We start from the raw sequence: 233,220 nt of genomic DNA on the forward strand, positions 1-233,220 counted from the left end.
ATCGGCGATGATCAATTTCCACCGCCGCACGAGGGGCCTTCTCCGCGCAAGACGTCGCTATTCCCCTTTTTGCGGGGTCCTGCGATGCAACGAATTCGGGCAGCACCTTCACGTGCGTTGGTGTCGTCGCCTCCCATCTCCCCGCGGCGCGTTGCCTCCTTCGGCCGCCACTCGCGGTTGCACCCAACAGAAGCGCGTTCGCCACTTGTTGCACGAGGTTCACGGTTCGAATCCCAGCGGCCGCCCTGATTAATACTTCGGTGTGTGTGTGGATTAACCAGAAACGTACTGCGTGGACGTTAAAGAGCCAGTGACGTCATTGCGGAAGAGTATTCCTTTGCGTGCCGGTGTCATGGTCCAAATTTGAAAGAAATCAGGAAAAAAACCCTGCAAATAAAACAAATCGGGATAACGCAAAGCAGTTATTGCGTGCAACTGCGAATGCTCAGCCGGACCCTCCTGAGTAAGAGTCAAGTGAGGCTGTTATGGCTAAAGCAAGCGTGAGTCTATACAATACTTATAGCTGGGGGGGGGGGGGGACCATAAACATTTAAACTTATGAATATCGATCACCCAAAACATTTGGCCCTGAGGTTGATTAGGTTTTTTTTATAGGGGCAGGGTCAGCATGAACTTCTACATCACCGTAAGTGTCCTTCAACATTCATGATGTACGATCTCCATCTTCAATGATCCAAGTAACTTTTCCACCTTGGGAGTGTGACGTTACAGCCTATAGTAGGACATTCCCACTTCCGGGTATACTACATATCACTAAATGTATAATAAACACGTGAACACAAATGAAATGTTCTTTGGTGGCAAGGAAATTGAAATGCAGTACTGTAAATAAATAGATGATTGCATCCATCTGTGTGGAGCTTGCAGCGTTAGCGCCCCCCCCCCCCCCCCCCCGTGTGTGTGGTGGGTTTTCTCCCAGGATGTTTCGTCTCCTTTCACACGAAGCTAACGCAGAACCCTCGTGGGAAAAAAGAGCATTTGGGCTGGCTGAGGCTTTCCTAGGTAAAGGGCGTTGTCATAAATTGGAGGTGAGAGTGACGCAGTGGCTAAGCGCATTGCGTCATGAAGCGTACCGACTACGGCTAACGCCGTGTAGCGTCTGCACCCAGTCCCTCGAGGAGTCTCAGCACGGTCCCACACTGACCAGCGTGGTGAAGTATGGTCAAACAACCCCAGATCGATCCAGCAGTGGACTGATAAAGGATGTCAAGTATTATCATAATCATGTTAGCCTGAGCTTTGTGCTTTTTTTTAACGTGTGACTTTAAATATTTGTTTTTGCGTAACTCAGAGTACGGTGGGCACTTAATCCTCAGCCCATCGACTCGTACCATGAGGCTCGGGCTATCGAATGTCGTTCGGAGCCACGCGCTCGCTCACTCTGTTCAATTATACACTTTTGCTTGCGAAGCAAGGCGAGAGAGACGGGGTAGTGGTGAGGGGGAGAGAGAGGGGGGGAAAGGTTTGCGGTGAGAGGCAGAAAACTAGAGGAACTAATTCATTAAGTGTCCTTATTCAATTCCACCATAAATCTCTGGAGCCGGGCAGCTTAAATCACTGTGACTTGCGCGCCTGTGTGTGTGTAATGTGTTAGCGGGCTTGGGTCAGGGTTAAGGGATAAAGGGTTAGGTTAGCTGAATGTAAATAAATAAATAAGGTTGTGTTCATTGCTGTTCTATGAATGGAATATTTTCTTCGGACCATGAATGTAGTTTGTGTTATCAGCAGCCACGGTCTGTCCATTGCCGAATTATTTAATAATATATGGCACACTTTAATATATTTGGGATGGAGCGGTGGTGCAGTGGTTTGCTCACTGCACTCCGAACTCCGTGACATAAGTTCGATTCCCATCCACGGCTAACACCAGTGGACAGTCACACCTGCTCAGATCCTAGGCTCCTGTCCCCCGCCTCCCCCTTCACCAACACGCACTGACCAGCGTGGTGAAGTATGGTCAAATGACCTCCATGAGCGACACGGCGCAGGGAGCCATTCATCCAGCAGTGGATCGTCTATGCGCCGCCAGTAGTTTAATCACTGACAATTATTGGAAACGCTCAAATCTGCTGGGCGGCGATATTGTCAGGAGATGGCAGTACAGCAAGTGGGTTCTTTAATAATTATATGCGAAGCATTTGAGTGTTATCCCCTCGTCGTATGCTTGCTGATTTTTCTCCGGGAACTCCGGTTTCCACACACAGCAGGCCACTCCTTCATGGAATCTGGCCACACATCCCAATGTGTCAATATTTTCCTGGGTAAATGGCACTCAGTTTCAACCCGGGCTGCACAAAACACATTCCTGCGGAGGGAGCTGGTAGGAACGTTGGGTTACTCGGTCAATGGCCAGGGTCAACGGCGGCGTGCTGTATTCCGCAAATATGCCTGACTGTGAGGGCGGGCACAAGCCGGCGTGAGTAGGTTAAGCGTTGAGTTTTATAAGAGCACCACGGGGTGACCAGCCCTCCCCCACCCAGCCCCACCCTCCCCACCAAGCCCCTCCCTGCACGACGGACGGACGGACACAATAATCCCCTGTGGGCTGGTGTAACCAGGAGGTTCCTACAAGTATAAGCCAAAAACAACCCGGGCTGCCCCGAGAACCCAGTGCAACTCAGGCTGCCCTTGAAAGTACCGACCGCTGCTCGGGGCAATGCAAGCCCATGCAGGGCGTGTGGGGACACGTGGCTCTATATGTTGTACGCCGTTTGTTCCATTGCGTAGCGTGTGTGGATGTGTGGATGTGTTTTCGCGCAGTGGTCAGCGCGCTGCGCCACCAACCCGGCCACCCGAGTTCGATTCTCCGCTCACGGCCACCAACAGCAGTGACGGTCATCTGAACCTGTCCTGGGCCTCCCCTAAGTCGACTCAGCCTAATTTGAGTACCTGGTGCAGTGTCAACATTAGCACTGGGGAAGACAAAGGCGGTCGGGCGTAGTGCTGGCCACTCGCTCCCTCGTGTGCTGTTCCGGCTTGGTACTTGGGCTGGGAGCTCATGGTGGTGGTGGTGGTAGAGAGTGCATCTGACAATAGACCCTACAACCGATGTAGCCAGTAGTCAAGACAGGCAGTATCGTGTCTGAGACAGCACAGACGACACTAGACTACAAGCGAGACGTCGCAGTACAACGTCTGAACCAGTACGGAGTCAAACAGTAAAGACGAGACAAACGCTACAAACAATGCTTTTTGAGCAAGACAATTGAGACGGTGCAGACAACTCGAAACGTCGTACGCGGATTGTAAAAGTTGTGGCTTAGCTCTCCAACACACCAGTGTGCTTACCAGTAACGAATTGTCACGTTTTGTTTACGTGACACACATTACTAATTGGCTGTGTCGGGTGGTGGCGGGTTTAACGACATGTTTATATTTACACGATCTAACCCAAAAACCTGTATTATGAATGCATTGTGAACAGAACAATTGAGGTGGTACGAACAATGCATTGTGGACGGGACAATTGAGGTGGTAGGAACAATGCATTGTGAAGAGGACAATTGAGATGGAACGAACAATGCATTGTGAACGGGACAATTGAGGCGGAACGAACAATGCATTGTGAACAAGGCAATTGAGACGGTGCGAACAATGCATTGGGAACAAGACAATTGAGACGCTACGAACAATGCATTGTGAACAAGGCAATTGAGACGGTGCGAACAATGCATTGTGAACAAGACAATTGAGACGGTGCGAACAATGCATTGTGAACAAGACAATTGAGACGGTCGAACAATGGGTAAGGAGTACATAGATAGACACAATGGGTAAAAAAGCGATCACCCAAAGCCGGGGACGATTAATCAGATTGACCAACAGGGGGAGCCCGTGGACTACTGATTGATTTGTCCATCGGAAAGACTGCTTTCTTGAATGTCTGTCCTTACGAATGTGTGTATGTTGAACCGTCAACGTAGACAACCGTGCTCAACCAATAGCCACTAAATTCGCCACGCCGGATCACCACCACCAACCACCGGAGTCTATGCGCTTTCACCGGAGTAGCAAAACCACAGCAGACCCTCCAGAAGCACTCTCGTGGCCAGCAGAATTTAAGAATTAACGCCACTTACAGCTCACCAACACCACACAGCTCACTAACACAGATACTAAACTCACCACACAGCTCACCAAGCTCAGTACTAAACTCACTCACAGCTCACCAGCACCACACAGCTCACCAACAAAGATACTAAACTCACTCACAGCTCACCAACACCACACAGCTCACCAACACAAGTACTAAACTCACTCACAGCTCACCAACACCACTCAGCTCACCAACACAGATACTAAACTCACCACACAGCTCACCAACACAGATACTAAACTCACCACACAGCTCACCAACACAGATACTAAACTCACTCACAGCTCACTAGCACCACACAGCTCACCAACACAGATACAAAACTCACCACACAGCTCACCAACACAGATACTAAACTCACTCACAGCTCACTAGCACCACACAGCTCACCAACACAGATACAAAACTCACCACGCAGCTCACCAACACAGATACTAAACTCACCACGCAGCTCACCAACACAGATACTAAACTCACCACAGCTCACCAACACAGGTACTAAACTCACCACAGCTCACCAACACAGATACTAAACTCACCACACAGCTCACCAACACGCAGCTCACCAACACAAGTGCCCACATCTCTACAGTTCTTGGGCGATATTGTCCAGGAAATATAAAAACAACGGTTATAACAAACATTGTTATCAGTGTGCAGTGGAATTCCGTAAGAAATAGCACGGCTCGCTCAATGGACTGGCTTGTCGGCATGTGTAGGATTTGCGTGACTGTGACTTATCTGTGAAACAGTTTCATGGCTATATTAGTTTCGGCCTCTCACCCCCGCCCCCCGTGCACTTGTGCAAGTTTGTGGTTTTAGGATCAGGGATCGAGGAGACAGGGTGGTCGGGTGAGTGGTTTGTGAAGTGGATGAGTGGTTGGGTGACCGCCTGGGTGGGTAGTTTTAGGAGGGTTTATGGTTAGGTGGGTGGCTCGTGAATGTGTGAGTGGTTGGGTGAGCGGTTGGGTGAGTGGTTGGGTGAGCGGTTGGTGAAGTGGGTAAGTGGTTGGGTGAGTGGTTGAGTGGGTGGTCTTAGGATTGTTTGTGTTCATGGTTAGGTGGGTGGTTTATGAATGTGTGAGTGGTTGGGTAAGCAGTTGATTAGATTATGTGAGTGGTTTGTGAAGTGGATGGGTGGATGATTGTGTGAGTGGTTGATGGAGTGTTTGGGTGGGTGGTGGGGTGAAGTGAGTCATTTGATGGAATTTCTGAGTGTCTGGGAAACTCATACAATCGGCTCGTATGTAATGGTGCCATTGGCTCTTCTATTGAAATCATACAATATTGCGGAAGCGGATTTTTGACGAAGCCATATGCGTATACAGATATCCACATGACACTTGTAGCCTTTGCACAGAGGTGTTGCATGGCGTCAGCAACCGTAGAGTCCCAAGTAGCTCAAGAGTCCCCGGATTTATATATATTTAAAAAGTATGGGCAAACAAAACATCAGCATGACTTAAAATCCAAATAAACTTCGCTAGATTTACATAACAATCGAATGCTCTTTGTTTTTTTCGGTAAAGGCACGTAGGTAAAAAATAAAATAAATGAAAACTCAATTAAATCACGACGTTTCGGGCGCAACACAAGCATCCTTCTTCAGGTGGGGACAGCGTAGCGAAAGTACAATCGCTTCCCTACCTTATCTGCAGCTCTACTAAGTCATTTAACTACGGCTGTCTCGTATCCACATCTACGGCTGTCTCGCTCAACCTCTTGTCGACTGCTCGCTCATCTCGCTAAACGCCCGTCTCATCCCATACCCCTCTCATTCCATCTCCATCTCTTCCGTCATCTCACCGGGAGTTTATAACCTGCAACTGCATCCGATGTTTCACCCAGAAGAATCGATTATGTAATGGAATCCCTAGAATTCTGGCTGGAAAATGAACTGTGAATCGTAATATTGGTCGGCAAAGCCCTGCGCGTTTAAAAGGAATCCCTCGAAAGTCATCTTATGGCCGAGGAGGGAGGGAAGGGCTGGCGGGGGGGGGGCTCTTAAGAGGGGGGTGGGGGTTGTGGAGGTGGGGGGTGGTGGTGGTGTGGTGGGGGTGTGGTGTGGTGTGGTGGTGGTGGGGTGGTGGGGGTATGGTGTAGTGGTGGTGTGGTGGGGGTGTGGTGTGGTGATGTGATGTGGTGGGGTGGTGGGGGTGTGGTGTAGTGGTGGTGTGGTGGTGTGGTGTGGTGGTGGTGGGGGTGTGGGGGTGTGGTGGGAGTGATGGTGGGAGTGCGGTGTGGGGGTGTGGTGTGGTGGTGTAGTGGTGTGGTGGTGTGGTGTGGTGGTGTGGTGGTGGTGGGGGTGTGGGGGTGTGGTGGGAGTGATGGTGGGAGTGATGGTGGGAGTGTGGTGTGGGGGTGTGGTGTGGTGGTGGTGTGGTGGTGTGATGGTGGTGGGGGTGTGGTGGGAGTGATGGTGGGAGTGATGGTGGGAGTGTGGTGTGGGGGTGGTGATGGTGGTGTGGTGGGGGTGTGGTGGGGGTGATGGTGGGGGTGTGGTGTGGTGGGGGTGGTATGGTGGAGGTGATATGGTGTGAGTGATGGTGGTGGTGTGGTGGAGGTAGTGTGGTGGTGGGAGTGTGGTGGTGGTGTGGGAGTGGGGGTGATGGGGTGATGATGGGGGTGATGGTGGTGGTGTGGTGGGGGTTAGGGTGGTGGTGGGAGTGGTGGCGGTGGTGTGGGAGTGGTGGGGGGGTGGTGTGGGAGTGGTGGGGAGGTGGTGTGGGAGGGGGGTGGTGGGAGTGGTGGCGGTGGTGTGGGAGTGGTGGGGGGATGGTGTGGGAGGAGGGTGGTGGGAGTGGTGGTGGTGTGGGAGTGATGGTGGTGGTGTGGGAGTGGTGGTGGTGTGAGAGTGGTGGTGGTGGTGTGGGAGTGGTGGTGGTGGTGTGGGAATGGTGGTGGTGGAGGTGGTAGTGGTGGGAGGGGTGTGATTGTGGTGGTGTGGGAGTGGTGGTGGTGTGGGAGTGGTGGTGGTGTGGGAGTGGTGGTGGTGTGGGAGTGGTGGTGGTGTGGGAGTGGTGGTGGTGTGGGAGTGGTGGTGGTGTGGGAGTGGTGGTGGTGTGGGAGTGGTGGTGGTGTGGGAGTGGTGGTGGTGTGGGAGTGATGGTGGTGGTGGGGTGTGGTGGTGGTGGGGGGGGGGAGGAGAATGACGCTGACGCACGAAGCCGCGCGCCTCATTCCAGCGCAGCGGAGTTTGAGAAACCGGCTCGGCCAGAGGCAGGCAGCCCCCCCACTCCTCGCAACTTGTCGCTGCTGCGTGCAAGCCTCACTCAGAAGCAGCAGAAGCAGCAGCAGTCTTCAGCATACACACAGCAACAGCAGCAGTCTTCAACATACACACAGGGCAAGGGAACACAGCAGCAGTCTTCAGCATACACACAACAACAGCAGCAGTCTTCAGCATACACAGCAGAAGCAGCAGCAGCAGCAGTCTTCAACATACAGTACACACAGCAGCAGCAGCAGCAGTCTTCAACATACACACAGGGCAAGGGAACACAACAGCAGTCTTCAACATACACACAGGGCAAGGGAACACAGCAGCAGTCTTCAGCATACACACAACAACAGCAGCAGTCTTCAGCATACACAGCAGAAGCAGCAGCAGCAGCAGTCTTCAACATACAGTACACACAGCAGCAGCAGCAGTCTTCAACATACACACAGGGCAAGGGAACACAACAGCAGTCTTCAACATACACACAGGGCAAGGGAACACAGCAGCAGTCTTCAACATACACACAGCAGCAGCAGTCTTCAACATACACACAGGGCAAGGGAACACAGCAGCAGTCTTTAACATACACACAGCAGCAGCAGCAGTCTTCAACATACACACAGGGCAAGTGAACACAGCAGCAGTCTTCAACATACACACAGGGCAAGGGAACACAACAACCACAGCAGTCTTCAACATACACACAGCAACAGCAGCAGCAATAATTAGAAGATTGACGCGTGGATGTCGACGCCAGAGGTATGTGTGTTGTTGTTGTGTGGTGTTGTTGGGTGCGTTGTTGTTGTGTGTGTGGTGGTGGTGTTGTTGTTGTGTGCGAGTGTTGGTTGATGGTCAAAGGGGTTCTCTTTCACTCTCCTCGCTCTCCTCCACTCGCTGCTGTTGAGTTGTGTGGCGATGATGATGATGGCATGTGTCGTCGTGTTGCCACTGGGGGAGACAAAGGCGGCCGGGCGTGGTGCTGGCCACCCACCCCCCTCCCCTCGTGTGCCGTGCCCGACATTCAGAGGCGCGACACTTCGCTCGCTGCACTTGGCCCAACAATCTGTTGAGGCTAGACGGGTGATCTTTGTTGTATGTGTGGTGTGTGTGCTGTGTATGTTGTGTGTATGTATGGTGTGTGTATGTTGTGTGTATGTATGGTGTGTGTATGGTGTGTGTATGTATGGTGTGTATGCTGTGTATGTTGTGTATGTGTGGTGTGTGTATGGTGTGTGAGTGTGTTGTGTGTGTTGTGTATGGTGTGTGAGTGTTGTGTATGTGTTGTGTGTGGTGTGTGTTGTGAGGGTTGAGTGTGGGGTGTGTTGTGTGTTATGTATGGTGTGTGTGTATTATGTATGGTGGGTGTATGGTGTGTGAGTGTGTTGTTTGTGTTATGTGTGTGTGTTGTGGATGTGTTGTGAGTGAGTGTAGTGATGAGCGCAATACTTCTCTCCACATGTGCTTGTGTAGCTGTGTGTTGTGTGTATGGTGTGTGTTGTGTGTGTATGTGTGTGTTGTGAGTGTATGTGAGTGTATGGTGAGTGTATGTGAGTGTATGGTGTGTGTATGTTGTGAGTGTGTATGTGTTGTGAGTGTGTATGTGTTGTGAGTGTATGTGAGTGTATGGTGTGTGTATGTTGTGAGTGTGTATGTGTTGTGAGTGTATGTGAGTGTATGGTGTGTGTATGTTGTGAGTGTGTATGTGTGTGTGTTGTGAGTGCATGTGAGTGTATGGTGTGTGTATGTTGTGAGTGTGGCTGTATATATGTGTATGTATGTGATTGTGTGTTGTGAGTGTATGTGTGTGTATGTGCCCTGTGTGTGTTGGGGAATGTGACGGCATGTGTCTGGCTGTGTTGTGTGTTTATATAAGTGTTATATAGTGTGCTACTGTACAGTATCGAGAACATGTTCTATTGCTTGTGTGCCAATATAGTGGACAGCATTTATAATGATTTAGAATGTGTTGTGTGTACTGCATACTGTACGTATTGTGTGAGTGTATTCAGTGCAGTATTTATAATGTACTTTTCAATGTGTTGTGTGTTTTTTTGTGCTGTACCGTGTGTTAATCTGGACATGTTGTAGACACCTACAGTACACACCACGTGTTACAACTACAGTACACACCACGTGTTACACCTACAGTACACACCACTAGCTACACCTGCAGTACACACGTGTTACACTACAGTACACACCACGTGTTACACTACAGTACACACCACGTGTTATACCTACAGTACACATCACTAGCTACACCTACAGTACACACCACGTGTTACACCTACAGTACACACCACGTGTTACACCTACAGTACACACCACGTGTTACACTACAGTACACACCACGTGTTACCCTAGAGTACACACCACTAGCTACACCTAGTAAGGGTTGTATCCGACTGATTTATCTGTGCATTGTGTGTGTGTATACATCGTTTGTATATACTGAATGTGTGTGTTCCTCCAGTAGGTTGACTCAGCCATAAATGAGAGTGAGTGTGTGGTGGGATCTGATCACACCCCAGCCCCCCCTGGTGTGCCCTGTTAATCTGTGTAGGACTCTGTAAATTACTTTTTTTTATTTTACACTGATCCTAAATGGGTTTGCCTTGAATAGTTGACTTATAAATTCCACTTTGAGGTTCTATATACACTCGTCGCCAGCACACGTCGCTACAGTGAGTGGTCATGTAAACGAGTATTCTGTGCTATGCAGTAGACTTTCCCTGTCTTTTGGACTTGTCCGTCTTGTTTCAGACAACCGACGACGACATCATCATCACCATCTTCACTTGTCATTGACACCTGTTCGTAAGATCATCATTATACTATCATCACGTTTGAACAGCGGGCACCATCATCAGTAAGTAGGCTTCTTCCCATCGTCATCATTATTGACAATCGGTGACATCCGCTAGCAATTCGTTATCATCCATCACCACAATTCACCACCTTGCAGTGGCACACAAAGTAAGAAAGCCATCATCATCATCGTCATCATCCAGGTGATCGTCGTCGTCGTCATCGCGGAGATTGCCGTGAGTGATGGCGGAGGGTGGAGAATGTTCGCAACACGGTGACGTGTCTGGAGGGGACTGCAGCACTTGTGAGTCCGAGAGTCCTGGGGTCAGCGAGAGCCCTCGTCCCCTACTCCCCTCGGAGGAAGACCGTGTCCTCGACGAGGAGTCCAACACCTTCTTCTGGTGAGCACAGTCCCTGAAACTCTCCCCGCAGTACTCGCAGTGGGAGCCTCGTTGTACGCTTCCCTGCCCTCCTCATTGGCTGAGAACATCCCGATATGCAGAGGATCGCAGAGCTCGGTTGGCAATTGATGGCGCGCCGGCTCGCCGCCCGGTTGCATTTCCCCGCATTGTCTGTGGTTCTGCTTGTAATGTGAGCCCTGAAAGTTTGTGTCATTCGAATTAGTTTCGGCTTGTGAATTATGCTGAGAGCACAATTTGTCTTGAGTTCGCGCGCAAAATTAAAACGACGTAAAACATTTAGGAGGGGAAAAGAGGGCACCTGTATAAAAATGTGAATATGATTGTGTTGGCTGGCAGAGTGGTTCGTGTACACAGTTGAGTGACGAAACTAAAATTGCGTTTGACTTTCATCCCTCTGGGGCAGTTAAAACTAGTCCCGTACCAATTTGTGGGAAGTCAACAATGGTCTTTTAATACCAACTGGCCATGGAATTTTACCGCTGACTCAAGGCCACCCAAGGAAATATACGTTTTTAACCAGAGAATGAGATCTGCCATTGAGGCACACAAAACATAATCCTTTGCAAGGACGATCTGGGTGTCTGTGGCCATCTTTCGCAGTGCTCTCATCTGTTAATGATCCACCATCCCCTACATCCGTGTCGCTGTATTGGAGGTGGAGTGGGTGGTGTGGTGAATGCCAGGGTTAGACCTAAATGCAGGTGGTGGGTGCTAATGAAACTCTTCAGATCAGACTTGTGCAGTATCGTGTCGACTGTGCAGCAGCAGCTGCAAGGATTTGGCAGGAGGAAAGAAGTGATGCTGAGATATGGTGGTACCATTAACGATCTCTGGTAGTCGATACAAACCATATACACTTAGTAAAACTCTATTCTGTGTCCCCCACATATAAATACATTAATACAACATAAAGCCATCAGTACATTGTCTTTCCAGACCAATATTATTTTAATTTTAGTTTATTTTATTTTTTATTTAACTTACAATTTTTTGTTTTCGATTTACATGACTTTACCAAAAGAACCAAGAATACAATATTATCCAGCAGCATTTGTTTAAGCAATCGGACTCTGGCACTGGTTTCGATATTCAGGGTCTCATCAGCAGAATCAGGCTTGTTAAGAAAATAGTGGCTTTTGTGGCCTGACACCTTGCCTCTGCTTTTTTGACAAAGGACACCTAAAAAGGCCTTCAGCAAACATGTATCTTGGTTGTGTGCAGGAAGTGGCGGTTGACTGCTGCGTGTGGCTGTTTTTTATTTTGTTGCAAAGTGGAGACACAAAAGGACTTCTCTGCATCTCACCGGTTTTCCGTGCTGGGCAATTACAGTTTTGGGGCCGTCCATAAATGACGTCACGCACCTAGGGGGGTGAGGGGGGGTTTGTGACGATGTGTGACGAGGGGGGGGGGTTTGAAAAATGCGACTTCACATCAAAATGCGTAACTTTAAATAAATATAGACAACACGTTCTACTTGATTAAATAGACTTTTTAATAAATGTTTTCTCCTACAACATCAGAGTGCAGCGCCACATTAAATACGCACTACAATGACAATAGTTTAAAGCGATTTGAAGCATGTTTATATTTTTTTTTGGGGGGGGGCGGGCTGAGCTTTGTAACGTCATATTTGAGGGGGGTCTGACTTTTTGTGACGCCGTGCAACGAGGGTGGGGGGTCAATTAATCGTCCAAAATCGCGTGATGTCATTTATGGACGGCACCTTTGACCATATGTCGGGTACAGTGCAAAAATAGTTGAAGAAACATGACATTTGTGCATGAAAATGTTTCACTTGACACGGTTATGTATTTCCTTGCTGTACCACAGTTATTACGCATTATTCCGTAATAATGGTGCAATTTGCGCGTTCAGATTTGAAACCTGAGATTGATTTCCAGACGCGACTAACAATTGGGCAGGGCTACGGTCATGGTTATATTTTCGTGGGGGTTGCACCTTTGGGGTTTTCATTTTAAATATCTATGTTTTGTTGGTACAATTTTATTTGGGGTTCAGGATTCTTTCATATTAGTTTATTGTTTGTGACTAGATTCGTTTGGGGGGAGGGCTTGGGGAAGGGTTAAGGTTTGAGAAAGGGTTTTGAAAACCTAATTGCATTCTAATGGGGTCACATTCCATTTTCTTTTTACGTAGGAATGCCAGTGATGCAGTTTAATGTGTGTAGCATCGTAGAACAAGCACAGCACACTGCTTTGTGGTAAGCTATGAGCAAACGGTACATTACAACACCGCCTACAACCGGATCGCGCTGAATGAACCTGATCTGATCGGGGCTCGGAAGCCAAACCCGGGGTCGAGTCCGGTTAGCGCTTAGACGCTACCACCAGCTTGGAAAATACTCTGTGATGTAGGTGAGTGCTGCGGCACAGCAATGGATTCTTGAATCCACCTTTACGGAGCTGTGAGTGTTGCCCCCCCCCCCTCCCACCCATCTTGTATGCGTGGTGGGTTTCGTCTGGGTACGAACCACTCGCGAATGGGATTGGTCGCGCGTTCCGCAGCAGCAGCAGCACCCTCCTGAAAACGAGGCGCGAGACTCGGTGACTTTGTGACTTTTATGAGTGAATGAATAAATAAATGACTTTATTACAAGTGTACGGCACTGTTATGTACAGTGCAGTGGTGTCCTGTGTAAGTCAGGCGCTCAGCAGTATATTATGTCATGAATTGTGCAATCCGGTGGTGGTATACGGTGCAAACTATATTGAGGTGCTGCAGTAGCAAGATGTTAACTACCTCGTCTGGTATACAGGAAGTCGTGGGATCAATCCCGACCCTGATGCTTGCTGTATATTTGGAGTTTGCGTGTCTCTCTCCCCGTGGTCGCGTGGATTTTTCTCCAGGTCCTCCGGTTTTTCTCTCCACATTTAGAAACGTGCCTTTTCGAATATTTGGCTGATAACACATTTCCACATGGTGAGCCACTACGTTGGGTTATCATTTGTGCCCAGGTCGCTTCTGAAAAAGACCTATATAGCTCAGTAGGCCTTACCTGGTAAAATAAAAAATATATAGTTTTCATGTCCTGTTTCGTAGAAGATAAACGATTAACCGCTTGGAAATTTTATGAATTGTCGCCATTCAGATTCACGATGTTTTCCACACGTGGAATTTTGTTTTATCCACAAGACAGGTCTTTTTTTTGTTAGTTTGCATGAATATAAATGTGTCGTTAAACCCGCCACCACCTGACACAGCCAATTAGTAAGGTTTGTCACGTACAGCACACCGGTGTGCTGGAGAGCAACTCCACAACATTTAACGTCTGAATTAGTTCTCCAACACACCGGTGTGCTGTACTCGTAACGAACCTCCATTATAGATGATATTGGTCGCTAAAGCCTACGTCTTGAACAGAATTTTATTTCATGTACGATTTTTAACGCATTGTGGTGGACGTCAGTGTCTCCAGTGGCTTCACGGGTTGGCGTGAAAACCGATGCATGCAGCATACAGTACCACGATTTTAAAAAACACCGACGCTTACACGCACGGATCGCTGGTTACATCACAAGGGTAAGAGTAGATATGAAGCAGTGAAGCGATGCATGGTGTTCCAGGCCTGAAGCCACTATGGAGTTGGTGGATGACGTGTTGCGAATAATGCTCCACTGTGCAATGTCCTTGATTTGATTATTGTGATCCTTTTGAGAAGAACATTTGTCGAGCGACTGCCCCCGCATTTGTTTTTCTTTGTCTATACTAAAGAAAAAGAAACGGGGGGTGCTTAAGTTTGCTCGTTTGTTTCCTCCGTTTCTCAATCCGCTTAACCTGGCCAGGGTCCCGACGGCAGCATGTTGAGTAGGGCGGTGCAGGCCCTCCCTTTCCCTGGCAACGGGCTCTAGCTCTTCCTGGGGAATTCCCAGGCATTCCCAGGCCAGCCGAGCGGCAAAATCCCACCAGCATGTCATGTCCTGGGCTGGTCCCGGCGTCTTCTCCCAGTGCTAAAGTCAAAAAAATAAATGGACAACGGCCAGTTTTACCGCTTAAGAATAAAATAATAAGAGCCTAGCTACCGTCGTCATATCTACAGTTGCCCTCCGTTTACCACCAACGGACGGATGATGAATGGCATGAAATCCCCACTCTCTCGCTCTGCCTTCGCCTGAATGCGCAGCACCCTTACACGCACTGTCTGGTAATCGCTCCATCTCTGTTACATTGCAACTCGCAGATGGCAGTGAGGTGGTGGTCGCCAAGCTGTGTTCTCTCTCTTCGCTTACACGTTCTTTGTGGAGTTTAAAATTCACGCCGTACGATTGTACAAGATGAGAGCTCTCCGTTTCTCGTGGGTTGTCGCTTGCTTTCAGTGCATCTATATATCCGAAGACACCCACACACACGCTTACCAGCATTGTTTGCGGTTCTTGTCTTAAAAAGTTTAGCCGTTTGAAGGCTGGTGGGAACACAGGTATACAGTGCATTAAAATGTTACTGCCCCTCATCAACCCACTACTGGATGAAGGCCCTCCCATACCTTTCAGTCATAGGCACTGTTGGACCGTTCTTAAAAAAAAAATTTTTATTTTACCAGGCATGGCCCACTGAGATATATAGCTCTTTTTCAGAAGCGACCTGGCCACAAATCATAGCTAAACGAAGTGGCTTATCACGTGGAAATGTATAGCAGCCAAATGCTCTAAACGCATGTTTATAAATGTGGAGGGAAAACCAGAGGACCCGGAGAAAAATCCACGCGACCACGGAGAGAGAGACACGCAAACTTCAAATATACAGACTTCAGGGTCGGGATCGAACCCACTACCTCCTTCATACCAGGCGAGGTAGTTAACATCTCACCATCACGGCGCTCTCAAAATTAATCTTTAGTCGGGGGTGCCCAGGACCGGCTCAGACCTCACTCGCCGCCGCTGCTGCTGCTGCTGTTGCTGTGAGTTTAACTGCGGGTCATCGTTTTCACAGCGCACTGCACGAACACCCATTTTACTGACCATGGTGGCATAATGAAGGTTTTGATGATAATGTTGGTAATGATGCTGATGCAGTTTTTTTTCTCTGTTCGTGACTGCTATTAAGTGTATAACAATGAGATCCACCCCACCCCCACCTCCCCTTTGGCAGTTCCATTAATTATCGTAATCCAAGGTCACGATTTAATTCAAGTGTACTCTTTGCTTTATTGTTGTTAATGTAGCGATCATTAGCGTCTTGCAGGAATTGCGTGATCCCATTTCATTCAACGTACACGGATTTCAAAAAGATTCTCACAAACGCAATTTTGCGCGTTCATCATAAGCTTAAGAATTAATCTACATTAATCGAGGCATCATTGCACCCCTAATTGCTGATGACGACGACTAGCACCACAGCTGTCTGATGTGTGTTGTGCCGCACGGGAGACACTGTACAGCACAACCGCGAAAAACCTGTGCATGTTTGTGTGTTGAACTTCTTTCGCACAGCACGCAGCCAACAGTGCAAATCGCAGGTGCGGTATAGTTATATGTTGGCATTCAAATGATCTGAATGGGTTTTACAGCTCACAGTTGCTCAAATTTTACTGCGCCCCGCGCACCGATCCGTATTCCCGCCCTGCCAGTTACATAAAGTGTTACGTATGTTCAAGTTACGTAGCTACGTGTGTGTGTGTATGTGCGATCGCTCGGATGGTAATGATGTTTTGAAACGCGTCACCAGCATAGGTGAACAACGCCTTGGGAATAGGAGTGGCGGCAGCAGCAGCAGCAGCAGCGGCAGCAGCAGGGCGCGTTTAGCAGCCGAGCGTCATCGATGAATTCAACACCCGGGGACAAAATTGTCATCAGACCCACACCTTCGCTCGTGAGAAGCACTCTCGGCATCATTTTGACAGCAGCCGGCCAGCCAGCAAAACTTGTTCTTCACGTATTGCTTTGATGGCATGCCTGGAGCAAATCTTTCAGGTCTTCTTGGTTACGGTTCAAACTTAGTTGGGAGAACGAGGCACCAGTTTAGTGGTTCCTCCTCAGTCTTCCCACGAGTCTCGAGAGATTACGTGGCCGAGAAGATGCGCCAATTCTTGCATCGGTTTGCCGAATGGCGATTTGTATTGTTGGCGCTCCCGAAGCTCATATCGTAAATATTTTACATTACGGCCGCCCCCTTTTTCATTTAAACAATAAAAGGCATGCGTACATGCGCGCACATTAAATTCATATGTCGCACGTATAAAGTATGATAATTTAACAGCCCTTCGTGTCAATCCACATCTCTGACAACACATCGGCATTCCGTACAAGAGCGCAGTCTTTTTTTTTAAAATTATTTTTATACATGTACGAACCAAGCGCATTTTGGAAACTTGACATCCACACTGCACAATCAGTGCTTTGACACTAGTCTCGTCCCAGTAGAGTTTTTCTTTACTGGCGCAGGGCAGTCTATATTTAGCTCCTGCCAGCGGGGTGACTAACAATGTCTCTGTATGCTTTGCTCCGCCAAGCTATTGCTCGTTATGCTGCCCAGCCCGTAGACCAATGTTGGATGAAGGCCTCCCCCATGCTTTGAATGACAGAGGCTGTTTGGCCATGCTTCACCACGCCGGTCAGTGTCCATTCAGCTGTCACTCAACCACCGATGTTAGCTGTGACCGGGAATCGAAGTCTGGTCATCAGGTTCATGACTGCACCAATGCTTCTCCTGCCCGCATGAAAACTTGTACACAGGTCTGTCTACCCGCGTATTGGCTGTTCGGCAACGTAGGAGGGCTCATACATTGCGGCGACTAGCTACGGTATTTAACGTTGTGTCATGCCCGGTGTTTATGTGGCTCATTGCCATCATTGTGTACTGTATGCGATTCTCCGTTCTTCTCTTTGTGGAGCTTCTTAGGCTGACCAAGAATATGTAATGGAATATAAAAAGCGCCAAAGAGGCACGGAGAGATGCACGCTCAGAATTCAGAATCTTGCATCAGGATATTTATTGAGACTGGAAGAGGAACCCGATGACGTATGAAGCACTTTTTTCGCAGATGTCCGGCAGGGACGGGTCAGAAAGTTACTCCAGCAATAACACAAACAACGAATTACACCGAGGGACAGCGAGAGGAGCACTTGGATCGGGGGAGCAATATGCAAAATTAGAGACAATACGTCAAGGAGAGTTAATTGGGTTTGGGCCGGACACATTATGGCCAGAGGGGGAGATGGTCGATGGGACGAAACCGGTTAAGGAATGGCAGTCAGAGGAGGGAACGCGCCGGAGATGGAGTAACGAAATCAGCCCGTGCGCCGGAGTGAGGTGGAGGATTGTGGGAAATGGGCGATAGCATGGGGGAGGCTTTCATTTAGCAGTGGATAGACCATGACTGAGAGGGAGCATCGCAGGTGATTTGGTCATTGGCGTTGTATTATATCTAATTGCAACACATGGGTGCATTTAATTACGCTTCGAGCCTGTGATGACACTGTCGCCAGCTGCGTTTGAAATGTTTCACAGTTTTGAAAGAGCCGTGTTGCACAGTCACTGCGAGTTATAATTATTGTGTCCTGTCAGACATCTCATGGCGATTTTGAGCTTACAGATTAAGCAGATACACTGGGTGGGAATCATTAATCACTAAACCCAAACATTTTCGTGATTAATGATTCCAAATGTTTGGCATTTCAAATGTTTAAGAGATTCAAAAAACAAAACTCTTAAGTACGTGAGCGGTGGTCTGTGTTAGGTCAGTGTCAATGCCACGTACTTAGGTTATGCACAGCCGAAAGATTTACTTCCGAATATTTACGGTTACTTGCGATGAGCTCGCACTTCGCTCTTGGTGAAAAGAATTGTCATCGGGAATGCGCTGTGAGGAGGAGCGGCGTAAAACCAGAGATTAAGGAGCTATCTGTAATTATAATATAGATTTTAAAAAATAGTTATAAATTCCAGCCGTTAAGTTAATCCACTGCTGCGTGAACGCCTGTAGGTCACGATGGTAGTTTGTTTGACCATATCTCTCCGTGCTGATCTGCGCTGGTTGAATATGAAGTGGAGGGGGGACTAGGATCTGGGTTTGAGAGGGGGGCATCGTCATCATTGGGTGAAGTTGAAAGGAAAAAAACGTTGCTGGGCAGCGTCATTTTAAATCACCCTTCATGCCAGAGGCACGGTGTCGGGGTAGCTCGCGGCAAGTTGAAATTCCCTGCCATCACTTTACTCATTTGCAAACGCAATTTTGGCACGCGGTCACTTTCGAGTCCTCGTTATGAGCTCTGATCCCACGCCAGAGTTGCACCGTATAGCCTCTAACAGACTATTTGGGCAGGCGCTTTTACCAAGCACCGATTAGGGCCGGCACAACACACCAAGGGATAGTTGCCCAGCACCACGCCCGGCCGCCTTTGTCTCCCCAGTACTGATGTGTTTTTGTTACACATCGCACTAGGTACTGTACACATTTGAGGCCGAGTCGACCCAGGGGAGGCCAGGACCGGGTCAAGTATTCGTCACAGATTATTTATTGGTCGTGAGCAGGAATCTAACTCGGGGCCTCCGGGCTCGTAGCGCGGTGCGGTGAACTACCAGCAGACCCAGCACGCCCCAACTTCTCTTTGTCACCGAGACTATGAATCTTAATCAGAGTCACCATTTTTCACATCTCGGACCGCGTTCGCTGTGCGCGCCGCTGGCGTGCCCAAACCAGCCCCTGCGGGGCGGGGGGGGGCTCCCTTTAATGAGTCGTTGCCCGGCGCTCGCGGTACAGTCAATCCGGTCGTTGTCGGAGGCTCGCTTGTCATCATGGGTGTGCGTTGACTGGAATAGAGCTTACAAGGCATGTTGTTGTTGTTGTTCTGTGCCCCCTGTTTAATTGTGACGCCACGGTGGGGGTGGGAGGGGACAGGGAGGGAGGGGTGGTGGGGTCGACGGGGGTTGACATGGTGAGGCAAATTTCGATTTAAAGCTTCTTTCGTGACTGCAGGGATTCATCTTCTTGGTTCTTTCGGTAAAGTCACGTAGAAGGGAAATAATAAAATAATAAAAATAAAACATAATAAAATAATTCTCTCGACGTTTCGGCCACAACGCAAGCAGCCGTCGTCGTGAGAATTATTTTATTATGTTTTATTTTTATTATTTTATTACTTCCCTTCTACGTGACTTTACCGAAAGAACCAAGAAGATGGTGAGGCAAATAACAGACCTCGGTTCCATCCTCGCCACAAAAATACATCCTTGTGGACATGGGGGGAGGGTGGTGTGCGGGAACATTGACTTAATTTTAAAAGTTGCACAATAGAGAAATTCACGCGCATGTATGGGTTATGTAACGCTTCCCACGATGTATTTGTCTTCAGAAGTGTTTATTGGAATTTGCAAAGATGACATGAGATGTTGCGTATTTCCCATGGGTTGCTGCCAGCGCACAAAGGGTTTGCGTGTTTGCTCCGGTTGGCATCTCAAAGTTATGGGCACCTTGATTACCCAGGAGAATCCTCACATCTTGACTCTTTTCTCAAGAGGGTCCTGCATTGGGATGTTTGGCCAGTTCCTTGGATGAGTGCTTTGGCTCAATGTGGAAAGCAACCGCAGATGCATGCAGAAAACCCATCGCGCACGGGAGGGTGGGAGGGTTAGTACCGGGACACCGTGGGCAATGTGGGAGATGCGACGATGTGAGTGAACGGACGGTGTGACGTGGCGATGTGGGGGTGCAGGCGTGCGCACACGATCACCGTCCTCTTCGTCCTCATCTGCGTCCTCGTGCACGTCACCCTCGTCGAGGAGACGCCCACGGACTCGGCGTACAACCAGAAGAGGTGCGCGCACGGCAACCGCACTGCACCACCACGCTGCACCACCACGCTGCACCACCGCACCGCACTGCACTACCGCACCGCACCATCGCACCCCACTACCACGCTGCACCACCACGCTGCACCACCGCACTGCACCACCGCATCGCACCACCACGCTGCACCACCACGCTGCACCACCACGCTGCACCACCACGCTGCACCACCACGCTGCACCACCACGCTGCACCACCGCACACTTCACTCTACTTTCACACAACATGGTTAACTACACACAGCCACACACCACCACACACGCCATGGACAACACACACAGTACACAACTATCCATTGACAACATCATCCCATACCCAACCACATGCCGTGCCCAACTACAAGCTGGGCCCAACCGTGTACCATAAACAACAACAAACCATAGATAAACACACACAGCCACGATATCCACACAGCATACATAGCCAATCGCACACCAGGACGTGACGTAAATGATTTCGGTGCCGTCGAGCAAAACTTAACCTCTCTGCCAATGCTCAAACGACTCCACGTGTATGCGACCAACACACTCTGATTGATTGGTTCATGGAGTATGAACCGGCTGAGCTCACTGCATACCACGGCACGGCCGAGCCAAACCCCTTGCCCGGTTTTTAACGAGGGGGGGTGAGTTGTCGGCAAGACCTCTAGGTAGCGGGTTTTGAGCGCCCGTATAACGTTTACAATTAACGGCGAGCGTTTTGTAACTCCGCGGGGTTATTTATTGACGCCGCACGGAGGCCTCCAAAATCGGCACAAGGAAAATGAGTAGTGGGCAAGTGTCAATGAAAGCGTGCGCGCACGTACAGGCCCTTGCGCTGAGCTCTCGATCCCTTCCCCCATCGTGACGCCTTACACACGTGGGAGGCTGCAATAGTCTCTCAAATTATCCACGGGTGGGCATTTAGCATGGGTTTCTGAAAGGAGCTTTCAGCGTGGGATAAATTGCAGGGAATTGGGAAAAATAATCTCATGAATTAGGCAAATGTTCTCGTGCCAGCGTGAATGCTATGGCTGCACGCACGAGCCCGTGCCTGTCGTCGTGTGTTGATGCGGAAGGGGGAGCGGTGGCGGAGTGGTTAGTGCGCCTCGCTACAAACCCGCCGGCAGAAGTTCTAATCACGCTCTTGGCCAATAACAGTGGCACACATCTGAACCGATTCTGGGTCTCCCCTAAGTTGACTCGGCCGTAAACGAGTACATGGTTTGATTCTAGATTTGAAGCTTTCGTGACTGCAAGGATTCATACTCTTAGGTTTTTCGGTAAAGTCACGTAGGTGAAAAATATAAAATAATAGGAATAATAATAGAAATAAAATAATTATTTTATTTCTGTTATTATTTCTATTATTTTTATTATTGATTTTTTACCTACGTGAGTACATGGTTTGGTCTTTGTGCGTCGGCACTCTGGAGATGAAGGCGGGCGGGCAAGGTGTTGGACACCCACCCTCTCGTGCACCGTGCCGGCCTTCATAGGTGCACGCTAGCGTTACTTGCCCCAACAGTCCGTTAAGGCTGTGGGGAATCTTTGTGTCTTTTGATACAAGTGTGCCTCTCGCGTAGTCAAGCGATGGCGAGCAAATTGTTACTGGGTGTCCAGTTAGAAGCTGGATAATTTGTTTCACTTGTGAAATGATGATATTATTTGACATTTCGCATACACAGTGTCCTAGCCGCATGAGCAGGTTTCAATTCTTGTCCCGCTGGGCCTGTCTGCGAGTGGAGTTGTGACACAGGATGAACTTGGCTTTCTGAGTTTGATTCCCGGCGATGGCTAACCACCAGTCGCAAATGCTATCTGGAATGGTCCTCCGTCCCACTTCACCAAGCTGCACTCACCGGTGCGGTGAATTATGGTCAGACGACTTTCCCGACCCGCACGGAGGCCGTCAGCCAGCAGTGGTTTGACAAAAGGGGCCACACACGTACACCGTGAGCTTTAAAATCGACATAAATCTACGTGGACCGATGCCTCGTTACACCCCTAGGGATCTGTACAAACACGCAAAGAGAAAATCCATAGAGTTCGTACACATGCCACAAATCCGTGTTATTAACTTTAATTATTCATGATCATAAGATGCCTATAAATGGTCATGTATTATGCATAATAACGATGGTGTGAGTGCTCACATGAATAGCGGTGGTAGCAGTAATAATAATGATGGTAATGATGATGACTGTGAATGAATCCCGCAGAGGCTTTATCGCCAGCCTCCTGGTGTTTCTCTGCTTCGGTGTGACGCAGGCGAAGGATGGGCCCTTCACGCGGCCACACCCGGGTGAGCCCTGACACACGCGCGCGCGCGCACGCACGCACACACGCGAACACACTTACACAAGCGCACACATATATGTAAGTATATTGGCAAAGTGTTGTGACTAGATCACGAATATGATTTGGATAAATAGATGAGTTTGGAAGATTGAGTGTGACTTGGCACGAGCACAAGCCATAGAAACCACCGTAATCCACACACACAGACTCGTTTGTATTTGTTTTCCTGCTTGTCCATTTAAATAAAAGGCCACTTTCAGCTCTTGTTGAGCTGGTGCAGAATTAATCTGCGTGTGTTTGTGCGTGCGGCTTTGAGTTACATCTGTGAGTGGGGAGCGGCAGTTTAGCAGTGAGTGTGCTGCACCACGAATCCGGCAACCTGAGTTTGATTCCCGCTCACGGCCAACACCAGTGACGATTATCTAAACCGATCCTGGGCCTCCGATAGGTCGACTCAGCCTCAAATGAGTACCTGGCGCGGTTAACATCACGAGTGGGGAGACAAAGGCGGCGGGGCGTGGTTCTGGCCGCCCACCCCCCCCTCGTGTGCCGTTCCGGCCATCGTAGGTGCTCGCTAACAGAACTTTCCCCGAAAGTCTGTTATGGCACGGTTGGCTACGCACTGTGCGAAAGAAGTTCAACGTACATACATTGTGCATTGATGAACGCTGCCTGTAACGTGACGCCCACTCTGCTTGGACCCGTGCAGCGTACTGGCGCTTTTGGCTCTGCGCGAGCGTGCTCTACGAGCTGGGGCTCATCTTCATCCTCTTCCAGGTGATGCCGACACACGCAAAGCAAAAACACCACGATCCCCCGAGTATAGCCTCAACAGACTTTTGGGGGAAGTGCTGTTAGCGAGCACCTATGAGGGATGGAACAGCACACGAAGGGATGGATGGCCAGCACCACATCCGGCCACCTTTTTCTCCCCAGTGGCGATGTTTACACACCGCACCAGGTACTCATTTGAGGCTGAGTCGACCTAGGGGAGGCCCAGGACCGATTCAGATAATCGTCACTGATGTTGGCCCTGAGTGGAAATCGATCTTGGTTCGTCAGGTTCGTAGTGAGGCGCACTAACCACTGCACTGCCGCTATACAAAGACAACAACAACAACAACCGCCATTCGCCACGAAGTGGCGGTGTCGTCACCACGGCGCTTGTGGCAGGCTATGTGCACTTTAGGCCACGTGAAGTGTCAAACACGCACTGGCAGGAGGTCAATGGACAGACCCAGGTGCCATGGGTTGACTGACTGAGATGACAAAGACACACACATACACATGAGTACGCAAACACATTTGTACAGAGACACACAGATGCATACGCTTGGGTACATGCATACAAAGACAAATCTACGCTGGTACATACGCACGAACTTAGAAATATACACATGGACACATAGGTGTACACAAAGACACAGCCGCCATTTGCCACTAAGTGGCCCTGACGCCACCACACCCACTCGTGCCCAGGCTAGATGCACTTTGAGGCTATCTTGTGAAGTGTGGAAGGCTCGCTGACAGGGAACACGGGACAGACGCGGGTGTTACGGCTTGAATTACTGGCAACTGATTGGTAACTCTACAATACTGGGTAATACCGGGCACTTTCCCATCAAAGCAGTAAATGCCAACCCGACTTAGCTTCTGAGATCTGACAAAAATCCGGCGAACTTTCGGGGGGTGTTACATTTTCCCGTGGTTTTTGCTCGTATGAGCTGAGCAGTGAAATGTATATTCTTGGTTCTTTCGGTAAAGTCACGTAGAAGGGAAATAATAAAATAATAAAAAATTTACATAATAAGATAAAATTCTCACGACGTTTCGGCTACAATACAAGCAGCCGTCCTCAGGTGAAGAACAGGGCTGTCGGAAAGACAGCGTCTTATGTTTTATTTCTATTATTTTATCATTTCCCTTCTACGTGACTTTACCGAAAGAACCAAGAATATGAATCCATGCAGTCACGAAAGCTTTGGTCAGGGCCCTCGCCTAGCAGTGGATTCACCAAAGGGGCCGTTCACGCGCGTCGCATTTGTCCATGCCTATTCAAAATCGGTGTTAACGATGACGGATCTCATCCGGTTGTTTTGCAATTGTTGCAACCCCTCCACGTAAGTGTGCGAGCGCGCGTGTGCGTGTGAATGGATTTCTCCTATGCTCAACAGACGGCGGACGACGGCCGTCAATTCATGAAGTTCATTGACCCCAGCCTGGGCGTCCCTCTGCCCGAGAGGGACTACGGAGGGAACTGCCTCATATACGACCACGGCCGCCCCGGAAACCCCTTCCACAACGTCTGGGTACTTCCCCTCCCACCGCCCCGCCCCCCCCCCCCCCCCCAATGCTGCCCCCCCCCCCCATACATCCTCTCAGCAATAACCCCCAATGCAATGATTCATGATTCCCCATAAATGCCTCCCCCCTCCAGATGCCCCCCCCCCCCAACAATGCATCAGCATTCACTGTCAATGCTCCCCCCATCAAGGCTTTTAGGATTCTTAGAATTTAGTGGTAATACAACTAATCTAAACTATTTATATTTTATCAGGTAAGGCCCACTGAGCTGTTATAGCTGTTTTTCAGAAGCGACCTGGCCGCAAATGATAGCTCAAGGAAGTGGCTTATCGCGTGGACATTTATTGCAGCCAAATACTCTTAAACGCATGTTTCTAAATGTGAAGGGAAAAACCGGAGAACCTGGGGAAAATCCACGTGACCATGGGAAGAACATGCATACTCCAAATATTCAGCAGGCGTCAAGTTCGGGATCGAACCCACGACCTCCTGCATACCAGGCGAGGTAGTTTACATCTCCAGTTTCTCAATGGGTCTCCACGGGAATCCGTGCCCCTCTTTGTGCTGTGGATTTTTGTGTTGAGCCTGTGGGGTGTCAGTGCGTTGTCAATGCCCCCCATGGTTTCCGAGAGCCAGTTTTGGCAGCGGCACAGCCAGCCAAGGGGAGACCACCCAGTTATTGATGCCCCGCGTCATTTGCCCCCACGTTATATGCTCGCAAAAAAAAACCTCGACACCACCACCACCACATACTCCGGACCGTCTCCACCCCTCTCCATGTCCTCACAAGTCAACTGTCATTTAGTAAAAACCGCATGTGTGTGTGTGTTTGCTGCTCTTTTTCAGGATAAATTTGACTGCTTCGTTCTGGCTCATTGTCTTGGCTGGTTTGCCAAGGTAAAACAGGTTTTTAAAAATATTATCTTGAAACACGATCCATGTTTATTTGTTTGCATTGTTTTTGCCACACGAGTAATGAAAGAATCTGCTTGGTTAGCCGAGGTGGGTGGAGGGGAGTACGGAGAGGAAATGGTTGTGTGTTTAACGTTTCCAAACCAAAGTAAAAAGTGTTTATGTATTCGCTCTGTCCATCTGTCTGTAACACAAAGGTCACGATTACTCTGCTTATTCTACGAACCCAGTAACCCGAGTTCAATTCCCACCCACAGCCACCAATACAAGTGACAATTATCTGAACCGGTCCTGAGCCTCCCCTAGGTCGACTTAGTCTCAAAATGGGTACCTGTTGCAGTGTGTAGACATCGCCACTGGAGAGACAAAGGGGGCCGGGCGTGGTGTTGGCCACTGAACCCGTCGTGTGCCCTGCCGGCCTTCATAGGTGCTGCTCGCTAACAGCAGTTGCCCCAACAGACTATTAAGGCTACACGGGGGGATGTTTGTTGCTAAAGTAGCCCCACTACTGCATGTTCACATTGGACCTGCTAACATGCTAACCTACCTAGGATAACTGGTAAAATTGACCCAATATCATTAAAATTGTACTTTGGCGACAAAAAGGCGCGCGATTAAATCTCAGTTTGAAACTCGACAACGCCATTCCGCGTGACATGCCTGATATCATGTGTCACATGGCGTCATCCCGTTACGCGGCTTGAAACATTTCTCTATCACCGCTCGGCTATCCCTATCATCGACAGTTCACTACTATCATGTACAAACGCATATGCGGGAAAGCGTTACGGAATTCTGTACGTGCGCGTGACTTTCTTTCCTTCCCTGTGTGTGTGCGTTTTCTTTTTTCCGTGGTGCCGTGCAGACGCTGGTCATCCGGGACTGGTGGATGTGCACCATCATGAGCGTGATGTTCGAATTCCTGGAGTACTCCCTGGAGCACCAGCTGCCCAACTTCAGCGAGTGTTGGTGGGACCACGTACGTCCCACACACACACCAAGATGAAGATCCCCCCCCTAAACACACTGTTGGGGCAAGTGCTGTTAGCGAGCACCTATGAAAGCCGACATGGCACACGCACACGCGCGTGCTTGGGTTGGCAGGCTCTCTCACCCGCTTGGTTGAAGAAACTTTGATGAATTGATACTGCGTGCCTATGACTGGGCCTTTGACAAAATCACACTAAATGTGCTCGTTCTTATTAGGTGTTGAGAGCTCACTGAGCCTGCTCAGTGCTAGAATGGATGACTACCACGCACAATCATTTTAACTTGTAACGCATCGCACAGTATTCGGTGACTCGTGCGGACAGAGGAAACAACTCGGAGGCGCGAGGAACCAGACAAGCTAGAGGGCAGCCACGTGGTGAGCCGGTGCCGACAATTGTGTACGCGTGTCCCTCCAGTGGATCATGGACGTGCTGGTGTGCAACGGGCTGGGCATTTACTGCGGCATGAAGACCCTGGAGTGGCTGTCCATTAAGCCCTACTGCTGGCAGAACCTCTGGAGCATTCCTACCTACAGGTGGCATCCTCCACACACCCGGATTCTTTGCCGTGGCTACGCATCTCAGAGTGCCCAGCGTGCGGCCCCCCCTTGTCGATGAAAATTCCCTCCCCCACCATGGGTGTGGCACCACGAAGTCATCTCAGCGTGGGCCGCGTCAGTTTTATTCCAGTTGTGCCGCCGGGGGCCTTGTTTTGAGACCCAAGTGGGCGTTCGCTCGCTAATCACTCACCTGCCACTCGCTTGACACCCACCGAGTGTTCTCCGAAAACTCGCCGGACGCTAGGCAAACACCCGTCAGACTCTCACCAGAAACTCAAGGCACTCGCCATTCACTAGACACTCACCAGACACTCGCCACTCAGTTGACACTCGCCATTCACACTCGCCACTCACACTCACGTGACACTCAACACATGTTAAGCAGACACTCGTTGCTCAGTGAGACACCCCGTGCTCGTGTTGAGTTGGGGAAAGGTGCAGGAAGGCAGAGGGGGGTGCGTTGAGACGGACGCGGCCTTTGATGTCTGGTCACGTGACATGGGGTTTTATATGCATTCGAGACCGGGGCAGCGTCAGTGCTGCCAACCCGATATTCCACTCAAACGATCATGGGCTTCGACACTCCGCTCTGATCACCCATGTGAACCGTAGGTCATGGCTGTCATATGGCTGCCTATCTAACCCGTGCAAAGCCGACGATAAGGAGACGCGTTGTGGACACAACAAAAAAAAAACTTTGAAAACTTCTCACCCAGTGTGGGTTTTGTAATCCACGTGCTCCTCTTCATGTCTCTCGGTGTAATCTCAACTATGCATCTCTCCACACTTCCTGCAAACTTGTAACATTTTGTTCCATATTACTGTTAAGAAAATCAACTGGGTTTAGGCAGGACCCGCTGCTAGAAGGTGCTCGAGACTAACTACAGAGTGGCAGCCAAGGGAGGGAACGCTTCTGAGGGACATCTTCCACAGAGATGGAGCGACAGATGAAAATTGGCTCATTGCAGGTGGTAGGTGGATTGGCGGCCCAAGTTCGATTCCCGCTCACGGCCAACACCAGTGACGATTATCTCAATTCGTCCTGGACCTCCCCTAGGTCGACTAAGACTAAAATTAGTACCTGTTGTGGTGTGTAAACGTCGCCACAGGGGGAGACAAAGGCGGCCAGGCGTGGTGCTGGCCACCCACCCCCTCGTGTGCCGTGCCTGCCTTTATAGGTACTCCCTAACAACACTTGCCCCAACAGTCTGTTCAGGCTATACGGGGGATCTTTGTCTTTGTCATATCGCATAGCTGTCAGAGATGGCAATGGCTTTGGGGGAGGCCTTCATCCAGCAGTGGATTGCGCATGGCCGATGATGATTATGATAATGACTCAACGTGGGTGGCATCGCCTTCCGCGGGGATTCATCAGCAGGGCGCGGCCTGTTCAGCAAACGCTGCAGGGGTCGCCGAATGTTATTTGGCAACAGCGGTCTCGAAGACGATGCCTTCTCGTGGTAGCCAGCAGCTGCAGGAATGCAGTCTTTCTTGTTACCATAAACAAAAGCCTTGTGAGGTGAGCGAGGGGAGTACGGCAAGGACGGGCGGGAAATATTCGCTCCATTCGAGCTGGCCCAGTCCGTGGCACTCCGTACGCGAGCTGTCGCCATGACCTCTCGGCGATGACCTCTCGGCAGCGTGGAAGGTGTCCTCTGCTAGCGGCCGCGGGTGAATGGCTTCGTGTGGGAGGATGGCGGTGCCAGCGCCGTGAGGGTGCAGGGGGGACGCGCAGAACTGGGGCTTATCCCTTCTTGGCAAGATCGCTTCATTTAACTCTTTCATTCACGTGCTTTATTTTTAGCCAGGAATAAGACGCTTGAGTTTTGTCTCTCTCGTGAACGCGTTCATTCTTGTACTTTATTTAAAACGAGGTGCGAGTCAATGGAGGGTCACTGTCGGTCTTTTCCGATCACTCATTGGTTCTTTGATTTTTATTCATAGTCGATGGAGACCTCGGTAAAAACAAAAATCGAAATGGTAATTATAAATGTTGGTGAATAAACATGTTTCATCTCTAAATGAACGTGCTACAATAACAATATCAGTTGAAAACCTAGAAAAAGAATGAAATAAGATTCAATACAAATAAAGAAAATGATTTGGAAAGCGCAAATGCAGTAATTCAGCATCACCAACTAAGACGAATGACCCCTCTGTATTATACTTTAACAGTGCCATCCACGGTAGCTTTCACCAAGTTGTCGGACTGTTTCCCCCGTGTGGTTTTCGGGTCGCACCGTGTGTTGTGCCGCGGCACGATGTCCGACGTTTCGCTTCCACGTGCTAGGAGAGGGAGCTTCTCGAAGAACCCGAAACCACTTTGGATAGCCATACAGCGCGATCGCAGACGTCAACTCGGTATCGTTATCATGGGACCTTTTTGCCAGTATCAAGGTATGAAAAATAAGATTAGCTTTTACCCTTTCTGGCTCTTATATGTGTGGCATTGTCTCTGTGCTGTTCACCTTTTAGCGTTCTCCGGTCTGACACTGGTGAGACTAGGCCATAAAGAAGGCTGTCTCTGGTGTGGGCCAATCAGTTTCAAAGACAATGCATATATTGTTTATCAGAGCATGTACGTGTGGTTAACGCAGACTTGATTCCTTGCAAAATATATCTATTTGGTGAACATCCTAACACCGGTTTTATCGCCAGAAAGGGTGAAACATATTCTTATATTTCAGTAGCGTGAGTTTCCCGATTTGGACTTTGTCATGTAGGTTGTTTAAAGGTGCGCTTGTTCATTGTCTACACTGAAGATTCATCGGTCTTATTTGCATAGGTTTTTTTATATTACCAAGGACATGCCCGAGAGAATGTCCAACACGGAAGTGGAGCGATGACGTCGTCTCACGTGCAGCAGCTAGCGCAGTGTCGTTTACTTGCCCAGGAAAAGCCTCACGGAATCTCAAGACTCTTTGATTTCAGGATGGTGGTCCTGCTAAGTCTCACAGTCGGGGACGACGATTGCTGGGTTTTCCCAATCAAGTAATTAGCCAACTTCATACGCCTGACGCCCCCCCTCCCCGTCCACATAGCCGGCTCTTTTTCGGTGAACATCCACGGGATTTTGAAGGTCCGCTGTGAAACAGACGACGCACGGTGTTTTATTTTGGTTCGTACGCTCGGCGGCATTAACCAGAGGAAGGCCGTGGGGCTCGAACGGCGAACCTCTGCCACGCGTGTGGCCATCGCGCTTCCGCCCGACCACTGCGCCCCGGTGGACCGTGACAAACAAACGGCAGCGGCTGGGGGATATCGCGGCTGACGACGACGAAGACGACGACGACGACGGCTGTGAATCTCGCGGATACGTTACGCATATGGATGACGCGTGCTCGTGCTTGTGGTGCGCGCTGCGCAGGGGTAAAATCAAGCGCGTGGCGTTCCAGTTCACGCCGCACAGCTGGGTGCGGTTCGCGTGGAAGCCGGCGTCCAGCCTGCACCGCTGGCTCGCCGTCATCGTCATCATCTCCGTGGTAACGCCATCCGCCAATTTCCCTTGTTCTCTCCGTCGTGTAGTTGTTCGCACGCTGGATTCGTAATCCAGATGTTGTCGGTTCGATCCGATTTGACCCGGGGCGGCAGTTGAAAGATGGGCAAGTTTCTTAAATCTCCTCTGCCGTATAGCCTCCTCGGGGTCAGTGGTGTTAGCGAGCACATATGGAGGCCGATACGCCGCACACGGTGATAGTGTTACCAGCACTATGCCTGACAGGCTTTTTATTCCCAGTGCTGATGTTTACACACTGCACCAGGTGCTCATTTACAGCCGTAGTGTCCTAGGAAAGGCCCAGAACCGGTTCAAATATCTCCACTGATGTTAGCTGTGACCGGGGAATCTGATGTTAGTCGTGGCTGGGAACTCGGGGAGAGGGATTCTTAACGCAGTGCACCAACCACTCGCCATTCATCCCCAACCCGCACCTCCGATTAGCACGGTTGGCTACGCACGGTGCGAAAGAAGTTCAGCATGCACACATACAACGCAGAAGCCATAAGCACATCGTGATTATCAATCCATGGCTGGATGATGGCCTCGACCTCGGGGAGACCCAGGACCGATTCACATATGCGCGATAGATGTTGGCCTCGAGCAGGAATCGATCTCGGGTTGCCCGGTTTGTAGGCCGCACCACCGCTCCCCAGAGGTCGCAAACGGGTTTTGATTCCTTACCCGTACCCGTACCCGGCCGCACCAGGGTCGCAAACGGGTACCCGTACCCGGCCGGGTACGGGTAGCCGGGTATCGGGTAGGGTACGGGTATCGGGTACCCGGTTGCGACCTCTGCCGCTCCCCCGAGTGAAGTAACGCGCGCGTGCGCACGTCATGTCCGTCCTGCCTGCGCTCCGCAGTTCCTGCTGGCCGAGCTCAACACGTTTTACCTGAAGTTCGTGCTGTGGATGGCTCCGGAGCACTTCCTCATCACGGTGCGCCTCGTCTTCTTCATCCACTGCGGCGCCGTCTCCATGCGCGAGGTCTACGACTTCCTGGACGACCCGTGAGTGGCCCTCCTCGCGCGAGCGCGCGCCGTCTTGGCCTTCGCGCCGAATCGCCCGGCGGCTCTGGGATGTTCCCACTCGCTGGATGCTGCCCCCAAGGACGATGCTCTGGCACGGTTTCACGAGTGAGACGGCGCACGTTGAGTTGATGCTAAATCTGGTCGTGAGAATTTGCTCCATCGACCTGCTGAGCCGAAACAAAAGCAACAATAAGAATAGTAACCGGCGGGTTAAACACTTTGACGCGTCACATTTTGCTTGGCCGTGTCGGGTTGTGGGTAGGGTCTACGCGACATAAATTTGACCACGTGATTATATGGCCTGACGCACAAAATGAATTATTGATCATTATTTTGTCTGCGAAAACCCAATACGTGCTCAGGGTTGCCACCGTTTTGGTGCACACCACCGATGCGTATCATGCATGGGCAGAGGAAGAATATCACATGATACCCCGAAGAGTCGAATGCTAAACTATGGGGTTTGTATATTTACTACAGCCTCACATTTTAACTGCGAAGCTACTTTGGACTTCTGTACAAAACACGAACCTGCACTGACGAGTGTGGTACAGTAAGGTCACACAGCTCTCGGGCTTTTCCGCGACTGACTGAGCCTTGGGAGACGTTCATTCCAGCAGAGGACCGCCAAGGCAGTGTTCACACTTGCAATGAGTAGACCGCCACCTGGTGGACATTATATTCATCTCATCGATGCTCTGCAATCATTTTTTGGTTTTTCAAATCTATTTGTTGAGTGGGTTGCTTAACCCTTTCTCGTTCTGAGACGTCTGCAAGTTGCGGGGTGGGTGACTCGTTCACCGCCGAATCTCGGAACGCGAAAGCGGTTCGACGTTAATTTTATTTTAAGAGGCGTAGCGCCGTGGTTTTTAAAGACATTGTACTCACTACAGAGAGCTGTAGCGACACGACCGCACTCTACGATAGCTGGCGCCAAACTGTGCCGCACGGCCTCCCACATGGCATCGTGGGAGCCTCGGTACCAATAAAGTTATTTTATTTGAGTTTTTCTTCCAATTCCGTTCCGAATGACGTGCACGTCCGTCATCTGAACGGAGTCGTCATTCGCATGGGAATGGGCTAAATAGTTGAACCGACCGAATGCCCGACTAACACCTCGATCGCCGGCAGGAAGCTGAGCCGTAAGCTGGGGCAGCAGGCGTGGATCACGGCGGCGGTGACGATGACGGAGTTCCTCATCGTCATCAAGTACGACCCCGAGACGGTGTCGCGCCCGTTCCCCTTCCACGTGGCGCAGTGCTGGCTGCTGGGCGTGACCGGCGTCCTCGCGTGGACCGTGTGGAGGTTCTTCATCCGGTGAGCTCGCACCGTTATAACCCCTCCAGCCGAGCCCATCCTGCTACTACAACTGCCTGGCCCCTGCCCTACCAGCTACGATTACCCCAACCCCTATTACTGCCTCGATCACTACCACTCCTGCTACCTCCCCTGCCCCCCAGCTACGACCAGCCCTACCCCAACCCCGATCGCTATCCCAAACCCTATCACTACCCCAATCCGTATTACTACCGCTATCACTACCCCTACTGCTACTCCCTGCACCCCAGCTATGACCAGGCATACCCCAACCCTGATCACATCCCCTCCTTAAGAGTCTTCCTTTCCTGGGCTTCCGACTTTCACCATAACTACACTACCGCTTTTAATAACCCCCACTCTTTATATCAACCACTTTGATCATATTTACCATTTTTAGAATTGTTATAAAGCACCTTGGATTAAGGCGCTATAAAAATCTTGATGATATGAGGACATTAGATGACATTGCAAGGGATATTGAATTGATAATAGAAATTGGACGTAAAACTTATGCTGAAGGCTTTGTGTGTCTTTAAATGTGTGACCTCTTGCTTCCATCCATCTTTGTCAACTTTGATCTATCAACTGTTGGATGAAGGTCTCTCCAAGCCAACGCGGTCTCGGGTTGCAACGATCTGTCTAGTTCCTGCGCGCGAGCTGATTTCATCGCTCCATCTCCACGGTGGACGTCCTCTCGAGAGTCTTCCTTTCCTGGGCTTTCACTCCGTCGCTTGTCGAACACTGACCATCGTCCCTTCTCGCGACGTAGCCTGCCCAAGCGCGCGCTTACTTTGACTAACAGTTCATATGATGTCACTCACTCTCTCTCGGCCTGTGTATTGCTGACCGAGCGTGTTCGTGTGGTGGTGCTGTTCGTGCTTTTGTGTGTGCAGCGAGATCAGCTTAAAGTGGCGGGCGCGACGAGAGGGGCACGGCGACTCAACGCAACGGGACAGGAGTCGGTCGCACTCGGACATGGACACAAACTCGAAACACGCCCGTCCACGGCTTCGGAAGTTCGGGCTAACCGAGGGCCAATCCAACGGGCACATGTGAACAAGAGTGGCTGATTGCGCGCGTGTGTGCTTTTTACGCGATCCGGTCGCTCTACTTGTTAGCAAGAAACGATTAAACGCGGCCACATCCGAAACGCGTTGCCTCTCTTTTAACGGCACCGCAATTTGAAAAAATTCGCTTTTGACTGAAGCGGGTAAAGGGAAAGATACATCCCCGCAATTTCTTGCACACGCCACCTCCGCTAGAGGGTGTTTTGGTCTACTCTTCCACGCTGACCCAATCATCTTGGAAGGAGATGGGCGTGCGTGCACATCCCGCCCAGCACACGCGACCTACCGCTACCCGCGTGGCCTGCGTCTCTTGCCTGTATGCGGCGTGGGGTCTTGCGTGCACGTGCGTCTCTCTCGCTGCGTGTCTGCGTGTACGATCGTACGCACGTCCATCCGTCTGCGTCATCTCGCTCGAGGGTGTTTGGGTCTCCTATACCATGCTGCCCCCAAGCGTCTTGGAAGAGTTGGGAGTAACCACACTTTAGCCCACCGCACGCGGCCTGCCGTTAAGACTGTTTTGACCCGAGTGCCTTTTGGGATTTTTTGCGATGCATAAGGAGTTGGCGTGACATGCAGAAGGGAACAAAAATTAAATATCACGCTGGAGGCAATTGTTTTTGCGTACAATGTCGAGCAATGATCTGTAGGGAATCACTCGTTGGTGCGTTCCTTCTTAAACTGGTCACCTGCTTCGTATTTAATGCACCTCGTTTCGTATGTTTATGTGATTAGCAATAGCGTTCTAAGACAATTGCGCGTGAAATGGTGTTACACGCGTCCTAGGCGTGCAAAGCTTCACGACGCTCCACCCCCTCTCGGCGAACCGATAAATTGTCGGTGGCTTGGGGGTCGCCATGCAACTGGATGCGTTGCTTGACTGTACTGGCTGATGGATGAGCTTTTGTTGAATGGGGAAATTGTGGATGGTGTCTGGGAGGGGGGGGGTGTGATTTCAACTGAGTTTGTACATATTTAATATGCAGTATATATATACACAACAGGGTTTTCTCAAACTCATCACAGTCCACCACTTGTCTGCCTTACCATGTTCACGAGTCTGGGTGGTTGGCGCAGCGGTAGCAACAAATAACTGGGTTCGATTTCCCAGGTGCCTTTCTGCGTGGAGTTTTTATTTTATCCCCCTCTTATGCATGAGTTTCCTCTTTCCTTCCATAAAGTGAAACTTACAAACTTACAATGTAACTGATATTGCCTAAACATCCCAGTGCGGAAAATTACTCAATTGGGATCACACAAAGCAACAACATCAGCCCCCCCCCCCCCCCCCCGCTGCAAGAAACTTGAGAGACATGCTGCACGCTGCTCATTCTTGCAAGACAGTGTCCCCATGCGACAGCCGAGTGATAATTTAAATCCAGATGGACATCTTGATTATGTGTGCGTGCGTGTTGTCTCACGCGAGAAGGTGGCGCAAGCTATCCGGCAAAGGCAATGGCACAATTCGAGGCAGGGGCACAATTCGAGGCAGGTTCTGCTTGCACGTTTGATTTCGCCAATAATGCTCCCGATAAAGAGTTTGTATACAATGCAGTTACAATTTTATTGTTGTTACAGGAACGCATCGTTTAGACGGAGTGCTCTTGCCAATAACGTCTGACACCCCAGTAAACGTTATTTTTACAATCCTGAATCTGCTGCTGACACACAGAAAGTCGAAACTGGTTCAGAGTTTCCGTGCTGAAATGCATGCTACTGGATAATGAGTGGGCTGGGAAGACTATGGGTTCACAGGGCAATGTATTTAATTTATGCGGAGACACAGAAAGGAGGTCTGCCTCTATATGTTTTTGTTTTTTTACAAATTATCCAGTGTTATGGCACGTGCTTCACAATCATCGGTTGTGCACAGCATGTGACCACTTAGTTTGTATTTGAACAGAGGCGATCGGTTGAACTTGGAAAGATCAACGTTAATTTTATGCCACCAGGTAAGAACTTAAGAGACCAAGATGAAGTCCGTATTGTTTGCAAAGGGCGACCTGGGGCATTCGTCTGCCCGTGGGGGACGATGATTATATATAATCCCGATCGAGTCCTTTTGCGGATCGATTTTCGAAATTTGGACCCTGACGGTGGCACACACGGACCGGCCCACTCTCGCGAATCACGTCATCACGGGGCTCTTCAACCTCCGCTGTGAAGCGGACGGCGCGTGGTGTCGCCATGGTTATTGCCCACACCGGCGTTGATAACCAGGGCAGCCGCTGGATTCGAACCGCGAGCCTCTGCAGCAAACGGTGCACGCGCTGGTGTGCGTGCGTGTGCATTGCGGTGCGTCGCTAGCGACTGGCGTTTGAGAACTCCTGCACTTTAAAATGTGTATTTGCTATGCAAAAATTTACTCTGCTCGCTATCGGCAGCATCTTAACATGAACGCTGTCAAGTATGAACTTTGCCCACAGCAGTTTAAGGTTTTTCTCAAAAATAGCTTTTTCGCGGTTGATTGATGCTTGCTAAATTCAGTGTATCTCAACACGAAGTAATATGTATGCACACGTACATGTGTTTCACTGTGTTGACGTGTTGATGAATTGCCGACGTTTCGTGCCGCTGCTGCTGCTGCAGCTGCTGCTACAGCTGCTGCTGCAGCTGCTGCTACTGCAGCAGCTGCTGCTGCTGCTGCAGCTGCTGCTGCGTCGGTTTTCGCGTTGGTGCTACCGAGCTATCCGATGTATGTTCGCGTTGAACGCGATTTCCGGCGTTTCACTCGTCACGCGAGGATCGTCTTCGGCAACTGAATTGTCAAAGCCCTAAAATACATCGTAGAGCCACCGAGGAGCAGTTAGTGCTCGCGATCTGAATTTGTGGACCGTGTCCTTTTTAACATGCGCTGTCTACCACAAGACTTGTGGGTAAGGACGTTAGTTTTGTGATTTTTTTTTAAATGTAGTTTTCACTTTAAAATATGGGAGACCCGCTGACAATGTCCTCGTGAATTTGAGAGGTATTTTGAAACAAAGCGTTGTGGTTTTCTAATACCGTGTAGTGGGAGTATTAATATTTGCAGCCGAGATTCTTGCCACGGGTTTAAAAAACAAAATCACGGTGTAGCTCCTATGACTCCGTAGGTTTTCGGAGGCTGTCATAAACGGCTCTCCTGACGTGTTTTTGAGGTTGTACCACAGTTTGTTCGGTACAATGTCCGACGGTTCGCTACACATGCAGGGAAAGTTTTCTTTTAGGAACGAGAAAAAACGCGCAGCATGTGGGGTAAACAGTCGGACATCGCGACGGGACAACGCACGGACACAACCTACAAACGCAGCGGAGAATCATCCCAGTGTAGATGTCACATAGAGGCTTCCTTAAGGAATATGCCTCTTGATAAACCTCAAACACCGTGTAGCGTGGGGATTTGTAAAATCGATCATCTGGTGTGACCTTCACGAAGGACTGAGCAATAAAATAATGAATATTGTCATATTTGGAATTTACAGCTCTTTATCAGTCCACTTCTGGATGGATGGCGCTCCCACACTGTCGGTTGTGGTTGTCGTTTGGTAATTCTTCGCCACTCTGGTCAGCATGGATTGGTGATGACCTAACCCAATTTTCGTTACTTGAATTTACTCCGGTGTAAAATATACCCCCGATAGGGCTGGCTGACGGTCACACATCTAAAAACTTCAAGTCTATCTCTTCCAACCTTCAGTGTCTCCGTTATATTGTTTGTAAATTTGCTGCCTGTGTCGTTGTTATCTTGTTATATTTCACCAATTTTGTTTGGGACAGATGCTAAGGAGGGCTATTGCCAGTGGAGGTATTCATTGCTAAATATTGCAGGTGTCCCCTGATTGCTGCTGGGAAGAGATTGGTGAGTAGAGGAATTAATTTCAGCCAGAGATCTCTGGGGCTGAGCTCCAGAAAATATATATTTTAAAATAAGCCCTGGGGCAAATGGATTTATATTTATATAAGATTGCGTGGTCAGAAGAGCTGCACATTCCGGTGGGTTTGAATTTTTGTACCGTAGGGTGAGAATTGTCATGCGCGTGCTCATTAAGAAAAAATGATTGGCTGAAGTTAATCGTGGAGGAAATAAGAGTGTATATTTGCTGTTACGGACAAAACTGACCCATTGGTGAAATTTACGAATGATGCTTTAGGCGGCTATGCATTAAACTTTGCAGAGTAACGAAAACTATTTTCCACTGTGATTTTTTGTTGACATTGTTCAGTGTACTGTTCGTGGTTTTATTGAAAGTTAAGTGCAGCAACCATGAGCAAAGCGAAGCTGCAGTGCATTGAGAATGGTATTAAACACAACAATTGGGGCACATAACATTTCAGCGATTTTGCCACCAGGTTGAAAACATTTAACGTGAATATTTGAGATTAATATCGACTGAAGCTTATTTAGGATCGTTACATTGTACGAAAAGGGTTTTCATCCAAAAAATAAGGGTAATATTTGTAACCGATTTTCGACCAAAAACGACATGGGTTAGTTTGTCGCTTTTTTCAGGTTGCAATCGACATATAAATTTCTCACCGTGCACCAAGGAGCCATTGCCTCCACTGCACCCCGACTTTGGCTGAGCCTCGTGTCTACAGCACCCTAATTGTTTCAACTCTAATAGTTTTTCTTACATAAATCCAAGCATTATTCACAAAAATGGGATGACTAAATGTCCAATTTTTCTTTGAGTAAAAAACCCCCGTGGATTTTTCATTAAAAAACTGATTTCTTTTTAACAAAAAAAACGGATGTATTATTTTTAACATCAATAACTTGTCCATAAAATATGAAACAAAAATAATGTGTTTCTCTCCATATTTACAATCCATATTCCAAGACGTGAAAATAATGGATGTTTTCAATAACGTGAAGGATTATTCGACCAATTTTAAACAAAACGAATATGTGGGTTAACATCCTAGCGGTTATTTTAGGTTACTTTTAATGCAATTGGATAATTTCCGAAAGAAACTGACAAAATCTACTCACGCACAGCCACACGCAGAGGAGTGAGCTCTTTATTTTTCAACTTGCATGGTGTGCATAAAACATCAACAAAAACAACACCGCACAGTTTTGTGTCGTTCAATAAAGTACAGCACAACTACGTTCATTACAGTTATTACAAAAAAAAAACCCAGAATAAAATAAAACCGTAAGGAACACGGAAAAAGAGAAGACAAGTTTGTTAAAGTCGACAGACTACAGCAGAGTGTGGAATGGTGACGGCGTAATGTGGTAAATTATAAGAACATTTTTTTTGGGCTGTTGCGCTTTGCATTTCTGAATTGCTTGCGACATCGGAACAAGTAAAGTGCTGATAAGTGTTGGATTGTTTTTTTATAGCGACCAAAACCAAGGGAAAAACAAAGTTAAATAATAACAACAACAAACTACAGTGATTTTGCTCGCACCTCGGATAACATGAAACAAATTCCACCACGTTAGCCAGGGCGGGAGGAGAAATCAGCCCGTACGATTACAAAACTAGCATTTGCGTATAAGTGTTTGCATACTACACTACCAAAAAAAAAATGTTTGTAAATCTATTTAAGTCTGCATTGAACGTCACAATAAAAATCGAAGTTCATTTTTATTGGCAATGTAACTGTGTAACGGATAACATTCCCACAAGCAGGGCAACGTGCTCTTTGCACGCGACATCGCGCGCTCGTTTTCCTTGTGGCGTGAGCCGCGGTGAGCAAATTGCGCGGCAAATTCCCGTCCTGGTCAGGGCCGTTCGATGCTCCAGACAGATCTCCCCGTGTCCACGGGGTGGGAGAATCGTCCTGGAATTCAAACTGAGCCAACGCGCCGCTCACTCGGTAAGATATTTTCCGATGGCTCGTCTCGCCCGCACGGTGGTCTGCAGAGAACAGCGTGGCAAGCTGGTTCCCAACATACCCCCAGACGTGTTCTATTTTTTAAAGGCAAACAAAACCCTTCATCGTTCGCAAGAACAGCCCCGAGGACTGCCCTCCTGAAAAAGGATCTTGAGACTCGAAATGTGTTTTTTTTAAACATTCTCCAGATTATAAAATCAAAATGTTGCCCTGTATTTTAAAGTAAAAGTTGATAGTGTGTGTGTGTGTGTGAGACCAGATTTGTAAAACTTTATTGACAACGGGCACAGGATTTGGGTGCGTCACACTTTCGGGAGCGTCAATGCCTCATTGATCCCACGAAACCTTGAATTTCCTAGTTCGAACCCAGCTTACGTAGTAAATGATGGGATGAAGACTCATGGAGGAATTCCGGGGCAGTTGTGTCGGTCAGTAAATGCCACCTCTTTGCATAGTGACACTTCGTGGGAGTGAAAGGCATTCTTTTACCACACCAGACGCCTGCCCGCTCGCCTATCCGCCCACCCACCCACCCCTTCGGCCGCCCGCCCGCTAACAAACTTTGTAACGAGACCAAATTTCTCTGGGCACTCACCTCGCCCGAGAGCACCTGAAGACACCTTCCCTCAACCCCGAACAGAGACGCGGTCCACCTCAATACCAACTGGTGGGAAAGTCAACACTGGTTCTCACCTTACAGAGCGCTGACATAGAAACCTGGAATTTCCAACGCTCACTCAGGACTCGCACGTCTTCGATTTTTTTTTTACGCGGATCAGCGGGGTTCAAGCCACCGCGCTACGGCACCACGTCGGGGGCAAATACAGACACGTTACTTAAAGGGCTTCGATTGCCGCGCACCGATCAACACGACCACCCTAAGCGAAACGCAGCGATCAATAATTATCCGTTACTGTAAATGAACAAAAGTCTTTCGAAGCGACAAAAAATAAAACTTAAAAGTTCAACAACAACAAAAAAAATCGCACCGCATTGCTACGTAGCTGTTCCCTGGATAATATGCCTAACACGAAAACCCTTCGTCTCAAGTGACTCCCGTAAATGCGTAACGCAGAATAAGAAGAAGAAAAATCAAACACACTGACGGCGTCCAACCGGTTCAAGTCCATCCAAAGGCGTGATGAACGGGAAACAAAACGTGAGTAATAAAATAGAATCATTTTTTTCGTGACTGGAATCGTTTCAATCCACGTGCGCACGAGAGGAGCGCCACGGTGAGCCTCGCTCGGCGCTCGATTCGAATGCCCTGGGAGGACTCCCCACCCCCCCACCCAGCGCAAGAGGCTGTTTTACCACGGCTACACTTTGCACCATGCGTTTAGTTTGAACGCAATTTAAGCTTGATCGTTTTTGTAGATATAAAAAAGAAATTCAGAGCAGCAAACGAGTTGGACGCTCGACAGTGAAAGCCATAAAAATGGCAAGCTCCAAAAACTCCACGATTGACGGAGCAAATGGATTCTCGCCAACATTTTTTTGTTTTGCAGTTACAAGTTTAAAAACGAAGGAGAAAAAAACACACAGAAGGAAGGGGGGAAAAAAATCAAGTTTCGTTAATATTCAACTTTAGCAGCGAAAAAATGGATTTGCACCACCCAATGAAGAGCGGAGGAGCCGGTACAGATGCACATGCCACCAACAGAGACCCCAACCGCTAACACGACGCCAATGACTTTCACTCCGTGTCACGAAGCCATAACTCCACAGCATCACGGCCCATCCAAATGAGCGGCGTGAATTACTGTAAAGCATTTTTTTGAGCAAATTGGGAATTTAGTTTGTTGTACGTCCAGATCTTTTTTTTACATATATGTGTGTATATAAAATTGCAATCCGGAGGATTTGAGCTGATAGGCGTAGGATTTCTTTTTAATCCTCAAAGTGCCACTTTGTTGGTGCCTCCGGTCACAGACGTGGCCCAGAACTGAGATTGGAAAAGGGAGCAGTGGAGGGTTTTCTGAAAGTATCTCAACTGTGCGGTAATCAACTCTCAAGCTCGATTGTAAATATGATTAGGAAAGATCTGAACAACAACAACAACAAAACTTGCAAGGAACTCTTATTTTTATACTTTTATACTTGGCTCCCCGATGCGTTTTATCTTGGGTTGTACCACGCGATAGGAGAACAGAGCTTCCCCTCTTAAACCACACCCAACATTCAATTGCTGAAGAAGATCCCAGCAAGTGGGGCGAAAACGTCGGACATTGTGCCGAACGACGCGCGGTGCCATCCGGAAAGACGTCAGAGAAGCTGCACGGCGCGACAGCGGAAAACCTACGCAGTCGTGTATAGACGTATTTATTATTTGTTTAGAAGAAAAAAAAATCCCGTTGCACTCACAGGACGGAAGATGATTTGAGAAAACTAAGTCCACACTCGAGATCATCATTCCGTAGGCGTGCAGTCCTCTCCACTTTGCGAGTCCTTACGCACGGCCAGGTAATGCATATTTTCCACGCACAGTTCTAAAATTAACGCTAAGTTTCATGAATATCCCAGATATAATGTCACCCAGGGGTAATTAACATGTGTAGAAAGGTAGGTTAGGTGGTGGTAAAAGTGCGGCCCTGCAATTGCTTGCTAACACCATTGCTGGTGGGTCTCCACTCGAGAGAGATTTAGAGAGCCCCACTAAGAGGGCATTTTGCCTACTCATGCATCATGGCCAGACGTGTTGGAAGAGTCGGGGAGTACCCACACTTTACTCCACCCACATGTGAGTTACCGATCGACTCACTGTGATGTACCCATTTAAAAATAAACTGCCATATGTTCGAACCAAACCGGTGACCTCTGGATTGCAAGTCCAGTGTGTTGACCCTTAGACCACGGCACCAGTGTTCTCCAAAATTAATTTAGTCATTCTGCACAATTGTCAAAAACCAATACAACCCTTTATGCGCCTTAAACATTGAGGAAATTAAGGATTGAACTTGCGTGTTGTTTTTTTTTTAAACGAATGAGACATCTTTGGCAAACATTTTTAAAAAGACGCGAAGTTTTTATGTTCCTGGTGAAAACACGCCCGTTAGGATTTGCGTAATTTCCCATCGTCCCGTCGAGACGTGCCCGCAGCCACGGCGCGTCGCGCGTCGCTCCCTCCTCGTCGCACTTTCACCTTTGACCCCCTCGCACGCTCCGCTCGCACAACCCGACGTGGTCCTTAACGGCTCTCCCAAAATTAGCATTGGTAAAACAATAATAATAATGATGATGAATGAACACTTTAGCAACAACAGCAAAATAAGTTGAAAAATAAGTGGTGATGATGATAATACACCTCTGCGCACCAAGTGACCGATTTCCCCACGCTAGACGTAGTGGTTCTTCTTTTGTCTGTAGAGCTGGCAGAACATCGACATGGAGAAGGCCATGCCCAGGATCTGGTTTGGAAGACAAAAAAATCGCGGTTACAACGGAATGCACATCGCATCAAGTGAGTTCTTCGTCGACAAGCAACACCCACGTCCTGTTCGCTGGGCGCCCGCTGGCTACGCACGCGCCCCTAATCCAGCAGCACTACGGAGGCACTGAGGGTTGGTGGATCACATCGATGTTGCCTTGCCAGGAGTATTCGGCGCAGCAAAGTGTGGACTAAAGTCATCTGTCCCTTCTGTACGAGGGTTAAGGTGTTGCCTGAAAAGAACTGAATATTTGGAGGACTCCAGAGCTCGGGCAATTGCTGGTTAGCGGTGGCACACCGCCCTGGCTGCCTTGCTGCTTATCTGCGGCTTCTCAGCGATTGTGAGAAGTAATTTGCATGAATGATGACGACGTTCCAGAAAAATAAACAAAACCTTATCTTTCACTAACCTTAGAGCCTCTGTGTCAATCCACTCGTGGATGGAGGCCTTCCCACGTCATGTCGATATTGGCGGTTGTTTGAGCGGACTTCTCCACCACTGATCAGTTCACCAACTGGTGTTTACCGGACCTCGAATTAGTCACTCCCAATTGCGAATCGACCAGTTGTCCCAATTCGTCATCGCGGTTCCAGAATCGATGGCATTCTCTCAAATTTTCACCATCTCGTTTGTAATGTTTAAAAATGTGTTTATGGTCTCGTGTGTTTTTTTTTTTCGCTCCGTTAGCCTACAAGTAAATGAGAATCAGAATAAATATAATATATATTTTATATAAATCATATTATATATGATAGAAATACGGGAGGAATCAATAGCATATCAGGCAGAGCAGCAGCACTGTATGATAACAAAGACAAAGATCCCCCGTATAGACTTAATTTACTTTTGGGGCAAGTGCTGTTCAGGAGCACCTATGAAGGCCGGAACGGCACATGAACGGGGTGGGTGGCCAGCACCACGCCCGGCCGCCTTTGTCTCCCCAATGGCGATGTTTATACATCGCACCAGGTACTCAGTTGAGGCTGAGTCGACCTAGGGGAGGCTCAGGACCGGTTCAGATAATCGTCACCGGTGTTGGCCGTGAGCGGGAATCGAACTCGGGTCTCCGTATTCGTAGCGCTGCCCCACTGCTTCCCCACTGTATTATAACACACACACACCCAGACGTACACACAGACACACACACACCCAGACGCACACAACAACAACAACAACCGCCATTCGCCACTAAGTGGCGGTGACGTCACCACGACGCTTGTGCCAGGCCATGTGCAACACACACAGACACACACACACGTGGTAACTAGCAGAGGTGTGGACTCGAGTCATGTGACTTGGACTCGAGTCAGACTCGAGTCATGAATTTGATGACTTGCGACTCGACTTGGACTTGCATAACAATGACTTTGTCCCACCTATGAGATGTGGACTCGAGTCATGTGACTTGGACTCGAGTCAGACTCGAGTCATGAATTTGATGACTTGCGACTCGACTTGGACTTGCATAACAATGACTTTGTCCCACCTATGAGATGTGGACTCGAGTCATGTGACTTGGACTTGAGTCAGACTCGAGTCATGAATTTGATGACTTGCGACTCGACTTGGACTTGCATAACAATGACTTTGTCCCACCTCTGGTAACTAGTGTAGCTAGCCTGGTGGTCACCACGTGGCTAGCTACACCAGTCACGTGGTAACTAGTGTAGTTAGCCTGGTGGTCACCACGTGGCTAACTACACCAGTCACGTGGTAACTAGTGTAGTTAGCCTGGTGGTCACCACGTGGCTAACTACACCAGTCACGTGGTAACTAGTGTAGTTAGCCTGGTGGTCACCACCTGGCTAACTACACCAGTCACGTGGTAACTAGTGTAGTTAGCCTGGTGGTCACCACCTGGCTAACTACACCAGTCACGTGGTAACTAGTGTAGTAACTCGTGTAGTAACTAGTGTAGTTAGCCTGGTGGTCACCACCACAGGTTGTTAATCTGTTAAGGGGTAAGTGACCCCGTGTGTTGGAACTGAATAAATGTGTTGCCTCCAAGTCTACGTCTGCGACTCAGTTGAACCCATTACACCTGCACGAGTGATCACCTGTATGAGTGAGATGCACAGGATGAAGACTCCCAGCACCATCAGGTTCTCCTCAATCCACGCCTCCACCTTGTCGTAGCAGCCCTAGAGGAGGGGACAGGCGGGACACGGGACGGCAATTTTGATCGTCACAACGCGACGGTTCCTTTTGCGAAAGCAGAGAAATTGCTGACAACAACTTTTGAACGCGTCCATTATGAACGGGGTCATTGCAAATCTCAGCCGAGCCAGACGATGGCGCACTCTGCACGCGCTATTCGCGGGTTTGTAGAACACACGCGGCTCTGTGTCTTTGCACGGAACGTCATCAATCATTCCCAGCAGCACCTGCGCGAAACGTCAGCCGGAGCTGTTCGGGGCTGAGCTCCTGAAAATATCCTCCCCCCCCTCCTCCTCCGCAAGAAAATATACCAAGCCCTTCCCATCAACACCATCCCCAACATAATTACCACCACCGTCATCAGCAAGTGCAGCAGCCGCATCTTTAGCAATAACGAGTATAAGGTGGCATTATGCCTTTGGTCAAATTACCCAGAATGCGTCAGATCTCGCAAGCTAAGCAGAGGTTTCAGCCTGTAGAGGACTTAGATGGAGCGGCCGCTGTGCATGATGTGTGCTACTGGCTGTGGTGCAGAGCGCTGGGCAGCTAGAATGCAGCGAGTTGGCACAGTAGGGGGGGCACAGGTGGTGCATCTGCCAGTCATCTCAGTCAGTCAATCCATGGCACCTGGGTCTGACCCGTGAGCTCCTGTCGGCGAGCCTTTGACACTTCAATTGGCCTCAAAGTGCACCTGGCCTGGCACAGGCGTCGTGGCGAGTGATTGCCGCCACGGAACTAAGTCACGTGAACGAGCGTAAGAAGAGTGAGATCATTAGATACGGGTCAACATTTTACACGGGAAAGACAAATGAAAGTAATAATGTTGTACTGTATTTGCTTTGAGACAAAATGAAAAAAGTTAAAGACAATGGATTCATGTCTATGGGAAGAAAATGAAATGCCTATGGGGAAATGGTTAAAGCTCAAGGACCTCATGCCTCAGGGCTTGGCTATAACTCTCCATAAAATATATTTGTCAATTTATATTGAATAGAAGGAGGTAGGGTAAATACAATTCGAAAGATGCAGCCCTGCAAGTGCTTCCTCTGGCCACTGCTGATAAGCACGGTTGGCTACATATGGTGCGAAAGAAGTTCAACGTACACGCGTACAACATCCGGCAGGTAGCAAGCTCAGGACAGGTACCCTCCCAAAGGTGTGTTGGCCTACTCGCCCACGCTGGCCAGACGTCTTGGCAGACGTGGCGGCACTCACACTTCACCTCACCTCACTGCTACCTGCCGATCGACAAACTGCGGCGAGTTCATTTATGCTGCTGGGTGGCAAAGGCGTGGGAGGTCGAACCGACGACCTCTGCATGAGGGTTGGCGGATCGCGCAAATGTTGCAAGTCCAGAGCGCTGACCGCAACACCGCGGTGGCAGCGTCCTCTCATTTGATGTGCAATGTTTTTCATCGCCTGCCTTGTTGTATTACCCCCAAATAATCGAGGGTTGACCATATCATAATCCACCGTGCTATTACGTACAGTATTGCTATTTTAACATCGGGATTTCGCAGCCAAAGTTGCGGACAATTCGTGGAAGGTTTACGGGTGAGGGCCACGTAAACAATCTCGCTAAAATCTGCGTGTCCATGAGACCCTCCCGCCCCCCCACCTCTTCACGCGGCCGAACAATAAAAAAAATTCGCCACGCGTGCAAAGCGTTTAACAAGCGCCAATTATTATTGTTGTTGTGAGCTCGCTGGGTAAGCTCCGTGAAGAAATGTTCGGCACACACGCGACCATTTGCTCGAAGCTGCACCAACCATCTTCAGGACAAGATGCAGGAGGTCAGAATAAAGTTAACTATTTAACTTTTTATTTTATTTTAACAAGTAAGGCCCGCTGAGCTATGTAGCTCTTTTTCAGAAGCCACCTGGCTATCACAGATGATAGCCCAATGAAGTGGCCTATTCTGTGGAAATTTATGGCATCCAAATATTAAACGCGTGTTTATAAATGTGGAGGGAAAAATCGGAAGTCTCGGAAAAAAAATCAACGTGACCGCGTGGAGAACATACAAATTCCTAATATACAGCAGGCGTCGGGGTCGGGATCGAACCCACGACCTCCTGCATACCAGGCGAGGTAGTTAACATCTCGCCACCGCGGCACCCACAGCTCCGCTCACCGAGGGCCACCAGGTGTTGGGTTTGTCGCGCCCGCAGTCCACGCTGTACTCCATGCAGCACGAGTCCGGTACGCGCTTGTCACCAAACGCCAAGAACCAGTCGGTGTGGTTCACGACCCCACAGCAGTGGAACTGCAGCCACGATTCGGCAATTCACACACACAGAGGTGGGGTCCATTAGTCGTCAATTCACACACACAGAGGTGGGGTCAAATGTCCTCAGATCGCTCAGAGCAGTGTGCTCAAGACACTACGTGCAATAGCGAGATCAACACGTGAAGCACATGACAACGGGGTCAGCACACGCCAAGCACACGTCAAGGACACGCGATGCACACGTCAAGCGGATATGGAGCGTGCGAGCGCGCCGCGTGAGGTGAGAGCGCGTCGCGCGCCACGCACGTCGGTCTGCACGATGTTCCACGCGTTGGTGAGGCCCACGTTGCCCTCGCTGCCGTACAGGCGGAGGCCCTCCTTCAGGTCGTCCTTGGCGTGGCCGTCGATCTGCGAGCACGCGGTGGGAGGTGGGACGCAGGGAACGTCACGCCGCGGCAATCACGACGGCGGCGACAACGGCGGCATCATCACACCGATACTCCGATCGCTGCAAAGCGTTTGCAAGTCACTTTGGCTCGATTCAGGAACAAGCGTGAGCTCTTATCTGTTCCGCAAAACTATTGATACGAGCAGATATTTTTATTTTTACGAAGCTGCAATGAGCTATATGTGGCTCTTTTTCAGAGGCGAACTGGCCACAAACGATAGCTCGACGAAGTTGCTCATCGAGTGGAAATCTACAGCAACCAAATACTCTGAACGCAAGTTTCTAATCGTAGAGGGAAAAAACGGAGGGCACGGAGAAAAATCCATGCAACCACTGGGTGAGACATACGAACTCTAAATATACAGCAGGCGTCAGGGTTGGGATCGAACCCACAACCCCCTGTATACCAGGCGAGGTAGTTAACATCTCCTAGTCACCGTGGTGCTGTTCTTTGCTGGCCGCTGGACGTTTTGGGTCTCTCTGGGCACTGTTATCAGCAGCTGTGTTGAGATTTTAAAAAATCCAATCCCCGATCAATTTCCAAAACCTGCATTCAGATTATTTTGCTGCTATAAATGTCCACGCGATAATCCACTTTGTTGAGCTATCGTTTGTGGCCAGGTCGTTTCTGACAAAGGAGCTAACAGCTCAGTAGCCTTACCTGGTAAGATAAACATAGTTTATTTTTTTGTATATTTTTACGATTTCTTTACTTTTCCAATACTTTTCACTCCTATCATATTTTTGTTGTACTGGTTGTTGTTGTTGTAACTCTCTGACCTGCCCCTACTGGACGATCTGTGAAAATGAGCTTCATATCTCATCGGATTCCTCCAGTCTCAATACAAATTCTGATCTTCAAGATCCTCCATGGACTTTCCGCTGCCTACCTCTTCCGCACCCATCTCACGCAACTCCCCTCCAAGCAGTCTCCTATCCCCTCCAATCTCACTCGACCCCCACCTCCCCCCATGCACTCTCCTACCTCTCTCCCCTCTCATCACGCTCTACTTCACTGCATGCACTCTCCTACCTCACCCCTCTCGTTTCACTTCTCGCACAAAATCCCCGACCTCGTCGCTCTCATTTTGTATAATACGGAACACAAGATATCCTTCTCCAAAACGACGCGGGTGATTGTGTTGTGTTATGTATTACATAACGCTGCGTCGCACTCGGACCCATATCTTGAATAGAGTGTCCTTGCCTATAACATCTGGCAGTTCACTAGCACTGCTTCCAGAAAACCTGACTCTGCTGAATGTCGAAGACCGGACCAGAGATTTGCTTGTATGAAAATCAACGCTGCTGAATGTATACACTCCAAAAACGCTTTGTGGTTGACAGGAAATGTAAAAAAAAAAGACTTAAATATTTTATGCAGAGGTACAGATATATGGAGGACATATATTGCCTGCTTATTTATCTCTCTCGCTCCTCTATCAGCCTGAGCCAATGTCTTCCGGCAGCATTTGTTTACAAAGCAAGACAACGCTGCGTCTCTTATCTCTCGATGTATTTCTTCCGCGTCTTCCACCACCACCCCCCAAAAGTCTCTCCTAGCCGGACACTCGCTGGAGACTCGTGAGAGAAACAAAACCGCTCCTCACGCCCAACCGATTTCACCGACGATGATAACAGCGGGTGGCGCAACGTGAGTTTCACATCGCGAGACTGGAATAAACATTCCGTGCGGAAGACACGGGGGGGGGGGGAGGGGGTGGGGGGGAGCGGATACATCTATTGAATATGTCACGGTTACAGAGGCACTTAGTTAACTAGCGTAATTCACGAGTTTAATCACCCCGCGCACTGCTCAACGCTTTACGAGGTTAATTATCGCCATGCGTCTGCTGCTGCCAAGTCCGGCAAAACTCAAGTCCCGACTTGGATGCGGTGAACATTCCCCGTGCCGGCAATAGCAAGGGGGGGGGGGTACACCAATGCATCGCCTCAAATCAAATGTTTCACAACAACGCGAGGCGATGTCGATATGTGCCGGAGACACACGTGCGCGCGACCTCATCACAAGGCGCTGCGCAGAAACTGCGCGGAGCATATTAACTCGTGGCAGAGAGTGCAGCCCGCAGCCACGGCTGGCGGAGCAGAAGAAGAGTCCTTGGAGCCTCGACTTGCACAGGGGCTGTCGGGGATACGCATTGACGGCCTTTGCGCTGACGAGGATGTCACGAACACCCAACGTACTTTATCCGTATTTCTGTTGTTGTTGTTGTTGTGCTTGTTATGCAGACACACATGCGCACGCAGAAGCGAATGATAAGACGAAACAAAAACTTGACCTGGGCAGATCGAGCGCAAAGGCAGAACAAACATCGTGGGCTGCACAAGGAGTCCAGAATGCCGGCGGCTCCGAACACAACAATCCATCTCCCAGCGGCCTTCGGGCTCTACCCCCCCCACCTTACCCCCAACCACCCCCCACCACCACGACGGCCATGCCTCAGTTTATTTAAAACTAAGACGAGATTCCGTCCGCCTCCTTTGTGCGGCGATGATTAACGGGCAGCCTTGGTTCGACTTAACCCCGCGTTATCCACGAGCCTAATCCATCCTGCAGGCGAGCGGCTCGGCTCGACAGGTGCTGCTGCTGCTGCTGCTGTTGCCTCTGTCCCCATCGGACACCTACAGACGGCAGCTGCCTGGAGCAATGGCGGGGGAGGGGGGGGGACAGGGCGGATGGGGTCGTGGCCGGGATTTAATACGGGCAAACTCCCGACCGGCTTTTGACATTCGGCGTCCCATCCGCAGCGTCAGGCTTCCTCGCATCGACATCGCTGGTCAAGTGCCCGATGTTTAGACGTGGGTTCGGTGGGAGGCTGAGCAGGTCAGAATTAGAAAGTTGCGAGTTCAACTCCTGGTTGAGGGGAATCACTTGGCCCATCATCCGTCTGGGGTCGTTAAAATTCTCCCTACTCTGTGGGGAAGTCAACAGCGGCTGTCCCGATGGATACACCCGCGTCCCCACGCCCCCTCCCCGCCATAGAAATGTGGAATTTCCACCACTTGGCTCAAGGCTGCGTAAACTGGAGATGAGCACATGCCTCAATGCTCGAGCGAGCAGGAAATCACCCCCTGGGTCCAGAGAAGTCAGGGCGAGGCGAGGAGAGACGGGGAGGGTAGCGTCGTGAGCCTGGGAGGCGGTGTAGCGGTGCAGGCCAGCGGCCGCGAAAGCGATTTCCTCCTAAAGTTGTTCCTGTGATTACTTTGCGAGCCAAGTGGCCGAGACAGGGCCGAGCATGGCAGGGGGGGGGGGAGTTGGCTAACGGCAGGGGAAGGTGTCGGAGGAAGAGTAATGGGCGGCGGTGGCTGGAGAGCGAGGCCAGAAGGGGCTTGGCGAGGGCAAAGCGAGCGCTGGGTGGAGAATTCAATCAGGTAAAGAGGGCCTTGGTTTGCCGGTAATGAGGAAGGAGCAGAAAATCCTCTTACCGGGTGAGCGGCGGCGGGGGGGGGGGAGCAACCTCAACTTAAACAGCCGCCGCCCCTCACCTCCGCGACGCGACTGGAGATTAAACGCGGCCGCGGGGAGGCCACTCAGCGGCCCCCGGACGTTGCCGCTTTAGGCCGTCCCCGCCGTGCCGGCCAGGCCGTCGGTTTCCGAATGATAACTTAAAGGGCCGCTGCAATTGTAATGATGCTGCGAGCCAGCTATCACAGCGGGGGCGGAACGACCACGCCGGTCGTAGCAGGTTGCGTCCAGATGTGCGTTTTTCTAATCTGGGGTCCACCCTCGTCCTCCCAACCCCACCCCACCCACGCCGCTGTCTTCATCCGGAACATATCTTTCGCGTTTTTACCGATCGCAGGTTTTTTTTTGTAACGAGCGGAACGTTTTGTGTGTGTGTGGGGGGGGGGGTGATGGATCGCAGTGGTGACGTGGATTGTGCCGGGGGTGCGCTTGGAATCGGGAGGTGGTGAAAAGTCGCTGTGTGTCGCGAAACGTCGGGGATGAAAGGAGATCGGGGCCAAGTCGGTCGGTACGCACGTATGTATTACGAGTGAGCTTCTTTCGCAACCGTACGTAGCCAACCGTGCTAATGGGAGGTGTGGTCGCCCCACCGATGTGAATGTCGCACCGGTGCACTTGCCGCGTACAGGCGCCAATGAGCTCGGACCGAGTGGCGTTCTCGCAGGACGCGCCGGCCGTGTAGAGATGCGTCTACTCGTCGGTTAAAAAGACGTTAAACTATTTTAATTTTACCAGGTAAGGCACCACTGAGCTGTATAGCTCTTTTTTAAGAAACGACCTGACCACAAATGATAGCTCAACGAAGTGGCTTATCATCACGTGGAAATTCCTAGCAGCCAAATGCTCAAAACGAATGTTTCTATATGTAGAGGGAAAAACCATAGGACACAGAGAAAAATCTGTGCAACCACGGGGAGAGAGACACACAAACTCCAAATATACAAACGTCAAGGTCGGGATCAAACCCACGACCTCCTGGATACCAGGCGAGGTAGTTAACATCTCCTAGCCACTGTGGATTCATATTGAATCTCTCTCTCGATGCAAGGCATGACGCCGTGCGTGGTTATCGAAGATGAATGCGCGAATTCCACGCAAATGAGATGCTAGCGCTGCAGTAAGGCAAACTGAGCAAGGCTCTATGAACGAGACAAAAATTGTAACTCAGATAATAAAAAACTACAGATAAGTAACACACATGTCTAGTTGTGAAATGACCCAAAAGTGACATCTCAATTTCACCCGACATCCTTCATGAGTCTTAGACACTGATATAATAATACTGCACTTGAATAATAATAATAATTCTATCCATCAAGCACCTTTCATCAAGGACCTTAGAGTGCCGTACAAGACACAGCAGCAGACACTCGGCATGACGGTAGCTCGCGAGACAAAAACACAAAAATAATATTGCAAAATACTCAAGTACATAAACTCTAGATATCACCGTATATTAAAATGCATATGCAAACACTGGGCATATGTATTTGAGAAGCAGTCATTGATGACCAAAAAATTATGAAGGTCTTGAGCCTAGACGTGAACAAAGACAGGGAGTCAATGGCACGGACGACTGGGGAAACGAATCCCAGACTGTGGGGGCAGCAGAGGAGAATGAGCGACCACTCGCTGAGCCGATGTTTACTGGGGGCTTTGTGAGAAAGGCCTGGTTTAACGGAGCGGAGAGTGCGTGGAGGGGAGTAGAGTGAGTGGAGATGAGAGGGGAGAGGTAGGAGGGTGCGTGGATGGGAGTGGAGTGAGATGAGAGGGGAAAGGTAGGAGAGTGCGTGTAAGGGAGTGGAGTGAGATGGGAGGGTAGAGGTAGGAGAGTGCGTGGAGGGGAATGGAGTGAAATGGGAGGGGAGAGGTAGGAGAGTGCGTGGAGGGGAATAGAATGAGATGAGAGGGGAGAGGTAGAAGAGTGCGTGGAGGGGAGAAGAGTGAGATGAGAGGGATAGGCAGGGGTGGGTCTATGGAGGATCTTGAAGGCGGTGAGCACGATCTTAACATGGAGCCGGAATTTGATTGGGAGCCGGCGAAATGAATCGGCGTATTGGAGGTGACGAGGCCTCCACTACGATACAATGTGCAGGGGCAATGCAACACTTGGTGAGCTCCTTCCACCTCAGGTGGGTCCTTGGGAGGACCTGAAATCCTTGACTTAGCGCCGTTAACCCCCTGAGTGTAACGAGTCGCGAGCATCGCCTCACCTGGTCTCTGTACATGAAGAACAGGATGACGCAAATCATCTCCAGGACGAAGATGATGAGCAGGCAGACGAAGAACTGCAAGAGAGCACAGGGTCGGTCACATTTCTTCAGATGGGACCTCGACATTCATTAATGGATTTTAACCCGTAGTAGGTGTTCGCGACCGATATTATATATGAGGTTTTTTGGGTTAGATCGCGTAAATATAAATGTGTCGTTAAACCCACCACCACCCGACCCGGCCAACTAGTAAGGTTTGTCACGTAATATTGAAATGTTTTAATTAGCATGTTTTGTTTACGTGACAAACCTTACTAATTGGCTGTGTCGGGTGGTGGTGGGTTTAACGACACATTTATATATTTATGCGATTTAACTCCGTTATGGATTCATTGATGGAGTTGGCCAAACATCTCAAAATGGGATCACAGAACTTGGGCAATTGTTAACGCTGGTTGTCTGTGGTTTCTCGCACCTCACTCTCACTCTCTCTCTCTCTCTCTCACCTCACTCACTCACCCGAAAAGAGCGAACTTAAACTCTTTAGTGCAAAAAACCGATTGAACGCTGCGAACTCGGCACAGAAGGACACCAAGCGTCGCACGGTGGGGCACCGTGCCGCGAGCGTCGCCGCTGGAGCTTACGCTGAGCAGCAGGCACTTGTGTTCCTTGATGGCCCCCAGGCAGCCGATGAAGCCGACGACCATCATGATGGTGCCCGTCGAGATGAGGATGTTGGCAGCAGAGAGCGAGGGGAAGGACGGCGAGAGTGTCGCAAAGTTCCCCTGCGTGACGGACAGCCAGATCCCTATGCCCAGGATCCCGCAGCCTCCCAGCTGCACGTGCAACGACAAGGGGGGGGGGGGGGGGGGACACAACAGAGGAGGATCCACGTTACGGCCTTCGTCATCCCGGCAAAGGAACGTCGCCTCGTGCGCACACATTGGCAAGGGCCCACGCGAGCACGGTTTTTTGAAGCAGGCGGACTAAAGATGATGAAGCCCTTCGCCCCACTTTGCAAACGCCGGTCTCTGTGTACACCGGCGGTGAGAAGTGTGACGATACACACGCGCGCAGGTGAGCACAAAAATAAAGATAAAGACCTCCGTATAGCCTTTGCCAGACTGTTGGGACAAGTGCTGTTCGCGAATAGCACCTATGAAGGCTGGCATGGCACACGAGGGGGTGGGTGGTCAGCACCACGCCCGGCCGCCTTTGTCTCCCGAGTGGCGATGTTTACACATCTCACCGGGTACTCATTTGAGGCTAAGTCGACCTAAGCGAGGCTCAGGACCGGTTCATATAACCGTCACTGGTGTTGGTCGTGAGCAGGAATCGAACTCAGGTCGCCGGTTTCATAATGCAGCATAGCGCTAACCGCTACACTAACGCTCGCTCACACACGTTAACACACACACACTCAGGTGCGTGCGTGCGCACTCAATCACGTACTCCTCGCTCACGCGCCGAGATGAAGACCATCCGGATGGCCTTTCACAGACTGTAGCGCCGTGCCTGGCCGTCTTTGTCTCCCCAGTGCCCACGTGCACACATCCGCACCAGGTACTACGCTCCCCCTCGGTTACCAACTGATAGAATGGGGGGGGGGGGAAGGCCCTCCCTCACCCAGCAGTGGAGAGACCAAAGGGCCGTAGGAGTTCAGGCACATTACAGAACTCCAGGGCAGGTTTTGGGCGGTGGTGAAATGGTCCTCGTTGAGAGTGGGAGGAGGGATTGATTGATTGCCTCATGAGCTGGAGATGATTCTTCACCGAGCGGTGTCTTCACAAGACTGGGAAATTCAAATTAAAGTTGACGTCTAAAAAGTTTTTTACGCTTTGTCAAATCTCCAAGAGTGTTCAAGGCGTCGCGTTTGCAAAGTTCAATTTGCAGTCGAAAGTCAGTCATGATGATCATCATCATCACCTCCCACCACCACCACCAAGTCCTGATTTAAACCATGTGAGAGAGACCATTAACATCCAGAGTTAGACCTGGGTCGTCAATCAATACAATACACACACGTAAACACATTCGCAACCAATTCACAACAGATGACTATACTCAACAATGAACGCGGTTAACGGAACACACTTGTTATTACGCTTAAAAATGATGCGATTTTCCAGCGAAGCTACATTTCAGCCGTGGCATTTTATATATGGATTGTTAATCAAACTGAAATATATGCCAAAAGAGCCGGAATAAGCAAAGTTAAGTAAAAATGTAGAACATCAACTCACTCCACCTAAGAATCCGGTTCAATCATAGGTTGGCTGAAACCCACATTCACAACCGAGCATCTCAAAGGTGCATTCTAAGCGTCAGAAGGTGGAAGCCAGTTCAAAGTTCGCGGTCTTACACAAATGCCGCCGGTTAACTGAAGTCTGTAAGGCCAATGCACCGATAGATTAGAAGCACGTTTTTAGTCTCATGTGGGGATACAGAACAGAGGTCTCTTTCAGATATTGCAATTTAAATTAAAAAAAGATTTCGCATTCTGTTGTTTTCCCCACCACCCCTACGAGTTTAATCATTATTATGATTTCGACAACATTTTTAATCTATGCACATTTTAAAGCCGCACGGTCCCATCAGCAGTCATAGCAGGCAACACAACAGCTGCTAAAAGACGTCGAGATTAATGTGCTGCTTGTCATTTCAGCAGATACCCCAAACGCCGTGTTTCCCACTGAGCAGGCAAACCACTGAATATGTTCGCGGAAGCTGTTAGAATGGAGGAGACATGTGACGAGTAGCCATAGCCATGGCGAGAAGGAGACAGGTACAGGTACAGGTCGGTGGGGGATGTAGACCCGGGACCGGTTCAGAAAATAGTTGCCACTGGGGTTAGCCGTGGTTTTGATTCCAGCTGGTGTTGCTATGTCGCAATTGCACCTCCTTCCCCTTTGTTATTTATTGCACCATGAATGCATTAATTCGTGAAAATGAGTGAAGAATATCTTAACACGCAGCTTGGTATTCAGTGGGATAGTTTTTATTGGGGGTATAACGTTTGTCGGTGGAGCAGTGGCGTATTGTCCATACTCTTTGGGTTTTTCGGTAAAGTCACGTAGGTAAAAAATAAAATATTAATTAAATCACGACGTTTCGGTGGCAACACAAGCTTCCGAAACGTCGTGATTGAATTTATTTTTATTTTATTTTTTCACCTACGTGACTTTACCGAACAAACCATAGAGTATGGACCCTTGCAGTCACGAAAACTTAAAATCTAGAATTAGTGGCATATTGGTTAAAGTGGATTTCGCGATGAACCCGGTGACCTGACTTTGACTCTTGGACGCACGCGGCTAACATCAGTGTCGAGTGATATCCCAACTGGTCCAGACCCCCCGCCCTTTCACCAACTCACACCAACCGGTGCGGTGAAGTACGGCCAAAAACCCCACCACGGCAAACACTGCGGCGGGGAAGCCATCATCTGGGGAAGCGGATTCAACTTTCAAGTTGATTTTGTTGAACCAGACGGTGGTGAACTCAAGGAGCCAGGTCGAGTCTCATTTATAACAGTGACGTGGGTCACACCGAAATGACAAGAGCATTCAACATAACAAAAACTCGAATACAACAATGAAGCCAAATCGACAAACGGCTGCGAAACAAAAGCCACCTTGCTCGAATAAACAGAAATGTATCTCGAGCAGCAACAAAAAAGCCAAAAAATTCAAACAAGAGTTCAAAAGAGGGCCCCTGCCTTTGCCACGTTTGGGCCAATTCCTTTTTAACGAGCAGTTTTGCATAACCGCCCCGGCGCCAGAGGTGTAGCCCAGACGGACGACACGGGAGTCGGGCAGCGGCGCGGCTATAAAAAGCCGGGCTTTTAAGAGCAGCGGAGCTGTATCCAGTGTCCCTCCGCGTTCACGACACGCCAGGTGCCCGCCGGTCATCGTCAAAAGCGTGCGGCGGCAGTGGTCTCGCTTGCGATCGTAATCCCCGCCAGCAACTTCCGATTAACCACGACGAGCCACGACGAGCCACGTCGGGCCGGGCGATTGGCAAAGAAATGTAATCGACGCCCGCCGAGGTCCCGTGTATACTTTGTTGTTGCTGCTGCCACGGCGCGCATGGCCCGCGGTTTCCGAACACGCGCGTCATTATCTCACGCGCGCGCGAGAGAGAGAATTATTTTTAAGCTCCCCTCTCGCGACTACCGGCGGAGTCACCCGGCGGAGTCACCCGGCGGAGTCACCCGTGGCAGCGAATGTGTCGCCGTGGCCGCCACCGCGCTGGATTGTGCCAATCCTTGGCAGCCACCGAACGTGTCGTCTTCGTGCGTGATTGTGCGCGTGGGCGCGTGTGCATGCAAAGGGAACCGCCTCGCAGTGGTGAACCCGGCGACCCGAGTTTGATTCCCTCGCGTGGCCAACACCGGTGATGATTATCCGAACCGGTCCTGGGTCTCCCCTAGCTCGACTCAGCCTCAAATGAGTAATGTACCTTGCGTGGTGTGTAAACATCATTATTCGGGAGACAAAGGTGGTCTGGCGTGCATCTGGCCACCCACCCCCTTGTGTACCGTACCGGCCTTCATAGGTGCTCGCTAACAGCGCTTGCCCCAACAGTCTGTTTGCGCACTGTGCAAGTCGCATTTATAGTTTTTGTGCAATTTGTAAAAAAAAAATTGTTTGTTGCTGGGGCAGCTGATCGTATGTTGGTGCACTGTTGCATAGGAAAAATAAAATATAAAAAAAAATCAGAAATAACTTCCCAATGGAAATGGAGAGAGACATAAAAATCAATCGGAAAAAACTTCAGAGTACAAGTGTGTCGCTATGCCCATCGAGCTTTCAGCTCGGACGATCTTCAACTACCATCCCTGAAATGGAAATTCCACATTCCTGCGGTGGCGGCAGGTCTGTCTTTAAGACAACTGCCGTTGAAACACTGTCGCCATTGACAACCGCTGAAAACTTCTTCTGCTGCCGCTGATGCTGCTGCTGCGTAATGTTTGTTGGGTTTTTATTCGGCGGCGATTGTGAGTTTATGAACTCCACGGTGTAGATGTACGGGAGGGGGAGAGTTAAGCTCTGTTTATGAGCATATTGTACAAGCGCAGAGCCACACAAACAAATAAAATCCCACCTGTACGCTTTTTTGCACATTTTAATATAAAACAACGTGGGAAGCAGCGACTTCATTTGCGCGTACCGCGCTCTCGATCCAGCATTCGCCAAGTTGAATTGCTGGCAAAGGCTGACGTCAGCGGCGAGCGATATCTGAAGCGGTCGTGGTCAAGCCGCCCTGTTTCACCGACCCACACTGACCGAGCACGATGAAGTACGGTCAAACAAACCCCCTCCACCCCCAAACCTTCCTTCACCACAATTTACAAAGGTCTGTTAATTCTTCAATTCATTGCTCACAGACAATATTAACCGCAGCCACGGGAAGCTGGCTTAGGCTCTCATCTTGCTGACAAAGATTCCCCCGTGTAGCCTTAACAGACTTTTGGGGACAGTGCTGGTTGAGTGAGCAGCACCTATGAAGGCCGGCACGGCAAACGAGGGGGTGGGTGGCCAGTACCACACCGGACCAGCTACTCGTTTTATGCCGAGTCGACCTAGGGGATGCCCAGGACCGGTTCAGATAATCGTCACCGGTGTTTGTGGCCGTGAGCGGGAATCGAACTCGGGGGTCGCCGGGTTCGCAGCGTGCTAACCGCTACACCACGTGCGTGTTGTCCCGAGACAACACACGCGCGCGCACGCACAAGCACTCACACACACACAAAGGACCACACATAAATCCTTTAAGAGGCTGTTGGGGAAAGTGCTATTAGCGATGGCCTATTAAGGCCAACACGGCGCACGAGGGCGTGGTGTGGTCAGCTCAGCACCTGGCCGTCTTTGTCTCCCCGGCGCTGACGTTTTTAAGCACACGCACACTCGCACGTGCACGCGCGCACTCACGCGCGCGGCGGGTCGAGCGAGCGAGTGCGCCGTGACAATTATTTCAGAGCACGGCGGCGAGCCTCGCGCCGGGGAAAGAGATCGGCCGCTATTTTTGGGAGCGATCATTTCCGCGGAGGCTCAGCGCCACCCACGAGGAGCGCGAGCGAGCGAGCTCTTTGTGAGCAGAGCCCCCCCCCCCCCCCAAAGAAGGTGCTCACTGACAGCATCTAACCCCGAGGGACAACCGTACCCCCCCCCCCCTTGGTGGATAATGATGCGAGGGTTCCTTTTGTGGAGGAGTGTGCGTGTGCGGTCCTTCGTGGGAGCCGGCGAGAGGGCAGGGGGTCAGGGGGGCCGGCGAGGGGGCAGATGGGCAGGGGGCCGGCGAGGGGGAAGATGGGCAGGGGGCCGGCGAGGGGGCAGATGGGCAGGGGGGGCAGGGGAGCCGGCGAGGGGGCAGAGGGGCAGGGGAGCAGGGGGCCGGCGAGAGGGCAGAGGGGCAGGGGGGCCGCGACTCGAGAATGAGCGCGAGACCGCGGGGGCCCGAGCGGGCGTCTCGTTGTGGGTACGAAGCCTCGGAGGTTTTTCCCCGAGTCAAGGGGCATTGACTCCTATTATCATTATCGCTGCTGCTGCTGCTGGTGGTGTTGTCGTTGTGTTAAAGGTGGCCACTTGTTTGTATTATTAAACGTGGGGCTTTTAAAGCTCCGCTCGTGCCTCCTCTGTGAAGATTCGCATTGAGCGAGTGGAGCACCGTCACGTGGAGGCGCTCGCTTTTGAACGTCTCATTCATTAAATACAAAATCAAGGCTGGTGCATCCCAGGTTCGAGTCAGGGAGGAGTGCTTGTGTTCGAACAGACATGCCGGTTTATTGCTAATGTTGTCATTGTTATTTACTGCCTGTGAAACCTCGCCTGACCTCAATTTAAATGAGTGTCTCTTTTCTTTTTAAAACCTGGCCTAATGAGGGTGTGGAAAACAATGCCTGCAACATGCACACGCGCGCACACACAGGCTGCACGCACACACACACAGACGCCCACACGCACACACACACACAGATGAACTCTCTCACACACACACAGATGAACTCTCTCACACACACACAGAGATTAACTCTCACACACAGAGATGAACTCTCATACACACAGAAACTTACATACGCAAATGCATGCACACTCACAGACACACAATACATTACAAACACACTCTCACAGAGGCATACAAAACACAAGTCTCAAATAAAAGGCAAATATTCCCCAGTATAGCCTTAACAGACTGTTGGGGCAAGTGCTGTTAGCGAGCACCTATGAAGGCCGGCAGGACACACGAGGGGGTGGATGGCCAGCACCACACCCGATCGCCTTTGTCTCCCCAGTGGCGATGTTTACACTTCGCACTGGGATAAAGACACACACACAGAGATGCAGACGCGCGGACACACACACAGACTCAGACGTAGGCGCAAACTCAAAGTCACACTCACAAACGAGTGACCTTGGCTGCCCCTATTCTTGTGACTCTGACATCGCCCGTGTCTCAACTCCCCCCCCCCTCCCGGCATTCCTCCTCCCCAACCGCTCTCCCTTCCATCTCCCTTTGCTCTCCCCCTTTTCTCTCCGTCGTGGGCTCCACTCCACGAGACGCACAGCAGCACGGGGGGGGGGGGGGGGGGCATGCGGTGAGGGCCTCCCTCCCTGCCCATCATGACGCAGTCCCGCGTCAAAAGTGTCGACAATCAATGCGGAGCGGTCGCGTGGGAACTCGAGCCAAGGGGGCACGCGGCGCGGCAGAGCTTAACACAAGGTGGGGGGCGGCGGGGGGGGGGGGGGAGTTAGCGAGCACCCATTAAGGCCAGGACGGAGCACCCGGCGAGGAGACGGAGTGATGAAATCGTCGGATCGGATCGTTGTGGCAGGCGCCGGGCGGATCGTTGCTCCGCAGGATTGTGAGAGGCGGCGAGGGCTTGCGGAGAGCTCCATCCGGCAGTGGGCGATGGAGATTGTGAACAAAGACACGGAGGCACCGTGGGGGAGTGAGAGGCATGACCAGGAACATGCCGTGCACGCAAATCTGCACCCTGGCCGTCTTTGTCTCCCTGGTGCTGATGCTGACCGCATGGTACCAGGTGGGTAACATTGGGCTGAGTGGACCTAAAGGCGGACCAGTGCAGTTGCCAGTCATCAGTGTCGATTTCGATGACAAGGGCATACAGTTTGTAGTTTTTAGTCTGAGTCGGTCGAGGAGAGGGCTAGGCAAAGTGCCAAACTGTAATTTAATTTGCTCTTAAGACTTTGGTTCAAATGTGAAATGCAATAATAAAAATAAGGTAATCATTGTCAGCCCTTGCTCAATTCACTGCTGGGTCACGGACTGCGCACATTGCGTCGGTCATGAGAGTTGTTTGACCATACTTCACCACGCCGGTCAGCGCAGGTTGGTGAAAAGTGAAAACGCAGGACCGTTTCAGATATCACTCATTATTTATTTAGCCGTGGCCGAGAATCAATTTCAGTTCGGATGTAAAGTGTAGCGCGCTAACCACTGCGCCGCCACTCCACCCAGAGTGCAAATCCACCGCTGAATAAAGGCCTCCAAGAGCCGTCATTGCCATTTTCTCACGACCCTGCGATGTAATCGTCCACCCAACCGGCACCCGCCACACAAAGCTGATTTCACCACTCCATCTCCCCGCTGGTTGGCGTTCCCTCGGAACGAATAGCAATTGGAATTGCGACCTCGGTATTTGTAATGTTGTTTTGAATCACCCGAGGAGGACACAAATTTACACCGCGCATGGAGAGGAAAACAAATTCTAAATAAATCAGCGTGAGTTGGCGATGATGGCTTTACTCGCGTTTAATTTGCCCGCCGTGTTTGCAGCGTCGTGCAACATAGACCTGTGATAATGCGACGAACTGTGCTGCGTGCTTCCCCTGTACATATAAATAATTACTCGTGATGGTGTTTATTACCCTAATATGGCGAAGGCACCGCTTGGGAACACGCGACACTGAAATAAACAATTCAGACAAAGATCCCCCATGTGACCTTGCCAGACTTTTGAGGGCAAGGGCTGTTCGCGAGCACCTCTGAAGGCCAGAACGGCGCATGAGGGGGTGAGTGGCCAGCAGCACGCCCGGCCGCCTTTGTCTCCCAAGTGACGATGTTTACACACCGTGCCAGGCATTGATTATAAGGCTGAGTTGACCTAGGGGAGGCCCTGGACATGTTCAGATAATCCTCACCAGTGTTGGCCATGAACGGATATCGAACTTGGGCCGCCGGGTTAGAGCGTGCAGCGCGCTAACCGCCGCACTACAAACGCACACTGATACCTCCCCTACCCCCCCCACACACCATGAAGCAATGAAATCCGTGGTCCTCAACATTTTTGGCATGGCGGGTCCCCGTTCAACACGCCACTTGTGCCTGTCCTCCCTGTCTCGAGGTTGCGAAGGCCACAACACAAAAAGAGATCACGTTTTGTTGACGCCGCTAGTTTGCGCCGGGCGTTAGTAAGGCAATCGTTGCGTGTCCGTGTGTGTGTTTTTTTTATTTCGTTAGGAAGGCACTTGTCTCGCGCTGTGAACCTGCGCGTTTAGCAGTCGCAATGTGCCAACGACGTTCCCCGCACCCGTTTGAAATGTCTCCTGCACGGTATCCACGCCGCAGCCTGTGAACTCCCGCCCTCCCTATAAGGTTGTTGTGCCCTCTTGGGGGGTGGTGGTGGGCGTTCAATTAACCACCGAATTAAATATAGAAGACGCCGTGCATTTTAAAAAAAGTGCCATTTCATTAAAGGTGCTTTGTAATTTCCCGCGTTATTAAGTCATACATTTAAGCGTTGATTAAGTACAAGCAACAAAAACACAAAAATGCGTTGTTCGTATAGAAGCAAATGTGGTTTTAATGATGTCTTCCTGGGCTGTTTGGCTCAATGTGTCGCGAAAATTGCGCACCGATAAAAATACCGCATAGTTCGCACTCGGCAATTAAAGCCAATTTACTCAATTTGGTTAATTAATGTAAAAAAAACTCTAACCCCAGAAGCAGAAATATTTCAACGTGCATCTCAATTGAGAGGCAGGTTTTTTTTTAAGGTGAGACGTTGCAAAAAGACAACCTCCCCGTTTGCAGACTGACGTCTCGACACAAGAACGGCCAAATCTTATCGCGCGCCACGCCAAAGATGCGCAAGATACAAACACCGGCTCGCTTGCACCGCCAACAACAATAAAAACAAAGACACCAACGCATCTAAAACCCAAAAAAAACCAGGAGTCATCCGGCTTTAACGCACGAATCTGGCTACGTAGCTCAACGTACGCACGCACGGCCAACGTCCACAACGTGACCCACCATCGTGTAGACGCGGGTTCAAGAACGCCAATGCCATCGCGTACACGGACCACACTTTAGACGATCCACTTGCTAGATGAAGGGTCTCACCTAGGGGTCAGCAAACCAAAATAAAAAGAAGAGCCATTTTTTTTCGAGAATTCGGTAGTAAAAAAAAAAGCCCTCAATATTTCAAGAGCATCCGAATGCATCGCGAATGACGTCACTAAATGAGTCCTTAATGAGCCACACGCGGCTCCGGAGCCAGCAGATTGCCGACCCCCTGGCCTGACTCATCGCCCCCCCCCCCCCCCCCCCCGTTTGTCCACACTTCACCGGACTGGTGACGGCAGAGACAATGGACTTGCGGTCCGTAGCGTGCCACCTCCTCCTCCACCTCGTCGCAAGCAGCCCCCAGCGCCTGTCTAGTGGGGCTCGGCCGTCTAAACACAATCCGGGCTGCTATCGACCTCGCTGAGCCTCTACCTGACAGCGTCAGACGCTGGCTGGATGGCTGGGGTATTCTGAGTGATTTGGCCAAGAGACAAACGGCCAAATGCTCGCGTCAACGTCTGGTTCGCAGAGGTGTAACATTATAATTGTGCGTTCAAGACTGCCGCTGCCTTCCCAAGTGCAGTCCGAACAGTAATCCCACAGGCCCCCCCCCTCTCTACCCAGACGCCCCCCCCCCCCCGTTAAATGCTGCCGGTGTTAACAACTGGCGGCCCCGAGTAAATGAAGCGACGTGGCCCCGCGTGCCCCCATCGTGTTTAATGATCCCCGCTCTAACAACCAGCGCCCTTAACAGAAACGATGAAGAGCTGCCCCCCCCCCCCACCGTGCCGTCCCTCCCCGTTCCCCCCTTCCCCCTCCCCCACGGCCCCCCATCCCAACTTTCTCCGCTGCGAGTCTCCCTCCACTCCTCCATCTCCACCCTCTCACTCCTCTTCCTACTCCTCTCCTCCTCGTCCCCCTCACCCCTCACGTCCTCCATCGCCACCAACTCCCCTCCTTCTTGGCAGACCTCTCATCCTTTCTTTAAACATTATCGTTGTAGTTTTCTGCTCCGCACTACATCCAATGATTGGACGTACATCTCTCTCGAAGTGTTCGGTCCGTGTCGACACATCATCTTTGAAATCTAGATCGAAAACGAATTTCTTTAGAACTAATTTTTTTGTATTCTTGGTTCTTTCGGTAAAATCACGTAGAAGGGAAATAATAAAATAATATATATATATAAAACAATACAAATTCTCACGACGTTTCGACTGCAACACAAGCAATCATCATCAGGTGTGAAATCCACGGAAATGATGATTGCTTTTGTTGCAGTCGAAACGTCGTGAGAATTTTTATTGTTTTATATTTATATTATTTTATTATTTCCCTTCTACGTGACTTTACCGAAAGAACCAAGAATATGAATCCCTGCAGTCACGAAAGCTTTAAATCGATTTTTTTTGGTGTTTAATGTGTGGTGTCCGTCTCCCGCACCTCCGATTAGCGCGGTTGGCTACGTACGGTGCGAAAGAAGTTCAACATGCATACATCCTTGTGTGTGGGAAGGAACCAGAGTGCCTGGGGGAAGAAACCCACCAGGCTATTACAATTTAAACTCTGCACAGATAGATTCAAGATTATGTTGCTGTTCTGCCCTCTACTGGGCCACCTCGCAGCCCAAGACCATAACACTTGGACCTCACAGGCAGTCACCGATCCAAGTACTAACCAGGTTGAAACCTGCTGAGCTTCCGAGGCTTGACTGGTGCGAAAGAAGTTCAACATATATATTTATAGTTGTATTATTATCATCATCATCATCATATACTTGTTACGACCAAGCGCGTTCAGTCAGCGCACGCGAGAAAGAACGGGGATCATTAAAGGTGGCTGAGTATTTCGTGGCGCGTGAATGCTGCCCCGTCGGGGGGGGCAGCCATGTACACACGCACGGCACATCCGTCACTGTCGCGCACAAACACGGACCAGGAGCTTCCTCTGCAGCAGACCTTGCGTTATCACCTGTGAGTTATGGACAGGTTAAATGATGCACCGTTTTGTTTGCGAGAACAAATTGCTGTCTCTGCATCATGATCATCATCATCGTCATCAGCCCCAGCAGCGGCGGAAAGCGTAGCAGTATCAACATCGTCAACATCGCTACCAGCAGCAGAAACAGCAGCAGCAGCGTCATCATTCTTAGAATGATGTGGCAGCATCTTCATGCCACATTGATGGTGATCGTCCGAAAGTGATCAGCCCTTTTTTTTGTCAATCCACTGAGGATCGGTTCAGTGAAGGGGGATCGAAGCTAGTTCGGATATCACTCAAAACCGATGATAACTGCGGCTGGGAATCACACTCAGGTCAATTGGTTCATAGTGGAGTGCGTAAACCACTGTGCTACCAATACGCCGACGATCGATTTAATTAATCGGTAAATACATAAACATAGGACATGGGAGATGACAAAGACAAACAAGATGATAATGACGAAGGTGATTTTGACAGTATCTTGCACTAACTTTTTCAGAACCGGAATTCTATCACAAGAAGCGTTTCACTGCCTACACCGCCCTTGATCCGCATATTCCCCATCGCCGATGTTACGCGATGAACCTCTCTCTCCGTGCGTGAAGCAGAGTGTTAAAAGAGTCAGGAGGAAGACGACGACAACGACGACGATGATGATGGTGGTGGCGGCCGCGAAGGTAGCGTTCACTTCGCGATATAAAAATAGGACATCATGCAAGCGACGTATGCACGCACACGCACGCGCACTTGCCCGCGCGGGCGCACGCACGTTCGCTCAAGCACTCATTCCGAGTGGCCCGGCCCCACAATGCAATTTTCGATTACCATCGTAACACAGGACAATTCAAGCTCGGGGCCACGAGGTCAAGATCCCGCGCCGCTCTATGTGTGTCATTTTTTAATGAAATCTCCACACCCAGGGGTGCCTTCCCCCTGCTGCACTGCAGCTCGTGCCACGGATGGGGCGGTGGGCTGGCTGGCTGGCTCGTTGGGTTGGTAGAGCCAGCGCCGTAGCAAGGGCAGCGCAGGGCGCATTGGGTGGAGGAGGGCAGGTGACCGATACGGGCATTGGAGTGGTACCCAGGGATCGGCAAAGCAAGGGGAAGACCTACAGAGCGAGATGTTGGTGGTGATGATGAGATTGTAAGCGTGGTCTCATTGACTCCATAACATGGGGAAAATCCGAAAGCCAGTTGTTGGTGATGATGAGGCACGGTTTGATTCTCAAACATTTGTTTTAATTACAAAGACTGGCAGCACCTCCTCTTGTGGCTAAATCCAGGACTTTATTTCAACTGGATCTGTCAGGATTATGGATCTTCAAAATGTGTCCACGTCCCAGCACACCACTTCCAGTATGCGTCTGGCTGTGGGCTGCGGCTTGCTAGTCACGTGTCCACCAGCGACCCGGATTATATCCAGTGAGATGTGAATCCCAGGGTACGGGATTACCCGGTACCTATTACACACAACGTATACACGGATCGATAACCATAAATTGCTGCGCATACACTTCGACGCATCTATCGTGGACCTTGAGAAAATCAATAATAATTGGCGAATCGATGCATCGTCACACCTGCCGATCGCCTGCACGAGCGTCCGACGCGCGCAGCGTCCGTGAGCGCAACTGCGACATCTTTCATGAGGTCAATCCCGGGGTAGGGGGGCGGGTGGGGGGTCAACCCCAGGTCAGGATGTCAAAGGTTAAACGTGCTAGAGCAGAGCGTAAGCGAGAGCGAGCGAGTGAGAGTGGGTGGACGGGCGAGCGGCAAAGAGAATAACTGGGAACACCGCGGGTCTACTGATCAGCTGTCGCTGCGAGTGGCCATGCCGACACAAGGTGCGCCGTTTCACACGGAACGCGCCCCGGTGCAGAGCCGGTGAGCTCGTGACGGCGTCGGCAGCTCAAGTAAAGGTTGCAAGTGGCATGTCCCGCGTCGGAGTTTCAAAATCAAGCTCGAGGCGCATTTATTCGAGGGTATTTTTGTAACAATTTTTGGGCTCACAGTGTAAAGATGTCTCTCTTGACATCCGTCATGTGTCCTTTGAATACTGACGTGTTTGCTAATTCATCTCAACCGGTTCTACCTCCCCCCCCCCGTTGATTCCTCCTGTATAAATAAATATTCTGATTCTGATTCATTTCCTTCACCAACCCCGCATTGCCCTGCGTCGTGAAGCTCATTCTAACAACCCCCGTAACCGACACAGCATGGGGAGGCGTTCACCCAACTGTGCGTTGATAAACGGCTGGAAATTGTTTATTTCAATTATTTACTTCTTATACGATGACCAACATCATCGAGGCATGGTGCTGCTGCTGATAGCGATGATGTGCTGGCAGCAGTATGTGGGATGTTTATGATGATGGTGATGATTGTGATGATGGTGCTCTCTGTGGTGGTGGCGGTGGTGTGTCCAGATGATGGTGATGGCGTTGGTCGTGATAGTGAAGGTTTGTGGTGACAGCGACGATGATGATAGTGTCAAGAGTCGTGGTGGTTAAAATGATAATGACGATGAGAGTCAAATAAGTCGGTGACATTTCCGGAAATCCATATCGATGGTGACACGAGACAATGCACGTATTTAGGAAGCTGCTGCTGATGGCGCTTGTATAATGCACAAATGGTGGGCGCTTTAAACCCGTTTTTTTATGCCCTGTGATAGAGGCGTGTTAAGGTGATGATTGTGACGTGTCAGTGGCAGTGGTGTACATGTCGGTCGTGTCGGGCTGGGATGAAAGCAACTGAGCCAAAGTTGACGGTGGCGATGAAATCCTCCTCCCACGCCACGGCCTTCGTCGTGGCGACAAGAACACGCGCGAAACTCGTGTCATCCTGCCCGTGTCACCGGGCCATGTCCCCCGTCTGCCTTGATTAAGCGATTTCCAAAGAGTCCGGCCGCCCTGGGCACATTGCAGACGCGGCAGCGTCGCCAGTGCCCTAGCACCGGCCACCTCCCACAAAAGCAGGAGCAGCACCACCGATAACACCGCCACCACCACCGCCACCACCACACTACCACCGCGCTCGAACACAACCTCCCGAATACCACCACCGTCCTCTTCACACCACCACCTTCTAATACCATTACCACCACCCTCTAATACCGCCACTGAACCCATACTACCTCCCGTGGTAACAGCATCTCTCTATTAATACCGCCACCGCCACCACCACCACCCAATAATACCACCGACTTCTTCTTCTAACGCCACCACCACCTACACCACCACCACTTCTCTATATGTATGCATGTTGAACGTCTGTCTCACTTTACGTAGTCAACCACGCTAATCTAACGTCACAACCTCTCCTATTATCACCATCGCCACGGCAAAACCCCTTCCCGCCGCTACTCCCATAAATGGCGCAGATCGCTCCGGTAATTAAAGTGAATTAGCAGTGATTTCATTTTATTTGCCACTTAAATGGAATCGTTTAGGACTGTGATGGGCAGGCTCTGACCTCCAGTATCTTTGAGTCAAAAGAGGGATGACCGGCTTGAATCTCCCTTTCATCTAAAAAGTGCTTTAACATATTAGATTCACATCGTTTTTAAATCTCTCCAGTGGCTTGTTTTTTTCTATAAATATAAGCACGCGGCAAAAACCCAAAACCACAGCGTGAGGGCCACACGGAACAATCGTGACAACACAAATGGGTTTCATTCATTTCTTAACATTTCTCACACTTCTCAGCACTTACATTTTACCGCTCATACGCTCATCATATCGTAATAGTCGTCAATGGAATTTACATAAATCAAAGACATTATGGAAAAATGTTCGTGTGCCAAAAGAGGTCTTACTTGGGTCATTGAGCAACACAAACATACATTTGTGTACTTTCATTTTTAAACAGTTTAACGCGATAATAAAAGTAAGTAAATGGTGTGAGTAATCCAATCATACGCTAATTAAATGCTGTAAAGACACGGGAGTGATATTAACATAGAGAAATCAATAAGTGGACAGTGGCACAAATGGATGGGTGCATTAAACACGAGAACATCAAATAAACACGCCGCTGCGTTTGTTTATGATGCGAGTCAAGCGCTGTGATGCCACAAACGTCGACGCTGCGAATCTTCAATGCAAAGATAAAGATCCCCGTATAACCTCAAACAGGCTGCTGGGGCAAGTGCTGTTAGCGAGCGACTATGAACGCCGCAACGGTAAACGAGCGGGGGGGGGGGGGGGGGCAGCAACACGCCCGGCCGCCTTTGTCTCCCCAGTGGCGATGTTTATACGCCGCGCCGGGTACTCATTTCAGGCTGAGTCGACCTAGGTTCAGATACAGTATTCGTCATTGGTGTCGGCCGTGAGCGGGAATCGAACTCGAGTCGCCCGGTTAGATGCGCTTCGAACCGCGACGCCACCACTCTCCACCACAACAAAGACACAGATCTCTGCCCCCACCACCACCACCACCACGTTTCGCCTCCCCACGACAGTCCACCCCCCACCTACACACGCGGACACCCCCAACGATGACTCATCCCGACCGTCGTGCCTCACGCCGGCACGACGCCAGGAGGCAGAGACAATGCCATCATCGTCGACTGCTCATTGCTGCCTCTGTTGTGGACTACCCCGCGGAGAGGAGGCATCGCTCGGCGTCGTTGTGCACACGATGGGGGTGGGGTGGGTGGGTGAGGTGGGTCGGTGTTGTGGGTGGGGTGAGGTGGGTGGAGTGGGGTGGGTGGGGTGAGGTGGGTGTTGTGGGTGGGGTGAGGTGGGTGGGTGTTGTGGGTGGGGTGAGGTGGGGTGGGTGAGGTGGGTGGGGTGGGTGGGGTAGGGTGGGTGTTATGGGTGGGGTGGGGTAGGGTGAGGTGGGTGGGTGTTGTGGGTGGGGTGAGGTGGAGTGGGTGGGGTCGGTCGGGTGAGGTGGGTGGGTAGGGAGAGGTGGGTGGGTGAGTGGGGTGGGGTGAGGTGGGTGGGTGTTGTGGATGGGGTGAGGTGGGGTGGGTGGGTGAGGGGGTGAGGTGGGTGGGGGGGGTGAGGTGTGGGGGGGTGAGGTGGGTGGGGGGGGTGAGGTGGGTGGGTGGGGGGGGGTGAGGTGGGTGGGTAGGGTGAGGTGGGTGGGGTGGGTGGGGTGAGGTGGATGTTGTGGGGTGGGTGGGGTGGGTGGGGGGGTGAGGTGAGTGGGGGGGGTGAGGTGGGTGGGTGGGTGAGGTGGGGGGGTGTTGTGGGTGGGGGGGTGAGGTGAGTGGGGGGGTGAGGTGGGTGGGTGGGTGAGGTGGGGGGGTGTTGTGGGTGGGGTAGGGTGAGGTGGGTGGGTGGGGTGGGTGGGGTGAGGTGGGTGTTGTGGGGTGGGTGGGCTGAGGTGGGTGTTGTGGGGTGGGTGGGGTGGGTGGGGGGGTTGAGGTGAGTGGGGGGGTGAGGTGGGTGGGGTGGGTGGGTGAGATGGGGGGTGTTGTGGGTGGGGGGGTGCCACGGTCCATTAACTTCCCGGGATGGCTCCGGACGGAGCTTCATTTCAGCCGCAGCTTTTTGTGGGAGCTGACCTCCAGAAAATATTTCTCCCCCCCACCACCCCCCCTACCCACCCCCCACGGTCTAGGGAAAGTGGAAGCGGAGAGGAGGGGAGGGAGGGGTGGGGACGGGAAGGGGAGGCCGTGAGAAATTAAGCCGCGCGCTTGATGATGGGATGCTGGCCATGCCTGGAGCGTGGCGGTGATTCTGAAGGAAATTGATTTGCGTTAAAGAGCCGCACGTCTCTCCCTGGGAGGGGGTGGCTGAGAACCTCCGCCGCCCGCTTATTAAAATTAGATGCCTCCCACGGGAACGCGGGCGACCTTTTAGACCCCCACGGTTAAAATAGGAGGGCGTGCTGGGGGGGGGGGAGAGGGGTGGGCACGAGGTCGGTCGGTCGGGCGGGCGACGCGGCACCTTTTTGAAAGGCGCCCCCCATAATCCCCGTGGGAGCGGAGTGCGATGAATTTAGTGGCCCCCTCACCTGACTTGCTTCTTCCCCGAATCCGCTCGTTACAGACAGCTGATCCGCCCCGGATTTAGGTTTCTCACCTCCCCGGCTCCACGTCCCTCCCCTCCCCCTCCGACCCCCGCCCCCCTCCCAAACTCCGCGTCCCTTCTCACCCCCCTCCCCCCCCCGCAGGGAATTTTTCGTCTGAAAAGTGCAACGCTCCAAGCCCACGCTCCCATTAGGCACTCCTCACTTCTCCACTCACTTCTGAGGTTCACGCTGTCCCCAACCGCTTCAGCAATCGGGCACTGCCCTTGAGGTCTTTTTTTCTTCTTAAATAATATGTATAAATACATAAACGTAGGTAGCCCGTCAATTCCGCAGCACTTAACGAAAGCTCGGTGCCTGAATTAAATTAGCTTGCCCTCTCTTCCTACATTCCACACACATTGTTTTAAGAGAACTACTGAAACAGTCAATCAATCTCGTACACGTGGTGTGTGTGTGTGTGTCTCTGTGGGTGGGGAGCGGTGGTGCAGCGGTTAGCGCGCTGCGCCAAGAACCCGGCGACCCGAGTTCGATTCCTACTCACGGCTAACACCAGCGGTGATTATCTAAACCCGGTTCTGGGCCTCTCCTAGGTCGACTCAGCCTCAAATGAGTACCTAGTGCGGTGTGTAAATTTCGCCACTAGGGAGACAAAGGCGGCCGGGTGTGGTGCTGCCCACCCGCCTCTTCATGTGACGTGCCGCCCTTCATAGGTGCTCGCTTACAGCACCTGCCCCAACAGTCTGTTAAAGGCTATATGGGGGATCTTTGTCTTGTTGTCATTGTGGGTGGGGAGCGGTAGTTTAGTGGCTACTGCACTCCGACCTGACGACCCACGGCTAACATGAGTGGCATATACTGCATCTGAACCGGTCATGCGCCCCCCCCCCCAAGGTCGACTCAGCCTTAATTGAGTACCTGGTGCAATGTGTCAACATCAGTAGTGGGAATACAGAGTCGGTCGAGCATGGTGCTGGCCTCCTCGACCCTGGTGCGCTGTGCCGGCCTTCATCGGGACTCAAAGCACTTGCCCCAACAGCCTGGAGCAGTTATACGGGATCTTTGTCACCAATGTCTGCGATATATCATATTTATTCTGATGGATTATTTTGGAAACCCATTCAAGTTATTGCCATGAAGCTACAATACCGTCTTTAAAACAATCAAATGATTGCAACAGATAAGAGCGAAAGTCGTGCGCTACATCTAGCAGTCAATCAATGGCATGCATTGTGTCTGCATGTATGCAGGCACATTTGTGGACAATGCGACACACAAAGAACATGATCGTTTCTTGAAATCTTATGATGTCATTGCCATTAAGCGACAAACACATTCCTTAAAAAAAATACTGACAAAGCTACGAGTGAAAATGGTTCTATGTGTCCATCATTTCGGCTTCCGTGGCCTATATTATTCAAGTGCACGGCACATTTATAATTGCGCCATCTAACAAAAAAAACTTCATCATGAATATGGCTATCAGTCAATCGATGGCACGCATTGTGCCTGTGCGTGCGTATATACGCACGTACTTTGCGGACAATGTGATATACAATATATATGATCATGGATTCCTTTTTTTTTTCTCTTCCCTCTCCAAAAAATCCATTCAAGTCAGTTCCATTAAGGTCACAAATAACTCCTTTTAAAAGGGCACACTGTTCCAGGGGATATTAGGGCCCGCAATGTTATTTCTCGTTGGTAAATTAGGCTGCAAAGACCCGGCCACATAATGGCCTGCTCGCTCAAAGAGGACCCCTGGGTTGCGTTATCTCTAATGAGGTCCGCAGCAAGCAGCCGACGGAGAGGACGGACGCCTTGTGATCACCGCGTGAGGATCTCGCGAGGCCCGAGCCGGAGCAGGGATGCGAGGCACTCAGGCGGCGGGTTGGGAAGTCGGGATGTGACGGAGTTGGAATCCACGAACCGAGAAAAATATAAAAAAAATAAGGCACGAGCGAATTGCTGCTCGAATGAGCATTGAGGCGGCGCTCCTTCTCCTGTTAACAACCTTGAGCCAGTGGTGGAAATTCCACATTTCTACGGCCGAGGAAGAGTCTGTCCACAGGACTAACCACGGTTGATCTTCGCCACAAAGTGGTTCTCATTTTATTGACACCGGACGGATGATGTTGGATGAGTCAAAACCCCCAACCAGACGTTGAACTCGCGTCCTGCCGATTGCGAGCCGCTCCTCGCTCTACCGCTGAGCGGCCAGAGGACGGAAACCACACATTCACTGCCTCGTTGGTGGCGGCATGGTGGTTAGCACACCGCACCGTGAACCCGGCGGCCTGAGTTCAATTCCCGGCTTATGCTCACATCATTGGCGAGTGACAGACCGACTTTCATACCTAACCCGCACTCCCATGACCAGCACCAGTGTGGAGAGGGCCTTCACCCAGCAGAGGATTGACACAGGGCCTGTAAAGCATGATTTAGCTGTATGAATTCACCGCCCACTCTCCTGCTACCCCTCGTGACTTGGCATTTAGGCTCAGGGTTACGAGTGCAAAAAGACGGCGGTGAACACAGCAGACTCTAGTGGCTGGAGAGGTCACGTGACCAGATTACATACAACAATGTGTGAATTGCAGGGCTGCACCTGTCCCATTACCGTTTAGATGGATGAACGATAGGTAGAGCGAGTGTAGAGACTAACTTTCTCTAATTTCTGATTCGCATGGTTGGCCAGGTACGGTGCAAACAAAGTTCAACGTACATACATACAGGGCTGACCTCCGGAAAATTGTTTCCATATCACCCCCCCCCCAACGACCCCAACAGTAGGGGTTGGGTTGGGGGGGGGCAAGATCCAGAGGGTTAGTAGGGAACCCCCAAAAAATATTACACGAGAGATTCAGCGATGGGTGAAACAATTTTCCTCCCCACCTCTAATCATGGTTCGATAAAAGATAAAGGTACAGCCCTGCAATAATTGCTTGCTCACGCCACCGCTGTGGTCAAGGGTGGAGAGAGAGAAGGGCCCCTTTGGTGGGTACATTGGCCTACTCTTCCACGCTGGCCAACATGTGTTTTGGAATAGGTGTGAGCATCCCCACCACACACAGGATCTGTCGATCGACTAATTGCGACGAACCCAAATTTCACTGCTGGGCAGACACGATGGTGGGTGGGTTGAAGAAGCGTGGCACCATGGTCTCAACTTGCCTCGCCGGAAGATGCTTTCAAATGTCACCCACGGCCGCCTCCACCTCGCCGTATCGTTCATCGCGCAAGCGTGACTTAATTCCCAGCCTCTGAATCTGCACCTATTCCATCGCAGTCCTTGAAACATTATTATTATTTGCGCAGTAAGAGCGCATCTGTATTCTCTTTGTAGTGGGTAAAACAAATATCCACACACACGCAAAACTAAAATCACAACTTCACTTTCAGAACCGACCTTTAAGAAAAAGCACAAGAAAAAGTTGAACATTACCCGTCCTCTTGCCTTATCACAGCCTCCTACATATTTAATGCATCACCTGCGTGGCAATACGATTTCTTATTGCATTATCTGCAACTCGCATTCATATGCCTTCTCTCTCTCTCTCGCTCTTCTCTTTGTCTGCCCCCGCTCTATCAGCCCGCGTTGGAGGATGCCGTTCCTGCGCCGTTCAAATCTAAATGAAATCTCCACGGGCTGCGATTATTAACTCCTTCCACCACGCAGTGCCTATTTATTTACTCATTCTCTCTCCGCCCCCCCACCCCCTGCCCACCGAACGCGAATAGCTGAAACGCTTGTGCACCATTCTGTTGTTATTGTTGTTGTAATTTTCCACCAATTTTATTCCCCAATTGTGTGCCGTGGGTGGCGTCGCGTCACGAGAAGAGGCCTCTCCATGTGGCTCTCTGGCGGAGCGGGGCGCATCCCCGTCGCGTTCAAAAGAGAGGGGCCCGCGAGAACGGGACACTACAGAAGTAGCTCTGACGCGAGAGAAATGTTATTAGGAAGCCACTGGAGCTATGCGCTTTTAAATCGAGATTGTTAACGAATTTCTTTCGAACTGCTTTTTTGTGTTTAGTTTGTTGTCTTTCCTCCACCACCTCCGATTAGCACTGTTGGCGAAGTACGGTTCGAAAGAAGTTCAACGCACGTACACGCATACTGACATGCCTTCAAGTTATATTTTACTTCGCACTCTCTCCGCATGTAAGAGGAGCGAGTAATGTTCGTTCATGACGGTCAAATGGATATGTCATTCTCAGAGATGGAATTTCGCCAAATTATGCGGACAGACTGGGATCATCAACCCCATAGCCCTTGAGGAACCCGGTTTAGTCACGGACGGCCTGGAATCTGGATTCGAACCCAAGTAACTCAGCTCCAGAACCCTGACCTATTCCGCAACTTCGTTGTGACCGAGGTTATTCTGGGACCGAGTGAGTGGTTATGTGGGAGGATGTGCGTGTGCGTGATGCATCCTGCACAAAGCCCCCCCCCCCGAGGCTCTTCAAGCTTCGGTGCAAACGATTGCGTTGGCAGCGAATTACAGACACAGAAGTGGCTCAAGGTCTGCTCGTGCGGACAGCGACACATGGCACCGACCGACCGACCGACCGATCACAAGGCCGCAGCTGGCGCAGAGGGTAAAAAAATGAAATCCAATAGAAGAAGAAAAAAAACGTACGTTTAGAGCAAACTGATAAAAAAGGGGACAGTGTAATATAAATGTTAAATATGAATTGTTATCGTCAAGCACCTGTGTAGTCTTACGGTTGTTACAGTCTCCTGCTCGAGACGGGAGATGAGATTTGGGGGGACGGGGGAGAGGCATTGGGAGGAGAGTGGTAGACTTGGCGAGTGCGTGGGTGAAGGGAGGCATGGGAACCACAGGCTGCCTGGTAGAATAGGAGGCGCCCTCTTTTTCACCATTGATGAGACACCTTTAGTATACACCTGTGTGTGTGTGTGTGGGAATATAGTGGGGAGCGGTGGGCGCAGTGGTTAGTGCACTGCCCCACGAACCGAACCCGGCGACCCGAGTTCAATTCCCGCTCACTACAAATAACAGTGGCGAATATGTGAACCAGTCCTGGGCCTCCCCTAGGTCGACTCAGCCTTCAAAGTAGTGCCTAGTGCAATGTGTGAACATCAGCAATGGGGAGACAAAGGGGGGCTGGCGTGGTGCTGGCCACCCACCCCCTCGTGTGCCGTGCCGGCCTTCACAGGTGCTCGCTAACAGCACTTGCCCCAAAAAGTCTGCTAAGGCTATGCGGGGGACCTTTATCTTTGTGTGTGTGTGTGTGTGCGCGCGCACGTGTAGCGGGCGTTCTTTTCATGATATCTACGTCCTTGCTGGGTTTCAGGGAAAGAAGCCGATTTGTTTTGTCGTCCGCTCTTTGTTCTCCGTCATGCCCGGAATAAACACGGAGGGGAGCTGAATGAGCCCCGGTCGTAAAGCCGCCTGTTGTTTTGATGCAAAGTCTCCCAAGCGGTTTTCACATTTTGTTTCTTTGTTTGCTTGCTTTGTTTGGCTACCGTATGAATAATTATAACCGCAAGAGACGCCCGCCGCTCCGTGGCCGCGACAGTGACAATGGCCGTTCGCTCGTTTGGTTCATCCGTACGGATTCATGCATTTCCATCGCGTTAGATCGCACGCACACGCGCACGCGCGCGTGCACGCTCGCACGCACGCGCGCACATTTTGTTGACGGTCGACTGAACTCAATTAACAGCCAGAGGGCGGTTGAGACGGCAATGGCGATAACTTGAATATTTATATATTTCAAAATTAACAAATCGCTCATTATTATTTATTATTCAGAAGTTGTCTGCGGTGGCTCGTAGATCAGAGGTACTGTGCAGCCAGAACTGAGAGCCTGGGTGTGAATCCGGGTTTCAGCCGCCTGTGATTAAACCGGGTTCTCAAGTGTACCGAGTTAATGGTCTCAGCCCGGCCACTAATGACTTAACAACAACAACAACAAAAACCTCATCACATTAAAGTTGGTTTCGCGCTTATTTTGGGCCAAATTCCAACTCGTTGAATAAAAAATGATGGTTTGACTGCTGCGTAATGAACGCCGCCATTAAAAAGTGGGGGCAATTGAAGTGATTTCGAAAAAAATTGGTGACATCCTGACCTTCCACAGCTGTTCTCTGGCACAGCTAGCTAAAAAAAAGAACTGCTTCAATCAGCCCTCCTTACAACCGTCTCGGTCATGGGCGAGGGGTTGTTTGACCATACTTCACCACGCCGGTCAGTGCGGGCTGTTTAATAGGGGGGCTCTGAACCGTGCAGCTTTAGCTCGCCACTGACAGTAGCCGCGGCTGGAAATTAAACCGAAGTAGCTGGGCATTTTCTTGGTTCTTTCGGTAAAGTCACCTAGAAGGGAAATACATTTTCTTTTTAAAACATAATAATTATTATGCTTATTTTTTTTATTTTATTATTTCCCTTCTACGTGACTTTACCGAAAGAACCAAGAAGATGAATACCTGCAGTCACGAAAGCTTTAAATCGAAATTTAGCTGGGCATTGTTTGCGATTCGCTAACCAAAGCTCAAAGCAAAATTCCAAATAAAAATGTCACGACATGACTTAGAAAGAGCACTGTTGAAATAGAATGGGGGGGGGGAGAAAGCCAGAAGGAAATAAATATTAAAATCACCGCATTGTAAAGGAGGTTATCAAAGTGTTAATGTCCCTACCCATAACCCGTGCTTCTCAACCCCGCAGAGCTGGAATCCACGCTTACCTTCCTGCCGTGCGAAACCAGTTTCAAAGGACGCTGCTCCCTCTGCCATTCTCAGGAACTAATATCGTGCCATAGGACTGAGCCAGCACTACTGACAATCCTAGGTTCGAGGCCAGGTTTGAGTAACTGCAAGTAATTAAACGGGAGTGCAGTCCCGTGAATTGATGGTTTGCCCATGTCTAGTTTTTTTCGCAAATGAAACCGTTGTAATTGATACCGAAATAAATGGGAAACATTCGGAAAAGAGATGGCGAAAATGAGGAAATAAAAAAAATGTCGTTCTGGTACGGAATTATCAGCCCTACCTACACCATGAGAACTCACCTAATCGGCGAGAGGAAGCGGGGGCAGTTGATCGGTAGAACCTCACCAACGACTGCACTATAGTCGTATTACACGACAGTTGGACATTTCATTAAAGAACGTTCATCATCTCTCTTGGAATTAAATGCTGTTTGATTGGCATGCAGGAAACGACGCACTCAGGGCGTACCGAATGTTGTTCCTCTCGAGTGGATAACGAGGGTCATTGAAGGGACACCTCCCTCCAGAGTTCGAAAGGAGTTCCGTGATATGATCGTTCTGGAGCCATCTCTGATGATTCTAGGTTGTGCACTTCCCACTGTGAGAATTCCAAAAGAAAAACACGTGTTCATCTCCTGACATGCGTACCACAGATGGCACACTCAGAATGTGATTGGGAAATACAACCCATGGGGTGGTGGTGACGGTGGTGACGGTGGTGTTGCGGATATTTGCGTGTTACACTTAATACAATTTCACCACGGGAGCTGTCCAATCAGCACCACCGTAGGGAATTCTTTTTATCGACATTTACGCACTCGCTTCATCACCGAGATTCCACGAAAAACAGTTTCGCCGGCGCGGGTCTTGTGAATGTTTTAAGTATGTACTATGTGAAAGAGCACAAAATAAATTAATTTCCACCACAGGGAATAAACTGTGGGGGGCACAAAAGGTCAGCTGTATGGGGGGGGGGGGAAGTGGTGGAGGGGTGGGGGAGGGGGTACGACTCCCCCTAAACTAACACTCGTTTGGGTTGCATTTCAAGGCAATTAAGCCGTGCTGCTCTTTTTCCACGTAAACCATTAACGATCCATTACCAGCTTGATATAACCGCGCCCGGAGGGAGGTAGGGAACATGGTTTGAATGCGGGCAGGCAGAAGATAAAGTTTTAGTCAAATTAATGGGAACATTTCCCAAAACTTTCCGTGGAGACGAGTATGTTGGTGCCAACGCCTGCAGCCCACGGAGTCAAATGGAAAAGGAGCTCTTTGGGGGATCTACTGATTTGGCCCAAGTAACCCCAGGCTAATGCGGTCAAATTCAGGCACCCATAAGATGATTGGAGATTCCACAGTAGCTACAGGGAGGCATGGAGACGCTCCGCCTTTGACCTGATCCCGCCCCTGGTTTGAGCAACCGGCTCGAAAGCCCAAAATCTCCGACCGCCAGCAACAAACAGCACTGTCGAATAATAGAGTTTTTTTTGGATTAGATCGCGTAAATATATAAATGTGTCGCTAAAACCCGCCACCACCCGACACAGCCAACTAGTAAGTAGTTGTCACGTAAACAGAACATGCCAATTCGTCACTCGTACAGCACATCGGTGTGTTGGAGAGCCAAGCCACAGCATTTACTCAGAGCTAACCCAAAAAACCTCTATTATGGATGATATTGGTCGCGAAAGCCTACGTGTTAAACACTGTCGACGCTGGAAGAGATAAGGGTGTAACGTGAATTAATTGAGGTGATAAAGCATGGGGGGGGGGGGGCGGGTGACACGATGGGATTGCGAATTCCCCAGGGGAGTAGTGCGAGGGAGCAAGCAGAAAGAGAAGTGATGGCGACCTGCAGTGTGCGGTCTGGCCACGGTGCGGATGACGTAGTCTGGGAGACCGGCTTCACTTTCCGGGAGTCGTCATCGGAACTGTGTGCCGTTTGCTCTCTATCGTATGATATGGTATGTTGAGCTTCCTTCCTAGCCAACCATAGCTAGCCAACCGTGCACATCGGTGTGGGTGCCACAGTTATAAAGATACGGATTTCTTTGGAGCAGTTAAATACCCAAGAATTTTAAGGCACCTTTACATCACCATCTCATCTCAGTAATTTCCAATACTCAGCTGTAATTGTGTTTTCTTAGCCCAGTGCAGCCCATCGTGTCGCAGTTAAGGATCCAGAGTGACACAGAAATAAACATGCCTTACGCCTTGTATTGACCACGCGGCATTAAAGTTTAATTTCAGGCTAAGTTGACCTAGTGGAGCGCCGGGAAGGTGCTAAACCGTCATGTGATCATGATTCACGACACCAGGGCACCACGGCCAACTGGGCCACTGCTCACACGGCGGTTTGCAAAGCATGCGCGGGGAAAAAACCCGTCACCGGTGTGAAATATCGCACCAATTGTTTCGTACTTGACGGTGGAAATTCTACGGGGCGGTTCCCTGTCCCGCAAGTGGTGGCACGTGGCATCAAGACACCAGGGAAATATTTCGGTTTCCCATCGCAATTCGTCACCGCGAAAAGCAGATTGCGCCGGTCGCCTTCATTGACTTTTCTCCCGCCGCCCAATCTCGCGACTCTTTTAAACATTTATGTACAATTTGTTTTTTTCTCTCCCTCGTTAGCATCGACATTTTGATTCCCTTTGCACTTCTTGGGAACTCGCGTGCAAAAACTTCGTGTCTTTTGCAACAGAGCTCGTTAGGGATTGGTTTTTTTTGCTTTGCAGAGAGCGTTAGTCCAAAGTCAACTGCGAGCTGACAATGATTTAAATGTTTGTGCAGCCACGAACAAGTCAAACTGACGTGTGGCCACTGCCTTCACCGAGCAGTGGACGGAGAATGGCTGATGGTGGCATGATGGCACTCACGACCGTAACTGAGACGCGTGATGGTGCAAACACCAAGCAGTCTTCTTTATGGATCTGTAGACAAAGACTGCCATTGAGGGATAATCGCACGCAATTAATTGGATCGCGACGGGTGGGCTGGGGAGAGGGGTGGGTGAGCGGGAAAAGCAATCGTGAATACACCTCCAGACCCGAGTGATCTGGTCGCACAGCGCAACCAGATCGCTCTCGAAAACTGTACATCAGCCTGCAAACTGCTTTGACCATATCTGAGCGAGTGGTTGTGGAACGAGGAAATAAAGTGGCGTGTAAGTCAGGATCATCACGACCAAACCGGCGCTGGGAAACGTGTCATGCGGTGATGAAATTCGCAGTGACAAATCGCCGAGCAGATAGCCACTTGCAAGTATGGTAGACTCGGTCCCCATCGCCCTGTGAGCCAATGGTTGCACCAATTGCTCGCAACTGGTTGCACCAATTGCTCGCAACTGGTTGCATCAATTGCTCACAACTGGTTGCATCAATTGCTCGCAACTGGTTGCACCAATTGCTCGCAACTGGTTGCACCAATTGGTTGCAACTGGTTGCAGAGCCGTCCGCATATGGGCGACTAAGTTGCCCCAGCCATCACTCAGGTGAAGGATCCGGCTTTACAACCGCAACTTTTCAGTCTCACATGAAGCAGGTGACCCGTAGCTGCGCGTGATCTACCGAGAGTCATCTGATGGGGGCAAAGCCAAGGCAGGGGAATAAAGAAGGCACATTCATATTTAAATTATTTAGATATGCTGTTCACAGGCACCGGTGTGTGTGTGTGCGTGCCCCAGCTTTCATCGCACATCAAAAAAAATCCCACATTGCATATTCTGTGCATGAAGCCGGAGTTGAATTTATTTTCGTGCGTGCACGTGTCTGTGTGTGTGTGCAAGACCAATGGTATTAATAAATAAGCGTGGTTATTAAATATGGGAATGCACGCGCAGCCTTGTTTGCGCTCCACAATGAAGCAATATTCGTTCATAATGTGAACATTCGCACAAATTAAGTGTGTGTGGCTATCTGCCGACCTTACCACCCACCTACCTAGCTGCACGTCTTACCTACCTGCCTGCCAATGGATCTGCATACCTAACCCACACACCCAAAACCCACCTGCCCTCCTGCCTACCTACCCAGGTACATCATATTGCACATACCTACCAAAACAACTACTTTACCCATCCAACCAAACTTACGCAACCAAGCCTGCTTAACCCACCTTCCTACTTAACTACCCACACAACTTGAAAACCTACCTACCAATATACCTATCTAATCACCCCTTTTCTTACCCACACACTCACCTACCAACCCACTCACTCACCTATCCACCTACCTACCGGCTGGCTCACCTACCCACCCACCCACCCAACCAGCTGTCCACAAGTTCGACAGTTAGTCGCGGGGACTTGTCGTGAGCATGGACCGTGAGCGGAGATGCGGAGGAAAGATGTTGGTCGTGATTCTGGAGCGGGGAAAGCGGGAGGGGGGGGGGGGGGTTCTCGTGGGTTGGGCGCGTGGAGGGCCGGACATTGAACATTAAACATTCAGGTTCCCATTGATCGGTAGGTGAGCAGGAGTGGTTGAGCGGGAAGAGCGGGCGAGCGGGTGAGCATGAGGCGGGCACGGACGGCAGGCAAGGTCTTGCCACATTGCGTTGGGGTCAGCTCGAGTGCCTGGCTGGGAAACAGTGGTGCAGCTTTCGCTGTGGGTCCGGCAGTGTGAATGGGTACAACACCGGGGCTCGATTGGCAGGTTGTCCCGTGTGGTGGGGGAGAGTGCGGGTACGCCCGCCTCTTCCCAACACGTCTGGACAATGTGAAAGAGTCGACTAAATGCCCTCTAGGGTTCACTTTAGTGCAGTGTTCTTCATTGCAAGGCCCAGGGGCCACTGGCGCTCCCTGGTGGCGTTTAGTGCAGCCCCCGACAAAACACAAATAGTGAAAAACAGCGCCCGTCATGCTGTCAAATCCAGTGGTTTCAAATGTTTGGCTGACCCTCTCTGAAAATCAGTTTGACCATACTTTACCCTTCCTATCAGTGCGGGGGTTGATGCGCCGCGGCTTTGAATCAAAGGTAACGTTCACATTTTCACACACGCACACAGCGACACGTAACGGGCAGACTCGCCCGCGATCACGTTGCGTTCTGGATGACGCACGCTCACACGCTCGCTCACACGCACGCGCGAAAATAACCACCGCTGCTATTATTCCCAAAAAGTAAAGGGCGCCGCGCGGAAGCACCGCTCCGGAACAAGAAGACAAAGTGCAACATGTGCCCCCATCGCGTTATCCCTGTCCAGCTGGGGAGGGCGGGGGCAGCTCGCTTGCCCGGGTGACCGAGGGAGTGGGGGGCGCGTAGGGGGGAATGCCCCCGGGGAGGATGAACGCGCCCATTTAATATTCCTCGCACACAACGAGGCGTGGGCCCGGCCTCCCCCGCCACCCAGTTCGCAATTTTACACAAATTTGCCGGGTCGGAGGCGTGGCCCCTCGACTGCTCCCCCAGCGCCCGCGTGGGGGAGGGGGGGGGTCGATTCCGCAGCGAGGGAGCCAGACGACCCAGGGAGGGGGGGGGGGCCTCTCGAGCCGTTAAATCGGAGGGGGTTCATTAGTCGCGCGTCGTTACGGGAGGAGATTTCGTGGACGATTTCACGGCCCAACCCTCCACTTGGTGGGTGGTGGCGCAGCGGTTTGCGCGTTTTGCCGAGAGCCAGATTGTTGCCGCCCCACGTTGCTGGGAGATTTTATTCGTTTCCTGAAGAAGCTCCCGGCGTGCGCAGCGGAACGTCGGACATCATGCCGAACAATACGCGGTTCGTCCCGAAAGCACCTTGGACAGCGGAGTCTCGCGTTCGTTTTATGGGAAGGGAGAGGCGGTGCCGTGGTTAGCACTTTTGCGCTCAGAACCGGCAACCCGAGTTTGATTTTCCGATATGGTTTACATCAGCTGTGAATGCCATCTGAACCGGTCCGAGCCACGCACCCCCCCAACTTCTACCAACCACTCACTGAGCGGCGTGGTGAAGTATGGTCAAACAGCTGACATGGCTGCCACGGCCTGGGGAGGCCGTCGTCATCCAGCGGTGGATTGGTAAGGGACAGCGAAGTCGTGTTTGCACGAGTGAGACTTGGCCTCAGTAACGTGGGAGGCCATTCTATGGCTGCACGTTTCCAGTACAGTGCACAGCACGGTATTAACGTTGTTCCGTCCATCGGACTATCGGCTCTCCGGACCACTTTCATTCGGCAACAGTCGTTCGAGCAAGCACGCGCTGGGACACGTTTCAACCGCCTGGGCCTCATCAGCAGTCAAGCGTGCTGAGCCACTCCTGCCAGATGCTCTTGGCAAGAACACGCCGGGCAAACGATGGGGCCCCGTTCAGAGCAACAACAACAAAAAACCCACCCACGATATCGCATACAATATACACAACAGAATATTGTATATATTGTATACAATATTGCATACACTATACACAACAGAATATTGTATGCAATATGTTGTGTTGTAGACAATGTTGTATACAACAACATGTTGTATACAACATTGTATTGTGTTTATTTCGTATTGAATACAATGTTGTATGAATGTTGTACACAATATTGTATACGATATAACACAACATTGCATGCAACTCAATTCCGCGCTGCTGCTGCTGCTGCGAACCATTGTGTGTTAACACGCGCGCAGCAAAAGTCTGTTCTGTGTCTCCACACGTAAGTTCAACTGCACTGTCGTCTACTGCCTCTCCACACCAATGTTGTGTCCAGCGGCGTCGGTCCCAGCGAGCTAAACAAAGGAGGGTCCCCGTCCCCGACCTGCCCGCACACCCTCGCCAAGCGCACGGTCTCTCCGCGCGTCCCTCGCAGCGAGCGCGCTGCGGGAGTCGCGGCGCTCCCCGTGTTGCGCTTCGGTGCCGAGATGTCAACCACCTCGCCTGGAATGCACGGGAGGTCGCTCTAAGGTACTTGATGAAAGGTGCGTGATGAATAGAATTATTATTATTATTCAAGTGCAGTATTGCTATATCAGTGTCTAAGACTCATGAAGGATGTCGGGTGAAATTGAGATATCACTTCTGGGTCATTTCACATCGAGACATGTGTTTTACTTATCTGTAGTTTTTTACCATCTCAGTTGAATTTTTCGTCTCGTTCATAGAGCTTTGCTCAGTTTGCCTACCTGCAGCGCTAGCATCTCATTTGCGTGGAATTCGCCCATTCATCTTCGATAATCACGCACCGCATCATGCCTTGTATCGAGAGAGATATAATCATTATTAATCCACGCTGGCGAGACGTTAACTACCTCGCCTGGTATCCAGGAGATCGTGGGTTCGATCCCGACCCTGACGCCTGCTGTATATTTGGAGTTTGCGTGTCTCTCTCTTCCCGTGGTGGCGAATATTTTTTTTCCGGTTTTCCCCTCCACATTCAGAAATTTGCGTTTGGAGCATTTGGCTGCTATAAATTCCCACATACGCCACTTCGGTGAGAAGCTATCATTTGTGGCCCGGTCGCTTCTGAGCTTTACAGCTCAGCGGGCCTTACCTGATAAAATACAAATTGTGTTTATTTCGCAACGTATGTAGCCAACCGTGCTAATCGGAGGTGCTCTCCCCGGCTGAGCGAGAGACGCAAGCAGCAGCATTAGCAGCGTCGATATGATGCGATCTGCGTGTCCAAGTGTTGCAGGATCGCCGGCCGCTCGCTCACTCGCTCGCTCCCTTGCTCGCTCTCTCGCATTCTCCGACACATTAAACACGATGGACTCATGTCTCTCCGATCCGCGCGGCTGGGCACGGAGGGGGGGGTGGTGGTGGAGAGGGTGGAGAGAGACGAGGAGAGATATCGGAGGGCGGGAGCGGTGGGGAAGAGACGCGGAGACACCGCGACTCCCCTCTCTGGTTGTCCCCCAGTTATCTCCGCCCCCCCCCACCCCTAATTCCAAAGTTGCGATGATCAGCGGCAACACAGAAGTCTTCCAGAATTTTTTTTTACGATAAATGGCGGTGCGTTTTTTAGCATGGCGCTGGAACATGACATTACAACTGGCAGGCATTTAACGCCGATCCGCAAACCGGTGGCAGTTAATATGCACAGAATTAAAGTTTCATCTCTCGGCACACCGTGTATGTCACTTTTCATGATCGGGCTTTCCAAGAGCACTTCAACCTGCCCACGATTGCTGCTTCATTTCATCGTTTTGATCCCCGGGCCAATTTCAGTAAGCACGCACGCGGTCGGGACACTGACGAAGAGAATGGAACAAAAGTGCGCAAAGAAGCCGTGACCTATCCGGCAGTGGATAAAGCATGGCTGATGATGATGAGGCATGCACTGTATTGATTTGGAATGCTCTATCCAGCAGCGGATGAATCATGGCTATTGATGATGATGATAATGTTGAGGCATGTATTGATTTCCCACCTCCTGCCCTTACACACACACACCTGTGGTTTAATGAAGTTTCACAAGTCAGGGTTTGAGAATCAATTAATTTCAAACACTCTGCTGAACATAGCTCCCTGAGTGGGTACAAGGGTTAACTGAGGCCATTACCGTACAGCGTACAGCAAGTCCTCGTTTACCGCGGTGGATGCGTTCCGTAAAAAAAGTGCCGGGTGAAGTGAAAAATGCGTTAAAGGTTGGCGAGATACAATGTACTGCTACCAGTCCGCACGCGCAGTGAGATGGCAGGACACATAACTGAGGGTAAGCCGCCGCGTTACGTATCGTTCCGTTCAGCCGCGCAGCTCAAGAAAGTAGTTCGTCGTCGTCCGCCTCAGAAACCGCGTTCTAACGGACGCGCGTTCCGCCCATTACAACGGGCACGACTGGAAAATAACAGCTGCTCCGCACACACGTGTGTCGATGGGTGATGTGTCATGAGCATAAGGGTCGATTTTAATCGATGTGTGGTCACACTGCCTCCTAACCAGTCAGACGTGCTTGTGTGGGAAGCTTTCTTTTTTCGGTTGATCCTCGGTAGGCTGATGGATTTGTGCAATAAATTAAAAATATATATGCATATCGCCCGAACGCTTCAGGGCTGAGTTGCAGATTTGGGTCAATTTTGCGTTCGGATGAAGAGTTGTGAGATTATTTTCCCATCGAACAGCTTGCGATCCATTACGCGCGTCGGATTGAATCATCGTGGGCGGAAGGCGACCACTCAAAAAGGGATTGGGTTGGCTTTCGCGATGCATAGCAGTAACGGACAAGCAAACAAAGACACTCGGCACGATTTAAATCGTTGGAAATTTCATTGGGAACAAAAGAAAACGTTGCACCTTTGTGCAGCGAAACCAACATCTTCTTCCTCGTTTGATCCGGTCCTTCGCTCTCGTCATTTGCCTCGCCAGCCGGCGAGCGAGCGAGCGAGCGCAGCAAATGTCAAAGTGATCGCGCACATTTACGGCAATTTACACGCGGGAATATGAAAGTTTCACGCGAATGAACGTCACTCGCACGTGAAACCCGTGGGGGTGTCCCCGCGCACGCACGACGACACGGCGGTAATCGGTGACACGTTGCAGCCAACAGCGATCTCTATGTGTGCGTGAAGGTCTCCTTCCGCCTGTCCTCCTGTCACTGGAGTTCAGTTCCCAGACCTCCAGCCAACATTGCACTTATATAACAATGTAACTTGCTACCAGTTTTTTTTTCCCCGCATATTACAGAGTGCTTCAAAAACATGTTAACACTTACATGGGACTATCGTTTATAATGGAAAAAGCTCGGATAATAATATACTGTAACATGATAACAAATGCAATGTTAATAGCTTGAAAAAGTCAAAGGGTCTCTGCTTAAATATCGATTTAAAGCTTTTGTGACTGCAGGGATTCATCTTCTTTGTTTTTTCGGTAAAGTCACGTAGAAGGGAAATAATAAAATAATAAAAATAAAACAATAAAATAATTCTCGCTTGCGTTGTGGTCGAAACGTCGTGAGAATTATTTTATTATGTTTTATTTTTATTATTTTATTATTTCCCTTCTACGTGACTTTACCGAAAGAACCAAGAAGATGAGTCTCTGCTTGTTCGCCATCATTGTCAGCACACGCCTGGAATCTTCTCCAGGTGGTCTCCAGAGCCCGGAGCCACACTTCTCGTGGTATTGTTGCAAATTCTCCGAAGTGTTAACATTTTTTTGAAGCACCCTGTATTATTTGGGTCTCATTCTACGTGTTCTCTTGGCAGCATGTCCCGAGACAAACCTGTGCATTTGGAACTATCACAGAGCTGTACATGAATCTATGTTAAAGAAGGGCCCTGGGAAGGTGATATCCGAGAACTACGATCTGAGAATCCTCCAAGTGACCTAACGTATCCACATTTTCTCTCTCACGAGCTCCGACCACAGGCTAGCCGGCCACCTTCTCATCACGTAATACCAATGTTGACTAAACCAAGCACACATTGGCAAGGTGTGGCCTTTGTCTCACCAGTGGTGATGTTTATACATCGCACCAGGTACTCATTCAAGGCTGAGTAGACCTAGGGGAGGCCCCAGGACCTGTTCAAGTTCCCACCACTCGTATTGGTCGTGACCAGCCGATTTTGTAGTGCGGTGCGCTACGAAAAAATTCACCTTGATATCCAATGCGCAATGCACACGCAATACAAAGGCAAAGATCCCCCGTATAGCCTTAGCAGACTGTAGGGGCAAGTGCTGTTAGCGAGCACCTATAAAGGCCGGCACGGCACACGAGGGGGTGGGTGACCAACACCACGCCCGGCCGCCTTTTTCTCCCTAGTGGCAATGTTTACACATCGCACCAGGTACTCATTTGAGGCTGCGTCGACCTAGGGGAGGCCCAGGACCGGTTCAGATAATCGTCACTGATGTTGGCCGTGAGCGGGAATCGAACCCGGGTCACCAGGTTCGTAGCGCAGCGCGCTAACCGCTACACTACCGCTCCCCTAACATTCAATCCACACACAGTGGCACATTCAATCCACACACAGTGGCACATTCAATCCACACACAGTGGCACATTCAATCCACACACAGTGGCACATTCAATCCACACACAGTGGCACATTCAATCCACACACAGTGGCACATTCAATCCACACGTGTGTGTGGTCACGCACGTGCCCCACGGGCAATTCGCGTGCGGCCACCGCCCTGCGTGTACTGTTAGTGTGGGACACGCGCGTGCACCACAGATTGCTTCTGGTGCCCTCCCCGCTAATGTGATTTCCATCGCGAGTGATTAGGACGGCCTTCAGGCAGCGCTCCGTGTAATTATATTTGCACAGCGCTTTCTGACGTGCGGGAGATCGCATTGCCCTGCGGGCGGGTTGCCGCGTGGATTGTGGCGTGGTGGGAGGGGGTGATTCTCCACGCTCTTTGCCATGAGTCTCTTGCACCCACCCCCTCCCTCTCATCTCTCTCCAAAGACAAAGATCTCCCGTGTAATCTTAATAGACTGTAGGGACAAGTGCAATGCACTGCTGGATGAAGGCATCCCAACAAAGCCATTGCCATCTCTGACAGTAACGTGATATGACAAAGACACAGATTGTTCCTAATGCTTGAACGGACTGTTGGGGCAGGTGATGTTTGCGAGCACCTATGAAGGCCGGCATGGCACACGAGGGGAGGTGGGTGGCCAGCACCACGCCCGGCCGCCTTTGTCTCCCCAATGGCGATGTTTACGCACCGCGCCAGGCACTCATTTGGGGCTGGGTCGACCTAGTGGAGGCCCATGAACGGTTCAGATAATCGCTATCACCGGTGTTGGCCGTGATCGGGTATCGAACTCGGGTCCTCGGTTCCTCGGGTTCGTAGCGCAGCGCGGTAATTGCTCCCCACCACCGCTCTTCTCTCACCCATGCCCACTCCCTTTTATTCACGCACGCCCCGAGATTAATTGCCCATTTGGAACCCTAAAGTTCGTGGAACGTCGACCCCCCAGCTTTCTACAACGATCTCTCTCACACACTGCGCATGCTTCCTTGAATGCCTGTGATCTCCTACGCCCTGGCAATCCGCACGGAACGGAGTTCAAGTGCAGGCTGAACAACTTCCTCCCCCTCCTCCTCTGTCCATGATCGGCGTTCTGCATTTCCGCCCGTGAGATCCGCAGGCGTCCGCTCCACCCTTATCCTGCTGTCTCTAATTTCCCCATCAAAATAAAATCAATACCCCCCAACCTACCCCGGCTGACCCCCCCCCCAAGCCCTCTTCATCGTGATCTAACAATAAGGTTACGGATTTGCATTTATTATGCACTTAAATGGCACGGCGCATGTCAAAGCGCCTCAAGTGAAAACACATTTATAGAGGTCTATGCACATCACGTTTTCACTCGCTCGCTCGCTCGCACGCAGGCAATGGTCTCCCACACTACGGGTGCTGAACTACATAGTATATTCATAATTGCATACTCACACGCGCACACACAAAAGAGAAAGGACCCCCGTATAGCCTGCAATAGACTGTCGGGGGCAAGTGCCGGTAGTGAGCACCGATCAACGTGGGGGAAGGCGCCACGAGTGCTGATGAGTCAAGAAGTGACAAAGACAAATGTCCCTCGTCCAGCCTGGACGGACTGTCGGGGGCAAGTGCTGTTAGCGATCACCGACGAAGGCCGACACGGCACACGAGGGGGTGGATGGGCGGCACCACGCCGCTCCAGGTGCTCACTGAGGGCCGAGTTGACCTGCGGGGAGGCTCAGAACCGGTTCGGATATTCACCAACGATGTCGTCCGCGGCTGCGAATCGAACTCGGGCTCCCGCCGAAGCACTCCATGCGTCACTGCTCCCGCATTACGCAGAGTCGCTCACACACACAAGCAAACACAACACTCACACACAACAAACAAACACATCGCTCACACACAACAAGCATAACACATCGCTCACACACAACAAGCATAACACAACGCTCACACACAACAAACAAACACAACGCTCACACACAACAAGCATAACACAACGCTCACACACAACAAACAAACACATCGCTCACACACAACAAGCATAACACAACGCTCACACACAACAAACAAACACATCGCTCACACACAACAAGCATAACACAACGCTCACACACAACAAGCATAACACAACGCTCACACACAACAAGCATAACACATCGCTCACACACAACAAGCATAACACATCGCTCACACACAACAAACAAACACAACGCTCACACACAACAAGCATAACACATCGCTCACACACAACAAACAAACACAACGCTCACACACAACAAGCATAACACATCGCTCACACACAACAAACAAACACAACGCTCACACACAACAAACAAACACAACGCTCACACACAACAAACAAACACAACGCTCACACACAACAAACAAACACAACGCTCACACACAACAAACAAACACAACGCTCACACACAACAAACAAACACATCACGCACTCACACGCTGGCGCGCACGCGGCTCACTCGCACAGCGCGCGCCAGGCGGATTGATACGCCAGTCGCATTTAAGACGCTTTATAAATGCAAATTGTTCCATGCTCCATTGTGCGCGCGACACTCAGTCACGAGCGCACGCGCGCGCGCGCGCACACACCTACACAACCTGAAGGGCACCCAGCCTGGCGCCGACCCAAATCCGTTATGACTCTCTCCCTCTCGTGCGTGCGAGAGCGAGTGAGCGAGCAAGCGAGTGATCTCACCGCATCAACATCAGCGACACCTGGGGCGGCAACAACGAAACATTGTCCGGTCTAGGGGTTTGTGGTTCCCGACAGCACCCCGGAGCGTCGGTGGGTGGGCACGGGAGGAGACGTTTGGCCGCTTCTATTCGTGGGTGTGTGACCTCATTTGGGAGGAAACTGGAGAATCCGAATGAAACCCATCACGCGTATGCGGAAGGATAGCCAGCCCTGACAGCTCTGTGCGAATGAATCCACTTGCTGTACTGCCATCTCCCGGGGGGGGTGGAGTGGTGGGGGCTGGGGTGAGCTGAGCCCTCCCTCGGAATCGAACCCAGGCCGTCCTTTGCTGAGAGGCACTGTGCCGCCCTTGCGGGCACTGTAAATACAAATCCTCATCCGAACCTTCAACATATCCACTCGGTATGGACAAATACAATAAAGCCTTTGGCGTTCTTGAAAGCTGCCGCGAGACATTCTCGCGAGCGGCATCTCCCGCGACGTTGAGACGGTGAAACCTCACACCAGCGGAGACCCGCAGAGCGCGACATCGACCCGTAACCACCTCCACCCCCTAGCACCACCACCACCCCCACCACCACCCCATACCACCACCACCACCCCATACCACCACCCCCACCACCACCCCCTACCACCTCCATCCCCTACCACCACCACCCCCTACCACCACCACCACCCCATACCACCACCCCCACCACCACCCCCTACCACCTCCATCCCCTACCACCACCACCCCCTACCACCACCACCTCCACCCCCTACCACCACCACCCCCACCACCACCCCCCCCATACCACCACCACCACTCCCACCACCACCACCCCCACCACCACCCCCTACCACCACCACCCCATACCACCCCCTACCACCACCACCCCCACCACCCCATACCACCACCACCCCCTAGCACGACCTCCACCACCACCCCCACCACCACCACCACCCCCTACCACCTCCATCCCCTACCACCACCACCCCCTACCACCACCACCACCTCCACACACTACCACCACCACCCCCACCACCACCCCCATACCACCACCACCACTCCCACCACCACCACCTCCACCACCACCACCCCATACCACCCCCTACCACCACCACCACCCCCACCACCCCATACCACCACCACCCCATACCACCACCTCCACCCCCTACCACCACCCCCTACCACGACCTCGACCCACCACCCCCCACCACCATCACCTCCACCCCCTACCCCCACCACCTCCACCCCCTACCACCACCACCTCCACCCCCAGGAGGGGACGCCCCGGGCGCCCCCCACCCCCCGCAGCTTTCGCCCCGAGCGCGGCGCCACCCGGCGGGCACAAGGGCGGCGAGGGCGCGGGTCGCCTTCACGTTCGCGGGCGACGGGAGCAGATATTGGGACGGGAGGGGGGGGTCACTCGGCGGGGACAGAAGCTGGAGCCCTCCCCCCCGCCCCCCCCGCCTCCCCCCCACCGCGATTTTAGGAGCACAATGGCGCGCCATGGAGGGCCGCGTCCACCCCTCAATTAGCGCCACGGGGCACACCTGGCGCATGGGCATTAGCGAGGCCGCGGGAAGCAAGGGGGGAATAACGCCCTCGAGACAGCCGCCTCCTGCACCGCCTCCTGCCTTCGACCTTCATCGGTGGCTGTGGCATGGGGCCCCGGTGCAACGAAGTGAACGGTGCCGCCACCCTGTCCACCCCCCCCCCCACCTCTCGTCTTCGTAGTCTGGTGACACCGATGCCCCCCTCCGGGGTCGTGGGGGCCCTGATGCAGTGAGAGTGGGGGGCGACGATCGTGAGAGTGGGGGGGGGTGACGATCGGGAGAGTGGGGGGCGACGATCGTGAGAGTGGGGGGGGTGACGATCGTGAGAGTGGGGGGGGGTGACGATCGTGAGAGTGGGGGGCGACGATCGTGAGAGTGGGGGGGGTGACGATCGTGAGAGTGGGGGGGGGTGACGATCGTGAGAGTGGGGGGTGACGATCGTGAGAGTGGGGGGTGACGATCGTGAGAGTGGGGGGTGACGATCGTGAGTGGGGGGTGACGATCGTGAGAGCGGGGGGTGACGATCGTGAGAGCGGGGGGTGACGATCGTGAGAGCGGGGGGTGACGATCGTGAGAGCGGGGGGTGACGATCGTGAGAGCGGGGGGGTGACGATCGTGAGAGCGGGGGGTGACGATCGTGAGAGCGGGGGGTGACGATCGTGAGAGCGGGGGGTGACGATCGTGAGAGCGGGGGGGTGACGATCGTGAGAGCGGGGGGGTGACGATCGTGAGAGCGGGGGGTGACGATCGTGAGAGCGGGGGGGTGACGATCGTGAGAGCGGGGGGGTGACGATCGTGAGAGCGGGGGGTGACGATCGTGAGAGCGGGGGGTGACGATCGTGAGAGCGGGGGGGTGACGATCGTGAGAGCGGGGGGTGACGATCGTGAGAGCGGGGGGTGACGATCGTGAGAGCGGGGGGTGACGATCGTGAGAGCGGGGGGTGACGATCGTGAGAGCGGGGGGGTGACGATCGTGAGAGCGGGGGGTGACGATCGTGAGAGCGGGGGGCGACGATCGTGAGAGCGGGGGGCGACGATCGTTCACGTGCGGCCTCTTGAAGGACCGTGCTTCGTGACGTCATTTGTTCAGGACCCCCCCCCCCACCCACCGTGCATTGCGGCTTGAAATATTGAGGGTGAGTATTTTTAACCGAATTTGACAAAAACGTCTCTAATTGTTATTTTTGTTGCCGACACCCTGGTCTAAGGGGGTCATCGCAGCCAAAGCCGTCGACGTCACAGCATCCCACCCACCATCACTCCCTACCAGCTGCTAGATTCATTGATCTCATCAACAGATACGTTGGTTGGTACGATGAACAACGAAATGGTGATGGTGATCACCAGATTCGTGATGTCGTAAATACTTTTGAACAACGCTTCATGCACCACTACAACGTACACCTAGAGCCTGCTTTCATCAATCAACTGCTGGATGAAGTGCCTCCCATGCCGAGCGGGCTGTGAGAGTTATTTGACCATACTTCACCACGCCGGTCGGTCAGTGCGAGTTGGCAATGTTGAGTGGGTGGCGAGGGGGGAGTGCAGAACGATGGAATTTGCTGCCTCTGCGCTCTGCATGACGTACCCCACGTGACATCTCAAGTTCAAATGTTAATCCTTGCGCTGCCGAATTGTAAAATTTCTACTTCAGGTTTTGTGTTTTAGTCTCAGAATTTGATATTAATAATAATCATATATTAACCTGTGTAATGGAAGCGTTTCGTGTTTTATTTGAACGTGAATTGAATTTCCTTTATAGCTCACAAGTGAGGTCTGGCTGGATTAGGAGACTAAGTCTCAAAAGGCCCTCACCTGCTTTCACATAAAGCATTGTATTGACTGATTTCTCAATGCTTTAATGGAGGTTAATGTACACAACATTGACCCCCGTTCGCTGGAGTCACATCTCCTCGGTTGTTTTGACTACAAATAATTTTGCTTCTTTTATTTAGATAGCCATAAGCGTACAGTACACGTAAGCTTGAGAGGTCACGCACGTACGTATGTCGAACTTCTTTCGCACCGTACGTAGCCAACCGTGCTTGTCGGGGAATGCGGGAAAAGACAAACTAACTAAACACAAAAAGCAGAGTTCTGAAGAAATGAGTTTTCTGCCATCACGGCCGAGGCCGCAGTTCCCGCTGCTAGATCCACGCAGCCGTCAGCCACCGCTGTCCTCCAGCTTTGAGCCTTCCTCTTGTCACACGGCGAGCGACGCGTCCCCTCGGCGACTCATCGCTCGCGCTCTCATTGCCGCCACCACTTGGCCTCCAGGTCTTCCCTCCCCCCAACCCCAGGGGGGGGGGGGGGGTCACCTTCCTCCGCGTGCAACGGAGGCTAAAGCAAGAACCTCGTTACCGCTCGCCGTATTCTCGCAACAACGTTATCGGTGTATATGTAGAACAGGGCTTCCGGACACCCCGGGTATTGTAGAATCACACGGAGACCAGATTCTGTCTCAGGGCTGCTCGCCGTTAATTCACTCTTCCTTCTCCACTCCACTCGCACTCCTTCTCTCTCTCCACACTTCCACCCGTGGCGGACGCTCGCTACACCCCGTCCCTTTCTCCTTCCGCACTCCCTCTCTCCCGGTCCCCCTTTGTATCCCCCTTTCCCGGGGGTCCTCCCTGTGCGACCCTCTTCCCACGCTCGCCACCCGTTGGGCACTCGCCTCACCCCCCTCTACATCCACGAGACAAATGAGTTTGGCGTTGGCCTTTGCGTCGGCAGCGGAGCACAAGCGCAGTTCGCTCAAAACAAAAACGCCTCCCACAATTTCCCCTCTTCACAGCACGTGCTTTTCAAGGCACTGTTATTATACAGGGTGTTTCAAAATGATTGACCCGATTTGAAATCGCTAAATCTCTGCAACCTTCGAACCGTCCATAATGAAACTCTTACCACTTGAAAGGGCGGGGCATAGAGTTTCAAATGATTACTGCTCGATGCCTCTCTTAGTGCACAAACAGCCCCTAGCCTCAGTCATTCGCAAGACGGTGACCCCGCAAGACGAGGCGTTTTGCGTTCTGCAGTTCAGCAAGACTGAATCCGTAATTGCGGTGCAGCGTGCGTTTCAACGCGTTTTGGCATTGATCCGCCAATGTCAAAGAGCGTTCGTCGTTGGTACCGACAATTTGAGGAAACAGGCTGTTGATGTGCGGGGAAGGGCACAGGGCGACCACGCACCACAGAGGAAAACGTGAGAAGAGAGGCGTTTGGGACGAATTCAACTATCGTCTCGATGTTGTCCGTACAGCAGGTGGAGGGCACATAGAGCATTTATAAAATGTTTAGTAAAACTTGATAACTCATTAAACCGTTTGTAACTTTTTGTATAATTGTAACATGTTGACATCGTGAAATATACTGCTTTGAAATTGGGTCCCTCTCTTTCAAACACCTGTACGTGTGTGTTGATGTTGTTGTTGTTGTTTTGATTTAAAGTTTTCGTGACTGCAGGGATTCATATTCTTGGTTCTTTCGGTAAAGTCAAATAATAAAATAATACAAATATAAAACAAAACAAAAATCTCACGACGTTTCGACTGCAACACAAGCAGTTATTTATTATTTTATTATTTCCCTTCAACGTGACTTTACAGAAAGAACCAATAATATGTTGTTGTTGTTTATATATTTGTCTGGCAATGATTTTCCGCCCTGCACGCACCCTCCGCAAAAATCAAGGCCACGATTCAGTTCGTATCAAATAAATAAATTCCCGTTGCGTTGAATGGTAACGCCTCTGGTGGCTGCAGTGGGTGACATCGACCAATTGGAGCAAATATGAATCGAAAAGCCATACATGTCCACTGATGCAATTCAACACACGTACAGTGATCTGTGAGAATCAATATATGCATAAGGAGGCAATGCATCTCCTTGCCATATCTATCGTGAAGCACACAGAAGCGTTGGGTAATTGTTGTACGAATCCCATCGGCCACACGGCCTTCTGGGAGTGAATCTTTCCAGCAGTGTTGGTTCAACACAAGAACAACTCTGGACCGGTTTAAACACTGCGTCTCATCAGCAAAGTCAGGCTCTCTGAAGCCAAAGCTGATGAACTACCGGGTGTTCATATGCACGTGTATCAAACAAACTATTGTTTTACAAGTGGAGAGACAAACATGGGGGGAGGTGTACTGCGTGCTTATTTATTTCGCGTCTTACATTCTCCGCAGTGACGCCGTAAGAATCAAAATGAATCGATCAAGCGGAGAGAATCGTTCGACCCCGAACACATACGTCCGTGAAATGTATAGCGATCATCGCAATGCATCTTATTCGGGACGAGGAAAGGTGGCGGCCAGAGCAGCAGAACGCTGTGACTCACTATACCGGCGGGAGCATCATAGATCCTCGCTAAATACGAGCACAGCATTTCTATTATCGATACGAGGGGATAATACAGCAGCAGCAGCAGCCGTCGTGGTAGTATTATTATCATCATCATCATCAATAATTGCAGTGGCCTGTCATGGCAGCAGCGGGCAAACGTGGATGACGGAGAATGGGCTTTCAAGTCGGCGGGACGTCCGTCTGGGTCTCGTCTTACGAAGGGCAGGTTGCGGGGAAATCTCTGCGGACGCTATCGTGTTGGGTGTTATTTTTCGTTGCAATCCGACCGACAGCTCTCCCTCGTCCCGCACACCCTCCCCGCCGCCCCCTAGCTCCCCTTGCCCCACCACCACCACCACCTCCACCCTCCCTCCTAAACCACCAACAACCGTCCAAGCCTCGTACGCACCACAGTCAGTCCCATCCGTACGGATCCGCGGCGCTCTGTAATGTCACTCGCAATGCCATAAAGAGACAGCGGCAATAAAGAACACGGCACTCCGCTCTCGTGCAGTCACTCCGCGCGCTATTAGATAATGTGCTTACACATCGGGATAGCTTTTAATCTTTGCCTGTCTCGAGCCTTTAGTCCCGAATTACTCGGGCCCACTTCTTGACGGGGAAATATTTCATTTAAATCGCAGGATGATGAAAAAAATTACTAAGTGGGATTTTTTTTTTGCTACGGTGATGGCCAAAGTCACCCGGGCTGGGTGGGTTTTTTTCAGCGTTGTAAATTTTTTCGACGCTGTCAATTATCTAATGTTGTCAATTATATGCAAATCTTGTCACTGTCTTTAGTCCTCTGCCCAATGGCAAACCTGACATGTGAGATCTAATTACGGGTGTGACGACGCATTGATTTGCCATTTAAAATTGATCCTTGCGGGTTTTTTTTAATCTTTCCGCCAATGTTATCGAGATTGTGCTGTTGACGTTAGGTCAGGAGACCAAGTACAGCGGTGCAACCGACCCTTCGTGTTAGAGAACGGCATGCAGAAGCAGATATCGCAGAGCTACTGCCGAGATACCTTCAGGCGACCTCTGGTCCATACGGCAGAGGGCAGCACTTTCCCACCCACTTTGACTGTCGCATGACGGATTTGCGAATTTCCGCAGCTGGAATTTTTGACAAATTAAGTACAGAACCAACTTTAATGTTTTTTTTGTTTGCTGCAATAATTGCCACCATCAACTCACGACGTTTTGGAAACAAGGTTAAACCATGGGCCGCTGCCTGGCTTTGGGACGCGGGACCTCAGCAGTGTCAGCTGAACGCTCTGACCTCTAAGCCACGCGGTCACCTCCGAGCAGCTGGCTTCGCTGAGAGAGTGAAGGATTCTGGGAAACTCAAAAGTCAGTAGTTGGCTCCTGAAAGAAAGAGGATTCTAGGAACACATTACTCTCGGGAATTCGTCGCGGCAATGATTCAAAGCGGCACGGAGCGTCGGGGAATGCAACAGACCCGGTGCGGAATGCCATCCACCCTCTTGCCCCCCCCATCCCCCTAAATCCACCACACTTCTCCTGGCCCCAATGGCACGCAGCAACTCGCCAGACACTGCAATGCAAAGGTCACGACTCCCATTGTGTCTGGACCCCTGAACGCTGACGAGCGGGGGACAGGTGGCCCCGACACCACCCCCGCCGCTCCAGGGTGACCCCCAACCTCCCCGCCGATCCGTCACGCTCGGAGCTGCGCTGGGGCGGGTGTGGGGGGGTCACGGTGGATCACGCTTCAAGAGGCTTTCAGGGGCCGCTTGGGGGGGGGCTGTTTTAAAACGAGCCCCCACCAACCTCCCCCGCCTTCCCCACCCCCTGCCGTCACCACCCACCCTGGACCCCGACACCTTCAAATGCCCCCTCGACGCAAATTCTCGACAGGGCCAGACAGGTGTGACGTTCCAGCGATGCTTAATTGAGTTTAATGTGCGCGGCGCTGACCCTGTTGGCAGGCACGAGCCGCTATAACGGTGGCCGCCGTTATGAATGAACGCAATTAGTTTGGTTTTCATTCGGTTAATTGTCAAAGGTGAAGGCGCCTAGAAATTGCTTGCCTAGGCCACACTGCTGGCAGAAGGGAATTCTCCTATCGTGAGCTCTAGATAATCCTCGAGAGGGAACTCTTGGCTTACTCTTCCACACCGTCAGGAAGTCTTGGAAGAGGTGGCGGTACCCACGGTATGTCCCACCACAATTGTCGTTGTGGAGAATGCTAATAACAAAACAAATAATGTCTCTCCAACCATGACGCCGCTTCATTATAGTGTTTTTGTGTGCTGAGTATTGAAGGGTTATGCATTGAACGTGGACCCATTGCTTACAGACGGTCCGTGCCTATAAACATCAAGCGGTTCACCAGCAATGGTTCCAGCAAGCCTGACCCTGCTGATGAGACACTGATTGTCAAAATCGGCTCATTAGTATGCGTGTATTGAACCAATGCTGCTGATAGGATCCACTCCCAGAGAGCCATGACACCTTGGTCTGTCCCGCGATCTCCTGCCTGCAGCAAGCCTACGACACTCCACGTGGCATCAAAGTGCACCTAGCCTGGCACAAGCTCCGGGGATGATGTCACCGTCAATGAGTGGCGTATTGGCAGCTGCTCCTGCTACTGCTGCTGTTGTTGTGTGGATATGCCTTTGCTGTATGTGGTGCCTCGTCATTACCGTGCCGCTCATAAGGAACCTACTAAATTACACGGGGAAATCGAAGGCAAATTAGCACCTGCTGCAAAGCCACTGATGCACAGGCAGCTTCGGCTCAGCAGAAAGATTGCCTATCATTACTGACAGATGCGTGCTGGCACATTCGGAGGCGTGGCCAGTCTCTAATTAATGGGTCAGCGCTCCGTGTCAATTTGCCAGAATTGACTAATTGCCCACAAATCCGGTCACACAGACAGCCCTGACATGGCGCTATAAAAAGAAAAGAAAATAGAATTTTGAAAAAAACATGTTGGCATAAAATCTGGTTTTAGAAAATTGTATTGCGAGTGTTGTGGGAACAGTGTCACAGCTGTTGGGCTTGTGCTCCTGTGATCTGGGTGACCAGGCCTGGGCTTGCCCCCCCCACCCCACCGTTGCTTCATGGTGAAGTATGGTCAAAAGACCCCCACGCATGACCAATGTAGTCATGGAGGAGCCTTAATTAATTGTTGAAATTATTTTGCAGCATGCATAGCCAAACGTGCTAATCGAAGGTGTGGGGAAGGAAAACAAACTAAAACATTAAAAAGAAACTGTTCTAAAGGAATGAAGCCTTAATCCAGCAAGGTATTGTCTACTGGACATCTGTGAAAAAGATCGTCACATCTCATCGGATTTTTTCAGGATAAATATAGATTCTGATCAAAGATAAAAGAGTCTGGATTGACAGATTTGCTCTAAATTAAGTCTGTATTCTCAAGAATGCTGGCAGAGAGCAGGGATAACACCATTGCAAACCACTCACAGACTCACTGACTCAGCATCTACCTGTGAATTGTGTTAACATCTCTTGCCAAAGACGCCGAGTTTCTGGGATCGAATCCAGGTCTTAGCCACCTGACATTAAAGTAAGAAATAAATGTGCTTACGTTTAGAGCTTTTGATGCAAAAAAATATAAATTATATTTCGAAGATTGTAGTTTACCCCGCCAATATTATAATCCATGTATCATCATCATCAACAGCCATGGTCAATCCACTGTTGGATGAAGGCCTTCACAAGCTAACATCACTTCTCACAATACTGCGAGTGTAATAATCCACTCAGCACCTACGCACACAAACTGATTCATCGCTCCATCTCCTTGGTTGGGTTAGCTCTCCGACGCATTGCTATATTATCGTCATCATCATTTAATAATGAATAATGCATTCATGTACACCCTGTGTATGCAATATGCTCGAACGAACAAAGACAAAGATCCCCTATATAGCCTTAACAGACTGTTGGGGCAAGTGCTGTTAGTGAGCACCGATGAAGGCCGGTACAGCAATGAGGGGGTAGGTGACCAGCACCCCGCCCGGCCGCCTTTGTATCCCTAGTGGCAATATTTAAACACCGCACCAGGTACTCATTTGAAGCCGAGTCGACCTAGGGGAGGCCCAGGGCCGGTTCAGATAATCGTCGCTGGTGTTGGCCGTGAACGGGAATCGAGCCCAGCTCATCTGGTTCACAGCGCAGCGCTCTAACCGCTACACCGCCACTCCCCACACTCGCTGCAGACCACAAAGCACCAATGTCGTGTCCTTGTCTGTATTGAGAGAGAGAGATCAGTTGGCTCGGCACACACCAACACTGTGGTGTCTCTTCCTGAGCCCGTCGCGCCAACAGCCACGCGAGCGAGGAGTGGATCTCCCCGCCTCTCGTTGTGATAAATCTTCGAGGTGGCCAGGTGGCTCGGGTGGGGGAGCGGGGGGTTAATACCAGGGACGTGCGGTCAGGGGAGGCAGGTGAGGCCCTGCCTCCCCTGCCTCCCCTGCCTTCCCTGACCGCACGTCCCCGGTTAATACCACGTCATAGCCTGAGCCGGCACAGCCGAGATCCGGCGTTCAAATCTGGGCAGCCGCCCGCGATTAATCCGGGCGCTGAAGCAAGTTTATGGTCTCAGTTGATGGTTTCAACCATCGCGTTCATTTTCCTCGACCTCCCCCCCTCCCCTCACTTAATTCAACTTATGCCAGTTCAAACAATAAGAAATGTTGCTTTGACTGACAAACGACGGAGAGTCATTGCACGCGATATATATAAAAAATTAAACGCTGCGGGTGAAGATAGCGAGAGCCATCGAGAGTGGGGGTGGGGGTTCAGAAGTGGTTTTGTGATGTCGTCTTTCAGGGCTGCGATTGGAGGCGGGGTTGGTAACACTGCCGGATGCGACCGTTCGAAATGGGGATTCTTCCTACCCGCTCGCCAATTTCAAAGGTCATCAAACTGTTTCACCCTCGCTAAACTTTATTTTCTCTTGGCTGCTCCGCCAGACTTAGAAATCCTAACCCCGTGGGTGATGAACACGGAATGATTTTCGCGACAATCACACAGAGGACCCCATTTTACCTGCGCTTTAACGGCACCGCTTTGTTTCAAGACAAAAAAAAAACGCACGAAATTAATTAACGGGCGGCGCTAATGTGATCATGCTCCTGAGTGTTATTATCTCGCACGATGCGTCGTGCGGGAGCCAGCGAATAGTCAAATAAAACCCAACGTAAGTGCACGCTGAGCTGTGGAGGGCCTTCGCTAGCTCAATGCTTGAGCCCCCACTGTTGGCTGAACAACTTAAACCATAACAACCAACACATCGATTACCCGTGAGCAAAATGGCCCTGAATGACGTGCCCCGTCTCTTCGATCTCGGCAGCTGAGCGTCAGCGTTGACGATTTGCGTGCGAAAGACGGAGAGGTTAAGGCGCAGCCCTGCAACGTCCTGCTCGTGCCACCGCTGGCGGAAGGACCCGCCAGTGAGAGAGAGGCCTCTAGAGGGGCCCCTCTCGGGGCCTTCTGTTCCACGCTGGTCACACGTCTTGGAAGATGTCAGAGCCCACGTGCGAGCTACCGATGCACTCACTCTCGTGAAGATGTTTAAGGCGTACTGATGGGTGAACAAACATGGGGGGAGGATGGGGGGGATTTAAGAGAAGTTGCACCATTGTTGTAACCGCCGCGCTGAGAGAGGTGGAATGAAACCGGCAGATTGCAGCTGACTGTTGTTACGCTGCTCGTGGCAACATCGCCAATTTGCGCGTAACTCACAAAACGCAGAAACGGTCGACCGTCGGGGAAATGCGCGATTCGACGGGCGCGTAAAGAATCGACGCATCGTTACACGCCACATGCGCCGAGACGCAGGGGCGGGAGGAACGTCGCTCGCTCACCCGCGCGGCTGCCTTGTTTTAAAACAAATGAAAGCGTCCTAACCCCAATAGGAAGGTCACATCACGGGGCGCTCCAGGGGTTCGTCCATTCGCCCGTTCGTGTCCCAGATACCTCCCCCAAAGAAATAAGCGCCATTACCAGGGGAACAGCGCTGCCGAGGCCAAAAACATCCCCCAATCTTTTGTGCCAAAAAAAGCATTCGAGACGCTTGCGTAAGCCCCAAATTTATCACGCCAGCCACCGCGATATCTCGGGGAGGATTATTCCCGCCCGCCGAGAGGCCGTTTGCCAAAGGGGGCTGACAGCGGAAGGGACCCGCGTGCGAGTCCCCGGCGCACTGTCGCTGGCGAGCGAGAGAGCGCGAGAGCCAGCGAGATGGGAGAGGCGAGAACGGAAAGCTGCTGTCAATCCCGCAGCGAGCGCTTGCTTAATAACCCGATCAACAGTCACGGTTTGCTGCCACGGTGGAACACACACGGTGTGACGGGCACGGTGGAACGCGCACGCGATCCAGAGTTCGCCAGTGCGGTTCGATCTCCCAGCACGGCAGTCGAAACGCGAGTCTCTTAACTTCACCCCCTATTTTTGTTTGTACTGTTTTTTTATTTTATCAGGTAAGGCCCACTGGGCTATACAGCTCTTCTTCAGAAGCGACCTGGCCGCAAATGATCGCTCAACGAAGTGGCTTATCGCGTGGAAACGTAGAGCAGCAGCCAAACACTCGAAACGCAAATTGATTCGAAATGTGGAGGGCAAAAAAAGCGGAGAACCCGAAGAAAAATCCCGGCGGCCACGGGGAAAACACGCAAACTCCTGTAGACCAGGCAAGGTAGTTAACATCTCGCCGCCATGGTGCTCCAGCGCCTGTGTCGTGTGCGGTGGGATAAAGTGTGGGCACTGTCACTTCTTTCACAATGTTTTGTTGTCCTTTCCCCGCACCTCCAATTAGCACGGTTGGCTACGTGCGTTGCGAAGGAAGTTCAACGTACACACAGACAAAATACGTCGAGTCAACGTGGAAAAGCAGCCGAAAAATACCCTCTAGATGGGCCCTAAAGATCTCCCTTTAGCGGAAACCACGTCTTGTTCTACGCGCAGTGGCGTGAGAAGGTGCCTGCGGCGCCGCGACGTCACCTTTTTCCTTTGCCAACAGCAGCCCTGGTCAACGAGCGCCATCCATCAGCGGAGGCCACTTGCGCTTGGCACCCAGCGACCACGCTTTTCCTGACCGGCCGGGCACGCACTTCCTCCCCATCATCGCTCATTTGTACGTACGTACCTTGAAGTTCATCGACGCCGTACGAAGCCATCCGTGCTAATCGGAGGTGCGGGGGAGGGGGGAGGGACACAACAAACTAAACACAACAACTGAGTGGTTCTTTCAGGGAGCCCTAGAATTAAGTGCAAACATAGACCATGCGACGGCTGAGCAGGGGACAGTCATGCGGGCAATCCCGTTAGGGCCCTCCCAGGCCCGCAGTGGGGGGGGGGGGGGGGGTGTTTGAGTCGAGGGGGGCAATATTCATTTCTCAACGTTAGATTTCATTCAACTGCTCGGGGGGAAAAAATCCAATTCCGTCCGGCGTGACATTGCGAGGAGAGGCGTTGCAACGGCATTGTCGCGGGGACCACCCCGTAGCTGATTCCAATCGTTCCTCCAGCCGCTTTTAGCCATCAGAAAGCACCACTTTTTGCTGCTCGCCTCCCTCACAAGGAGGATATTTGCACGCCGTCACGTTAATCCCTCGCTGAATTTGTTAGTTCATTATTTATTTAAATAGAAACCAGCTGCTTTGCTTTAGGAGACGGGAGACGTTCGGTAAAAAATAATAAACGGGCTGAGTTTGCCGCGACAGCGATCTATGCAATAGATAACCGTATACGACAAGCCTTTTGTCAACCCGTTGCTGGATTAGGCTGTCCCCATACCGTGGCGATAATTGCCCTGAGAATCGAGGCATTTATTAAAACATGATTTGGCCAGGCTGACGTTGGCAGTGGTGCACAAACACAACGAGGGGGTTGGTCGAGCAGCGGTCCGAGCTACGGCGATTTTTAATTCGTGCGTCTACGTCAGGGGTCGGCAACCTACGGCTCCGGAGCCGCATGCGGCTCTTTACGGGCTGCTTCTTGACGATATGTACGTATGTACAGTATGTACTCAGATGCATTGCGGCTCTTGAAATACTGAATTTTGTACCGAATTGTAAAGAAATGGCTCTTCTTGTTATTTTGGTTGCCGACCCCTGGTCTACGTGATCGAGCAGAGGCGATCTTCCAAATCAGTACGGTGATTCTTTGTCGCACGATTCGTGGATCTAAATAGCCCATTGGTGGAAATGTTTGGCTGTTAGCCCGCCCACTGTCAACCATTGGATGCCCTGTATACAGTATTAACATAATGTAACCATCGTCTCAAGCGTCGCCGATGATACATATTTTATCTTTGAAGGCCACGGTGTTATTGACGAATGTGTTGCGCTTTTTGTTATTGTTGTTGAGAATTGAGAAATGTCAGATGGACTGTCGTGCGATGACCATTATAATCTCGGAGGTCATTCGGAGGGATCTCAGAGGTAGCTCTTTGACATCCATTCTCGTACTCAAGTCGGTTGCACTGCCCCGTGAGACTAACGAATGCACACTTCATCTGCTGACGTGATACCGAGATAACATTGGGAGGAAGCATTTGTATTATTTTGAAAAAGAAAATCTCATATGCTGGAAGTCAGTTGGCCAAAACATCAAAAATTTGTCTCCCACTGTCAGTGAAGTTATATGAAACTCAACTTGTTTTTTTTTATTTCACCAGGTAAGGCTCACTGAGCAAGTTAGCTCTTGTTGAGAAGTAACCTTGCTGTCACAAACGATAGCCCAATGAAGTGGCTCATCGTGTGGAAATGTAGAGCAACCAAATACTCTGAAAGCACGTTTCTAAATGTGGAGGGAAATACATACAAGCTCCAAATATACAGCAGCAGGCGTCAGGGTCAGGATCGAACCCACGACCTCCTGTATACCAGGCGATGGAGTTAACATCTCCTAGCCACCGCGGTGCCATTCAATTAAACGGGGACCTCTACGAATCTGCAGTGACTCGACGAAGCTGCTTTCTTATGAAAACAATGAGAAGCCCACAGGATCCACGTCTAAAATGGGATGCGTGTGCATCTCATCGGGCCCCCATGCAGGAAGATGCTAAAAGTGATTCTCACGCATCGTTGTTTGACTCCGAGTGGGATTTTTCCAGGGCAGATGTTCTTTCGAATTAGTTTGCGGGTTCCTAGCAGCCAGGGGTATACTGGATGTGGTGTGCCGGGTGGCAGAAATACATTCCGGCTCGCCGAGCCGCGACGGCCTCGGCCGAAAATGAAATCCACAATTAATTATTGTTCATCATCGTCGAGGAATTGAAGCCCGATTCAAGATTGCTTTGTCTCTTAATTTGTGCCGGTCGCGGGGACCACGGTCGCCCGATTGCTTCGGACTCATTTCCCCTTTTGTTTGTCGAGCTCTCCATGGCGACGCGGTGAGCGCGGTGCGCTCGTTATTTCGGGTTGGGAAGTTACGCAAAGGCCACACCGCGTGTCAGCTGCATTGCCACAGAGGAGGCCTACGCGGGCCATTTAGGCCAGCAATCATGAATCCCGTTAATTGCACGAACCCGCCTATTCGCCGTCTATTCGTACAGAGCTTCGGCAATCCGCCGCTGGATCAAGGCCTACCCCGTGCCATGCAGTGCTCGCCGTGGAAGCTGTTCGTGTTAGGCGAGGTACGGCCCGATTTAGACGTAGTTCTCACCAATCGCGTGAACTGTCAGGGGGAATAGAACCCGGGTTGTCAGATTCATAGTGCTGTGCACTTCCCACTGTGCCAGCACTCGACCCACGGAATAGAGTAATATATGAATTTAGCTACGCTTAACTTAATACAGTAATGAGACTGCACGTCTAAAATGTATGGCATTCATTTCCACTATTTTTAGAAGAATCCATCCTCAAAACATGTTTATTTATATATTAAAAAAGAGAGTTTAAACCTGATATGGAAAGCTACAGTTCGATGATTCTAACTCAATAAATCAATTTTTCTCCATTAAATGTCTGGCATAAAGTCGTGTTTTGTAAGCATGAAGACATCGCAACGTTAAGAAGCAGTATCATGTTATCCGAACATTGTCATCCAGGGGGCTCAGTGATAGAGCGAGCAGCCCGGATAGGGGTTGACTGGGCCCATCATGCCTCCATGGCCAATAAATGAAGTACCACATTCTGGGGAAGTCAGGACTGCGAGCAGGAAATAAGCACTGCCTCAATGCTCATTTGAGCAGGATACATCTTAACCATATCTCCAATTATTATAATTCCCTTGAATTGCCTGGCCTTTGTCAATTGACTACGGAATTAAGGATCCTCAGGCTGTTAGTCATCCTCAAGCTGTCAGTCAATCGGGGGAGGGACAACTAATCATAGGAAGCAGTTCGAAAGAAATGAGGTTTCAATCAAGATGATTTAAAAGGGCATCGTTCCAGCGGCTTCCTAACATCGGAAGGAATAGCGTTCCAGACGGCCGCAGAAAAGCACTCAAGACGAATACAAAGCATACTAATGCGCAGGGCTCTGCAAAGTTAGTCTGTTAGCAAGCGCCTATTAAGGCTGACAGTGGGATGCAACCAAATGTGAATGTACAGTCACACCACCTGCCCCAGCCACCTTTGTCTCTATCAGTCTAAGAAGGCTACACGGGGGAATCTTTGTCTTTGTTCCATAAAAATGTATGTACATATATATTCAAACAAATGTGTGTGAATTTTGCCAAGACACAGAAGCATATCATGGCAGCGTTCCACACCGTCCCTTGTGCATAAGGACGTTAGGGTTTCGGCTCAAACTAATGGCAACTGCAGCACGTTCGTGGAGCGGTGCCCAGAAACGAATAAAAAAAAAGAAACCGGGAATTCACGCTTCAGTAATTTTCTCGAGACTCAAAAGGCAAAAAGACATCAACTTAAAACGCTCTCCATTCATTCGTTCTGAATTTTGCCAACGTTGGGTAGCGGGGAAACGGTGAGTGGATGGATGGGCACGCAGTTGAGTGGGAACAAAAAAATGCACCGCTGCCCACCCCTCGTGCTTAGATAAATGATTTAAAGGCCATGGTTTTTATTAAGGCTTTTTTTTTACACCATGGTAAATATGAGTGCCTCTAGTGGCTGCAAGGGGCGATGTGAACCAGTGACATGCAAGGCGCGGGCACGTACAGCAGCCCTTTGTCAATCCGCTGCTGGATGATGGCCTCCCGAAACTGTTTGGGCCGTGGAGGCTTGTTTTGCCATTACTATCGCCACGCTGCTGGTGCAGATTTGGTCGCGGTAGGGAGCATAGAAGCACAGAACAACAATGGATTTCTCTGTACTGCTCTTTGCTGTCCATGACATAGCAATCGAGCCTGTAGTAACCTGTTTGTGCATGGTGGTCACCTCATCCAAGCACTATGCAGGCTCCACCTTGCTTAGCATATGAGATCGGGTGCATTCTGGGTGATTTGATCACAGGCGCGTAAAACACAAACGAAACAAAAAACCTTTCGCACCTCCAATTGGCGCGGTGGGCTACGTACGGTGCGAAAGAACTTCAACATAAGATAATTGATCATTGGTTTTTTACCCTTCTATCTGGCAACAAAACTGACACCTTTTTTTTACAAGGAGTCATGTTTGCATAGACCACAATACCTGCAGTCATAATGCAAACAAAAAACATAACTCTGATAATGGCGTCATCTGGTCCAACCCATGTGAGACTAGGCTCTAAGGAAAGCTGTCTCGGGTGTGGACCAATTAACTTCAAGGACAGTGCATACATTATCAGAGTTATGTTGTTTGTATGCATTATGACTGCAGGTATTGTGGTCTATGGAAACATGACTCCTCGTAAAAAAAGGTGTCAGTTTTGTTGCCCGATAGTAGGGTAAAAAAAAATGATCATATTTTTTACTGGCAAATGAGGTTCCAATGGTGTAACTTCAACATACATACAATTGTAGAGCGCGCAATTCTAAGTGTGTATAGTGGAGCTTAAAGATCGATATTAAATTAAGAATAAACGCATTGATGCGCCCCCACTAAGCAAAATTTCTGTGCTTAGTGGGGGCACAACGCGCACGCTTCTCTCGTTGTGCAGCCACCCGAGTTAGATTCCCAGCCTCGGTCAACATCGGCAACACGTGGCATCTGAACCCATCCTGGGCCTTCCCTAGGTTGAATCAACCTTAAGTTATTACCTGGTGCGATGTGTAATCAAACATGAGCCCCTGGACACACCGCCCCCTCATGCACCGTGTCGGCCTTAATGGGTGCTCGCTAACGAACTGAAATTGTCCCAAGAGACCGTATGGCTATACGGGAGGGGAGGGGGGTATAAATAGCCTCCGCATTTTCAGAGAAGCTCCACCGATGAGCCACATCCTTCCGATGTAAATGTGTTTTCGTTAAAAGCTGAAAATTAATTTCTTCTTCTTCGTACAACAACAAAGGGCCGCTTGGTGAAATTCCGCTCATGATTCAAATGTCGTGGTCGTCATTTCACGAACACGTCCGAGCATTTTTTTTTTATCAGACCGGGAAACCAAAACGAGAGTGGCTTATCTGCATTCTAGACACAATACAAACGCACATTTTCTAATTCTTTGGGAACACCATTACGGCTCGGTATTGCAGACCGATAAAATCACGGCAATTTTAACGGAGGAGGGAGGGAGGGAGGAACGGTGGGAGGGAAAATAAAAAGAAAGAAGGTTGACGACCTCAATTGTTGGGACGTGCTATCACCCACGCGTCGTCGTGAATGGGGAAGTAGGGAAGTAAGGTGGAGTTAATGAGACGTTAAAACCGTCGAGCGAATGTAAAACTCCGGCGAGAATTCTTGATTTCAAGGTTCGACGCGAAACAACCGGCTTCGTTCATGAGCCACCACTCGCCGATCTATTCCAGTCAATCGCTCACCGGCCAACAGTCGCCTCCCGATCACTCTCCTGTCACTTCTCCCATGGTCGGCGTTACCGTCAAGGAATGGCAGGCGTGGCAGACAACGCACCCGAGACTAGGACCACTGCAGAGGAGTCGCGATGAAAGCATCTCTCGCGTGCAGGGGTGAGATGGAGAGATCGTGGAATCGTGGGACCATAAGGGATAGGCGACAGTGTCGGGAAGCCTTCATCCAGCAGCGGCTAGATCATGACCGATAATTATGATGATGAAAAGTACGGTAGTGAGCACTGCTAACTTCTGTAACGAATCATTAAAGAAACCTCCGTTGAATTATATAGATTTTTGGATATTATAGTAACACTAAATCTAACCCCACCAATATCGTTATTGACAGTCTCATAGTTCATCACCATCGTGAGCCATGGCCTATCCACTGCTGGATAAATGGCTCCCCACGTGGTCACCATCCTTCACGGTCATGCGATGCTCTGTGCGCGCCGACTGCCCGCGTCGCTCCATCTCCGCAGTGGCCGTCTTCGTAGGCTGCCGCGTTCCCCTCCCTCCCCATTTGGCTGCCATTCCATCATCGGCCTCGTCCTTCACACGCATTAGCATGCAGCCGCGTGGCCGCTCGCCTTCCCGGCGATTTGATGAATTGTCACGATTCGGGGTGGGAGGAGGCGGGAGGTCACCGTTCGATACACCGCCTCGTTTGTTCTGCCTCACCTCCGCGCTGCCACCATTCCAGCCAAACGTGACGCTCGCACGCCATGTGCGTGAAGCGAAACATGAATCGATTCTTGACGCGAGCGGCTCTGACGGGTGAACGCATCGCAGAGTGTCGGAAAAGCCCCAAGCCACTCGATGCCTTTTCCACACGCCCAATGTGAATATCACCTCAACAGAGCTCGGATGAACGTGTCATCATTTTCTTACGACCTAGAGAACGGATTTGAACCCGGCAGCTTTGGCGTGAGAGGCGAGCGCGCTGACCACTCAACTGGATCAGTGGGTCCGGTTAAATCGGGGGAGGGTGACGAGCAGGGGACGGGGGAGGGGGCCTGGAGCCACTAACCCGGTGAAATAATTAAACGGTCGAGCAAAGGGCACCCGCAAGCCAATTTGTCCCCTTGTCAATCTCAATGAGCGGAGTCACGACGAGGCAATTCCCGATCGCTCACCTACGGCGGGAAAACAACTCCGAGTGGGAGGTGCGAAGGGACGCACGCACGCACACAAAGACAAAGATCCCCCGTATAGCCTTGAACAGACTGTTGGGGCAAGTGCTGATAGGAAGCACAACGGGATATGCACACACACACTGACAAAGCAAGGAGACACACATACTCAACAGGACACGTGTATACACATTCACACACACATGCATGGGGGAGTAGGTGGTAGGTTTGTACATATCTGGGAAAGAAGGCTTGGTGGGGAGGTGGATTTTAATAGGAGGGGATGTAGGAACATGAATTGGTAGATTGCAAGGTAGATGAGTGGAAGGAAGGTAGGTAGGCAGGTAGGCAGGTGCGGAAGTTGGTGGATAGGTGGGTGGGTGTCTAGGTGGATAAGTGAGTCTGTAGGTAGAGAGATGAGTAGGTGGGTTGGTAAGCAGGTAATTGGGCAAGTAGGTGGGTAGGCATGTGGATAGGTGAGTAGGTAGGTGGGGAAGTGGGTTGGTGACTGCACAGTTGGGCCGCGAGGTCGTGATGTGGGTCGGGTGTATGGGGAATAGCACTTGGTGACATTCCATTCAAACCACGCCCCAAAGCCAATATCCCCAAAAGCCGTCCAACATAATCGCTCTGAACCGCCTTTGTGAGGCGAGCCAATTAAACCGGCTGATGCAGCTCTTGCCGAAAAAAGCCATTCCAATTAGGTAGGGCGGCAGGTATATGCCGCTCGATACACCGATACGAATGGATGGATAAACATGCAAGGGCCCCCCCCCGTAAATTAACGCTCCTCATTCGGCAGCTAATAAGTGTGCGCGGCTGTGTGGCTCGGCCGATTAACGCCGACCGAGGATAAATTGCTCACTGAATAATTTGCGGGTCTCGGCTAGGCAGGGCTTGGTCAGAATTCGAATCTTTATTTAGACTGGAGGATGAATCCCGATGAGCTAGGAAGCTCTTCTTCACAGATGTCCCGGTGTCACGTGACTCGTAGCCACGCCCACTTGTGGCCAGGTCGTTTCTGACAACAACAAAAACAAGCTCAATGCACAGTGGGCTTTACTTTGTAAGATTTGTAAAAAAAAAAAATTTTGTTTGGATTTTTTTTAAGTTATCTGTTTACCTTTCCTATACTTTGAACTCCTATCGTGTTTTTGTATTGTGTTGTTGTAACGGTCTGACCCCGTGACCCCACTAGAAAGCTGCGAAAAAGAGCTTTATAGCTCATCAGATTCCTCCAGCATAAATAAAGATTCTGATTCGGTATACTGGACGTGGTGCGCCAGGAACGGATATATTTTATGGGTTGTCGACCCGGACAGATCCAGCTAAAAATAAGGCCTGATGCAAACCATCGCGAGTTGGAAGTTTTCCCGGCTGAAATTCCAGCCCAGACGATCCCTCACTCACACGCTGTCCACCCAAATAGGAGGCTGCTGCCGTGTAACGGACTTCAAATTCAGAGGTCGCCGGTTCGATTCAACGTCCCGGTGTGGCTGGTAAAATGACGGCCATGTGTCTCAAATCCTCTTCTCCATGGCCTCTGCCCACCCCAGCAGTCGTCGTTTGGCAGGTGACACGTGGTGGGGTGAAGTGTGGGTGATCCCACCTCTTCCAAGACGTCTGACTTTGTGTGGAAGATGAGGCTAAGTAGCAGTGGCACGGGCGAGCAATTGCAGGGCTGCGCCATTGCCTAAATTGCATCTCAATTAGACAAAGATTTGGGAAGCAAAGCAAGACCTGGAGGCACTGGTGGCACGGTGAAAAGATGTTCACTACATCGCCTGGAATGGAGGAGGTCTGCTGTATATTTAGAGTTTGCGTGTATCTCTCCCCGTGGTCGCGTGGATTTTATTTGGGGTCCTTCGTTTTTTCTCTCCACACTTAGAAGCAACGTCACGCGTTTAGAGTATTTGGCCGCTAAAAATTTCCACGTGATAAGCCAAATCACTGAGCTCTCATTTGTGATAGCCAGGTCTCCTTCTGAAAAAGAGCTAAATATAGCTCAATGGGCCTTGCCTGGTAAAATAAAATAAAAATATATAAAGTTTTAGTTTGGTGCAGAAAGGCGAGCGTTTGCTGGGCTACTTGAACCAGACACACGTGGAACCCATCGATTGGCGTCGGTCAAAAAAGTGCCGTGACCGGGAAGCCGTGAATGATTTGTTGTTGTTGTTGTTGCTGTTGCTGTTGGTGATCGCAGAGAGATTGAGTACAGAGCCATGAATCCATAACCGATCCACGACCAGAGCTTTATTAACAAAGTCCAAAAATGCCCGCGGGATCAAGCCACTGGCCCGGCGTTTGTTTCGGACGGAAGCGACGTTGGGGATGTTGCCATCTGCTTGACGCAGGAGTGGCAACTGCGGCCCTTTTGGTCCTGCGTGACCGTCTGCTCTGATGTTTGACCCCAAAATAACAATAATAAAAGACTCGCACCCCTCAGTATCCACTGCTGGATGCAGGCCTCTGTGTATAGTTCAGGTCAAGCCGGCTGATTAAGCGTACTTCGCTGTGCTGGTCAATGTGGGTTGGTGGAGTGGGGGAATCCCAGGACCCGTTCAGGTGGCCAGGAATCAAACCCACGCGTACAGGTTCCTAGCGCAGTGTACAAACCACTGCACCACCGTTCCGCCTACCAATATTAATACTCATGTCCTCTAATAACCCACGCACTTCTCTCGACTAGGCTCGCCTGGCAGATGTTGCTCATGTTTCTGTCTGACAAGAATACGCATTTTGCTTTTATACAGTATAGCACTCTTCAGCACTTAAATTCAGCCGGAACAATCCGGAAACGCCGTGTTGGGAATTATGTTGGCACGCCACATCCATCTCGCCTTACTTTGTCCTCGTGATACTGCGGCGGTGTGTGCAGTGGTGTGTTCAACGTCGTGTGTGTGTGTGCGGTGGTATGTGTGCGGTGGTGTGTGCGGTGCTGTGTTAGACATGGTATGCGTGCGTGCGGCGGTGTGTGCGATGGCACGATCGAGGTGTGCGCGGTGCGCGGTGGTGTGAGTGCTGTGGTGTAAATTGAGGACTACCCATCCCCTCGTGTGCCATGCCGGCCTTCAAAAGTGCTGCTCGTCAACACCACTTGCCCCAAAAGTCTGATAAGGCTATCTGGGGGAACCTGTGTCTTTGTGCGGTGGTTTGCGTAACACATATGTGAATAGTGCTGAGGATTACCAGCCGTCCTTATTGACACTACATTGCAATGCTGTATTGGGTACAATAATATAGTATTACTATGGATAGGCGGACCTTGTACTCAAGTGATGGTTTATAATGTGCATAATCCATACTCCGAACCGGCCTTTCAGCGTCGCTGGACAGCATCGAGTGAGAAAAGAATCCCTGGTAACTCCTGACACTGAACATCCCAGGGTGCTTTACAATAAAACTAAAACTCGGAAGTGCCACCGCTCAATCAATCTCAAAACGAAACGACTTTCAACAACGATAACATTATATTGTGGCAGCTTTGGGGCAGGGTTCCAGAGCCGGGGAGGAAGACAACTCCCGTAAAGTATCTTGCAGAGCAGGCATTCGAGATTTGCAATCATTTGCCACCGTATGTCCCCATGTCAATCTTATACTTCGCAATTTTAAACTGCTCACAGCTCAATGACGAATTAGCTGCCAATGTGTGTGTATGCAAGTCCATATGTGTGTGTGTGTAGGTCCATGTGTGTGTGAGTCTATGAATGTGTGTGTGTGAGTCGATGTGTGTGCGTGGGTCCATGTGTGTGTGTAAGTCCCTGTGTGTGTGTCTTAGTCGATATGTGTGTCTTTGTAAGTCCATATGTGTGTGTGTAGGTCAATGTGTGTGTGAGTCTTTGTATGTATGTGTGAATCGATATGTGTGTGTAAGTCTATGTGTGTGTGTGTGAGTCGATGTGTGTGTAGAGATATAACGAGTACCAACGTGTCCTCGCATGGCTAAATGGAGAGTGATTTCATTTCTCTTTCTGCCAGAGCAAGTGTGGAAAGTGCTGCCCCCTGCTTTTTGGCACCGGGCTCACTCGAAGGGAACTCAGGATTAGTTCCGCGACATCCACTTGCACAGGCCACTCGAACGTGCTGCTCTCCAAGAGATCCACCACCGATGGCAGAGTTGGGATAAAATCGCTGAAATTGTTTAAGAACTACAAATTGAACAAAAAATAAATCGACGTTAAAACGTACGCAGTGGGATCGAAGTCAACCGTGGCGAAGATCATGGCGGTGATTATGAGCACCAGTCACACGCAACAACGCGCATTGTATCTTGCAACATTTCGATCGATGACCCAGTGGTGACTTCCTGCCTTTCATGAAATTCGATCCATGCCGCTGTGACTGGGGGCGGAGCGAGCAGCCGTCGCTAAACGGCGTTCAGAGTGACGGCGCCCGCTCGCCACAGCGTGGCAGCAGATTGTGACTTCGCACTCAATCATGGAGGGCGGGGTGGTGGGGGTGGTGGGGGAGGTGGGGGGCTGTCCGTGTCTGGGTGATGAGAGGCGATTACGATGGGGGGGGGAGATTTGATGGAGGTGGCCGACGCTTTTGCCGAAAGCACAAATAATTAAACTTGATTTGAAGCTTTCGTGACTGCAGGAATTACTCTTTGGTTCTTTCGGTAAAGTCACCTCGAAATTTGTTTCAATAAATAATAGAATACGACGTTTCGATTGCAACACAAGCAACCGTCATCAGGTGTGAATGAATGCAAGCTCGAAGAGAGACACATACACACATAGAGAGAGACAACACAGACATGGAGAGAGATGCATACACAGAGAGAGAGAGAGACACACAGAGAGAGAGAGAGAGACAAACACAGAGAGAGAGAGACACACACATGGGGGCGGGGGGGAGACACATAGAGAGACACACACGCAAAGAGAGACACACACAGAGACACACAGAGAAACAACGCCTTTGTGACGAGGCATTTATCTCGAGAGAAGGGGGGTTGGGGCAGAGAAATTAGCATGTCAATGAGAGCGGCAGGGGGAGAGAAATTGAAAGTTTTGACAACCCTGGTAAATAATTAGCGAGCAATTATTCTTTTTTCGCGAGTGGCAGGGTCAAGATATCACGTCACGCTAGGCATGTAATGTAAGAGAAATGTAATAATTCCGGCCCGTTTGTTTTTTTACGCCACACGAGGTGATGTTTTTTTTTTTCTCGCTTTTGCGATTCATGAATCCGGACCGCCTCCAGCGCACGCGACCTGCTGTGATGTACGGATCAGAGACGTGGGCAATGTCGCAGAAAATGGACTGAGAAATGGAATAGAAACACGGAGAGTTACTCGCACGGAAATTACACCGAGCGGCAAGACAGGGAGAGAGGATCAGAGAACGCACGCAGGGATAGACGTCGTCGTTACGATCGTTCAAGTGATGCCAGCGGAAGTTCCGCAGGACACGTCGCGAGAAGCATCGAGCGACATCTGACGGAGAGAATGCGATCGAATGTATAGCACGTCCACCGCGGAGATGGAGTGACCAAAGCAACCCGTGAGTCGGTGGCTAGCCCGATTGCTAACAGTGCTGGACTGTGAGCAGGGCCGTCCATATGGGGGGCCCCGGGCAAATCACACCGTGTGGGCCCTCCCCGCCCCCCCCCCCCCCCGACGCCTTCAAACCAAACCAGGAGTATTACATCTGACGCCGTGATGTCGAAGTGCCGGGCACCCCCAATGCGCAGGGCCCGGGGCGTTCGCCCAGATTTGCCGTTACCCGAGGGGATGGGCTCCGACTGCGAGAGATGGCGACGGCTTTGGAGATTTATAGTTGCGATGCAATTCATATCCACATTAAAGACAGCTCGGGGAGGCCTTCATCCAGCAGTGGACCGATCATAGCTGCTGTTGCTGCCGCTGATGATGAGGGAAAGCCCTGATGTGACTCACACAGCCCTAGGGAGAGAAGCCAGCTGTGCTTATATCCAGAGTAGTGTGCTTGCAAGAGCAGCTGGCCCTTTGCCTCCCCCCCCCCCAGCAGTGTAACGTAAGCATGTGTTGCCTTGATCACAACCGTGCTTATATTAGGTGTGCTATTATCCAGCTTCTACTGCACACAGTTTTCTGGAATAAAGTGTCCACAAATATTGGCACGATAAATTGTCGTCCTTATATATAACCGGCGGGAGGCCCATTATTACAACACTGAAAATTCACGCCAGTCGCCATTGGCCGATAAGTGGCAGTGATGCCACCACGGCGTTTGTGCCAGGCTAGGTGCACTCTGAAGCCACGTGAATTGTCGAAGGCTCGCTGACAGGTCACGGGACAGACCCAGGTGCCGAGGGTCGACTGTGCCAATTGGCTGCATTTTAACCAAATTCACTCACACGCGCAAACACACATTGTACACAACACATCTCCACAATACAGAAACACAAAGTAGTCAATTTGAAGCAGGTGCTATCAGCGATCACCTATTAAGACCAGCATGGCATAATTGGGGGGGGGCACCACGTCCAGCTAATTGTTCTCCCCAATGCCGATATTGAGACACCCACACCAGGTATAGTACAGGACCCGTTGAAAGCTAAGTCAACCTAAGGGAGGCCCACGACCAGTTCAGATATTTACCGTACTCGCCACCGATGTTATCCCAAGGATCGGGAATAAACCCCCTGTACGGAGAGCATTGTGCTAACCGCTGCACCACCGCTCCCCCGCACGCATCAACAAAGACAAACAAACACGTGCACACAAATAAAAAATTACGAAAGAACAAATTTCAATAAAACTTGTATTATTTTTTTTTGTCGTTAATTAAGCGTCTGCGTCGCATGCTGCAAGATTCCAAAACATTGCTTCTCTCTGGGGCGAGCAGAACATATCCCCCCCCCCCCCCCCAGACTGCTCATAGAACGAAAACTTCAAATCCATAAAAACTGTTTTGACAATTATCTTTTTTTCACTTTACAAGGTAAGGGAGGGCCCGCTGAGTTATGTCGCTGTTTTTTTAGAAGCGACCTGGCCACAAATAACCGCTCAACGAAGTGGCTTATCATCATCATCACGTGGAAATGTATAGCAGCAGCCAAATAACTTTAAACGCGCGATGTTGATTCGAAATGTGGAGGGGGGGAAACTGGAGGACCTTGGAGAAAAATCCACGCGCCCACGGAGAGAGACACAGACTCTAAATATAGAACAGGCGTCGTCAGGGTCGTGATTGAACCCACCACGACCTCCTGCATACCAGGCAAGGTAGTTAACATCTCCTAGCCACCATGACGTCCCCCCCCATATCTACCCGCCCATCTACCCCCCTCCCCCACCGATTAGCACGGTTGACTACGTACGGTGCGAAAGAAGTTCAACACACAAACACGCCACCCAACCCCCCCTCTCTAAACTCCCCATGGCTCCTCCACTCTGCACCCCGCGACATTTCTGAGCAGATGAGATGCGAACAATTTATCTCCGGTCAGACACGAGGACCGGGGGACTGGATAATTACGGCGAGGACGCTCCCCGGCTATTGATGCCGCCTTAATTAGAAACAGAAATAGCGCCACGGCGCTGGTGTTGCTGTGTGCCCGACCAAACTCACGGCACACAGAGCCCACAGCAGCCCCTCAGTCCGCCTTAACATCCGTAGCTTCAAACAAACAAAGAAACAAAAACCCTACACGCTCATTATTTTCGTATCACAGTTTTGTATGTGTCGTGCTGTATGTACATAGTGGGGGGCGGTGGTGCAGCGGTTAGCGCGCTGCGCTACGAACCTGGCGACCCGAGTTCGATTCCCGCTCACGGCCAACACCGGTGACGATTATCTGAACCGGTCCTGGGCCTCACCTAGTTCGACTCAGCCTCAAATAAGTACCTGGTGCGGTGCATTAAAACATCGCCGCTGGCGAGACAAAGGCTGTCGGGCGTGGTGATGGCCAACCACCCCCTTCAGCGTGCAGTTCCGGCTTTCATAGGTGCTCGCTAACAGCACTTGCCCCAACAGCATGTTAAGGCTATGCGGGGGGATCTTTGTCTTTGTACATATGTTTCACCAGTAGGCTAATTACGCGTATGCGTGGAGGGCGGGGTGGGCTGATTTCCCGCACCTCCGATCAGCCCGCTTGGCTACGCACGGTGCGAGAGACGTTCGACATTGCGTGCGAGTCTTGGCGCTGTTGGAGCTGGCAACTTGAGTTTCGATTCCCACGGCAGTGGTCCATGGCCAACATCAGTGGCAAGCGATATCTTGACCGGCCCAGAGACCCCCCCACTCCCCACCTTGAGCAACAACTCACTGACCAACGTGGTGAAACGACAGCGACGAAGCGTATGCAGTGGGGAGGCTTTCATCCCATCCAGCAGTGGATTTGCAAAGAGCTGTAAATTGTATAACTATTGTTCTTTGCGTACGGGCTTTATACGGCATTGTTGGGGGCCTTAAGCACACACTCGTAACCCGTCGCGGGCTTCTCCCGCGCAGATGGTGGGGATCATATGGTAGTTGTAAGGGTTCAAATATGAGACTTGAAGCAAGATAGGATGAATTCATGCAGTTAATCACTCAGTCACGATCAGCTATTATGCATCAGATGCACCCTTACGGGACAGCGCATATCTAACTCAACATCGTCTCACTGAGCACTGGCATGGGAATGTGGATTTTCCATCACCGACTGAGGATCGATAATTACCTACCTGCTCGCCGTATAATCAATGAGGTCGCTCTTGAATTAAAAAATTAATGAGAGAGTTGTAATTGAATAACCATTCCCCGCGTAGCTGAGTTTTTTTTTGCGGTCACCCTGAAAGAGAAAAGGTCACGAATATCTCAATGTGGTCTTACCTGGTTCGTACGAAGGGCTTTTGACTGTTGGTGGAGCCACTCGCAGAGGAGCAACTGCAGCCAAGTGGCAAACCGCCAGAACCGCACAGAAGTCCAGGCTGCTGACAGCCCCCCCACTCCCCCCCCCCCCGAGGGGAAACGAGTCATTCTAGTCTGTGTGTCTGCATTTCTTATTTCTCTGGCCCTTAAATCGCTCCCACGCTACCTTTCCAGTGAAAGCCAAGATTTTTTTTATATATGACTCATCATTATAAGCCACGGGTCAATCCGTTGCTGGATGAAGGGCCTCGCCAATCGTCGTGGGGGAGGCCCCAAACCACGTGCGACCCGCCAATCAACTAACTGTGGTGCACGTAGATTTACTGCAGGATGCAGAGAGGCGCGGGGCGATTTAAGAAACTCGTGGGATATTTGGATTACGTGATAAGTGGATTAAGTGATAACCGAATAACAAAAATGTTGTTGCATGATTCACTTTCAGTGGTGGTTAAGGATGTCGGTGCACCCAAAGTTTCGCCTTCTCGGGAGGTACCCAGCAAAACCTTGGTCCCATGGACGACGAGGTCACCGTTCTAACATCGCCAAATATCAGCAACTGGTACAACCGACCTTTGCACCAGTGTAGCGTCGTTGGCAGACCGTGGTGGCGACAATTAACACTCGACGGTTCGCACTGGCGCAAATTAATATTTGCAGGGACGTGCTCACGGAAATCATTATACGCTCTCGTGCAAACCTCGGAGATAATCAACTTCCCCGTATGGTACGAATGCCAGGAGATATTGAGGTGCGTGCGCCAATGCTTGCCTGCTTGTGCCGGCCCATTGTGACCCGTGGAGCTGGCGGTTCTGTAGCCATTCAATCACACGAGGATGTTACGAAGAACGTCCGGGTTCGTGACGAGCGTCTCCACGGCGAGGATTGCCAAGTTGAGGTTGTGACGGAGGTGGTGGTGGCGGCGGTGGTGGTGACGGAAGTGATGGTGGTGGCGGTGATGGAGATGGTGGTGGCGCGGAGGTGGTGGTAGCGGTGGTGGTGGTGGCGGAGGTGTTGGTGGTGATGGAGGTGGTGACTGAGGTGGTGGTGATGGAGGTGATGATGGTGGTGGAGGTGGTGGTGGTGACAGAGGTGGTGAAGGAGATGGCGGTGGATGAGCAGTATTTTAATATGGGGCACAAGGAAGCACCGGTGAGTGAGACACCAGGCATGCTGAAAAGTGCAGTGCGTTGCAGAGCAAGTGCAAAAGTTGTCCTTTTAAAAATATGAAACTTTTGCAAGAAGTGCCCCGAGTGGTCTAAGATCCTGGGTTCTGCTGCCTGTGATGTTAACTTCATTCCCAAGTTACAGCGAGTGAACAGACTCAGCCTGGTACCCAATGACAATCTGCCTTACAGCTGTGCTGAGATTTACGCACTAATACATTTGCAGTCTACCAAAGTGACTTAAGGTGCAGTTTTGGGACGTCATCTACCGAGGCCATTCTCCGACACACGGTGATGCACTGCTCGCTGCAAAACCCGGTGCTTTCTCTCGAGACGTGACGCCGACAGCACAACTGGAAAGTAATTTGGGGGAAAAGAGCAAGGCGTGTCTTTTTTTGTTTGAAGAAAAGGAACGATGAGGATGGTTCAAAGGTGAACTCCACCTTGGCCTGCGGTGTTATTGCACGTGTCCGTCCGCATCTGCACGCGTTCCCTAAGCTGCCTCTGGAAGTTCACGCCGTCCGCTTGAGTGACATCCAATTGGACGCTGGCTTTTCTGGGCCAGGTTATACGGCAGTATCACCAGCGGAATAGGTACGGCCGGGATCCTAACGCCTTTGTGCTAACCACAACAATCACCGCTGTCTGATCATTCATATGCCACGCTGTCTACAACGATGGAGTTCTCCGGTTATTCCCTCCACATATAGAAACATGCATTTAGAGTAATTTGGCTGCTGCTATACATTTCCACATGATAAGCCATTTCGTTGAGCTATCATTTGTGGCCAGGTCACATCTGAAAACGAACTATATAGCTCAATGGGCCTTACCGGGTTGAATAAAAATATATAAAAAATATATATATATTTGATGTTATTGTGGAGAACTTTAACATTTCTCAAGAGTAAATAAATTTATTGCAAACATGCACACATATATAGTGTAATAATAACAATACAGATAACGTAAAGCCCTTCGTTAAAGAACTCCTGGACAAAGGTTTACCCTTGCTACGTTGGTCATGGGGGTTGTTTAACCATACTTCACCATGCCGGTCAGTGCGGGCGAGTGGGGCTTACCTGGTAAAATAAAAAATAGTTAGTAGAAATACGCTTTCAGAGCGCGCGCACCCTACACCACTCCCCGTTTCGTTCAAGTCGCGCGCCCGGTACACCCCCTGTTTGCCCGTCAGCTCGCAGTTTTCTCTCGACGAATGACGCCATGAAAGCGTTGGCCTCCTTCTCCCTTCCCGCTGCTGCTGCTGCGGCGGGGGGCGAGAGGGAAGCCGTGACTTTGAGACTCTTAACTCTTCAGAGATTAAGCGCTCGCGTGAACTATTAATAGGCTTTAAACGGCAGCGGATTTTAGCATCCCCCGCAAATAGCGACGGGGGGTGGGGGGGGAGCGCTTATCTTGTCTGGGAAAGAAGCGCGGTGGATGGGCAAATCCACCGCCCCCCCCCCCCCCTTTGAAAGTCGTGCCGCACGCGCCGCGCGTGCTGATGGTCGATCCGGCAAGCGCCCGCGGCTCCGTCACCGACGCGGCGTCGATGATAAATAAATAATAATAATGGTGATCAAGAGTAACAACGCGTCTAATCCGCGGCTGATGCCACGGGACCGGAGAGCCATCCTTCAGCGGGCGGCGCCCCGCAAACGTGACCCCGACGCCGAACCCGGCGAGCTAATTACTCGCGAGTAAGCTTAATTAATGCTCGATGAATGAAAGCGGGCGATAAGGCGCCGTCAGGAAAACGTCGCGCTGACATTTACTTCGAGGATAATTTAAACAACTGCCGGGAATTTGCGACCATTACCGCCGCTACATTTTTCTCCTTCTTCTTAATCTCTTCTCTTCTCTTCCGGCAGTCGTCGTACGGCGGCCGACGTCGAGGCTGGGCCAGGCTGCTTCTAGCCACACTCGCCCCTCTCTCCGATCACGCTCACCGCTTCCCCGCAGCTCAGCACTTTATGACTTGGATTGTGGCATCGCAAGTCCACGAGGGATGGAGACTTCATGGGGAGACCTTCATCCAAAGGGCTGATGATTATTATTATTATTATTCAGCAAATCTTACAGATGCGGGAAGTCTCCAGCTTCGGCAGGACATGTTGCTAGAAGAGATAATGGCTGAAGGTCAAAAATAAATGAGATGCAGTCTCTATCTTGTGTTCTCGGATCCACGTGTCCATTTCAGTGTATGCGTGAGACTCAGCCTCACGATTAGCACGGTTGGCTACGTCCGATGCGAAAAAAGTTCAAAGTACATACATACAAATGAGTACACGGTGCAGTGCGTAGTGAACATCGCCACTAAGGGGGACAATGGCGGCCGGGCATGCTGCTGGCCACCCACCCCCTCGTGTGCTGGGGTGGCCTTCACAGCTGCTCGCTGACGACACTTGCCCCAACGGTCTGTTAAGGCTACACGGGGAATCTTTGTATTTTTTGTGTGAATGTGTCTCCGCGCACGTATGAATCTAACTCATCTCGCGGACAGCCGGCAGGATCCACGGCACATTACGTCCCCATACAATTCCCACGGTGACATCAATCCTATAAAAATATCGGAGTTGCCCGGGCAACATTAAATGACTCCGGGACTTAACGGCGCACGATCGCACTGAGCCACGTGACACGCTATTAATACGTCTGCTGCAGCCGGGACATCGGCAAGAGGAGGCCAAGGGTCCCAAAGTCACGAAACGCACCGGCAAACGCCGGAGAACACGGACGGGGCTCACGGTGACACCCAGCCGATTCCATCGCTCACCGTAAGACGCAGGTTCCGTGTTGCTGAAGCAAGGATGACGAGCCGTTCCTATCCTGAAGGCTGAACCGGACTTTTAAAATAAGCTTCGGTGGGCAACCACACGTTAAAACACACACACACACCTACACGTCTGCCACTTCTGCCACTATCAAAGGCGCTTGCAGTGACAGGTAGTGGCCGGGCGGTGCTAAGACGAGAAGCGCAGAGTCGATGCCGGGTCATACGTATTCCCCTCTCGAGCCCGATTAGTGAGGCTCAGGTGCTTGCGGTGAGGGTCAAACAGCATCGCGGCTTGCGGGCACTTAGCCAACGTGGAAAGCGGCAGGCCTCCGCGACGGTCAACCGGGCCGTATGCGATCGGACTCATTGCACGCAAAAGTGCTCGCTTGCCACAAACTGACGAACGACACCTCGCCGGCCTTACGGCTCGCCATCGAACAAGAGACGGTCACCGCGTCGAACCCATCTCCCACGCTCCGCCGACGCAACGCTCAATCCAATCCGTACGCCGGCGCGCCGCGTCCACTTTCGCCGCTCCATCTCCGCGGTACGCGTCCTACCGGTGCACATCCGCTCCGTCGATATCCAACGGAGCGACGATTGTGTCTCCCCCCCCCCCACCCCCCCGCTAACCCCGCGGGCGCTCCGCCTCAGCTGTCAGTGTCCGCTCGGCGAGCTCGTTAATTGCGAAGCGCGCAAACAATTAGGGCCTCGTTAGCAAGCGGCTGGCGGTGGGGGGGGGGACAAGGGGTGGGGGGGGAGTGGTGGCTTCATTGGCGCGGATCAGCGTCTCCGGTTCACGCGTGGCCTAGCACGTTGGGGTTTACCGCCTGTCCGGCTTCAACCCGGAGAGTCCGGCAAATTCGGCTTCTGTGTTCGGGTGGCAGCGGGGGATTGATTTGTAACCAAGATCTGTGCTTGTACACCACTGCCAAGGTAGCAGCAGCAGCATCGCCGAATAATTTATATCGCTGGGTGGTGCGGTGGCACGGTGGTTGGCCTGCTGCTCCATGAACCCGGCGACCTGGGTTCGATTCCCGACCGCGGCTAACGTCGATGTGCGATTGACAACCGAACCACCCCTCGATCCCATTTCACCAACCTGCGCGCGGGGGTCCAGCGCTCAAACAAACAATTTCCCCCGCGATCGAGAGCACGGGGGGGCGGGGGGGGGGGTTGAGGCCTTCATCCAGAAGTGGACTGACGAAGGTCCGAAACGGTTTCCACATCACGAGCGCGCGCGGGCGATCCGCGACCTGCCCCGGCGAGTGACGTTCGCGCGGCGTGATTCGAACCCGGGCGGCCCGTTGGCGAGTCTCTCTGAAGCCAAGCGCGCGTATTCAGTGAGCCGGTCCTCCCAGATGTATGACAAGCTTTTATCCAAAAAATATATATTCGTCATCGATTTGGGAGCCATCAATAATTGAGTGGCGGCACGGGCAGGAATTGACAAGGAGTTTAGGGGGGGCCGCGGGAGGCTAATGAAATGCTGATGGCCGCGTGGAATGAGTCGGTGGCATTAAATTGACTCATGGCTCCCAGTGAGCTGCCACGACCTTCCCCCCCCCACCCCCGTTCCCATCTCCCTCCTCTCCCACACGAGCCTCTCCCTAATACCCCACCGTGCCCCCCCCCCACCACCGCCCCTCGCCGCACATCCCTTGCCAGGCCCAGCTGTTTAACCTGCTCAGCTCCTGAGATTCACTTGAATCAGTTCCACAGGCAGACCTGGGAGTCACGTGCAGTCGTATACTGTGCAGCTCGCAACCATTGAAATGAACAGCGGTCACCACGCGGTTTGTGAATGTAAACTCGGCTAACAATGCTGCTCTAATTGTAATTGACGGAAAGGTCTCGAATATCAACATGTGTAATCATGCAGACGCATATATACATACAGCCAGGTGTGTGTGTATATATCACAATGCGATTGTGATTGTGATCTCAACTAACAATGTCGCTAAAATTGTAATTGACCAAAGGAATTTGATTCACACATGTGTAATCATACATACAGCCAGGTGTGTGTGTGTATATACACAAAGGGTGCTTATAAAATGTTAACACTTATATGGGACTATCGTTTTTAATGAGCAAAGAACGGATAATACACTGTAACATGATAACAAATGTAATGTTAATAGCTTCAAAAAAGAGTCTCCCACTTGCTAGCCATCATTGTCGACACGTTGCCCGGAATCTCCAATTGACCTCCAGAGCCCGGAGGCACATTTATAGTGCTAATTCTCAAAAGTTTGAACATGTTTTTTATAAGCACCCTGCATATACATACACACACATCGCTGTGTGTGTGATTTATATGTCGGGGGCCGTCTATAGGGAGGTGCGGGGCCTGGGGCACACCCCTACCGAGTGGGCCCCCGACGCCTTCAAACTCAACCGGAAGTATTACATCTGATGTCCAAGCGCGCCCCCCCCCCCCCCCAAAGTGCAGGGCCCGTGGCAGTCACCCCGATTCGCCGTACCCTAGGGAGCACTCTGTATATATACAGAGACAAAGACCCCCCCTCCCCCGTATAGCCTTAACAGACTGTTGGGGCAAGTGCTGTTAGCGAGTAGCAGCTATTAAGGCCAGAGCGGTACACGAGAGGGTCAGTGGCCAACACCACGCCCGGCCGCCTTTGTCTCCTGAGTGGCGATGTTTGCACACCGCATCAGGTACTCATTTGAGGCTGAGTCGATCTAGTGGAGGCACAGGACCGGTTCAGATAATCGTCACCGGTGTCGGCCGTGAGTGGGAATCGAACTCGGGCCTCCGGGTTCGTAGCTATCGCAGTGAGCGCTAACCATTGCACGACCGCTCCCCACGCACACATCCAGTGTCTCACCCACTTCCCATGATCATCCGCCGTGGCACTGTCACCCGAACGCTCGGGAAGTCTAAGCTTCGCTCGGCCGCTTAGCAGTCTAAAAAATAAGGCGTGCGAGGATCGTTCGAAAAGATCGTCTCCAATTTGAGTTTCAAGATCCAGATCGACGTCGCCGTTGCCAAAGCCGTTGATCGCCACCGGAGTGGATCGCACGGCCGCCGCGCAGTTGGACAAGGCAAACAACCTCCGAGAATCGTCCCCTGACGGTGTCCCGGCATCTGGCCCTCCGAGTCCTTCCCCGCCGATCAACTGGACACGCGCAGACCACACGCCGCCCGCGACCGTCGCTCGGGCGGACGCGGCCGCGTCGACCAGGGCCGCTGGTGGAGACGTCGCACGGAGACCCCCGGCCGCTGACTGGCACGCGGCAAAAGAGCACACGGCGGAGCAACCCGCAAAACTTGTGAAGCGGCATGAAGTTTGAAAGTCATTTCTTTGCCCCCCGCTGGGACATGCCGTGGCGTGTTCCCCAACGACGGCAGCAATCGGTGAGAACGTCATTTGTTCGTTTTGCTATCGCAAATTTATGTTTCGGGGAGTTGGGCAGCGGCGCAAGTGGGACAGCGCGTTGAACCCGGCGACGTTCGCCGGCAAGAGACGAGTTGACCGCTGAACCAGCCCCTGGGTCTTTCTCCCTATCACCAGCACGGTGAAGTTTGGTCAAACAACCCTCACAACTATCACGGTGAGGCAAGACCTTCATCCAGCGGTGGATTCTTGCACACATAAAAAAAAACTTTAAAATGTAATGCAAATTATAATTCTAGATTTGAAGCTTTCGTGACTTAAGTTTTTTCGGTAAAGTCACGTAGGTAAAATAATAATAAAAATAATAAAAATAATAGAAATAAAATCATAAATCACGACGTTTCGGAGGCAACACAAGTCTCCGTCATCAGGTGGGGCCGTCACAGCTAAATTTACTGTATCAAGTGAGTAAAAAATCCAAGAGACAAGATCTTGTCTCTTGGATTTTGTTAAGGGGGAGGGGGGGGGAGGGGCTTATCTGAATGTGGTAGCCAGGGAATGGAACTAAGAGAAAATTTTTCATCAGCTCCTTATCCCGTAACTTGTCAAACGTATATTCCAGAACTGCCTGTGTGTGTGCGTGTGTTTTCTCCCAGAAGCCCAAAACTTTTATAAATACATTTTTAATGCCTAATTTGTGGTTCAGCTACTGTGACTCTCTCAGCTGGAGGAAATCAAATTAAATTACGACAATTTGGCTCTCGACTCATGCACGCTGCGGCAATTGGACACCGTTGCCGTCTCACATGAGCAAGCGCATATTCTACTGCTCAGGAGCGGCGCCAGGCACGAGCAAACTAAGCTAGAGCAGAAGACCCCTTCATCCGCTCGAATGGGCTCTGGATATATAAAATATATAGAAAAGGGACGCATCAAATATCAGCTCGACTTCAGACCCTTACGCAGCATGACGAGCTAGTCATCGTCATCTCTTCCTTGCCTGAATATCTCTACTCTCGTTTAACTGCATCTTCATTTCATCAACATTGTTTTCCCCTTATCGCATGGCATCTGGTATCTCTTGCAAATGAAACAGATCGTATGTATAAGAACATTTTTTAAATTATATTTTCCGGAGAGTGATTCGGTGGCACGGGACGCAGACGAGAGGGGAAAGAGGCCAAAACGGGTGGGCCAACAATTGCCCGAGCTCTGTCATCCTGCACTCAGATGCTTCGTCCAACTCCATCGGCGAGGGTTTATTGACGTGGGAGGAAACCAAAGCACGCGGAGAAAACCAGCGCGTGCGAGGGGATGGAAACATATCTCTTCTGGCACCTCACTGAGATTTTATTAATTGAAAGTGAGTGGAAGGAGGTTGGTGGGGGGGGTGCCGGAGCAAATAACAAAGTCTGCTTATTGGTCCCACTGAGCTAGATCCACCTCTACTCACACCAGACGGACATCTTATAATTTCGCAAATATGCTCTCAGGCGGTACGGATAGCGGCAAGAGGAAACGTTAAATTAAATCAAAGCTCATCCACCGCATTCAAACACGCACGCTCGCGATAAACCCGACACCAAGCCGCTTTTCATGCCATTACCAAATTATCCTCCCGACCCCAACGAAAGCCTCGGCGGTCACGTGCCCCGTCGTCGCTTCTCCCGCCGTGATGCCGATTATCCGAGCGGAGGGCTTCAACCGCCGGGGGCCACCGCCCGCTGCATCGCCACACCGCTCTGGACCACCCCAGCACCCCCCCCCCCCCCGCTCCTGCTCCGCTTCATTACTATTTTACTCAGAAAAAATATTTTTTAAAATCTTTTTTTATTTTACCAGGTAAAGCCAACTGTGCTATGTCGCTTTTTTTCGGAAGCGACCTGGCTATCACAAGTGGGTACTGTTAAATTTCGATTTAAAGCTTTCGTGACTGCAGGGATTCATCTTCTTGGTTCTTTCGGTAAAGTCACGTAGAAACATAATAAAATGTTATTTTATTATGTTTTTATTATTATTATTTTATTATTTCCATTCTACGTGACTTTACCGAAAGAACCAAGAAGTAGGTACTGGCTTGATCGAGCAGGTGTATTGACATTTGACATCATACCTGATACTAAACGTATTCTTCATATTGGATCATCTTTACGGGAGTAATATCCCCCCCCTCCCCTGTTACGGATTGCTAGAGCTAATGAATAAACGGGGTCAACATTTGTGAGAAAGCGTTAACAGTTTTACCATTTCACTTACCAGGACCAGCCCACTGAGCTATTAGCTCATTTTCAGAAGCGACCTGGCCACAAATGATAGCTCAACCAAGTGGCCTATCATCATGTGGAAGTTGATACCGGCCAAATACTCTGAACGCGTGATGTTGATTCTAAATGTGGAGGGATAAACCAGAGGACCTGGATAAAAATCCACGCGACCACGGGGAGAGAGACACGCAAACTCTAAACAAACAACAGGCGTCAGGGTCGAGATGGAACCCACGACCACCTGCATACCAGGCGAGGTAGTTAACATCTCCGCCACGGAATTGATAGCCTCGGCTCGCGACGCTTCAGAGCGAGAGGGAGAGGGAGGGAGGGAGAGAGAGGGAGGGAGGGAGGAAGAAGCCGAACCCAAACTTTTAAGGCACCAACTTAAAGGAGCCTCAATTATTGAAATGACCACTTAAGTGGCGACTGAATTACCGCCCGCTCGCAAATCGTGCGAGGGGGTAAAATAATTAGCATTGTGGGTTTTCCACCCCCACCCACCCCCTTCACCCCCCTACTCCCACTCCCTTGAAGTTTTCAATAAAAAAGTCCTCGCAGAAAATGTGCAAATGAGACTGGTGAGAAGGTGGTGATTTAGAGTGGTAATCAGCTCAGCTGCTAAAATCACCGCGAACTCCAATATTTCCACACTTTTAATGACAAATCCACACCATCTGAGTTGTATAATTTCCTTGTGTTATTACAATGCGCGGGGAAGGAGGGCTTCACCCAGCAGTGGGTGGAAATTGACCAATGATGATGGTGACAATATTATGCAAACATTTAAGAGGAACGCGTGGATTAGAGAACACTCGCACGTGAGAGACATCATTGCGTCGCTAGAAGGGACGATGGCCACTGGTGGAGACTAACCACAGAGTGACTACCTAAGGAGGGAAACTTCCTGAGATTTGTACGTCCACCGTGGAGATGGAGCGATGAAATGAGCTCGTGTGCAGGAGCTCGATGGATTGTGAAATCGTGCGACCATGGGACAGCGACAGCTTTGGGAGGCCTTCATCCAGCAGTGGATAGATCACGGCTGATGAGGATGATGATTATTACAATACTACGTGGCAAGGTACATTACATTCATGCCGACTGTACCAGGCTAGCAGCGTTCCGACCGGCAAAGACCACGAACTACTTCCTCTCCCCACCCATCCCATCGCCCGATCACCTACCCCACGTGCCCCACCTGCCCCACCTGCCCGCCCATCTGGCCTAAACTGCACCACGCACCGCACCACGCACCGCAGCGGGCAGCGTGCGTTCGTTTGCAGGCAATCTGGCAGAGGGCTCGTAATCCTCTACGCCGCATCCCAGGCCGATCCCGCGGTAATCCCCGGTGACCGCGGGGCCGTGGCCACATCAGATCACACCGCTCCGCCCCCTCTACTGACCGTGGGCATGGGTAAGCTCCGAATGGCACTGGGTTTGGGTCAGTTTTAATACCATTAAGGAAAATAGCGGCAACAAATATTCGTGTGCGAGGGGTTTGATTCGTATCATTTTGTTTCGGTTCATCGATGACCGAGTGGTTGAATGTCACCGAGCGTGACGACGTCCAAGGAATAAAGAGCGACTGGCTGCGACGAGATGCAATTAACGGGTCTGAATGAAGACGCAGGCTGGAATCACTTAGTTATGCTATCAGGGACTGCAGTGCACCGAGACAAGCCAATCCGTGGCATTCGGTTATATATGTGTAGTGACATAGAATCGGTCACGTAGCAGCATAGCGCTGGCTGCTGGCAGGGTAGGGGATCTGCAGCTTGCAGCAGCCCTGACTGACAGCAGGTCACGTGATAGACCAGAGAGGGCTCTAGGGGAAAGGTTACGAAAGGGGCACATTGAGAACCCGCGAGAAGGTTCCAGAAGGGGGGCGTGGCCAGGGGCGGAGCCAGGCCACGCCCCCCAGTATAAGAGGGGCCCCAGGAGGGGACCTCGGGGATGTCGTTTGGAGTCGGATCCCCGTCGTTGCTGTTGAAGATCGTCGCCATCATCGCTGTCGTCTCGTCGCCTTCATTGCTGTCGTCTTAACTTGATGTTGCCCTGCTGTCTCGGTTCAGCGCCGTCAGTGTGAGACGGCTAGTGTTGTGAATAGATTAGCAACTTACGTAGCGTTGTGTCTAAACGAGAGGGAGAAGAGTGTGTACCAGCGTAGGGTGTGTGTTGTGCAAAGGGTGCTCGACTTAATTAAAAAGAACTGCCTCCAACAATGTACGTCTCCAAGTCAGTCACTACATATGTATGTAAAAAAAAATATTGAACTAAGTTCACTGATGGGTTGAGGAGATTTCATACACCCCTGAAGTAAATTTATCATGCAGGTCCTAATTAAATTATAAATATTTGTTCTGGCCGTGAGTGGCATTTTAAAAAGACAAACATCCAGGAGGTATCATTAATTAAGCAATCTTTTTCTCTTAAACCGGTGCAGTGGTGTGCAGCTCGCAATCAGAAATCTCCGAATGCAAATCCTTGCCAGGGTTCAACTCAGCATTTCAAACTTCTAGGGTCTATAAATTGAGGACAATTTTGTCAGGCAGACAACAGTGTACAGACGACAGTGGTCATCCTACGGAAAGACTCGAAGGCTCCCGGAATGGAAATGTGGAATTTCCACCACTGGCTCAGGGCTGTAAATAGGAGATGAGCCGTGCCACATATGCTTGGTTGAATAGAAACAATTCCTGGACTTTTTTTTAGATTGCAAAAAACACAACACAATTACGTAAATAACATTACACAACTAGATATCGGTACACCGCAGGATTGCGAGCGATGGTGGTGGATCGACAATTAGCTGACGACCAGCAAGACTCACGGAAACATAATTTATTTGGGCAAAAGAGCAAATTGCGCATTGAGTGAGAGTCCTTGATTTAAATTGCATCCATTGCAGCATCGCGTTTGCGAATGAGACCGAGGTAACCATAGCCACATGGAGACAGTGTCTTCTACACAGATAATTCCCGACGGAGATCAATCGGTGGCTGCTCGGAATTAAATTGTCTCCGACCGCCATCAGCCACTTACCAATTTAGCCGACCAAACATGTACACATTATTCAATCATCCCATTACACGCGTATATTACGTGTACTTTTTTTTTTAATATCCCCTCATTAATCCACCGCTGGATGAAGGCCTCACCCCACGCGATGTGAGTCACGGTGAGAGTGGGTGGCAGCCCAGGGGCCGCTTCTAATATCACTCGCCACTGATGTTTGCTGCGGGCAGGAAGCTAACTCGCGTCGCCGGGTTCACAGAAGAGTGCGCTAACCACAGCGCCACCGCCCCACTCCATTACGTGCATAGTACCTGTGTTCCTCCATTTGTTCATCAATATTATAAGTCATGTTTTATCTACTGCTGGATGAAACCTCCCAACGCCATTGCTATCCCTCATGGCACATGTGATTTCCATTTTTCTTAGACGTCTATCCATTTGTCTTCAAGTCACATGTCTATTCTTTACATTGGTATTCACAAGTTTCGCATCCAAAACGTGCGTGCTTTGATGCATCAGAGAGGGTCCTTGCTTGCATGGCTTTAAAACTAAGTGGATGCAACAGACAACTTGAGAGACATGCAGACACACAGGCAGACGGATCAACAGATATACAAGCAGACAAACAGAGAGACCAACTCACACATGAATCACAGACAAATAGCCATCGACAAAATCATGGTTAGGCAGGCATACAGATTACAGACATACAAAACAGACGAGCAGGCAGATACAGAGCCACACGAAGACAGACAAACAGATAAACATGCAGAGAGACACACATACGTATGTACACACGTACATACACACCCACACATAAAAACAGGTGGACAATGATAGACAACCAAGCATATGGTAGTACAGACACACACACACAGATCACACAGACAGGAAATTTAAATCACACAGACAGACAGACACAAAACCAGAAAATAGGACAAACATTGATGCTACTTCAATCACCATCGATGCTTGTAACCTCTGCCATATAAACACCGGCGCCTCTGATATGTGCAACAGATCCACCATTTGCCGGTGAAGGCTCTTTGTCGTCGATACGGTCCGTGGGGAATAAAAAGGGGCGAGTCAAGTCGACCCAAGGGAAGAAATATCAAAAACCATAAAAAGAGAATTAAAAAGGCACTTTCACCCACGCGCCCGCACGGAGGCTGCGGGTCTCGTTCAAAGCGAAGCGTCTCAACGCAAACACCGCCGGCATGCTGGCCTGCTGATCGCGCGCCGGTACACACGCGGAGGAGCGTCCGCGCATCGCACGGACCGCCGATCGGGTGTCACGAACGCGACCTCCCGGTGGCGAGAGGTCATCTCCCTCGCCTGGTGTGCAGAAGGTCGTGGGTCCGATCCCAATCCTGACGACGCCTGCTGCGTATTTGGAGTTGGCGTGTCTATCTCCCCGTGGTCGCGTGGATTTTTCTCCGGGACCTCCGTTTTTTTACCTCCACATTTAGAATCGTGCGTTTAGAGTGTATGGCTGCTGATATACATTTCCACGTGATAAGCCACTTCGTTGAGCTATCATTTGTGGCCAGGTCACTTTTGAAAAAAACCTACACAGCTCAGTGGGCTTTTCCTGGTAAATAAAACATTTTACAAAATAGCAAAAAAAATTATGCTTTGCAACTTAAGTTGACACCGTTTATTATTTAGCTCGAGCAATGCGTAACGGGGGAGGGGGGTTATTCCTCTCGTAAAGATGATAGAATATGAATGATGCTTTTATTATTAGGAATGATGTGAATAGACCTGCTCGATCAAACCTGTACCCGTTATACCTACGCAAGAGACACTCATTATGTACTGAGCGAAGGATTCACTAAAAACTTGCAAACGAAAACAATAGCAAAAGAAACTCCATGCAGATATGCAAAAGCGTTGTGCCCTGACAGCTTCCCTTCTGCTTCAAAAAACCCGGCAACCCGAATTCCATTGCCACTCACGGCTAAGATCAGTCGTGAATATCTGAACTGGTCCACGAGTGAGCGCATGTGGCTGTGTGTAAGATCGGCAGTGGGGAGACAAAGGCGGTCGGTCGTGGTGCTGGCCTGCCCACCCTCCGAGTGCACCGTGATGGCCTTCATTAGGTGCTCGCTAACGACACTTGCCCTCACGGTCTGTGAAGGCTACAGTGGGGACTTCTATCTTTCTACGTGTGTGTGTGAACATGTACGACTGTGTCAACGTTTACGTGAGGTTGACTGTGTCAACCTCACGTAAAACCTCACGTAAAGTTCAGCTCAATTTCGTAAGAATATAAATAAACCGGGGCCACGTGTACGGAAGATAAATGGAGCCTCATTCAGCCACTCCTGTCATTCATCCAATCGCTCACTCACGCAACAATCTGTTGAAACTTAGGAAATTATGCAATCGACGGAAGGCACCTTTTCAGTAGCTTTTTAAAGGACCCCTCTTTACGAACCCCTCATTAAAGGGAAGCATCTCGTTAAGGAAAGCTCAGCTGATACACACCGCCAACCTCATTAAGGAGTCGTCGTCCCCCCCTTGTTGGACACAACTGCGTCGCGTCGCCGGTGTCCCTGGGCTCAAGAAGAGAGAGAGAGAGAGAGAAATGTGAGCCGAGAAAAATGAGACAGGGACAAGAGTGGAGCAAGATGCAAAGGTGAGCGAGAGAGGGAGAGAATGAGCGAGATGGGGGGGTTACATAAAGCTATTTAAGTTATTTAAAAACATTTTTTTTCTTTTTTTACGAAATGATGAACGAAGCAAAGTGCCAACTACACCGAGCATCTTCTTGTTTCCACTGATCGTAAAAAAAGAGAGAGAGATGCGAGAGAGGGAGAGATGACAGAGCTACGAGGGAGAGAAGTGAGAGGGAGAGGTTCGCTCTGCCAAGCATGCTCCATCTTTGTCAGAGACGAGCGAGGTTTGCACTTTATAAATAAATCAACAAAAGTGAGAGGAGTTCCCAGTGGCACGCCTCAAAATCCGGCTGTTATAAAAATACAGCACTGACTGTTTCCTCGTAATATGAATCTCTCTCATCTTTCTGCATTGACAATCGGTCGCGCCCGAGACGTGGAGGAGCCACTGTAGTGACGCTGGCGGCGGCGGTGGTGGCGGTGATGGTGGTGGAGGTGGTGACGCTGACGGTGATGGTGGTGGCGGCGGCGGTGGTGGTGGTGATGACGCTGGCAGTGGTGGTGGCGGTGGTGGTGGTGACGCTGACGGTGATGGTGGTGGAGGTGGTGACGCTGACGGTGATGGTGGTGGCGGCGGCGGTGGTGGTGGTGATGACGCTGGCAGTGGTGGTGGAGGTGGTGACGCTGACGGTGATGGTGGTGGAGGTGGTGACGCTGACGGTGATGGTGGTGGAGGTGGTGACGCTGACGGTGATGGTGGCGGTGGCGGTGGTGACGCTGGCAGTGGGGGCGGCGGTGGCGGTGGCGTGGATTAAGTGCTCTCTTTGCCGGAGGACGCTGTGATTAATTGGCAGGCGGCGGAGCGGAGGAGCGGAGGAGGAGCGGCGCCATCGCTCCGGGCTGCCGAGGGACCCTGCGTCTGGTGCGGCGCATGGTCCCAAAAACCCAGATCTGCAAAGGATGAGCCACCACCCCCAAAAATCGAAATGTCCTGAAATCCCACATCCACCCCCCCCCCCCCCAAAAAATGGCAGATCAAGAAAATTCAATGGGATAAAATTCTCAGATCCTCACAATTTTATTCCTGAACAACCATGTTCCCAAAAAAACAGAGGTCAAAAACCTATGACCCCGAAATCTATATGTCTTGAAACCACACATTCCTAAAACCCATGTCCAAATAAATCCATACACTCTGAAAACCCAATAAATCCATAGCTTCAAGAATAGCATGACCTCACAAACCCTAAGAAACCCCCAACCTACAAAACCAAAGATCACCAAACTGAAAATCCAAAATAACTTCCATCACAAAAACACATAACCAAAAAATTATGCTGAAGCCCCAAGTTCCAAAATTCCAGAAACCCACATCCACAAATCCCATGTCCTACAAACCCATGTGCTTCAATGCAAAGTTTACAAATCCATATCCTAAAAATAACCCCACATTCCAAAATCCAATTTCCCAAAAACTCACATCCTTAAAACCTAATAACACTGCAAAGCGCTTTAAAACACGCGACCCCAAAATCTTGGGTCGCTAAAAATTAATTTTAAAAAACCCGCGGCCTCCGCGGCGCTTGCGTCACGTGACGTCGGCGTGCGCCATCGCGTCTATCGCCATCGCAGCACGACCGTCATCAACGTTTTCCCGCTGTAAAAAACACGTTTTGATGTCAAAGACACCAGAAGGAACGTACACACGGATGGAACGCATCCAAGAGGCCGTCCTGTCGTGCGTACGGAGCGATGAATCCCGCTCGTGTGTAGGTGCTACGTGGATTATTATAATTATTACAATTGCTATTGTTACATCGCGGGATTGTGAGGGATGGCGAGGGCCCGGGGAAAGTCATCGTCCAACAGTGGATCCTTCGCAAACATCAAGGAGAGCGAGAGAGGGGGAGTGAAAACAAAAACTCCCCCAAAAAAGCGAGACGTGAGCTTAGTGGATATGCGCTTAACGGTTGGAACTTGAGCCAAGCGCCCATCCCCATTGCGTGTTCGCTTAACCTAAACCGCACATGTTGCCGCATCGGTCACACCTCCTCACATCAGTCACACCACATCACTTCAGCCATCCCATCGCATCAGTCACCAAACATCGCATCAATCACCCCACGTCCCATCAGTCACCCCACGTCCCATCAGTCTCAACACGCCGCAAGTTACGGGCAGACTTTGACGGCACTTTCTCTTTCCCCGCATCTTCACCCAATCCCGTGACTGGCATCGAGCCAAGGGGAGCAGCGCTTCGCTTACAGCGGATGCCACGGACACATTGAGTGACGTCAAACTCATTCTCTCCGACGCCCTTCGAGGAAGACCCACCACTACTTTACCACGACCGTCGAGCATCGCCCTGTCCAGGGGAGCGAGCGAGGATGCCTCTCCCGAATAAGACCGTGGAGAAATGAGGTGAGGCCAAATTAACATAAACATCCACTTTGGTGTTTTTTTTATTTCTCCGTGCAGTCGTCGTAAGCCAGGATGAGACCATCACCTCGCCGCACACAGAAGCCCAGTAGAAATTCCAAGGCTTGTCGCCCCCACCCCTCCACTCCCCCCCAACTTTAAATGGTTGAGACGAGATGTGATGTAAGGTGCTTTGAGTTGGTGAGCTCCATATAAACGCAAAGGTGACGAAGACGATTTAAGTTGCCCATGGTCAGCTGCTCAGGTGTTTTTTTTTTCCCCCACCGTTTAATTCCTTCCTTGTACGGCTTGTCTGCACCCGTCCACAGTCCTCGCATCTCATTCCTCCCGACGGTCTCCCCCCACTACTCCATCTGCATTTGCACCGCTGGCAACTCCACAGGTCACTGCATTCAACCTCTTCAGCTTTCAAGTCCCTCCCTCAACGACCTCTCTCTCTCTCTCACCGTGCCTTCCAACCCCCATTAATTAGTTGATCTCCCCCCCCCCCTTTGCTCGGCCACTCTCATCCCCTGCCGAACTCCACACGTAATGACGCGCTCCGGGACGTTTGCTACGCCACGGGCGCATTACCGGTGTAAGCCGTCGATGTTATTGTTCTCTGTCTCTTCTCAACACCGTCTTTAGTCTAAGCCTCCCCGGCCTTCTTAAAGAAAAAAAAAAGGCCAATCAAAAACATGAAGTGGGAGTCTGGGAATTAAACCCGGGATCTCGACGGCGCCGGCTCACCGCTCCGGCATGGGCATTAGCTTCATCTCTCTGCACCATGCGGGGTAAAAGCCTTTCGCTGGAAAACTTTTTTTAATTAATGCTGAATTGCGAGGGATTGGGGGGGGGGCGGAGCGGAGCGGAGTGATTGAGCTGCGGGGGAGCCGCGCGTTAAGATCAATCACGTCGCGCGCGCGCGCTCGCAGATTCTCCCCGAATCAGCAGTCGTGTCACCGGCGCGAGGGCAGCCGCCGCCACCGCTGGATAATAAATCTCGCGACAAGGCGCGCTGAAGCTTCCCCGTGCACTTTCCCGTACGCTCCGTAATCGGCCGTTAATTAAAGCGTTGTAATCCGTTACGAGAATTAACTAACGCCCGCGTTGAGTCGCTGTCGCCACAAACCAGGGCGCGCGTTCGTTCCGTGGGCGTGGGTCACCGATGTCGCGTGTGCATTTGCGTGTGTGTGTGCGTGTGGGCGCGTGCGCGTGTGTGTGTGCATGTGTGTGTGGGCGTGTGGGCGCGTGCGCGTGTGTGTGTGCATGTGTGCGTGTGTGTGTGTATGCGTGTGTATGTGTGCGTGTGTGTGTGTGCGTGTGTGTGTGTATGCATTTGTGTGTGTGCGTGTGTGTGTGTGTATGCATGTGTGTGTGTGCGTGTGTATGTGTGTATGCATGTGTGCGTGTGTGTGTGTGTATGCGTGTGTGTGTGTGTGCGTATGTGTGTGTGCGTGTGTGTGTGCGTGGGCGCGTGCGCGTGTATTCTGGCGTATACTTAAAACGTGGGGGTTGGTGGGTTGCGTAGAGGTTGGACTCGTTGTGCGTGCGAGGCGGTGACAAGAAGTTTTTAGCGTATGCAATAACGGAGGCAGTACAGCAAGTAGGTTACTGACCTATCTGCTTGGGCACGGAGCGACGCATTCATTCATCAATTAGAATGATTATGCTCACGACACGTGCATAGATCGTGCGTGTGAGACTATATTGTTTACAACATCGGGAAATAAGAACAAAAATTATAATTCACAATGCTAGATGAAGTCCTCCCCCATGCAGTGTCGGACATGGGTGATATTTGGCCATACTTCATCACGCTGGTCACTGCGGGTTTGCTCAAGCGGGGACCCAGGACTGATTCAGAGTTCCATCGCTACATCAGTGAGCGATGGTGGGGAATCAGACTCAGGTGGCTGAGTTTGTCGTGCAGTGTGCGGTCCACCACTCCACTCCCATGTGTAAATGATATATTTTTCGAATTCTTGTTGTAATTTGCTAACCCGCCCTTACTGGACATCTGTGATAACGAGCTTCATAGCTCATCGGATTCCTCCTCCGGTCTAAATACAGATTCTGATATTCTAATGCCACAACTTAATCCCAAACAAGCATTCGAAAACCCTTTAAAATCACACGCACAAAAAATTCAGAAAAAAAACACAAACGAAACTCTAAAACAAACTCGACGAAAAAAACCAAGATCCCATTCCTCAACCGAATACATCGACACCAAAAAAAAAAGGCGCGCGGGTGAGGCATGTGGGAGTCGAGGCAGAGTGGGCATGGGGGAAATGAGTTTCAGGTTCGAGGCAAACTGCAGGGCATGGAGGCCGTGACGGTGAACACGTGTGCCCGGCTCGGTCCCCCATCGTTCACCGTTCAACGACGAGAGAACACCGCTGAGGCCAAAACTCTTTCGTAAGCCGCGCACCGCATCCGCCAAACTTGCCCGTTGTTGACAAGAGGCAACCTGGGAGCGCAGAGGCAACGTCTGGGAGTGAGGCCGCTTCACTAAAATCAACAACGACAACTGAAACAGGCTTTAACGCGACAGAACCCGCAGACATCGCGGGAAAAATTTCGACAGAAATTAACCAATTTTTTTTTGAAAATAAATAAAAAAGCATGCCAACCATAGGGGCCAGCAAGGAGGATCGCGATGCAGAAGCGAACGTGTTCAAATTTTGTTGTTTGCATTATGACTGCAGGTATTGTGGTCTATGCAAACATGACTCCTTGTAAAAAAGGTGTCAGTTTTGTTGCCAAAATTGACAAACTAGACATTTCGATTTAAAGCTTTCGTGACTGCAGGGATTCATCTTCTTTATTATAAAATAATGTTTCATTTTTTTTATTTTATTATTTCCATTCTACGTGACTTTACCGAAAGAACCAAGAAGATGAATCTAGACATTCAGTTTATCACTTGGGAGCAGTTTAGCAGGGAACGACATTAACTGTGGGCAGGAAGACAATGTACTCTGCAAGCGACGACGTGGGACAAACGAGCGTTTCCCCTGAACATCGCCGACTTTCCGCACTAGATGACAGCATTGCGTGGCGCCTCCTGTGGCTGTGAGGACCTGGATTGTTGCGAGGGTTTAATGTCAGGGTGTCAAGGCATCGGTGTAAAAACGGCAGGTCAAGACACCCGCTGTGATTAAGGACCCCACTGTGTGTGGAGCTTCGTGGCTATTACGTCAGCCCGTTAAAAAAAGAAAGAAATTCACGAAAAGTATTGGGTCGCTGTCTGTCGATTCTCACCCAAAGTGATGTCTGGGGTGGCTTCCATGTCACCTGGGTGCTGCGTCTGCCCCATCGGTCTCACGATCAACCTAGTGGAGGGCCGTGACGATCGGCAGGCGGAGAAACTCTCGCAGCAATCACTTGCGTCGGAGAAATGAGCCGTGGGGGCTGCAGATTCCACACAGTGTCAGCACAGACGATACCCCAATTGTCATATCGCACGTGCCTATGAATGTTAATATCGTGCGCAGCTGAGAATTATAACAAGTTTTTGTTGTTTAATGCTATCGAGCTGCAAGGGCATTGCAAAGCGTTCGCCCGTCACGCAAACGTTTGAATTTTAAGCGGCGAGGCTTTGTCGCTTTCGCGAGTGATAGTTTCCGAGCGCGTGTCGTCCGTAATGGAGTTGTTTAGTCTGCTGAGTTATGGAGGCTGCGCCAAATTGCGCTCGGCTTCCGTGCGCGCGCGGCGTTTAGCGCGCTCTCGGCACCGCGTTAACCCGTTCCCGTTCCCCGACACGCGGGGGTTTGGGGGGTGGGGGTCGCAGTCGCGCGACTCCCGCACGAGCAGCGAGCGCTTGCCTTGTGGCCCGCGGTGCGTGATGCAGGCACAGACACGCGCATCCGCACGTCGACAAAAGACAAAGATCCAACCGCCTGACCTGGAGCGGACGGTTATGGCGGTTGCGGTTAGCGAGCGCCTATTGTGGAGGCGTGCACGACACACAGGGGAGTGGTGTGTGGCCGGTACCAATGATAATGTACACCAGGAGACAAAGAGAGGAGAGTGAAAGACTCCCCGGCGACAACCCAACTTCTCAACGCGCGCGGGAGTCAGGCGGGGAAAACCCCGCCACGTGTGCCCATGCTCACGACGGCCGTGCGCGCACACGAGCGCGCCAGCCTGCGTGCCCACGTGACAGCCTGCGTGCCCACGTGCCAACCTGCGTGCCACCTCGTGGCCCCTCGAGCCACTGGCGGCCAATCGAAGGTCACGTGAGCACGGGCGCCGCCGTGCCGCGCCGCCCATCGCCGGCACGACAGCCCATCGCTTCACCTCCCCGAGCGGAGTAAGCGTTGACGCACGCACGTGTCGGTGTGTGTGTGTGTGCACGTGTGTCTGCGTGTGTGGGGAGCGGTGGCACAGCACTTTGACCACGGCGACCCGGGTTCGATTCCCACTCACGGACAACGCCAGTGACGATTTATCGGAACCGGTCCTGGACCTCCTCTAGGTTGACTCAGCCCCAATTGGGTACCTAGTGCGATGTGTAAAAAAACGTTGCCACTAGGGAAACAAAGGCGGTCGGGCGTGGTGTTGGCCACCCACCCCCTCGTGTGCCATTCCAGCCTTCATAAGTGTTCGCTAACAGCTCTTGCCTCAACAGTCTGTTAAGGCTATACAGGGGATTTTCGTCTTTGTGTCTGCGTGTGGGGAGTGGTAGCCTAGTGGTTAATCCACCGTTCCACAAACCAGCCATCCCGAGTTTGATTCCCGTTCATTACCAACAAAAGTGGCGGATTTTGGAACTGGTCCTGGGCTTCCACCTAGGTCGACTCAGCCTGAAATTAGATCCTGATGCGGTGTGTAAACATCAACACTGGGGAGACAAAGGCGGCGCCCGGGTGCAGTTACAGACCACACCACCCCATCGTGTGCCGCGCCGGCCTTCAGAGTGGCTCTCGCTTAGAGCACTTGCCCCAGAAGCCTACAAATGCTACCGGGGGATCTTTGTCTGTTGTGTGTGTGCACGCGTGTGCCGGGCAAGTAACAAACTCCCCGGAGTTTGTAACTTGCAGGTGATCGTCCGAGGCGGTTCCAGGTGAATTATTTACGTGCCGGAGGTTCCTCCGGCAAGGGGAACTCACCTCTGGCAGTGGTCCCAGCCCAGCCGCGGCCAAATGAAACTCAACCTCCGCATCGCGATAGTTGACCGTGCCCACGCGAACTTAATAACGCGTGAAGACAATCCACCCCGAATATTTTACGCGCCGCACCAAGTCGCGACGCTTTGTCGCGCGCCGGACGACGCAAGCGGGGGGGGGGGGGGGGGGGCCTCCACGGTGAGTCTGGAGGCTCGGCGAGGCTTTCCCGCAGATAAACAGCGAACGTTATCATTGCCATTGCGGCCACTGTCAACCACCTGCCGTAGTGAAGTCTTTTTTGCGCGCCAAACAGAACTGCAGCGTCGCGCTGGCAACTTTGGAGACCAACGAGCGACGGTTCCGCGCGATCGCCCGTGCGCGTGTGTACGTGCGTGTGTGCGTGTGCACGCGTGTACGTGTCACGGCGCCGGCCGCCGTCACTCACCCAGAAGATGAGGTTGAAGATGAACATCATGTACTTGAGGCAGACGTGGCATCCTCGAGCCATGTTGCAGCGTTTCAGCTCTAGCAGAAAGACAAACGAGAGATCCAGGTAAAACACCACCACCTTGCTGCCGTTGGGGGCCGTGTATCGGTCCCCCCCGGCACTCGCCCCTCGTCCTCCTCCAACGCCTCCAACGCCTCCACCGACACCGCCGCCACCGCCCGACTTCTCATTTTTCTCGGGCGGTTTCTTCGCTCCTACGCCGAATCCCGGGCCCGTAGCCGAAGCGCAGAATCGAGCGCCGGGCGGCGAGAACGGGCAGCCGGGCCCGGCGGAGGGGGCCGCACCGGGGCCGCCGGGGGCCCCGGGGCCCCCCGGACCTCCCGGGCCTCCTGGGCCCCCAGTGGCCCCGGCGTATCCGTAGCCGGTAAATGAGTCCCCGAAACTGCGAGGCCGCCACGAGGGCGAGCCGCGGCTGTCGTCGGAGTCCACGCTGCTCGATTTGTTCATCGTTCTGGATTCCTCGGAGCGGGTGGCGGGCTTCTCCCTTCGCCGCCGTCACTACCCCACAGTGGCAGCAGGAGCAAGCAAGCGGTGCCAAGGAGCAGCAGCAAGAAGCAGGAGCAGCAGCGTCGGGCCAGATAGTCTCAAAGGTCTCTTGCTAAACTTCCAGCAGACGCCGGCGAGGAAGCGATCACCACTGCAGCACCGAAGGGAAGAAGATCGGCCCGAACTCACGAGAGAGATCTACGCTCATAATGTCATCTGCGCGTTTAGAGTCGAGCGACCGTCGCTCTCAGTATTTTCCGCACACGGTCAACCTGTGGATCGCGACGCCGCACGGCGGTTCGCCTAGAGCGGCCCCTCTCGCCGTCACCGGGCACGAGTGACCCCGGCCGTCGACCGCCGGGCTCGCCGGGCGTTCCCCGGTGAACTCCGCGAGCCCCATCGTTGTCCACGTGCGTGACGAACAAAAGCAAAAGCCGCGACAACCACAAAAACGGTGGCGACAAAAATGCAATCCGATTCGTTTTTTCTTGAATGGACGTCCGAGCTTTGGGGGGGGGGGGTGGGGTATTTATTTGCAGTTCGGTGCGAGAGCTGTCACCGTCACCACCACCGTCATCATCGTTATCTCTCTGAGCCACTGACCAGCGCAGTCATCAAATGTCACATCCCGACGAAGGTGGCTCTCTCCCGAGAGTTGACCTCTCAGCAGAGGGGCAGTCGGCGGCCACGCCGCAGCTTTAGTTTCTCGCTTGTTGCTGTCGCGCGCGCCCCGGGGTCGCTTCTCTTTCACCGAACGCGACCGTCCGGCGACGTCGTCGGGCGCAGCTGCATCTCTCTGATCGTTCGCTCCGCTCCCGTCCGGTGCTCCCAGCGTCTCTAGCACCACCCACTCTGTCTGCCTCCACCTACCCCCCCCCCTCTCTCTCCTGCCTCTCTCCCACTCTCTCGCTCTCCCTCCCTCCCTCCCTCTCCCTCTCTCCCTCTCAATTCCCCTCTCTCATCTCTCCTCCTCCCCGCTTGTATCTCGCAAGCTGCGCGGAATGGAACGCTCCCGGTAATGCCGTCAGATTTGGCGCAGGGAAAGATTTACATCCCCGAGTGAGGGGGCGGATGAGGCGGCGGCTGTGGGGGGGGGCGTCTGGGGGGGGGGGTAGCGGTGGGTGGGCAGGAGGTGAGATAGGCAGAGGAGTTGTGGAGGGAATCGTGGACGGGGGGGGGGGGCTGTTTAAAGCCAACGAGGGCAGGAGGGAGGCAGACAGTTGCCAAGCGACCGATTAGTTCTGTTTTGCTTCCTGCTGATGCAGTTCCCTCCGTCCAGCCCACACCTCCACAGCAACCTGCATGCCCCCCCTCCCCCCCCGTGGTGTCTCTGCGAGCCAGGGGCGTGGATCTGCGACCCGTTATTTGGAGCCAGGTCAGCTTGCCCATTGGGGATGTCGCGTCACTTTGGGGAGACACTGCGGTTGAGGCGCAGGCCGGAGACATTGCAGGCCGCCCAATACGCTGGCGATGCTCCACTGCCGCTTTGCCGCAGCTGGACTCTCGCGATACTAAAGGCCGCCGGGTCGATTCGATCCGTCTCCCGGTGGGGAATTCGAAACAGCGCGGCAGCTTGAGCTCGGTCGTACACCGCGCGCGTCGTTTGGCACGTCGTCCGACGTTTCACTCCGCGTGCTGGGAGCTTCTTCAGCTAAAAGAAATCCGTGCAGAACGACGCGTGGCACCACCCGAAATGAACGCGTAGATCCTACGCTGCGATGGTGATAGTGTTGCGACAAGCGTGGTTGGCTACGTACGGTGCAAAAAAAGTTTACCGTGCACACAAATGCGTCCCCATAGCCGCTGTCCGCCCGCAAGTTCGGACGAACACGGCCACCCCGCAGATAGTCAATCAGCAGCTTTGCGCGTCGTGGGGTAAAGTGTGGGCACTTCGACCTCTTCCGAGATGTCTGGCCAATGTGGAAAAGTAGGCCGAGCAAGTAAACACTTGGCCTTCCGCCAGCAGCGGCGTGAGTGGGCCATTGCGGGGCTGCGCCCTTACCTTCGGCAGGTGGCACGGGGTGGGGTAAGGTGTGAGTACTGCAGCGCCAATCAGGCGATGCAGACTAAACAATTTAAGCCACGCACGCAATACAGATTGCTCTGCTCGTCACGCATACAACAACATCGTCGTTACACAAGCTAGATTAAGTTAAAATGTAATCTATGCTTAACACGGTGCTTTCGTGACCAATATCATCCATAACACAGGTTGTTTTGGGTTAGTACGACGTCTCGCCAGTAATTACAACTAGCTTCATCAGATTGTAAATGTTGTGGCTGGGCTCTCCAACACACCTGTGTGCTGGACTAGTGACTAATTGGCACGTTCTGTTTACGTGACCAACCTTACTCATTGGCTGTGCCGGGTGGTGGCGGGTTTAACGACACATTTATATCCTGATTTGAAGCTTTCGTGACTGCAGGAATCCATACACTCTGGTTCTTTCGGCAAAGTCACGTAGATTGAAAAAAAAAAGGACACATTTATATATTTACGCGATAACCTGTATTGTGGATGTAATATACGCATCTGTGCAAGCGTGTTAAATGATCGAGATCCGCTCACAGATAAAGGCCTCCCTCCGCAGTCAGTTTGGAGTTGGCAAAGGTGTCGAACGTTGGCATCGATGTACGGCACAGCGCCTCCGTTCCTCTCTGCCCACCACGACATGGCAGGCCCCGCAGCGGCCTATAACGACCGGGCGTGCGTGGCGGTGGTCGCCCATCCAAGTACCGTCCAGGATCAACCCCGACTTAGCTTGCGAGATCTCACGAGATCGGGCACACTTTGGGGGAATGGGCTAATTGTGCCGTTTTGTATTGTGATAATTAAACAAAGAAAAGGCTTTACCCTTTGTGGCAATAATACGGGAGGTGTTAATACGCTCAAACACCAAATAGACACTTATGACAAGGCATTAAGTCTGCAACAACCACACATACTTGTGGTAAAAACATGCAAACAAACATGTTTTGGTAATGTATGCGTCGTCCGCGAAACTGATTGCCCTACACCAGGGACAGCCTCTTGTATGGCTTTATCTCACCGGATCATAGAACAAAGACCACCAAAAAGTGATCACTCCAAGGACAATGCAAACATTAAAGCTTTCATAGCTCGGGTTCAGCGGTTTTATCGGTGTGACCCCGTTTTTGCTAGAATCAATAATACAGGCGTTAAGATGTTCAAACACCAAACAGACACCTTTTACAAGGTGTCAGATCCCATATACATGTTCACATTATATTTATCGACGTTCCAGTCTTTACATATCTATAAGTATGTAAAGAGAGAGAGATAGGCAGAGGGCACGTCAACCTTCCCATCTGCTGGTGCCAGGCACCGCGACCGGTCTCCCTTCCCCGCTGCATCCTCTGCGAGGTGTGGGACGCATCACCGCGGCCTGGCAAGATCGGCGCGGAGGGCCGCTGGAGGCGGCGGTGTTAGATTCGACACCTCTGCCGCAGCCGGCACAGCACGTGGGATGGGCGCAGACCCGGTGCCTGAGCGGGCTGCCGCTGCCACTGCCGCTGCTGCCGCTGCTGCCGCTGCCGCTGCTACTGCAGCAGCCACAGACACAGACCCAGCAACGCTGAGAGCAGGGCTCCCACCTGCCCCTCTTTGCCCAGGTTTCGCCCTCTTTTGTGAGGAGGCAGCAGCTGGCCTGGGAAATCCGTCAGCCTTCCCAGGACTATTGAAGTCTCGGTTGTTTGGCCAGTTGCGTAACACGGGGGTGATGATGCGCCACCGGAGCGAGAATGCATTTTTTGCACGCAGTTCTCACCCGCTTTGGTTTTTGTGAAGTAATCGCCTTCCCGTGATACGTCCCGGTTCTTCGTACCTCAGAGGTGGCAACGCGACATGAGAGCCTGGGTTTGATTCCGGGGTTTTTCAGCGGCCCCGACCCGCGCTTAAACTGGGTTCTCCAGCGTAGTGAGTCACCAATGATGGCACCAAAACGACTGCTCTGACAATCCATCATATTGAAATTGCCTCGTAACTTATTTTGCCTAAATTCCACTTCTGTCAATGTTTAGTTTGATTGACGGCAGGGCAAGTGCAAAAGTTCGCGACCTCACGATTAAACCGGCTTCCAAAGTGCAGCGAGTTGATGCTCTAAGCCCGGGACCATGATAACGACACGCAGGGCTTCGTTTCAGCGGGGCTCTGTCTGGGTCAGCAAACCTAAAGTATATGTTTACAACCAGCAATCCATATCCAGCATACCTCTCCATGCGACTGTGGTAACCGGTCACGCGCCTGCTCCAGAGTGGCTCACAAACCCACTTGCTGTACTGCCATCTGCTGACCACCTCGAAGGCCGATGGCTATGAAAGTTTCACAAATTTGCGTGATCCGCCAAATTTGTTCTATTAAACACCAAGACGTATATGTTTAGACGCCCTTCATTTTACCTGCCCCCCCCCCCCCCCCCCCATATAAACACACTACAGCATGTTTTTTTTCTGCTCATTAGTGGACTACCTTCTGTCCCAATTATAATAAAATTGTGCTATCGGCATCACGTCACACGATGAGGGCATTTCTTATCGAAACTGTGCAGTTCGTCTCCCTGCGTCAGAGAATGCCTTCGCAACATGACGTCACAGGACTACTTCTGAGGCCTCTCGAATAGGCCTTTTCATCATTTTAATGACCTACGAAGATTGTTTAACCACATAGCCAAATTGATGTGCAAAAAAGTTTACACGGCTCTTTCTGTACAATCATCGGCGCTGCGACCTTAAGAGAACCCGGTTTGATCACGGGCTTCGGCTGAAACCCGGATTCGAACCCATCCAGGATCTCAACAGTGGTGGCTCAGCACTAATATTGACCCCACGTGCCACCCTGCCAACGAGTTGCCGCCGCTCCGCCGCGATTTCCTGCCGGCATCTGGGTGACGCGGGTTGACGTCGCGGTTCAATCAACGAGACATCGGCTCGGTGCGATCAGCATCTGTCAGGCGACACGGGGACTGCACAAAAAACATAAATGTCGGATGCATCTATTTGCCGCCCGCCTGACGCATCTGCCAAATAAATACTTTCACAAATTCGGAGGTAGATTAGGAAAAGTGTGCGCTCAATATTTACATGCACACAAATTTTGCTTTGCATTCATGTGATTAAATGGCATCGTGCTAATAATAGTAGAATATTCACACCGCTGCGTAGCTTTTCGCCGTTGTGCCGCACGGACCCTCGGATGCGTTTTCGAGTTGCGCCGCGTGAGCTTTGGCACGATGTCTGACGTTTTCGCTCCGCTAGTCTCACCGAAATCGAGCGGCTCGCTTTCACCAAGTCGCTCAATTCAGCTCCTGAAGAAAGCTCCCAACAGGCGGAGACGAAACGTCGGACATCAGGCCGAACAATATTCACTTCTTCACCTCAATAGAAGCTAGCAAACCACGAGGCGGAGTCCCTCTCCGCTCACTCGCCGTTTGACGCAGCAGCACGTAGCCTGGTTGCACACGGGCCCTGGTCCCAGGGACTGAACTGTGGAACCCTCCCTGCCCGACCGCCTCCCTCCAGCCCGTGGGCCCCGGGTGCAGTTGCACCGCCTGTACACTCGCTGCCTACGCTACCGGTCTGGCACTCTCCCGCGAAAGGGTGGCCCGCTCACAATTCACCACGAAACACCGCGGCGCTGTTTGCGCGCGAAATTACTCCTTAAATTTTCACTCGAGCTCGTCGCGCAGCGTTGGCACAGCGTGAACATTTTTTCGTCCCCGCGGCGAATGGTGGGCTCACTCGCGAGTGAAGTGGCCGAGGAATAAATCTGAACGTCCGTGCGGAATGAAGGCGAAGCGCAATTGACGATCATTCTCTTGCCACAAAAACCCCCAGCGCGGCAGCTCGCTCTCTCCGCCCGTGTGGATTGACGACTTAACTCGCCAACAACGGCGGCCGTATCAGCGAGCGCAGTAAAATAGATCGGAGCAGCAGGAGCAAAGACATTCGGTCAATCGCATCGCTCGTGTTCCAGCTCGGAGAGAGCCGCGGCCTCGGTGGAGTGGCGGCGTGCCGGTCAGCGCGCTGCGTGACGCACAACCCACGACCCGAGTTCGATTCCCAGAGACGGCTGTTTCATCGTGCTCGATTCGAGAAACGCGTTCGGTCTCATCCGGTATTCGCGATCATTCGTGGCACATTTCGCTGGCCGGTTCGCGCTGCGGCACGTGCCACTGGAGCCTGTGATCGGCAAACTTTGATTAGTTATTTTCAAAGCAAAATAATGAAAATGTCCCCACAATACAATATCTGCACTTTCTGACATCGTATTGAACGGCTGTAAACCAGACGCCGCCGAGGGACAGAGTCCCAATTGTGGTGATGGTGCTGTCCACTCTTTGAATTATTTATATCGCTTGCCTGGCACGTCTAATTGAGTCCAGCGAAAAGCACGGCTTTTCACATTCAATATTCATATTGCTTAGTCCATTGTTTCGTCTGTTAATGAAAAATCGGTTACCGTGTTGGCAGTCATTTCAAAGCGCCGACTAAATGTAACTGCATTATCATCATCTTCTTCGTGTTCCTTGCAAACAGCAATCGCATGAATCTACTACAAGTCCTTTGTCAGTCCACTGCTGGATGAAACCCTCCACCAAACCGGGTCGATCAATCAAATTAGTGCCAGCTAAATTAGTGCCAGTTGATGAAGGAAGGGGGTTGACAAAGGATGCGTTCAGATATCGCTCACCATTGATCTACGTTGAACTTCTTTCACACTGTACGTAGCCTACCCTGCTAATCCCATTAGCCATGGCTGGAAATATTTTGAACTATTTTATTTGTCACTATTTTTATTTCACCATGTAAGGACCACTGAGCTATATATAATTATTATTTTCAGAATAGGCCAGGCCAGAAATGATAGCGCAACGAAGTGGCTCATCACGTGGAAATTTATAGCAGCCGAATACCGTAAATGAATGTTTCTAAATGTGGAGGGAAAACCCGGAGGACCCGTAGAAGAATCCACGCGACCACGGGGAGAGACACCGCAGACTCCAAATATACAGCAGGCATCAGGGTTGGGATCAAACCCGTGACCTCCTGCATACCAGGCGAGGTAGTTAACATCTCGCCACGGTGGAAGAACTCAGGTCACCTGGATCTGAACACGGTGTGCTGACCACCTCGCTGGTACTACCCCCGTTGCAAACAATAACGCTCTTCCAAACGACGCCGGCGGTAGAGTGTATGAATTATCGGCGCGTTCTTTTGTGTTGCCGTGAACAGCGTTTGTGCGCGCGTTCGTTTGGGTTATTGCACGTTTTTTTTGTACGCGGGTCGTCACCCACGTGATCACGACGATCGTCGAGAAACTGGCGATGCGCACGATTGCACGCTCACATAGCCAGAGAGCAATGTTGCGTTTTAGTCATCAATGGTAGTTTAAGAAACATTGAGTACTGTACTCTTTACAGTACCTGTGAATAAAAAGGTAATGCTTCCACCGAAAACACATCATCGGGATTAATGTGGTGATGGATTTTCTAAATTAAAATAATAAAAGTAGTTTATATACGTGTTGCAGGAATAAAAATAGAATTTATTTAGCTTTTCATTACAAGTGATGCATTAGATGTTTTTTCTAAGAATTGATTTTTCTCAGTCTGCATTTCTCATTTTAAGCTCAAGCCCCAACAAACTTCGTCCGCGTCTTTGTCGTCGTCATCATCATCATCAATGTTCCAACGGCCATCACTGTCATCACAACGAACATGTCAAGAAGAGAAGGAAATTTAAATGAAGGCCACATCAAGCAACTGAGAATTTACTGATTAACAATGATGATGATAATGACGATGCAAAGGACGATTTAATTACTGGATATCTGTGAAAAAGAGGGTTTCTTCCAGTTTAAATACATATTCAGATTCTAAATAATTTTTTTTTTATGAAAATCAATCCTATGGCAAGGGCACTGATGACGATTGATATTTGTGATGCTGCTAATTATGATTATGATTTCTACGTTGGAGATGATGATGCTGATTGCAATTATAAAAAATAATTATAATATCAATTATGACTGATGATGACGATGAGAATATGTATGATGAGTACAAAAATAATGCATGTAAAAATTGAAAATGGTTTTGAAGATGATGCTCATGCTGCTGCATCTCATGATGATGATATTGCCATAAAAGTGATGGTGATGATAATGATTATAATAGCATGACTCTTAAAAGTAATGATTACAATTATGATGGTGATGATCACGTTAAAAGCGAAGGTGATGACGACGCAGGTGATGATAATTACGATGTTATAAGTGATGATGATGATGTGGTGGTGGTATGATGCTCAATAGATCTGCTGCACACGTGCCGAAGATGTCACCGAATACAATTACGACGACGACGCTAAATGAAGATGACGAATAATTATTCGTCATCTTCATTATAATGAATGATGGCAATGACAGATGGGCGTGACTTCTCTCCCCCACCTCCACACCACCCCCCCCCCATCCCACGGACCCCTCCGGCGTGCGAAACACATCAAGGGCACATCAGTCGGGCAGGATGAGTGGCCCTGCTCCTGATGAGAGACAAACAAGCCCTGGGGGAGCTTCCCTGCCGAGACAGCGACGCTCCGGCATCATCCACAGATCCACAGGGCCCGAGGGGGATCTTCTCCCTCCCATCACGGAAGGGGTGGGAAGGGGGTTAAGGGACTGGAGCAGCGAGCGAGGGAATGGGGGGGGGGGGAGCAAGACGACCAAAGCGGATGTCTACGGATGAACCCGCACGGGTAAAGCTGGGTTTAAAAAAGAACATTTTGGGTCATGTGCACGCGTGTCTCGCTCAAAAACCTTCCGCTCCTTCAATGAACGACAGCGCACCGAGACCGAGGTCACGGCTATTGGGGCGTTCGATGTGATCTTCAAAATTGCCGCACGCACACACCCCAGGCCTCCACTGGAAGCACACAGCTGTGCTGCTCGCAGATAAGGGGGATGACCAGCCGTGCCGGATTTTCTCGATTTTTTTTCGCCGTCCGTGTGTATTCTTCGGCTGATAATACGCTCCGGAAAGTAAGAGGCGCACTTAAAACTTCAGCCCGCTGTCAATAAAGTTATACACAAATCTGGTCTCGCGTGCACACCCACCGGATTTATAAGACCGCATAACCTAACCTTTGTTTTAAAATACAGGGGAGAGCAAAGCGTGTGTGTGTGTGTGTCTTATAGTGGGGGCGGTAGTGTAGTGCTCAGCGAGTAGCGTCTATGAACCCGGCGACCCGAATTCGATTCCCGCTCACGGCCAACACCAGTGACGATTATTTGAACCGATCCTGTGCATCTACCTAGATCGACTCAGCCTCAAATGAGTACCTTGTGCGATGTGTCGTAAACATCGTCACTAGGGAGACAAAGGCGGCCGGGCGTGGTGCTTTCCACCCACCCCCTTGTGTACCTCTCCGGCCTTCATAGCTGCTGCTCGCTAACAGCACTTGCCCCAAGAGTCTGTTAAGGCTATACGGGGGGGAGGGGTCTTTGTCTTTTTTTGTATATACTACGGAAAATACGGTAAAACTATCTGGGAAATGTTAAGGCTTTCGAAACCATTGCAAGTCCGGGTTATTGTCAGTTGCGCAATAATGCGTGCCGTTCTCCCAGCGTTGTGAGAGGGTCGTCAAACGAGGCAGCTCCATAGAGTTCCCCCCACAGCAGCAGTCGGCAACCAAGAGAACAAGAAGAGCCTTTTTTTTGTTATAAAGTTCGGTAAACAAAAACCACTTCAATATTTCAAGAGCCCCTGAACGGAACCGCGTGCAGCTCCGGTGCCGCGGGTTTACGACCGCTGCCCTAGAGGGCACCTCGCCCTCCTTTGAAGTGCCGGCCAGACGCCTGGGAAGAGCTGGGAACACCCACATTTAACCCCACCAGACGCGACCTGCCGATCGAATAACTGCCACCCACTCACTTATGCTGCTGGGCACACAGAGGACGGGGGGATATGAGACACTCGACCGATTGCTCCGAAGGTTTTCGCGGTTGTGCCGGAAGGATCGTCGGTGCCATTTTGGACTGTGCCGCAAGTTGCTCGGCGGGGGCTTAATTTCCTGCAGAAGCTGACACCACGCGGGGTCGAAACGTCGGACATCGTGCCCAACGCTGTACGCATATTCTTTGCCGGAAAGGTGGAATGGAACCGGCGACTTCTGGGTTGCAAGTCCAGCAGTATGCTGGCCGTTACACCACTGTGGCATCATCCTATTGCTGTTGTTTCTATCGCTGATAAATTAGACCCTCAAAATAAAAGTGGCAACCTCCGCCAACACCCCCTCCCCACCTCCCACTGAAAAAGGCAATAACGGTACAACATTCCGTAAACTGACTGGCTGCACGCAGCCATAAAACACAAAGCTCGTTAAAGTCTACACCTTAATGTCGACTCTGGGGGGTTTCAAGTGCAACAATTCAATGCTCACGATGCGCGGAAAAAAAACCGAAAAAATAAAATAAAATTATGGAGAGATCGCCGCCTCTTACCGGGGCCAAATCTGTCAGCCGGCTTTAGTTCCGCGAGGCGAGCGGTGGATAATCATGCCCCGCGGCAAACCTGCTCCTGGATCCATGGGTAAGGAGATTTTTTTTGTTGTTGTAAAAATATCAAGTGATGGTTGGTAAAGGTGCAGCCCTGCAGTTGCTTGCTCTTCCCACTGCTTGAAGAAAGGGGCCTCTACTAGGAGGGTCTAAGAGATCTCCTCTCGAGGTGTTTTTTTGGCCTACTTCTCCACGCTGGCCAGACGTCTTGGAATCGGTGGGCGCACCGACATTTTACCCCACTGGGAAGGAAGATGTTAAAGTCATAAATACACGACGACATCACCTTTGTGAATTCCACGTTTGAAATTCCTGAAAGTTGAGATGCGCCGCAACATTGCCACGTAATGTGTACATGTGCGCCCTTTTGTCAATCCACCACTGAATGAAGGTCTCACCACGATTGTGCGGATCATGGAAATTATTCGACCATACTTCACCATGGTGGTCAGTAAATACTTGTATGGTCTCTATAACCAGGAGTGGGCCCACATATAAGGTAAACTTCCTTTGTCGGGGTGTACGGGTTGGTGAAGGCGGGGAGCATTAGACGTGGGAGCATATAAGTACAGCACAACAGATGTTTCTACACTGTCCTCTGCTGCCCATAACGTAGCCCTGCAGCAGCCTATAACACCAGCTGTGAATGGTGGTCGTTCATCCAATACGTACACAGGCTCAACTCTGCTTAACTTCCGAAATCTCACAAGATCTGGTGAATTCCTTGTGATTTAGGGTCAAAGGCCAATATTCTTTAACCTGCTTTAAATAACAAAAAAATGCATGAATGAGCTAACCCAACGGCCAATGTGAATAGGCTCTCGTCCAGATATAAATAGAGTATGTGAATGAATGAAAGCACCGGATGGAGAGAGAGAGAACTTGAGTGGAGGATGGAAAAAAGGACGGCCTACATATTAACCTGGCCACCTAAGTTCGATTCCCAGTCATGGCTAACATCAGTGGTCGAGTGAGATTTCAACCAGAACTGGACACCACCCTTCACCAGATCACACTTGACCAGAATGATGAAGTATGGCTCAAACAACCTCGATAACAAACGCAGCGTGGGGGAAAGGGGGGAGCTCCATCCAGCATTGGATTTCCAAGCTGTACATCATTATTATCATTAGTATATACCAATGGCTATGTGGGTGTAAAATTACAATCGATTCACAGATTAACAGCGATTCTCTGAACTCACAATACATGTACCAAATCACATGCACAGTATCAGAATCCAGTGAATTAACTTGTATATGTTGTATGCAAATTGTTTCACGTGACCCACCCAGTCACTAGAGGCCGCTATATATATACCATATTTACTACGTTTTATATATTCCGGAATTGAATGGCATCCCTGAATTGCCAATTTGTTGCATTGTAACGGCGAATTGTTACACGACTGCATTCATGATTTCATCATCATCATCATCACTGTCGTCATTAACAGTAGCCACGATCTATCAACTGCTGGATGAAGGCCTAACCCAAACCCATTTCCAAAATTGCGTACAAGCAGCATTACGCGGATGCTCGCATTACACAGATGCGCACACACACACAGAGACAACATGCACTGCATCACGCACATTCCAATATAGTTAACGCACGTACCGTGCGTCGGCCACATTGCGCATAATATAATCCATCACATTCACGCATGCCGACGCATAAATACACGAGCAGATGGTAGTGGCACGCCTGCACGTGTTTTGGTGTGAGGATGGGACCCCCCCCCCCCCAGTCCCCCCTTCTCTTCACTTGCAACACTTTCCCAAAAGCGCCGTCTTAACATGCGGCACATTTCTACTTCACCCCTCCCCCCCGTGCCCCCCCCCCCTTGTACGGTACGATTGCCAACAGGCTGCTTAATGGGAATTGGCCCTACGTCCCAACGCAAGACCCTTTCTCTGACGACTGTCTTGAGACTCGGTGAGGATTTCCCGTGGAAATATCTTTCTTTCCACTGCAGCGCTATCCTCGTAACATGTGTATACGGGGGTTGATTGGCATGACGGATGTTTTCCATCTTTCATGATCTTCAGCGCCTCTCGTGAGTTGTGCCATCCCAACTGCCGCGTTGTTCCATCTGTCCGACATTGTCCAGTCCAACTGTCGGACATTGTCCCACCGACTGGCCTGCCAACTGTCCCATCAACCGCTCCGCAAACTGTCTTAAATTCAGCCGGGCGGCGCCTTCGCACGTGGCCTCTACGACCGTGGAGGCAGCAAGGGGTTGGCGGGTTACACAAACGTCGTAAAACTCCCTTGCCGTGGGCGTCCAGCAGGTGCCATACCCCTGCTTTGCCGGGTGAACGCGGCGTGGCAAATATGGTCCGCAACTGCTCCATGTGTACGGGATATAATGTTTCCCCCTCGCACGTGTGGGTGCTCTCCGGGTGTTCCGGTTCCATCCCACATGCAAACGCTCATTAATCGGCCGACAGCACGTCGCATATACAGGGGATTGCAGAGCTTGGGGCGAAATCTGGCATCACCGAGTTATTTTCTCTCTTCCAGATTGAGCAAATACTCTGCGGCATGGTACAAGTTTAAATTTTCGTCACGTGTTACTTTTTTATTTCGTTGACAGAGGGTGTGTCAATTATCGTGATTATTATGATAACAAATATCTTTGAGCACGGTCGTCAGTGACCGGGCTGAAACGATCAACAAACTACACCGAGGAACTTAGTTTAATCACAACTCCGTCCACGTTAATCTGTATGAGTCATTGGCGACTGGGCTGAGATTATCACCTCGCTACACTCGAGAATCCGGTTTAATTGATATTTACCAGAGAAAATCCACGGAATATTGTTTCAGACATATAGAATATAGGGCTCTATCTAAAAATCTGGAAATGTTGGAGTCCCTCTCCCCTTGGGGAAGTTTCTAAATCAGCCTCCGATTTAAGCCAAGTCTCTCAGTCGCGGTGCCCCGACACCGCGCGATCCCCCCGAGCCATCCGGCCCCTTCCCGCACGTGGCAGGTCGCAACAAAGACGTCTCACAGTGAACGTCCCCAGCCGGCGACACGTGCTTGCGCGTCGGTGGCCAGCGGGGCGGAGGGGACGATGGCTACCGTGCCGGGTTAGCGTTTGACAATAAATTTCCTGGATCTGGACATGGCCCCAAAAATCCATTACAGCCGGGGGATGAAGTGAGATCCTTTTTTTTACGCGGGTACGGAAAATCTATATCGCGCCGTCAGCCTAAATCCAGGCTACGGCCCCGCACTGAAAAATTAAGCACCTCTTCCGCTCGGGCTGACGGTCAGAGTAAGGTCCGTCGCCCTCCGTCGATGCCCCCCACTCCCCCCGCGTCTCAACCATCACCAGTTGCCAGTGTCAGCGTCGGGTTTCCCTGGGAGCGGCGGGGCGGGGGGAAGAAGCCGGCAAAAGCCGCGGCGATCATGGGGTGACCGGGTCGGTCGCGACGCGGATCAGAGCAAAGAGGCGAGGAGACAGCGTGATGAGTCAGGCGGAGGAAAAAAGGTTGGAGCGCGTTAAACCGCTCGCCCGTGCAAGCGGTCAAACGAGCCTCGCACAGAGGTCACCGATCGGCAAATAAACAACGCCTCTGTGACCCCCATGCTGTGAAATCCTATATACAGCGTGGGCGTGTGTTCATAGTGTGCTCACACACACACACGCACGTACGTACACCAGCTGAGACAAGGGCCCCCGCCCTCCGTTTAGCCTCACAGAGTGTAGAAGAAGGGAGCAACCCGCTGACGAGGTCCCACTTAGGCAGTCGCGGTGCAGTCGCCACCATGCCTGGCCGCATTTGTCTCCCCATTGCTGACGTTTGTGCACACTGCACCAGGTGCCCGTGTAAGGCTGAGTCGAACTAGATGAGTCGATCGGCAGTTCGTGAGGGGTGGGGTAAAGTGTAGGTCGTGCCACCTCTACAAAGATGTACAGCCAGCGTGGAAGAGTAGACCAAATACCGTGTAGAGCAGCACTCTAGAGCTTCCTCTAGTGGAGGGCCTTCAGCAAGCAGTGACGTGCGTAAGAGATTGCGGGCCTGCATCTTTACCATCCCAGAAGAGGCCCAGGACTTGTTGAGATACCACTCGAAATCTAACTCACGGCCAGGGATTGAACTCAGGTTGGTGGGATCATGTCGGAGTGACCTGACCACTGTCCCACAGATTCTCTCGCACACACAGACACACATACCGTAGGAACCCACGAACGCGCGTACATATGTAGATTTTTTTTTTTATCCTGAAGACGTAACAAGAAAAATAAGCGCAAATCTCAATGCGAAATTAACGGTGGGAAATGAATGTCTGAATTTATACGAGGATGAAAAACAAAGTGTTAAATGGATTTATTTTAATATCTCTCTCTCTGTGACAACACAAACTATAATATCCTTTGGGGATATGAATATGATAAATTCAGAGCAAAAAAAAAAATCTAGGTGTTTTTAATAGATGTTTGAAAATGCAATTTATGCAGGAAAAATTAATGACCAGAAGGCATGTCTACACTTGGAATGTATTTTTCTCCTTCAATCTAGTCATAGCAGCTGTTTAAATTATGCTCTCCGCCTAATGAATTATTAACCGAGTGTACAAAAGTGTGCAAAAAGCCGGAATACATATGTTGAACATAGTTTTAGACTTTCTCCAATTAATTTTCTCCGAGCCAGTAAGTAGGTTGTGTGTCAAGGGACCGATAATTTAAATTACATTTTAAAAAGTCAATTACAGTCTTACAAATACACAATCTTAATGAGGTTGTTGTTATTATTAGTATGCAATGTAATCAAGGGGGTGTACTGTCTTGGTGTTGTCTGGGCCTGTTGTTGTTGTTGTGTTTCTGCCTTGCCCAAGCTTGCGTTTGGTGTGGACATCGGCAAGATGTTTATGTACCTAGACAATTTGTACTTCTATCCTGTATTTATATCTACGGAGTTATACATTTGAAGTGACTTGCTTGTCTGTTCTCTATCTTACCATTCTCATATCGTGTGTTTGTGTTTGTTTGTTGATGGTTACTCGCTGACCCCGGCGCTCCAACTGGACATCTGTGAAAAAGAGCTTCATAGCTCATCGGATTCCTCCAGTCTGACCAAATATTCTGACTCTGACCTGTTATTAATATCTCAAAAAATGCAATGTAATCGGTGTGGCCAATTATTCCTATGCAGGACTCTCTTGAAAATAAAGTCTTTGGAATGTGTGGCTTTTCCTGGAAAAATAAGAAACTATTATCAATATGACTTAATATTGAATTGTACATTCATGGTAATGTACCAAACGTAGCATTAATAAGGGATGAAACGGTGGTCTAGTGGTTAGCACACTGCACTACAAACCCAGCGAGCTTTAGTTCGGTGCGTGCCCATGACTCATGCCGAGTGACACCAGAACCAATCCCTCCCCTTCACCAACCCACACTGAACCAACCGTGGCGAAGTATGGTCAAACATGACCACAAACATGACCCATGTATGGTCAAACATGACCACAAACATGACCCACATGACCCATGTTTGACCAGCAGTGGGAATACGAAGAGCTGTAAATGATCAATTACAATGTGTGAACGTAATTTCTAAATATTGGCTGCTAACCGGTAAAACAATAGCTGTTGAAACCCCCAGAAGTTCCATGCAACTCTCTTGCGGACAGTTGCATGGAACTTCTCGACTACAACAATTCCCCTTCCATCTCAATCATTGTCCATCTAGAGAGATGTTCACTTTAGGTGTACGAAAAGCCCACAAGGCCCACTCCCATAAATTAGTGACATCACCCTCCGTGTTCCAACATGCTCTCGAGTAGTCAGGGTTAATTTAGTGGGCATTTTGGTCTCTTTAGTCTTAGTTTAGCTCACGTCAACCTGCGGAATATGAATCAAGTCTGAGCCTTTGGATTAGCACGACTCGGGAAGATGTGATCAAATAAAATCAGACTAAATGAAAACCGTGTCTAGTTAAATCAGGACTACTTCATAAAATCGAGTTTATTATTCCACAGATTTTTTTAGTCATTGAATTTTTTTACAATTATTATTAAATTAGTTCTCTGTTCATTGTGAATTTATTCAGAATTTAATGACTAAATTAAATCCACAGACGAGATTTCAAACTTCCTTTGGGTTGTCAAACCGTTTGAAGAAGACTTTGCTGACTATAATAAACGCAGACTAAGTGAACACTGCTCCTGACCTCCGGATCCCCGGAGCAATCTACCCGTGGTTATGTGAAGGAAAAAAATAAAACCCAATTGCAGGACTCAACATCGTGGAGATTTCAAAATATGCGGCTGTGCAGTGAAGTTTGACATTTGCGCTTTTAAAGTCAATGAGTTGGCGTGTATATATTTGACTTTGTAAGATCAATGTTTACTGAATGGGGAATGAATGGGGAATTAAATAAAACACTTCAAATACAAATGCAAACATTTGAAATTATACATTTTATTAAAATTTGTATTATTCGAGGTCCCTACGAAGGTAGGGCAATGGCTGGAAATATTAGGCGATTACGTGTTTTGCTTATGTAATAAAGAGTGTTTAATTTGGTGAGTTTGTGTGTCAATTATTATCGGAGCCCTTGCTCCTACAGTGTGTGAAGTTTGTATTTGACACCCTACGCTTTGCTTGACGCAAACTGCTAGAGCCAGTGCGACACAAAATAACGGAATACTGTAATCGTTAACGTCGTTGTGGAGAAGTTAAAGAACACAATATAGATAAGAAGACAACACAACGCTTCTGCCTTCATATATCTCTCTCCACGTGGTAACCAACACAAGTATTTGTTTCAACAACTCAGCCCCACGGCCATCTCAAAGTGCATAAGTTCAGCGGCAATTGATTCAGTACAAGCAAACTCCGAGCCGGTTTCGACACACAGTGTCTCATCAGCAGTCAGGCACGCTGAAAGCAATGCTGGTGAACTGCCCGATGATGATCACTCTGTAACACGATTTTTGTTCCTGGGTAGTAAATGTTATTTTATAATTGCTTATGCCTCAAAAGTATAGCAAATGGCGATTATACCCCACAAACTTGACGTGAAGGAATGACACAAATGCACACCACGTTTTCTCATAGAAAATAGGTACATTTCAAAATATCACTGTCCTGTTTTGTTTGCATTTTGACTGCTTGTGTTGTGGTTATTGCAAACATGATGTCTTATATAAAGGTGTCAGTTTTTGTACCTGTTGAAAGGGTTCAAACCTATTACTATCACTGTCCTGGTCACAAAAGCAAAGTTTGTGGGGAATAACAGCCATTTTCTGTACTTTTGATGCATATGCAATTAGGAAATAACACTTACTACCCAGGAACAAAAAACATGTTTTTGTGACACAGTGTTATAGGCAAAGCCCCTTGTTTGAAGGTACAGGCCCCGAGGCTCTGCTGCAAAAAGACATAACACGTGACGTGACATAATCATGAGCGTCGTTGTGGAGAATATAAAACAAACACAACGGATACGAAGGTGACCGGTGTGTCTCACGTGGGTGAAAAGTGATTGATACTTCACGACCAGAAAGAGGTTTGCGTTGAAACGCACAGTGCGGTAATGTTTATGCGAGATGAGTGTGTGTCACGAGTGGTCGGCACCTTGTTTACACGGTGGCCTCGTTTTATATTTTTAAAATGAGCTGAGCTGACTTTCAAAGACACCCAACAACTCTGCGCGCGCACACTCACTCGCAACACTCTTCACGTGTGCACGGGATGTCAGGCGGGTAGGAATGGAGATGGGCAGTGGGTTGAGAGGCATGGAGAGGAAGGGGGGCAGTGGAAGATGGGAGAAGCAGGCGAGGAGGTACGGGAGGGGGGCATTGGGGGGGGGGGGGCTATGGGGTATTCTGGCTGGGAATGGATTGAGAGAGGGCTGTGGGCAAGTGTGGACTGGGGGAAGATAAAGGACCCACCCCCCAACCTCGTGTCGGCTCTACTTCACACGTGTACACACACACACAGCCTTAACAGACTGTTGGGGCAAGTGCTGTTGGGGAGCACCCTATGAAGGCCGGAACGGCTGGCGTGTCGCACAATGAGGTCATGGGGGCCAGCACCACGGCCGGCCGCCTTCGTCTCCCCAGTGGCGATGTTTACACATCGCAACAATTAGGGCTGAGTCGACCTAGGGGAGGCCCATGACCGGTCACCGGTATTGGCCGTGAGCGGGAATCGAACTGGGGTTCGTAGCGCGAGCCGCTAAACTACCGCTCCCCACTTACGAATACACACACAGACAAAGATCCCCCGGATAGCCTTAACAGACTGTTGGGGCAAGTGCTGTTAGCGAGCAGCACCACGCCCGGCCGCCTTTGTCTCTCGAGTGGCGATGTTTATGACACACCGCACCAAGTACTAATTTTAGGCTGAGTCGACCTAGGGCCATACACACGAACACTCTTAAATATGCACACACCATGCACACACATTCACGCAAACACGCTTATATGTGCACACACATTCACATGCGCAGACACACACCATGAACACGTGTACGTACAGCTACCAGTATGTGCATGTATGTGCACCTAGCCTGGCACAAAGCGCTGTGGTGACGTCACCGCTACTTAGTGGCGAATTTCACGGTCAACACCGGCGGCGATTATCGGAACCGGTAATGGGCCTCCCCTAGGTCGACTCAGCCTCAAATGTGTACAATGCTGCACCTGGTGCGATGTGTAAGCATCGCCACTTGGGGAGACAAAGGCGGCCGTGGGTGCGTGCTGTTCGCCTCCTCCCCACCTGGTGTGCCACCGTGCCGGCCTTCACAGCTGTCGCTTGCCCGCTAACAGCACTTGCCCCAACAGCCTTGTAAGGCTATACGAGGTGGGGGGGGGGGGAATCGATCTTTACCTTTATTCCTAGTGCGCATTTCGCGCGCGTGCGCCGCGCGCTGCTCCCTGGAGCCTGGCGGCTTCGAACTCCACGCCATCGCTTCAAATCGAAACCCATTCCCTTCGCAACGAGCTCAGCGAGAAACGGCGACCCCTACCCCACCCCGTGCCCTCGGGGTTCAACTCTCGATCATCCGCTGGGCGACTGACCCCACCCCCGGGAGAGGGGATTGCTGATGAACCCCCCCCCCCCCCCGCAATTGCTTTGGGAACCAACACTGCCCGTTATCTTTGCGCGCTGCCCCTGCTGCTGCTGCGTTTCATGTCATCATCTGGCGGCCCATCGCTCGCCGAGCAACGGGCGACTGACCAGCCCCATTACTGGGCGTGTGTGAACACAAAGCAATCATAAAAAAAGAGCTTCATAGCTCATCGGATTCCTCCAGGCTAAAGAAAGACTCTGAATCTGAACTTGGCGCCCGCGTCGCCGCAGCAGCGCGTCGGGAGGCAGAGGAGCTGCTAGCTCGGAGGTCGGCAAACCTTCGTGAACGTTCTTCTTGGTTCGTTCGGTAGACAGAGTCTGTCTACTCGACAGACCTGCTCTCCACCTGAGGACGGCTGCTTGCGTTGAGGCCGAAACGTCGTGAGAATTATTTTATTATGTTTTATTTTTATTATTTTATTACTTCCATTCTACGTGACTTTACCGAAAGAACCAAGAAGATGAATCCCTGCAGTCACGAAAGCTTTAAATCGAAACTTCGTGAGCGTTATTCGCAACGCACTGCGCCTCTTCAAATACTGCGGGTCTTTAGGGGGGGGGGGGGGGTTTAGGGGGGGGGGGTATTGGGGGGGGGGGGGTTCTTACCGAATTCGATAGAGAAGATGTCTCTTCTTGTTGTTCTGGTTGCCTGATCCCTGTTAGCTCATTAAAGCAATTCTACGCATTCAACAATGCGCGGTCCACGAGCGCGTGGATAGCGAGACCACTCAGGAGCAGCATTGCGATATCTCCTTCCGCAGGTCACGCTCGATGAACTCACCGCTGCTCTGCCAGAGATCCGCAACGAGACAGCACAGCGACAGCAAAGTTGTGCTTAGATGCCGTAACGCGTTTGTTTTTCCCTCTTCAACAGAGGTTGCAAATTGATATCGGCGAGCCCCAGCATCCGCACCAATTAGACGCGTGTCTGAATCGTGATCGCGTTTTATTTGTTCTGACCGTGTTTCATTCCGATCTCCCGAACCAAACAAGACGTATCCGTCTCGATTTGCTGTCACCTGGTTGAAATGAATGTTGTTGTCGTTACTTAATCTTCCAAGCTACAGCCACTGTGACTTGAAAGAACTCGAGGGCCAGATTGTCTCGTGGCGCGCGGTTCGCAAAACAGGCGCGGTGTCGTTTTGGCATCACGGAGAAACGAAACAAATAACCAACAAAAAATAATAATAATCATCATCACGTCGCAGATAATTAGCGAACGTTACAGGTCCCAGGGGGGATACGGGCAAAGTGGCGAGACGAGAATGAATAAGCATTGCACGTGCACAATGCCGTTTTGTATTTTTTGTTTTTACTCCAAGTCATTTAAAGTACAAAGCGCTCTATTGGCAGATGCTACAAAGCGCGGAGGCACAGACAAGGCAGGCAGAGTGAAAGACGGAAATATGTACAAATTTAAACTCGCTCGTGAAATTACTGCTTCTTGCTGAAAGATAAAAGTTTTATTCAGACAATTCCAAACAGCGCAGTATTTGGTGATAAGGAAGGCTTCAGCCGCACTGCGGGGGGTCTGCACTGCACAGTATTCATCTTTGGGCAATTTCACTTGCCGCAAAAACTATATTTTCACATTAATATGTGAAAATACATTACTGACAGAATGTGAATACAATATAGCGCTAAACTCAGCTCAAGCCTTGTGTAAACCTAGACAATTCTATGCGTTCACCCGAACTCTGAAGCACTCCCTCCAGGCTCAGCAAATGGTAAAGAATGAATATCCAGCGTACAACATCTGCAGACATCGTACAATAGTTAGGGATACAGAAATCATCAATCCAACGAACCACCAAGGCAGAAAACAACTCAATAAGAGGTCACTTGAAGGGCTCTCGAAAGTAGTTCTGTGATGTCTAGTTTCACGAGCCGTCCTCCAACGGGGCACGAGAGCTAAGAACAGACAGGCACCTTCCCCCCGCGACACGAATCCGTGAGCACATTTGGAATAGAACTGGGAGAAAAACGGTTGAAAATATAAAACATCTGCATCCGGACTCTTGAGCGATGAACGGTGAGAGCGCACACAGCACGTTGTCACGGAACAATGCGTGATCAAATCAAACCGCCCGTCCGTATGCTATTCACGCCATCATTATAGCACAAGGCGGTCATAAAGGCGCTGTGTTTTACAGACGATTACAGCCTGCCATCGTTCCACGGCACGGGGACAATTTATTACTCATTGCCTTTACCCAACTGGATCATTTGCCAATAATTTGCGAAGACAGCAACCGTGGTGCCGGCACACAACGTGGCCCCCTCTTTCGTCAGACACCCGTGACGTCACAATATCTTGAGCCTCCATTGCGCAAGCAGGCGGACGCATACCTCGAGGTTGTCACACCCGTGGTAATAACCAGGAGGGCCGGCAGGCTCGAACCGCGAACCACTCATTTCTTTAAAAATAGCTTTTCGTGTTGGGTTTGTTGTCCTTCCCCCGCACCTCGGACGTAGCACGGTTAGCTACGCACGGTGCGAAAGAAGTTCAACGTACGCACGTGCACTCCGACGAGCTGGCAAACGCATGACTGCTCGGCCACGATGGCAGAAACCACTCCCGGGTCGGGTAGGTGACCCCGTCCGTGAGCCGAGAATGACGAGTTCAGGCCCGCTCGCGACCATTGACGAGTTAAGGGGGTTAGCTCGCAATGGTCGCTAGCGGGCCTGAACTCTACATGCTCACGTGCGGGTCAATGTGCATTCAATGAGCACTTAAGTGGCCGCGCGGACAGCCATTAATCATACGGACAATGTGACCCCGTGCAACGGGGGAGGGAGAGGAGGAGGGTGAGGAGGGGGGAGGGCGCTCCCTCCTGGGAAAGCCACGGGGTTTGTTTGTTTGTTTGTGTTTCCTCGGTCACCTCGATGAAAACCCGGGCCGTAGCAAACCCGCAGAGTCCTGGCGTCGGAGGGGGCCGGGGGGGGGGCCGGGAAAGTCGCGGGTGCGATGGAGCAAAGTGCGGCGTGAGTGATGGGTGGTGCGGAGTTTTTCATTAAAAAACGCAAAAAAGTGCGAGAAGAGGAAAAAAAACCCGGCGATACTCGCGGGCACGGCCATGCGTGTAATTTAACGGCGCGGTAGGATTAATGCCACTCTCGTCATCGCTTGGCCATAAATCTCTCACTTCCCCCACAGGTATGTCATTTTATTCCCAACATTCACCCACAACCACCGCCACCGCCAACCGCCCGCCCGCCGCCCCCTCTCACCTCGATAATAAAAACTGCTCCGCCGCCACATGCCACCCTCTTTCAGCAGCGTAGCCATAGACAAGCAGGGTCGTTTCCACAATCTCCCCCCCCCGCCACCCTGTGATCATCCTTGCGATGCTTATTCCATGCGCCCCGCGATAACCGTATTTCTGCATTAGCGCCGGGACACTTTTACGTTGAGGCTGGGCGTTCGTGCAGTTGAAGAAGGCGAGAACATCTGGAAGCAGCTGCTCTGACCTTGAGCTCGTCACGGAACGCCCGCCATGCCCGTGAGTGCCCGCGGCTGCTGTCTTGCCCCCGACGACAATTCGAGTCAAGAGCGATTTCCTGCTCAAATGAGCGTCGGGGCTTTGGTGGTGCTCATCTCCAGGTCACACCTCTGCAGAGCATAGAGCTTCGTGGTGGAAATTCAACAATCCAGTGGCGGGGGTGAGGATTTGCGTAAAAGACAAGCGCTGTCGGCTTCCCCGCGAAGGATCGATGGGCTGAGTTGACTTTCAGCATTCTCAATGGCCGGATTAATGGCAATGGCAATTAAATTTTTTTTTTATTTTTTAAATTTTTTTATTTTACCAGGTAAGGCGCACTGAGCTATACAGATCTTTTTCAGAAGCGACCTGGCCACAAGTAATAGCTCAATGAAGTGGCTTATCACGTGGAAATCTATAGCAGCTAAATACTCCAAATGCATGTTGATTCTAAACGTGGAGGGGTAAACTGGAGGAACAGGACAAAAATCCATGCGACCACGGGGAAAGAGACATGAAAAACGCCAAATATACAGCAGGCATCAGGGTCGGGATTGAACCCACGACTTCCTACCATGGCAGGCGAGGGAGATAACATCTTGTCACCGTGGTGCCCCAATGCCAATCGAATCCTCACTGGAGACTCCTGGATTAGGATGCTTGGCCAGCTCCACTGGCGAGTGTTTGGCTTTGTGTGTAGAAGGAAACTGGACAACCCAGGGAAAACCGACACTTATGAACAGGAGTGAGGGAGCGGTGGCGCAGTGGTTAGCGTACTGCGCTAACAAACTGCCGGCACCTTCCTGGTCAAGGCTAACATCGTCAGCGGTGTCTGAATCGGGCCGAGGTGCCCCTGCCCTTTCAACAAACCTGCACTGGCCAGCATGGTGAAGAATGGTCAAACAACCTCCGCGACCAACACACAGTGGCGACGGAGACCTTCATCCGAGGGTAAATTGGCAAGGGGCAGCACATTATTAACTTCGTTTCTTGCTCTTGGAAAGGGAATACTCAGCACTGCCATGTCGTGGTCACCTCACAGCCCCACGACTACTCGAGCGCTTGGCAAGTTCGGGCGATGGTCACCCATCCAAGCCAAGGACCAACCAGGCTCGACCCTGTAGAGCTGCCCAGCTCTGCCGAGATCGGGAGCGTTTATGGCGATTCGAGTCATAAGTTGGATTGGATTAGCCCATCAGGTGATTAGGCTGCCAAGCATCTGTGCAATTAATCCGGTGCTGGACATGGGCCACCAACAAGCTCGGCCCGGCGTAAATCATTTGGCTGCTGTTTGGCTGCCAAATTTGGCCAGGCTTGTGATATCTCTACTCCAGGAGCGGCTCAAGTGGCGAAGGTCCAGTTTTACCGATTGGCACGGTCAAAGCCCAGTCTATGAATGTGCCCGCTGCTTGATCCATCAGCTGTTCTTGTGCCAGTCGACAGCATTTACAATTCGTTCTAGATTTGAAGCTTTCGTGACTGCAAGGATTCATATTCTTAGGTTTTTTGGTGACTTTACCAAAAAAACCTAAGAATTAGCATTTACAATGCGCCCAGAGCAACGGGATTGACTCGTGTACAGGAGCTTGGGTGGATTGTAGCATCGCGGGACCATGAGGGATAGTGACTAAACTAAACACATTTTTTTTTATTTTACCAGGTAAGGCCCACTGAGCTATCCAACTTTTTTTTTTTAAAGCGACCTGGTCACAGATGATAGCTCAACGAAGTGGCTCATCATGTGGAAATTTATAGCAGCCAAATAATCTAAACGCACGTTGATTCCAAGGGAATCACTGGACGACCTGAAGAAAAATCCACGCAACCACGCGGAGAACATGCAATCTCCAAATATACAGGTGTCAGGGTCAGAATTTAACCTACGACCTCCTGCATACCAGGCGAGGGAATTCACATCTTGCTACCGCGGCAACAGCATGGGCGGGCTTCATCCAGCAGTGGATTAATCATGGCTGATGAAGATTATAATGATGATGACAGGGTCTGGGCAAATATGTTCCCAAAAATATAAATGTTTTTCTAAAACAGGAGAATTGTGTTTAAGAATGAAAAGTATTTTTCCCGGTTATACAATGATTATGCAAATATGCATCGTAACAAAATTAAATTCATAACTTTTGCAGAACGTGGCGAAACACCACGTTAGGCCAGAGAACGACTTTGGGAGGATGTCACAGAATAACTTGTGAGGTCTCTTCAATTGCCTCTTATCCACACCAGGGGGTGCTGCACCTTCTCACGTGCTGTGGTGTCGAAGAAGTGTTCATGATATTACAATCATTCTCGGACCGGGAGTTCAGCCAAATTACATGAATCGAAAATTTAATTTAGGCTTTTTTTCACAAACGTTGGTGACTAGGCCATTACATTCCCACCCTCCCTGCTACAAAACGACGTTCGACCTATGCCAGTAACACACATTTTTTGTTCATATTATAATTCACAAGAGCTGGAATTCATCCAATTTAAGTGAACACCTAAATTTAAATTAATGCATTTTTTGTTTCGTGCAGTCGTTGGTGACAGGGCTGAGGCCATCAAACTCGCGACACTTGACAGCTCTGTGAGTGTCAGTAATCGCGAATGTTCCGTCCATCATCGGCTAACTCAAAGCGTCGAACCATCGCTTGGCTGTGAACGACAAACCAGATCCTGGAAAATCTACCGGTGATTACCAAAACGGCAAAATTTCACACAGCGAAGCAAACGCCCCTCAGCGAAACTACTTTGCAGATTACTGCGCGTTTTTTCTTTTGCGGTCGTCCTGCGTAGCGCTCCGATGTGTTTTTTTTTTCACTCCACGTGCCAGGAGCTTCTTCGGGAGCTGAGTTGATCATGCCGAACAACACGCGGTACGACCCAAAAATACAACGGGGAGCCGCGCACGACAATCGAGAGAAAAAACTCAACGCCGTAATGGCCACGTTGCTTAAATCCCCACACGTGTCTTGAATTGTGTCCACTGAGCAGCGCAGGATAAATGAGTTCACCACAGTTAGTCGATCCACATTTGTCTGCACGTGCCCCGAGCTTCTTCGGCAATGCGCGGTGCGACCCGAAGACACATCCGACGGCTGTGCTCTGCATCGTGAGTACACGTCCTTGAAATTCTCGACTCAAGAAGCGGCTCGATTTGGCGTCCCTCCGCTGCCGCAATGGCAATGCGCTGGCAGCGCCACGTGGCGAGAGGACGAGTACTGTATTAATGAAGCCTCTTGCACCCCATCGGCTCCGCGCCTGCCTGCCTGCCTGCTGGCCGGCGGGTGAGCGAGCGTTCGAGCGGGAGGGCTGGCGCGGAAGCACACGAGCATTTACTGAGCGGCTTGCATAAGCACGTGAACAGCTCGGGGAGCAACCCTGAAGCGTGACCATGCTTGAAGGAAGTGGTGTGGGGGGGGGGTCATACAAAATTCATGGGGGGTATGACACAGTCAGGATCAAACAAACTTTAAACGAATGTTAAACGCAAAACGGAATGAGTAACGGCGCGATCGTCTCACGTCTCTCGCGCATTCGGCTCTGGCTCTCGCCCCCTGCGCACACGAGTGAAGGCCGTGCGGCGACCACCTCTGGATTTTGCACGTCGCTGGGCGATCCAAGGACGAGTCCGTCTCCGCGACAAACCGGACGGCACGGGCGACTAACGCGCACACCGAAGCCACGCGGAGAAAAGGGTTGAAATCGCGTTGCAAAGCGGGCGCAAGTTTAGCGATCGTGCGGTGCCACGGAATCGCGAGGAAACGCCTCTCCAGCGCCCTGCTGGTGCTGCAGCAGCGAGGACGCCACCACTGACATTATCTTGCGGCATCAGCGCCGGCGAGGCATGAATGTGTTGGGGTGACAGCGGCGGTAAATTAGACGGACATTTTTTATTTAATAGTAATAAGTCTAAAAAAGAAAAATCAACCGTAATTTGCAATGTTCTTTCCGAATGAGACGCAAGGTAAATTAATGACTTCCCATAATGAAAAATTAGCGTGCGGGGCCAAACGCGCGGAGCGAGCGAGCGAGCGATAGGACGCTCACCGAAGAGATGAGCCACGGTTTATCCACGTAGACACGTACGTACGTACATGTGAACAGCTTATGCGAACAGAAGGACCTTGGGACAAATTCACGAGCTTCTAGTTGTTCTTAAGAATCGAAGATAAAAGGTTGCGTTGGTCTGTGACCGATCCGGACAGAATCGTCTCGTCAAATGATGTCGATAGCAGAATCGGGATAACATTTGGCGTGAAAATATTCGAATATAGCAATTAAAAAAAACATCTTCAAAATCCACCCAGATATATGCCAGGGCCCTGCACACTGGTGTGTGAGTTCACACACACACACCAAGAAGACAGTTACCCCCCTGTATTCTAATATACTGTTGGGGCGAGCATCTTTAGCGAACATCTATTAAGGCCTTGATTTGAAGCTTTCGTGACTGCTGGAATCCATACTCGGCGGCCTAGAACTAATTCAGACAGCGCTCGCCACTGATGTCTGTAGCACAGCGCGCTAACCACCGCACCACCACTCCCTGACCCCCGTATACACGCGCACGCAAACAGACAAACCCCGCGCACCACGCCGGCTCTCGCTTTTTTTGCAATCGCGGCGCTCTGTGAACACGCAGAACGTCAATTCTCACCGCGGCAGAACGCAGCCTTCGTTGGGGGGGTGGAGGCGCGCGCTTTAATTAGGATTGCTTTGGGTTGGCAGATTTTAACCGCAAAACAAGGCAGCCCTTTCATCACACTTCCAGCCACCGCCGCCACCACCACCGCCGCAGCCGCCGCCGTGAGCCACGGCAGAGGAGCGCGCCGCGGGCGCTCGCGCTGCGATTACGGCACCGCAACTCGGGTCCCCCCCCACCCCCCCCCCCAATCTCGCGTCAAATTCGCCGCGTTTGTTTCGTTCGGCGAAAAAATCCACGGCGCGTTAATCTCCCGATGCCGCCGCGCAGAGACCGGGGTTAAGGTCGGGTCGCCTCCTCCGCCAATTAATAAATGAAGCCACGCGCGAGCCGGGGGCGGCGCTCGCCGTTCGTCGTGGATCCGCGCCGTGCGGTTTCGAACAAAGACGTGAACGTTCGAAGAAAAGGGCGAAGAGAGGTTGGTGGGGGTGGGGAAGAAACCGCTCGACAACGCAACACAATTAGCCAAAGCAACGTTTATAATTTGCAGAGGGTTCAATATTCGATATGTCTCTCAAGACGCGGGTGCGGAAACAGAGAGGCGGTCGGTCACAGGCAGAATAAACAAATAGGAAGGTCCTGAGCAAGGGGGCTTCATTTCTCACTCAAACGCTGCCAAGATGCTGGATTGGGGCAGAACACATCGGTGAAAGGCACTACCCCTAAGCCCTACCACGAGATTACGATGTATGTTTAATAATCCTATGATATCCTACGCTATGTTTCCACAATACCATGAGGACAACAATACCGGTGTTGTGAGAAATACATGTGTCGCGTCAAAATTATTTTTAGGAAACGGCTTTCCTGGACTGTTGCGGTTGAAGGTAAGTATCGTAAGGTTTGTCACGTAGACAAAACATCGTTACTAGATCAGCACACCCGTGTTGCAGAGTAAACCCACAACATTCACGATTGTGCCGGGTGGGTGGCGGGTTTAACGACACATTTATATTTACGCGATCTAACTAAAAAAGAAAACCTCTATTTCGGATGATATTGGTCGTGGTAATCTGTCCTGTTTGTCGGCTGACGATCACGGGAACGACCTCGTCGCCAACACGCCTCTTGAGAACTGCTGTTTGTGTTAAGTTTGTTGTCCTTTTCGATTTGCATGGTTGGCTGCGTACGGTGCGAAAGATATGCGGTACGCACAACGCACGAATCAACGTCCGCTACACACAACGCACGAATCAACGCACGCGACATACAACACACGAATCAACGTCCGCTACACACAACGCACGAATCAACGCACGCTACATATAGCACACGAATCAACGTACGCGACATACAACGCACGAATCAACGCACGCTACGCACAACGCATGAATCAACGAACGCGACATACAACGCACGAATCAACGTCCGCTACACACAACGCACGAATCAACGCACGCGACATACAACACACGAATCAACGTCCGCTACACACAACGCACGAATCAACGCACGCTACATATAGCACACGAATCAACGTACGCGACATACAACGCACGAATCAACGCACGCTACGCACAACGCATGAATCAACGTACGCGACATACAACGCACGGATCAACGTACGCGACATACAACGCACGGATCAGGCCCTGGCTCTCACACTCTCGCCAAGACAACAACGCTCGTGGGTAAACATGGACCCCCCCCCCCCACCACCATGGCGGAACGGCATTGCGCCCCCCACCCCAGCTCCCGTTTTGTTTAATCTCATCTTCGCGGAGCGATAACGCACAATCTCCCCGCTGCGCACAGGTCATTAACTCACGGGGGGGGGGGGGGGGGGCTTCGCGCCCACGAGGTGCGATCTCAATCTCATCAGGGGGGTGCACCGAAGCTCACCCCCCCCCCCCCCCCACTTAGCGAGGGTGAATCACGCTGGACGCTCGGAGGCACGGAGTCGCACGCGGCCTCTTAAACGTGTAATTACAGGACGCTCCTCTGGGCTGTGACACCGTTTAATCAGCCCGGTGTGATTACTTGCAGCGGTACTCTCTGGGTTTTCTCTCTCTCATTCCTCGCTAACAACAACAACAATAATAATAAGAATGTAATAAATGCTCCGCGTTAACCGAAAACATTTTTTTTATTTCCGTGCTCCGCGGGAATTGTGCGCTGATTTCTGCGGCGGCGGCGAACGCAGCGACCTCCCTTCGCGCTCCGTCGCCGGAGACGAGCGATCCGTGCCATCGTCGCTCTGTCACCCAAAGCGGGCCAACATTTAATCCTTTAATTTAATTTAGTCGCCCGCTGAAAACCTCCGCCAATCGTTCTGCGGCGGGCGGGCGGGGGGGGGGGGCGGCCGTTCGTTCATTCATTCTTCATCCCCCGTTCATTTAAAGCCCACAGAGAGGGAGGGAGGGAGAGAGAGGGGAGAGAGAGGAGCGAGAGAGCCAATTCCGTACTCAAGTGAAGCGCGGAGAGGCACACGCTTTGAATTACGCTGAGAGACATAAAGGGGGACGTGTGGATTCGAGAACGTGCGTATGCAAGTGGGAAAGAGAGAGAGAGAGATGTCGTATTGACTGTTAAGAAATGCGAGTGTGCTTTGGGCAGGACATGAACAACAACAAAAACAGGGCATAAAAACAAGCGATGAGGTAAACAAACGCACGTATCGCACGCGACAATTACCGATGCAAGCATTGTGTTATTTAACCGGTGGGCCGAAATGAGACCGAGATAGAAATGCAATTAAAATACAACTGCACTAAAAACATTCCAAGCAGAATGTTCAGTGGCGGGTCTGAGAGGGAACAGACTTTAAACTGCAGAGTGGACGCCAAGCTATTTGCAGAGAATCTGGCATCTTATTGGGATACGTGAGGCTCGTCTTCGACTGCCAAGGGTTTAAATCTGGAATAGGCGCACCACTTAAAAACAACGGCAGAAGACAGCATAGAAAAGATGCAACTGAGATGAATTCATATGGAATTCATTTGGACAGGGGAAAAGATTGTGGCCCCGTGAAATATCAAGGTAAATGTGCAGCCCTACAATTGCTCGCTCAAGCCACTGCTGGCAGAAGGGCCTCCGCTAGAGGGAGCTCTAGACAGCTCTTCTAGCGGGTCGCTCAGCCTACTCTCCACGCTGGGCATGTCTTGGAAGAGGGGGGAGTACTGTGGTTGTACCCATTTATACTGCCGGCTGAACGGAGGCAGTGCCGGGAAATCAAGAAACACGCACCCGCCGCGCCAGCTGAGGTGCAAACGAGCAGGCGACCTCATGAATATTGGAAGATGCCCCATGAACAAGTAGCACCGATGAAATCATCGGTTACGCATGACATGGGCGCGGTGAGCGAGCAGTCCTCTTCCTCCACCGGGACAGATCCAGTCCACGGTTTCCGTTTCACTCCATCTCTCTCTCGACACCACCACCCACCCACCCAAGCACCGCGTGATTAGCTTAACGATCGTGAACAGATGAGCTGGGGGCAAGACCGCCACGGGACACATCGAGTGTGCAGGCGCTGCAACTGCCCATATGGGCCCGTGGGCCACATGTTGCCGGGCTCGATAGGGAAACAAACTGCGGTGGGAAATTTGACAGGGGGTGCCCGTTTCGCTCCTCGCATCAGAGGCCAGTTACCAGCTTGGCGAGGCTGTGGGCGAGGACGGAGGAAAGTCCTACCCGCAGCAGCGTGGCCGTGTCGGCGTTGCGAAAACCCTGGCCGGCCTGCGTGCGAGACCAGCGGCAGATGCAGGGCCAGGCTCTGCAGATGCTGAGAATACCGCGGCAATCTCTCACCCAGCCGCTGGCCGTTGTGTGCCAGTGATATGAAGGCACAGGGTATGACTGACAATGACAAAACGTTTATTCTATCAAAGTGTCCATGAATACAAAGAGTACGGTGCATGCATAAATAGACGTGGGGAGTGGTCGCTTAGTGATTGTGCGACCTCGGTTCGATTCCCAGCCACGATTGACAACAGTGGCGGTGGAGTGATATCTGAGCCGTTCCTGAGCTCCCTAACTTCACTAACAAACACCAACAACATGGATTGCTTTGCGAAGATATCAGCCCTAATTGCAAAACCACCAGTTCAGAAGAAGCGCATCACGGTTATTTTGCATGAAGCGGAGAGCTTTTGTACGCGCAGTGCACATATTTGTGTGTTGTGTAAACAATTTGTTTTTGGGCCCGCACAAAATTTTCGTTCGTCATTAATTTCGTCACTCACAGAATGATTTTAATCAGCGTGCGTGGCTAGGTGTGATCAAACAAACCACCATGACTGCCACGCTGTGGGGGAGGCCTTCACCCAGCAGAGCACGGCTGATGATGGTGATGATGATGTAAGCGATCTGCAAACCCGTAAATTCGTCTGGGCTGCAGTGATCTACAGCTTCCTTAAACGTGACAGCATCGTCAGCAGACGGTATTATGAGTCACTGGCTGATTGATTAGCGTACACAATAAACACTGATTAAATAAACATGCAGGGAACAGAATATATTCTGCTCCGAAGAGAGTGAAAAACATTCCTAACGCATCGACTCGGTCACCTTCAGAAAACGTAACAATCAAAATCAAATCGGCTATTTACCCAGCGAAGAGGCTGAGGGGCTCGGAGCACCGAGCCGGCAACACGAAGAACCCGGGTTTTAATCCGGCTTTCAGCCGCCCGAGATTAACCCGGGTTCTCAAGCGAGTGGATGGTCTCAGCCCATTCACCAATGACTGGTGAATGGGCGCCACGGTGGTTAGGAGATGTTCACTACCTCGCCTGGTATACAGGAGGTCGTGTGTCCGATCCAGACCCTGGCGCCTGCTGCGTATTTGGAGTTTGCGTGTTTCGCTCTCCCCGTGGTCGCGTGGATTTTTCTCAGGGTCCTCCGCTTTTTCCCTCCGCATTTATAATCAACGTGCGTTTCGAGAACTTTGGCTGCTATACACGTCCACGCGATAAGCCACTTCACTGACCTATTATTTGTGCCAGGTCGCTTCTAAAAAAAAAGCTGTATGGCTCAGTGGGCCTCACCTGGTAAAATAAAATAAAATGTTTTAGTTTGTATCTGTGGGTGGCGAGGAGTCGCGGTAAGCGTGGTCCCACTAGTGTGGTTTTAAAAAGGTCACGTCACGTGCAGGGATCTCAGAAGGTGTGGGTCAGAGGGGCTAATGCTCGCGACTGGTCTGGCTGGTCAGGGTTCGGGTTGAGGTCAGTGAAAAGGCTGGTACACGTGGCTGCTTTGGCCAGATGAATTTGGTTTAGCTGTAAAATTATGCCCATTGGGAGGGCACGATAAGTTGGTTAGGGTTAGGGGCAAGTGGCTGGGCTGCTACTGGTGGCCGGTACTAACAGTTGGCACCATCGTCTGGTACTGGCGTCTGACACGAGCAGCTGGTACACGCGGCTGTCACTTTCGTCGTGTGGCGCCAGTGGTTGGCGCGGTGAGGGTAGGGGGTGGGGGTAGAACTCGCGTTTGATTTCATTCGTGTGCTCGGCCCACGAACCCACTTGCCCCGCTATCCCCCCCCCCCCCCCCCATTGCAATGGTGCTGTATATCGCAATGGTGCTGTATATCGCAATGGTGTTGTATATCGCCCGCAGGGTTCTTGGCAGTGGGTCGCCCCTCGCTTCTCGCGGCTCCCCTATGCGCGCAGCTACGTGGCTCCATCTCGAAGCTGGCGACAGGCGCGGTGGTGTCAGCGTTGCCTTCGGCGCCCCAGCGCTCAGACTGGAGGGCAGCCACGCAGCAGCCCGGGGTGCATGCTCGTGGGGTCCCCGGCCAAAAATACAGGCCCCCCCTCCTCCCTCTCTACCCCCCCCCCCACCCCCTTGACGAGTGACCACCCCCTATATGAGTAGAATGCCCCCTCCACCACCACCACCACTCGCACTCCCCCTCCTCGTGACAATCAGCTGAGCCGGCGCGACTGACTTAATCGACAGGGGGTGAGTGTGTGTGTGTGTGTCCCGCCGCACTCGGCAGCGATGAGAGTCTTCGTCACCTTTACCGCAGACCAAGCCCCGGCCGTGCTTGTGAGCAGGGCCCGCCGTGCTCGGGGTGGTGGGCCCTGCACCGCCCAATGTCCCTTTGCGGCCCCCGCATCGCCCGACCCAAGTTCACTCTCCCCGAGCGACGTATCACGGCGACGGTGACCCCTGCCCCGTACAAATGGCTCGACTGCCTCCCCCATCCGAGCGTGCGTGAGTGCTGCGTTGAACCTCTTTCGCAGCGTGCGCAGCCAACCGTGCTAATCGGAGGTGCGGGGGAAAGACGGCAAACTAAACATACAAAAAAGCAGTTTTAAATCAGTGAGTTTTCAATCTAGATTTAAAAGTGCGTGGCTCCAGCGGCTTCAGGAGGAGCCGGGCGACAGGGCTTGTTTCTCAGTCAGCTCCACAGAAGACCGTTGCAGTGTCTACGGTAATCAAGTTCAAAACACAATACCACACCCAGAGCTTGGTGCGAAGCCACTAACATAACCACACGCGCACTAACGTGACGCGTCAACTACTCGTGCAACTCAACACGCGGCCATCCGACGGCGACTGTTTTCTCTCGGTCAGCAAGGTGCAGCCTCGGCCTCCCGTTCGCAGCGCTCTACTGAGCCACGGCCAGCAATGGTTATTTAGGACAATCGCGTAATGGTAAACGCACAGCACTGCCAAATTCTTGCTCGCAATGCTGCTGGCAGCAGGGCCTAACTGAGAGGGAGCTTCAGAGAGGCCTTCGTGCAGTGCTCTTCACTCGTTTTCAGAGGGGGACCACTCTCACCGACGCGACATCATCAGTGTGAGGGCCGCCGCACATTTAAAACCATTGTGGGGTCTGACAGCACGATGATAAGCGGTGTTTTCACCATTTGTCTCTTATCAATTGCCGCACTAAAGGCCACCAGGGGGCCCTTAGTGGCGCCGAGGGCTTTGCAATGAAGAACACCGCTCTAGACTATCATCACCACCACCATCACCATCATCACCATCATCATGTTTGGGCTGACTCGCGTAAGATGTGTTAGGGCCCACACTTTAGCCTACCACACGTTACCTGCCTATCGAATGACCTGTGGACCAAGCCATTAGCACCGTACAGCTGCTGCTGGTGGGACAGAGCTGGGGTGAGTTACGCCGCAACAGGCTCCAGTGTTCGGTGAAGCGAAATGCCATTTTTTTTATTATTGTTATTGTTTTAAAAGCCTGCAAACCGCTCGGCCAAAATTGAACGAGAGCGCTCTCGCCAACAAGAGCGAGCCGCACTTTGCGTCCACCCCCATGTGTCGACCCACGTGTGCGGATTTTCACCGTGTGCTGCGGGGCTCCCCTCGCTTACGTAACGTCGCAAACCATGACCCGACGCAGCGGCTCGCCATGCCACAATAAATCCCGTGTGCCACGCGGTGCAATGGAGAGGTCACCGATTCAATGTGTTTTCCCAGCGCAGCATTTGAAATAATGGGGCAGGTTTCTGAAATCCCCGACCCCCTTCTACCGCCTTCCGTTCGCCCAGCAGCATAAATGGAGTGCACGACAGTCCGTCCGGCAGGTTGCGTGTGGTACGGTGAAGTATGGGTACTACCACCTCTTCTAAGACGCCTGGCCGACGTGGAAGAGTAGGCCAAAAGTTCCCTCTAGAGGGGCCTTACCGGGGTTTCACTTTTAGTTGAGTAGTAGTGGCGTGAACAAGACATAGCCGAGCACTGCACCGTGATTACCTCTTCGCTCGCCCCACCTCCCTTCCTGCTCCCCCTTTAGCCGACGATACCGCTCGGAGGGGCTTCAGCCATACGGCGGTGAGCGGCGAGCCGCAGGGAAGGGGCATGCTAAGAGCGGGGATTTGCCCGTCCCCTGTCACTGTCATGAACGGTTCAAAATTTGCGCTAATTATATCTAAAAAATGTTTTTCTAAATTCTGCGAATTTGCAGAGTGGAGTCGGCACTGCCACCCACCACTCCCCGTTGCCAACGCGCGTGCCCTCTACCCAGCGCGAGAGCCCCCGTGCCTTGACGCGTCTGCGGGCGCGGATGTTACATGCAGATTATACACTTTCTTTTCCACGCGAGCATCGAGAGATAAAAGACTTTCACGGTTATCTCCAGTCGTGCACACAATGCCAGGAAGCCGATATGGTACGCGTTAGGAACGCGTCGCCGCACTTACGCAGAATTTGACCTCTAAAATCCATCATTTTAAGCGCAACGTGAAATAATCTTCGCGTAAGTGGCGTCCGCGCAGGACGCGTGGAGTTAAAACTGCCCGCGGTTGTTTCGACGATCCATTAAAAATCCCACACACAAGCGGGCAACGAGGAACCGCATTACCTCGATCACAATTTGAACGCCGTGCGTGTCGGGTGGCGCTCGCACGGGAAAAAGAAAAGCGTGGAGTTAAAACTCCGGGGGGGGGGGGGCGTTGAACGCTTCCGGAGGAGATACCCGAGCAAAAAAGCAAAGGGCGCCGAATGCATTTACATTTCACCGTCCCTGCGGAAAACCGCGTGTAGCTACACGGGCGGCAACGAGGTGCAGAGTAAAGCGGCAGCCCCGCAGGAGAGGCCCCGCTGCCTCTTTATTTTTAACCGCAGTTGATGAGTGGAGAGTGCAGGTTCAAAGGCTTCCGATGCAGCGCGGCCACCGACGAAGAGCGCACCGGTGACAGCCGAGCGGATAAGAATGAAATCGTTCCTCTTGGATTGAGTAACTTTCGGTGGGGGAGGGGGGGGAGAGACAGTGGCCGTGGAGGTTCAAAGTCAAGCGGAGAGAGAAGGAAGCGAAACGTTACAACGCTGCTATATTGGGGACGTAACGACGCGTCGCGTCACGAGATTAAAATAGATTCTTAACTCTCGCGGTAGACCCCATCGGATCACGCGCATGCGAATCTTATTATTTTCGATTCGTGCGTGGGCTCCTGCAGCCACGGGAGGCGCCAGCTACGATGCACCGCGATGTTTAACAAAATAATTGACTGTTGAATTGCGACCTTTGAATCGTGGCGATTCACCTCAGCGATTGCAAACATCAGATGCCGATGAGGGATCGAGTTGGAACACAGTGCAGATGAGAAGGAATGGTCAATCTTACAGAACACAAGTCCTGGGCACTTAGCATGCCCTTGCAAAGTATGTATGTGGAACTTCTTTCATGCCACAAGTAGCCAACCGTGTTAATCGGACGTGCAAAGATATTTATCCTCACCTGCAAACTGGGAAAACAAATGTACCTGGCTTTTACGTTTTTGTCAAACGAATGAGTGGATATAAGCTGCACATCAAACATGCCTCGTCTCGCCCAGGATGCTCGTGCGCGCGACTGTCCCTGCACAGCGCCCTGAGATGCGGTCGCACCTGAGACACCGCCACGTAGATCCACGTCGGACGGTGTCGCGGTTTCCCCTGCTGCTTAGAGGAAACCCGGAGAATATAGAAATGGTCAGGGGGGGGGGGGGTCTACAACCAAAATAACAATAAGAGCCATTTTTTTCGAATTCGGCAAAAAAAAAATCTACATTCCAAAAGCCACAATGGGACCTCCTTTGCCAGTACCAAAATATGAGAATAGGTTTTCCCCTTTTTTCTGGTAACAAAACAGGTGTTAAGATGTTAAAACACCAAACTGAAACCTTTTTACAAGGAATCATGTCTGCATTAACCACAATGCTTGTGGTCAGAATGCAAACACAAAACATACTCTAATAATATATGCATTGTCCTTGAAACTGATTGGTCCACACCAGAGACAGCTTTCTTTTGAGCCTAGTCTCAAAACGGTGTTAGACCAGAGGACGCCAAAAGGCGTACAGCCTTTAAACACCTGTTTTGTTGCCAGAAAAAAGGGGAAAACCTATTCTCATTCCAAGAGCCGCGATGCACTGTGTCGAATACGAGCCGGTGGGACCTTAATAAATGCCGTCACGAAGCGGTCCTTAAAGGGTCGCACGCAGCTCAGGAGCCGCCCGCACTTTCCTGACCCCTGCCCATGCTCGAGGCAATAAACGAGAGGTAAGGGAGCGACTGAACGGCGGGGAGTAAGGCAAGCCCGCAGTCACCTGACTGGGCAGCACCTTGGCCCTGATAGTAACCACCCCCCCCGCCCCCAACGCCCGCCCCCACCACCCGCTCTTCCACGAAGCCACGCACAAGCGTCACCCAAACAGGCACGGATTGCGCACATTGGCCAACTCCGCTGCCCGCGCGGTTTGCCAACCTCTCCGATTTGAACTACCAGGAACTGTTGCCCATCAGCGCCCCTTTAAAGGCCTGCCGCATTACACCTGGACTATTCCAGCCTTGGCTGGCGGCCCTGTATCTAACGCGGCCTCGGCGTTTCGAGGCATCGCTGGACTCCCAGGGGGCTCTCGCCACTCCCAACGGCTCCTCATCTCTAGCACGTGCTGACCGGGGCTGCCACCCGTCCTGGTTTTCCCAAGTCCACGTTTTTGTCACCCGTGAAAGTAATTCACCACCCGATGCATTCGCGTGTCAGAGTGCCTCCGTTTACTCGGCGACCGCTTTATACTCGAAGCAAAGTCAGAAGCACCGCTTCATGCTGACACGAGTCGAGTTTGCATTACCGTGCCCCTGCGGGTTGCTTTCCATTCGTGTTGCTCCCGTCGTTCGTGTGCAACGCAAAATGCACCACGATGCCCCGGCAAAGTGTGTAGAAAAACCGGAACTACTCCTGAGGTCACTTCAATGTCCATAGGGCATGCCACCTTCTCGCATGCCCTCCTGATATAGGGACCGTCCATCACATGGCCATCAAAGGTAACATTTTTCAGTCCTCAGAGCTCGAGTTGTTCCAAATTAATCGACAGTCCAAATGTTATATGGCTGCGTTGTTTTCTGCAGTCTGATGGGCTAGGAACCCGGTTTAATCACAGGCGACTGAATACTGGATGTGAACTCAGGGTCTCAACAATCTTCATGACGTCTCGTGATTCAATGCAAGAATTGATTCCTTATCATCTCGTTCGTTTCTATTCTTGTCCGTACATATTTTATTCCACGCGTAGTCACATAAATAGGATATATAAAAAACACCAATTTTTACATGCTCTATTACAGCAATTATGTTGAGCCTCTTGTTGAACAATGGATTTCAATCGACGAATCGATGCATCGTTGCGCCCTGAGCAATAACAGTCAACTAAACTACATTCAGTTGGACACGGCTATTATGAAACCCTGCAAGCCACCCGATCACCCCCCATACCTCTAGGAGTCAGTGGCGGGGGGGCTTCGAGGGATCTGCTCCGGTTGGGTGCCACCCAGGTCTCACGGTGTGCTCCGCGCCGTGCCAGCGTTGCGTTGTCGCGACATGAAAGTTGATCACCTGCCCATGCCAATCCGCAGGCGACTTATCTGCTGAATCGGAGTCGCGGGCCTTGCGGGATTCACCTTGCACCATTACCTCGTTACTGATCTAGCGCGTGTCTAATTGCACGCACGCACGAGTGGGTTTGAAGAGTTTGCATTAGAAAGGACGGGGGGGGGGTGCTCACGCGCAAAGTAATCCGCACAAACGCGTTGTGAACTGTTTTGCTTTTAGCAGTGCGGCTATTTTTTTATTTATTTCCCTCCCATTCGTTCATTTAGCGATGAAGCGATACCGTGAATAACAAATGTGACATTGATGTCAACTTGTAGCGTGCAACCGCGCAGTATGCACAAACTTTCGAAGGCGGACGACGGCTCGGAGGAGACAGGAGGAATTACAGACGGAGCGGGAAGGCAGCCACGCGGTGAGCCGGCGCTACCAACGATCGCCCCCCAACCTCTGCAGTCCAATATAGTGAGTGCTTACATGCTGGAGGAAACCAGAGCTCCGGAGAAAAGCCACGCGTGCAATGGGGGCAACACTATCCCATGCAGCTGGAACAGATGGGAGTCCACATTTTGTCGCACCACCGTCTGCTGGTAAGCCAGGTTATGGCACCTTGACGTGGCCCGCCAATCCTCAGCGCCTCCGCAGTGCCGGAGTGCAGGCCACGCGCGTAGTCACCGCCGCCCGGCTAACTTCGAGACAGTTTGTGGGCCACTCGGTGGGACAGCGTGGGTCAGTGAGACGGGACAATGAGACAGTTGCGATGGCACGATTCGCGAGAGGCCTCGACATGCAGACAATGTATTTCAAGCACGAAACAAGAGAGTGCTTGTGATTGAGAGAACCAACCGGCGACCGTCGCGCTCACGTTGTACACCAACGCCAGCGTCCCAAGACTTCGCAAAAACTTCTGTGCGCGCATATTCGGCGCCGACCTTGAGCTTTTTGATTTTCAACGAATCGCAAATAAAATCGGCAGGCGGCGGCGTCTCGGCCACGAGCTCCGCGGAGACCGTGGCAGGACCCGCACGGTGCCGCACCGGCCCACGCGGCTCCACAACGCGGGCTCGAATTTCCACGAATATAGCATCTGCTTATCCTGGTGCTGGCAGGCACGATGGATTCCGACCGCTAATTAATTTCGCCAGATGCCATAGCAACAACGTTGCATTTTTATGACCCCGAGGCGGAGAGCCCCTTGTGGAGTGCGGGGACTTGGCAAAGTTGGACGCGACTTTGGATTTTTAATTGCCGCGTTTTAATTGCTGAAAATCTCGCGCGTGGAATGCGGAGTTGCCACCTGTCCTGGTTTCTCCCTGGATTCCCCTCTTGTTCAGGCGGCTGCTGTCCTGAGAAGTCTGTCAGTTTTCACCGGGACGTTAAACGTCGCGATTTTGTTGTTGTTATCATTTGTGTAATAATAACAATTTACTTGTGGCGCTCGTCCCCATTGCTTAACCAGGAGATTAAATAGAGGCCCAAGGAGACATATTGCCTCTTTAAACAGGGTGACCTGGGTTATATGAAGCCATTTAGAATATAACATGATATATCGATACGATACTGAATAATAATAATGCAACGCAATAGCTTCGAAATAGATTTTCTTCCCCTCACGATGTGTCCCGGTCTTCTTTTTTAGTTTATACCTCACCGGTAGCCAACCTAGTTCAGCCTGGCTGAGAACCGCGACACCTCCAGTCAGAGATTGCGAACAAAAAGTGTGTTAAACTGTCTGCGCCGACGTACCAGATGTGAATCGAATCTTTGAACCGTACAGAGCGAGCCGCCTGCATGGCGATTGGACCAGGACGTGGCTTCTCAAACCGAGGCCTCGAACACCTCTCCAAGTTTAACGACTCAATCATTTAGCCATTTCCCCATTCCGATGACGTACGTGTACGCCCTCAGCTTTTCTCCCGTTTCCGTTCCGATGACGTGCACGCGGGGGGAGGGTGTGTGGCACAGTTGGGCACCAGCTAGCGCAGCGTGCGGTCGTGTCGCCACGGTTCTCTGCGTTGAGTCCGGAGTCTTTAAAAACAGCGGCGCGCTACGACTCTCGAAATTCAGCGGTGAACGGGATGCTACCCCGCAACATGCTGACGTCTCGGAACGGGAAAAGGGTTAACCTCCTTTAAATGCAGACTCACGGGCTACGGGCGGCAAACGCCTGGCGAATGCAAAATAACGTCCCAAGTGACGTCGAGCTCGCTGCATCGATAACGAAGCGTGTGCCAATCCACTGCCGGATGAGGACCACCCCACCCACTGTGCGGGTAGTGGGAGCAGTTTAACCATACTTCACCAATCTGGTCGGTGTATTTTGGTGAAGGCGGATAGAAGCATAGCCACGGGCGGACAGAAGTACAGCACAACGGTGGATGTGGCTGCAGTGCCCTCTGCTGCCCACCACGTGGCCCCGTGGCCTTCAACACCTGTTATGCACGTCGACCGCCTCAACCCTGTCAGGATGCCGAGATCCGACGAGACTTGGACGAGTTGCGGCTTTCGTGACCGCAGATTTGGAGCGGCTTACAACGACCGAATTTGAATTAGAAGACCGGGAAACACGGGGAAGGCGCAGCGCGGACCGCCGCGGTGAGTCGCGGCGGCTGGAGGGTTGGGGAACGCCGGCACTGGGAGGGAACAGGTGGGGGCTTGAACCCACTTAGCGAAACCGAGGAATTCCGCCCAGACGTTGCTGCCCATCTCATCGGCTCACACACGCGCGCATGCATGCACGCACGTGGACACGCGGACACGCGCGGCGCGGGGGGGGGGGACTGCGGCGACGCTCACATTCCACCCATTCAACTTTCACCCCTAAAATTCCCAGCGGTCCGCAAAAATGAAAAAACAAAGCGCACAACAACAACGACACGACTTAACCGCGCCGGGCAAAAGCCTCGCGGAGCTTAGCGTGGTCATCACAGCAGGCCAAGCTCGACGTTGATTATCGTGCGACCGTTGTGAGAGGTAGCGAGGGCATGAGAGAGTCTCCTTCGCAAAGATTGATCCCGAGTTTCATTTACCTGGGTCACCTGGGGAACCGACCGTTGCCAAGGGGGGTGGGGGCGGGTGGGAGCGAGAGGGGGGTGGGGGCGGGTGGGAGCGAGAGGGGGGTGGGGGCGGGTGGGAGCGAGAGGGGGGTGGGGGCGGGTGGGAGCGAGAGGGGGGTGGGGGCGGGTGGGAGCGAGAGGGGGGTGGGGGCGGGTGGGAGCGAGAGGGGGGTGGGGGCGGGTGGGAGCGAGAGGGGGGGTGGGGGCGGGTGGGAGCGAGAGGGGAGGAGCACGCGGGCAGTGAACCGCCACGCGCGCACGAGCAGCCTCCCGTAAACTCCTGACACGACTAAATTAATATAAAGGCGTTTAATCCGCGCGCAATTTAGAGTTTAATTCACAATTATTTCCGCAGATAATAAGGAGGGAGAGTTTTCGCCCGTACGCTGCATTTCAATGAGGAAGTTGGCTCTCAGAACTCGTGAGGTGGTTTCATTTCGATTCAAACTCACCGTTAATCAGACCGACGCTACGTCAGTTCATTTGCACGCCTCCCATTCACGATCCCAAGACGAGGCGAAATGTGAACGTGTAAAGAAATACAAAAAGCCGCCGGACGCGTGATAAAGTCTCTGACGCGAGGCCTATAAACATTTCTTATAGGCCTCGTATTGAGAAGGGTGTTAACGTAGACTCAGCACAGACAGGGGCATGTCAAGGTTGAATAATTGTTCATGTTTGAGTTCATTTAAAAGTGCTGCCTTATTCCAACACTGCGCAATATTTTAAATGCGTTGAACGAAAGGGCTCGCTCGCGAAGTTGCTGTTTTGGGAAACTAAATTGTAAGGTGTTTATGATGGTAATAATTTGTTTACAATATTTTTTTTGGTTCTTTACAACTTAAATACATCTTCTTGGTTCTTTCGGTAAAGTCACGTAGAAGGGAAGTAATAAAATAATATAAATTAAACATAATAAAATTATTCTCACGACGTTTCGGCCACAACGCAATCAGCCGTCCTCAGGTGAAAACCAGACTCTGTCGCCTCGACGGACCTGGTTTTCACCTGAGGACGGCTGCTTGCGTTGTGGCCGAAACGTCGTGAGAATAATTTTATTATGTTTTATTTTTATGATTTTATTACTTCCCTTCTACGTGACTTTACTGAAAGAACCAAGAAGATGAATCCCTACAGTCACGAAAGCTTTAAATCAAAATTTAACTTAAATACAATTACGCATTATATATCGGTATAAAATCCGGGATTAAGAAAGAGTATTATTTTACAAACGTGTCCGTCAGATATTTGACCGCCCCTTACAGAAATACGTTCACCATCTCAACTTAACCCTCTCATACAAATTTATTCCAAGCAAAACCGAAATGATATTCCTGTTTCATGTGATTTTAGGATTAAAAAAATAACCCCTACCCCCACCCCTCCCCAAAATGTGTTTAAAATATTTCATTTTACAACAGTTAATATCTCGGCAGTCCACCTTACAGAATTATATACCAGCTCCATTTTACATCCATGTTTAATTTTAAATATTTATCCACAATTTTCATAAGCAGATGGGCAATACAAAATTTCTCTCTATTTTATGAGGCACACAGACTCTAGCCTGTTTATTGATGGACTATGCAATGTAATTATATTTAATTTTTAAAGTTACGAGAATATTGTTTTTTCACGGTTAATTACTGTGACAATACAGAATGTCAATATTTGGTCACGGCATGGATCAAGACGTTTGCAATATATTCCTAACCTAACAAAGGCCGGACGGTAACAAGCATAAAAATACATCTTGTTAATTCCAATCAATCACGCTCCGCACGACGGCTAAAACTGCGTTGAGTAAACTCACCGTGCACGCTTTGCGTGCGCTCGCGGTCAATTAGCGCCGTGGCACAGCAATCACGCAGCCCTCCGTAATATTTCTAAAATCGATTTCAGTCGAAGTAAGCAAAAAAATAAAATCGGTTCCAGCGTTTGCACGCAACCACCGGCGCTCGTGCAAACCCCAGCAGCGGCCCGGACGCTTCCAACCCACGCGGCACCCAGCAACCAACCTGGCACGGGCGGGTGCCGGCGGGCGGTCCCCGTCTCCACGAAGATGTTCTCCAGCTCCTCCATGGCGCTGTCCCCTCTCTCGAGCCGTGCCCAGCCTGAGCCCCCCCGATCCAGCTTGCTCGCTCTCCGGGCCGGTTCAGCCACCGATGCCGCCGCCGCCACCGCTCTGCCCGTCCGATACCCCGGGACCCGCTACGACATCCGCTCGCTGCCACCTCCACTTGCACAAGGCCACACCAACTGCCAAGGGCCATGATTTCAGCGGGCAAGCATCTGTGGATTCGTCATTTCCCTCCGCCCCCACCGCCCCCCCCCCCCAGCCAGTGCCCCCCCCCACCTCCGCAACTTGATGTCCCGACCGCCCTCCCCGCTCATGCCACCCCCCCCCCGCCCCCCCCCCCCCACCACCGCAACAACCACCCCAGGGCCGTCGCCACCACCGCTACCACCGCCTCCCCGTAAGTGGCCTCCGCCCCGGAGAAGCTGGAGTCGACGCGGAGATACGCGGCGGATCCGACAGTGCCCCCGCCGCCCCCGGTACCCCCGAGCCCACGTGGCGCTCTCCCCCGCCGGGGCTGCCTCATTCTTCGTCTATTTTAGTCGAGTTATTCCGACCCGGTGGCGGCGTGGGTAACGCGCCCCCCCCCCCTCCCACCCCACCAACGCCCCCCCCCCCCCCCGTTACCCGCCACCCCACACCACCGCCACCCCTGCCAGGCTCCCTGTCCCTCGTGACGGTCGCCCTCCTGCCGTTCCCCTCTCATTCCCGGCTGCTGACCCCCCCGCGCCGCCCGCCACGGCTGTGGGAATCCAATACGGGTCCAAGAACCTGGTTTTATTATAACCGCTGGGAACCCGATTGGGTTCATCTCTTTTTTCAAAGCATTTTGCAACGAAGAACTTTGTTTGGGAGCGCTTGGATGCAGGACTACCGCATCGATTTCCACCACCGAGTCGAACGCCTTCCATAGACTTCGACGGACAGGCAGCACAAGTGATTCGTTTCTTACTCGGTATTGTCCGAAATGCTACGAGGCTCGCTTGGAGTAGAGACTATCAACACAAGGCACTACCACTAGAGCACAAACGTGTGTCTATCCACAATAATACTTTATCATCGTATATTGTTTTCTTATAATAATTATAAACCTGTTCATAGAATTACGAGTGGAGTTGTTATGTCGTGCGGCAAAATCATTCCCAGAACAGCGCTGAAAAGAAGCACTGGTGGGCACAACGTCGTTTGAAAAATTGATCGTCATCATCAATCACTTTTTCAAATGATTGATCATGGCTGATGATGAAGGTGATGGGGAACGTGTGAGCGAACTTAGACCCACGAAGGTGCTGGCTTGGCACACGGCGCTCCTGACAAAGTAGAGAGTCAACGCAAGGCCCCTCCGAGCCAGGCCGTTGATTGGATGTGTTTAATGAGGTTGGCCCCCTTCAGGCAATTTAGAATCTAGTTTATGTCTCACTCCGGCGGCACAACCATCAAGGTGGCATTTGCATAATGATTACCTACGCTGACGGTCGTGGAATTATTGTGATGATCATTGCACTCTCACGGCTATTCCATGGAGTCGCTGGCCATGGCGACGTGTCTCCTCTGTTGCTTCCGTTCGTTGTTCATGAACACCCGCTGGTGGAGTTAAACGTTGAGTTCACCGAGCCTCCACGAGAACACAAGCGAGCGGTTTCCGACAATTGCCGCCACGACCGCCACCGCCGCGGCCATTGACAGCGTTACGAGTGGTGCGCTGCTTCTCGCCAGACGTCCCACAGTGGCAGCTGCTCCGATCGACGTCGAGAAACTCGTGCCGGTGTTGCAGCTGCCGAGCCGGGAGACCGAATCGCACCGGCGACCCTCTGCAATTGGAATCGGTGCGCGAACCGTGACACCGCGGTGCGACGGGGAAGGCCAGCGGCATGGGAGGAGGGATGGAGCGAGCGAGCGTGAAAGGGATGGAGACACAGGAGGTGCCGTGAATGGTCGGGTTGGAGGTAACCTTTTGCTACAATTGCAGAGAAAACCATTCCATTTCTGCAAGGGATGCTCTCTGTTGATAGTGGCATTAGCTAGAAATCTGTGGATATCTGTGAAAAAGAGCTTCATAGCTCATCGGATTTTTCTGGGATAAATAAAGATTCTGACTGAGCTGCTTACGGTACACACGCTAAGGTCATCTCCCTCCTCCCCACACCCTACACAGCTTGTTGGTGCACGTGCTGTTAGACAGCACCTATGAACGCTGTTGGGCCACACGGCGGGGGTGGGGAGCCGGGGGAGGTGGGGTGTGTGTATGCACGTTGCACTTCTTTCGCACCGTACGTAACCTGTGCTAATCGGATGTGCGGGGGGTGGGGGGGACAAACGAACTTAGGGAAGGCCCAAGAACGGGCCTGCACGTGCCACTGACATGACACCTGACCGAAAATCAAACCCAGGTTGCAGAAGTTCAAAGTGCGTTTCGCAAATGACTGCACCGCCGCTACCCTCCCATACACACACTACTCATGGGGGGCACACACTAAACAGCCTGGCAAAAAAAAAGTTTCGTAATCAATACAGGCGGTGGCGAGGTGGCTCAGAGGTCAGAGTGCTGAGCCTGGCACCGCTGAGAGCCTGGGTTCGAATCCAGGCAGCCGCCTGTGATCACCTCCGATTAGCACGGTTGGCTACGTACGGTGCGAAAGAAGTTCAACAAACATCACACTGGATTCTCCAGCGCAATGAATTGACGGTCTCAGCTCAGTTGCCGATCACTGCACTAAAAAAAAACACATCACGCTCAATTCGGTTGCAAGTTTAAATTTTGCGATGAACATTTCCCTCCGTGACAGGGGCAGGTGGGACAGTGCCGCGTCTTACAGTGTGCACCAGCGGTCGTTGAATGAATCTCAAAGGTATCTGTGCGATATCCACGACTGTGGGCCCATTGCCCAGCGCAAAAAGTTGCCAATCTCTGCGAGATTTCCGAATGGATCCTTCATCCCCAAAGAGATGACACCGATATAGCACAACCGGGATGAAATTGGGTTAATACATATTTTCAGTTTTTTTTTTATGTGTAGTGGTGATACGCGCTGGGTGTATATGTCGTGTGCCAGCGCGTAAGTACGGGTGTGTGTGTGGTGACGCGCGCTGACGGGGAGGAGCAGGCGTCAGTGCGCGGGTGGGGGTAGTGCTGCTGATTGGCTGTGTGCCGGTGACGCGCCCAGAGGGAGTGATCGGGTAGCAGCGCGGTGTGATTGGTCGGAGAGTGGAAACACGCGCTGAGCGGAACCGGATCGTGGGGATAGCGCGTGGGGATTGGGTAACGGAGGAGCGGTGCCGACGTTGAGGTCCGCATCCGCTCCGTCTCCCGGGAAGAAGGGGTATATAAGGTGATGCACAGAGGAGCAAGGGGCAGAAGTGGAACCATCTAAGAATGAAGACGAAGGTGTAGAGATAGAGCCCGGAGAGGAGAGTAATGGAGAGTAGAAGAGAGTAAGGTATAGTGTGTAGCCAGCGAGAGAGAAAGGTCTACACGAGAGAGTAAGGTATAGTGTGTAGCCAGCGAGAGAGAAAGGTCTACACGAGCTGAGTAATGTATAGTGTGTAGCCAGCGAGATAGAACGGTCTACACGAGCTGAGTAATGTATAGTGTGTAGCCAGCGAGATAGAACGGTCTACACGAGCTGAGTAATGTGTAGTGTGTAGCCAGCGAGAGAGAACGGTCTGCACGAGCCGAGTATGCATACGGTGTAGCCAGCGAGAGAGAACGGTCTGCACGAGCCGAGTATGCATACGGTGTAGCCAGCGAGAGAGAACGGTCTGCACGAGCCGAGTATGCATACGGTGTAGCCAGCGAGAGAGAGGCAAAGTCTACACGAGGCGAGAGAGGAGAGTGTAGCAGAGGCGCAGAGTCTACACGAGGCGAGAGAGGAGTGTAGCCGAGGCGCGGAGTCTACACGAGGCACAGAGAGCCGGCAGCACAGAATCCTGAGTCAAGAGAAGTGCGGTGTGAAGAAGAGAGGCCACGCGTTGTATTGTTACAAGTCAAGATTTAATAAAAGAAGTGTGTTCCCGTCAAGGAGTTTCCTGCCGTCATTTTCCAATACTTCATCTGGCGTCAGAAGTGAAACGGGCTTCCAAGTATGGAGACGAGGAAGACCCGTAGGACCCACGGGATTGACCGCGAGGAAGACCTGGACGACTCGGAGCCGCTGGTGGCGGGGGGTGAGGAAGAGGACTTGCCCACGCTGCAGGGTCCGTCGACGGCGCCGGCCGAGCGACCGGGGACAGACGCCGGGCTTCGTGAGGCGCACTCCCGACTGGCGGAGCTGCTGCTCGCCGCCGCGTCCATCTTGGCGGAGATCAGCTCGTCGGGAGGAGCGGGGACGGTGGGGGACATTTTACAAGGTCGCCCCGCAGATTCCCGCCAAAACGAATGGGGGATTCCCGCCATTGCGCCTGGGCCTACTTTTGGCGGGAACGGCGAGCGCCACGTGGTGGTGGGTTCCCAAGCGCGCGCATCGACGTCATCAGCGCGCGAGGGGGTCCGCCATCTTACGTCTGCTGCTGGAGCCGCCATCTTAGACACCGACGGACAGGCGGAGAGGAACCACGAGGCGGATGACTTCATTTTTCAGCAGCGCCTGCCCACGTTGTCAGCCTTCAAGGCGGAAGGCGGAGACTGGGGCCAATTTCAGCGAAGGTTTTTGGCGCATCAAGAGATGTCAGCGTGGTCCGATGCTACGGCGCTGCGGGCATTGCCCGCCATGCTGGACGACGATGCGCTCGCGGCCTTCAGGGCTGCACGGAAGTCGGACCGCTCCACGCTGAAGGATGCGCTGGGTTTGTTGGCCAGGGTCTACGGGCCTCCCTCTACATGCCGCCATCAGTTCTACGCAAGACGGAAAGCGGCCACGGAGACCGCGCTGGCCTATCGCACGGCGTTGCTGGCTCTTGCTGATGCTGCGTTCCCTCGGATGGACGAGGAGGGCCAAGACGCGATGGTTTTGGAGCAGCTGCTCAAGTTGGCGCAGGACCTGGGGGTCCCTATCAACACAGCTGACGACATTGATATTTCTTCTTTGAGAGTCGCCACGAGTATTCAAGCGCACGAGGCCCTACAACGGAAGCAAGGCGTTGGTTGCAACGCTGCTGTCGTCGCAGCCCCGGGGTTGGTGGTCGCCGAACCCCAAGTCGTCAGCCCACGAGAGGAGGCGTTCGCCACGGGACGACCAGGGGACTGGAGGCCGGGGGCCCGGTCGCCTCTGCGATCGGGCCGAAAGTCGGAGCAACCAAGATCTACTCCGACCCTCGTCACGTGCTATAACTGCGGCCTCCGGGGCCACGTGGCGTCCGGGTGCCGCGCTCCGCGGCAGCGCGCCATAGGAGCTCGGCTGGACGACGACCGAGAGCCCAAGTCATCTCTACAATCCCCGGCAAGTCGCGGCACCTCACACGCTCGGCCTGTTTATTCGGCACACATGGGACGCCGCGTTGCGGCGGAGGAGGGCCGGTTAAGGTTCGGGGATTCGGTTCGGCGAGGGGGGTTCGGCCGGGACCAGGGAGACATTGAATGGGCGGAATTGGGGCATAGAATTGTGGCTGCTTCGGCGGGTTCGTCCGTTGTTACGGGATCTATTGATGGGGTTGAGATTAGGGTGTTAGTGGACACGGGGGCATCGGCAACTATTATATCGGACCTCATTTATAATATTCTTCCAGTCCAATGTCGTCCGCTGCTTCCAGTGGATGTGCCATTTTACGCCGCTAATGGGGGATCGTTGGGCATTATCGGTCAGGTTAGGGCGTCCATTTGCATTGGAGATATCAAATTATCGGGACCCGTTTTCGTTTCGTCTTCTTTGGCAGTTCCGTGTCTTTTGGGCACTGACTTTTTGGCTAAAATGCCCATTAAAATTCTTATCGATCAATGATGCATTGAACTGCCATCGGGTCGCCGGATTTCATTTTTGACGGGCCCTACTGACATTCGGACGGCGTGCGCTACGATACAAGCGGTGGCGACGCAGACAGTGCAAGTGCCCCCGGGTTCACAGATGTTGATTCCCCTCCGGTTGCGAAAACCATGGGTGAGGGAGGCTTCAGGACAGAGTATGCTTTTGGGTCCTTCTAACAAGGCTGTCGGGGGTCTTGATTTATCGGTGGCTCACACTTTGGTGCGGGCTGACAGGGACCCGTTTGTGATGGTTTTGAACGCGGGGTCGCGACCAGCTGTCATCCCGCAGGGCACCGTGCTGGCTCACGCGGCGCAGGTTCCTGGGGATGATGGGTTGGTTGCGCAGGTGGGCTCGAGCCCCGCGCGGAACGTTGAGCCAAGGGAAGACCTTGAGTGGGTCCATTCGTTATGTGCCGCCTCGGACGATTTGTCAGAGGCGCAGTTGGGTGCGCTGCGCGAGTTGCTCATTGAATTCTCTGATGTATTCAGTAAACATAAGTATGACATTGGGTGCACGGATTTGTTGCACCATCACATTGAAACGGGCGATGCGGCGCCGGTCAGGCTAAATCCCTTCCGACTGAGTCCCGTGGAGAAGGAACATGTTCAGTCGGCTGTTAACGATATGCTAGAAGCCGATATTATTTCACCCTCCTCTAGCCCGTGGGGAGCGCCTATTGTGCTGGTTAAGAAGCAGGACGGGTCCCTGCGATTCTGCGTTGATTTCCGTCGCCTGAATAAGATCTCTGTGGCTGACGCGTATCCGCTCCCCAGGATGGATGAGTCCCTCGATGCATTGTCTGGTGCGCGATATTTTTCGACTCTTGATTTGTTATCGGGGTTTTGGCAGTTGCCGCTCGACGAAGAGTCGAAACCTAAGACAGCATTTCGGACTCCAGGGGGGCTGTTCCAGTTTAACCGGTTACCCATGGGACTTCACTCCTCTCCAGCGACGTTTCAGCGACTTATGGAGCTGGTTTTGTCGGGCTTGCAGTGGGATACATGCTTGATTTATATGGACGATGTCATTGTTTTCAGTAAAACGTTTGAGGAACACCTCCGGCGATTGAGAGGGGTGTTCTTGCGAATGCGATCGGCTAAGTTGAAATTTAAACCGGCCAAATGTCACCTCCTTCGTAGGTCCGTTAGATACTTGGGTCACATTGTCGATTCTTCGGGGATCTCCACCGATCCCGCGAAGACGGATTGTGTCGGTTCGTGGCCGACACCTACGTCCGTTTCCGACGTGCGTAGTTTCATCGGGTTTGCTTCTTATTATCGGCGGTTCGTTGAGCACTTCGCCACTATTGCAAAACCCTTGCACGCTCTAACGGCGAAGGGAGTGAAGTTCAAATGGGGACCGGAGGAGGAGGCCGCGTTTCGCTCCCTCCGGGACGCCTTAGTGGGTGCCCCACCCTTGTGTTATCCCGATTTTGCCAGTCCCTTTTTGCTGGACACGGATGCTAGCAACACGGGCATTGGGGGGGTGCTATCCCAAGTCGTTGGAGGTGTCGAAAGAGTTGTCGCCTACGGTAGTAGGGTGTTGTCTCCGGCGGAGCAGCGCTACTGTGTCACCCGTCGCGAGCTGCTTGCCATTGTTTTTTTTGTGCAGCAGTTTAGGCCATATCTGTATGGTCGTCACTTTACAGTCCGAACGGACCACGCGGCGCTACAGTATTCATTGAGGGTCGCCCAGCCCTCGGGCCAGTTGTCGCGTTGGTTGGAAGTCCTCCAGGACTATCAGTTTACGACTACGTACCGTAAGGGGTTGCGACACACGAATGCCGATTGCTTGTCGCGGTTGTTGCCTTGTGATGAATGCGCGTGTTTGTCGGGATCGGCGCGCTGTAAACCGACGCTTGCGGGGGAGATGGGGGCACTGGCTGCGACAGCGGGCGCACCGAGTGGGGATGATTCCACTGCCTCTCAGGGTCGGGACTCGCTGCTCTCGCTGTCGCTCAGCGAATGGGGCCGCCTCCAGATGGCGGACAGCTCGCTGCTAGCATTGCGCCGCAAGGTTGGGGGTCCCGAGGGGGACCAGGAGCGTACCGGCTCCTATGTACTTGAGCGGGGCGTGTTATTGAAATGGGACAGTTTGTCCCGGCGGAACGCACTCGTGGTGCCTTCCGCTGTGAGGGGGAGGGTTGTCTTGGCGGCACACGAACGCCTCTTGCACTTGGGAGTTAACAAGACGCTTGCCCTGCTTCAGCGTGACTATTACTGGCCGGGAATGGGAAGTGATGTGGTGCATATTCTGAAGGGGTGCGTTGAGTGCGCCAGGCGTAAACCACCGGCCGTGGCAGCTAATCCACCGCTGCAATCTATTCAGGTCTCGCGTACCAACGAGCTCGTTGCACTCGATATTTTGGGGCCCTTCCCAGTCACGCCGAGAGGGAATAAATATTTGTTAGTGGGGGTCGAATACTTTACCCGATGGCCTATGGCGTGGCCTCTCGCTAACCAGTCGGCAGCGGCTGTGACGGATGCCTTCGTCCAGGGCTATGTCCTGGACAAGGGGGCTCCCGAACGCCTGCTGACCGACCAAGGTAAAAATTTTTCGAGTAAATTGTTGCAAGAGGTGTGCGATCTGTTGGGTACCAAGAAGGTGCGTACCTCCCCGTACCACCCGCAGACTGACGGGATGGTGGAGAGACTCCACAAAACCTTGACTTCCATGCTGTGCCAGCAGGTGTGCGAGGCACATGTAGATTGGGACCTGCAGGTCCCGGGAGTCCTTGCCGCGTATAGAATGGCCCCCCATGCAGCTACGGGGTTTTCCCCATTCTATTTGATGTACGGTCGGGAAGCTGACCCGCCAATAGAAACGCAACTTGGCCTGTCCGCTCCACGAACTAATTCTAATTTGGCAGAAACATATTAAGCTTAATATTCATAAGCTGACAGAGGCGAGGGAGGCCGCACGGCTTAATTCGCGGGCTCGCCAAATTGCTAATGAACGGTTGCGGGCACGGAAGGTGTCCATGCACGAATGGAAACCAGGTGACAGGGCCTGGCTGCATTGCCCTCAGGCACCCTTGGCTACGTCGCCTAAATTGTTGAGACCGTGGAGGGGACCCGTGGAGGTCGTGCGCGTTGCACGGCCCCAGTGCGTTCAGATAAAGTGGGGAAAGCGCCGGTGGTACGTTCACCCCTCCCGACTGAAACCGTTCTCGCCTCCATATGGCCTCCCCTTGTGTCGTGATGGCCGGGCGTGTGACGTGACCGGCGACCCAGAGGGGGAAATGTCTCTGCCTGATCCACACGTATTGTCGCCTGATCTGCTCCCAGGTGTCTCGGAACTGACAGCTGCCGATCACCGGCGGCCGGATCTCCGCGGCGGGGCCGGCCCTTTCAGGCCCGTTCCGCGCCGTCTGGAGCGGCCGGAACCGCCGGACGGTCGTCAGTGTCCCGCCCCATACGATGGACCAGCCAGACGGACTCGCGCCAGGTCGTGCTACTTTGCATGACCTGCCTCGTGAGGAGTCGGAGCAGTTGGAGCGCCTCGTCACTGCGTGTAGTCGCAGGGACGTGGGGCGCGTTCGTTTCGAATTTGCTCGTATCGTGTTATTGTTGACTTTTCGCGTTCATTGTCAATCTGTACATAGTTATTCTTGTTGTTGTTGTTGTTGTGTTATGTTACGGGGCACACTCGGGGGGTTATGGGGTTTTTTTTTTGTTGGTTGTCGTTTTATCGTCGTGGTTGGTTGTTGTTAGCAGCCGGGCCGGCTGCGAGCTATGTGGGAGGGGGTGATGTAGTGGTGATACGCGCTGGGTGTATATGTCGTGTGCCAGCGCGTAAGTACGGGTGTGTGTGTGGTGACGCGCGCTGACGGGGAGGAGCAGGCGTCAGTGCGCGGGTGGGGGTAGTGCTGCTGATTGGCTGTGTGCCGGTGACGCGCCCAGAGGGAGTGATCGGGTAGCAGCGCGGTGTGATTGGTCGGAGAGTGGAAACACGCGCTGAGCGGAACCGGATCGTGGGGATAGCGCGTGGGGATTGGGTAACGGAGGAGCGGTGCCGACGTTGAGGTCCGCATCCGCTCCGTCTCCCGGGAAGAAGGGGTATATAAGGTGATGCACAAAGGAGCAAGGGGCAGAAGTGGAACCATCTAAGAATGAAGACGAAGGTGTAGAGATAGAGCCCGGAGAGGAGAGTAATGGAGAGTAGAAGAGAGTAAGGTATAGTGTGTAGCCAGCGAGAGAGAAAGGTCTACACGAGAGAGTAAGGTATAGTGTGTAGCCAGCGAGAGAGAAAGGTCTACACGAGCTGAGTAATGTATAGTGTGTAGCCAGCGAGATAGAACGGTCTACACGAGCTGAGTAATGTATAGTGTGTAGCCAGCGAGATAGAACGGTCTACACGAGCTGAGTAATGTGTAGTGTGTAGCCAGCGAGAGAGAACGGTCTGCACGAGCCGAGTATGCATACGGTGTAGCCAGCGAGAGAGAACGGTCTGCACGAGCCGAGTATGCATACGGTGTAGCCAGCGAGAGAGAACGGTCTGCACGAGCCGAGTATGCATACGGTGTAGCCAGCGAGAGAGAGGCAAAGTCTACACGAGGCGAGAGAGGAGAGTGTAGCAGAGGCGCAGAGTCTACACGAGGCGAGAGAGGAGTGTAGCCGAGGCGCGGAGTCTACACGAGGCACAGAGAGCCGGCAGCACAGAATCCTGAGTCAAGAGAAGTGCGGTGTGAAGAAGAGAGGCCACGCGTTGTATTGTTACAAGTCAAGATTTAATAAAAGAAGTGTGTTCCCGTCAAGGAGTTTCCTGCCGTCATTTTCCAATACTTCATATGTAACAGATACACGCGGGAACTGACGAGACAAACACGAACAGCGGGAGAAGCGTGGGACGTGAGATGAGCATGCAGGGAGAGACACGGACGGCAAGATGACGGGCGAGCGAGAGACGAGACGACAAGTCGGGGGGGGTTGACCCGGACAGCCTGCAAATTGGCATCTGTGTTCGAGTGGCGGCAGGAAGCGATCCGTGCCAAGATCTGGTTGCCGGCATTGTGATCAACTCTACTGCGGCACGCTGCAACAGCTTCGATAGACCCCGTGGCTGGCTGAGAAATATCAACTGGCTTTGGTGGCAAATCCTGGTGCGGATGGGAGGCCAAACCGCGCCGCGGAACCGTACGTCGGCCGGGGGGGGGGGGGGGTGGCACGGCTCTCGCGGGCATCGCCCGCCCAAGCCGGGAGGTCGGGGGGGGTAGGCACCACGCGTGACCGCCCGCAAAGGGCACCGGCGCGCTCGCTCACGACGGCCGCGTTCAAGTTACACCGGACCTCTCGCCACATCAGCGCACGCTCGCTTGCGTCCGTAACATTCGCCGCGTCGCACAGCGGCCCATTTTGAGTCAAAAATCCTGCGGTGCTTTCCCACGGCGCTGTCACCGGCGCCCTGCGTGGGCAGCAGCCCGGAGCGCCGGCGGGTGACAGCGTCGTTACCCTTCGGGGTTAAAGGGGGTAACGGTGTTAACGCGCGAGCCGAGCGGGGTGGCGGTGGAGGGGGGTAGGTTTTCAAAGGACCGTTTCGCCGACTTGTTACGTACGAATAAAGCGTCACCTTTTCGCCAAGGCGCCTAACCCTGACGGCGGCGGCGGCGGCCGAAAATTCCGCCACCGCTCGTCATTTGCGCGCACGCGGCGCTGCGAAGTTATTCGCGGCGCGCGCGCAACGCAACCGAGGAATTCCCCGCGCGGTTCAGACCCCGGAGACAGTGCCGAGGGGGGGGGGGGGTAGGGGGGGTGTGGGGCGAGGGGTGGCGACGATGGCACTGCCCTCCCGCCCACTACGAGCGTTACCACCTGTCCTCGTTTTCCCAGGATCGTCCTCTTGGGAATCTGCAATTCTTTTTTGCGTTATAATGCACCACTTAAGGCACTGCTTTCAAATGAAGTTCTTCTTCCTTCTTATACTTCTTCTTCCCATGATATGTGCTGATTTTTTTGACCTCACAGGTGGCAACCGTACCCATCACGCCAACCAGCTGCGACCCAGATTCAAACCCAGGAGGCAAGATCTCAGCGGTGCCAGGCTGAGACTCATGGGCTGAGACCATCAACTTGTTACACATGAGGAGCCAATTAAATGACGGTTGGGCAGCTGAAACCCGCTTTCAAACGCAGGATCCCAGCCGCGATGGCTCAGGGCTGTGACCTCTAGGCCACCCATTGAACTCGTTATTTTTCCAGCTCCCAGCATCCGTTGCGCCCCCCCCCCCACACACATGCAGGTGTTGCTCACGGTGATGGAGGGAGGCAGGGATGGAAGGTGGAGGGCGGGGGGAGGGAACAGCCCTTCCTGTGAGCGGTGAGGTGCGTGCAGCGTGGCCTAAAAATGCCCTCCCCGCTGCCACCAGGCTCCATCCATCGCGCACGCCGCAATCTGGCCTTTGCCAGGCCCCAATTTCAATTCACGAAACGCATTCAAGCTTCGAATTCGTCACACCGCGCGAATTAATCAAACGGACCGAAAAATCCTATAAACACGCGCGCGCACGCACGCACTAGCGCGCCCTCCCACACGTGGAAACACACATGCGCACGCATCCACACACATATGCACAAAGACAAAAGATCTCCCGTATAGATCATACAAGCTGTTGGGTCAAGTGCTGTCATCGAGCACCGGTGAAGGCACAAGAGGAGGTGGGTGGCCAGCACCACGCCCGGCTGCCTTTGTCTCCCCAGTGCTGATGCTTACACATCGCACCAGATACTCGTACGAGGCCGAGTCTGGTTCAGCTAATCGTAACTGGTGTTGGCCGTGCGTTGGAATCGAACTCGGGTCGCCGGGTTTGTAGCGCAGAGCGCTAACTGCCATGCCAGCGCTCCCCACACACCCATACACACAGACGAGTGCGCACACGCCACGCCGCACGTATAAAGCTGTCAAACTACAAAGCCTGCGAGTGTAATCGCATCTAAATTTAAGCTGCCCATATCAAATTCAATTACTCCTTTCAGGCCCCACGTTTCGCTCGCAGGTCCTCGGCCGCTGTGTTTAAATAATGAGCTCGAAAGAAGAAGAAAAAAAACCCTCTTCGACAACGACAAATAAAATAAATCGGCTTCACGGCCTCCGCCAACGTGCCGAGAGGAGGTGGTGCGAGCGAAAACAACCTCGGCTCGATTTTTAGCTTTTTTTTTTTGTTTAAACCCCCGACGCTTTGGGGTTATTATTTTAAAATGAAGCGGTGTTGAGATTGCGCTGCCAAGGATAAGAGATGGATTAAATTAACACATCGATGCGGCTCCTTTTAAAATAAAATAAAAAAAGGAAAGTGATAAACGACATTTCAACTGAACTTTGCGGATTGCAAAAAATAATTCTTTTTTTCCCCAGCATCCTCGGACGAGGGAGACTCGCTCTCATCAGCGGGATTCTGCCTAAATCTCGCCAGCGTCAATGATATCAGCCAAGGTCAATCCGGCGCCGGATGAAGGCCCCCCCACAAACCGCCCGCAAACCTTTCCCTGTTCCGCGACGTGAATTTCGCCGTCAAATTTCAGCTCGCCAAGATCATTTACATCCTGCGGTGTGATAGACCACCCAGCGCCTGGACGTGAACCGATTTCATCGTTCCATATCCACAATGGGCGTTGACCCTCGGACGCGTTGCATTCCTTGGCAGCCGCTTTGTGATCATTCTTGACCGTCGTCCCTTCGAGCAACCCGTCCTAAACTAAACTATAAGCTGAAATATTCTTGGTTCTTAATAATAAAATAATAATTACTTTATTATTTCCCTTCTACGTGACTTTACCGAAAGAACCAAGAATATGAATCCCTGCAGTCACGAAAGCTTTAAATCGAAATAAAAACTGAAATATTTTTTATTTTACCAGGTAAGGCCCACTTTTTCAGAAGCGACCTTACTATGACAAATGAAAAGTCAACGAAGCGGCGTATCACGTGGAAATGTACAGCAGCCAAATACTCTTAAACGCGTGACGTTGATTCTAAATGTGGAGGGAAAAAGCCAGAGGACCCGGAAAAAAATCCACGCGACCACGGGGAGAGAGACATGCCCAAATCTACAGGTGTCAGGGTTGAGATTGAACTCACGACCTCCTGTATACCAGCGAGGTAGTTAACATCTCCTAGCCACCGTGGTGTCCTCGCCAAGCCCCCCTTACTCATCTTGGCAGTTTGCATGAAGCAATTAAGGAATGCGTTCCCAAGTGTTTTCATCGCTCGTGTCCATGTGCAACAGATATCGAGCAAAAACTGAAAAATGTGCAAAGAGGTGTGCAGAGATGTACGCTTGGAATTACATTTAAACTTTACACGGCTGAACTATTTTTGTATTCACACTTTTGTCAAACTCTAAGAACTTTCAGCACTTTTCAAAAAGTATATTAGTGAATCCAAATTATACTACTATAATAAGATAAAGATTTTGTGTGTCCCGCGCGTGACGTCACTCCACATGAGCCCCCCCCCCGCGTGACGTCACTCCACATGACGCCCACCCCCCTCATTAATATTCATGAGTGGGTGGATTTTTACACTAACGCAGAGGAAGGTCGTTAATATTCATGCCCGCGTGGAAACTTACACTGACGCGCAAGAAGGTTGCCCACTCCACATGCCGCACCCCTCCCCTCATTAATAATCATGAGCGGGTGACGTCACTCCACATGCCGCACCCCTCCACAAAAACCATGAAGGGGTGACGTCACTCCACATGCCGCACCCCTCCCCAATAACCATTAGCGGGTGACGTCACTCCACATGGGGCAACCCCCCTCATTAATAATCAAGAGCTGGACAATGTTTCTGTTGAATATTTCAGATTTACTGCAATATTACACCCGTCCTTGGACGGGCAAAAAACTCGTATAGATATTTTGTTTACACTGGTTTCAAAACCAAACACACGTGTTACATGTTCGCGCATATTATCAATAATTAAATTTATTAAACCATCATCACCGAATTTTCGGACTCCTTATCAGGATGGTCCCGCGACACTGGGATGTTTGCCCGTAAATGAAACTGATCAATATTTGAAAGTGTAAAGCTCCTGCTGCTACCTAATATCAGAACGTTCCAGACGGCCGCAGAAGTGCATCTGGAAGCGCGCGGTGATGCGTTGACTACCGTCTTTGTTCGATGGCGAACCAACAGCCGTTGCTGCTGCTGCTGCGAGGATGACCGTAGTTCGCGTGATGATGGTTCATGCTCCTTGAGATCAGCAAGGTGTTGTGGTTGATTTGCGGAAAGCGCTTTGTGCGTAAGTGTGCTAACCGCTCCGTGATACATAAAAAAAATCGGGTGCCAAAATACATCTTTATTATAAATTTCCCCCGCCGCACCCCCCCCCTCCAAAGATAAAAGTTAAGGCAATGATTACCAGCTGAGCATGTTTTTTTTATTTAATGAAACACATTTTGCAATGTACTTTAAGAAAATGCATTTCGTGCAGGGAACATGAAAGTGCTCGCGATTAAAAGATATGTTTAGTTCAATTTGAACAATGGCAATTTTACAAATGTGTCTGCGACTATCTTGGAAATGTATTACTCATTTAAAAAAAAAACTTAATGCGATTCCGTGCTCCCAGCTTCTATCCGAGTGGCCTCCGGGTCGCGCCCACACAATCCGCTCGCTCCGATCATACTCAGAACTCTCCGTCCCCTTGAGCTTATCGAACGTCTCGACTGGTCTAGTTCAGAAGACCATTCCGACCCCCAATTATTGAAATCGCGAATGCTTTATTAACATTTTGAAGTAGGCTGTTGAATTATTTGCAACGTACCTGCAATCAATTTTCTCTCAATAACATAGGTAAAATTTGTGTTGTTCGTGACATGAGTTCAATATTACGCAAGTGCAAATCGGCAGTTACTAATAGTTTAATAGACGATTATATAGAAAGGAATTGCAGCTCCTGGTGGTAACTGAGATATTGGCAGGACCGTGAGCGATTGCAACAGATCGAGGGAGGCTTTCATCCATCAGTGGATTGATCATGGCTGAGTATAATCATGAACGATGGTGGGTGTTCGTTAGATGATGGCGCTAGTGATCATGGTGATGGTGAATGTTGGCGGGAGTGATTGCAACGGTTGTTGCCATGATGACGATGATGGCGGTAGTGTGGCTGTAGCTGCCACGGTCGTCGAGATGGAAACGATGGCGTCGATCCCACCGATGACTGCGCCAACGACGGAGGCGGCGATTGTGGCGGGCGGCGCTGCTGCCGCGGCGGGGATTTCGGGCCCGATGACAACCGCGACAATGGCGGTGATGACTCATTCCTGTAACGCCACTCTCTGCCAAAACGGCCTCGGCCAAGCGAAGGCAACGTCATGCACACTTAAAGCCAGCGCCGGCCGCAAACCGCATCGGCACAGTCGGGCGCTGGTGTGCCAGCCAGGCATTCCTCTCATTTTATATCGACCCCGCCAAGTGGGACCACCCCCACCCCCGCCGTGCCACTCGTGACACCACGACGCAAACGCGCGCGGGCATAGCCAACGTTCTACCCCCCCTCCCCTACCTACCCCGCTCTCAACGCCCCCACCCCTCTCACCCACCACCACCACCACCCCCACCGCCACAATCCTGCCGTGCCAGCTGACTCCACGTGTGTGGTCCTCTTATTTTATCATTCCATCCTTCCAGCACCCCGGCCCGGCCACATCGCTTCTCGCGGCACGCTGCACCCCCGAGTAGCCGACGCATGCCTCCCCCCCCGCACGTCAGCTGATATTACTGTGACTACACACAGCCCAGCCACTACACACAGCCCAGCCACTACACAATTATAATTGATCCCAGGTCTGTAATGCAACACACACACTCATGCACTCGCGTCTACATATGTCCTCGATCACGATCGTGCTCAATCGCATTCGGTCCCCCGACTAGGCCACGGACGATGCACCCACTCTCACCAACCCACTCACCAACTCACCCACCCACCCACTCAACCACTCACCAACTCACCCACCCACTCACCAACTCACCCACACACTCACCAACTCACCCACCCACCAACTCACCCACCCACCCACTCAGCAACTGATCCACCCATTCACTCACCAACTCATCCACCCACTCAACCACCCACTCACCAACTCACCCACACACTTACCAACTCACCCACCCACCAACTCACCCACCCACCCACTCAGCAACTGATCCACCCATTCACTCACCAACTCATCCACCCACTCAACCACCCACTCACCAATTCACCCACCCACCAACTCACCCACCCCCCACCAACTCAACCACCCACTCACCAACTCACCCACCCACTCACCAACTCAACCACCCACTCACCAACTCAACCACCCACTCACCAATTCACCCACCCACCAACTCACCCACCCACCCACTCAACAACTCACCCACCCACTCACTCACCAACTCACCCACTCACCCAACCACCCACTCACCAACTCAACCACCTGCTCACCAATTCACCCACCCACCAACTCACCCACCCCCCACCAAATCACCCAGCCACTCACCAACTCAACTACCCACCAACTCACCCACTCACCAACTCACCCACCCCCCACCAACTCAACCACCCACTCACCAACTCAACCACCTACTCACTAATTCACCCACCCACCAACTCACCCAACCCCCACCAACTCACCCAGCCACTCACCAACTCAACCACCCACCAACTCACCCACCCACTCACTAACTCACCCACCCCCCACCAACTCAACCACCCACTCACCAACTCAACCACCCACTCACCAATTCACCCACCCACCAACTCACCCAGCCACTCACCAACTCACCCAGCCACTCACCAACTCAACCACCCACTCACCAATCCACCCACCCACCAACTCACCCACCGTCCACCAACTCACCCAGCCACTCACCAATTCACCCACCCACCAACTCACCCAGCCACTCACCAATTCACCCACCCACCAACTCACCCAGCCACTCACCAACTCACCCACCCCATACCAACTCACCCAGCCACTCACCAACTCACCCACTCACTCACCAACTCGCATTCTGCCCACATTATCGCGGCGCTTGCGCCAGGCTAAGGTGCCCTTTGAGGCGACTCGCACTCTACCAACTCCGAACCCACCCAAAACTCAATCCCAACACTCGCACCCAACACTCGCTGGCACACTTCATCCACCCACGCACGCAGCCCTGCTCGCCCACCCGCTCACAGGCAGCCCCTGGCCGGCCAGCGCAACGCTATTTGCGACTTTACACATTCTATTAATCTGGCAGCGATCTACAGTAGGACGGGAATAGCGCGTCTGCTGGGAAGACCTCATAATTTTAGCTCGCCGATGGCCGGCGGAGGCTGGGAAAGAGTTTGGGTTGGAGCCGCTAGTACGGCACACGGAACGAACACGGGCGGGAGGAGGGGATGTTGGGGTCAAGGAAGCGTGCTGAGCAGGTGGCATCGCGAGCGAGCCTCTGCGGTCCCCGTGGCTCCGAACCACATCCGACGACCGGCTGCGCTGACGAACGCATCAACGCGCCACTCGGCGGTGGCTCTGCGGAGGGGAGGGGGGAGGGCAGCCCACGGCTGCCCCCACTCCAGCCCCCGACCGACGACGACGATAAAAGTCGCCGGGTTTCCAACACAGAATTTGTTTACAGCCACCCGTTGGGGATGAGAGGTGGGGGGGGGGGTCTTTTTAAATCCTTTATATTAAGTTCGCTTGCTTGCGTGCTTGCGTGCTTGCTTGCTTGCTGACGACCGTGCAAATCTTTCGGTCGTTTTTTAACCCACTTCCCGTGATCCAATCGAGCTGACATTTTCCACACAGACTCGTTGTGCGTGACAATTAATTTTCGTGAAAAAAATTTCCTAAATTTTACACTGTTTAGGGAAATTATTTTTAAATATTGAATTACCAATTGATTAATGCTGGCAGACAATCAGCTGACCCATAGGTGGCAGCCATCTCAAGCCAGAGGACGAGAGGACTCTAGCCGCCACGCATATAAAGGATTTATAGTGAAAAACTTTGTTTTTACAGGTTAATTTTTTTTCTTCTTATCAACAATATTTTTTGTTCACGAATTTTGTGGGGTCTTGGCGTCAGCGTCGCGAGATGAAGGAATCCGTTAGAAAATCTGACGGAGAAGATTTTTTTTGTTACTTTATTTCATAGGGCATCTGAAAAACATCTTTCAAGTGGCTTTCTCTATCCTTTAACACAGATCGTCGCGTAGAAGTTTGTGTGATATTTTAATTATCGGAGCTGGAATTTATCCAAATTTAGTGCAACATCTAATTCTGTGTATTTGGGTGGATGGAGATGGGGAGGAGAGAGGCCACAAACTCGCGATCAATTTAACCATGGGCGGCTGTAACCTGAATTAAAAACCCAGGAGCTCAGCGTTGTCAACCCTCTGAATCACTCGGCCGTATCCCTCTCCACCGATAACCCCTCTCATGGGTCCCGTGTTGAGATTCTGCAGCCACTACATGCCATTATATACACATTTGGGGCGCCACAGTGGCAAGATGTTAACTACCTCGCCTGATATACAGGAGGGTGTGGGATTTGATCCCGACCCTGACGCCTGTTGTATATTTGGAGTTTGCGTGTCTCTCTCCCCGTGGTCGTGTGGATTTTTCGTTTTTTTCCCCTCCACATTTAGAATCAACGTCACGCGTTTAGAGTATTTGGCTGCTGTACATTGCCACGTGGTAAGCCACCACTTGATTAATCTATCATTTGTGGCCAGGTCGCATCTGAAAAATAGCTATATAGCTCAGTGAGCCTTGCCTGGCAACATTTTTTTTTATATATAAACAACTATTGCGGGGAACTTTGACATTTCTCTAGAGTAAATTAATTCCTTGCAAACATGCACGCATATATAGTATACTAATAATGATGATAATGCAAAGCCATGCTGGTCAGTGCGGGTGAGTGAGTGGGAGCCTAGCACTGGTTCAGATGCGACATGCCACCAGGAATAAAACACAAGTTGCAGTGTGCATCGCCACGCATGTATGTGGTGGGGTAAATTATTACAATTTCGACCGCGCAAGGATTCTAATTAAATACAAACAAATAACACACCGTGTTTGTTTTGTGTTGTCATCACAGAGGAGACCAAACACAATCCATGGCCCCACTTCCATGGATGTCTAAGCATGCCCAGCAGCGACCCGACCACAGCCCATGATCCCTCCCGCGTCAATAAAAATGAGCACCGCTTCGCGAGGCGTCGACGCTGCTCGTCCTGTGGCTAGCCAGCGGCCCTGCCATAGGAATGTGGAATCGCCACAACTCATTTAGGGCAGTTGACTGAGACGAGCACGGCTCCGTTTGCCCGTTGTACGTGGGCGGACACCGTCGGGGGCCCTGATCCACGACGAGGTCACGGGGAACCTGGTCGACGACGGGCCGACGCCGACACGGTTTGCGCCTCGTTTGTGACGGTGGGGTCAAGTGTGGGCGACTCGCCCATCGCGGAAGCGCTAAATCCAGCGTGAAAGAGGTGGCAACCCCCCCCCCCCCAAATACATCACAGTGAGTCCTGTGTGTGTGTGCGTGGGGGGTGGAGAGTTGTGGGGGGGGGAGTGTGGTGGGGGTGGCCTTCCTGCTTTTATCGCTTGCGGCACACATTTAATTGGGAATTAGCAAAGGGCTACATATTGAACCAGAACAGTCGCGGGTTAAGCTCGTGTCTCATCGACTGGCTCAGGTGAGGCTTAACTCAAGCGTCCTTTGATAACCACGCGCATGCAAATTGATCGCGCGGATATTAGCAACCACTGCCATAATAGCGTGCATGCGCGCATGTTCTGCCACGGATCGTTTTTGACGTATAAGCGTTCGTCATCGTCGGCCATGGTCGATCCACTGCTGCATGAGGCTCCCCTAAGTCACCCTCATCGCTCGCAGTCCTGCGATGCAGTAATCCATTTAGCTCCTACACAATGGCTCGTTTCCTTCGCTCCATCTCCGCAGCGGCGGCTTCTGAGGCTCGTTCTAGCCTTTGGATGCCATTCCCATCGACCATTATCCCATCACGTTCTTAACAGTCAATATAGTCGCCCGACACTGCATGTTTGAAGGCATCGCAACTCCACTGACCACACTTCACACCACGCCGGTCCGTGTTGGGCTGGTGAAGGGGGCAGTCGAGGACTGCTTCAGATATCACTCCCGCCACCGATATTAGCCGTCGGTGCCAATCAATTGGCAGAGCGTGCCAAACCGTTGCACCACCCCCTTCACCGCCCACCACCGCCCACCCCCCCTGAACACACACCTCCCATCGCATATTACCGCGGTACATATCGGCGCGTGCAAAAAGCGTGAAATATTCCGCACATAAAAGTGAACATTATTTTTTAAAGAGTGGAAACCGGGGGAAAAAAAAAAATCACATGGCTTTTCATCCCGAATGGGCAATTCTGCACGCTCGTGGCAGCTAAGGCGTATGCTGCCCGAACATTACTCGGAATAAAGCTGCCCCACATTTCGCTGCACAATTTTTATTCTTCTCCCCCTTCCACGCTACCCCGCAGTTTGTTACATTTACTACATCCCGGGAAGGAGGAGCTTTTTTTCTTTTCTTCTCCGGAGCGTCCGTCATGCTGGAGGCCTCCCCAGCACGGCGCTCTCACGGACAAAAAGCGCGGCCCCTTCACGGACGAGCCTTTTCCGCGCGTTTCATTTTAGGGGGTCGGATTTTCGTCGTGACGTCCGACGGCGTATAACTAATAAATAAATAAATGCATAATAAAGAGTCCCACCACGTAGCCTGCACTGGTTGTAAATCGAACCAAGGTCGCCGGGTTCGTAGCGCAGCGCAAACACAACCATGCCGCCACTCGCCATTAGGTAGCTCCGATTAGCACGGTTGGTTACGAACGGTGCGAAAGAAGGTCAACGTGCATACCTACAGGCAAGTGCTAACAGAGGCCGGCATGTCGCACAATAAGGTGACGGGGGGCAGCACCACACCTAGTCACCTTTGTCTCCCCAACGCTGATCTTCACGCACCGCACCAGGCACTCATTTAAGGCTGACTCGCGTACCGACACACACGCCCGCGCACACGCGTTGCCCACGCGGTCACACGTAGCACCAAGAGCCTTAAACTCTAAAGCGGCGAAAATAAAATACATCCCATAATAAACCAACACCTTTTCGCGAATCGTTAAAGCGTCCTCCAACCCAATTTATTTTAGTGAACTGTCAGCAGAATTATTATTGGTCATTACCCTGGAAGTTGGGCGCGCGGGAGAGGTGCCGCTGAATAATTGATGCCGGCTAATTTCGCTCCTCTAAGCTGGCCGGGCCCGACTGCCGGTGGCTCAAAACGAAGCTCGAGGAATCTTCGCCGTGCCGGTCTCCCCCCACCAACCCTCCCCCCCCTCCCCCCCTCCCCCCGTGCCCTCTTCTCACTAATTACACTCCTGGCAATTAGCGTCCGACAGGAAATCCTCGCGGAGTTTCTGTCATCTGCTCGCACGCGGCCCCGCTGATCGGGGGGTCCCGCCGGCTTTGGGCTCACGCGACGCGACGCTTCGTCGTCGTCGTCGTCGCCATCAGGAACGATCAACGCCCTGCACGAGTCCTGTGCAGGACTCCCACGAACCGTGGCCCCTACTCCTGTCCTTGATTCACTGCACCACAGTGGTACCGACATTGGTCTCGGCTTGATCTATCCACTGCAAGATTAAGGCTCCTCTCCCAAGCCGTTGTCTTCTCTCGTGGTTCTGCGATGCTAAAAAAAAAAACCCCACCTAGCACTTGCACGTGAGCCGGTTGCATCCCTCCACCTCCGCGGGGGAATTCCCCTCGTGTGTCATCCCTCCTTTGGCTGCCACTCTGTCATTGGTCTCTAATCACAGGCCTTCAACGCTGCTCGCGATGACGTCTCCTCCCCCCAAGCCTCGCTTACATTTCTGGACAGTCAATGTTGATGTCTCTAAGCTGCTTACGTTCTCTAATCCATCTTAATTTGTTTTTTTTGCAAGATCATGGGAGATGGTGTCGGCTTATGAAAGCCTTCATCCAGCAGTGGATTGATCATCGCTGCTGCTGCTGATGATGATGAACGTACGTATGTTGAACTTCTTTAGCACAGTACTTGGCCAACCGCTCAGATGGAGAAGATGACGACCTCGCAGAAGCGTGAGTTCTGGTAACACATGTTGTTGTTCACCGTAGATAAGCAGTAGGCCAAGGTTGTTGGGACTGCAGCACAGTTTGATACCGTCTAAGCCACCGCATCGCACGTACGCACGTGCATACACAGCGATATGCGGCGCGTATAATGTAACGCCTAACCGCCATGCGGTTATGGAGAATTACACATCTCCGCAAATGTGTTTCTTATTCCCCAGCTGAGGCGAAGAAGAGATGAGATCCAGCGCGGATGAGAAGGAGCCGTGCGAGCGGAGGAGGCGGAGGGAGGGAATGAGCGTCTCACGTCTTGGACGCACGCTCCTTTAACCCCTCCCCGGGCAAGATATCACAACTGTAATAACTGGCAACGGTAAAGGCGCAGCCCAGCAATCGCTCGCTCGTGCCGCTGCTGCCGGAAGTGGCCTCCACTAAGAGGGAGCTCCAGGGAGCCTCTGTGGAGGGTGTCTAGGTCTACTCTTCCACTCTGGTCACCCTGCTCAGACGCCTTGCAAGAGATGGGAGTACCCACACTATACCCCACCACACCCGGACCTGGCTGCGGTGCACCCATTTATACTGCCCGGTGGACAGGGGTGGAGGTGGAGGTGGGGGTGGGGTGGAGGGGGGTATGCCACGCCAGGAGATAAATACGGCGACCTCTGGATTGCAGGTCAGTGTGCAAACCATTACAATTATTTTACTCAGTAAAGCCTCACCGAGCTCTTCATAGACCCCTTTTTTCAGGAAGGTCCTGCTACATTTGGCTGTTTGAGCAGAAAGATCGGGACCTTTAATGAGCGGTTTAGCTTCCCGTGGGAGGAATCTGGAGTGCCTGGAGAAAACCCACAACGCGTTCCATAAGAGGGGAAGGGTTGACACTCGACGCCGAGATCTCCTGGCCATGCCTTGCACAGCCTTCATAACATCCAGCGCCTATGCAAACCCAGGCGATCACCCATCCATGTATTAGCCAGGATCAAAACCTGCTTAGCTTTGGAGATCCGACGAGATCGAGCACGTTGAGGGTGATTTCAGCGAAGGCAAATCGAACGGCGCGGCGTTATTTTCGGAGACAAAAAATGTATCTTGAAAAGAAAATTCAAAAACGAAACTACTTTTTATTTTACCAGCTAAGGCCCGCAGAGCTATAGAGGATCCTTTTCAGAAGCGACCTGGCCACAAATGATAACTCAACCAAGTGGCTTATCATGTAGAAATAGCAGCTAAATACTCGAAACGCAGGTTGATTCTAAATGTAGAGGGAAAAAGCGGAGGACCCGGAGAAAAATCCACCCGAACACGGGGAGAGAGACACGCAAACTCCAAATCTACAGGCGTCAGAGTCGTGATCGGACCCATGACCTCCTGTATACCAAGCGAGGTAGTTAACATCTCGCCACCGTGGCACCCCACTTATTACGTCACGACAAAGATTTCTCCTGTTTAAGTTTTTTTTTAATGTCTGTTTGAGCATATCCTGGAGACTAAGGTGGCGCAGGCGTGAGTGGGCCTTGCCACAACCACCAATTCCTGTTGCCACGCTGGCCTTTCAACATGCGCTCGCATAACGGGCGCTTGCCTCTCACAGTCTACGAGTCTAAACTGGGGGTTCTTTATAAATGCTGACAATCTGTTGCGGACTAATTGGGAAAATATTTGCCTTCGTGCCTGTACGGAAGTCTGCACGCGCGCGTATGGTTATTTGTGTCTCGGCACAGGCTGTTGTGTGCATTGCGCACGTGCGCGTTGCTTTACGTGACGTTGTAGATTGAACCCCGGAGGGCAAAACGCCGTGGTGCGTCTCTGAAGACCGGTTTACCCCTTTGATTTATCGTGCTATTTGCCAAACGCCCGTTACCGCGCACATTCCACCGCCTCGTGACCGCCCAATTAACACCCCCCGCCCACCCCGTCCCCCCCGCCCCCCCGTCCCCCCTCGCCCCCCCCCCCGCCCCCCCCGCTCCGCTCGCCGACCAACACAACTGAAACCCCCCCCCCCCCGCATGCGTTTCGTCGGGTTGTGCCCGCGGCGCTGTGGGGTCACGGTGCCGGTGCCGTTGCAGTCCCCGACGATGATTTTGCTCCACGCGCTGGGAGATATTTTGTAGAATGCAAAAAAATCAGATAACGATAATGATGCCAAATTGGAACGCGCCGCCGCCGCTACCGCCCAGTATCCGCTCGCTCTCGTGCAGAGAGACAGAGGGAGGACGACTCAGAGCCATCAGGAGGACGTACCACAGATTAGCACGCTTGGCTACATATGGCGTGAAAGAAGTTCAACATACATACACAGAAGATCGGGAAGGCAGCAGCAGCCACGCGGCGAGTGAGCAATTGCCCAAGCTCTGCAGTCCTCTACATATTCAGATATCATCGGCCAATTAATCGTGAGTGTTTACACGTGGGAAGAAACAGGAGCATCCCATGAGAAAAAGCGACGCATGCGAGAGGGCAACACTCGATCCCATGAAGATGGAACGGGTGGAGTCCACTTGTTTTGCTGCACTGTCTTCTCCTTCCAAGCCGGAATGAGACACTGTGACAGCCACGGCCACGGGAAGGGAGTTTGTGCGGTCCACCGACCCACTACTCCGCAGTGCTGGATTACAGGCGCCGCCATATGCAGGCCATATGCCGTGCCCCCTAATTTAATTTCTTTTATGGGTCTCCTCGGCAACTGGACGTGAGCCCCCATGGCTACTTACACCTCCTAAATTAAAAACGGTTCCCCTGTGCCTCCGTTAGATTATAGATTTTAATTGTCTTTAAGCGCAGGTTTGGGATGGCCGGTGGCTCTGAGGAATGGCAATGACCGCGTGTTGTTCTCCACTATGTTTGGGTCATTAAGTCTGACTCTGGACAAAAGTTAATTCTTAATTTGCGTTACTTAAGGTTAGATTTTGACAAAGCTGACAGTTGTCATATCGCAGTGGATATTGGTTTGAAGCCATAAAGTTTTTGTTAATACCAATCTCTCCTTTGAGACCATGTAAATAATTTCAAGAGAGTGTCTCTTTTCGATGTCAGCAATATTGTCAAACACAAATGCTAGTCGCCTCTCCCCTTCTGATGAAGTGACCTGAATCCACTTTCATTTCATCTCATCGAGAATAACTGAAATTGTTCTTCCGAATGGAGACATCTGTCAAGGTGTAAGTTGTACAAAATGCTCCTGCCAGAGTTTGAATCATTAAAAAAATACGTCTATTAATTTCTGGCGGAGCTGTCCGGGGCTGAGCTATGGAAAATATTTCTCTAACCCTAACCTCGCCCCGCCACTGTTGACGGGGAGGAGGCAAGCTCCAGGGGGTTGGAGGTTAGGGGGCCCAGCAAAATATTTATTGAGAACTTAATCCCTGGCTGGGACAATGAGTTCACGGCGCTTGAGCCGTCGTGAGTGAAACCTGGTTAAGTGTCCAATCCCAAAAAGGCCTGTTAATTTCAGAAAACGTATTTTTCACAAATTATTTCTCTGACAGCCACATAAACACTGGATATGTCAGTTGACTGGCCATCATCAGTATAGAAACATGTACACCTGTTAATTGGAATTAACAGATCCAAAAGGCACAATGGCATCCAAAACACATTATGCGTGGATAAGTTATATCGGACTAACCCACGTGAAAGATCGATTGCCAAAGAGCCCACATTAGATATCTCTGATTACAACATCAGTAAATGAGACCAAGTCACCAGGATACTCCAATGACTTCACTCGGTCCAAGTCCAGTCCCAGATCAATTTCAAGATCTCACTCACCCTTTTCAAGATGCACCATGGCCTTTCCCCTGCCTATCTCTCCTTCTCATCTCACTCTACTCCCCTCCACGCACTCTCCTATCTCTCCCCTCACATCTCGCTCCACTCTGCTCCACGCGCTATCCTACCTCTCCCCTCTCATCTCACTCTACTCCCCTCCACGCACTCTCCTACCTCTCCCCTCTCATCTCACTCTACTCCCCTCCACGCACTCTCCTACCTCTCCCCTCTCATCTCACTCTACTCCCCTCCACGCACTCTACTACCTCTCCCCTCTCGTCTCACTCTACTCCCCTCCACGCACTCTTCATGCCTCCACAGCCTGGAACACTCGTCCCTGAGTGCCGATGACTCACTATCGCTGTTCAAGTACAGGCTTAATACATTCCCTTGTTTCCATCTACGTATGACTGGCTGTCTCCATCTTCAAATAAACACGCTCATGGTGTCTGCACGGCATCCGGAGATGCGGTGGCATTTAGACCTCGCTATAATAAATCCACATCGGATTGAGTAATTGTACCACGGTGGTAATATTAATGATCCATCATCCATACACCCACCCACACAGCCACAGAGACTTCACTAAAACATCCAATCGCAGGGTAGAAGGCAGCAGAAGGTGATGGGCACGGATGTGCCTCTGTCCAAGTGAGAGACTGCCCCCTGCCGAGACGAGGCATGTACTATGTCTCCTTCTGGCGAACGGTTTGGTGAATAGCAACTTGAAAGGGTCTCCATCCACTGAACACGTAGGTTGGACTTCGCGACCGATATGATTCATGATTGGGGGGGGGGGGGGGTGTTAGATCTCGTAAATGTGTCGTACACCTTACCTCCACCCGACACGGACAATTATAAATCGTGCGGGGTTTCTCTCGAACACACCGCGGTGCGGAAGTACAGGAGTAACAACTTGGCATGTTCTCTGCACTTGACAAATGCTGACCAATTGGCCGGGTCGGGTGGAGGGAGGTGGACGACACAATCCCCGCAACTCTGATTAGCGACGTACGGTGCAAAAGAAGTTCAATATAAATATATACAACCAACACAATAACCACAATAACAACTACAACAACCACCACTAAAACAACCACAATAACAACAACCACAGTAAGAAACAGAACAACAACCACAACAACTACAATAAGAACCACAACAACCACCACCACAACAAAAACCACAACCACCATCACAGCAACAACAACAACCACAATAACAACCACAACCAAACACAATATCAACAACCACAACAACAACCACCACCACAACAACCACAACAACGACGACGAGCCACAAGGACAGCAGGGACAGCCAGGGCAGCACTCAGGGGTCGCAGGTCACAATGCAGGGGCCGGGGGCCCATTGACCATGGAGACAAACACGACGCTCTCTCGCTGCTTCAGCGAACAACGAGCAGTGCTCATCTCCACTGGCCGCCCAGAGCCAGTGGTGGAAATTCCACATTCCCTCTCCAGGGCCCTGGCCGTCTCTGCAGAACCGCTGCCGTTGACTTCGGGAAAAAGCGTTACTCGTGTTATTGAGTCTCAGGAGACCCAAGTAAAGTTCTTACATTTGGATGTTTGGCCCATTTCTAAGGAACGTTTCACAGTTGGGAGGAGATTTACAAAACACTCAACCATGCTAACAACACGAATACACCCTCAAAATTGCACTCACGATGCAATGCAGATAAATCGGTTACCCACTTGCTGTACTGCCACACAACGTCGCCAAACGCTCAGCCCGATCTTACACGTGTGCAGGTTAATAACGGAGAAACTATCCCAGCATATCTCCCCGCGCCTCCAGGATGCAATGTTACCCATACCCACGCGTATAAAGTGCTGCGTGGAGTGTGACTTCCAGCTACTGGCAGGGGAACATTCAGGAAGTGATACCGAAGCCACATTGGGCTCACCTCTGAAAGAGACTTCCTCACCATGAACGTGACATTTACACTTCCGGCCACTCATCATCATCTTCGTCGTCGTTAGCCAGCCAGCGGTGTTACTTTTTTTACTGATGTGTAAATCACAGTTGCTGAGCCCGTAGCACAGGCCCAACATTAGAATTGGCCAGCAACGAGCGGCACTGCTGAAGGCATAAATAGATAAGAGTGAATGTTTCTTGAACGGAGACAGCTTGTGAGAAACGAGAGACAACGGGGAAGGGAATTCCAAAGTGCAGCCGTGCCAAGTAAGAATCGGAAAGGGAAGTGACTCGCTAACCTCCAGTGCGAATGGCTGGAAGCACTGGGGGTGAGATGGTAATGTCTGGTAGGCAGATTTCTCAACATGGGTGGTGGAGGAATCAAGAAATGACATTTACATGCGCCTTTGTATGTACATGCATCTATGCATTTACTTGTCTGTCCGTCTGTACGCCTGTGACTTTATCTTATCAAGACATTTACGCATTTCATTTACAAAAGCCACAAAAGCATATGAAGAAAGTGTACAAATGGTAAAACCTCTTGTAGGTGTTTATGAATTTAAACATTGAACCCAAGCCGTTCACATTCGCTATTAACACGGACCTAGAGCACACTCAAGGCAAATTCTGACATTTTATCCAGTTGATGGGAAACTCATCGGGCAGAAATGTGCGTGCAGGCTACAAACAACCAAAAAATATAAAAATAAACGAGATGCGATTCCTAGAAAGCACGAGTGTGGCCAAGGCATGGGGCCCTCCCGTGATGCCCTGCGTGCCACGTGACGTCACCGCACCACGTGCGCGCTGCACTCAGCCTTGCTTCGCAGGCCGGCGACTCAAACCGAATCAAAGTCGTCTCCGCCGCGTTATCTTAAGACACCAGAACAACGAGACAACTTTACAACACCCGCATTTAGTCCTTGCTAGGAATAATCGCGTACTTAATTGAATATGCGAGATGGGTTTTCTGAAAATAGTTCCGTTGCATGATGTAACCCAGGCAGTGTAACAACATATCTTGCAACTTATCAGTCCTGTATAACGATCACTGCTCTGCCCGCTGCCTTGCGCCTTGTAAACTTGCAAAGTATGTCCCAGCCGTGCCCCAAGGGCTCTGCGTGAGTACGCTGTGTGTACGATGTGATGGCGAGGTGTGGTGCTTCTTTTGCCAAGACGCGCAGCCTACACGGCACAGCAGGCGGCAATAACCGTGGTCAAACGTGGCGCTTGAACTACAACAACATACTCTCAGCTTTTTCGGTAAAGTCACGTAGGTAAAAAATTCATAATAATTTATAGAAATAATAGAAGTTAAATAATAAATCACGTGATTTGTTATAAACGTGATTTATTCTTTTCTATTTTATTTTTTACCTACGTGACTTTACCGAAAAAACCTAAGAGTTTGAATCCTTGCAGTCACGAAAGCTTCAAGTCTAGAACAACAACAACAAACACAAACAATGAGAGCGCGTTGCAACGACTTGCCAAGTCAGCAAGAGGCGGTGCAACAAAATCCAATGTTGTAGCGTACTGCGCTCCAGCGTCTATGCCACCTCGCACTGCCCAGCGTGGCGAAGTTTCTCGACCAGGTCACCACCACGAGTCGCACTGTGGGGGGTGGGGGGCTCCTCATCCAGCAGTGGATTAACACAAATTACCACCCGCTGTGCTCTTGTGTTCGTGGTCTATGGTGGCGATACGAAATTGCCCTTTCGCCGAGTCTAAAGAGCACTCTTTCAATCTTGATTTGAAGCGTTCGTGACTGCAGGAATCCATACTCTTTGGTTCTTTCGGTAAAGTCACGTAGTTAGAAATAAAATGAAATATTCCTAACTCAATATTTCTAACTACGCACTCTTTCGTGAGAAGCCTACTGCATTGGGACGGAATGGGATCTCTCTTATCAACATCAAAATATAACAATAGGTTTGACCCTTTCAGGGCATAAAACAGGTGTGCTAAGATACTCATACTCTTAGTTTTTTTCGGTAAAGTCACGTAGGTAAAAATAATTAATAAAAATAATATAAATAATAATAGAAATACAATTATAAATCACGACGTTTCGGAGGCAACACAAGTCTCCGTCATCAGGTGGGACCGTCACAGCTAGATTTACTGTATCAAGATGTTTAAAACACCAAACAGAATCCGTTTTCAAGGAATCCTGTCTGCACTAACCACACGTACCTGTGGTGAACGTGCAAACAACCACTTCGGTTTGATAATTCGTCGGCCTGGCGAATGAAATCCGAACCCGTCCTGGATCCCGCCGTTTCACAACCACTTTGGGATGGTCAGATAACCCTCGCATCAGACAGCGTGGGGAGACCTTCATCCAGCAGTAGATTGAGCAAGCCCTGTGAATTACTATTCCTGTAGAGTTTAATAATCGATTTGTGGGTGATTGATATCGTGATGTTACCTATGGTTTAGTGTATTTAATAGTAACACGTTCCGAGTGTCATTCTTTAAAATTGTAATGCTGCTATTAATTTATGTTGATTTTAAATTAATTTCTCTGCAGTGTTTACCAAACCCCCATCTCCCCATCTTAACCCTTGTGCCAGGGTACAGTAGTACATCAAATCCAATGTGTGATCTTGTCAACTCTAAATTATGTATTGCCCCGCAGTGCAAAGGGAGCGATCTCCACCTAACAACTCAATCAATCTCTCTTTTCCCTGCATCGCGCACTCTCTCCCTGCTCTGCTCTGAAGATGTGCCGTCGAGAAGTTATATGCATCGCATTGATTGTTTAACAACAGTAAAGCCGGCTTGGGCGGCACGCGGTTGCAGGAAGGGGTGGTCGGAGACGAGGGTTGAGACTAATCACGGAGTGGCAGCCAAATGAGGGAGTCTCCACTCGTAGACTCTGAGTGGTTACCAACATATCTGGACCTGCGGACGACTGTCAACGATCAAATTGGTGGACCACGAATCACCGACAGCATGTTTATAAAAAATTAAAACTACTGTACTGTACTCTAAAAGCGACGTAAAAAAAGTTACATAAAAAGCCAATCAGACTATTGATTTGCTTTTTATTGACTTCAATTAATGTTGCTAGTTGTACAAATGCTACACAATGGTGTGTTGTGATGAACAAAAAATATCTAAGTTATCTGCAAGAGTTCTGCGGACCACTTCCCACAGCCTTGTCAGTAGACCACAGAGGTTGTGAAACAATGTCACAGAGTATGAGGTCAGCTGGCGTGCACGAAGATGGATTGGTACATTACAGGACTGTGAGAGATGGTGATGGATTGGGGCAGGGCTTCAGCGTTCGATTGACCATAGTTGTTGATATTATTTTGGGTTCTCAAGCACAAATGACGAATGCCGCCTTATTGCAGAAAAATTAGGCTGACGTTTCAGACAACGCACCTTCTTCAGAGCAGAGAGGGCGGAGACTCATAGTTGGGATTTGACACTTCCCATTGGCGAGAAATTGTATCAAAAAGGTGCCCATTACATCCACTTCCTTAACACTCATTTTATACTACGGGGGGTTAATATCATCCGGAACTGTCCGAGTCGGCGAACTGGAAAACATTTCCGCAACCGGCACGCCACATCCAGTAACCCTCTCGCTACGGCTTTGGCTACTAGCCACGTGCCTCCCGCAGTCTGCCAGCGACCCAGAAAATATTCCATGAGAAACTAAGCCCTGCATCGCGTGCTATTTAGCAAATCACAGTAATCATGCCTATGGGTGTGGATGTGCGTGATCTAACATATAATCTTGGCTCAACGTTGAAACATTGTTTCCTAACGAAGCCTGAGTCTCAGGAGCCTTTTGGCGACGGAGGTACATTCGCAAAAACAAATAATCAACCCATTACGTAATTTGGCGCTCGGGGTGGTAGTCAATTACTCCCGTCCGTGCGTGATCCACCAACTCCATATCTGAGCGGAAGGATTAAATCAGGGCTGTGCCGCCACGCCTAAGCGCATAACACGTGGATGGTAATTGCGAGGGCATAACCCAGTGACTGCGTGCAAGACAAGGAAGAAAAACCATGCATATGCACGGGTTCTCTAACGAATTATATAACACTATACTAAACGTTTTATTTTACTATACCAGGTAAGGCCCACTAAGTTATACTGTATAGCTCTCTTTCAAAAGCCACCTGGCCACAAACAATAGCTCAACTAAGTGGCTAATTTTGCCTTAAAACTTTAGTGACTGCAGGAATTCATATTTTTTGTTCTTTCGGTAAAGTCACGTAGATAGAAAATAAAAATTATAAAAAAAAATTGTAACAAAAAATATTTTTAATTGTATTAGATTTTTATTTTCTTATTTTATTTTCTATCTATGTGACTTTACTGAAAAAAACAATAATATAAGTGGCTCATGACGTGGGAATTCATAGCAGTCAAATACTCTAAATGCCCGATTTCGATTCTAAATGTAGAGGGAAAAAAACCGGAGGACCCGTAGAAAAATCCATGTGACCACTGGGAGAGAAAAACGCAAACTCCAAATATACAGGCGTCAGGGTCGGGATCGAACCCATGACTTCCTGTAAACTCGGCGAGGTAGTTAACATCTCACCACCGGGAAGCTAGACTGAATCACAATTAGGCTTCTCCAAGTGCAATGTTAATGGCTGCATCCGATAGATTCAAGACACATTACAAAAACCCTTGAAGTTCAACGTGACTGTATATGTATAGCAGCAGTCAAATACCCTAAACGCGTGATGTCGATTCTAAACGTGGAGAGGCGGGGGGGGAAACCGGAGGACCCAGAGAAAACTAGACGCGACCACGCGTTTGTTCTTGAGATGACGCTCCAACATCACGCGCCGTGTGGCTTCACCTCTCCTCGGTGAAGTCCCCCCAACGCGGTCCGAACGCGTAAGGTTTTCCGTAATGTTGGATCATCGTTTGCGAGAGTTATCGTGACCCACCCCCCCGTTACAGACGGACAGGCGGACGGAGCAAATCAATGCATTAATCGAAGCTCACAACACGCGTCTCGTCTTACAGGAAACTCCTGGCTCGCGTGACAGCCCGAGACGGACACGGCCGGTGAATGATGTTGCCACTCGATAAGAGCCATTTCTTTTTTTGTTGTCCTTTGGCACGCGTCTTCCTTGAGTCACTTCTTCAATTGGATGTGCTCGCACGTGCCACTGATCAAGAAACCCGTGCCGAGCAATGTACATGTAGCGGTGATTTAATGAGGTGGCTTCTACAAAAGGGGTGTAACGAGTAAAACTTCCTGAGCGCGTCCGATCTCGTCGAATCTCCGAAGCTGTGGCAGGGTTGAGCCTGGTTAGTACTTGGATGAGGGAGACTGCCTGGGAGTAACCAGGTGATTGTCGGCTTAACAGCTGCAAGGTGACCAGCAAATGACAACGCAACGGATCCATGAATCGATATGTGCAGAGCGATAAGAGTTACACGTGGCAGGGTTGTTCTCCCACTGCCCACAGCTGGAAGCGAAACTCAACGTTCATAGAATTGGCCACACGTGCACGTATGTTGAACTTCTTTCGCACCGTAAGGAAGCCGGCAGTGCGAATCGAAGGTGCCCTCCCGAACGAGAGTCTTGAGGACTCGGGGAGGCTTATCCCAGGGTGAATTGAGGTGGGGGCGGGGAGTTAGATTGTTACAAAACCTGAAAGAATTGAAACCGAAAGTTGTCGCATTCGGGCAAAGTCGCCGGCTACCGATTTCAACTTTCAAGAAGCCAACGTTGATCTCTCTAAACTAAAATCGCCCTCAACTCGGATGGAGGTCTTCGCTACAGCAACACTCAACACTCGACATGACACGGCAAAGACAAAGGCCCCCCGTGTAGCCTTAACAGACTTGGGGCAAGTGTTGTTCGCGAGCACCTAATGAAGGCCGACACGTCATACGGAAGGGGTGGATGGCCAGGACCACCACGCCCGCCTTTGTCTCCCCAGCGGTTATGTTTACACACCGCACCAGGTACTCATTTGAGACTGAGTCGACCTAGGGGAGGAAACCCAGGACCGGTTCAGACAATCGTCATTGGTGTTGGCCGTGAGCGGGAATTGAACTCGGGTCGCCGGGTTCATAGCGCCGCGCGCTAACCGCTGCGCCACCGCTCCCCATGCAACACTCAGACACAGTCAGCTCGGACTCACGAGAACAACAACAACAGTGTGCGTCACGAAGTGCGGTCACCACGGCTATAGTGCCAGGCTAGGTGCACACTTTGAGGTGCGCCGACATAGACATCATTTCCACATAGATACAGACACAGAACAAAGACATGCATACGTACGTACATACACACAAACACACGCTTCGCGACATACAAAGACAACCCGTATATCCATGACAAGACTATTGGGGGCAAGTGCTGAGCGAGCACACCTACACACAGCACACACGAACTGAAACAACAACTAAATCAGCAGACAATGCAGTCGCCGCCTTCCTATGGCTGTCACATTGCGAGCGCTCAAGCGACAAACCCCAGCTTCACCTTCCACGTGGGGTCTCTACGATCATTATTGCGCTTTAGGCGAAGGTCCTGGGGAGACGAAGACGGCCGGCCAGGTGTTCGACGTCAAACCCCGGCAAGTCACTGCGGCTCTCACCGCGCTCACCTGTGCGAGAAGAGCTGGTGGCAACCCCGGACCTGTGCGCGATTTCGTCCGACTTTGGGGGTTGACGCGTCTCTCTTTCCCTCTGTATAGGTGTGTCTGTGCGTGTCTGTCTCTTTCGCTTTGTATAGTTGTGTCTGTGCGTCTCTCTCTCTAGCTCTGTATAGTTGTGTATATGCGTGTCTGTCTCTTTCGCTTTGTATAGTTGTGTCTGTGCGTGTCTCTCTCTCTCGCTCACTCTATAATTTGTGTGGATGTGTGTCTGTGCGTGTGTCTCTCTTTCGCTTTGTATAGTTGTGTCTGTGCGTCTCTCTCTTTCGCTTTGTATAGCGTCTGCGCGTGTCTCTCTCTCTCGCTCTGTATAGTTGTATGGATGTGTGTGCGTGTCTCTCTATCTCGCTCTGTATAGCTGTATGGATGTGTGTGCGTGTCTCTCTATCTCGCTCTGTATAGCTGTATGGATGTGTGTGCGTGTCTCTCTATCTCGCTCTGTATAGCTGTATGGATGTGTGTGCGTGTCTCTATCTCGCTCTGTATAGTTGTGTGTGTGGGGGGACCTCTCCGGGTATAGACGGGGGGGCTGGGTCTCTCCTTCGTCCCAGACGCGCCCTCGTGGAGAGGAAGGTGTGGGGGTAGCTGTGGATACAGCGGAGCGGTGGGACGGATGGGGGTGGCCGCAAGGCGTGGCCGCGTTGGAGGCTCGGCAATGGAGTTGGGAGTCGCCACCCCCACTCCACCTTCAACCTAACCCGGGCGAGCGACTTCGCCTTCCCCATCACGCCCAGCGAGGCCACGCGGGGCCCTCCCGAAACTTGGCGGTGGCGGCTCGCACACGACGCTGAGTCCTTTCACCGCAAGCGTCTTTGCCACCGCGACTCCCTTTGACGACGCTTGCTTTGCGCAGGGAAAGCCACGGTAAACATCGCCAACGTTGGAATTTGGTTGGAATCGTTCGGTCAACGTTGGCCAAACGTTACATCCTCTTTGGTTCTTTCTACCTACGTGACTTGACCGAAAGAACCAAAGAGTAATGGATTACTGCAGTCACGAAAGCTTCAAATCAAGATCAAACGTTCCATCTTTACCGGGGCATCACGATCTCAAGACTCCAAAATACAAGGTGCAGTATAAAGCTGCGGCCGGCGAACGCAATTTGACCAAATAAATAATTATCAAACATATTGGCGATCATGACTGAGTGACACAAAACCTAATGCTGTTTTACAAGGGCTAGACATATTCATACGTATGATCGACCTAACAATTATAATTAGAAAAAAATCAGACTACCCAAACTTCCAGATTGTGGCTGTCAAAAGACCCCTGGGTCAGCCTACAGTTCGATACTGTCGTGATTTGAAGCTTTCGTGACTGCAGGAATCCATTACTCTTTGGTCTTTTCGGTAAAGTCACATAGGTAGAAAAATAATAGATCACGACATTTCGATCGCAAAACAAGCAATCGTCATCAGGTGGGACAACCACTGCTTTACGTCTCATTAAAGCTTTTTTTTTAAAACCCACCATCCTCATCATCAGTGAACCGAGCAATGTTCCCTTCCTGTGGTGCGACTCGAACAGCGATGAGTGAGAGAATCCCGCAATTTCTAGACAACCGTGTGTACTCGGATCCACGAAACGGTTGTTGATGCCATTGCGTCGACAGGATATGTCAATCAACGCTTCCACCTGCCCACAACACGTGCACAGGTGGGCACAGGTGAGCATGCTTTGACTTGGGAGGATTAGTAACGCAACAATAGCGGCGGCGAGACGCTGTGCTTAGTGCGCTCGAAAGGTTGCGAGTTCAAATCGCACTCATCCGGTACTGATTAGTGGGAAGTCAGCGGTGGTCTTCACGTCCAACTCGCATCTAAAGCTGAAAACACCTGGTAATCCCTGGCAGTTTCCTATCCAAGTACTAACCTAGGCTGGACCCCGCTTAGCTTCCGAGACCCAGAGGTCGGGTGCATTCAGGGTGATTTAATTTATCCGATGGAACAGACTGCCACCATACCTCAGCCCCTGCCATGGAAATGTGGAATGTACACCACTTGATCAGGGCTGCTGATGAAGAGGAGCATCTCTCCATTGCTCGTTTTTGAACTCCACATCTTGACTTCACAGCCACAAACAATACCGACACCCCGCCACTCGCCACAGAGTCACGCGACATCACCACGGCGCCTGTGCCAGGCCAGGTGCATTCTAGATTTGAAGCTTTCGTGACTGCAATGATTCATATTCTTAGGTTTTTTCGGTAAAGTCACGTAGGTAAAACATTAAAATTAATGAAAGTAAAATAAAACAAAATAAAAATAAAAATCACGACGTTTCGGAGGCAACACAAGTCTCCGTCATCAGGTGGGACCGTCACAGCCGAATTAGCTGCATCAAGTGAAGCAATGATGACATCTTGAATCATTGCTTCACTTGATGCAGCTAATTCGGCTGTGACGGTCCCACCTGATGACGGAGACTTGTGTTGCCTCCGAAACGTCGTGATTTTTATTTTTATTTTGTTTTATTTTACTTTCATTAATTTTAATGTTTTACCTACGTGACTTTACCGAAAAAACCTAAGAATAGGCCAGGTGCACTTTGAGGCCACGTGAAGTGTCGAAGGCTTGCTGACAAGAGGTCTCGGGACAGACCCAGGTGCCATGGGCTGGCTGACTGAGTGACCGGTAGATGCATCAGCTGTACCCCCTACTGTATCAACTTGCTTAATTTTAGCTACCCGGCGCTCCACTCGTTGTTGTGAGCGTCGCTCCTCTGCCTTCAACTGCCCAGTAGCGTCCTTCATGAGCCTCCTCCACAGAGGCCGATCCTGACACCGCTGGTACCAGTCTTCGGCAAGTCCACTCAGCTCCACATCCTCCATCTCTTCTCCAGCCATAACCCACACCACACCACCTTCATCAATCCCCCCCCCCCCCCAAATTTGAGTGATGGAAATATCGCCCCCCCCCCACCCAAAAAAATTTCAGACCTTTTGTCAATATTTGAGCGTGGCCTTGGCACACTACATAATGCTGTAATCTACACCCTTAATCATCCAGTGTGCAACCCAGCTCGGTACACTTATTTACTTAATAGTTTTAAATACAAAGTGTAAAGTCTGCACAGTTTATCAGTTATTGCCTACTGGATCTAACCCGAGTTCATTGCGGTCTGTGGTATGTGCGATGAGAAGTGAGTTGGACCTACAACACAATGCAGATCTGTGCACATGCATCTGTACAGCCATTGGTCAATCCACTGCTGGATGAGGAGCGTTCCGACGTATTGTGTGGGTCGTGGGGGTTATATAACCATACTCACCAAGCTGGTTGATGATGGTGAGCACAGACAGGAAGCATGCAAGTACAGTATAACAATATATTGTGCTGCACTGCCATCTGCTGCCCTCTGCATAGCCCCGCAGCCTTTAACAATTTAATGTGCAGAGGTCACCCATCCAAGCACTATCCAGGTTCGACACCTGCTCGGATTCTGAAATCTAACAGGGCACATCCCAGGTGATTTGCTCATGGTGCAATGTGGATTTCTATCGCCGAAATACAACCGCATCTCAGGATGCTGCACGGAGTGAATGGCGCGTGTTGGAAAGAGAGCCGATGATTGATCCAGATAGGAGCGTTTGGATGCGTCCGTGTGTGTGCTTGCGTGTGGTGTGTGCGCGTGTCAGGCTCGGCGCACTTTGAGAACCTCGTGCGATGTATCAGGCTCGCTGTCAGGTGATCACGTGGCAGGCCCAGGTGTTATGGGTCAACACCTCACCTGGCACATGCGCTGCTGTCACGTCTCGATGGTTTTGCGATGACTGGCGGCTGCTGTTGTGTGTGTGCGAGCGGTTCGTCTGACAATCACTCCGGCGAATTAACCGACAACATCTGTGTCTGCCCGGTGATCTGCCAAAGAGCTCTCGGCGTTTCACATGGCTTCAAAGTGCACTTAGCCTGGCACAAGCACCGTCGTGATGTCACCGTCAATTAGGAGCAAATGATAGCAGATGTTGTGCGTGCCAACGTCAGAAAATAACAACAATCCACGCCGGCTCAAACATCAACAGCACGGACCCAATCGCGCTGAAAACAAACGTGGTTACACTTCATTTATTTCGAACACGAACGCGTAAAACAGGATTGTCATGCGGTCATTTCACATGATCATGACCGAACGGGCCAATGTCTATCGGTGAATAAAAGCACAAATTATGTCGGCAATACAGGATCGTACATGTGGCAGGATGGTTCGTCTCCTGCAGAGTGCTACGCGTGCATAACCCAGCGGAGGGTTCCACAGTTTACGTTTGACGGTCGTGTCCGCTGCGCAATGGTCAACGCAACCACGCTCAACTTTACGAGCCCCGCACGTAAACAATATAAAACCCCTACGAAGGCGACCGTTGAAAATAGAAATTTGCTTTGCGGGTGCACGGGAAGGCGATACAACGCTGCTGCAAAAAATAAAACCTCGTTGCCACCGATTGACTCTCGACAGAGATTTGTCGAGGCCACTTCCAGAGCATTAGTCAAAACAAAATCACCACCTTCATCATTCACAATGGCTGCTGACAAATGTAAAGTAAAAAAAAAATCAACACCCATGACCGACACTGGGAAGGAGAGGCTTTCATCCAGCAATGGATTCATAAAGGGATGCACATTATTAGATTAGCTCTGTGTATCATCCAGTTTGATGGCAGCCTCCCCACGTCGTGTCGACAGAGCATGTTTGACCATACTTCACCATTCTGGACAGTCAGATTCGTGAAAGGTGGGGGGGGGGTATACCCATGACCGGTGTAGATATCGGTCCCCATCGATATCCGTGACTGGGATTCGAACTCGGATTTGCTTTAACGCAGTGCGCTAACCACTGCCACACTATATAGTAAACGGGCATGTGTAATTGTTGTACCGTACACATTATTTGTCTCAACTTGTTATCCTTCTATTCACTTTTGCATCCAATGTCTCCCTTGCAAAGTAGACGTGGTCCCCATGTGGCTCTGAATACTTGGCCTCCTATTTCCACACCGCAATGCAGCGCTGCTCATTCGTTGTGCAGGAAATAGCCGAGTCGTCGTATCGCAGCACGGCGAGAGATGGCAACAGCTTGGGGAGGCATCCATCCAGCAGTGGATAGATCACGGCTGAGAATGAAGGCGGTGCTAATGATGAAGATGGCAAGTCTGTTTGTACTGTACTTGCACACAACTTTCAATGCAGTCTCTCCATAAAAAAAATCCAACACACATTTCGAAAATTGTATATGATATCACCAACCCTCACCATGGCCACATGATTAGTTTAGCTTAGGCGTAATTACGTAGATGTTGCACAATACTGGACCTCAATTTAAGTGAATGGTCGCCTTAAAAATAGCTCAATTTAAAGTGAAAGGGGATGCATTCAAATCCAACACGTGTCACTTTCAACAAATACAAGACAGTGAATTCGTAAGGCTGCGCTGGCAGCATTGAACTTAGTAGCAACACATACTTGAGAGCAGCCACTGCGAATGATTCTGCACTTTGCCAAGGCCCTCGCTATATCTGTGTGTATATATACACACACACACGTCACGATAGGTAGAATGTGTATTGTATACATAAATCATGCAGCACAAGCCCCTAAGCTACAGCCAAACGTGAGGCTGGCCCAGGATAGTGGTTTTAAAAATGAAAGGCAAAGATGCAGCGCTGAAAATTACGAGCCCATGTCACTTTTGGAGGCAGGGGCCTCAACTTCGGAGCTCCAGACCCCATCGGGAGATTATTTTGGCCAACTCGTTCCACACTGGGCAGACGTCTTTGAAGATGTTTCCAAGGACAGCCCCAGTACCGTACCGATCCCTCGCATACGACCCATCATACCTCCTCCGAGTGTCCAACCCAGGCAAGCAGTAGGGCAATGTATGTGTGTGTATGTACGTTGAACTTCTTTCGCACCGTACGTAGCCAACCGTGCTAATCGGAGGTGCGGAAATAGCTAGGGAATCTAGCAGCGTGCAAGATGGAGGGCAAACTATCAAGACAGGGAATGGAGTGGCACCGAAACAATTTTAATTGTGAGATTTTCTCCGAGAACAAGACATCTGTGTACAAGGGAGGTGGGCCGGATGTCACTGCTGACATCTTGGGTTCGAATTCGGGCAACTGCCAGAGAGTAGGGAGTTAATGGTCTCAAGCAGGTAAAAACAAATAAACCCAACAAATTGAATTTGGTTTGGAGTTAATTTGGATAAATTCTAACCGTGAAACTTTAAAATAATCGGTTTGAACGTCACACGACCTTTTGATAGCAGAGCGTGTGTGGAAAGTGCGACCACCACTTGAGGGCTGAAGCAATTCTGCAGCCGTGATCCAGCACACGGGGTCGGCTCTGCTAGGCGAGCTTTCCGAACGTATTCCTCGTCTCGTGATGACGCCGATGGCACGATTGGAACAAAAAAAGATCAACAGAACACTTTCAAGAATAAAGAAACTTGGCACAATAAGAATCCGCTGTCGGCGTCTGATGGATCGTAACAGCCGAGCTCGGGGCAAGTTCCGTTCCCTTACTCCCCCAAACCTCTCGTGGCAACTTCTGCTGCATCCACCCAGACCGCACATACTAAATATTTTGTGAATGGGTCCTGACACGCGAGACCATCGGGCAATTGTGTACTTACTATCCGCAAGGTTTAAAACCGCAATGACTGCAAGACGGGAAAAGGAGTGATCGCAAAGTCAGCGGTCATATAACCGTCACGGGGTTTTGTTTACAATGGGAAATCTTGGCCCGTTTTATGATTCGATTATGAAGTGTTTTAAAATTGTATTAAATAGAATTAAGGTACAACCCTGCAATTACTCACTGGAGCCACTACTGGCGGAAGGGTTTTGACTCCGGGGAGTTCCGAGAGCCCCCGTCGAGGGTATGTCGACTGCTCCTTCACGCTGGACAAGTAGGTCTTGGAAAAGGTGGGAATACCCACCACGTTAAATCACCACATTGCGAGCTGATCGACTTTAATATTAAACAGATCAGGTGTTTAAAAAAATTAAAATGTGCCCCATTTCTACCCACTGAAAATAATGAGACATGTTAATCGTACAAAGTGGAATCGGGTCTCCGCCAATCGGGACTGAGTCCACCAGTGAATTCGGTTCATGGGCATGACAACGCAATTCAACGAACCGTCGCGATAATGTTGCGTTGAATTTCGATTTAAAGCTTTCGTGACTGCAGGGATTCATCTTCTTGGTTCTTTCGGTAAAGTCACGTAGAAGGGAAGTAATAAAATAATAAAAATAAAACATAATAAAACAATTCTCACGACGTTTCGGCCACAACGCAAGCAGCCATCCTCAGGCGAAGAATGAAACACCCCAAGCTTGGAGCGTATATTTAAGCTGGGTTAGAGGGGGGGGAGGTGGGAAGAAGAGCGCCTAAACAAAATAATTTGCATATCAAGAGGAATTCAGCATATGGAAAATGCGTAGGAGGTGGGCGGGGGGGGTTCCAAATCAATACTATGCCCGTGCATTATGCAGGATTAGCAGCATCAAAGGGGGGGGGGGGAAGTGGGGGAGCATTAACAAAGGAAAGGAATGTTAATAGTATGTAGCTGTAGTTACTAAACAACCACGTAAAAAACTACAGTATAAACTGCATGACAAACTAAAGTATAAACTACATAGCATCATCAGTAAACTTACTATACTCTACAATAAGCTGAGTTACTAACAGTAAGTAATACATGAAAAATTCTACGTTGTAAAAAATTATATAATATGCTTCCATCTAAACTTTATTCTCTTACATCACACGCGTCTATACCGTACTATATACTTCCATAGGCAAAACCAACATTAAATTACATACTGTATTGCTATAAACCACCCTATACCTTATACATTTTTAATATAACACTATGTATTATTCTACCCACCCTAATGTGTATCAAAATGGTTTATTACGTCCTTCCAGTGATTGCTAAGCCAGAATCCATCTTCTCGGTTAAAATTGTCTCTGTGTTTGTAAATGTGGATCGCCTCATGTACGAATCTCTCATGATAGCCAGATGGCTTGCAGAGAACCTCTGTCTTGGAGAAGTCAATGTCATGTGAGCCCACTGAGTTGTAACAGTGATCTGCCACGGCTGAGGTGTTTGTCCTACAGTGTTTCAGGTCAGCTTTATGTTCACGGATGCGGTCCGAGACATGTCGTTTGGTTTCCCCAATGTAACTGCTACCACAGAGGCAACTTAGTTTGTAGACACCAGGGTACTGTATGTCTGGAACCACATCTTTTACAGACGGTACCAGATCACGGATTTTATGTACTGTGTTGAATCGGACCTGGATCTTGTGTTTAATCAGGATTTTGGAGATCTTTTTTGTGACCCCAGCAATGTAGGGTAAGGTGATGGTCTTGAAAGGCTCCTCAACAGG

The 233,220-nt window shown here is 51.2% G+C and overlaps 2 protein-coding genes across 4 annotated transcripts; one reads left to right on the forward strand and one right to left on the reverse strand.

Moving 5' to 3' along the window:
- Positions 1-7,288: 7,288 nt before the first annotated feature.
- LOC144723061 (phosphatidylserine synthase 2-like) lies at positions 7,289-38,488 on the forward strand. 2 transcript variants are annotated; one of them, XM_078601605.1, is made up of 13 exons: positions 7,289-8,096; positions 10,101-10,546; positions 20,236-20,337; positions 22,570-22,652; positions 23,358-23,425; positions 24,823-24,957; positions 25,799-25,849; positions 26,730-26,843; positions 27,271-27,389; positions 30,781-30,895; positions 31,773-31,918; positions 33,071-33,256; positions 34,153-38,488. In XM_078601605.1, exons 2-13 carry the CDS (start codon positions 10,389-10,391, stop codon positions 34,313-34,315), a joined length of 1,440 nt encoding a protein of 479 aa, XP_078457731.1. In that variant the 5' UTR covers positions 7,289-8,096; positions 10,101-10,388; the 3' UTR covers positions 34,316-38,488. The 2 variants fall into 2 exon arrangements, with proteins under 2 accessions (XP_078457731.1, XP_078457732.1); XM_078601606.1 differs by lacking the exon at positions 7,289-8,096 and adding an exon at positions 8,502-9,835.
- An 820-nt stretch (positions 38,489-39,308) lies between these two features.
- Positions 39,309-224,902, reverse strand: LOC144723063 (tetraspanin-4-like). 2 transcript variants are annotated; one of them, XM_078601608.1, is made up of 8 exons: positions 224,778-224,902; positions 144,637-144,716; positions 54,757-54,948; positions 54,113-54,187; positions 48,271-48,372; positions 47,869-48,000; positions 45,635-45,718; positions 39,309-43,556 (listed from the first exon to the last, which is right to left on the reverse strand). In XM_078601608.1, exons 2-8 carry the CDS (start codon positions 144,697-144,699, stop codon positions 43,485-43,487), a joined length of 720 nt encoding a protein of 239 aa, XP_078457734.1. In that variant the 5' UTR covers positions 144,700-144,716; positions 224,778-224,902; the 3' UTR covers positions 39,309-43,484. The 2 variants fall into 2 exon arrangements, with proteins under 2 accessions (XP_078457734.1, XP_078457733.1); XM_078601607.1 differs by lacking the exon at positions 224,778-224,902 and having other exon boundaries at positions 144,637-146,012.
- Positions 224,903-233,220: the final 8,318 nt, after the last annotated feature.

Source organism: Lampetra planeri, chromosome 16 (assembly GCF_965212315.1).
Source record: "Lampetra planeri chromosome 16, kcLamPlan1.2.h2, whole genome shotgun sequence".
NCBI classification, from domain to species: Eukaryota; Metazoa; Chordata; class Hyperoartia; order Petromyzontiformes; family Petromyzontidae; genus Lampetra; species Lampetra planeri.

Excerpts from the sequence above, each read along its gene's own strand:
- LOC144723061 (XM_078601605.1), top strand. The coding sequence starts at position 10,389 with ATGGCGGAGGGTGGAGAATGTTCGCAACACGGTGACGTGTCTGGAGGG. Across the intron at positions 10,547-20,235 it reads GAGTCCAACACCTTCTTCTG|GCGTGCGCACACGATCACCG; the intron begins GTGAGCACAGTC and ends GTGGGGGTGCAG. Across the intron at positions 33,257-34,152 it reads GTGTGGAGGTTCTTCATCCG|CGAGATCAGCTTAAAGTGGC; the intron begins GTGAGCTCGCAC and ends TTGTGTGTGCAG.
- LOC144723063 (XM_078601607.1), bottom strand. The coding sequence starts at position 145,146 with ATGAACAAATCGAGCAGCGTGGACTCCGACGACAGCCGCGGCTCGCCC. Across the intron at positions 54,949-144,636 it reads TCTTCAACCTCATCTTCTGG|CTGGGAGGCTGCGGGATCCT; the intron begins GTGAGTGACGGC and ends TTGCACGTGCAG. Across the intron at positions 45,719-47,868 it reads CCAACACCTGGTGGCCCTCG|GGCTGCTACGACAAGGTGGA; the intron begins GTGAGCGGAGCT and ends CCCCTCCTCTAG.